The following is a 226787-nucleotide window of genomic DNA, read 5'->3' on the forward strand; positions in this document are numbered from 1 at the left end:
TTATATCAGCAGTACTCCCTATTTATTGGAATATTATCATGTATCAGACATTGAGCTGTTTATATTCTTATCCTTACTTAATCCTCACGAAAATTTTAAGAGATTGATACTATCACAGTTAAGGAAACAGAAACTTGAAAGATTAAGCAACTTACAAAAAGTCAGTGCTAGTGGCAACTTGAAATTTAAAACTGAACCTGTCTAATACTCTATAGTCCATTCTCTTCACAATTATGGAAGCATTCACAAATTTGCATACCTAATATGTTCCAATGACCTCCTTCGTTTGTAAACCACTTCTTATATTTCTGATATTTTTCGTCTACATTTCTGGTATCCAATCAAAATTTTAAGCCTGGGATCACTAAAGATTTGCTCCTCTTCTAGATGTGTCATTGTTTTAGTCCTTACAGTTAGGTCTATGATCCATTTCAAGTTAATTTTTCTTTTTAATTGAATAAATTTGATGTGTAACACTGTGTAAGTTTAAGGTACACAGCATGTTACTTTGATACATTTATATATTTAATATGATTGCTCATAATATGCTTATATTACATAATTATAGTGCAATATTGTCTATATTTATTACACTGTGCATTAGATCTCTATGGCTTATTTACTACTTGTTACAAGTCTATACCATTAAGCACCATCACTCTTATTCCCCACCCATCACCGTCCCCTAGTAACCACCATTTTACTGTTTTTTACAGTTTCAATGTTTTTAGATTCCACATGTAAGTGATATTGTACAGTTCTTATCTTTCTCTGTCTGACTTATCTCAGCATAATTGGCTCAAGGTCCATCTATGTTATTGCAAATGAGAGAATATCTTCCTTTTTCATGGCTGAGTTATATTCTGTTGTTAATGTGTACATATCTTTTTTATCCATTTATCGGTTGATGGGTATTTGGGCCATTTCCATATCTTGGCTATTGTGAATAAAGCCACGATAAACATGGGAGTACATATATTTCATCTGAATCCTGTTTTCATTTTTGGGGGGGTATATACCCAAAAATAGAATTGCTGGATCCTATGGTAGATCTATTCTTAATTTTTTAGAAACCTCCATATTGTTTTCCATATTGGTTGGACCAGTTTACATTGCCATGTATAAGGGTACCCTTTACATCACATCCTTACAAGCACCTGTTGTCGCTTATCTTGTTGGTGATAGCCATTCTAACAGGTGTGTGATGATATCTCATTGTGGTTTTGATGTGCACTTCCCTGATTAGTGATGTTGAACACCTCTTCATGTGTCTGTTGGCCATTTTGATGTCCTCTTTGATAAATGTCTAGTTCAGCCCATTTTTTATTTGGATTGTTTGGGCTTTTTGTTACTGAGTGACCAAGTTATTTGTATATATTGGATATTAACCCCTTATCCAATACATGGTTTGCAAAAATTTTCTCCCATTCTTTACATTGTCTTTTCATTTTGTTGTTTCTTTTGCTGTGCAGAAGCTTTTGAATTTGATGTAGTCCCATCTGTTGATTTTTTTTCTCTTTTTGTTTGTGCTTTGGCATCATACCCCCAAAATTATTGCCAAGATCAATATCGATGAGATTCTTCCACATGTTTTCTTCTAGGAGTTTTATGGTATCAGGTTTTAAAAATTAAAAAAATTCATGTTGAGTGAATTTTTCTGAGTGGCCTGAAATATAGGGGTCCAGTTTCATTTTTCTGCATGCATTTTTCCAGTTTTCCCAGCACCATTTGTGGAAGAGACTGTCCTTTCCCTTCGAGTATTCTTGGCTCCCTTGTTGAATATTAGTTGATTGTGTATGTTGGGGATTAATTCTGGACTCTCTATTCTGTTCCATTGGTCGACGTGTCTATTTTTGTGCCAGTACCATACTGTTTTGATTACTGTGGCTTTGTAGTATAGTTTGAAATCTGGAAGTGTAATACGTCCAGCTTTGTTCTTTTGTCTCTGGATTGCTTTGACTATTCAGGGTCTTTTATGGTTCAACACAAATTTAGGATTGTTTCGTCTATTTCTGTGAAGAATGTCTTTAGCATATTGATGGGTAATGCACTGAATCTCTGAATGGCTTTGGGTAGTATGTCCATTTTAACAATATTAATTCTTCCAATCCATAAGTATGGGATATCATTCCATTTGTTTGTGTATTCTTCAATTTCTTTCAGTAAAGTTTTGTAGTTTTCATTATACAGATCTTTCATTTACTTAAATTTATTCCTCAGTATTTTATTATTTTTGATGCTATGTGAATGGGATGGTTTCATTTCTTTTTCAGATACTTCAGTGATTTCGTATGTTGATTTTGGAAGGCAGCTATGCTCAACACTATACCACCAACGCTACACTGTCTGTTGATTTTGTATCCTGCCACTTTACTGAAATTGTTGACTAATTCCAAGTTTTTTGACCAATTCTTTGGGACTTTCTATATATAGGATCATATCATCAGCAAATAATGACAGTTTCACTGCTTTCTTTCTGATTTGGATGCCTTTTATTTCTTTATCTTGACTAATTGCTCTAGCTAGGACTTCCAGAGCTATATTTAATAGGTGTGGTGAGACTGGGCATCCTTGCCTTATTCCTGACCTTAAGAGAAACATTTTCAATTTCTCACCATTTCATTTCTAATTTTATTTGAGTCATCTCTTTTCTTCTTAGCCTAACTAAATGTTCATCAATCTTGTTTACCTTTTCAAAGACCCAGCTCTTAGTTTTGTTGATTTTTCTGTTGTTTTTATGGTCTCTATTTCATTTATGTCTCCTCTGACTTACTATTTCCTTCCTTCTGCTGACTTTGAGCTTAATTTGTTCTTTTCCTAGTTCCTTGAGGTGTAAAGTTATATTATTTGAGATCTTTCTAATTTCTTAACAAATGTGTTTATTGCTATACTTTCCTCTCAGAACTGCTTTTGCTGCATTCCACAATATTTGATATGTTGTGTTTTCATTTTCATTTGTTTTGAGATAAATTTTAACTTCCCTTTTTCTTCTTTGATCAAATGAAGTGTGTTGTTTAGTTTCTACATATTTGTACATCTTCTCACTTTCCTCTTATTGTTGATTTCTATTTTTTTTTACCATTGTGTTCAGAGAAGATAGTTGGTATGATTTCAATCTCCTTAAATTTACTAAGATTTGTGGCTAATCATGTGACCTCTCCTGGAGAATGTTTCATGTGCACTTGAGAAGAATGTATTCTACTCCTGTTTGGTGGAATGTTCTGTCTATTAAGCTCACTTGTTCTAACATGTGGTTCAATTCCAATGTTTCCTTGTGGGTTTTCTGTCTGGAAAATGTATCCCTTGCTGATAGTGGGGTTTTGAAGTCCCTAGCAATTATTGTATTGTTGTCTATTTCTCCCTTAAATCTATTATTAATTGCTTAATATAGTTCGGTGCTAGGGTGTTGGGAGTGTATATATTTACAGTTGTTGTATCTCCTTAGTGTATTGACCCCTTTATCATTATTTAATTACTTTCTTTGTCTTTTCTTACCCTTTATGATTTGCAGTCTTCTTTTGTCTGATATAACTATGACTAAACCCGTGTCTTTTCATTTCAATTTGCTTGAAATATCATCATCCATCCTTTCAGTTTGACCCTATGTGTGTCTATAAAGCTGAAACGAGGACTTCCCTGGTGGTACAGTGGTTAAGAATCGACCTGCCAGTGCAGGGGGACACAGGTTTGAGCCCTGGTCCGGGAAGATCCCACATGCCGCAGAGCAACTAAGCCCGTGCACCACAACTACCGAGCCCGCATGCCACAGCTACTGAAGCCCGCATGCCTAGAGCCCGTGCTCCGCAACAAGAGAAGCCACCACGATGAGAAGCCTGTGCACGGCAACAGAGTAACCCCCTCTCGCTGCAACTAGAGAAAGCCCGCATGCAGCCAAAAAATAATAATAATTAAAAAAAAAAAAAGAATCTGTAATTTGAAAACTCCCTGCAAACAAAAGTCTAGGACCAGATGGCTTTCCTGGGGAATTCTACCAAATATATAAAGAAGAACTTACACCTGTTGTTCTCAGACAATTCCAAAAAACTGAAGAGGAGGAAACACTACCAAATTCATTCTGCAAGGCCACCACTACTCTGATAACAAAACCAGACAAAGACACCACAAAAGAAATTACAGGCCAATATCTGCCATGAATATAGTTGCAAAAATTCTCAATGAAATATTAGCAAACCAAATCCAACAATACATAAAAAGTATAATAAACCATGATCAAGTTGGATTCATTCCAGGGTCGCAGGAATGGTTCAAGATACGTAAATCAATCAACGTATGTTCACTGACATTAATGTTAACACCACATTAACAAAAAGACAAATCTGCATGATCGTCTCAATAGATGCAGAAAAAGCATTTGACAAAATTCAACATCATTTTTTTTTTTTTTTTTTTTTTTTGCGGTACGCGGGGCTCTCACTGCTGTGGTCCCCCCCGCCGTGGAGCACAGGCTCCGGACGCCAGCGGCCATGGCTCACGGGCCCAGCCGCTCCTGCGGCATGTGGGATCTTCCCACACCGGGGCACGAACCCGGGTCCCCTGCATCAGCAGGCGGACTCTCAACCACTGCGCCACCAGGGAAGCCCTCAACATCATTTATGATCAAAAACTCTCACCGAAGTGTGTATAGAGTGAACATATCTCAACATAATAAAGGCCACTTACAACAAACCCACAGCCAACATAATACTCAACAGTGAAAAGCTGAAAGCCTTCCTACTAAATTCAGGAACAAGACAAGGATGCCCACTGTCACCACTTCTATTCAACATAGTATTGGAAGTCCTAGCTACAAAAATCAGACAATAAAAAGAAATAAAAAGTATCCAAATTGGAAGGAAAGAAGTAAAACCATTACTATTTGCAGATGACATGATACTTTATATAGAAAACCCTGAAGTCTCCACACAAAAACTATTAGAATAAATAATTTCAGCAAGGTAGCAGGATACAAGATTAATATACAGAAATCTGTTGTGTTTCTATACACTAATAATGATATATTAACAAAAATAAACAATTGGGCCCTAATTAAACTTAAACGCTTTTTCACAGCAAAAGAAACCACAAACAAGATTGAAAAGACAACCCTCAGAATGGGAGGAAATACTTGCAGATGAAGCAACTGACAAAGGATTAATCTCCAAAATATACAAGCAGCTCATACAGCTCAATATCAAAAAAACAAACAACCCAATCAAAAAATGGGCAGAAGACCTAAATAGACATTAGGCTGAGTAAAAAGCTGAAACTCATTAGGTTGGGTTAAAAAAAAAAAAAAAAAAAAAGATAGTTTTAAACTGAACAGTTCCCAGAGGTACGCAGGGCAATAAGTTCAAGCTTCAACCAGCCAAAGCAGAGTTCTGAGTGATCAACTAGGGCATACATTGTTGACCACAAAGAAAGCACCCCACAGTATTATGATTAAACTACCCCTTGAATGGACAGATCCTGAAAACAAAGCTCATATTTATCAAACTGATCAACAAATAACTTAAATGCCTTATATTCCTTGAAGGAAGACAACAAAATCCATATATTCAACAATACAGCATTCATAATATTCAGCATCCAGTCAAAAATTATTAGACTTGCCAGAAACCAAGAAAATGTGATCCCTAACCAGGAAGAAACCTCAAATGAAAGGGATTGTAAGAGATGTTAAATTAGCAGACAAGGACCTTAAATACTATTGTATATTTATGTATTTAAAGGCAAACATGAAGATAATGAAGAGAGAAATCAAAAATATTTTTAAAAAACCAAATAAAGCATTTAGAGATTTAAAAAAATATGTGAAATAAAATTTTCACAGGATAAGATCAACAGTGGATTAGACATTGCAGATGAAAAGACTGGTAAACAAAAGCAAGAGGATTAAATGAATAAAAAAATAAACAGAAGTTCAGTGACCCTTGAAGCAACATCATCTTAGAAAATACATGTAAATGAAGTCTTAGAATAACAGTACGGAGTGTAGAAAAAACAAAAATGATGGCCAAAATTTTCTTATTTGTTTTTTTAAAAAAGTTACAGAGCCACAAAGCTCAAAAATCACAAATAGGAAATACACACACCAACACACATCATAATCAAATTGCTAAAAACCAGTGATAAACAGAAAATCTTAAAGCAATCAGGAGAGGAGAGGGGGAGGAATATCTCATCTTTGCACCTTCTCACCCAGAATACTTGTTAAAGTTATCCAATAATGCAAGACCCCTAGACATTGGCTGGCGCCTTAGTAGCTGTCACCACATAACACATGCCAAGGGACTGATACTTTGGACAAAGGGCTCACTGCGTTGTACCAAGGAGAGAGATTTCTTTGGTGCTAAGTCCCAACCCAGATCCTTTGGAAAGACAGCCACCTAGGAGTAGACCATGCCCCTTCCCTTCCTTTTCCCATAACCACCTAAAAGGTTGGCACTATGAGTCATCAGGCAGAGATACAAAGTGAAAGCTGTGGCTTCCCCCATGAAGCAAAAGGCAGATCTGTAGCACAGTAGTTTCCATCTTTCAAAAATACCATGGTATTTCTGCAGCACAGCAAAGGGATTAGTTTAAACCTAACTTAAGCCAAGCGTCCTTAAACCAGACAACCATTGCCACGAGAGAGGTCCCTAACCCTAACAATACTGATTTAAGGCTCTCTGGAGGAAAACAATATGAGCAGAATAAAGGACCTCCCCCCAGTATATCCAGTGTCAAAGGAAGGAAGGAAAGGAGAGAAGGAGGGAAGAAGGGAGGGGAAAAGGGAGGGACAGCCAGTTTAATGAGAGACATAATGGTCTCTTCAAATAACGTAATTTTACTCTAGTCTGCAAATAGATGCCTAAATGGGTCTCTATCTTGCCCCAGGCCTTCATCTCTCTCAAGTCTCCTTGGATAACTTACACCTTATAGCAACTTAAAACAACTTTCCAATGCTTGTTCCTATCTTTAGAGGCTATGTCTTTCCTCTATGTATATGAAGACTCATTATATATGAGGCCCTTTTAATAATGTCTCCCTGTATCTTTATGGATTTTCAATCCTGCCCCCCACCACGTTAAGGGTAGGAAACTAGATCAAGGATGCATAGTCCTTTTGGACCCATTAACTGTGGATTATCTGTCAGGCTAGGCACCTGCCCATCGGATAGGGAACCCTTTTGAGCTTGAACTTCCACTACCTGAAATCTTCTTCAATATCCAGATAATAAAGGGGTGGGTAATTCTTCTGAGCTCTCACTCCAATCCCCTCAAGGAAATAAAAATGAGTTGTCCAGGGTCATTTCCATAGACAGTGTGGACTACCAAGAAGGAAAATAGAAAATCCCACTTAGTGAATGAAAATTACATTCAGAGATAATAATAAAATCAACACCATATCCCATAATAATGAAATCAAAATCAGTATCAGGCAACAAAAGCCTGCCAAGTGCAGCTGTGCACCATTCCATTGGCTATTTGTTTTGTTACTTTTGGTCTGTGTGCTTTTGTTGGTTTGCAGTCTGGAGGCCCAAACCCTCCAAGTAAGTCACTGTTTCAACCAAACACAGCAAATGTTGAGGCCTGCATACCATCAAGTGTGACTAATGCAAGCTCTGCAGCCCAAAGGTCCTGCCAGCTTGCCTGCCAACAATCAATCAAACCAACTAATAAAGCAAAAGGCCCATAATAATTGGCTTAGTTGGAGGACCTGCCTGCAGTTTAATTCTAGATCTCTAACTACCTCAGCCATGGATATTTAAATAACAAACAACCTGACTGTTAATAACATGCACCTAAATCAGGCCATAAGATTTAAAACCTATTTGTTGCAGAATTCCCTTCGTCCCCCACCTGGGGAAAACCTTGGACTGTTGGGAGTTTTTAGATTTGGCCAGCCCTATATGGGGGTTTAAATGTGCCAACTGGGTTCTGGTACTTTGGCCCAATTATGGCAGTATCATGGATGCCAGCATCTCTTTTGCTAGCTGTGTACCCACAAAGCTTCTTGACTTAAGCTTGCAAGTAAAGCTCCCAGGCCCAACATTGCCTTCAAATTCCACAAGCGGCTTATTCTTCTTATACCATAAAGTCAGAAAAACGTGAGCCCTATCAATCTGAGTGGGTATCCACTTACGAAGGACGCACCAGTCCCACATCCCAGATGCCATTGCTGTGGTCCAGGAGTTCACCACTAGATGACATCGCCTCAGACACCATCTCTCCTGTCCAAGATCTGCGCATCAAACGCTGAGACCACTGCCCGAGCTACGCCCATGGGTGGCCTCTCCTAAGCCACTGACAAATTAGACACAGGTCACTTATTGCTTCTCCTCTTTTGCTATGAGGGGTCCTATTATGCTTGCTGTTTATGTGGCCCATGACCCTAGTATACTCCTTGCTCTCTGCCAAAATATATACCTTTATACTCCCATGTCTAATGGGAAACCCTGTTTCCCAAATAGCACTACGATCTGTGTCATTCTAAAAATTAATGATAATGATTGCCTTCCCCAGGAGGCAACTACCTCATATGAGCCCACTCCCCATTGCATTCTCCTACTCCCCCCTCTGGCTTGCCACTTCTCACCTTGCATGTCTGACCATGGCTACCACACTACCCTTGCCCCTTGGTTACAAATACTACTGACATTTATATATACCTTATTGAACTCTCAGTTCATTCTCTCCCAACAATATAACTGCAGAACCTACCACCATGACCCAAGAAATACACTAAGATATTGTCATGAAAAATATAACTTAGACTTTTAACATACCTGACAACTCCAAGATACTGTTAGAGACCTCAGAAATTTCAGATGTTTTCACGGCTAATGCCATGTAAATGGGGAACTTAGTTATGGCCAGCCCATTAGGACTCCTTGTACTTCTGTTTTCTTCCTTTTCACTCTCATAATAAAATATTTTCTATGCCATTCAGGGCAACTTATGCTCTACTCTCTAAAATTCTCTACTATTCAGGCCACTCAAATGTCCCAAATAACTGAACTCGAAACTGATGATAAGACATTAGGGGTCAATTGTAATATTTTTTAAAATGCTATCTTAAGATATTTTTTATTGAGGTATAATTGACAGATAGGAACTGTACATACTTAAGGTGTACAGCTTGATGTTCTGACATTGTGAAATGATCACCACAACCAACTAATTAACATATCCGTCACCTCACATAGCTACCATTTTTCTTTTCTTTTCCTTCCTTTGTAGTGAAAACACTTAACATCTCTCTCAGGAAATTTCAAGTACACAATACAGTATTGTTAACTACAGTCACCATGCTGTACATGAGACCTTCAGAACTCATTCGTCGTGTGTAACTGAAACTTTGTCCCCTTTCACCAACATTTCCCTATTTTCCCCTTCCTTCTGTCCCTGGGAACCATCATATTCTCTGCTTCTATGAAACTGGCAATTTTAGGTTCCATATATAAGTGAGATCATGCAGTATTTGTCTTTAAGTGTCTGGCTTATTTCACTTAGCATAATGTCTTTCAGGCTCATCCATGTTGTACCAAATGGCAGGATATCCTTTTATAAGGCTGAATAATATTTTATTGTATATATGTGTATACAAACACACACACACACACATCTTCTTTTTTTTTTTTTTTTTTTTTGCGTTACGCGGGCCTCTCACTGTTGTGGCCTCTCCCATCGCGGAGCACAGGCTCCGGACGCGCAGGCCCAGCGGCCATGGCTCACGGGCCCAGCCACTCCACTGCACGTGGGATCTTCCCGGACCGGGGCACAAACCCACGTCCCCCGCATCGGCAGGCGGACTCCCAACCACTACGCCACCAGGGAAGCCCCACACACATCTTCTTTATCCATTCACCCATCAGTGAACATTTAGGTTGTTTCCAGGCTACAATGAACATAGGAGTGCAGATATCTCCTCAAGATTCAGACTTCATTTCTTTAAAATATATATCGAGAAGTTAAAAACACTATCTTGATCAATTTTAAGCCCCTGGCTAGTGGCAAGTCAGTTTCCCTTCTTGAGTGGCTAAATCCACACCCAACCACTTCCCTTACTGGGCTCTCACACTCCAGGCCACTATGCACCCAACCTAACTGCCGTGGGACAAGGTACCAGACAAGTAAGACAGTCCCTATGCCCCTAGTTAAATCATTCAAGTTAGCCAATCCACAGAAGAGTCATGAAACCTAACTGACCACACCTCATTTACCATATATAGGATGCCCCCTACAGCTCTAATTTGTTGTTACCCTGTCCCTGGGTGCAATCTCTCGTGGTACTGCATGGTAGCTTTTTCTTGTTCAGCGCTGTAAGTAACAGAGTTCTGCCTTTCATCTATCCAAGTACCATTGTATCCCACCATCAAAAGAATCTTTAAATGTTATAAACAATTAGAAAACGGGCTATAAAAAAATGATCTAAGCTTCTACCTTAAGAGGAGAGAAAGAGCAAATGGAACCCAAGTAAGCAGACAGAAATAATGAATGATAAGAGAAGGAAAAAATGGATAGAAAATAGACAAATGATAAAGAAAATAATGAAACAAAAAGCTGGTTCTTTGAGGGTAGAAAAAATTGTAAATTACTTTAGCCAGGCTGACCTAGAGAAAAAGAGAAAAGACACACATGCCAAGAATGAAAGAGGAGACATCACTAGAAATCCTACAGCCATTAAAAGGACAATAGGGAATGTATTAATAATTTTCTGCCAATAAGTGTGATCACTTACATAAAATGGATAAATTCCTTGAAAGACACAAGTTACCAAAATCAGTTTCAAGATTAAATAGAAAATCTTAGTAGCCTTATGTCTATTTAGAAAATTGAGCCTATACGTTTAATACCTCCTCAAAAGAAAAGTCCATGCCCAAATGTCATCACTGGTAAATTCTATCAAACATTTAAGAACAAAATAACACCAATCTTACACAAACTCCTTCAGAAAAAGGCAAAGGAGGGAACATTTCTCTATTACATTTATGAGGCCAGTAATACCTTCATAAGCATTATAAGAAAAGAGAACTACAGGCTAATATTCCTCATGGAAACAATACAAAAATCTTTAACAGCAACAATAACAACAACAAATGAACAAAGAATGAAGACTCAAACTTTCTGATTTCAAACCTTGCTACAAAGCAACAAAAATAAATATGTTACTGTCATAAGGATAGACATATTGATCAATGAAATAGAATTCAGAGTTCAGAAATAGAACCATATGTCTATGGTCAGCTGAATTTGACAAGGTGCCAAGACTATTCAACGGGGAAAGGATTATCTTTTCGAAAAATGGTGCTGAAACAACTGATACACATGCAAATAAATGAAATTTGACCCTTACCTCATACCATATAAAAAAAGTAACCCCAGGGCTTCCCTGGTGGCGCAGTGGTTGGGAGTCCACCTGCCGATGCAGGGGACACGGGTTCGTGCCCCGGTCTGGGAAGATCCCACGTGCCGCGGAGCGGCTAGGCCCGTGAGCCATGGCCGCTGAGCCTGTGCGTCCGGAGCCTGTGCTTCACAATGGGAGAGGCCACAACAGTGAGAGGCCCGCGTACCGTAAAAAAAAAAAAAAAAAAAAACATTAACGCCAAACTGATCATACACCTAAATGTAAGAGCTAAAACTGTAAAACTCTTAGGAGAAAACATACTGGTAAGTCTTCATGACTTCTGGTTTGGCAATGAATCCATAGAAATGACACCAAAAGCACAAGCATCAAGAAAATGTAGATTGTACTTCATCAACATTTAACACTTTTGTTTATCAAAGGATACCCTAATAAACTGAAACAACCACCAACAGCATGGGAGGAAATATTTACAAATCATATATCTGATAAAGGACTTCTACCTAGAATATATAAAGAATTCTTACAACTTATTAAAAAAAGGCAAATAACAATAAAAAATGAACAAAAGGTCTGAAGAGACATTTCTCCAAGGAAGATATACAAATAGCCTATAAGCACTGGAAAAGACGCTCGGCTTTATAACTCGTCAGAGGAATACAAACCAAAACCACAACGAGATACCATTTCACACCCACTAGATTGGCTAGAATAAAAAGAGAGTAAATAGTGTAAGAAAAAGGAAAAATCAGAACTTGCATATACTGTTCATGGGAATATAAAATTGTGCAGCCAATGTGGAAAACAGTACGACAGTTCCTCAACATAGAGTTACCATATGGCCCAGCAACTCCACTACTAGGTGTATACCCAAGAGAAATGGAAACATATGCCCACATAAAACATGTTCAGGAATGTTCATAATAGCATTATTCACAATAGCTAAAAGATGAAAACAAACCAAATGTGCATCAGATACATGTATAAGTGAATCACACTGCTGTACACCTGAAACTATCACAACATTGTTAATCAACTATACTCCAATACCAAATAAAAAGTTAAAAAAAAGAGAGAAAACAAATGTCCATCAGCCAACTCTGAATGAATGTGAAATAACCATACAGGTAACATTTTTCAGGCATAAAAATGAAGTATTGATACACGCCACAACAGGGATGAACCTTAAAACATTATGCTAAGTGAAAAAAGCCAGTCACAAAAGGTAATATATGATTTCATTTACATAAAATGTCCAGAATTGCCAAAACTATAGACAGAAGGTAAATTAGTGGGTGCTTAGGATTAGAGTCAGGGGAGGGAAGTGAGTGAGGTGACAATTTAAAAAGAGTACAGGGACTTCCCTGGTGGCGCAGTGGTTAAGAACCTGCCTGCCAATGCAGGGGACACGGGTTCGAGCCCTGGTCCGGGAAGATCCCACATGCTGCGGAGCAACTAAGCCTGTGGGCCACAACTACTGAGACTGCTCTCTAAAGTCGGCGAGCCACAACTACCGAGCCTGCATGCCACAACTACTAAAGTCTGCGCACCTAGAGCCCATTTCTCTTGTTCTCTGCAACAAGAGAAATGACTGCAATGAGAAGCCTGCTCGCCGCAAGTAAAGAAATCCTGTGTGCAGCAATGGAGACCTGACACGGCCAAAAATAAAAATAATTAAAAAAAAAAAAAAAGTACAGAGTTTCTTTTTTTTTTTTTAAATATAAATTTATTTATTTATTTTTGGCTGCGTTGGGTTTTCGTTGCTGCATGCAGGCTTTCTCTGGTTGTGGTGAGCAGGGGCTACTCTTTGTTGCGGTGTGCATGCTTCTCATTGCAGTGGCTTCTCTTGTTGTAGAGCATAGGCTCTAGGCACACGGGCTTCAGTAGTTGTGGCACATGGGCTCAGTAGTTGTGGCTTGCGGGCTCTAGAGCGCAGGCTCAGTAGTTGTTGCACACGGGTTTAGTTGCTCCACAGCATGTGGGATCTTCTCAGTCCAGGGCTCGAACCCGTGTCCCCTGCATTGGCAGGTGGATTCTTAACCATTGTGCCACCAGGGAAGCCCCAGGGTTTCTTTCTGAGGTGAAAATTGTAGTGATCACTGTACATATCTGTAAATGTGTTAAAATCATTGAGTTGTACACTTTTTTTTAGATTTTATTACTTTTAAAAACTTTTTTATTATAGAAAATTCCAAACATACATAAAAGTAGAAAAAATAGTGTAATAAAGCCCCATGAATCCATCAATTAGCTTCAAGAATTATCAACACATGGCCAATCTCATATCATCTATATCATTCTCTTGTCCCCTCTCCTTTTTTTTTAAATAGTAGGTCCTTGTTGGTTATTCATTTTAAATATAGTAGTGTGTACATGTCAATCCAAACCAAATAACTGGGTGAACTGTGTGGTATATGAATTATCTTTCAACAAAGCAGTTTTGAAACAAACAAAAATCCTTAACAAAACTGCAGTAAATGAAATCCAGCCACACACACATACACACACAAACTCCATAGCCAAGTATGAATTTTCCCTGGTATGCAAAGTTGATTTAACATTTTAATATCAGTCAATGTAATTCAGCATATTAGCAGAATGAAGGGGAAAATCTATATACAGAAAAAGCATTTGACAAAATTCAACACCCATTTGCAATAAAAACTCTTAGCATATTAGGAAGAGCAGGGAACTTCCTCAGCCTCATAAAGGGTATAAATGAAAAACTCACAGCTGACATCACACTTCATGGTGAAAGACTGAATGCTTTTCCCCTAAAATTGGGTACTATGCAAGAATGTCTGCCCTCACAACTCCCATTCAACATTCGGTTGGAGATACTAGCCAATGCAATAAGGCAATGGGGGAGGGGAGGCATTTAGGTTGGTAAGGAAGATATAATGCTGCCTTTGTTTCCAGAAGACATGATACTGTACATCAAAAACCTTGCGGCATCTCCAAAAAAGCTAGTAGAATTAATAAGTATATTTAGCGATGTCACAAGATATAAGGGCTCCATATAAAAATCAATTATGTTTCTATGTAGCAGCAGTGAACAATCAAAAATTAAATATTTTAAATACCATTTACAATAGCATCAAAAATATTAAATACTTAGGGATAAATTTAACAAAAATTGTTTAAGACTTATACACTGAAAATTAAAACACATTGCTGAGAGGTTTTAAAGAAGGCCTACTAAATGAAGAGATACTCGAATTACAATTTGGAAGATTTGATATTGTTTGTTAATGTCAGTTCTCCCCAAATTTATCTATATATTCAACATAAATCATTCAAAATTCCAGCAGCATTTTTTGGTAGATATCGGTAGGCTGATTTAAAAACTTACATGGAAATGCAAAGGGGTGAAATAAAGACTATGGTATTAGTGAAAATATAGACATACAGATCAATGGAGCAGAATAGACTTACATATATAGGGTAAGTTGATTTTTTTTAAACAAGGGTGCTAAGATAATAAATGGGGAAAAGATAGTGTTTTCAGCAAATTATACTGGAAAAACTAGATATCCATACAGAAAAAAAAACATACTCACCCCTTTAATGTATGCCATACATAAATCAACTTGAAATAGATTTTACCTAAATCAAAAACTAAAACTATACAAGTTCTGGACAAAAACATAGGAGAAAGGCATATGTGATCTTGGGGTAGGCAAAGATTTCTAAGATAGGACAAAACGTATGCATGAACCTTTAACAAAAATTGATACGTTGAACTTCATCAAAATTAAAAACTATTCTTCATCGCAGCAAGATCTTTTTTGACTCACCTCCTAGAGTAATGAAAATAAAAACAAAAATAAACAAATGGGACCTAATTAAACTTAAAAGCTTTTTGCACAGCAAAGGAAACCATAAACAAGACCAAGAGACAACACACAGAATGGGAGAAAATATTTACAAATGATGTAACCGACAAGGGATTAGTCTCCAAAATTTACAAACAGCTCATGTGGCTTAATATCATCAAAACAAACAACCCAAACAAAAAATGGGCAGAAGGCCTAAACAGACATTTCTCCAAAGAAAGACATACAGATGGCCCACACACACATGAAAAGATGCTCAACATCACCAATTATTAGAGAAATGCAAATCAAAACTATCATGAGGTATCACCTCACACCAGTCAAAATGGCCATCATCAAAAAATCCACAAGCAACCAATGCTGGAGAGGATGTGGAGAGAAGGGAACCCTCCTACACTGTTGGTAGGAATTTAAATTGGTACAGCCACGATGGAGAAGAGTATGGAGGTTCCTTAAAAAACTGGAAAAAGAGCTACCATATGATCCTGCAGTTCCACTCCTGGGCATATATCCAGAGAAAAACATGGTCCAAAAGGATACATGCACCCCACCCCCGATGTTCATTGCAGCAATGTTTACAGTAGCCAAGACATGGAAGCAACCTATGTGTCCATGAAAAGAGGAATGGATAAAGAAGATGTGGTACCTATATACAAAGGAATATTACTCAGCCATTAAAAATGAATTAATGCCGTTTGCAGCATCATGGTTGGACCTAGAGATTGTCATATTGAGTGAAGTTAAGTCAGAGGAAGAGAAATATACGATACTGCGAATATATGGAATCTAAAATGAAACAAATGAACTTATTTACAAAACAGAAACAGACTCACAGACTTATAGAACAAACTAATGGTTACCAGGGGGGAAGGGGACAGTTAGGGAGTGTGGGACTGACATGTATACACTTATATTTTAAATGGATAACCAACAAGGACCTACTTTGTAACACAGGGAACTCTGCGCAATATTATGTTACAAGCTAAATGGGAAAAGAATTTGAAAAAGAATAGATATATGTATATGTGTAACTGAATCACTTCACCATACACCTGAAACTACCATAACTTTGTTAATCAACTATACTCCAATATAAAATAAAAAGTTAAAATGATAAATTTTAAAAAAACAAATGTTACTTTGTTTATCCTCTTATGTACTAAAAAAACAAAGTCCATATTTTTCAAAGCCTTGTATCATGTTAAATATCAACTTTTCCTTAATGATTAAATCCCTATTGATCTTTTTTAAAATAAATAATAAAATAAATAAATATAAAAATATTTTACAGTTAAAAAGTCCTAACCACCATCTGAGTCTTCAGCAAGTTGTAGTAGTAACATCAAGGATCACTCATCACAGACCACCATAAGAAATATAATAATAATGAAAATGTTTGAAATATTGAATTATCAAAATGTGACACAGAGACATGAAGTGAGCAAATATTGTTGGAAAAATGGTGCCAATAGCCTTGTTCAATGCAGGGTTGCCACAAACCTTCAATTTGTAAAAAAGCAGTATCTGTGAAGCATGATAAAATGAGGTATGCCTTACATAATAAATATTATATATATATACATATATATATATACAGACACACATATTCCCAGCAATTCCACTCCTACATATTTACTCAAGAGAAATGAAAACATGTGCACAGAATTGTACACAAATATTCATACCAGTTTTATTCATAATAGCCAAAAACTGTCAACTCAAATTTTAATCAATAGGTGAATGCATAAAAAATTGTAGTACACCCATACAGTGCAATACTATACAGCAACAAAGAGGAACTACTGATATACAAAGCAACATGGATGAATTGCAAAAATGTTACACTGAACAAAAGGAGCCAGATACAAAAGTAGAGATTATTTTATGATTGTTTATATGAAACTCTAGGAAACAGAATCTCTAGTGATAGAAAGCAGATAAGTTGTTGCCTAGGGCTGAACATGTGAATTGTAATAACCAGGAAAGGGCACAAGGAAAACCTTTAGTGATGAAAGTATTCTGCATCTTGAACATGGTAGTGGTTACTTGGGTGTATACACTTGTCAAAACTCATTAAACTGTACACTTGAAATGTATGCATAGTATTTTTTGTAAATTTTACTTCAAAAATTTAAAAACAATTTCTATATACTAGCAACAAATGATGGAAAACTGAAATTTAAAATTCTATTTATAATAGCATCAAACATACTAAATATAAATTTATCAAAATATGTGCAAGACCTATACACTGAAAACTAGACCTCGAGTTACCTCATTTGTCATTCACCATTTCCACCTTGAGATTTTTTTTTTTTTGCAATACGCGGGCCTCTCACTGTTGTGGCCTCTCCAGTTGAGAAGCACAGGCTCCGGACGCGCAGGCTCACCGGCCATGGCTCACGGGCCCAGCCGCTCCGCGGCACGTGGGATCTTCCCGGACTGGGGCACGAACCCGTGTCCCCTGCATCGGCAGGCGGACTCTCAACCACTGTGCCACCAGGGAAGCCCCCCACCTTGAGATTTTATGTTTAAATTTTTTAAAGTAGTTAAATAGAGTGAGAATTATAAAGTGTAATATTTTTTCTTCGTAAGTACAAATTTTAGTTAATGCAAAAAATACTTTATTGAACTGTAGTAATATCTTTTAAACTGAAAATTCTTTTTTAATCACTAATTTAAAACTAAATACAGGAAATGCTTATTTTGGAAAATAATTTTGTCATATAGAGGAGGAGATGTTTAGAAATTATTTGCTTTGTGGTATCAAATATATCACATGTACATCACTGGTCGTACCTCCCCTACACTGGATGAAATGACTTGAAGTGATCTTCTTCTAAGTACATGCCTATGTTTGAACCTTGGTTCCACCACTTGCTATCTTTATGATCTTGAGCAAATTGTTCCTTCGTTTCCACAAATTAAAATGGGAATAATAGCAGTACGTATACCTAAATCATAATCCTGTTGTGGGAATTAAATGAGTTAATGCATGTAAATTACCTAGTACAATGCCTAGCACATGGTAAGTGCTCAATAAACACTAACTTCTGTGATGACGGTCAAGCTCATAATATATTTACCATGCCTGACAAACATTAAGCTTGAAGTATTAGTTACCTTATTATGTGACAAGACTTTTTTCCCCTTTAGGCTCCTGTGATTAGTTAGAATGACCAGAGTTGCCTATATTTGAATTTTTATTATAAGTTAGACAGGAATCATAAAAGCCATAAATCTGTGGATAAAGAAATTGGGGACCATAAAGGTTAGATTATATGCTCCAGTTAGTAGGATCAGAACCAGTCTCCAAGACTTCTAACTCTGGATCTAGTCTCTTAATCTTGGTATCTATCTATAATCCTTTTTAAAGGCGACTCTCCAGTTAACAGAATAAAAACAAAGTACTTCTTATCTAAATAATACATAATATTAATATTTCAGAGCTCAACCAAGACAGTTCTAAAAGCCCTGGACACAAGTTCCTTAAGATGATGCCGAAGTTCCCCTTCTCCTACCCCAAGTGATTCAACTATATGAAGTTATTAATCATCAGTTAACTAGAAAATTACATTAATCAGAGCATCTCATCCCACTGGCAAAAGACGGCGTTTCTGAAACTAAGATGACGTGTTGGAGCAGTGATGAAGAAAACTCTACTACTCATAAAATTGTCAGCTGCTCTTCAAAGAGTGTTTGGTCCTTCTTACTCTGAGCTATATCTCCCTAGTGATTCTCAACCTCAGTTGTTCCTTATCTTACAGAATATTTTAGAATTTTTAGTCTTATTATCCTATACTTAAGGAATGCATCACGAGACTGATCTGTCTGCGCTCCACTCCATCTCCCAGATGCCTGGCAGCGTATGATGAGTAAGTTAATGAATTCATATATGTTGATGGATGTCATTAGAAATTTTAGAGAAGGAAAACTGTCTTTATCCAAATGACTGCTTATTGCTTGAGCTTTTGATGTACTTAGGCAGTCTCTACTAAACCGATAAAAATTTAACTACTGTGCAGATTTCATATTCTTGCTTCCTAACCCCACTGGCAAATCCAAGTGGGAAGCAAATATATGATTTGGTGAGCCTGGAGCTGGAGCAAAGATGATCTAATGGCTAATATTCATGCCTAAGGCAGGCATCTCCTCTGTGGCTTACATCTGATGGTCTGGGCAGCCTGTCTCTAAATGGTCCCATTTCTTACTGGTGGCTTCTCCGAAGGGTAGCTTGGAAAGGCTTTTGGCCGTCCTCAAGCCCTTACCTCAATTTTCACCAGATGCTCTCAAGGTTTCTTAGAAAAGTGTGTTGGTTACACCAATGTAATTTCAAGATAAATCCCAGACCCCCCCACCCCAACCCCCATTCCTACCAGACTGCAGCCCCTAAGCCCCTTCTATACAAATTCTGAATTCTCCATATATTTATTCGACAATTATATTGAGTAGCTACCAAGTGCCAGGTGCTCACGATATGGCAGTGAAAACAAAACAAAAAGCCAACAAAAATTGCTGCCCTCCTGGAGCTTACATCCCAGTTGGAAGAAACAAATGATAAATGTCAGATGGGAAGGGGGAGGGAGAATACTGAGGGTGGGCTAAGAGTGTGGCAGTATTAATGAGTTTTAATATAACACCAGGGAAGGCATCACTGAGAACATGATATTTTCATGAAGACTTGAAGTGAGATATGTGGATATGTGGGGGAAGTGCATTCCAGATCAAGGAATCAATGCAAAAGGCCAGAGACGGGATGCTGTATTCAAGAAACAAGAGGCCAATGTGATGGAAACAAAGTGAGCAAGGAGAGTAGCAGGAAATGAGGTGAGAGAAGTAGTGCAACTCCAAAGACTTTAGATTTATTCCAAGGGAGATGAGGTGATAATTTGAAGGTTTAAAACAGAAGAGAAAAATACATGCCATTTGGTGGTGTGGACATAAGACAAAGGCAATTAGCACAGAATACATAGGTGAAAATTAATTGTTTGGAACCTAACCGTTAAGCCTGGTTAGAAGGGCTATGTATAACAGAGAAAGGAAAGATAGCTTATTTTGCAGGAAGCACTTAAGGATTTCAGAAAACAATTCGTTGCAGGTAAAAATAGGCAGTATTTGTTGACTGATGCAGTTTAAGTGATGTAGGAAAGAGAATTTTATGTATGGCAGCCTTACGGACTTTGAAGATAGTGACTAAATGTTTGTGAGGATTAGCTAGTTTGTGTGTGTGGGGGGGGAAGTGAACATGTTAGATCAGAGGCACTGAGGGGAAAGCTAATTAAGCACTGGAGGTACTGGAAAAGATTCATCTTTAGGTAAAGAGCTGGATTAGACGAAGTTGGAAAAAATGCAAAAGTAATTTGACATTTTTACAGTTAAGGATTCAGTAAATGTTTAACTGTTGGGACAGGCTGAAGTATGGAGGAACTGGGTTAAGTGACAGTCTAGCAAGGGATACAAAGATAGGCAGAAGGGTTTCTAAATTTTTCTATGCAACTCTGAAGATTTTTTTTTTCTTTTACAATTATTTTGGGCATGTGTAGTTTCTGACTTCAGTGTCCTGCCCAAGCTTGCTAAGACGGGCTTTTTCTTGAACCACTGTAAGCTGTTACTCCTAAATCACTGAAACCTTCTATATTATTGGATTGCTGAAACATTTTTGGATTGCTCAACAAGTATATGCAGAGTAACAAAATTTTCTCCTTTTCCTTGGTTTTGAGGAACCCATCTTCCTTTATAAAATCTCTAAAATTGGTTTTCACTAGTGATCCTTAGCCAACCAGATCTCTAACAGGTGCCCCTGAACCCTAAGGGCTACTCCCAAACTCAATGCCAAAATTTCAGAAGGTGGTTTTGTTGGTTTTTTTCAACTTGAAAATGCTATACTATGGCAAACTGAGGAAAAAATAACTACCTACCAGTCTGTAGACTGTTGTACCATTCGGAGTAGGTGTAGACGAGATTATAACAAATCAGAGATCTACTACTTTAAGAGATTACTTCTCAGATCCCCATCTGAAAACTGGGTAGGACAGTAATTGTTACTTACGGTCAGTAGGATTCTTTTGAGTATTAGGCAAGCAACGCGCCTAAGATGCTCAGTACACTGCCCAGCACGTAAAGTGCTTACGAATGTTAGCAACTGTGTAATCCCTGGTGGTGAGCACAGCGCCACTCTACAAATGAGGAAAAAAGATCAGAAGTGACACAGAGACCCAAAGTCACAAAGAGGCAGAGCAGAAGTTAGCTCACTCCAATACATACTGAGGCTTCCACTGTGCTGTTGTACAAAGCGCAGAGGGGATCAGGAAATGAAGAAGTAGACCCCTAGACAGACAGACAGACAGACAGACACACACACACACACACACACACACACACAAAATCACCTGCTCCCACAACTGTAGAGTCAGGAAGGGAAGAAAAGGATATGAAATCCAGAACAATACAAAAAGTGCCAGTTCCCCCAGAGTCAAAGACAAGGGTACCCTGGCTGCCCACAGCACTCAGAAGTCTGAGCCACCTCATGGGCACAGCCATAACCACTCAGGGACACTTACAAGAACTTCTATAAAGACTCCTTCTCAAATCAAAAGGTGGCCTCAGAGCAATCCCTTGGCACCCATCTTTTACTCTGTACGAGCATACAGACTGCTGAGTTTTCCAAGAATCTAGACCATCTGAATTACTCATCACTGATTTATATGAAGGAATATGCGAGGCTTTAAGAGGCGCTCTTCTGAATTTACCTTGAAGGACTTTCCTGGAAAAGATGCCTTAAAGAAAAAAACCAGTAAGGTTAGTGCTTAAGGTTCCAACACTTCAACAAAGTGTGCTGCCCAGCTACTGAGATGAAGAGTCAAAGTTAGACTTATTTCCTAGGAACAAAAACCAAAAGTCAAAAAAAAAAAAAAAAAAAAAACCAAAAGTCTGTCGTTAAAGCTCTAAACCTAGTCAATTACTTGGAGTAAGGAAAAGGGCTGGAGGACTAACACCTAAAAAGCTGGAAACAAAGACACATACACTTCCAGGTGTGGATTTTTATTTTCACAAAGAGACAACAATGCCTTCCCACATACAAGTATTTACAAAACCCAACTGATTCACCAATCTAGAACCTGGGTTTTTTTTTTTCCACTTCTCAACATAGTTGGGAATATGGAAACATTAATACCCACACAATTCCCAGAGATGGAATTTATCCATCAAACAGTGCAGATTACCTAAAAGTGCACTTACCTGCACAACTCAGTCTAAGAACCTCAGTGATACAAACCTCATGGCCAAGGTTTCAGTAATCTATTTGGTTTCATACCATGCAAACCTCAACAAGTGTGCTGCTACACTAAACTGAAAATCGGTTCTCATTTTACAATTAAAAAGGTTCTCAACGCTTTAGCAACTATACAGAATATGAAGGTTTATTTCAAAAAAGAGTACATTTTTTAAAACCAGGATACACAGATGCACTTAATGTAACAGTACCTTCTGCAAAAATAGGTTACATAATACTCAGAAATGCAAGGAACAATCTTATTCTCTAAAAATTAAACAGGAGACTTTTTAAGCTTAAACAGCCTTCAAAATGGAGGCTGAAAATGCTTGGTGACAAGAAGTAACTCTAGAGTCTGACACCACAGAGCTAATGCCGGAAATTAAACTACGACCACACACCTGCAAACTACGCTTTATATTCACACAGCATTAAAATGGTTTTGATTCCTATCTTTTCAAATGTGTCTTGGTGCTGCAAGAAAAAAAGTTGAATGATACACAAAACTATTAAAAGTTACAACAGAACTATTTAAACATCTTCTCCAAAATTGAGAAAAGCAATCATGTTAAATTTTAAAAAAAGAGAAAAAAGAAAAAGTCTGACAGAAATCTCAAGCAAGTCAGAGGTCCTCTTCATAAGTAGTCAAGTAAAGTTTACAGGAGATTTCAATAAATTATCTTGAAACCGTGGCAGAGAGCTAATTTTCAGAATCGTCGTGGAGGTCCACCCTTAAATGGCTTAAATCCAGAGCCACTTCCTCTTGGCATGGAATTGCCACTGATTTGTACAATTCTATTAATTGGGGATGCATTACTGAAAAAGGTTTAAAAGAAAAAAATGTCAGAGAACAAAAGAACAAATAATTACAGCTAATACCTAAAAAGTGATTATCACTTAACAGACACTGTTCTTTGTACTTTACACATATTAAATAATTTACTCTTTTTAACAGTCCTGTGAGGTATGTACCATTACTAACCCCACTTTCCTGATGAAGAAAGACAGATCTAGAAGCTAAGTAACTTGCCCAGGATCACAATGGTGATCTATCTGATAATAAATGGTGGTGTAAGGATTTCAACTCAGGAAACCTCACGTCAAAGCCTCTGCCTCTTAGTAAGCCATTTAATGGTCTGTGAATGAATGGACTGGAGCAGTGTTTCTCAAAGTGTGGCCCCCAGATCTGCAGCATCAACTAGGAACTTGAACCTCTGAACTACAGGACATCATTCAAGAAATATTTTTGGAATTTCTTTTCTATGTATAATGCAACACAGTAGGTACGAACGGATAATACAGGAATAAAGACCCACCCCAAAATCCTACAACCAATTTGGGAGGGAAAAACCCATGGTGAAATGGTTTAAGTAGGATAAAACCAAATTACAGAAAGGTTTGGATGCCAGGCTGAGGAATCTGGATTAGATCCTGTAACCTAAAGAAGCTGTTTGTAGTTTTGGAGCAAGTAAACAGTGTAAGAAAACAGTCCCAACGGTTAAATTTAGAAATAACGTGAAAAATGGAGGAGAGAAAACACTCATTTGGGAAGATCTGACAGGAGCTGAAATGAGCAAGAAGACAAAGCTACCACAAATATATTTTTTTAACTGAACCATACTTAGAAATTTATGCTAGGAGTGGAGAAAGATAAAGATGAGGCCCAGTCTGGCAATGGCAAATCAAAAGAAGCTGGAGACAACAACTGAAACATAAAGGTTTTAAACAGCAGAGGAATGAGTTTGCTTGTGACCCTGAATTTCTGGAGACCTCCAAGCATTTACATGGAGATCATGATATAAAGCTAAAAATAAAAAACAGTATCTAAAATCCAACCGTGTGAAGGAGCCAATAAGTAAATTAAAAAGGTAGAAAAGAAAATTATGGTACATTAGAAAACAGAGGAATGTTTTGAAAAAGGAAAAGCAACAATGCTTAACCACCAAGGAGCCCAAGAACTAAGAAAATAAAGGAATCTATATTTGTCAAGAAAAAAGGTATTGGTGACCTTTAATAACCAAGGGCAGAATGAGTGAAAAGGCTGTGCAGGGCACAAGTATAGTAAACAGTCACTTAAGTTTGAGGCTAGAAGCAACCAATAGAAGAGGAGTAACTTGCATCACTGAGCCAAGCCACTGTTCTCTTCTAAGACAGATGAATGGGAAAGAAAAAAGGGCATGGGAGAGAGAGGCCAAACACTTGCCAGCTGAAGGGCCACAATGGATGTTGGTATGAAGAGAAAAGAAAGCTCGTCTCCTAGCATTTGAACAGGCTTTGGGATAAATGTCCAAAAATTTTGCTAGACCTATTTGAAAAAGGAGGAAGCAGAACATACTTTCAGTTTCTTCTTCCTTTCTAGGAATTTTCAGAATGATAGTGAACAAGAAGATGGTTCCAACATGAAATTAAAAAGCTTCATTATCTACTGGATTCTGACATAAATACCTACCTGTATCGAGACTGATATGCCAGAATGTCAATCAATTAACTTACAATGAGGAATGTTAACTCACAAATTAACATCAGCTGCCCTGGAGATTTTGGGTTAATATGAGGAAATATCTGGGCAGACCTAGGGTTGTTACTAGTTACAATTCAATCTCTCAGAAACTATAATGACCTTTAAGGAAAAGGAAGAAGGTTTGGTTGCATGCTGGCAGAAAAGTCTTAACTGATTAACTACTTACCTTGTATGCTGCGTTATCATGCCTGCTCCTGTCCGGCCATCACCCATTCGCCTTGCATCATGATAGCTAGGCCCTTGAGAAGGTGGACCATGCCATTCTTTCCTTGGTCCACTTGTGTCCCGTCCATGGCGGTCAACCACATGTCGTTCTTCAGGATAGTGCTAAAGAATAACATATTAAGAGAAAAATCAGGACAGACTCCGCCTCAGGCCAATTTACTTACGGTGTACTTTTTTTTTTTTGATAAATTTATTTTATTTTTATTTATTTTTGGCTGTGTTGGGTCTTTGCTGCTGCATGCAGGCTTTCTCTAGTTGCGGCAAGCGGGGCTACTCTTCATTGCGGTGCGTGGGCTTCTCATTGCAGTGGCTTCTCTTGTTGCGGAGCACAGGCTCTAGAGTGCAGGCTCAGTAGTTGTGGCCCACGGGCTTAGCTGTTCTGCTGCATGTGGGATCTTCCCGGACCAGGGCTCAAACCCATGTCCCCTGCGTTGGCAGGTGGATTCTTAACCACTGTGCCACCAGGGAAGCCCCTTATGGTATACTTTTAATGTCAGAAGGAAATTAGTAAGATGTGTGAGAAGATGAAAGAATGAATAATATGAAAAAAGGTTTCTATCTACTTTGAACTAAGAAGCTTCTCAGGCTTCAGGGTAGAAAAGGTAGGACAGAATATGATTCAGCACTGTTATTTCTATACCTTCTAGCACCCATGTACTTTTTGACCCTTGAGTATTTCTGGGTCTACATGTAATGCCTGGATCTTCTATACATATGTAAGAAGGCATACTAAGAGGTCAAAACCTTAAGACAAATCAAGGTGGGGTATATGATCAACATGAAAATACCACATAGAAACAGGAGCTGTCATCTTACTGTACACAGTACTAGTTAGTGCTATGGCTCTTACAAGGTCTTACATCCATGACTATGAAGAAAAAAGAATAGTGAACATAAAGAAACAAAAGCAGAGAACTAAGGATCTGCAGGAAAAAAAAGAGTCAAAAGTTATGATAGTTAGCCTACAGAAATCTGAAGGTGCCCTACAGAGATATGTTGGGTTGGCCAAAAGGTTCGTTCGGTTTTCCCGTAGGATGGCTCTAGTGGCGCTTAGTTGTCTTTAACTTCATTCAAAACAATTTTGTTAGATTGTATTGTGACAGCTGTCATATCAGCGTGCATTTAAAAAAAACCCAAAATTGGTGAATTTTTGTGTAGCCATTTTAATACTGAAGATGGAAGAAAAAAAGCCACATTTTTGGCATATTATGCTTTATTATTTCAAGAAAGGTAAAAACGCAATTGAAACACAAAAAACGATTTGCGCGGTGTATGGAGAAGATGCTGTGACTGACCAAACGTGTCAAAGGTTGGTTTGGGAAGTACTGTGCTGAAGATTTCTCGCTGGATGATGTTCCACGGTTGGGTAGACCAGCTGAAGTTGATAGCAATCAAATCGAGACATTGAGAATAATCAACATTATACCACGTGGGAGATAGCCGACATACTCAAAATATCCAAATCAAGTGCTGAAAATCATTTGTACCAGCTTGGTTATGTGAATCGCTTTGACGTTTGGGTTCCACGTAAGTTAAGTGAAAAAAACCCTTCTTGACCGTATTTCCACATGCATTTCTCTACTGAAACGTAACGAAAATGTTCCATTTTTAAAACAAATTGTGACGGGCGATGAAAAGTGGATACCATACTACAATGTGGAACGGAAGAGACTGTAGGGCAAGCAAAATGAACCACCACCAACCATGCCAAAGGTCGTTCTTCATCCAAAGAAGGTGATGCGTATATAGTGGGATTAGAAGGGAGTCCTTCCAGAAAACCAAACAATTAACTCCGACAAGTACTGCTCCCAGTTAGACCAACTGAAAGTGGCACTTGACGAAAAGCGTCCAGATTAGTCAATAGAAAACACAGAATCTTCCATCAGGATAATGCAAGACTGCATGTTTCTTTGATGACCAGGCAAAAACTGTTACAGCTTGGCTGGGAAGTTCTGATTCTTCTGCCATATTCACCAGACATTGCACATTTGGCTTTCCACTTATTTTGGTCTTTACAAAATTCTCTTAATGGGAAAAATTTCAAGTCCCTGGAAGACTGTAAAAGGCACATGGAACAGTTCTTTGCTCAAAAAGATTAAAAGTTTTGGGAAGACGGAATTATGAAGTTGCCTGAAAAATGGCAGAAGGTAGTGGAACAAAACGGTGAATACGTTGTTCAATAAAGTTCTTGGTGAAAATGAAAAATGTGTCTTTTATTTGTACTTAAAAACCGAAGGAACTTTTTTGCCAACCCAATACTACAGTCAGAACAGCTTATAGACCAACATCATGAAAACCAAATTTCCAAGGGAGGAACAGTATCTCTTCCCTCAGGATACCTTTTGCAAAAAGGGTATGTGAATGCAAGGGCACTAGTCTACGAGACTTAAATTTTACTCTAACTAAGGCAGAATATCTGGATTATGTAACAAATCTTAAATGTTCTATTCAGGATAAATAGCTCAATGAATTCATCTATTGAACATTTCTACTTACTAGAAACATTAAAACTTAATAAATCCCAGCAGGCCCAAATCCATTTCAAAAATGCTTTGTATGAAATGCAAAGTGCATAGTTGTATAGAATGCCAAGAGATTAAAAAGTTTTCTGGTAAAAAATGTTGCTACAAAACCTAGTATGTATTCAAATACAAAACAGAGCACCAGAGTATACTACAGGCTGAAGGATGGAGACACACATGCACATACACACACACTTCAGAATTCTTTTCTGTATGTAATTTAAGAGAATATTCTATCTCTGCTACCGTCAACCCATATTATGCCAGTATTTCATTGACAGAATGCTTTCAAATCAGGTAAAAGGTTTTTGCTCATTTGAATTGCTAAGATATGTCCTCTGTCGAGATTCATTAACTTCTTAATAGAAAATATTCAAGTCAATAAAGTGTCACAAGAGTCAAAAAGGCAAATACAAAATATTCCACTTACCTACCTTTAAAAATAAAAGAGCAAAAAAGAGATAACTGTTTTATTTCAGTTCTATACTTTAAGCTACTTAATAAAGTGGGAGAAAAGAGAGAGTATTATAAACCAAAAAAACAATAAAAAAAAGGAAAAGGTGAAAGAGAAACACAAGTAGGGGCCCAAGATTTCCCATCCAGTTTGAAAGCCTCAATTTCTTAAAAAAGAAATAAAGCCAGTCATCATTAGGAAGGCTCATCTACCAAATATAACAATTCTCAAATTTTCGCAGGAAGTTTAACAAAAATTTCAGGGCTACATTCATTTCATCATGTATGTAAGTCAAATCATTACACTGTACACCTTAAACTTACACAATTCTTTCTGTATGTCAATTATATCTCAATAAAACTGGAAGGAAAAAAAAATTTCAGGGCTAGTATCCTGCTTCTCTGGACTATGTTCAACTACTGACTTGAAAATACAAGAGGCATTAAGATCTTTCACAAGAAACTCTCAATCATTCTAATCTAACTAGTCTAGTCCACACTCAAATGATACTGTAGATACAATGTGTCTCATAAGTCCTTTAAATTTATTTCTGGAGAGTTGACAATAAACCTGCATAAGCATTTACCTGTGCTCCACTTCCTCGGTCTGTGATTACTCCTCTGTCTCCCTCTCTGTTTCCATAGCCTGAAGCATTACTGCGATTCCCAGGGGGAGCCCCTCTCACACTGTGCCCTGATACTTCTCTCCCAGATCTTTCTGGCCTTTCAACTCTGTTAAACAAAATCCAAAAACATACACAATCAAACTCTATTATACCTTTTTTTGAAAAACCCAAATGCATTATAAACCACCACTAGCTAGTCATTAGAAACTACACAAATACCTTGCTTCTCGTTTGTCGGTGGACATGCCTCCTTCACTCTTCCAGGAGGTTGGTCTAGATGGATTGGGCCCTCCTTCTCGAGGATGTCTAGGGTGAGTGATATCAGGCCTGTCATGAATGATCACTGTCCTCCTCTCATCTCGTTCCCCTCGTACTTCTCGCCTGTCTGTTTCTCTAAGTTCGTTTCTTGGTGGTAGAGGCTCATTTCTTCTGGAATCACTGAAATTTTTGGGATACCTTTCAAAACCTGGATCTTCTCTTCGTGCAGAAGGACGTGTTTTTTTCCCTTCACTGTGACCAACAAAACGTTCTCGCCTGTTATCCAAAACAAAGAACACAGGTCCTGAGAAGTACTTACTTGGCCTTATTCTTCTTAACTTTATTTGCATAACCTACAGTAGTAACACCTTCTTTAAAAATTAACTTAAGATGGAAGAGATATGGGAACATATGTATATGTATAACTGATTCACTTTGTTTTAAAGCAGAAACCAACACACCATTGTAAAGCAATTATCCTCCAATAAAGATGTAAAAATAAAATACTAAATAAATAAGAATTAACTTAAGGTAAGGCGACCAAAAATAGCCACAATTATTGATAATAACCTATATTCTTTTAAATTGAGCTAAATGTCTGGCATGAAGGTTGGTTTGTTGCCATCCAAGGGAAATTACATCAAGTCACTACCAACCTGAGGGATATTTTACTGTTCTTCACAGTTGAGGCCCATCCAAAGTTAACAGTACTCCCACTTAGATAAAACCAACCTACTTAACTGTGTTATATGGTGGCCTATAAAACTAATGTTGAATACTGAATCACAGTCTCATTAACAAATACAAAAACCAAACATATGATTTGTTCTGACACTCAGGTATGACCTGTACTTAAGATTTTAACTGAGAACCAAACTATCACTAACAAGGCTCATATACCAAATACAGCATTTTTCAACATAATCTGTTTACCTTTCAAAAGATGAAGACTGTATTGAGGAACTCTCAGGAAACCTGCCCCTCTCTCGGTGATCAAAGTCATTAAATCTATTCTGTTGTCGAGAGTAGTCAGATCCGTGGCCGAATCGTGCATCTGTATCTAGAGACAACTTTTTATTCTCGCTCCAGTAAGGATCATCTCGCCTTGAAGAAAAATATTTGCTTGTTTATATAAATTAGTTTTACAACAATCAAATAACACTTACTTGGAGTCATACATACCACATGCTAGGAACTGTGGATACAGAGGGCTAATAAACTCAAGACAAAACACTGTTACAAGAACAAGCTAGCAAAAAATTGTTGTTATACAAAGTCATATAGTTATTAGAGGAATTTCACAGGAAAGAAAATAGTTGAAAAATTGTTTGTTTTCAAATTACTAAATGGAAAAGACAAATAAGATAAACACTTGATACCATTTTATGATAAAATTCTAACTAGGTGTATACAACCTTTATGTTATACTTAACTTTGGAAAGGTTAGAGGGGTCAGTCCCAAGCACAATTCATTCACTCCACTTATTTCTCAACACTATCAACTAAATCTCACAGAATGTATAATGAGAAAATTAAATGACTATATTGTATTTTGAAATCTATTAAGAACCATGAATGCAAGCACATACAGAATCTATATTTTAGTCTTCCTAAATTTATGACTTTGATTTCTGTACCATCTGCACTACCCCGTAAGAATTTTCAAAATGGGTCTGAGTTTGAGAGCCATTGCTGAAGTCTACCATGTATTTCCAGTCATAGTGGAAAAACATTTGCATTAGGAAGGGAAACAGAAAGAAGAGCAGACTCTTCTACTTGACAATGCACTGGGTCCAGTTCAATACTGCAATCATTCCCATCCCTGTTGATCATGACCCTTTACTCCAGTGACGGGTGCCTGTACTCTCCAATTCTAGAGTTAGTCTTAGCTTGGACTAAGGAATAAGATAGTAAGCTACTGTTGAAGAAAGTAAGCAACTACCTATGATCTACATCACGTGGGCGTTTCAAAGAATTCCTTTTTTCTTGTTCATAACGAAGCTGCTGCTGTTGCCTTCTCAGTTCCTCTCGTTCTCGAGCAATACGTTCAGCTTCCTTACGTCGTTCCTTCAGACAACATAGAAGGAAGAACCAACCAATGCAAAATGAAAACATAAGGTAAGTATATATGCAACTTTGTTTTAATCCTGTCATTAAGAAACCATCATAGGCAAGCACCAGGCAAAACACATACCTGGGACAAATAAAAAATTCTGACTTCAGTAATTAGCAATCTAAGCTATGACTATTGTTCTGCAACATTAAAATTGACAGAGACTGGGTGTTAAAAGCTGGCAATTTTTTTAATTTGGAAGGTCAAATTTAGTTTAATAATTTTAAACAAAAGCACCTAAAGGGAATTAGAAATAGAGTTCTTAATACGCATGAAGATTAAGTGCCTTAAAACCTTGGATACAATTCTGCAAAGAGAGGCGTTATTTCCTTCCAGCCTTGGGAAATCACTCCCACTATAATATGTAAGGAAACAGTTATTTTCTAAGAATGGGATAGTGACAGAGCCTGGATTACAACTACTCTGGACTCATAGTCCTATGCTCAGACTATTAGGCTGCCATGATATTGCAGAGCTCGAGGTATTACCAATTGGCTAGAACAAAGTCATGACTAAATGTATTTTTAACTAGCACCTAATTCACTGTTACCTTTCAGGGACACTTAATAAATGCTCATTAGCTAAACTTATTCTATAGAAGCTTTACAACATGTAAAGCAAATTTTAGGGCAAAAATCACAGGGTTTGAAAAAGGTCAGTTATTTAAGATGAAAAGATTTTCTGACTGCACCTGTTCAATACGAATGCGTTCCCTTTCCAAGCGTTCGCGTTCCATTCTCTCTCTCTCTAGTTTTTGCCTTTCAATTTCTAGGCGCTCTCTCTCTCTCTGTAAGCGTTCCCGTTCTTCCCGTTCACGAATTATTCTAATGCGTTCTCGCTCTCGACGCTCTCTTTCTGCAATCTCTCTTCGTCTAACAAAAATCAGTATTTAGAAATACTTAAATTATGCTAGCACTGTGTGAAAGAGAATAGCTTTTGAATTTGTATTTTTCCTTGAGGTTGGCAATTTTAAACTTCAACTCATTCTAAGTAGTTTTAATGTAATTGGAAAGAGAACTCAAAATAAAACTTTAAACAGATTTCAATACTGTCACTTATTTATTAAGACTGTCAACTGAACAGCTGAATTTTATAGAGTAGTTGCCTCTTACATGATTCCTGTTTAAATAAAAATCCCACTATAACAGCCCATTAATTAATCAACATTTTTAAAAGGAGATATTCTACATACATGAGTTTGCAAAACTACAACTTCTACTGTTTTTGATAGAAAAATAGGACATAGTCTATCTCCTTAAAATCAGGTAGGCCTTATTTTTGATAACTTGGGATCATAACCACCAGCATGAATTACAGCAAATGCTGTATATAATAAACGGTTGCCTCAAAGCCTCTTTTGGAGTGTTCACAGCCCATAATAGATGGCTCCAGGTAACATGCTTCTTTGATTCAGGAGGTAGTTCAAATGTTTGCTCAACTAAATTAAGTTATTATATTAAGACTTTTAACAGCTTTTGGTTTTTTTTAAAAATCATTTCCTTACTTTAAGGGACCCAGTGTATTTTGTCTATCACCATGTCTTCCCCTAGTAACCCAGTGGTTCTCAACGGTTCAGTACTGCCCCCATGGAAATCTGAGGAGCATTTTTAATTATCACAATGACCATGGGGCGGTTACCAGCAATTAGTGAAGGGGACCAAGGATTCTAAATATCTTCCGATGTGTGGAATAGTCAAGATAGTTCTGCATAACAAAAAACTGTCCAACACTCCTAATATACCTTTCAAATACCATAATGGACATTCATGTCATCAAAACAAAATCACCTCTAGAGAAAAAAATCTAGCTCTAGAACCTAACTAATTTTTAATAAATGCTAAGTTCATTTGCTTTGGCGTGGCTTTATGTACACTAAAGTTTCCAGGAATGCAACTCCATATAAGTAAGAGGGAAAATTATACTTTCTTGAGAACTTCACCAAGAGTTGTTCACCATTTCAGATATCATGTCATAACGTCAACAACACTCCTGGTATTTGACTCACCAATATGACAAACCGGTATCAATCTGTGTTTGTAGCTGTCACATTCTCACTGAGTCTTAAGAAGGGTGCAAACATCTGACTACTTCATTAGATCTTCTAGAGAGTCATGCCTAAACATTCATATCTGGAATATATGCTTCATTATAAATTACTTTCATTTTTCCTTCGTATCACAGTTAAGGCTTTATATTGATATTTTTCATGTATTTGTATAGGTAGGTATATTATATACCAATTTCGTTTCAGATTAGTAAAGAAGGTGCTGCAACTCTTTTGTTTACTATGAAAGGGGTGCTGGTCTAATGGGTTTGAGGAGTGCTGCCTAATAACTCCCACTGCCACCCTCCTCTCAACTTGTGGTCCTCTAAACAGGAGGCTAAGCGTGCTGAGACCTCTTCCAACAAAGGTTCTGAGTAATGCAAGGGTTATTTCCTTTAGGTAAACTGTGTGGCAATCACAGTATTATTTAAGTTGCTAAAAGTATCTCTGGTAGTTCCGAGCACTCTTGTGAATGAATAGATGAAATTTCATGGTAAGTGACCATTTGACAGTATAGGTTAATATTTGGAAATTTATATTATGAAACACTTTCACAAGAATATTTTAAGTGGCATCCAAAAATTGATATATGAAAGCAAACTGGCACTCATGATGAACTGTTGAGATATTGCCATTAAAAATAGAAATGTTTTGTTCTCATTTTGTTTTAAAAAGAATGCCTGCTTTGGGACAGAGCTTGAACACAATAAGGTTCACAGGGTTAAATCTGCCTTCACTTGGTCTCTAATTCAAAGTACAGTAAGTTTTCCCTAAAATGTTAACATATTATTTGACCACTATAGCTTACATTGAGACTATCCTATCTCAAAAATCAATTTTTCCTTTAAAGTCATGTTTTTTATGGCGGCAGCTTTGGAGTAGAGGAAAGAGCATTGGACTTGGAGTCAGAAGACTTGGGTCTGAGTCCCGACTCTGCCACTCATTAGCCATGTGGCATTGGAAGAGTCATTTAGCCTCTCTGGGCCTCCATTTTTTTTACTTATATAATGGACATAACTAATCTTACAGAACTGTCAAGACAGAGATAATAGATGGAAAAGTATTTTGTAAATCGTAAAATACTAAGCAAACTTAAGAAATCAGTAGGTTTTACTGCACTTCTTAAAAGTGACAAATATCTTTCTGTAGGAATACCATTTCCAGAAATCTGGTTTATAACTAGTGTTAAAGATGTACCTATAGTTAAAGACAGGTATAAACAGACTCTTTTCCTACCTTCGAAGTTCCATTGCTCGTCGCAATCTTTCAAAACGAACTAAATGTTCTCTCAATCTTTGTTCCTTCATCTTTTCAAAAGGCAAGATGTCTTTCCTCCTGTAGTCTTTGTCCCTTTTTTTATCTAAGCTAGCTCTCTCCTTTTCCTTGCTTCTTCCATGAATCTGTAGAAAAAAAAAATTATAACAGGACTACAAGTTAAAATAATTTTGTTTTTTCAAGTTGAGCTGGTCATTTAAAAAGCCTAAATGAGTAATGACATTCCCCTTTTCTTAGGTTTTCTGGCATGGAAGTATGCAAAATGGTTAGAGATACTGACTTAGCTTCTTTTGGGAACAGGTGGAATAGTATACAACATCCATCTCAGAGACTTACTTTCTCATATCTTCCCCTTCTTGATGGCCTACAATGATCTCCTTTAGTTTGGTCTAGTATTACCATATGTCCTGGACTCTTTGAACCTAAGAGGAAAAAGAAAAAAAATTAGATAAGCAAATGTCTAAAAATATTTCAGTAAAAAAGAAAATATAATGTAAAAATGCTGAATTCTTAGACAACCAAATATTCATAAACGAATACATGAAATAAAAAACGTATTCTATGAGAACTTAAAGGTAAAGAGCTTTTAAAGCTTGATCCGCTAACATAAATACTTTCAGAGATACCAAAAGATCAATTACATAGCTATTACTCATTGACCGTTTTCAGCCAGCCCAGATTTAACAGTAAATGGGCTTAGGTGGAAGAAGACATCTGTTTCCTAAGAGTGGAAAAGGAGAAGACAATCAGTCTATTAGACCTCCTTTTCTACCATAGTGACATCTAATAACAAAGTTTAAGTATTTATCTGGATTGTAATCTCAAGTTTCCCCTTCCACTGTAAAAATTAAATTGTAGGATGCATTAGAAAGGGATTGAGAAGAAAGATGCATAGCATACTTATTCGTTTCTTTTCTTCACTTTTTTTAATCGATTCTGAAGTTTGGCCACTTGATCCATTATCACTCTTCTCATCTTTACCTTCTATTTTCTTAGTATCCTTGCTTTCTTTTTTTTCAGGTTTCTCAGATGACCTCTTCTCTTCTTTTTTGACTGAGGCTTGTGTCCTGACCATACCACAACACGCAAGAAAACAACAAAATGAGGACTACTTCATCAGTGTACCAAGAAAGTCTATATGCTTATCAACAAAGTAAATCCTTACTTGCTACTTCTATCACTCATATTTTTTTTGTCTCCAGAACTTCTTGAACTACTCTTTTCATCATTTTCTTTCTTCAATTCTTTCTTAGAAGGATCACCTTTAACCTGAAAGGTTTAAACAGAAAAAAATATGTGTTTTAACGTTACACTTTTATGTTTATAAAAAGTATGTTGATGGTAGAAAATTTGGAAAACAGAAATGAATATATAAAATTAAAAATCATTCCTATTTCTACTCCCTACCAGTGTAACATCTTTAAATTGAAAATTACTAGCCCTCAAAGTAACCTCCCTTTTATAAACACTTAAGCAAGCTTACTTTTTCAACAGAAATTAGCTGTCCATGCAGCTCAGTGCGATGAAGATGTGCAATACATCTGGACACCTCTGTGCTTGAAGACATAGTTACAATGCCATAGCACTTGGCCCCAGGACTTCGAGCATTTGTGACTACCTTTGCACTCAGAACCTGTAAAATGAGATTATACTTTAGAAAGTTTCACAACTTTATAACCACATACATTTCTAAATAGATTAAACTTCAGAATGAAGACTATTCAAATTAAAGGATATGTTCAGGATGTATAAATTCAGGATAAAGGATAAATTTAGGACATATATTATTCTATGATCACCATCTACCTTGCCTGTAAGTACTCAGTAAATGTTCAGGGGAACAATTTAAAATGTCAAAAAGCAATTTAACCTGCTTTTAGTTATTTCCTTTTTTTTCCTTTCAAATACATTGCCAAAACACAGTCACATCAATGAAGTAATGGCACAATTAACAAAAGCAAAGAAATAATATTTTCAATTAGATTTGGGTCAAAAATTCCCTATCAAAGGCTCACCCTGAATCTCTTAAAGATATTAAAACAAAAAGGGTTAAGTTCCTAGAAAGTGTCTAGATAAGTGTTAACACTTTTCTATAATGGGTCTTTCAAAAATAAAGAATCTGCCACATGTAAAAAAGCAACCTTAGGGCTTCCCTGGTGGCGTAGTGGTTGGGAGTCCGCCTGCCGATGCAGGAGACGCGGGTTCGTGCCCCGGTCCGGGAGGATCCCACATGCCGCGGAGCGGCTGGGCCCGTGAGCCATGGCCGCTGAGCCTGCGCGTCCGTAGCCTGCGCGCCACAACGGGAGAGGCCACAGCAGTGAGAGGCCCGCATACCGCCAAAAAAAAAAAAGCAACCTTAAAAATACACCCTAGGGCTTCCCTGGTGGCGCAGTGGTTAAGAATCTGCCTGCCAATGCAGGGGACATGGGTTCGAGCCCTGGTCTGGGAAGATCCCACATGCCGTGGAGCAACTAAGCCCGTGCGCCACAACTACTGAGCCCGCGCACCTAGAGCCCATGCTCCACAACAAGAGAAGCCATGACAACAAGAAGCCCGTGCACTGCAACAAAGAGTAGCCCCCGCTCGCCGCAACTAGAGAAAGCCCGCGCACAGCAACGAAGACCCCAATACAGCCAAAAATAAAAACAAATAAATTAATTTTTTTAAAAAAACACCCTAAAAAGACACACTTCCCATCTATGTACTTTTAAAATGTATACCAATATAAAAGTGACAAATAATTTCAATTCTATAAAATGAATAAGAGAGACAAGGCAGGGGTGGATGAGTGAGAAGAAAAGCGAGAGAGAACAATGCAGTGCTGAATAAATAGGAACAGGGACGCAGTGTCAGGAAGAGGAACGTAAGGAATTTAGGAGGCTGTGTAGGTAGCTGGTAGCAATCAGCTTTTATCTCAACTCTGGGAAACACTGACTTGCCCCAACAACAGCTTAATTCTTAAGCCCGAGGTCCTTGTTATAAGTACATGGTTTCCTAATATAGTTTTAATCCTAACAAATGCCAACATCAAAATACCGTTTTTACAGCTCTAACAATAAATTGTTGAAAATAGAACCAAAACTACACCACAGCTGATCATGGGACCACAATTCTCAGTGTTCTGTATCTGACATCTACAAGAACCTCCTTAATGTGCAGGTAACTCTCTAATTAGAAGAAGAAAAAAAAACTCCTAAAATCAATAAGATAGATTTTTGTAACACTCATTAATGGCTATTTACTGTTAATGGTCATTAATTTAATAAATATTTGAAAGCCTACCATGTGCACACATAGTATAGTAGATAAAGATCCCTGCTATCAAAGAGTTTACAGCAGAGTAGGTTATATACGATGTATCAATATATTGTACACTAAAATGTAAAGTAGAAAATAGTGAGTGCCCTAAGGGATGCAGATCAACTGCAACTTAATTCAACAGACATTATTTAAATATTCAATTCATTTAATCATTGACTATTTTTCTCTTCTGTTAGGGCTCCCCTCATATGCCAGAAAAAGTTCTCCTGATGAACCAACCATAGTAAAGCCTCCCTTTGCTAACACCCTGCACTCTTCCTTCACAGCACATATCAAAACTTCTGATTAAGTTTCACCAGTTTTACATTTTTCACCACCACTGTACTGGAATTTGTATAATGAGAAGGACCACATCAGTTTTGGGGTTTTTTCTCTCATATTCTATATCCCATTGCCTAATATTAATCTACCTATATTTTCCAGATGACCAGATCAGCCTCAGCAATTCTAGGTCCAAGAAATATCATGATGAATGTGATGAATCAAAATCCTTGGCTTTAATGGGCTCAAAATATGAGCTCTTAATAGAAGATTCCCAGGGCTCAGAGTGAGATTATATGATGAAACTCACCATTACTACAGAACTCAATAATTATGCCTGTAACAGTCCTAAGAGAGACAAGAAACTAGATTTTATATATACTGTTTTGAATATAACCTCTATTTAAAATGGAGATACCAGAAAGATGGATAAAAAGGTAAAAAGAATGTACCTTTCCATATTTGCCAAAGAGGTTCTTCAAATCAGCAGCTTTGGTATTAGAAGAAAGTCCACTAACCCAGATATTTTTAGTTGAGCTTCCACTGCTACCACTAGTACTACTTGTACTTCCTAGAATAGATTTAATATCAGAAGTTTAAGTATCTCAATTGGAATTTTTTAACACAATTATTAGGGCCATATTCTTCCAAAATTATAATACCCTCTAATGTTGATAATACAACTTTACTACATCAAAATCCTACACATCTATTATTAAAATCAAACACAATAAGAGATAATACAAACATGTCTGAACATTTGTACATTTCCTACTGCACGAATTTTAAGACAAAGTAGGCAAAAAAAATAAATTACATGTCTTGGACTTCTGCTGTTAAGCTCAATAACTTATACTCAACCACTGCACTGAATACAGGGAACCAGGAAGTAGTTATCTAGGAATGTACAGACTGCTTAATTACCTACATCTGTGGTGGGCTTTAGCTCCTGAGAAACTTGGGAGCGCAAAGGGAAAAGTCAAACAAAGGGATAAACTGTTTTCAAGAATCTGAATGTTTAATAACAAAGACTAGCCAACCACAGTTCACCTTCATTCTCTATCAGAGAAAGGGTAAGAGAAAGTGGGAATTACATGCAGCTGGATAACTCTGTATTTAAAAAAAAAAAAAATCTTCTAAAATCACTTACAAAAATAAGATCAGAGACCTCAAAATCCTTTAGAATAGGTAAATGGTTACATGTATTATTTCTGCACTATTTCCATACACAAATTATGGTTTCATACAGATAAATGCCATTTCTTAAAATACAGGCCTGGTCAGTCATCCTTCAGTGCTTTACTTCAAATGTGCTATTATAAAAAAGGAATTTTCATTCATTTGACTTTACTTGGAAAACAACTCTTACCCACTCTAAGGGAAACAGTATCTAGGCAAACAAAAGTAACAATTTTTATAACTTTGCATTATTGGAGTAAAATGTTTAATGCTTTAAAAATTACAAGCCACAAGTTTTAGTTGAAGAACTATTGTCAGCATACTTATGAGACAACACATGCCTGACTCAAATATTTTAAATATTAATGGTTGCTGCATCCGTGTTCTTAAGAAATGTAGTTATCAAGCGATCTGCTATGAAATGTTAACTGGAAGTTTATGTATCTTTTTTATTTTACCAGTAACATTTGGGCCCACGTACTTCTCTAACTACAGAGAGATGACAGGAAAAAGTTAACATTTAATTAAGACTACACTAGTCTTCTAAATTTAAAGGATAACATTTAATACATTTATTATATCTTATCCATTAACCAAACTGTAAGGAATGTGGGTAATGCAATTAATTAATTGTCAATTACTAAACCTATCACTAAAATTTCTAATTATTAAAATATACCAACAAAATATACTAAAAGAAAGTATAAGGAACACATTACTTTTTCAGGCACTCGAGGCATTTTCAGAATCTGTAGTACCTAAATGGTGTTATTTTCCCTTAAAATGCTTTTTTAGAACACAAGAAATATTTTTCAAGTATACAGCATATACAAGATGACACTAAAGCACATGACCAGGAGACAAACTGAGACTGAGACTTCCCAGTAACAAAAAGTAATCAAATAATGCACCTTTAAGCTCACAAAAATTAAAATAAAACTACTTTTCTACATAAAACTCTCATCAATGCAAAATAAGTCAAATAGGAAGTAAATTCCGAAGAATTAAAATACTGTATAACTGGCTATTAACAGAAGTGTGCCCTGATTTAAAGAATCAAGAAAGTAAAACCAAACGTTAGGAGACTGACTTTCTTTCAGCTCCACAAATATACACAAATACTGTTTATACCATATTTCCTACTAGACAGAAAGGGAAAAGACTGTGGTGGTGTACAGGGGTTAAAAGTGACTGCAATCAAAGATAAAATACTTGAAATTATAAGAAAACAAAATATCTGTTATATGAATATTCCATACAGATGCTTAGAACACAACGTAAAAAACACAGACCAAATATATTTTAAGCAAATTCATACCAGTTTACAAATTAAGTAATTAAGAAAGTAATGCTTTAATCACACCGAGAATTTGCTGTAATCTAACTCCATTGTTTACATAAAGGCCATCGAAAAATTTTAGTATGTCAATTTTTGAGGACTAAATAATGTCAAAGGAAACAAACCCCAGGCAATTATTACTTTTTAATGAAAATATGCAATTTACCACTGAAATAAACAGGGAAAGAAATCCATTACCTTTGTCATCTTTGGATGATGTCTTGCTGTCTTTAGATTCCTTTGAAGAGCTAAAGAAGCAAATCACCAGAAGAAAATTGAAAAAAAAAAAAAACACAACAGAAAAAAACAAAAGAACAAAAATCGAACAGCTTGACATTGACTATATTTCAAATAGTGCTATTCATACAAATTAATAATTCCAAAGGCCTAGATTAGGTTATTTGATCAAATGATTCCCTTAGGATTCTTGGACTGATTTTCCCCAAGATGCCTGAAGATCTAGATTTTCTGACAATTCTATTCAGTGGATATATGGCCATCTTCTCCAGATTTCAGGACTGGGACTTGACTTCATTTTGTGTTCTTAGGACTGATAGTTGTTCATTAACCATCATCACAAGGATTTTTAAAAATAAAACACAAAAAAATTGTCAATTTGAAAAAAAAACAACAACAAAAAAACCAAATATATGCTGACAATTCGACAATGCAATCAGTAGGACACACTGCATATTACGAAGATCTTGAATTTTTTTTTAAAAGTAACTTATGACGATCAAAAATATTATAGGCAGGATCATAAGTACTAATTACTGTACATGGTCTTGAAGCCACCCCCTTAATGTAGAGTGATCTTATTGAATGCTGGAATTCAGTATCGTAAAGAACTGACATAGAAAAACAAACCTCTTTGCTTGACCAGAGGCCCCAGTAGACGAGGGCCCTTTCTTCAAAGTATCCTTTTCTTTGTCTCCAGATTCTGCTTTCTTAGAACTTTCTCTGGCTTCCTTCTCGACAGGATCACCCTTCACGCAGTCTTCCTTCTTACCATCTTTATGGTTCGCATTCATCTCATAATCCTTGCTTTCCTTCTCCGGGCTCTGTGCAATGACGTCCTGCCCATCTTTTGGCTTACTTGCTTCAGAATCTGTAATTTTCACATTTTTACCTGTTTCTAGGAGGTCATCACCATCAAAATCCAGAGTGATGGCATCTTCAGCCTGGATTGTGACCGAGATGTTGTCATCCTCAGCTTCTTTCACAGTCGTATTAGCTTCCATCTCTTCATGAGCTGTGTGATCAGCCTCAGCTAGGTTCCCTTCTGAAGGAAGAGGTTTAGATACTTCTTGTGTACCATCACCAGAACCTGCTATATCTAAGAGGATTTAACAGGAATAAATACGGCAAAACAAGAAGTTTAAACAATTTCATATTCATAAGCTAGAATAGGACCTAGAAAATATAAAGCCAGTTATTAGCACTGATGGAAGGTTAGGAAGAAAAACACAAGGGTATTAACTAACATAAACAATCCTTTACCCAGGATCACTTATTCTTCATGGAAAAAAATGATCTCTAAATACAAATACCAAATAACAAAAGTGAAGAAGTGGTTCCATCCTGAGGATACCAGCTCTTCATTTCTGGTTATAAGTTAATGGCATATGGAAGATTTTTTTCCTCCATGAGAGAGTGACAAATGTGCAGATTTGGTATTCAATGTTCAAATTATCTTGGGATTTAACTCTTGTGACCTTCGTAACTCCAATGGTGACGTCTTGAAAGGTCACAGTCTGAGGATACCAATCGGTCTTCAAAGTATTCAGGGCCTCATCTTTTTCGCTCTTCTTATTCAGTTCTTGTGTAGTCCAGAATCACATGGAAAACTGCTACAGGAGGCTCCAAAGATGGCCTGCTCCATTAACGTTTAGGAAAGTGGTTATTTCCAGGCTTCATCCTGTCCAGTCAGTCCTGCAATTACCATCTTCAAAGATGTCTTGCATTCCCCCAAAATAGAAAGGCTTCGGGCATCTGAGATTTTCAGCTGGTAGCTTTACTTCATCATTTCTTCTAGGTTTTTTATTCTTTCTTGCTTAGAACCCTGTTCCATGTCCTTTCTAGTCCAAAGTTGGAGGATCCTTTGACGTCTTTCCAAGAACTCTTCCATAAACCTCATACTGACCACGTATTTTGCTACTGGTGTCCCTGCAATGGTATTGGATGAGATAGCTCTCCTAAACTACTGAAACTGTCAGAAGACTGTATGAAATTTCTCTAAGCAGCAAACAAAAAGTCAGTCTCCTGGTCACCCAACATTTTTAGGGCTAATTGTAAAATTAATTATCCATTACATACCAGGACTCCCAATAAGCACGTATGAGTTACTGCAGTGCCAGTCTTAAGAATGTAATCAACTTACCGTATGCTAGGAGTTATTTTTAAAAATAAATTTTAAATTGGGTTAAGTAAGAAATGGCATTGTCCACTACAGTAACTGATATGTACCATTAAGTTAGAACATATCTTTAAAGTGTTAAAAAAAAAATTAAAACCAATTGAAAAATAAAATCAAGGTGATACCTTAATTCACTAAGTTGATAAATTTGAAAATAAACTCATTTCAAAAATAAGATTTCAAATAAGGAATGTTTTCTTTTCACATAATTTACTGTTTTTCTAAGTGTCACCAATTTTTAAACTCTACTTAGCATCAAACATACCTTTCTCATTTTCTTCTTCCTCACCATCCTGAAATTCAAAGAATAATCAAATGTAAAATGAATTCATTTAAAACTGGATTTCAGTAATAGTACAAGATCTATCAAGTTTGATTGCTGAATGATTTAATAATATTAGAGACGCCTATCACTAACAAATACAGGATATTCCAATCGGAACTGAACCAAAACACATTTACAGAAATGTAGCATATGTCTGGTATACATGATTTTACACAAGGAAACAGGCAAATCTGTCAATGATTATATCAACAATGAACTGGATTACTTAGTTTCACTACTCAAAACTAGTTTAAATAACCAGACTCTTACTCATATCAAAAAGCCACTAGGAATTCCCTGGCGGTCTAGTGGTTAGGACTCGGCGCTTTCACTGCTGGGCCTCGGGTCCGACCCTCGGTCTAGGAACTAAGATCCCGCAAGCCATGAGGCGCGGGCCCCCCACCGCCCCAAAAAAAGAGGATGCAAAAAGATGCCAATAAAAAGCCTGCCCTGATTATTTTACATGACTCGGCTCAAAGGCACTCTTAGGGCATACTATTCAAAATGTACCAGAAAATCTAACATGAAAACATATACTTTTCAAGGGATGGAATGCATATTAATAAACAAAATAAATAAACAAAAAACACTCCCTTCTTAGGCATCTCAGAAGTAAGAATGACTACAAGAGTAGTTTCAAGTTCTTCATTCCTTTTTAATCTGTTAAAATGAATTCATAAGCTGTCTCATATACAATGGTGGTCAGCCACTTTAAAAATGGTATTTGTGCTAAGGTAATCAAAACAAGTAACACAATTTTTTAAATGATTGGCTTTAATTTTAAAATATGTGATATTTCAATTTTAAAATTTGTGACATCACGTAATCTAAAATTAAGCATGTGCTGGCTTGAAAACAAGAATAGCACAGAGGGGAAAATCTTTATTTACTCTACACCAAGCTAATACTACAAAAATAACTGAATTATAGCAAAATAGAAACAACATTTCCCAAAATTAAAGATCATAACAAATAAGCTAGTAATATGCATTATAATCTCAGTAATGGAAAAAAATTAAGGAATGTTTTAACTTATAACTTTTAAAATAAAAGCTGAGTAGAAGTAGATTGTTTTTAGTCAAGGTGGTGTGAAGCTACCGTACACGAAGCCTTAGAGTAGTGGTTCTCAAACTCTGAGTCTGTATCAGAATCCCCTGAGGACTTGGGATTGAGATTGAGATTGCTGAGCACCAACCCTAGAGTTTCTGATTCAAGTCTGGAGTAGGGCCTGGGAATCTGCATCTCTAACAAGTTTCAGTGACGCTGATGCTGGTCCAGGGACTACACTTTAAGAACAGTGCCTTAGAGCGACAGCCTAGCAGGGAAATTAGACTGAAGGCAAAACTGAACTGTAAACAAAATTTTAAATGCCGCATTAATCTTATAACACAATTTTAGATTCATATAAAAGCATGCATTCCTTAAAAATGTCAAATATTTTACCATATGCTCAAAATTAACATTTGGGTAACACACATATTTCTGAGAAGTCATTTTTAAAATAATTTTTCAACTTTAAGTTAACACATAAGTGCCCCAATTAGGGAATGACCAATTGTACTGCAAACTAAAGTAACATGAAGGAAACTGAAAACACTAAAACAATTAAGCCATAAGCTTAGGAAGTAAAATAGTCCAGAACAAGTAGATTACTGACTGACAGCAATATGAATCCTATTATTATATAAGTCCATTATACTGTGCTCTAATAAGCTCCTAATTGTTATGCTGGAATTTAGTTTTAATCATTACATTTCTAATGTGCAACATCCGGAAAGGAAAGAAAAATGCTTTAGCTTGGGTGGAGTGGTAGGCAGTGGCAGCAAAGGAAGGATGAGTTATGCTGGAATTACTGATAAGTCTTTTTCTCCCAAACTCTTTTAGTCATTTATCTCAGAGGGATAAATAAACTGGAATATCTCAACTTTTACTTAAAAGCAGAATAAAGTAACTTAAAGAATGCAACTTGCCTCTCCTTTATCTACCTGTGATACAACAGCACACCACTTCCAAGATATTGTTTTAGAGATGCAATATTGATATGTTCAAGAAAAAAAAATGGCCAAAGTATTTGCCATTTTAAAAAAAGTAAAATTTTTAAAAATACTGTGATGTAAAAATCTTTCTGCCAATTAGAAATGTTATTTCTAGCTGCTAAAATAATTGGTAAGGTTTGCCTTACTTTGCTCAAGAGTTTTTAGGTATCTATCCTAATTACACAACAGGTCTTCTGAAGGGTTTCACAACTTTAGTTTCTCAAAATAGTAGTAACACTAGCCTTATTACATATACTTAAATGTCCCTAGGAAAGGAGTCTGAGCCAACTTCCAGAAAACAAACTGATTACAATGGGAGTGAAGCACAAAAACAACTAGGGTTAGTAGAAAAGATGAGCCACACACTCGTGCATATTTGCGTTATTGTTCAGTATGTGCAGTAAACATAGCACTCACTACTAAGGTTAAACCATTCCTTACAATAAAGAAACAAACCAAGAAATACAAGAAAGACAGTGGAAATTTTTCCCTGTAAATGATATATAGGCACAGACGTGACATGTACCTTATTTGAAAATCATTTTCCTCCACTGAAAACAGATGTTTTTTCAGAATAAGGAATATGGTAAATAAGTAACCACAATGAAAAGCATCCTTTTAAATTAACTACTTTTTGTGCTAATCTTGAAAAAATGTATTTCACATACGAAAATGAAAACAAATGTCTATAATGTTCATGCTGTTTATCTTTGTAATGGATCTACAACCCTTAAGTCAAATGTGAAAATTAATACAGAAAGCTTCTCTATTTTTATTTCATTCTAGGAGCAGCAATGACTCGTGAGAGATAAAGACAAGCCTAGGACTTGTTTTTCAGTTAACAGTGTTTACTATATACCCATTCTATTACCTTCCCCTAGGTTAATCTTGTGATACATGTACATATATGAACCAAGTAAGAAGACCTCTTCTGGAAGGCCTCCTTTCCCCTGACTTGTATATAAACACTGTTTTCAGTCTGACTAATTTACAATAAACCTTCAAGATAACCCTAAACCTTCTACCTGCTATCTATCTGGCAATACGCTAAAGACTGTGGGAAATACAAAATACCTGGCACATAATAAGCACTTAACAAATATTTGTTGAATGAATTTACTGAATAAATGTAGTGTAAGACACTACTGTTTTTAGGTGGAGGGACTGAACTAACTGCAGCACTGTGTAAGTACAATGGAATTCAGAAAACAACAATTACGAGTGTGGAGTCATTTAGTTAAAAGAATACCAGACTAGGCACCATGAGACGTAGTTATTTATTCTGTCTTTACCACTAAAACAGTTTTACTCTGTGGTAGTGTCATCTACCTAGGTGAATTTTACCTATAAAACAGAGATAACATATGACCTAAATAGGATATATAGAATTAAATAAGATAAGGGGTGTAAAAAGTTCTCTGTCAACAGTAAAGCACTACATGAGAGAGAGCTTTATGGAAGAGACAGAGATAAGTCTGGCTTTGAGAGGTATGTAGACTTCGTATGACAAAAAAAGGGAAGGCCCTTCAAGTTAATGACACATTAGGGGCAAAGGCAAATGGAAAAAGGAATATACATGATGCAATCATAGAAGATTGACAAGATTGACACTAGAGGAAATTTTTAAGAATTAAAGCATTACCAAATACAAACATTTTGGAGAAAATTTTCCAAACAATTCTCAAGTAACTGATACCTTCAAGCAAGTAAAACAATACTACAAGTAACCACTAACTACACATGCACTATGTGCCAGGGTATATGATTGATCTTCACATCACTCTAGCAGGTAGGACTTACAATGTTCATTTTACAGACATAGAAATTGACTAAGAAAACATGCCCAAACTCACAATATTATAAGTAACTAACAGAATGCAAACCAAATTCTACCTGGTATGACAAACTGCTTAGAGGCTAACACCTGAGAGCTAAAGATTTAAGCTTCAAGTCAAAGCCTGAAGACTGGCTTTAAATAAATATATCGCTATTCAAAGGCACTGCCTATTTACTTATATTTTTAAAAACAAGTGATAAAAGGATAAATCCTGAATTTTAGAAAGTTCACCAATAAGGGGACGGGTGAAGGGGACTTTTTGGAATATATTCTGTCTTTTAGATTTGACTTTGGAACCATGTAAATATTTTAAATAATTATAAAATTAAATTTAGAATTATAACTTTTTATTTTGAAATAACTATAGACTCACAAGAAGTTACAGATTAAATTTTTTAAAAAACAATACTTAAACATTGAAAATAAAATGAAACAAGTCAACCTAAATATGTATTAGTTGGTGATCATACAGAAGACTAGTCTAAAACACAGTGATTTGTTTGTTCCTAGAGGGGTACATCCTTAGGAGAGACAACTGGGGAGAAAAACCTTAAATTATTTTCAGAAATCACACTGGTGGCGGTGTTGGTATTATCATTCTAGGACTATTGTATATACACTGTGAGATAAAGAAAATAATTAACTTAGAAGTATCCTTATGAACTCAAAATCTATTTTATCTTAGAAGTAAAAACCAACAAAAACAAGCAAACAAAAAACACATTCTCTAGCACTGTACATTGAAAAGGCCTAGAAAACATGAATAACCCAATGGCAATGAATACCCCTACCATGGAGATTATTGTCTTGAAATACTATTTACCACTAAAAGGAAAAAATGGCTAATTACAGGTCTGGAGCAGGAAATGGAACATCTTTACCAGAAAGCACAGAAGCAAAGACTACTAGGATCATGTTGAAAGGACTCAAAAGCCAACTTGAAGAGGTTCTCACTGGCTACAGATGGGACAATTTGAGCATTAATAAGGATAATAACTACAATGGACTGAAATACATTAAAAATATTTAAGTCCATGAGTTCAAAATGAAACTATGGGAGAAAAAGAAAAAAAAAAAAAGAACCTCATTAGTCACTATTGGAGATGCTCATGAACCAGCTCATTATTTTGAAAATCGGTAAATAAAAGAAAAATAATCAAACATATATCCCGCCTTTCTTTGTAAATGGTACCACGGGGTAACCAAATAGCAGGTGAGAAGTTTCTCTTTCCAAGGAACATTCCAGCTAACAAATAAAGAAAAAAATGACAGAATTAGAATATCACCACTTTGATCTCCCTAAATAACCAGTGCAGTATGGATCATCAATGATTGGTACCATCACCAAGAAGATACAGTCAAACATTATGTGTATCCAAATAGAAGAATACAACACTACCTGGAAATTAGCTGTATGTCTTGCGGGGATGGAGATGGGGGTGCAGGAATCAGATAGTAAACCTCTGGATCCTATAACCAACTTACCAACTTACAGGAAATACAGTAAACAGAGTTGAACGAATCCATAGGAATGTAATCAGCAAAATATAGACTTTGGAAGCTCTATGACTTGTCAAACTATGCTAGATGCTCTTTTTGTAAATATTTTTATTGAACCAGCCATCTCCATTCATTTACCTAATGTCTGTGGCTGCTTTCACACTACAATGGCAGAGTTGGATAGCTGTGACAGACCATATGGCCCACAACGGCTGATGGCCTTTTCTACCTGGCCTTTTAAGAAAAACTTTGCCAACTCTTGTTCTATAGGATAAACAACTCAATTTCTTTAACAAATAAGATAGTAGGGGAAAAAAGATGGAGAGAAAACCTAGAGATTAAAAGAGGCCTAAAAGACATTTCAATCGATCACAATGTCTCGATCTTATCTGTATCTGGATTCAAATAAAACCTGTTTTTTAAAAAAATTTTGGACAACTGAGTAATTGAAGATATTAAAAATCGTGTTTTAGGAGTAATAATGTAAAAAATAAAAGAGTTCTGAAATTTTTACATACTGAAATTTTTAAAGTGAAATACGATGTCTGGAATTTGTTTCAAAATAATCCAGAAAAGCGGAAGTGAACAGAGGTATAGATGAAATAATACTGCCCATGAATTGATAACAGCAGAAGCTGTGTGATGAGTACACTCTATGCAGTATTCCTTAACACACGTAGTAAGACAATACATTCATTAGTCATGTTTAGAAGCAGCAGATCATGATGGAACTCAGATACATTCATATATATTTCTAGATATTCCACTATACATCATTTAGGAAGAGGAAAAAGGTCATTTTACTTAAAACTTCTCTGAAGATGTAACCTTCCTTTTGATATGATAAAGCAAAACTTGCCCCTTGATGAGAAGTATATGTGTTATTTCATTCTCAGGATGGAATGGGAGCAAGGCCAAATCTAGCCCATAAAAATTTGCAAAAATTAGAAAAAGGCACTCATTCCTTAAGATACTTCTATCTGTTAAATTTCTACAATAAACATATAATCTATTATGAGAATGGGGACCCTTAGATGTGATGCTTTCACATACTCACAACCTGTGCAACTGTAAGAGAGGCCCTTGATGAAAATTAAAAAACTCATTGCCAGAGAATATGAAGAGTTCAACTTTACCTTTTTGCAAATTAGTAATCTATAAAAGGTACTCCTCCCATGTGGGAGTTGATCTTCCTCATCTACTTTCCATCATTCAGAAATGAATGCACCTGAGGATAGTATGGGGGACAAGTCTACAGACTTTCGGAGTCCTAATATTTCCTTCCTGAATATTCCAAATTACCAAAAACATTTCTCCCAGGAATGCAATTTCTCCCCATTGCAATAAACACAGAGAGCCAATGTATAGCCTCACCAGCATTTCAAAGGCAAGAGAGCTGCAGGAAAGAAGGCATGACCAGAGGCAATCAGCTAAGCAGTCTGTGAATATACGCCCCATTATACACTCTTCCAGTAAATATTAGAATGAGGAAAAAACACAGCTGGATCACTATTTTTTCTAAATCTCGTAAACAGAGGGAATCCCTATCTCTATTTGAAAGTATACTATTTAAAGAGGGTACATGAACAAGGCATTCTTGAGTACAGATATGAGAAAAAGACAAAGGATAATTTTTTAGTAGAGAAATTGAGCTATAAATGTGTTTATAGCATCTGTACGTCATACTTTAAAGTGTACACTATGCGTATCACATATACCAAAAACAAAATCTAATACAGAATAGAAGAGTTGTCATTTTCTACACACACATACATACATACATACCCCAAGTAAATTAATTGAACAGAGATTTTTATCATTTTTATACTATGCCCATCCTAGGAGTGTTAAATTAACAAAATTCTAAAGCTTTGAAAAGGATATTAGTACTTTTAAATGATTTATTTTATACCAAAGTGACCAAAAAAAATCAAGGAGTGTGAAGGCTTCCCAAAAGACTGGTAACTAGTCATGTTTTATACAAAGGATAGACTGTTTTTATTTTTATTTTGAAAATGGTAGGAACGTTGTTGTAAAAACTTCCAATTACCTCTATGGCAACAGAAATTTCAGCTGCCACTTTAAAGTATTTTGTATATACCACATAAGTAACTCAGTATTAAATTTAAGGCAATTTTATGAATTAAAGAATTATGAAGTCAAAATAAGATTCCTTTTCCAAGCCCTTCCACCCACAATATCAAATTCATAGGACTAAATGTAAACTTACTTGGGCTGTTAGAAAGGTATCATCTTCACCTTCTTGAGCTTCAATTTCCTAAGTAAAAGGGTATACAATAGCTTTGCTTTACAAAATATCTGGGTAACATGAGAATGCTTTTATGCTATACCCGATTATCACTTGCCTCATGTTCTGTGCAGGGTCTATGGATACCATGGGTCCTAAGTCAATGCTTAATAATTCAGGCTATATTTTTTATGCCAACAGAAATGCTTAGTCACATTGATAAAAGAATTAGAAAAATGTCCTTCATGAGCCCTTCATTTATTAGGCTAGGTAGAACAAAGTGTTCTAAGTATGAATACTGACCCCCTAATCCCTTGATTTTCTTAAGATGTACTAACACACTTCAAAGCAGGACAAATGATCTATTTCATTCAAAGAAAAGATTTAAAAATTATATGCTTTTAAGTTAAAACTTCATAAGTAATTTCCCCACCCTTGATAACAACCAAATAAATGCAAACTAGTCTTTTATATCTTCTAAAGTAGTAAAAACAAAACAAACCAAAACTACCACCTTATAATGTTAGCAAGGTCAGAGTTAGATTGGTACACTCATTCATAGCAGGGTAGTAAACAACTTAAATATCCCAAATTAAAGGAGTAGCTATTAGACACATAGAAAACAGTCTAATAAACTGTGGTGTAACACAAGAATTATGAAGTCATTATGATATGCTATGTGAAAATATTATATAGAATAGCAACTTATAGCATGATAACTACTAGGTAAAAATATATACATATGTGGAAGATAATAAGCAAAAATAAAAGGGTCATCTTAGATGGTAGGAGTCTGAGTGATTTATAAATAACTTTAAAAATATTTTTTTTTAAAGTTCTGTGACTTTCACATTGAACTAGAAAAATACGTTTTTATTATTTAGTACTTAATGTAACTGTGTCACGTTTTAAAAAAAACTGGCTAAACACCTGACTTTCGATGTCCTCTTTTTCTATATCTTCTATTGCTTCTGCCTCTATTAATTCATGAGCTCTCTTGTTCTCTTCTGCAGAAAGTAACTCCTTGGAATGCACATTTTCTTCTTCATTTTCACCAAATTCTTCAGAGTCCTTTAGTTCGTCATTTCCGTCTTGTTCATGTGCCTCTTGATGCTCCAATTCACAGTCCTTTTAATGGTAAGAAAATTTGGTACAACTCGAGGCAAAGTACTATAGGCTGTCCACCAAACCTTTTTGGTAATTTACATCTCTAAATGTTTTCACTTTTATCATATTTTGACATTATTCCCAAAGTCAAAGTTCAATCATTTTATAGGACACACTAACTGTGTCTTTAAAAATAGAGGGGGTCTAAAACCAAGGTCATTAAACTACGCATCTGAGTTCCCAAATCTCTTACACTGAAATACATACACACTAACTGGATTGCTCTCAAGTTCCAGTTGTTTAATATTTACCAAATCACATATTTGTATGAGCCATCCTTCAAGACACGGCTTCAAAGAAATGACTTCTTTTCTCCACATGTCAGTTTGATTTAACTTCAAAGACCACGGAAATCTTACATACGATAATATAAAGTTTATTTCCAATTAATAATAAGGAATCCCAACTGTTACACCAATGTCTGTTCTTAGAAAATATGCAAATAATTAATCTAAATGTATTAGCTTTGAAATCTACCACTATGCCACAAAGCCGATTAAGCAGGGGAACATAGGTTGGGATTGCCTCTGTGAAAGAATATCTGTTTGCCCTTCAAAGTTTAAGGATACAAGGGTACCTCAGTAGAAACCAAGAAAAGCAGCAATATGCCTAGTTCCCTCTTTGATTAACTGCAGAGAAAGGGTTGAAAGCAATGAACATCCCTTCCTCCTTTCCTATTCTCATGGTACATCTAGCAGATTTAACAAAAAGTTTCTGAGTTAAAAGGGGAAAAGTGCAGGGGTATAACTATTAATCATTCATAGCTGAACTGCAATGAGTGAATAGAAATTTCTGGTGGGCACCAAGAAGAAATACGATTGTTTTGGAATACTGAGTGCTTGGGGAGCAGGGCGTCTCTGGGACAGAGGTTTAACCAGCTTCACTACCTATGGGTGGAGGAACATAGGGGATTGAAAATGGAGTAGGTGGTTGGTTATATGATGGTGGAAGAATAGGTGCAAAACAAAAGAAAATCACAAGGGAAGTCACTGAGGGTACTTCATCTACTCTGAAGTGCCAACTTTGACCATTCTCCTCACCTATAAGTAGAAGTAATTCCTATAGTATTCATGTATCTAAGCAATAGGTGATATTTACCCACCACTACTGTATAAATTCCAAAATTGCCAACTCTGAGAAACAGGGAAAGCATATTCACTTAATTTCTATCAAATTCATCACATACGCGGATACTTCCAAAGGGAAAAAGAAATATAAAGAGAGTGAAGATATATTTAAATAGTATTTTTTTAAAAGCTCTTTTGTTCTTCTAGACATTATGAGACCAGGTTCATTTAATAATTACACAAAGGCATCCTCTGCAGTACATATAAGAGACAGCAATATTACATCTCGTAATGTTTCAAACGACTGAAACATTTTTATGAACTGAAGAGCTGAAAGGAAGTTAGAAATGTGAAAACTAAAAGGGTTTTTACTAAGTCACAATGCTTTTCCAGCTTATGGGTAATTTTGGCTTAATCATGCACTCACTAGTGAAGATAACTAGAGAAAATAAGAGCAAAGGAACAAACCTAATGGAAGATATACCACAAGGATAAAAGAACACAAAGACTGAAGAGTTCTTAAATGCTCAAACGAAAGCTGGTTACAGACATGCAATCATCAATTTTAATGGATCCCTGAGCAAACATTTCCTAAACTATCTGACTGCAGGGCTAACTCCTCAACCAAACATCTCTTTCTCTCTGTGCCTGCCCTCAAAGTGCAAGATACAAAGCATTGAGATGCATGGTGCTGTGTGGCTTGTGTGTGTATAACGTAGGGAGGGTAGAGAGCTAGACCATAGGAGAGATGGGTGGGTGAATGGACATGAGCTGGCTTCATGGTGGAGCACACAGACATCTCAAGATGTTATGGCAATATGGCCTAACTGTACACAGAAGATGGAAATACATGGGGTGTAAATGTACATAATTTAAGAGGAACTATGCTCATTAAATAACTCCTGCAAATGCCACACTACCTAAGATCTAATGATCAGTAAATAGCAGATCACACTTCATTAAAATGAAAACAAACAAACAAAAATCTAACTATGATTAAAAATAACAGTAATATAGAACTGCCACAACCTCAATTAAAATTAAAATACTTCATATTTCTGGGTGGTCAGTTTTAAAGTACATTCTTTTTTAGCCAATAAAGACCTGGCTTATCTTTAAAGGGCAAAACAAATTTCTTAATCTGATCTTCACCAAGTAGCAACACATCAGCAACTCTCTCCATTTTAGGGACTACATTTTTCTAAGTTCTGTTTGTTATATACGAAAGCTAATGCGATGGGCAGTACCTTGTCCAGGAACTAAGATAACAATTGTCCTGTAGCTGTTCCTCTGGCCCCTATGTCTCAGATTTCTACTTAAAGGCTCGGACAAACATTTTTTGCTTTGTCTCATTTAACTAAAGATAAAGTTATTTATTATATTTCTCAACTATGAGAATTAATAAGATTGACAATATTACATAAGTCTCTATCATTATTTTACCTATTTCAGTGTCTATTGTTCAAGTAAAATGCATGAATTCATCATGCAAAATGCTAGGCTCAAAATAAACATCTTAACCTGTGTAATTAACACTTTACCTTGACAAAAGCATCATCTTCCACAGAAGCATCTCCACTCAACTCATCTGCTTCCTGTTTTTTACCTGCGAAAGAAGGAAAATGGGCTAACAACCAATATTTTATTACTTTAAAAGCAAAGAACATTCAGAGAAGTTTACCCCGAGGTACCACTCTCCACTCCCAAATCATCTGACAAAGCTAATGCCAACTGCTTATAAACCACCTGGCCACAGCTGTCTCAAACAAAAAAAAAGCTTTATTAACAATGTCATGCTGTTTCATTTCACTAAAATAAACTGTACAATTAATCCTACATATGAACCCATCATCTTAACCGACTTGACATATGAGGTACATTTTTTACACCACTCAAATTCTCTACCTCCAATTCTCCCGGAAGTAGCAGCACCTTTCAACAGTTCTCTCCTAATTGTATACATAACCAGACATCTGATAGCTAAATTCAAGACTCATATTCCCCATAAAGCCTTCCCTAAGTTCTCCTTGTCAACAAGCTTTCTCTAAAATAAAATTCTCACACTTGACACCTCACAATCCATCAGCTGATTAGATATTGCCTTGTACTCTCAAGTACATCTTGCTTCACCACTTAAAAAAATACCTTAAGTACAGTGACTGCTTTTATGCTTATTTTGTGTCTCTCCAAAGGCCTAAATATAAATAGCGCTGGGTGCTTAACATAATGACTGATTTAACTGATTTAAGGCAAGTAGAAATTACTTCAGACCAAAAACTGTTAAGAGCTTCTAGATAGACTACAGGCCTCCCTGACCCAACCTTCATCTTCAAAACTTTGCAAATTGGTGGTTGGAATTTTAAAAATGTTTTAAAACCACATCAGAAAAAAAAGTTTTCCACAGAGCCAAAGCTAAAAGTTTGTGTTTTCAAGCTAGCCCACAAAAATCTACTAATTAAATAACCCATAATGTATCAGAAATGCTGTAAAAAAAAAAAAAAAAAATCACAGCTGCTAAAATTTTACTATTAAATTTTAAAATTTTTATTGATTTTGAGATGTTAATGATTCTTTCCTGAGGCTAACTAATCAACCTTTCCTTTGCGTAAAACAGGAGTTGCCATGTCTCAAGCTTCCATGACCCCCAGAGTAGAGGGTTTAGTTGTGAGGTAACTGTAAGAAAAAAGTTAGGATGCCTCCCTTTCCCATGTCTCCTCACCAGCTCCTATCTTCCATCTACTCCCAATTTGAAATCCTTTCCATGAATGAGAGATAAAAAGTGAAACAAGGGCTTCCCTGGTGGCGGAGTGGTTGAGAGTCCGCCTGCCAATGCAGGGGACACGGGTTCGTGCCCCAGTCCAGGAAGATCCCACATGCCGCGGAGCGGCTGGGCCCGTGAGCCATGGCCACTGAGCCTGCGCGTCCGGAGCCTGTGCTCCGCAACGGGAGAGGCCACAGCAGTGAGAGGCCCGCATACAGCAAAAAAAAAAAAAAAAAAAAAAAAGTGAAACAAGATACTGGTCCTTTCCAAATATGTGAAAAGATTAAGAGTAAAGAGTTTTCTTTTATCCACTGAGGTAAAAGAGGTCTTCATGTCCCTGAGGGCTTGTGTGAATCAAAAGAGAAACAAAATGTTGAGCTTAGTGGTATTTATATTTTAGAGAAAATACAAATTAGAAGTTACTATAAGGGCAACAAGAGAGCTGTTCCTTCCTTACAAAAGAAAACAGTATATCAGGTGAGAAAGAGCTCACTAAATTGTTTTATCACGTTTAGAGAAAGTTCCATAATACAAAAACTTTAAAGATGCTACCTTTGAGAAGAAATAAGCTTTTTAAAACTATAGGATTGGGACTTCCTAGTGGTCCAGTGGTAAAGAATCTGCCTTCTAATGCAAGAGACGAGGGTTTGATCCCTGGTCAGGGAAGTAAGACCCCACACGCCACGGGGCAACTAAGCCCACATGCCACAACTACTGAGCTGGCGCGCCACAGCTACTGAGCTGGCACACCTCAACTAGAGCCCGCGTGTCACAAACTACAGAGCCCATGCACCACAACTACAGACCCCATGGCCCTGAAGCCCGTGCACCACAATGAAGAGCCACAGGGCTCAACGAAGATCCCGCGTGCCGCAACTAAGACCCAATGCAGCCAAAAATAAATTAAATAAATAAATAAAATAAAACTATAGGATTCCACCCCCCAACACACACACCACCAAATAACCTATAGAGTTTTTGGGTGAACTTCAGATCATTTACAAATATTATTTACTCTTTACAAATATAAAATGATTTACAATTTGCAAAGCGCTTTTTTTTTTTTTAATTTATTTTATTATATTTTATTTTTGGCTGCCTTGGGTCTTCATTGCTGTGCACGGGCTTTCTCTAGTTGTGGCGAGTGAGGGCTACTCTTCGTTGCAGTGTGCGGGCTTCTCACTGCGGTGGCTTCTCTTGTTGCGGAGCGCGGGCTCTAGGTGTGCAGGCTCAGCAGTTGTGGCTCACGTGCCTAACCGCTCTGCAGTATGGGGGAATCTTCCCAGACCAGGGCTCGAACCCATGTCCCCTGCATTGGCAGGTGGATTCTTAACCACTGCGCCACCAGGGAAGTCCCGCAAAGCGCTTAGAAAAAAAGGTCAACTGATTTTTCCTAGCACCCCATGGTACATAGAGCCGGTAATCACAATTTTACAAAAGAGAAAATGAACCCAAGGTTATACAGCTTGCCCAAAGCTAGTAAATGGCATTGTCAGAACTGGAAGCCAAGGCTTCTCTTTTCCAGTCTTAAATTCTTTCCACTTCATCTTACTATGACCTACTTAAAAGACATTATTCTAGTAAGCAGTGGTTAATTAACTCAATTTACAGATACCATCTTTGAAATGGCAGCCCTCATCATAATGACAAGCTACATATACTATGCACATTCCATGGTGAGTTTCACTTGCCTTAGTTTACTTAAAGGAAAACCAAATTACACTACATCAACCAAAACAACAACAGCAGTCACTACCACTGCTTAAGCAGCTTCCACAGTGGAGACACTAGGATAAATGCTTCATGTGCATTAATGCATTTATTTTATCCTCTTAACTAGCCCCATTTTACAAAACAGGAAACTAATGCTGAAAAGTTAATCAGATTACAAAGTTAGTAAGGGTAGCGCTTCAGTTTAATCCCAGGCTTATTCCCACTCCTCAAAAACCACAAAACCATTGATGTTCAAGGAGCTACAATGTGCCAGTTGTTAAAAATGTTATCTCTTTTAGCATGAACACAGGCTCCACAAGCCACATCCATAAAATTTTAAAATGTGAGAGTCACAGAAATTACGTAACTTGCCCCACGACAAACAGGCAACAAGAGGCAGAGGTACACAAAAAGGTCCAAGTTTGCTATCCCTTATTGTTTTTAACAGATGTATCACATGAAAGCACTGGACACAATGTGTCATAAGCTTGTAAGCATAAAAACCACAAGGAGGAGATTTTCAAACATACAGTGATGAAACTTTAATAATAACCTGATAGGTACATAATATTTAAGAAAACTGACATTTCACACACTAGTTTTTGACTCCTCTCATGATCTGTAACTCTGCACTTGTTTACACATGATGAATTAGAAACTATACTGTAATTTCTTCCTTTATGAAAAAAAGTATCACCCCTCCACCATACAAAAATAATTCACATCTTAAAAAGCTATGATGGTCATCATCCAGCCCAGAACCTAGTACAATGCTATATAATAAGCAGATACTCAAGCATTATATATATCCTGACTGATAATGGTGTAGGTTATAGGTTGGATGCTAGCAGTAAACAAGGTCTGGATTTCTATTCAGAATTTCTATCAGCCCTCACTGGGACGAAGGTGTAAGACGTGACATGCCAGTCAAACTAGCACCATGTGCAACCCCATCCTGTCAGTAAGGACTGTAAACTCCAACTTTAACGATGTTACAAAGTACATCGACAGATTCCTAACTTTTATGATGTCACAGATAAGAAATAACTTAAAAGAAAAATCAAATCCCACTTAATTCAACAAGCACCACCAGCTTAGGCACATTTTTGTACAGTCAGTAATCGTTTATACCCCATATCCCATTTAAGCCTGTGCTATGAAAGCTCCTACAACAAACTAATAAATGAATCTTTTGTCCTTCAGGGAATCTGGCATATACCACAGAAATGGGAATTGGTCCAAAGCAAAGTAGCACCACCAGGATGAGGAAGCTAACTGAAAGTGCAATGTAGTCGGAAGCCTAACTTTAATGCTCTGAGGAACAAAACTAGAAAATAAACTGAGTAGTAAAGATAGTCTGAATAGCAAAATAAAAACTGGAAGCAAAATTACTTATCACATCTCAAACTATCATAGTAGTAACATATAGTTATTTTGAAATTTCACTGCAATGATTTTAGGGTCAAAAGTAAAATGGTAAAGTAAAAATGTATACACCAAAGGAAGACGACACTAGAATACCTCCTTAATTATGCAGCATTGTTTTTATGGGTCCACAAATCCTTAGTGAAACCACTGGGGTCAGACATGTTTCAGAACTGTCAGATTTTAAGAGAGTACAATAGTGTCTATACCATTTTTTAATTTAAACCTCCCAGTGGCTTCTGGAACAGTTTCTCTCAATCAATCACGGAAACACTTGTGCAATGAAATATATGAATATTAACATCAATTAGGATAAATCAAGACTATAAGTAGCCTCACTTTTGCCACCAAACTTAAGAAAAAACTTCATTTTCAGAATGTTTGTATTTCAGAATTAACAATAAAGAATTTTGGATGGCAATTTGGTTTTCTTCTTCAAAGGTAAACTGGTCCTTACAAGGTTTGGTAATTTTCCTTTTCAAGTTCAGAAATACCTCCAGAAACAAAATGAAACAAAAAATCCACTTAACAAGTAGGTTTTAAAGTAATTTTGCTAAAAAAATTTTGTGGCTGAGTAACTTTTCCCCTAAACATTTACAGAAGCTATGAAACATAGAAAATGTTCAGTCATAAAATTTCTGTGGATAAGAGGGAGGAAGACTCAGAGACCAGGCCAAACTGAACAACACTGATGTTTCCAGCAACAACCTCTCCTCAACTGTATGAAATCTTAAAATAATCGCGTACTATGCCTTGTGTTAACCATTTGCATATGTGTTTTAGTCTCTCTTCTATTAAAATGGTATTTCACTAATGAAATCAGTTTTCTAAAAGGCTCTGCACACTGTCCTAAACATAGCAGTCATCCAATAGGTCATTTTATTATTTTTAAAAAATCTACCATAAAGATATTTCATACTCATTATAATAAAATAAATCTGGAACACACCAAATGTATATTTTTAAAAATCTCTTAACTGTGTCATCTAAAGACAACCAAACTGAACATCCACACACACTTGTGAGCATTTGCACAAGACTTTAAAAGGCAGCAAGAATGTAACTTGAGTTCTTAACGGATTACTTTTCTATCCTATCAATAAAAAGAAAATAGCACTGCTTAGCTCAGCATTATTGTGAGCATCAAATAAAGCCATGTGAAAGTGTTTTGAAAACTGTAACAGAGAACTAATTGCAAACTGACAGGCAGAAAGAGATGAATGAAAATGATGCTAAGTTTTAAGCAGTAATCTAGAGCAGCCAGTGGTTCTTAACCCTAGCTGCATGCGAATCACCTGGGGAACTTTTAGAAAATACTGATTCCTGGGCCCCCAACACAGTAACCAAAACCAACTCTCTGGGGGGCAGGAGCCTGGTATCTGTATTTTTAAAAACTCAAATGACTCTAATGTAGAGCAGACTGAGCATGACTGAAGAAGTTGGAGAAGAATATAAAAGGTTACCGTTTTCAGATTCTCCAGACTAGAAAAAATTTAAGTTCTACCTACCTTCAAACAAAACACCTTGAGTGGGTATGAACCGGTATTAATTCTCGACAAGGTTAAAAAAAAAAAAAAAAAAAAACCTTAAACATAAACCTCCTATGAGTACATGCACGTGTACATATATACCTTAGATCATGTTATCTGTGATAAAATCCAAGTGGTGGAATTGCGGGCAATTTTCACTTTTTTGTACTTTTCTGGATTATCTAATTTTTAAAATGAAAACATTTCACTTTTATAATCTGGAAAACAATTCTGTAAAGCCATAGTACAAACTACTATTCCAGGTTACCAGAACTGCCACATAAGGCTAACTCGGGCTGTGGAGTTTATGGTGTGAATAGTTAACTCCCAGAATTGCACCACACCGAGGCCCTTTTATTGTAATGTGTGAGAACTAACTTATAGTTGATTAAATAAATCAACAAATTTCAGCCTTAAACCCTAAGCCATTGTTCAGTCTCTTCATTAAAGTCATTTCTGATGCCACCAACTGATAATAATGACTGCTTTTTCCTCTAACTCCTGGACAATTCTCACTTTATTTTACATGAGTTCATGAAAGAGAAGAAAAAGTCTGAAGTCTTCTGTCCTTAATTCAAAATGCCTAGGGGATGAATGACATGGGAGAAAGACACTGTCATAAAGTACTAGAAAATTTTATCTATCTCCCCACCAGGATCCTTGACACACACCATATTGGACACAATAAAATAGCTGAAAAAAGTACAAAAGTGCTTTGATGATAAACATAATCCACCATATACAACTGCATAAGTCAAATGCAGGTTTTAATGGCCGAGGTAAAAGGGCCTGATTTTGTGAAATGAAAATGACATACACAACTTCTGAGGCTGGACAATATTCCAGCAAAAGTTATGAGGCTTTCCAACACAGCAACAACTTGGTGAGGGATAAAAGGCGAGTGCCATGATTCACATACTCTAAAAGTAAGTACATTTCACAATCAGTGTTTAAGGAGAAGCCACTAGTGCTGTTGAGAAAAGTACCTTAAAAAGAAAAACTGTTTGGAAAATAGTAAAGACTACTAATCTCTGATAGACTGCTGCCTACAAAGAAATATGCAATTAAAATAAGCAATAAAAGAAATATTTTTAAAAGCAGTTGTTAAGAAAGTCATCATATGGCCCTCAGTATTCATTCAACAAACCTGTTATGTGCCAAGCAATATGCTAGGCATTACAGAGATTAATGTAAATAAAAGACTATGTCCTCACCCCCACAAAGCTTCTAGCCCAGTGGGTACCCAAAAAAGATTTATGACAATTTTGTCCCCAAAATGTTTCTCAATGCCACAGTTCTGATTAAAGTTTCCTTAACATCCAAACATACAACAGTTTAAAAAAAGAGCAAGCATTACAGTGCACTATGATACTAATTTATATGAAATTCATTTTATGTGGTTGATTACTATATTCTTATTTGGCATACAAATTTTAGAAAGCTTTACACAGTAAACATGTAATTAATTATACTGAGTGTGGTACTTTCCACACATAATCAGGCATTATGTTTGGATAAATCTGCAACCCCAAAATATACTTGTTTCTATAGTGGGAACAAAACAGATTTTATATAGCAGTTTGAATCTTTTTTAAACCTGCAAGTACTGTAAGTGAGTTTCAATTCGGTAAGTAATGATTACATATACTTCTGAATATTGCACTGATTAACTACTTAAAGTAACTTTGGCTGAAGTTTAGAGGTGACTCGAAAGGTTGAATATCCAAAAGAATGATATGCTGTTTACAGGTGAACCGAAAGAAAGTTTACATCTATAATCTCTAAAAGAAGCTAATGAGGAGTTAGCTCTACCTGTTTAACCGCTTTCTTAACACACACCCAAATGATGACAGTAACTCTCACTGGTGAAGCGCTCTTCTAGGTTACTTATTAAAAATTTCATAGCAAAGAGAATGTGAAAAGACTCAGAAGTGAGAACCAATCTAAGCTTAAAATTTCACCCCACTACCTCTATGCAAATAGATTTTACAAATATGTTAACCATAAATATTAGGACCCGCTATAACATTATCAACATTTGTTATAAGTTTGTGACTTTGTGCTTGTAATAACAGCATTTTTAAAAATATTCTACAATATACTTAAGAATGCAGATTCCTTTTCCTCTAATCTGTCAAAACATAATCATTTTAACACAAAAAAATTGTTTGAGAAATAGTGACCCTGCACTTATAAGAGAACGAACTTAATATTTCACCTAAGTAACTTTTCAAGACCCATGAAGCTTCTCTTGCCTTATCATTCAACATCATTTAATTTTATTGCTACATTAAGCCACATCATCATAAGAATTATTTATTTTGCCTAACAAGCTATTAAATGTGGTGTCTTGCTGTTGTCTACATGACTGCCTCTAAGTAATCCCTTTCTTTATTCTTATCCTTTTCTAGTATTCCCAGCTAAAGATATCCATACTGACTGAGGACCTATGAGTTTTCCTGTTCCTTCCTTATACATCTATTTTAGCTAAAAAAAGAATTTTTCTTCTGGCTCCTAGCTACATATAATTATTAAATTTCAGAATTAAGAGACCCTTACAGATGGTCTAGTAAATTTTCCAATTTTATAAAAAGGAAGTATACCCATTGAAGGAAAAGTAGTATGACTGAGATGCAATTACTTTTAAGATAGATACTGCTAAGTGAAACAAGATGTGGCAAAAAGAACATCATATTACAATACTATTTAATTTCTTGAATCCTTAGTTTTAAAAATCTGTTAATTATTAATATTTTTAAAAGTTTCCCTATTCAAATTTGATGTCTAAAAATTATTTTTAAACTTAATTTAAAATTTAAAATAATCTTACTTATAAGCATCTTAATTGTAAATTAATTCAAACTAGGTTCTTAGTTTGGGATTTACATTATGTTCTTTCTCATTCACAGGATTTTCAGAACAATGATAAATGGAACTCAAGGAGACAAGAGCTATTTGTCACACATGTCCCAGAATGAGTCTCATGAAGTACTCAGTTGTAGTGTGCTGCAGACACACAATTAATGTTACGACTCCTGACTAAATACTACAAGATACCTTAACATCAGAGTTATGGAAAAAATAAATTTCAAGTATCCTTATAATCCATATAAGAGGAAAAAATTAACATACTTTTATATATATATATATATATATATACACACACATACATACATACACATATACATATGTATACTGAAAAACTTCTTAAAACGGTATATTGCTGAATTTATTGCTAAAGGTAGGATGAGTGAAGTTCCTAATGACTAAAAAAGAAAGGGATACACAGAGAAATTAAAAGTAGGTGAGAACGAATAAATCAAATGAGATTTACTTTACATGCTAAAATCAGTAATCAACTTAAATATAAATTTGGGACCATGATTAATACATAACATCTATCAAACTACCACAATATGCTAAATAAATGACATGAATCAAAATCATTATAAGAAATCACAATAAGAAACATGGTTAATTCCTGATGTACTTATTTCTGAATTTTTTATGCTTCCTCATTTTGAAATTGCCTCTGAGTTTGTCAGCAGAGGCTTCTCAACACAAGCTTCTCTAACACAGGGAAATGCATCTCTCAAAGTGATACACTGAGTTAAGAATTACATTAAAAGCCACAGATTTTCAAGATAACTTTGTTACTCCTCTAAACACCATTTCTACCTCTGCCATTCCCATCCCATCCAGAAAATGCTTCTTTGCCCTTTTCAATTTCCTTTGGCACAAATAGGGCGCTCTTGCAAACCTACAAAAACTCTCAGTGAGATGGCATTAGGATGTGCCTGGTCCCAATACTCATGCAGATTGCTTAAGATCAAACTTGACTATTTCCTTCTTTTCAAGGTTAATCCATTCAACCATTTTACTCTAGTTCCATCAATCTGGTCTACAGCAGAGAGTAGCATTTAGGATCACTTAAAGCAGTAAAGAGTGTTTGGTTTTTAAAATGCTGCAGCTGCATGGAACTTGTATGTAGGTACCAGGATCCAGATACCCACATCATGCCCACCCTCTGACATTGTCCTTATAGGACTGAGGGAGAAATCCGTAATTATTCAAGTAAGTATTTCACTTACCAGAACCTTTCAAATATATCTAAGTCCCATTTATATTGTTAAAATGTTAATTTAAAACAACCTTTACCTATTCATTAAATCACCATATCCTAGAAATATATTCTGGCCTACTTTAAAAGTTATAAAATCGAAATCATTAACATATCCCTATAACTTAAAACTTTTTATTTTTACGCTAATTAGTCATGGATTTTTTCCCTACCTTGTTAGTATGATTGGTAAAGGTCTTTTTGAATTTCACTGAAAATTAGAATGTTTAATGGCATAAATGCAAAATTAAGTTCACCAAATCACACAAAATACTAAACACAAAGGTTATAAAATTTTAATATACTAGAGAAAACAGCAAGGAGCCAAGGTGAAAGATTTGGTAGGAATTCCATCAATACTCTGCCAATTGTGGGGCAAGGTAGACATGTATTAAACCATATTTTATTCTTCAGGTCTTCACACTATGAAGGAAGAAATATTATGGAACTTGACTTTGTAATTTTTTCAGAAGCAAGAAAGAACTGGTCTCACTTTCAGGTCAGCTTCAGCCAAATCTTAAGGGCTACTGGTCACCCAAAGCCTGGCAACAGTAACTTTTCTTCCTTGACCCAACAAGGCAGAGTGCCAGAGGGAAATAGCAAAGAGTAGCACTATATAAACAGGGCAAGTGGCACAAGAGCAGAGGCAAGTTATATAACCAAAATATATTTTAAAATATGTTTATAACTCGTAACAACCTTTGCCTTTGGTTGGTTTCTTGTTTGGAGTATCAGTTGAAACAGTTAATTCAATATTATCTGGATCGCCTCCTTCCTCTTCAATAGCCTACATTAGAAAGAGAAGTTAATATGCTACACAGTCTATCTAAACTTATTTTAAAAAACGAAATGAAAAAAAAATTAGCAAACCTCAAGCCTCAAGACATTAGAATTGCCAGTCATTTCATAAACCAACCTCACAAAGGAGCAATTAAACTACACGAGTGAGAGAAACTTTCAGGAGGAAATATCATTAGGTATCAAAATCACATGGAGTTTTACATATTACCCAGTCGAGAAAATTAACACATATTATCATACTGAACAAAAGTCTAAATATTCTCGATTGCAGCAAAGTTGCTAGCTACGAAAGTAAAGAACTAAAAGGAGCTTTCCTAATTTCTATAGTACAAACTTATTTCTCCTCTACTACAATTCCAACGCTCACTCAAACCAGAAAGATAATCAGGGAAGAAAAAGATTATTGCGCTAATGCAAAAACTGAAAACCCAGCGGAAAACAAACCCTTTCTCTTACCCACCCATCAACTCCCACTACCAATTACCCCCCAATATGGGGAGGAAACGGTTGGACACAATTAAATGGTAACTTCGCAGAAGTCACCAAAGTAACCAGTCCCTACGAGGCCAAGAAATGCACGCGCTCACCATCGCTAAAGGCTGGGGACCGAGCGCCTCCCGGGTCTCCACGATCGCCCTTGGGAGGCCGCGCCGGCCGGCCGCAGCCTGGCAGAGACGTCCCGGGGGAGGCAGGGGTACGCTGGGCTGCGGCGGCCGGTCCCGGGCGGCTCGCGGGCCCCTCGCAGGCCAGGCCCGGCGCGCGGGGGCGGGGGCGCCGCGAGAGGGTCCTCGCCCTCCCGCGCGCGCGGGCGCCGCCCGGGACCTCCCCACCTCGCCGCCCCGCGGGCCCCGGCGGCTGCGAGCGGACGGGGGCTGCGGCGGAAGTGGGGGCTCCGAGGCGCGGCCTAAGCTCGCCTTCCCGGACCTAGCCGGGCCTCACCTGCTTGAGTCGGGAAACGAGCACAGTCTTGACTCCGGTGATGTCCAGGTTCCGCCGTTTCAGCTCGGACTTGAGATCGATGACCCGCAGATCAGTGATCTTTTTACCTTCCGCCTGACCTGAGGCGGCCGAGGCTGCCACAGCACCGGTAGCGGCAGCCATCTTAGAAGAACAGCGCGCTGCCTAGGCAGCGAGTGATCTGCAGGGCGGCGGCAGCAGCTCCAACTTCAACTCAGGCCTCGCCGGCCGCCGGCGCCGCACAGCGCTGCGCACAATGAGCCACTAGCCCCGCCCCCTGTCCGCCACCCCGGCGCAACCTGCAGCCTCAACCAGCACCCGGATGAGGGGCGCGCGTGCGCACTGGCGGGAGGCGGGGGATGGCGCCCAGCGCGCGCTGCGGAGCCGGACGCTGCCACCTGGGCGGTGCGACCACCCCCCCCACCCCCCCGCCTTGCGTGGACTGGGAGGTCAGGCGCGTTCAACGGCACCAACGTCCGCCGTGCCGCGGTTCCCCACCGCTTCGTTAGCCATTTTCTGGAAGTGTCTCGAGTCTTGAGCAACAGCAGTGCGCTGGGCACTCTCGGCATAGATAGTGCGCGCGTCACTCAACGCAAACCAAGGGGCGTGTGCGCGCCCTAAACCTCTTCCAGGGAAATACTTTATCGGTTCTGCTGAATAATCGAAAAAATGTGGCCACTGTGCACGAACTAACTAGGTTCCCCGAGTTCCGTTGGAAGGCCGGAAAGAAACGCTGGGGCGGTTAATATAAAGAGTATAAAGGGTTATAAGAATATAATAGGGCTGGCCTGTGTGACAAGTCCCACTAGCTGTCTCGGGAAAACATGCCTTTGCTCAAGAGAATTAGTCTATTCTAGGGCTGCCCATCTCACTGGAAAAGCAGGACAACTTCACTTCTGCACTGGCCTCAGTTTGCCATCCTCTCCGGGGGTCCTGATGGCTCAACACAAAACTGATTACTAAATAAGGAATTTAGTTTGTAAGTGCTTGTTACCGTTCTCATACACTGTGTTCACTGTTTTGTCCCCCTCAAAATTTAGGATTCCAAGAACAATGACAATCGTCTTCGGCGGGACTAGCCTGTACAAGTGAGTAACTTTAGGCACTATTATTAATCATCAAAGCATAAGCATTTATGGAATAAAACTATTCTGTAAATTCCATGACTAGATTATGACACACAACACTGGCATTTCCTAGTTTTAAAGTTGATGAGGTCTGTGTCACTTTAGGTTGCTTTCTCATTAACTAATTAGAGCAAAAAGAGAAAAACTGGATATTATAATACCCGCCAGTTAGGTAGTTTTTTTTATGGTTTATAATGCACTTTGACATGCAATAATCCCTTAATCTTTCTGCATTCGCTGAGGTAAATCTCTGCAAGCCTTAGAGAGATTAAATGGCTTGTCCGTGTTCACATAGCTGGTATGTGGCCGAGCTGGTGCTCTTAGTTGCCCCTCACCAGCTCCTTAGTTGTGGCATGTGAACTCTTAGTTGCAGCATGCATGTGGGATCTAGTTCCCTGGCCAGGGATGGAACCCAGGCCCCCTGCATTGGGAGCAGAGTCTCCCAAACCCACCTCTGTCTCTATTACAAGTTGATTCATAGTCATAGAATATTAGAACTCAAAGGATCTTTAGAAATCTTCTGGCTCATTCCTCTCTCTCTCTCTCTCTCTCTCTCTCTCCCTCCCTCTCTTTCTCTCTCTCTTTAATGGATGAAGATTTTAAGATTTTTACCTAGGGACCCCACAATTAATTACTGACCAAATTGGCACTAAACCTCAGTTCTCATGCCAGTGTCTTTTCCACCCTGCTCCCACCTTCTGTGGACACTTGTAAAGAGGGGTTATATTAACCCAAAGCTAATGTTATATGTAAAATGAATGAGTTTTTGTCTTTAAAAAAAATCTTATAATGGAGTTATCTTACAATGGAGACCTGTACCTTCTGATCTGATGCACTGGAGGATACATCACCTGCCAAATTGCCAAGAATGTTTAACCTAAATCTCATCATGAGAAAACAATCAGACAAATCTGATTGTAGGACATTGCACAAAATAACTGCTCTGGGGACTTCCCTGGTGGTGCAGTGGTTAAGACTCTGTGCTCCCAATGCAGGGGGCCCGGGTTCCATCCCTGGCCAGGGAACTAGATCCCACATGCATGCCGCAACTAAGAGTTCACATGCCACAACTAAGGAGCTGGTGAGGGGCAACTAAGACCTGGTGCCACCAAATAAATAAATAAAAGTAATATCTAAAACAACAACAACAACAAAAAAAACCTGCTCTGGACTCTTAAACAAAGCAGTGCAGATGTCTGTTGGTATCAGTGCAGGATTGGTTCCAACAACCCCTCAGATACCAAAATCTGCAGATGCTCAAGTCCCTTATATAAAAGTGTAGCATTTGCATATTACCTATGTACATCCTCCTGCATATTTAAAATCATCTCTAGATTACTTATAATACCAAATACAATGTAAATGCTGTGTAAATAATTGTAAACACGATGCAAGCACTATGTAAACAGTCACCAGTACGTGGCAAATTCAAGTTTTGCTTTTTGGAAATTTCTGGAATTGGGGGGAATATTTTTGATCCACAGTTGGTTGAATCCATGGATGGTTGAATGCATGGCTATGGAGGTTCCAACTATATCATGAAAGTAAAAGTAGTAGAGCAGTTCTATAATACAGATACATGATAACTAAACTGTATGTGTGAATGTTGTTTGGAACCTGGATCAAAGAATGAAAAAGCGGCTTAAATGGACAATTGGGAAATTTGAGGCAATTGGGAAATGTGGCTTTGTATTAGATTGTGTTATGGTACCAATGTTAAATATCTGGAGTGTTATATCATGGTTATGTAGAATGTCCTAGTTCTTAGGAGATATTTGCTGAGGTTCTTGAAGTGAAGTGTCATTCTGTCTGCAATTTACTTTCAAATGGGAAAGAAAGGCAGAGAGCCCAGCATGAGAAAGAGAAAGAGATGTGGCGATAAGTTAAAATAAAATAAGTGTGGCAAGATGTTAATAATTGGGGAGACAAATGTGACAAAATTAGGCAAAATTAATAATTAGGAAATCTAGATGAAAGACATAAGGTTGTTCACTGTATACAGTTTAAATTTTTTATAGGTTTGAAGCTATTCAAATTAAGTTGGGGGAAAATCCACACATAAATCTAATTTTTTGTAATAGAGAAAAAATAAAATGGACACACTATATCTTTTCACTTTTAATGTGTAGGATATTTAATTTTATCGTTTAACCTATGGTTCTTGTTTTTTTGAATTATCTAAATAATCCACCTTTAAATGAATCTTTTTTAGTACACTATTTTTTTCCTGTTTTCATCTTTTAGTGAAATATATTTAGGTGAAGAAACATGATGCACTTATTTCTACATCAAGAACACTGCTAGAAAATTGACAACTTTAAAAAAAAATTTTATTGGAGTATAGTTGATTTACAATGTTGTGTTAGTTTCAGGTGTACAGCAAAGTGAATCGTTATACATATACATGTATCCACTGATAACTTATATTTTATGTATAAAGCCTCTTGCCATTTACTGAGTACTTCTGCACTCATTATTTTATTGTTTTTTCAAATGTTAACATCAACTTTATTCATGTTCATCCAAAACAAGAAAGGTTCAAAATGACTTTCAAAATAGGAAAGTATGCAACCAATCTGTGCTACAACCACATGATGAGATACTATTTAATAATAACAAAAAATAACTTTCAAGCCACCTAAGACACAGAGTAAAGAAACCACTCTGAATAAGGTTTCATATTCTATGATCTGATTTATATTACATTCTGAAAAGGGCAAAATTATACAGATGTTAAAAAGATCAGGGTTGACAGGGTTCCATGGGGGTCCAGGGTGCTGAATAGGTGGTGAATATATGATAACTTTTTTTTAACATCTTTATTGGTATTGAAGTATAATTGCTTTACAATGTTGTCTTAGTTTCTGCTGTATGACGAAGTGAATCAGCTATACGTATACATGTATCCCCATATACCCTCCCTCTTGCGTCTCCCTCCCACCCTCCCTATCCCACCCCTGTAGGTGGTCACAAAGCACTGAGCTGATCTCCCTGTGCTATGCAGCTGCTTCCCACTAGCTAGCTGTTTTACATTTGGTATATGTCAATGCTGCTCTCTCACTTCGTCCCAGCTTACCCTTCCCCCTCCCCACATCCTCAAGTCCATTCTCTGCGTCTGCATCTTTATTCCTGTCCTCACCCTAGGTTCATCAGAACCTTTTTTTTTTTTTTACATTCCATATATCCATATATATGTGTAAGCATACGGTATTCGTTTTTTTCTTTCTGACTAACTTCACTCTGTATGACAGACTCTAGGTCCATCCACCTCACTACAAATAATTCAATTTCTTTTCATGGCTGAGTAATATTCCATTGTATATATGTGCCACATCTTCTTTATCCATTCATCTGTTGATGGACACTTAGGTTGCTTCCATGTCCTGGCTATTGTAAATAGAGCTGCAATGAACATTGTGGTACACGACTCCTTTTGAATTATGGTTTTCTCAGTGTATATGCCCAGAGGTGGGATGGCTGAGTCATATGGTAGTTCTATCTTTAGTTTTTTAAGGAACCACCATACTGTTCTCCATAGTGGCTGTATCAATTTACATTCCCACCAACAGTGCAAGAGGGTTCCCTTTTCTCCACACCCTCTCCAGCATTTATTGTTTGTAGATTTTTTGATGATGGCTATTCTGACTGGTGTGAGATGATACCTCATTGTAGTTTTGATTTGCATTTCTCTAATGATTAGTGATGTTGAGCATCCTTTCATGTGTTTGTTGGCAATCTGTATATCTTCTTTGGAGAAATGTCTATTTAGGTCTTCTGCCCATATTTGGATTGGGTTGTTTGTTTTTTTGATATTGAGCTGCATGAGCTGCCCCTTGTCAGTTGCTTCATTTGCAAATATTTTCTCCCATTCTGAGGGCTGTCTTTTCGTCTTCTTTATGGTTTCCTTGCTGTGCAAAAGCTTTTAAGTTTCATTAGGTCCCATTTGTTTATTTTTGTTTTTATTTCCATTTCTCTAGGAGGTGGGCCAAAAAGGATCTTGCTGTGATTTATGGCATAGAGTGTTCTGCCTATTTTTCCTCTAAGTATTTTATAGTGTGGCCTTACATTTAGGTCTTTAATCCATTTTGAGTTTATTTTTGTGTATAGTGTTAGGGTGTGTTCTAACTTCATTCCTTTACATGTAGCTGTCCAGTTTTCCCAGTACCACGTATTGGAGAAGCTGTCTTTTCTCCATTGTATATTCTTGCCTCATTTATCAAAGATAAGGTGACCATATGTGCATGGGTTTATCTCTGGGCTTTCTATCCTGTTCCATTGATCTATATTTCTGTTTTTGTGCCAGTACCATACTGTCTTGATTACTGTAGGTTTGTAATATAGTCTGAAGTCTGGGGGCCTGATTCCTCCAGCTCCTTTTTTCATTCTCAAGATTGATTTGGCTGTTCAGGGTCTTTTGTGTTTCCATACAAATCATGAAATTTTTTGTTCTAGCTCTGTGAAAAATGCCATTGGTAGTTTGATAGAGACTGCATTGAATCTGTAGATTGCTTTGGGTAGTATAGTCATTTTCACAATGTTGATTCTTCCAATCCAAGAACATGGTATATCTCTCCATCTGTTTGTATCGTCTTTAATTTCTTTCATCAGTGTCTTATAGTTTTCTGCATACAGGTCTTTTTTTGCCTTAGGTATGTTTATTCCTAGGTATTTTATTCTTTTTGTTGCAATGGTAAATGGGAGTGTTTCCTTAATTTCTCTTTCAGATTTTTCATCATTAGTATATAGGAATACAAGAGATTTTTGTGCATTTATTCTGTATCCTGCTACTTTACCAAATTCATCAATTACCTCTAGTAGTTCTCTGGTAGCATGTTTAGTATTTTCTATGTATAGTATCATGTCATCTGCAAACAGTGACAGCTTTACTTCTTCTTTTCCGATTTGGATTCCTTCTATTTCTTTTTCTTCTCTGATGGCTGTGGCTAAAACTTCCAAAACTATGTTGAATAATAGTGGTGAGAGTGGGCAACCTTGTCTTGTTCCTGACCTTAGAGAAAATGGCTTGAATTTTTCACCACTGAGAACAATGTTGGCCGTGAGTTTGTCATATATGGCCTTTATTATGTTGAAGTAAGTTCCCTCTAGGCTTACTTTCTGGAAAGTTATTATCATAAATGGGTGTTGAATTTTGTTGAAATATTTTTCTGCATCTATTGAGATGATCATATGGTTTTTATCCTTGAATTTGTTAATATGGTGTATCACATTGATTGATTTACGTATACTGAAGAATCCTTGCATTCCTGGGATAAACCCACTTGATCATGGTTCATGATTCTTAATGTGCTGTTGGATTCTGTTTGCTAGTATTTGTTGAGGATTCTTGCATCTATGTTCATCAGTGATATTGGCCTGTAGTTTTCTCTTTTTGTGACATATTTGTCTGGTTTTGGTATCAGGGTGATGGTGGCCCTTGTAGAATGAGTTTGGGAGTGTTCCTCCCTCTCCTATATTTTGGAAGAGTTTGAGAAGTATAGGTGTTAGCTCTTCTCTAAATGTTTGATAGAGTTCGCCTGTGAAGCCATTTGGTCCTGGGCTTTTGTTTGTTGGAAGATTTTTTTTTTCGTGGTACGCGGGCCTCTCACTGCTATGGCCTCTCCCATGGCAGAGCACAGGCTCCGGACACACAGGCTCAGCGGCCGTGGCTCACGGGCCCAGCCACTCCACGGCATGTGGGATCTTCCCGGACCAGGGCACGAACCCGTGTCCCCTGCATCAGCAGGCGGACTCTCAACCACTGTGTCACCAGGGAAGCCCCTGTGTTTCCTTATTTATTTTCATTTTGGATGATCTGTCCATTGGTAAAGTGGGGTGTTAAAGTCCCCTACAATTACTGTGTTACTGTTGATTTCCCCTTTTATGGCTGTTAGCATTTGCCTTATGTATTGAGGTGCTCCTATGTTGGGTGCATAAATATTTACAACTGTTATATCTTCTTCTTGGATTGATCCCTTGATCATTATGTAGTGTCCTTCTTTGTCTCTTGTAATAGTCTTTATTTTAAAGTCTGTCTTGTCTGATATGAGAATTGCTACTCCAGCTTTCTTTTGATTGCCATTTGCATGGAATATCTTTTTCCATCCCCTCACTTTCAGTCTGTATGTGTCCCTAGGTCTGAATTGGGTCTCTCTCTCTCTTTTTTTTTTTTTTGCAGTACGCGGGCCTCTCACTGTTGTGGCCTCTCCCGTTGTGGAGCACAGGCTCCAGATGCACAGGCTCAGCGGCCATGGCTCACGGGCCCAGCCGCTCCGCAGCACGTGCGATCTTCCTGGACTGGGGCACCCACCTGTGTCCCCTGCATTGGCAGGCGGACTCTCAACCACTGTGCCACCAGGGAAACCCTGAATTGGTTCTCTTGTAGACAGCATATATATGGGTCTTATTTTTGCATCCATTCAGCCAGTCTATGTCTTTCGGTTGGAGCATTTAATCCATTTACATTTAAGGTAATTATCAATATGTATGTTCCTATTAACATTTTCTTAATTGTTTTGGGTTTGTTTTTGTAGGCCTTTTCCTTCTCTTGTGTTTCTTGCCTAGAAAAGTTCCTTTAGCGTTCGTTGTAAATCTGGTGTGGTGGTGCTGAATTCTCTTAGCTTTTGCTTGTCTGTAAAGGTTTTAATTTCTCCGTCGAATCTGAATGAGATCCTTGTTGGGTAGAGTAATGTTGGTTGTCGGTTTTTCCCTTTCATCACTTTAACTATGTCCTGCCACTCTCTTCTGGCTTGCAGAGTTTCTGCTGAAAGATCAGCTATTAACCTTATGGGGATTCTCTTGTATGTTATTTGTTGCTTTTCCCTTGCTGCTTTTAATATTTTTTCTTTAATTTTTGATAGTTTGATTAGTGTGTGTCTTGGTGTGTTTCTCCTTGGATTTATCCTGTTTGGGGCTTGCTGCGCTTCCTGGACTTGACTATTTCCTTTCCCATGTTAGGGAAGTTTTCAACTACAGTCTCTTCAAATATTTTCTCAGACCCTTTCTTTTTCTCTTCTTCTTCTGGAACCCCTATAATTCGAATGTTGGTGCGTTTAATGTTGTCCCAGAGGTCTCGGAGACTGTCCTCAGTTCTTTTCATTCTTTTGTCTTTATTCTGCTCTGCAGTAGTTATTTCCACTATTTTATCTTCCAGGTCACTTATCCGTTCTTCTGCCTCAGTTATTCTGCTATTGTTTCCTTCTAGAGAATTTTTAATTTCATTTATTGTTGTTGTTCATCACTGTTTGTTTGCTCTTTAGTTCTTCTAAGTCCTTGTTAAACATTTCTTGTATTTTCTCCATTCAATTTCAAGATTTTGGCTCATCTCTACTATCATTACTCTGAATTCTTTTTCAGGTAGACTGCCTATTTCCTCTCCATTTGTTTGGTCTGGTGGGTTTTTACCTTGCTCCTTCATCTGCTGCATATTTCTGTGTCTTCTCATTTTGTTTAACTTACTGTGTTTGGGGTCTCCTTTTCACAGGCTGCAGGTTCATAGTTCCCATTGTTTTTGGTGTCTGCCCCCAATGGGTGAGGTTGGTTCAGTGTCTTGTGTAGGCTTCCTGGTGGAGGGGACTGGTGCCTGTGTTCTGGTGGATGGGACTGGATCTTTTCTTTCTGGTGGGCAGGGCCACCTCCAGTAGTGTGTTTTGGGGTGGCTGTGAACTCAGAATGATTTTAGGCAGTCTCTCTGCTAATGGGTAGGGTTGTGTTCCTGTCTTGCTAGTTATTTGCCATGGGACGTCCAGCACTGGAGCTTGCTGGCCGTTGGGTGGAGCTGGGTCTTAGCGTGAGACAGCGTGAGATGGCGTGAGACGGCGATCTCTGGGAGAGCGCTCGCTGATTGATATTATGTGGGCCTGGGAGGTCTCTGTTGGTCCAATGTCCTAAACTCAGCTCTCCCAGTTGAGAGGCTCAGGCCTGACACCAAGCCGGGGCACCAAGACCTTGGGGTTCTGGTTCCAACATGACTTGGAAAGCGGGTCCCCAGCTCATTTTCCTGGAAGGTCCCAATATTGAGTATTTAGTGTATTCACATGCCACTCAAAGGATCTCCATTTTCTCTGAGTTTGTGCTGGGATTTCTCCCCAGAAACATCCTTGAATCTCCCTGCTCAGCACTCAGCTGGCTGAGGAAGCTTCTTACTCACAACGGTTGGTCCCAAGCCTCTGCAGTCACTCCCTTAGACACGGAACTCATTATGTTAATTTGTTTTTTATAAAAGCTCATCATTAAACAAATATCTATTGAATATTTACTACCTGCCAGGCATGCCAAGCTCTAGGAAGAAAATGATTACCTCATCTATATTGTTCACCATTTTGTGGGCTCCTAACACAGTGTAGAAACTCAATAAATACTGATTGCTTGAAGGAAAACAGACTGGCCTGCACTTGTGAGGCAAACTAAGACACAATCAATCTTAAAAGCACATGTAAAATTGCAAATGTAGCTAGGGGAATGAAGGAGAAATACACAGTGCTCTGAGAACCAATAATAGAAACATTTAACCCTTATAGGGATAGATAGAATGATCCTTATTTTAGGAAAGAGAAACCTGAGGTTCAAAAATGTCAATAAGTAGTCCAAGATCATAGAGTTAGTAAATGGAAGATCTAGGATTCCAAACCTACTGCATTTTTTTAAATGTAACATCTTGTTTTCCATCAAAGTTTATTTGCATTCCCCAAAAGAACTTTCTTCCTTTGTCCTAAAGCTAGGACCCAATTTATACCATTCACTCCATTTTTCTGGAGACACCTTAGTCTCTTCTTACCATCTTCATGCACAACATCTTTGTTCTTTACTCTTACTTTCAGGTAGATTTTGAAATCTTTTATATCTTGAAATACCCTTGCTTGACCTCCATATTTACTGTTGGCAATAGTTCCATTGTTGTATCCTTCTCCTAATGGAAAAGTTTATAGCTTCTGGTAATGACAGAGGAAGTAAACTAGACACGTGCTCCCTCTGAAGATAACAGAATGCTTGACCAAATACATAGTTCAAATCTTCTATGTACTTACTGATTTTCTTTCTGCTTGTTATATTATTTACCAAGAGAGGTGGGTTAAAAATTTCCCACCAAGAATGTGGATTTGTTGATTTTCTTTGTAGAACTGTCAAATGTTAATTTATATATTTTAAGGCTTTGTTATTGGGTGCATACAAAAGTACAGTTGTTATATCTTCGTCATTATTAAATGAGCCTTTCATCTTTAGTGGGTTTTTCTCCCTTTAATACTATACCAGCTTTCTCTTGGTGAGTGTTTACAAAGTTTTGCCTTCAGCCTTTTTTGTGTGTTCCTTAAATGTGCTGTTCTAACTAGCATGTGATTGGTTTTGGTTTTGGTTTTGGTTTTGTTTTAATCGAGGCTGACAATCATCTCTTTTACCTGAAATATTTAAAGCATTAACATTTAATGTAATTACTCTGAGATTTGGATGTTTGTCAGGGTTCTCCAGAGAAATAGAACCAATAGGATATATATAGATAGAGACAGAGATAGACATAGACATAGAAATAGACATAGACATATATAGACTTGGCTCATATCGTTATGGAGGCTGAGAAGTCCCAAGATCTGCTATCTACAATCTGGACATGCATCTTCATGTCTGTTTTCAAAAAACGTATCCTACTTGGGCTTTGTTGGACTTCTTAAATCTATAGATCAAGAAGATTTCCTGATTTTACACCCAGGAAAACCATTGGCATAATTCCAATCCAAGTCCAAACACCTGAGAACCACTGGAGCCAGTGGTGTAAATCCAGGTCCACATGCAGGAGAAGACTGATGTCCCTGCTCAAACAGGCAGGCTTGATATGAGGGTTAGCCCTTAGATTTGTCTCTCCTCAAAGATAATATTAGGAGAATATTATTATGACCTAGGAAAAAAATTATTTATAATGACACAAAAAGCACTAACTGCAAAGGAAAAGATTGATATATTTGACTACATTAAAATTAAGAATTTTGCTCATCAGAAGATACAATTGGGACTTCCCTGGTGACACAGTGGTTAAGAATCTACCTGCCAATTCAGGAGACACGGGTTCGAGCCCTGGTCCGGGAAGATCCCACATGTCACAGGGCAAATAAGCCCGTGTGCCACAACTACTGAGCCTATGCTCCACAGCCCGGGAACCACAGCTACTAAGCCTGCGTGTGACAACTACTGAAGCCCACGTGCTTAGAGCCTGTGCTCTGAAACAAGAAAAGTCACTGCGATGAGAAGCCCGCACACTGCAACAACCCCACTCGCTACACTAGAGAAAGCCCACATGCAGCAACAAAGACCCAACACAACCATAAATAAATAAATATATTTATTTATTTATTTAAAAAAAACAAGATACAGTTAAGAGAGTTACAAAAATAATAGAGTTCCCATATACACTTCATCCAGTTTCTCTAGATGGTTACATCTTATGTAACTATACCACAATATCAGAATCAGGAAATTGATATTGGTACAATGCATGTGTATAATTCTATGCCATTTTGTCATACACAGGTTCATGTAACCACCACTACAATCAAGATACAGAACTATTCTATTACCACAAACATCTCCCTAGAGCTGCTACTTTAGTAGCACACCCACTCCTCTCCCCCACCCCCATCAAACCTAATCCCTGGCAACCACTTATCTATTCTTCATTTCTATAATTTATTTGAAGAATGTTACAGAAATAGAATCATTGAAATGGTCTTTTTTTTCTACACAGCATAAGTCCCTTGAGATCTAAGATGTTGCATATACCAATAGTTTGTTCCTTTATTCTTTTATATTATTTAGATTTATTTTATTTAGTATTCCATTGTATGGAGGTACCACAGTTTGTTTACTCACTCACTTATTGAAAAAAAACCTTTTGGCCTTTAACTATCACAAATAAGCTGCTTTCTATGCTTATGTAAAGATTTGTGTGTAGATTCCAGTCATTTTCCTGGGACAGATGCCCAGGAGTGTGAATGCTGTGTCAAAAATGAAAAGTTAATATCCCTAATTTAAAAAGAGCATCGAAAACTAGAGGAGGAAAAGGTATGTGGTAAGTATGTTTCATTTTTTAATAAACTGTCACACTTTTCCGGTGTGGCTGTACCATTTTATATTCCCACTAGCAATTTATGAGACAACCAGCTCTTCCGCATTCTTGGCAGTATTTGGTATTGTCACTTAAAAAGTGTTAGTTGTTTTAATAGGTATGTAGTAATGTCTCATCAGAATTGGGGGTTTTTAATAACCAATGTGAATCCATTTCTAACACCAGGATGAATTCCAAATGGATTAGATATTTATTTTTTATATAAATATATTTATTTATTTATTTATTTTATTTTTGGATGCGTTGTGTCTTCGTTGCTGTGAATGGGCTTTCTCTAATTGTGGCAAGTGGGGACTACTCTTCATTGCAGTGTGCGGGCTTCTCATTGCAGTGGTTTCTCTTGTTGCGGAGCACTGGCTCTAGGCGCACGGGCTCGCTAGTTGTGGCACGCGGGGTCTAGAGCACAGGCTCAGTAGTTGTGGCGCATGGGCTTAGTTGCTCTGAGGCATGTGGGATCTTCCCAGATCAGGGATCGAACCCATGTCCCCTGCACTGGCAGGCAGGTTCTTAACCACTGCGCCACCAGGGAAGTCCCTGGATTAGATATTTAAATATGAGATGAAATCACACTAGTCCTGGAAGCGAGTGTTGGTGAATTCCCAGTTGCTGGCAACCACTGACCTAATTTCTGTCACATTGGTTTGCCTTTTCCAACTTTTCATATGAATGGAATCATATACTATGAAACCTTTTAGTTTTGGCTTATTTTACATAGCTTAATGCTGTTGAGCTCCATCTATGTTCTTGCATGTATTATTACTTCCTTCTGTTTAATGGCTGAGCAGGATTCCATTATGTGGTTGTACTATAATTTGTTTATCCATGCACCAATTGATGGGAATTTGAGTTGTTTTGAATATTATGAATAAAGCTGCTGCTATAAACATTCACACACAGGTATTTGTATAGACACATGTTCTCATTTTCCTTGAGTAGGTACCTAGAAATAGGTAATATGGTGATTATATATTTAACTTCCGGAGAAACCACCAAACTGTTTTCCAGATATGCCATTTTCCATCCCCACCAGCAATATCTGAGGGTTTCAGTTGCTCTAAATTCTTATAAGCACTTAATATGCTCAGTCTTTTTAAATTTTAACCATTCTAGTAGATATGTAGTGTCATTTTATTGCCATTTTAATTTGCATTTCTCTAACGCCTAATAATTTTGCATACATTTTCATGTGCTTATTTGCCATCTGTATATATGGTGAAGTTTCTGTTCAAATCTTTTGCTCATTTTAAAAATTGGGTTCATTGTCTTATTTTTTATTATGGTTTAAAGTTTTTTTTAATAGTATGCATATAAGTCCTCTTTTATTTTTTTTTAATTATTTATTTATCTTTGGCTGTTTCGGGTCTTCGGGATCTTCAGCACACGGGATCTTCGTTGTGGCATGCGAGATCTTTTGTTGTGGCACGCAGGCTCTTCATCGCAGCGCACGGGCTTCTCTCTAGTTGCAATGCTTGGGCTCTGTAGTTTGAGGCATGCGGACTCTCTAGATGCAGCACGTGGGCTTAGTTGTGTCCCGCATCATGTGGGATCTTAGTTCCCAGATGAGGGATCGAACCAGAGTCCTGCGTTGCAAGGTGGATTCTTTACCACTGGACTACCAGGGAAGTCCCATATAAGTCTTCTTTTATTTATTTATTCATTCATTCATTCATTCATTTAAGCTGCGTTGGGTCTTCGTTGCTGTGCATGGGCTTTCTCTAGTTGTGGCGAGCGAGGGCTACTGTTGGTTGCGGTGCCCAGGCTTCTCATTTCAGTGGCTTCTCTTGTTGCGGAGCACGGGCTCAGTAGTTGTGGCTCATGGGCTTAGTTGCTCCGTGACATGTGAAATCTTCCCAGACCAGGGGTTGAACCCATGTCCCCTGCATTGGCAGGCGGATTCTTAACCACTGCGCCAGCAGGTAAGTCCCTAAGTCCTCTTTTAGATATATGACTTTCAGATATTTTCTCTTGTTCTCTAGCTTCTACCATAGTTTTATTAGGAGTATTTTCAAAGAACAGGACTTTGAAACTTTTAGGAAGTCCAGTCTGTCATTATTTTCATGATTAATGCTTTTACATCTTATCTAAAAAATAGTTGCCTAACCAAAGGACACAAAGATTTTACCTGATGTTTTCTTCTGGAAGTACTGTAGTTTTAACTCTTAAGCTTCTGATCCATTGTGAGTTAATTTTTGTATATGGTGTGAGATAACAATCAAAGTTCATTTTATTACATTAATTGCCCCATTGAATTACCTTGGCAACATTATGGAAAATCAACTGAACATATATGTTTTGAACTATTACTGAACTCTCTTTGTGTTCCATTGAGCTGTGTATCTATCCTTACAGGATTGCCACATTGTCTTGATTATTGTTACCTTATAATAATAAGGTCCTTTACATCCAAACTGATCTAGGTTTAACACAGTTCCAACTAAAATCCCATACATTTTTGGTAGAAATTGGAAAACTGATTCTCAAAGTTATATGGAAATGTAAAGGACCTTGAAGAGCAAAACAATTTTCAAAAAGGGAACAAATTTGGGGACTCACACTATCTAATTTTAAGACTTATAATAATTTCTTAAAGAGCTATGGGAGGATCTCACTGTGGTATAGGTCTCCTCAGCTCCTTTCTCTTTATGAAACTCACCATGATAATCATTACAGGCATGTTACTAAGAATGCTGTTTACTGTCACACAGTGTCCCTTTAATAATATTTCTTTCAGGTCTCAATGTAAGGAAAATTTCTTCTTCTGAGGCATATTACCTTATTGATACTTGTGAATCTTGTAACTGACTGCATTTTCCTATTGCCTTTGGCTGAAAGGAATCTAAAGCTAGGTTTGTGGCTCTTATCTAGAATTTGTCCAGGATTCTCCACTATGTATTTCTGCATAATTACCTCTGGCTAAATTTTCCTATCCTCATTTATTTTTCATTGTTTATCTAAAGTCTCATTCTATTTAGGTTTCTACCCTGATATTACTTGTGTTCATGTTAAGCTCTTGAAAATACTATTAGAGAATAGGATTGGGAATGTTTAAACACGTAAGTAAATATAATAAAATATGGTTCATTTAAAGTAGCACTTATAGCAAGGCATTAGTGAGTATTTCACATTTTAAAAGTCATAGTTTCAAAATTTTAGATTGCATTTCTAAGTTCATTATCTCATTGTTAAGACAGGTTTTGTTGCATAAACCAAAGGTGAAGCAGTGGAAAATATGCTTCCTCCAACAACAAAAATATTTTTAATGTGAAACATTTTGTCTCTGTGTACTGCTTCACACTTCATATTGGCCATGGACAAGTAATTTAAACTGTCTTAGCTATAATTGTCTCATTTAAAATGTGAATAAAGCTGACTTCACTTAATGATTAGTTCAAGGCAATAGTACCTCTTAGATGAAAAAACCAGAATCGATTATTGCTACTAACTAAATTGATGTGGGATATTTGAAAGCTACTTGATCTCTCGAGGGTTTATTTTTCTCTAGTGGAAAATAGGATGACTCAACTAGATGATCCTTAAGACCCTTTACGACTCTTAATTGAATTATTCAACAAACATTCATACAAACGTGAGTAAAACAAAGGACTTAGACTTTAGAAGGTCACAGTGGAGTTAGAGATTATGGAAAATGACTTATACTCTCTGATTCTCTTTCCGTAAATCTGGCATGACAGCAAATGAAAAGTATTCAATCTCACTAGGGATCATGGAAATATAAACTAACTTTGGTGATAATGCCTAGCTGGAAGATTTAGAAATTGAATGAAATAATACACATATTACTGGATTACATATGTTATTTATATGGACTGGAATCACTGACATATAGATGCAGATCCAATTCTTTATATGTTGGGTTTGGGTGTTCCTGTGGGACACTCAAGTGGAGATGTAGAATAGGCAGTTGAACATATATATCTGATGCTCAGAAGAAATATGTGGACAAAGATATAAAATTTTGAAATATCAGCTTATACATGAAGTAGCATGTAAAATTACTTAGGGAGAGAGTGACATACAGTGAGAACTAAACGGAAACCCCAGAGACTAAAACTTGAAGGCAGGTTACTTGGCTTTAAATTATGGTAAACTAAATAAATTTTACCTACCTTCCCACTGAATGTAACTTAAAAAGATAGATAAGCTATAAAGTCTTCTTAAAAATCTTTAAAAAGGGAACTTCCCTGGTGGCAAAGTGTTTAGGACTCTGTGCTCCCAATGCAGGGGGCCTGGGTTTGATCCCTGGTCAGGGAACTAGATCCAACATACATGCCACAACTAAGAGTCCACGAGCCACAACTAAATTGCCCACCTGCTGCAACTAAGACCCAGCAAAACCAAATAAAAAAGTAAATTAAAAAAAATCATGAAACATTTAATAATATAGCGAATAATTACAAGGCAAGATATGGGAGAGGTTAGGGGTCCAAAGACATAAGTCATTTAGGAGCACTTTTTTTTTTTTTTTTTAGAATCTAGGGGCAGGACAGGAATAAAGATGCAGACATAGAGAATGGACTTGAGGACACGGGGAGGGGGAAGGGTAAGCTGGGACGAAGTGAGAGATTGGCATGGACTTATATATACTACCAAATGTAAAATAGATAGCTAGTGGGAAGCAGCCACATAGCACAAGGGAGATCAGCTCAGTGCTTTGTGACCACCTAGAGGGGTGGGATAGGGAGGGTAGGAGGGAGCTGCAAAGGGAGGAGATATGGGGATATATGTATATGTATAGCTGATTCACTTTGTCATACAGCAGAAAGTAACACAACATTGTAAAGCAATTATACTCCAATAAAGATGCTAAAAAATAAAATAAAATAGATAGCTAGTGGGAAGCAGCTGCATAGCACAGGGAGATCAGCTCGGTGCTTTGTGACCACCTAGAGGGGTGGGATAGGGAGGGTGGGAGGGAGACGTAAGAGGGAGGAGATATGGGGATATATGTATATGTATAGCTGATTCACTTTGTTATACAGCAGAAACTAACACACCATTGTAAAGCAATTATACTCTAATAAAGATGTTTAAAAAAAATTGAAGTATAATTGACACATAACATTACATTAGTTTCAGGAGCACTTTGGTCCTAGGTATGTACACCAATCCTAAGAAGGCAGATGAAAGACTAAGCTGCATTTCTGGAAGCCTTGCTGGGCTGAAGCAATGAGGACTGGTACATGGAGTTCACCAACTTTGTGCTAGGGCCATGACACGTCTATACTCTGGGGCAAAGGATATGGATTGCTGTCTCCCTTCACATCACGTGGTGATGCAGCAAACCACACCTTGGTCTGGCACTGCTGACCACCTTGAGCATCTGGCCGAAACATACAAAACCCCTTTGTATGGGAACAGATCTAGGATGATGTCTGTAATAAAATTTCAAGCCCAGGATTCTGAAAATAAAGATAAAGAGGCACACAAAGAGACAAAAGATGCCATGAATTAGAACCAACAGGAAGAACAAATAGCAGAAAAAGATTTACAGGGACTCTGGAAATTGGAATTATGAGGTGCAGATAAAAACAAAGCAAAACTAAACTAAACTAAAAAAACAAAACAAAAGAAAACAAAACTATGATTATTGCATTCAAGGGATAAAATCAAACTTGAAAATTTTAGCAGGGAACTGTAAACTATAAAAAAGTGACATAACAGATGTAGGGGGTAGAATGAAATCCAGAAGTGAAAATTTAATACCAAATTTTAAAATTTTTGATTAGTGGGTTAGTCACAGATGAAGAGCAAATTAGGTGACTCAGATAAATTTCAGAAGAAACTATGCAGAATGAAGCAAGGAGAAATTAAAAAATAGGTAATACAGTATAAAGGGAGAGAGGTATATATCAGATACAGTGAGGAGACCTAACGTGTTCAACTGAAGTCCCAGAAGAAAAAGAGAGAGAATGGATCTGAGGCAATATTTTGAAGAGATGATCGTTAATAATCTGATTCAAGAATCCCTACAAAGCCCAATAAAAATAAATCCTTAACTAAACACATAAAAATAAAACTTCAGCAAATCAAGACGAGATAAAGGACTTCCCTGGTGGTGCAGTGGTTAAGAATCCGCCTGCCAATTCCGGGGGTACGGGTTTGATCCCTGGTTCGGGAAGATTCCCACATGCCACGGAGCCACTAATCCCGTGCACCACAACTACTGAGCCTGCGCTCTAGGGCCCGCGAGCCACACTGCTGAGCCTGTGTGCTCCAGCTACTAAAGCCCACACGCCTAGAGCCAGTGCTCTGCTACAAGAGAAGCCACCGCAACTAGAGAAAGCCCATGCACTGCAACGAAGAGTATCCCCTGCTCACCGAAACTAGAGAAAACCTGTACGCAGCAACAAAGTCCCAACGCAGCCAAAGGAAAACAAAACAAAACAAAACAAAAAAGAGATAAAAATCTTAAAACAGCCACAAAAAAAAAAAAGATGTTAAGTTCGAAGAGGCTACAGTTAAACCCAACACTGACATCTCAATGACAAGAGCTTCAGAAGGCAGTGAAATGTTACCTCTAAGATGCTGTAAGGAAACAACTACCCCTCTAGATATAATTCAATAAAGAGGGTAAAATTAATACATTTTTGAGAAAAATAAGAGATATTGCCAACAGGAGATAAGTTTTAAAGAATATTCTATAAGTGGTTCATCATGCAGAAAGAAAATCATCTTGCATGAAAGATCAGATGCAGAAATTGATAGAGACCAAAGAAAATGATAATTATGAGAATAAATCTAAATCACATTGACTGTGAAAGTAGGGGGTGTGAAGAAATAACAGTGTGGCGTTTAAATGATATAGAATTACAATACTACCTGACAAAAATATCACAAGTGATGTGTGTGCATGTTGGGGGTGTATGTGGTAAATGCTGTTACACCGTTTATAGATTCTTCCCCAGGAGGATAATAAAGGTAACAATATTAGGATTTTAAAAATATTTATTTATTTATTTTTGGCTGCATTGGGTCTTCGTTGCTGAACGCAGGCTTTCTTTAGTTTTGGCGAGTGGGGGGCTACTCTTCGTTGTGGTGTGCGGGCTTCTCATTGCGGTGGCTTCTCTTGTTGCGGAGCATGGGCTGTAGGTGCGTGGGCTTCAGTAGTTGTGGCACGCGGGCTCAGTAGTTGTGGCTTGCGGGGTTAGTTGCTCTGCAGCATGTGGGATCTGCCTGGACCAGGGATTGAACCCGTGTCCCCTGCATTGGCAGGTGGATTCTTAACCACTGCACCACCAGGGAAGTCCCACAGTATTAGGTTTTATTAAGTAAATATGGTTTAGTTAAGGAATTTCTAAAGTAATCACTAAGAGAGTAAAACAGTGTGACCACAATGAGATGCCACTTTACACCCACTAGGATGACTATAATAAAAAAGACAAACAGGGCTTCGCTGGTGGCGCTAGTGGTTGAGAACCTGCCTGCTAATGCAGGGAACACGGGTTCGAGCCCTGGTCTGGGAAGATCCCACATGCCGCGGAGCAACTGGGCCCGTGAGCCACAACTACTGAGCCTGCGCGTCTGGAGCCTGTGCTCCGCAACAAGAGAGGCCGAGACAGTGAAAGGCCCGCGCACCGCGATGAAGAGTGGACCCCACTCGCCGCAACTAGAGAAAGCCCTCGCACAGAAACGGCGACCCAACACTGCCAAAAATAAATAAATAAATTTATTTAAAAAAAAAAAAGACAAACAATAACAAGTGTTGGCCAGGATATGGAGATATTGGAACCCTCATATTTTGCTAATAGGAATATAACATTGTGCATCCACTATGGAAAATAGTTTGAGGAAAATGGTTCCTCAAAAAGCTAAGTGTGACGGTGTGACACAACATTACCACTCATAGAAATCATACACACCAAAAAGAATAGAAAAGAGGGACTCAGACAGAGACTTGTACATGAATGCTCATAACAGCATTATTCACAGTAGCCAAAAGGTAGAAACAACCTGAGTGTCCCTCGAGAGGTGAATGAATAAACAATTTTAGAACTTCAGAAATCTTCTTCAGTTTGGGAACTTTCTTATTACTTCTTTCATAATTTCTTCTCTCCATATTCTTTGTTCTCCCTTTCTGGAACTTCTACTGGATATTTTACCTCTAGGATTGGTCCTCTATAACTCTTACCTTTTCTCTCATATTCCTTTCCTTTTTTGTCTTACATCCTGGAAGATTTTCTTGCCTTACATCCTGGAAGATTTTCTTGCTCTTGTCTTTCAAACTTTCTATTGAAGTTTAATTTCAGAAATCATCATTTTAATTTCCAAGCATTCTTTCTTGCTTTTTTCATAGTATCCTTTTTCTGTTATAAGGATGCACTGTCACTTTTTAAAAATTTCTGAGGATATTAGTGGGGTTAAAATATTTTCCCCTTCCCTATGTTAAGTTATCTCTACTCTCTGCAGTTTCTTTTAATGTTAGGTTGGTCCCTTTCACATTACAAGTTTTCCTCAAATACCTGGCATATCTTGGTTTTCAATAAATATTTTAAAATTATGTAGTATAAAAACTAAATGTTTTAAAATTATGTATTATAAGAACTAAATGTGTAAAAGGATGATGTCTACTGCCAGGCAGGTGTTGGCAGGTGGGACCTATTAGTATTCCAATTGAAGTATTTAGTGTGGGCTGTCACACCAGCCGTTCTAGATCTCAACTAGTTCAATCTGTTTGTTTTCTTTTCTTCTCCTTCTTCTTCTTCTTCTTTTTTGTTTTTCCAGAACTCCCTGCCCTTGTTTTTAGCCTAGAACTTCAAATCCTAGATGCTATACATTCTTTATGTGGTGAAGAGAGGCGTGGAGAGGTTTGACCATGACACATACAGACTTACAATTAATCTCTTTTTAATTTCTAAATATTTTTCCTTGGCCTTCCTTGTCTTTGGCCTGAGTCTTTAGCCTCTGGTGTATTCTGCAAAGCGTATCAGCTTCCTAACTGGTACAGCCCCTCTGGTAGTATTTCATGGTGTAGCTTCTTCACTCTGCCTCAGCAGTCACCTGTTCTGTATCTCATTTCAGATATTTGGTGGAATAACTTGCTTGCTTATGACACGCTCCCACTCTCTTGTTGTTTTGGGTTTGTACCATTTTGATTCCTTTGTCGTTTGTTGGGTGATGTCGGGCGCGATAAACACACATGACCAGTCTGCTATTCTTCTACTAGAAGGAAATATTTAGTTGAATAATTTTTCAGAGGGTATTTTCTGTATGAAGATTCTCTAAAATGTACAGCTTTGATGCTAGAACTTTAGATGTTCTGAAAATGAACTTAATGTTGAGGTGTTTAAATAATTTTGATTCAGTAGGTGGCACTCTTTCCTAGTTTAACTCAATCCTAAATTAGTGTTTGAAGGGTTCAGGGTAGAAACATTTTATTTATCCTTATAATCCAAATAAATACATTTTCAGAGTTTGGTTATCATCAACTTTGACCAATTTATATTTTCACAACTTAAAATTTTTGAGTTAAATTTCAAAGTAAAGATCTAAAACTAAAATCTCCAATCTTTCCAGATTTCTGAAACAGTAGTGTTAATAGTGACTTATGCTCTATCAAAAGTTAAAAATAATTAAAATCTTATCAGAAGTCCTGAGTACTAATGGCATTCAGATTCAAGTTGTTAAATATTTTTAAAATTTCCTCTTATTACATAGAGAGTTTCATTTCATTCTCCTTTCTTCTTCTATATCCTTCCTTTTGAATATTCCCCGAGTATATCAGTGTTTTAAATGTACTGATATATTTGTACAATCTATAAACTAAACAATACACAATCTCTGTTTACAATTCTATAATCCAAACTCATCGTCAAGATACATGTTAAGCAATTAAATAAATACTAATATAGTTTAGGGAAACATTTAGTGCTTTTGGAAAACTTTACATAATCTATAAATAACAAGCTAGTACATAGAAACATCTTAACTTCCTGTTCTGAATTTGCAAATAATTTACCAGTCTGTAAATCACGCTTGAAACTGTAATATTCACAGCATTCACATAAATCTTATTAGGTCTGAAGCAAATCATGAAATGTTAGAGCTTTAAGGGACTTTGGAGAGTTTAAGACTAACTTTTTAATGATCTTAAACTTTTAAAGTTTTGTTTACTGCTTACAGAAGTGAACCCTTTAGAAATTATGGTTTTTAAAAACATTGCAGGGGGGCTTCCCTGGTGGCGCAGTGGTTGAGAGTCTGCCTGCCAATGCAGGGGACACGGGTTCATGCCCCGGTCCGGGAAGATCCCACATGCCGCGGAGCGGCTGGGCCCGTGAGCCATGGCCGCTGAGCCTGCGCGTCCAGGGACTGTGCTCCACAACAGTGAGAGGCCCGAGTACAGAAAAAAAAAAAAAAAAACAAACATTGCAGGGGACTTCCCTGGTGGTCCAGTGGTAAAGAATCCACCTTCCAGTGCAGGGGACCCGGGCTTGATCCCTGGTCAAGGAACTAGGATCCCACATGCCACGGGGCAACTAAGCCCACGCACCACAACTACGGAGCCTGAGTGCCTCAACTAGAGAGCCCGTATGCTGCAAACTACAGGCCCCACACACTCTGGAGCCCGTGCGCCACAACTGCGGAAGAGAAAACTGCATGCCACAACTAGAGAGAAGCCCTCACGCCGAAAGGAAAGATCCCACGTGCCTCAGCAAAGATCCCGCGTGCCGCAACTAAGACCCGATGCAGCCAAAAATAAAAATATAAATAAATCAATAAATAATAAACAAAAATTTTTAAAAAAACATTGCAAAAACATTCTAAAAAGAGTTAAAACAACTTATTGTAAAAGTTAATTGGTAAGCCTGTGACCAATTTTGACAAAGTGTATGAAAATACTAGTAATTAACAGACTAAACTATTCTTAGAACAGTTGTCAATCAATCTGGAAACCTCAGTGTGATGCTAGGCTTACATAACCATAGGTGAATGGTGGCTTTCTCTTTTATTTTTCTACAGTTTTATTTTAAAAATATACTTTCACAGGACCACGTGGCCTCAAGCATGCCCAGAATTTGGCCAGACAGCCAGAAATATTTCAGGATACTGGAAGTTTCAAATGCTTGTCTACCAAATTCCAGGCATACTGTGTGTCTCCTTGTTAGTCCATAATTTGTTACTTCTGTTTTTCAAAAACTGAGCCACACGGATAGTATTAGTGCTTGACAATTCAAATATACCTTGAAGGTTATATTCCAAAGACAATCAGAGAAACTTTAAAAAGTGATATATATTCATGAAAATTATCCTATCTTTTGATGTTATCATTCCACCAAAGAGCTCCTCAATTTTTCAAAATGATTTCGTTGACTTCAAAGCAGTTTAGCAGTATGAAATAAGTGCTGTGCCTAACGACTCCTCACTTTCTGCTTCTGTTTTTCTCTGTCACTCTCTGTACGTATAATAAAGATTGTAATCTTCAAGCTAAACACAGTCTCTGTTTGCAATCTTATAGTCTGAAATCAAATTATATATATAAAATTTTAATGAGGACCTGCCTTGCCTCAACTAAATCAGCAGTGTTGTGGAATCTATAAAATTTTCCTTTTAGTTTCAAGTTCCAGTGAGACCTTGGTACATCAATAAGAAAGTAAAATGTTGTGAATCACTAAGTGTTCTGACCAGTGCACTTCTTAGATCCTTTTAATTCTTCCCCAAACTTTTCATCTGAGGAAATATTTTAGTAAATATTTTCAACAAGTTCCCCAAATCCCTTCATTGCATCAAATCCCCAATCTTTGTTTCATTTTCTTCCAGAGCTCACAAAGCTGACCACATAAGCGTACTCTCACTTGCAAACGTTATAGAGTTATAGTATTTATGCAATGGTTGGTGGGCATACAAGTCTTTCCCTATGACTTCGATAATTTGTAGAAGATTTCCTTTTTTCCCATTTATTGCAGGTGATCCATTAATACAGCTCAGTATTTCCATGTTTAGAACAAGCTCCTTAAATTCTTGTCTCCCAGATAGTTAGGCACTACTGGCCCACGTGTGCAGACTAATTTGGTAAACATTACTTTGCTGCAGTTCCCAGCAGGCAGAATTTGGTTTGGACTATGTGTTGAATAGCCCTGATCTTTTCACAGTAAGTAAAATTAATTTTGGGAAGAGTTCAAGTGATTTGATTAAGACTAAGAATTTCTGTTTTCTTAGTGCAGAATTAAGACTAGGACCCCAATCTTTTTTTTTTAAGTTTTATTTTTTTATATAGCAGGTTGTTATTAGTTATCCATTTTTTACATAGTAGTTTTTGTTGAAGTATAGTTGATTTGCAATGTTGTGTGTTAATTTCTGCTGTACAGAAAAGTGATTCAGAAAAAGTACGTATATATATATACGTACATACACACACACACTCTTTCATATTCTTTTCCTTTATGGTTTATCACAGGATATTGATTGACTATAGTTCCCTGTGCTATACAGTAGGACCTTGTTATTTATCCATTCCATGTATAATAGTTTGCATCTGCTAATCCCAAACCCCCAATCCATCCCTCCTCCAACCCCGCACCCCCTTGGCAACCACAAGTCTGTAGAACCCCAATCTTCTTATTCAGTAAGTTCAGTAAATGTTTTTGAGTGATATTTTTCTACTAAAGAGAGAAGGACATTATATATATATATTTTTTATCTTAGTTTTTGGAACAGACAGGTATGTATATAAATAATTATACTTCTAATAGAAGTATATACAAAGATTGAAGAGAGTACAAAAGTAGAGTAATTATTAGGTCTTTTGTGGGAGTGGGAGGAGAGAGGTATGGAAATGCTTCAAGGAGGAGGGCTTTGAGGAATGGATGAGTGTTTGCTAAGCAGATGAAGCAGGGGTGGGGGGGGGGAGGGCGAGGGTGTTTGCACAGAAGGAATAGCAGGTGCAAAGGCAGGAAGATTTTGGAACAGTATACGTTTTCTAGAGAATGCAAGGAGTTTGAGAAGTCTGCTGAAGTCTAAGTGGGGGCAAGGAGTAGGATTGTAGAAAGAGGTGGTATGAAATGGCTCTGGAGAATCTCGATTTTGAAGAGCTTTATTTGCCAAGCTAAGGATTTTGGATTTTATCCTGAAGGTGATGGAGGATCACTGAAGAATTTTACCTTAGTGTCCCGGTTTCTGCCATACTCTGGTAGTGGTTGAAGGTGGATTTGGGAGTGGTAGGGTGATGCTCGTAGAGTAGAAACATAGAAATCAGGAAACTATTGTGTGTAATTCAGATGAGAGATATCTCCCACCCCTATAATCTGCTATTATTCCCCTAAATACAACCCGTGGCACCTGTCCTTTCAGTCTCACCCCTTTTCTGCTCTGGGCTTCCTGGCTTTGATTTGTTGCCCATCTACTGTCTGCCCTGCCATCATGTTAGTAACTATTCTGAGTTTTTTAAATCTACCTCTTCTCATTACTCTCCACCAAGCCATTTCCAAACCTGATGTCTTAGTAGATGGCCTTACCTCACATTTTACAGGGATATCAAGGCCATTCAATGAGCAAGCCTGAGTTTGCCCCCTGAAGCTAACAAACTTAATTCATTTATACAATCACTTCCTCCTTCTCCCCACCTGCTTCAGTGAAAGGACCAGCCCTTCTCCTATCTAAGGCTAATTCTTCCATCTGACCTTTGAATCCCATTTCCTCTGCTTCCATTGAGCGTTTCTTTATTCCCATGATCATTCACCTCGCTTTCTCAGCGGGCTCTGTTCCCGTCAATATACCAATAGGATTCAAGTCTCTGCCTTTTAAAAATTCCATATCCTGCTTGATATGTGTCTTTCTTTTCCCATTTACTACCAATTTCATGACAAAGTACTGATCCTTGTATAACTACACTGTTCCGTCCTTTCTAAACCAGGACTTCTCAGTTGGAATATTATTGGCATTTTGAGTCGAATAATTCTTTGCTGGGGGTGCTGTCCTGTGTAGGATGTTTAGCAACAGCCCTTGCTTCAAACTGCTAGATGCCAGTAACATCTACCTAGTTGTAATAACCAGAAATATCTCCAGACACTGTCAGATAACCCCTGGGGGTCAAAATCAACCCCAGTTGAGAACCTGTGTTCTAAAATGTAGACCAGTTGCCGAAACTGCTCCTACTTACAGATCTCCACACTGCCAAACATACCCTTCATTACTCACTTCATTATTGAAACTTTTTTCTCACTGGTCCTGTTCGTTACCTGTTTCTCCCTTTGTTCTGGCCCATCCATATCCTTCTGGGACTCCTTTTCATTCTTCAACTATTAAAATACCAGACTTCCCCAGGTATCTGTCTCCTCTCATTTACGCTCTGTGTGACCTCATCAAAACCATTGTTTTGGCTATCACATATAAGTTAATGAGTCCAAATCTCTGTCTTCAGCCCAGACCTCTCTCCTAAGCTTCAGACACATATATTGAACAGCTTAACTGGAATCTCCACTTTGGATAAATGTTAGATATCTCAAACTCAACTTGCCCCCAAAAGAAGTAATGCTTTCCTTTCTCTCAACCTCCTCCCTTATCCCATGCAATTGAAAGTCCCAAACCCTCAAAGTTGGGTTTTTCAAGCCTGTGTCTCTTTCCTGGATGGTGCCACCACCCAACCACTTACCATAAATCTGGAAGCCTCTGAGATTCTCCTCCTTCACCTCCTATAACCACTTAGCTATTCAATCTTCTTATCTTCTGTATCTGTCCCTTGCTTCTTACTCCCGTTTCTACTACCCTCATCACTTTTTACCTGCAATTCCAACTGGTCTTTGCCCCTCTTCTCTTGCCCTTCTCTAATCTATCCTCTACTCTGCTTATATAATGGTGTCTCTAACAGTCAAATCTGATTTTTATTCCTCTGATTGATTTCCTTTAATAGCTTCTCATAGTTTTAAATATAAAATAGTTCAAATTCCTTATCCTAGCAAAAACCTTACTTAATATATTTCTATCTACTTTGCTTCCCTCATCTTTGCACAGGCTCAGCGGCCATGGCTCACGGGCCCAGCCGCTCCGCGGCATGTGGGATCTTTCCGGACCGGGGCACGAACCCGTGTCCCTTGCATCAGCAGGCGGACTCTCAACCACTGCGCCACCAGGGAAGCCCTTCCCTCATCTTTTGATAGTTTCCTTGCATGACACATTCAGTCAATCCTAGTAAAGAATTTGTTTCATGCTGTTTCAACTAGAGGATTCTGTAGCTTAGCATGTGCTGATCTTTCTGCCTGCAATGCCCTCTCTATTTGCTTTATTTAACTGTCTTCATTCATGTTGCAAAATTTAAACATTAAATTTTGGTTTAATGTTTGACTACAGTGTTTCATCTTCTCTTGGTTTGACTACAGTGTTTCATCTTCGTGTTCTCAGAACATGAGTGTATCGTCCTTTACTTTCCACATTGCAGTGTAAATTGTGGGTTTGCTTTCTGGGTCTTGTAAAATATTTCAAGTAAAGCAGTGGCTATGTACCTAGTACTCACAACGTGCAGCACAATGTCTAGCACAGAGTAAGTACTCGATAAATGAGTAGTTCTAAATATACTAAAGACCTGGACTGGTGCAGAGTACAGAGAGGAATGGGTCGATTTTCAATATATGAGATATTTCACTGGCAGAATTGGAAGGACTTATTGACTAATTAGAGGTAGGGTATGAGGAAGAGTTATCAAAGATGACCATTATGTTCCTAGTTAGATAACTTGGTCCTATTGATTGAGACAGGGAAGACTGAGATGGATGGGGTTTAAACACCGTATATGTACATTCATTTATTTATTTTGGACATGATATGTTAGAAATGTCTGTGCCACATTAAAGTGGAAATGACATATACAGTAAACAGCCATATGGGTCTAGAACCCAGTCAATGCTGTCCAACAGAAGTATAATGTGAGTTGCAAATGTAATTAAAAATTTTCCGGTAGCCATATTTTAAAAAGTAAAAGAAATAGGTTAATTTAATTTTAATAGTATATTTTACTTAACCTTGGATTTGTTGACTGCACTATTAACATTTTGTGCCAGAGAATTCTTTGTTGTGTAGGGCTATCCTGTGAATTGTAGGATGTTTAGAGCATCCCTGGCCTCTTGTTAGTAGTTGCCAATAGCTCCCTCCTCACACAAGTTGTGACAACCAAAAATGTCTCCAGATACTGTTAAATGTCTCGGGGGGAGGAGACGGTATCAAATCGCCCCTGTTTGAGAACCATCGATTTAACCCAATATAGCCAAATTATTATTTCAACATGTAATCAATATTAAAAGTTATTGAGATTTTAATAATTTTTTGTGTTGTATATTTGAAATTGGATGTATAGATTTCACAGCACTTCTCAGTTTGTACTAGCCACATTTCAAGTGCTCAACAGCTACATGTGGCTAGTGTCTACCTTTTTGAAGAGCATAGGTCAAGAGCTTTAGAGAAATGGTTTGGTCTGGAAATACATGGCTTTATGAAGTCATAAGTTGATAACAGTTAAAACCATGGCAGTAGATAAGATAGTTGAGGAAGAATTTTTTATTTAGGTGAGAAAATAGGAGGATTGAGGAAAAATCATAGTCCAATGCTCTTCTGGTCTCCCCACACAATCTGCTACCCTTTCTTGTTTATTATCATTATCATTTTAAAATATTTTCTTCACTGAACAATATGGAGAACATGAACGAACAAAGGAAAGGGTATTGAGAAAGACAAGCTGATGACAAAGGGAGGGAATTAATGTTTATTGAACACGTAATTGGTAAGTAATGCTTGAAGCGTTATGTGAACTGTCTTAATTTCACAAGAACCCTTTGAGAGAAATGATGTTACCTCAGTTTATAGAGGAGGAAACTGAGGTTTTAAATATGCTTTTATTTTAACTAAAATGCTTTTATTTTATTTTTAAATACGCTTTTATTTTAGTTTTTTAAATATGCTTTTATTTTATTTTTAAATATGCTTTTATTTTTTTAAATTGAGGTATAATTGACATTTTCTTTCTTTTCTTTTCTCCCTCTCTCTCTCCCTTCCTCCTTCTCTCCCATCCTTCCTTTCTGGAAACAGATTTACAAAGGTCTAATCAATTAGACAGCTAGCTGTTAATTGGCATCACTGGGATTTTTTTTTAATTTTTAGAATTCTTTTTCAAATTCTTTTCCCATTTAGATTACAGAATATTGAGCAAAGTTCCCTGTGCTATACAGTAGGTCTTTGTTGGTTATCTATTTTACACATAGCAGTGCGTACATGTCAATCCCAAACTCCCAGTCTATTCCCCACTCCCACCCCCTACCCAGGCTTAACCATAAATTCATTCTCTAAGTCTGGCATCACTGAGATTTGAAAGGAAGTTTGACTGATTCCAAAGCCTACATCCTTTTCCCCTACATCCTCCTAATGCACGTAATGAAGCATTTGCTATCTATTGATTTTTATAAAATAAGTAAGAAGGCGTATGTGATTGTACAGTTAGTTCCCAGGATACCTATCACCACTTTTGATCTGATTTCGGAAGCAAATTCACCTTAACGGTGAGGTACCATGATCTCCATGTCATTGGCAAGTATGATTTCAGTATCATTTGCTGCGAAAGACACTAAACCACGATGTTTTTGTCTGTTATCTTAAGTACTGTCAATAATTCTGTGGTTAGTTGTAACTTTTAGTTATGAAAAAAGTCAGCTAAGACGTACTCAGCATTTTGTTTAAATACTGACCGCATTTCACCAAGTAAAGTAAAATAAAGAGCTTTATGACGTCGTTCGGTTTCTCCAACAGACTGATCAAGCGAGTTCGAAGGGGAAGGCTCGGGTTAGAGGGGGCGGCACGGTGAGAAACGAGAATCTGAGCAAGCGCAGAAACAAACAGATGTTAATGGAGGCGAGAAGACTACTGCGCTCTCACTTTGCGAACTGTCGTAAAGGCCCCAGTGTCGTGCTCGCTCGGTAGAGGAGGGATTGGTTAGGCGGCGGCGGCCGGAGAGCAGCGGCAGTGGCGGCGACGGTGGCGAGGTGATCGGTCTGCGCAGCATAGAAACGCCCGCAGCTTCGGGGAAGGAGTTCCCGTGGGACCAAATTAGGCATTCTGAACCCAAGCCGGGTCAGCTGGGCCGATCCAGGCGCTGCCGCTCGTACAGTTTTGGTGGCGGTGACAGACGCTGCTCTTGACTGTAGGGGCCTATTAGGCCAACATCCGAGGCGCGGATCACTGACTCTCGACGCATCCTCTTCCCCCCTTACATCTCCTGTCTTCCTTCCTGGGCCAGTGATTCCCGGAGCCTGGGAAGAGGGTTGCTAATGATTAAGGTGAGGAGGGCGGGGGGGAGGGGATCGATTGGAGGCCGCGCGTGCGCGCAACGGGGGAGGGGCCGGGCTGGAGGGGAGAAAGAGGAAGGGCTGCGGCCGTGGAAGGCTGGGGTCGGCGACCGGCCGGTTATTGCTGGCTCCGTAGTGACTTAGGGTCTGGGTCTCCGCAGAAGATTTAATTGTGTTTGAGCAAAGCATTTGTCTACAGACACACCCACCCCCCTCAGTAAGGGGTTGTGGGTGAAGGGATTTCTTTCCCTTTTTCGACTCTCCGTAGAGTCTTAGGATGGGGGCTGAGGACTGAGGCGTGGGAGTGCGATTTGACAATGGAGTGATGAAGGTAACCCGCACCCGGGGTGTTGGAGGGCGCTAAGTCAGCCCTGACGGTTAGGGAGTTGCCTTCTTCTGTGATCAAGGAAACGTAGACCGCAGAACAGCTGAGATACAGACCCGTCAGATTTTTGTATAGAGTTGGCTGGTTGGTCATTAAAAAAGAAGCTTGATATTTTTGTTACTGTTTTTAGAGAATTTATCAGAGTCAGGAACAATGTTGTAGTTGGAAATATTTGTTCTATGCTGCAGAAATAGAGGTTTGTCACCATAGTTGTTAGGTAGGTTATAGTAGATCTTTACAGATAAGTTCTGAACGCACGTCTAAGTTTTAACGTTTAAAAAATGCCAGGAAGTATAGGGTATTCATTTAATTTGTTCATATTTGTAGTGTGGGGTGATTCCATTGTATTGCATGCTTTCCTGTTTCTTGGTTTATGTGCAGTATGAATTTAGAACTCGCTGGGGTGGTAAAATGCCAGCTGACATAAACTTCATTTTATAGTTCATAAAGCTTTTTGAACCTGACTTAATCCAAACTTTATTTCATTTGGTGTTTTATGTTTAATTTTCTTGTTTTAGGGACCTCTTCAACCAAAAAGAACAGACTGGGGAAAAGATAAGCTAAGGTTCCATTTCCTTTCCCATTTTTGTTTTTTGTGTCATTGCTTTCAAATGTTAGTATGTGATTAAGGTATTACATAGAAGTTTTATAATACTGGTTTTACTTGGTTTTATTAGGGTGAAAAATCTACATTGTGATATTTCATTACTATATGTTTTTTAGTAAAAATTTTCATGTCAATGTGAACCAGGTTATTTTTTCATACAAAACAGTAGTGTTTGGTCGTGTTGGTGAGACAAAACAAGTAGGGTGAGAAAGAAACCCTTTCACTCTGAAAAGAATCTTAAATTGTTTTTTTTTTTTAAGCCTTGAATTATTTTACTTTTGTCCATTTCTTGTCATTTAACCTTGGGCAAATGACATCTCTCTCCTGTGCATTTGTTTGCCTCTACAATTCAGAGTAGTATTCTAAGAACTGGTGAGGGTATTTATGAATTGGTCTGAACAATATTGTAGGGAAACTAGGAAGATTAGAGTTTCTCCTTGTACATCAGGGAAGCTGTATCTTGTGTGTATGGATCCTTCTGTCACTTTTTCCCTTTTGTTTGGTGTCTCTTGGTCGCTTGCATATTAATTCTTTCACTAGAGTTGGTTTTGACAAAAGATATAGTAAAAATAATTTCATTTTGGTGAAAAATGCATTGCAGTGGAGGTTATACCGTGACAAATTTCACTTCAGTACTCTGTTTCTACAGATAATTGAAAAATAGCTATACTGATCTTTAAGATAAGAGGTCAGCAATTTACTCATCTAAAGCAAAGGAATAGTCAGCAGATACTCCTAAATAGTTATTTTCACTTTAAAATGTGGAATAAAAACCTCATTGAATCAAACCAATTAAATTTTTTAGATGCTTCTTGTATTATTTTGTCAAAGAGGGGTTTCTGTAACATGCTTTACTTAGAGCATAATTATATGTGCCCTTGTTTTGACATTTCCCCTGGTGGCTAGGATTTCAGTAGGAAAAAAAAAAGTGACAGTACTAAAAATGATGGTAAAGTATGTTATAACTTGACATTAACATTCTGTGGGTGACATTATTATACGTAAAGAGTGTAGGGCTAGAGACAGGAGATCTGGATTTTAAATCTAGCTTTGCTTGCTATTCATTAGATCTGTGACTTTGTGGATCATCATCCATCCGGGGCTTCAGATCTCTCTCAACTGTTAAATGAGAAGTGTGGGATAGGTAACTCTAGTTTTCTCTAGGTCCCAATTTTAATGGTTTGCATTTTTAGTTAGGTGTTTTTGGTATTAATCGTATTCATCATGATCCAGTCCCCAGAAAGAAATGCTATACTGAGAGTATTAATTCCTTCATGGTATGTATATATTAGAGACAGGGGGGAGAAAAACGAAACAAAACAAATGATTGAGCCATGTTTGTTGTTCTAGATAATGCTTCTGTCCCATTGTAGATATTACTCATGATTAGCTCTCATATGATACTAAAAAATGAAACTTTTACTCCTGGTAATGCTCTTTAAATCATTCTGAGTAATTTGCTTTCAGAAACCCATAATCATTGTTCAGTGAATTTCAGAAATGCATTTGAATGCCTTATATCTCTGTTCTTTCTTTGCTGCATCCCATAGTGTTTTGGTAACAGCTGGCCCAAGTTTCTGCAGGTACTCAGTTTATACCATGGCGTGAGCAGTGAGTGAGCTACAAATGTTTAAAAACAAATACTAAACTGAGCTTACATTTTAGATAGAGGTACTGCATTACTATTTAATCATTCTGCAAGTATTTATTGATTGTCTCATGTTCTTGGCATTATTCTTGGCCTTCAGTGAAGAAGGCACTGTGCCTTCATGCAGTGGATATTTTATTAGGGGAAACAATAAACAGAATAGCTTTATGTAGTGGTAAGTGCCATGAAGAAAATAGGGGCATGTAATGGAGAATGAATGAAATTGGGGCTCTACTGTGCATTGAGAGGTTAGAAAGGGCCTCTTTTTAGAGGTAATACTTGATTTGCGATCAGTGATTAAAAAGAGTCAGCCATAGTGGCAATCTGGAGGAAGAGTGCTGCAGACAAAGCAAACGGTAAATACATTAGACTGGGTTTGATTCTGGAGAATCTACAATTGTGAATTAATTGTTTGGTTTGTCTGTTAGTCTTTTTCATAATTACTGATAGACAATTGTAGAAGGAAGGTTAAAAATATTTATGTGTAGTAACCAAATGTAATGTGTTGACATTGTTTAAATCCTGACTCAAACCAACTGTAGAAAGTAATTTTTGAAGCACTTTGGAGGAAATTTGAATGTGGATAGGTATTAGATGATTTCAAGGAATTACTGTTAGTTTTGTGAGGGATGCTAATGGCATTATGTTTATGTAAGAAAATGCCCATTTTTAGAGATGGAGACTGAAGAATGAGGAAGAGAAATTTGTTTGGTATTCGTTTAAAAATACTTCCGAGAAAAGAAAGGATGGGAGAGATGAGTTAGATGAAGCAAGTGTGGAATAATCCTGATAATTGTTGTGTTGGAGTGATAGGTATATGTGTAGTAATAATATTGTTCTCCTTTTGTGAGGTTTGAAAATGTTCTTACTTTAAAATGCATTTAAAATAATTTATACCCTATTTAGATGTCTTCTCCTTTTTTTTCTCTTCCTCCCAGTTTTGATAAAATGTAGACTTTTGTTCCTCTTTCTAAACATTCATCATTTATTCAACAAATATGAGTACTGTATTTCAGGCACTCTGTCGGTGCTTGAGTTAAAACAAAGAGCAGGACCTTAAGGCCTGTCTTTGAGGAGCTTATGGTTTGCTGGATGAAGAGAGACCCTCAGTGTGGACTGTGTTAACATGAAATCATAGATTTCTGTGTTTTCCTGAGGGTACACAGGATCAGCATCTTAGTGTTTATGTGGTTTCTAAACAAATATTTTTCTTGGGACATCCCTGGCGGTCCAGTGGTTAAGACTCTGTGCTCCCAATGCAGGGGGTACAGGTTCAATCCCTGGTTGGGGACCTGAGATCCTGCATGCTGCATGGTGTGCCCAAAAAAAAATTGTTTTTTTCTTTTTCTAGAGAATTGAGAGTTTAGGAAGTTCTGTATGCAGCTGTGTGCCAGTCTGAGTCACTGTTGTATTCATTTCCCTTATTCATATGTTCTATAGGGCATCGGAATAAATCACCTTTTTACTTTACCACCTTTTGACATCCCAGTTTGCCTTTATTTAAATTTTTTATTTTGAAATAATTTCAAACCTAAAGTTTAAAAAATGGTACTGAGGGCTTCCCTGGTGGTGCAGTGGTTGAGAGTCTGCCTACCGATGCAGCAGACACGGGTTCGTGCCCCGGTCTGGGAAGATCCCACATGCTGTGGAGCGGCTGCGCCCGTGAGCCATGGCTGCTGAGCCTGCGTGTCCGGAGCCTGTGCTCCGCAACGGGAGAGGCCACAACAGTGAGAGGCCCGCATACCGCCAAAAAAAAAAAAAAAAAAAAAAAAAAATGGTACTGAGAACTCTTCAATATCCTCTAGTCAGTTTTGCCAGTTTTTAAAATTTTTTTGCATTTGCTTTAATGCTCTCTTCTGAGTCACTTCAAAGTAAATTGAATGTATTATGCCCAAGTCTCTAAATATTCACTGTGTATTGTATTCTTTTGCATTATCACAATACAGTTACCAGATTCAGGAAATCTAACATTGATAATACTATATTATCTAATCTATCTAATCTATAGCCCCTATTCCAGGTTTGTCAGTTTGTCCCAGTAATAGCATTTGTTCCTTTGTAGCATTTCCCCCATAGGATCCAGGCCAGGATTGCAAATTGCATTTAGTTATCGTATCTCTTCAGTCTCCTTTCATCTGGAACAGTATCTTAGCCTTTCTCTTTCACTGTATTGACATTTTTGAAGAATACAGGCTATATATTTCATAGAGTATTCTCAATTTGGATTTGTCTGATGTTTCCTCGTAATTAGATTCAGGTTATGCATCCCCAGCGGGGGATTTTGTATCTTTCTCAGGGTATGATATTGAAATACCTGTTATCGGTCTGCCCCTCATTGGTGATGGTAATTTTTAGTTACCTGGTCACGGTGTTATCTGGTTTCTTCACAGGAACGTATAATTATTTTTCCCCTCTCACCTAATAAGCAGTCTGTGGGGATAACTTTGAGATAGAGCATATATCCTGCTTCTAATCAGATCTGTATTTTCATCAAATTTCCCTCCTGGATTTAACATCCATTGATGATTCTTGCCTGTGCTGATGTTTATATTGATGGTTGCAAAATGGTTATTTTCTGACTCCGTTTCTTTATGTCAATAGGCTTTCTGTTTTAAGGCAGAAGCATCCTTTATTTTTTTTTTTTTTTTTTTTTTTTTGCGGTATGCGGGCCTCTCACTGTTGTGGCCTCTCCCGTTGCAGAGCAGAGGGTCCGGATGCGCAGGCTCAGCGGCCATGGCTATGGCTCACGGGCCCAGCCCCTCCGTGGCATGTGGGATCCTCCCGGACCGGGGCACGAACCCGTGTCTCCTGCATCAGCAGGCAGACTCTCAACCACTGTGCCACCAGGGAAGCCCCCAGAAGCATCCTTTTATCTATCTGTTATCAATATGGACTTACATACTTCCTATCTTACTCAATGGGTTTTACTCCATTACTGCCTTTATTTATTTTGATGCTCAGATTGTCCCAGGTTTGTCCAGTGGGAGCCTTTCTACCCTGGATTCTGTGTCTTTTTGACATACTCTCATAATTTTTTTGGAGTATTTCCTCTCTTTTTGCACATCTCAGTCCTGGAATCAGCCATTCTCCAAGGAGCCCTGGGTCCTTACAGTGGGGAATCCAATTTGCTTTTGAGTTATCTATTTATATATAGAAATCTCTTCTTTTCTGGATCAGGACATCTTTTGAGAAACTAAATTTAAATTAGACTTTGATAGTCGGTTTGTATTTCTCTGAAGATTTTGTTTATGAAGTAATTACATAAGATTTAGCAATTATATTTACCATAAAGCAATTATTTTATTCTTTTCTTTTTCAAATACATAAGTTCTAATTTGATCTTAATCGTGATCAAATGAAATAGAAGAAGAAAAAGGGTTGTTTTATTTTATGTTACCTTTGTGTGTGTGTGTGTGTGTGTGTGTGTGTATGTATATGTGTGTGGGAAGGGTTTAACCACTTAACTGTTAAAAAATGACTTAAGGTTTATATACTTAACTGTTGTTTTTTTTAAATTTATTTTTTTATTTTTGGCTGCATTGGGTCTTCATTGTTGCCCGCGGGCTTTCTCTAGTTGCGGCAAACAGGGGGCTACTGTTCGTTGCGGTGCGCGGGCTTCTCTTTGCGGTGGCTTCTCTTTGTTGTAGAGCACGGGCTCTAGGCGCACAGGCTCTAGGTGCGCGGGCTTCAGTACTTGTGGCACTTGGGCTCCGTAGTTGTGGCTTGCAGGTTCTAGAGTGCAGGCTCAGTAGTTTTGGCTTGTGGGCTCTAGAGCGCAGGCTCAGTAGTTGTGGCACATGGGCCTAGTTGCTCCGCAACTAAGTCCTGCCGGACCAGGGCTCAAACCCGTGTCCCCTGCATTGGCAGGCGATTCTTAACCACTGCGCCACCAGGGAAGTCCCTACTTAACTGTTTTTAACTGAGTCATCAGACATTTTGGTTTGAGGAAATTGTTGCTTTTTAACTAGCTTTTTAAATGAAAATGTTTTTATTGTAATATAGAATGATATTTCATATAAGACTGGGAACTCAAAGGCACATTATTCCAGGCAGTTACTGTTACATCTTGGTATATTTCACAGCCATTGTCTCACCTTTGCATGGGTATTTGCTTTATTTGTCTTTTAAACTTAACTTTTAAGTATTTTTCCTGGCAGTATTTTGAATGATTTTTATTTTTGAACCAATTAACATCTGTACATGGTTTAAAAATTAGTTCCAAATGGCTTATAGTGAAAAAAACAGCAGTCCCCTCTGCAACCCCTCCTAATCTCCTAGTTCTACTTCCTAAGTGGGAACACTTTCAGCTCTTAAAATTTTTTTTTCTTTTGGTATTTACCTTCATATTTCTAAATAATATGCTTATATATCTACTTAGCCACTTTAGATGTCAGTTTACATTTTTTGTTTTTTAAATAATTATTTAATTTTTTAAGATAAAATACATATCAATACAAAGGATACTAAATTCAGGGGGTACAAAGGGCATACAGGGAAAGATAAGTCTTCTTGCCATCCCTGTCTTCCTACCACCCAGTTCTTTTCCCCGGAGACATATTCCCTCTTCTTAGTTTATATGTATCTCCAGAGCAGTGGTTCTCTGTGGTCTGTGGAGTCTTGAGGGGGGTTTTCAAATGTTTCAAGTTATCTGTTGGTTTGAAACTATTTCATAATAATACTAACTTCTTCTTTGTTACTTAACTATGTTGACATTTGCACTGATGGTGCAAACACAGTGATGGGTAAAACTACTGGCCCTGCAGTGCATATCAAGACAGTGGCAAAAATTGTACTAATAGTCATATTCTTCATCACTATACATTAACTGTTGGGGAAAAAAACCTGGTTTAATTTAAGAATATCCTCCATGAAGCAGTAAAGCTTGTTAATTTTATTAATCTTGATCCTTGAGTACATGTTTTTTTAATATTTCATGTGACAAAATGAGAAGAATGTTATACAACACTTCTGCTGCATATCAAAGTGTGATGCTTGTCTTGAAGAAAAATATTTGTGTGATTGAGTTGCGAGCCCAACTAGCAAACTAGTTGCTTTTTTCATGGAACACTATTTTACTTGAAAGAATGACAAACTGTAGTTATTTAAACTTGGGTATTTGTACATATTTTCTCAAAAATAAATGAAGTGAGCCTGTCACTTCAGGGAAAACAACCAACAGAATTTATTGCCAGGATAAAATTAAGGCTTTCAAGCAGAAATTAGAATTTTGGAAAGCATATCTGCCACTGTGATCTTGGCAACATCTCAGGACCTTGCTGATGAAATTGTTGGTGATATTAACAAATGTGATTTTTTTTTTTTATTTGCTGTGTTATAATGAAATGTGTCATTGTTTGGAAGATGTGCATAACTCAGTGGACCAACTTTTTTCAAAAGATCAATGCATGATATTAACAGAATCGTGCTGTGGGTATAAGGGCCTACTTAAGTGCAAGATAGATCAATAGATTTTTTTTTTGATCAATAGATTTTAAATGAAATGGTCTGGAAAGTTTCATTGATATGGTTTCAGAGTCCACCTTGCAACTAACCTTTACAGAATTACGCTTGTTAAGTTTTGGCTTAATATCAAAGAAGAATAATATCCACACTTACCTGAAAAGGTTATTAAAAATATTCCTTCTTTTATCAACTACATATTGGCGTGAAGCTGGCTTTTCATTTTAGATTGACTACAGGAGCAGATATAAGAAATCGGGTTTCTCTATTAAAGAGATTTGCAAAAATGTACAGCAGTGCCACTCTTACTAATTTTTTTGGAAAAATACATTCATAAATGTTACTTATTAGCATGGAGTGGATTTACCTTTGCTGATTTTAAATAAAAAATTTTAAAGCATTTACCAGCTTTCCTCTATAATATTATTACCAGTACATACAACCCACATAATAAAAGCCCTTTGAGTTCCTCAATTATTTTTTAAGAGTGAAAAGGGGTTCACAAGTCAAAAAGTTTAAAAACTGATGCTACAGCTCCAGAGGGTTAAGCAGTTTTAAGCATTACCTTTTGACTGCTTATGGAAAAGGAGTTCACACTTCTCTCTTTACCGTTTCTCCCAATATAGTTGTATCACAATTTTAGATTATTTTATTTTCTTTTGTTTTTCAAAAACATACTTCATATTTACTTTTTTATTATATAAATATCAGTTTAACCTTTTACTGTAAGAATATAAATGTTTTAAGAGAGGCTTTGTTATTTATACAGATTCACAGTCAATTAATTGATAAAGGTCTCTGGGTTTCTTTAACTCCATGGTCTCATATGTTGCATATTTTAAATAACAATTCAGCATATATTTACTGAATGCCAACTATGTGTTCAACACAGTAGTGATGAAAATCAAGTCTTGGCCTTAGTGGGAAAACAAGTAAATTTTACAGATGGTGATTATGGAAATAACTGGGCTGGGAAAAGAAGATGGGGGTAGGGTTAGCTTTTTAAGTATAAGGTGGTCAGGGATGGTCTCAAGGATAAGGAAACATTTAAGCACAGACCCAAATGAAGCAGGTAGGAGAGCCTTATGGATATCCTGGGGACAAGCATTCCGAGCAGATTAAATAGCAATAGTATGCTTGGCCGGAATCAGCCAAGAAGCTGTTGCGGCTGGAGTGGAGCGGAGGAGAAAATGGTGGTCTCTTAGGACAAAGGTAGAAAGGGTTTATGTCCTTCATTTTTACGAAATGTTCTTTGTAGCTTTGATAACTACTTAGTCATTTTTTCCTCTGTTCTCTTTCTGGAATTGTTTGTGAAGTCAGATGATTGGATTTTGTTGCTGTTTTGTACTTGCTGTTAGTTCCTCTGTGTGTGTGTGTGTGTGTGTGTGTGTGTGTGTGTGTGTGTGCCCGTGCACATATTTTTTAAAAAATGCTGGGCTTCCCTGGTGGCGCAGTAGTTGAGAGTCCGCCTGCCGATGCAGGGGACACGGGTTCCTGCCCCGGTCCGGGAAGATCCCACATGCCGCGGAGCGGCTGGGACCGTGAGCCATGGCCGCTGAGCCTGCGCGTCTGGAGCCTGTGCTCCGCAACGGGAGAGGCCACAACAGTGAGAGGCACGCGTACCGCAAAAAAACCAAACCAAAACCAAAACAAAAAAATGCTTATTGTGTGCCATCTCCTTTTCTTCCCACTCCCCTTCTTTCTGTTCTTTGTACATGTTAGGCCTGTTCCTGCTACCTGATCTTTCCTTACTGTTTCCCCCTGCTAGGAATGCTCTTCTTCCAGAACTGCGTGGCTTGGTTGATTGGTGGCTGGTTCCTTCTCATGATTCGTGTCTTTAGTTTCTTAGCGAGGAGACTGTTGATGGTTAACCTTTACCATTTGTTTTATTTCCTTAAGAGCACATATTTCTAAAATTATCTTGATTGTTTGTCCTCATTTGCATGCAGTTTCCATGAGAAACTTTCTGTGTTCTGTTCACTGCTGATCCCAGTGTCTAGAATGGTGCCCAGCTTGTAATGGGCTCTCAATAAATATTTATTGAATGACCACAATACATAAATAAATGGTAGCTAATGTATTATCAGTGATATTGTATCTTCTAAAATGTTAATAAACTACTGTAAAATTCATTTCTGTTACCTGGGTGTTGTTTCCAGATCCTGATCTGATTTCAGATGCTTGGGATAGAAAAAGTTTGGATAACCTGACTTGTAATTATCCTGCTAGAACTGAATAGATCTTTTCTGAAACCTTCTTCCTACACTTGCATTTACCCATTTTATTCCAGTGTGAGTGAATATTTTTCCTCATAGATGGCAGTTCTGGGTAGCAGTTCTAATGCCTCGACTTACTTTTCAGTCATCTTCCTTTATCTTGAACAAGTTTCAGTTTAAAAGATTTTCTTCTTTTCTCTCCTATCATCTTCACTAACCCTCAGTTGCCTCTTTTTCAGTTGCCACTTTCTTCCCCAACAAGAAGAAGTCACAGTTTATGTATACTGAAACCAAAATTCTGAAGATTGCCCAAAAAGTATATGAGTAAATGTTTGTAGGCTAGACGTGTATAGGAATCCACATTAAGGTTAGGATTACTATATTTATCTAGAATATGAAATTCTTGGAACAGGGTAGCATCTTAACTATCTTTTAAATTATTACCTTGAGCAGTGTCTGGTAGCAAAAAACTAAAAAAGGTTTATTGAATAAAGTAGCTGACATTAGTATACTGGATAATAAATCCTTGGTTTCCGCAAACCAGTACCCTGGGATTGTTTAATAGCTTGCTGTTTTTGCTTTTTGCCACAAAGATTTTCACTTGCTGTCTGGATACACAGGTTCAAGGAAGACAAAAATGTCATTTGGTCCAAATAACCTTGGAAATCCCTAAAGTTGCCCATAAAATATATAGATATACAGTCTCTGAAAGTCCAACACATCCTATTTTTCCTTCAGTGTTGGAACAGATCACGTTTCATTGTTAAACACTAGATGAAGTTGTAGGCTATGTTTGTGGTCCATGTTATGGGGAAAATAAATGGCTCTAAACGTTAGAATCTGACAGCACAGCAAGATACTCATATCATGAGAGGCACATGGGAAGTAAGACCAACTAGAAAGTAGTAAAATATTACCTTTTTGTGTTCATTTTGGGCATTCACTCGTTGAGCAGAATAGCAGGCATAATCTACATGGTTTAAATTATTCTTTTTCTTCATATAGTTGAATTTATATTAGTGTGCTCTCTATCCAGAGGTGTTCCCCTATCCAGTTTTCAGCCTTTACCTTCAGTCATTAAAGTGTCAGTAACTCTTCCTGGTTTTTCTCTTATGACTCTTTTTCTCATTCTTTAGAACATACTATTAATTAATATTCCCCAGGTTACATATTTTGACCTAGATCACGTACGTAGAGCAAAACCAACTTTTATCTAAGTACACTTGGACTTCAGGGAGAAATTGTTCCCTTGGACACTTGTGCTCAGCATATTAGATCTTACATTCTCAAAGTAGCTGCCATCTTTTCTAATCTAGTTTTCTGTTTTATTTTTATTTTGTTACCCCAACCTTTGCTTTGGGGCTTTAACAACTCAGGGTTTTGGTCTGATCTGCAAGAGGAATTTGAGGTTTTCTCGAATATGACTAACTTGAGGTGGGTGTACCTACAGAACTGAAGGCCTGCCAAAAAAAAAAAAAAAAAAAAGGAAAAATTCATGGGGGCAGATTGTGGACTTTTTTGCCAAGATGATTTCTAACAGCTAGTTGACTATTTAGCTTTAAAAACAGTAATGAAAGCCAGTATGTGCATATATTATTTTGCTTAAAATTTATAACAACCTTTTGAGGTAAATATTTCCATTTTTCAGATGAGGGAATTTAGGCACAGGATGGTTAGTAACTTGATGAAGACTCACAGCAATGATGGAGTTGAAGGACTTTAAGTTCATTAGGTTTTGAGTCACATGAGAAAGGAATTCCAAAATTCAGGGGCTTAATCTGAATTTCTGTAATACCTTTAATGAAAACAGTAAGCTGTTTTCTTATCTCCACTGGGCATGGCCTTTGTCAAAAGAGAGGGAAGGATGGTGATATTTTATTTGGATGGTGTGATTAGGAGGGACTTAATTTTTCTGTGCTTTTTCTGTGTATTCTAGATTTTCTGTAGTGAAGATTTAAAAAATCAATTGAAGTATAATTTATAAAAGGTATAAGGCACACATTTACTGTACAGTTGAGTGAGTTTTGGCAAATATATACATCCATGTAACCAACATCCCAATCAGGACATAAAACATTCCGTCACCCTAGAAAGTTCTTTCTTGCTCCTTTGCAATAAGTCATCTGTATCTCCTGTCCCAGGCAACCACTGATCTGATTTTTGACATCATGGATTAGTTTTGTTTGTTGTAGAACCTCATATACATACAAATCATGTAATATTACTGTTTTGTGTCTGTTTTCTTCTGCTCATCAAATATTTTCTGTCTAGCATTTTATTGTGAAAATTTGCAAACATATAAAAGTTGAAAGAATTGTACAGCAAGCACCCGTTTCCCTATCACCTAGATTCTACAGTTACCAATTTGCTTTTTTGCCTTATCACATATCATTCCATCTATCCATTCCTCTAACCATTCATCAGCCAAGTTTATTGGTGTGTGTGGTGTTTTGTTTGTTTGGCTTTGTATTGCAGACATCAGTGCATTTTACCCCTAAACAAATTCAGCTTCCATGTCATTAACTAGAGTTGGATACTTGTTTACAGTTCTTTGTTTTTGAAGTAAAATTACATACAGTGAAATGCACAAATCTTAAGTGTACCATTTAAGTTTTGCCAAATGTATACATTTGGGTAACCCAAATCCTTATGAAGAGGTAGAACATCACCATCACCTTGGAAAAGTTCCCTCATGTGCCTCCTGTTCAATTATTTCTCCCTATCCTTTGTAGAATACAACCACTGTTTTGACTTTTTTTCATCTTAGACTAAATTTGCCTGATCTAGAACTTCATATAAATGGAATCAATATAGATAGATGCTTCATATCTGATTTCCTTCCCTTAGCAGGATGTTTTTGAGAGTCATCTGTAATGTTACTTGTATCAGTAGTTCCTTCTTTGCTGTTGTTCTTGTTACTGTTTGGTATCCCATTGTACCTATATATCATAATTTGTTTGTCTTTTCACTTGTTGGAGATTTGTTTTTCCCAGTTTTGGGTTCTTATGAGTAAAACTTTGAACATTCACATACAAATCTTTTTGTATACCTGTATTTTCCAACATAGGTGTGGAATTACTGGATCATAGGTTAGATGAATGTGTGACTGTACTAGCAGCTACTAAGAGTTGTATGTGGAGTTCCAGTTGTGCCACATCCTTAACATTTGGTGGTTTTGGTCTTTTTAGTCTTTTATTGGGTATACAGTTGTATCTCACTGTGGTTTTAGTTTGCATTTCCCTGATAACTGAAAATATTGAGCATTTTTTCATGTACTTACTGGCCATTTGTATATGTTTAGAAAAATGTTAAAAATTATTTGCCTGTTTTTTGGGAGGTTGTCTTATTAAGATGTGAGAGTTTTACATATATTCTGGATTCAGATTGGGTGTGTATTTGTATATACATGTAAATTATATATATGTATATACTTTCTCTGTTCTGTGCTTGCTATCTTGCCTTTTTGTTTTCTTAATGGTATCTCTGAAGAATAGAAGGCTTTTATTTTTATAAAGTCTAGTTTATCAGTTAAAAAAAAATGTTTAGTCCTTTTTGTTTTCTATGAAATCTTTGCCCATGGTGTGATCACATAAATTTTCTGTTCATTTCTTTTTGAAGTTTTAGCTTTTGGGTTTAAGTCTGTGATCTGTTTTGGGTTATGTTTTGTATCTGGTGTAAGGTAGGGGTTGAGATTTTTCCCAGACAGCTCACTAGTTGTTCCACCACCATTTGTTGAAAAGACTTACTCCTTCCCTATTATCTTGGCACTGTTGTTGAAAATCATTTGATGATATGTGTGAGGCTATTTCTGGACTTTCCAGTCTATCTGTATGCCAGTAGCACCCTGTTTTGTTACAGTTGGGCTTTAATGTCATCTTGCTATTTGTTTTCTATTTGTCCCATTTATTCTCTGTTCCTTTTTCCCCCCTTCTCTTGTCCCCTTTAGTCTTGAGTTTTTTTTAGTTTTTGTGTTTTGTTTTTTTGCATTACCTTTTACTTCCACTATGGACTTATTAGCTATACCTACTTGTTTTATTTTTTATCTTTGATGGTCTCTTTGGGTTTACACTATGCATATTTAACTTTTCACAGTCTGCCTTCAAGGAATAATAGACTATTTCATGTATAATGTAAGAAACAACAGTCTATTCTTTGCTCCCCTTCTGTGCTTTGTGTTATTATTGTCATACATTTTACTTTTACATGTTAGTAGTTTGGGGAGGATTTCTTTGTTCAAATTTTGGGGTGGTGGCTAGAGATCAATCCTTGTGAAGGTGAGTGTGTTTATGAGGAAGATGCTGGTAGAACTCACTTTTTTCCATTCCACTTTCACAGAAGTGACCAGATGGTGATGATTTATGAAAATGTCTTTTAAATTTGATAAATTCAGACCAGAAAACTTAGATATTTGAGGCTAAAAAAAAGATGGTTATATCATATATTCTTTTTGTAGAACTAGACCAAAATTAGAACTTGGAGCATTTGTAACTGAATATCTCTGAATATTACCCAGTTATTGACTTTAGGCAAATTATTCAGTGAAAAACATTAAAAAATTCCTTCCCTATGTTTTTAATCTGAATATAAGGTAAACTTAGTTGTTCTTTATATTAATTAAAGTTTTTGTTTTTAAATGACTTTGCTCATCTCATTCTAAGCTTTTATTTTCAGGTCTTGATTTTGTCATTCAGTTTATATGTAATCCTTTTTCAGCTTTGTGTCACTTGAGACTATGGTGAACATTCCATTTATGCCCTCATGTGAAATCATGGCTAAAAACAGATTTTGGAATGCACGTTGTAGGCTAATTTTTAATTATACAGCTCATTTTATGTTGCTGATTATTTGTATATTCCAGACAAGTTTTGGGATTGCTCTTTATTTGTTTTAACTTCTAAGTGTATTGTAGCTTACAGTTCTTCTCTACCTATTGAAAGGTAGTGAAGTTGAGACTGTGCTGCCTGATTAGAGTGGTAGGGAGCGAGCTTAGTGTTAAGGGTGGAAGTGAAGGGAGAACATAGGGCTTTAGTTCTTGTGAAGTAGATTCCTCCATCTCATACTAAATTAAAGCAAATTCTGGGGGAAATCTTGTAATTCTGTGGACCTTAGTCTATTCTTTCATATGCTGAAAAGTATCCCAAGAAGTCATCTTACTTTCTCCTTTTCTTCTTAACAGTAAGTTCTAGACAATTAGTTGTTTGAAGTGGAATGGCATATTTGAAGATTATATGTTGTCTCTCAAAAGATCATATGTTGTCTTTCAGATCACTGGTTTTTAAAATTTTGTAGGTGTACTTCATCATTAAATATGTGGTTCATTTAGAGAACTTCTGCCATGGAAATAGGGTAATCAAGTCTCGTTTCTTCCCATTTCACTATTTTTCCTTTTATTCTCCCTGGAAAACCTTCCTTGGTACAGCTTCCCCTTCAGAATTGAATTAAGTCCTACTCTGGTTTGTTTCAGTGCATACCTCTTTCATGATACTGTATTTTAACTATCTACTGATAGGTTTCTCTACCTGCTGATCTGTAACTTCTTAAGGACAGGTCTGCATCTTATTCATCTTTGTATTTGCAATATTTGGGACAGTCTAGCACTTAGGAAGTATTCATTGCATGGTATATTTGTTTGCTAGGGCTTCCATAACAAAATACCACATGCTGGGTGACTTAAACAACAAAAATCTATTTCATCACAGTTCTGGAAACAAGAAGTCCAAGAACAAGTTGTGGGCAGGTTTGGTTTCTCCTGAGGCCTCTCTCCTTGGTTTGCAGATGGCCGCCTTCCTGTTGTATCCTCACATGGTCTTTTCTCTGTGTCTATCTGAGTGTCCAGATTTCCTCTTTTTATAAAGGACACCAGTCAGATTGGATTAGGGCCCACTCATATGACCTCATTTAACCTTAATTATTGCTTTGAAGGCCCTATTTATAGTCACATTCTGAGGTACTGGGGGCTAAGGTTTCAACATACGAATTTTGAGGGGACACAATTCAGTCCATAGCACATGAATTTTTTGATTTGGCATACATTCCAGCTGAAGGGGATTTGTTATGGTCCAACACCAAACCAAGGTTGTCAAGGTTGGGACCAAAGATTTCCTAGTTTGTATAAGAACAAATGGCTTAATTCTAGTGTTTTGTCTTAATGTAGTTGTCGTACATATTTAATGATTAAGACGCTGTAGCCTTTAGTGCTTGGAAGTACTACTACTACTAAGTTTTCTTTCCTTCACTGTTTATATCACAAAAAAGTGATAAAACACACTCACACATGCATTCGGGCACGTGAATGCTTTGTGTACATATTGGCTGTTAATGCATCTTTGCTGAACATTTTAACCCAAGAAATAAATTTTTTTAATTGAAGTACAGTTCATTTACAATGCTGTGTTAATTTCTGCTGTATGGTGAAGTGATTCAGTTGTACATATATATACATTCTTTTTTTAATTCTTTTCCATTATGGTTTGTCACAGGATATTGAATATAATTCCCTATGCTATACAGTAGGACCTTGTCGTTTATCCATTCTATATATAATAGCTTACATCTGCTAACCCCAAACTCCCACTGCATCCCGACCCCACCTCCACCCCTTGGCTACCACAAGTCAGTTCTCTATGCCCGTGAATCTGTTTCTGTTTCGTAGATACGTTCATTTGTTTCATATTTTAGATTCCACATATAAGTGATATCATATGGTGTTTGTCTTTCTCTTTCTGACTTACTTCACTTAGTATGATAATCTCTAGTTCTATCCATGTTGCTGCAAATGGCATGATTTCATTTTTTTTATGACTGAGTGGTATTCCATTGCATATATGTACCACATCTTCTTTATCCATTCATCTATCGATGGATATTTAGGTTGTTTCCATGTCTTGGCAATTGTGAATAGTGCTTCTATGAACATAGGGGTGCATATATCTTTTGAATTATAGTTTTGTCCAGATATTTGTGGGCGGGCTTCAGTAGTTGTGGCAGGTGGGCTTCAGTAGTTGTGGCTCACGGGCTCTAGAGTGCAGGCTCAGTAGTTGTGGCACACGGGCTTAGTTGCTCCGTGGCATGTGGGATCTTCCCAGACCAGGGATTGAACCCGTGTTCCCTGAATTGGCAGGCGGATTCTTAACCACTGCGCCACCAGGGAAGCCCCAGCATTTGTTATTTGTAGACTTTTTAATGATGGCCAGTGTGAGGTGGTACCTCATTGTAATTTTGATTTGCATTTCTGCAATAATTAGTGATGTTGAGCCCAAGAAATATATTTTTATTTGCCAAATTCCCAGTGGTAGTTTGGAAAGGTGACATCATTCAATAATTTCTCTGTAGAAATTCCATGAATTATACATAATTTTCCAGTGTATACAGATACATGCCTTGCTATCCCAGTGGAGCTACCAGATAGTATTAGGCCCTTTCTTTTCCCTTGGTAGTTCCAGCCTTAGAGTTGCACTCCCTCCTCCCTTAGTAGTTCAGTGTAAGATTTTGGGGGATATTGTTGGCAGTAGTGAGGTAATGGTGAGATTGGAGAGCAGGGTAAGCTCCATTGTCTCTCATTTGTCTCCTCCTTTTCCTAGGAATGGGGGAAATTTGCAAATAATACCCTAGTGCCCCCCTTCCCCTTAAAAAAAGTTTTTATTTTACAGTTTTTCATTTACAGAAAAGTTGCAAAGATAGTACACAGAATTCCCATAAATCTGTCACCGTTTCTCCTATTGTTAACATCTTAGCTATTGTACATCTATCACAACTAAGAAACCAACATTAGTACATTACTTGATTGTAGTCTCCTGTGCTCTCACAGTTTTTCTTTCCTTGTTTGTCATGACTTTAACAGTTTTGAGGAGTGCTTATCAGGTGTTTTGTAGAATGTCCCTCAGTTTGGGTTTGTCTAATATTTTTCTCATTGGTTTGACTCGGGTTGTGGATTCCGGGAAGAATACCACAGAGGTGAAGTGCCCTTGTTAGCATCATGACTTGTGATTGATGATATTAACCTTGATCACCTGGTCAAGGTAGGGTTTGCCAGCTTTCGCCACAGTAAAGTTCCTGTCCTTCCCTGTTAGTCTTTCTGTTTTTTTTTTTGGAAGCAAGTCATTAAAGGGGGACAAATTGTTCAAAGTTCTACCTTCTGGAAGGGATGTATCTACAATAATCATTTGGAATTCTTCTGTCTTTTCACTCCCACTTATTTAATCATTTGTTTATATCAGTGTGGACTAAATGGGTATTTATTTCATACTTTGAGTTTGAATTCAGTACTGTTATTTATTTTGTTGCCACAACTGTTCTAGCTTTGGCCATTAGGAGCTCTTGCAGGTTGGCTCCAGTGTCCCTTTGACATGCCTCTGTTCTTTTGTGTTTTGTGTCCTTTACTTTTTGGTACTGTAAGATGCTCCAGGCTCATCTGTTTTTCTTGCCACAGTTCTAGTATCAGCCATTCCTCCAAGGAGCCCTGATTCCTTTTGTTGAAGAATGATATTAAAAATCAGAATCTGGGTGCTGGGTCCTAGTGCCCTTTTCTTGACTCAATTCCTGTGCACAATGTGGAAAGTCTGAATATTTGGATGAATGGTAGCGTGGTTATAGCATCACACATTTGTATCATAGTACTTGATAGTATCTGTGTTTGTTGACTTTGTCTTCTGCTGTGGAGTCATAAAAGCAGATTTTTAAAAGTACTTCTAAGTGTTTAAAAAAAGAAAAGTTAAAGTCAGAAAGCTTTAAGGAATGTATGCTTGGTTTAGGGCAGGCAAATGGGGAAGAGTCATTAGGTTCTTCTGTTTTATTCTGAATTTCAGAAAAGATGAACTCTCTTTGGATGCAGAAAGGAAGGGTGTCATCAGGAAACCTTCCATGGACAAAGAAGTGTGTTTGAGAACTTCTGCTAACAGGAATTTCAGGCTTCCTTGGGCCTGTTCCTCTCCATTATTATCATCATCATTATTGCTGTCATCATCAATAATATTATTTTGCCATAACTGCTGTTATTCCAGCCTTACCTTTCTTTTCCATAATGCTGAAATTTTTTGTTTTTAAACATACAAGTCATTTACAAATGATTTGTAGACTGTCAGGGCAGGTAAAAGATTAGGGAGGTTGGAGCCTCTTTCCAATTGCTTTTGCTGGAGTTTGGTTGCAAGTAATGGAAATTGGAGCTTTTAATCTATTACTGCCTTGAAACTTTACTAAGTATTTTAGAAAATGAATGGATCTGGATCAAGGAAAGAGTTTGTTCTTGAATTCTCTTGGAAAACCTGATTTGAAATAGCAACTGTAGCTCTAAGAAAAGGTTTTAGTCAAAGAATAGCAGAGTTCATCTTTGTCATAACAGTTGAAGAAAGAGCCAGTGATATTCACAAGGTTTTCTGAACTTAATTTCTAATTTTTAAAAAATTCTATACTTCAGCCTTTGTCCTCCTACTTATATTCAGCAATTTAGATCTGACACCCACTAGGGACCAGCGTTTTTAAATAACAAATCTGAATCTCTCTCCTTTTTTTCTTTTTTTTCCTATTTGGTTATTTCTCTTTATAAATTTCTCAAAAAAAAAAGAATAAAAGTAAGTAAAACATTATAGGTAGAATTCACATATGTTTTCCTTCTTGTCAGTTTGAAGAAACTTTGCATATTAGGAATATAGTTTCATATTTTGCAGGTGTTTTGTATATTTTATTCTTTTACCATTTTTGTGAATTTATATGCGTTTTTTTGTACCATTGACATTGTCATCTTATTTGTACATTCTCAATAAAAATTGAGATAATATTGTTAGTCACAATTGACGTGTTACCATGTTAACCCATGGTAAGCAACTAAAAATTTTTAACCATATTATTATAAATATGTCTAAACCATGCTGTATGCTTGTTTATTTTACTGAGAACAGTCTGTCCCCTGGATGGCTCAGAATCATGATTCTGAACATCAGCTTTTATTCCTTGCTTATTACAGTGTTGCCCTCAGAATCTGTCTACATAAATAATGTTATTTAATCTAGGCAAACTGCTGACTTTTTAGTCATTGGGACAAGTGGCTTAGTTCTTCTATCTTTTAATTATTAGGTGCTGCCACCAGTATTCCATCTGTTATACCTGTAATCAGACAAGTAAGCATAAATAACGTTATTTAATCTAGGCAAACTGCTGACTTTTTAGTCATTGGGACAAGTGGCTTAGTTCTTCTATCTTTTAATTATTAGGTGCTGCCACCAGTATTCCATCTGTTGTACCTGTAATCAGACAACTAAGCTTATTACTATTAAATATAAAATAATAGTCTCTGAGCATTGAATTGCATGTGGCCTTTCTGACAATTATTTTGAACCTTCGTAGAATCATTTTCCTTTAGGCTCTGTTCCCAAGAGTTGAAGTTGTTGGAAATCTGACTTCCAAATAAATGGAGTATTTTTTACTGCCTTACAGAAAGAGAAAAGGGGAGTTATTTCAACAACATGATAAAACCTGAAGAGTATTTTATGCAAGGGAATTATAAGTTACTTAATTATGAAAGATACCATATTTTAACATGAGTATTTTTTTGGGTGGGAGTACGAAGGTTTTTTTTTGTTTTTTGTTTCTTGTTTTTTTCATTTAGGGGGTATAAAGTTTAAGGCCAAGTGTGGTACCAGGAAGAAACAGCATTCATTCCAAAATGGCATAATTCTGTAGTGTTCTGCAGTTTGTGGTTCTAGCTCACTTGTTGAGCAGTGCTCTGAAAAAATGGAGACAGCTTCAGGGTCATATTTTGGTGTTTTGGCTCAAGTTTGGTCAATTCTGGGGATGCAGCCCTTGATTTGGTAAACAAGTTCTCCTTCCTTCACACCACCCTCCAACCCTAAAACCACCTTTTGCCCCCACCGCTGCAAAGCCTTCTCCCTGGTCTCTCTGCTTTCTCTCCAGCCTCTTGCTGTTAGTGCCACCTTCAATCTAAACTGTGTTAAGTAGAAACATTATCCCTCACTTTTTGATGATTTGACTCTAGCTTAGTCTCTCCCACTAAAAAACAAAACCAAAGAAACCCCCACACCCCAAACATCAGAGTACTTTGATACTGTCATTCTTTGCCGTGTCTCAGCATTGTTTGAAATGAAGGATTTTCTCTGCCTGCCATCACCTGCATACTGCATGGTTTGACTTAGATGTCACCTTCTATATGAATCCTTTACCAGAGACACCACATGCTTTCTCCTTTGTGTTCTATAGAGAGTGCTTTTATTTATATCATTATTCATAGCATTCTGTATTTTGGGTCTTTTATGTTCTTTTTGTCGTACTAAATTATGAACTTCTTGAAAGATAAGACCCTATATCTTATTTATATCTCTGCCCACAGATCCACAAAGCCCTCATAGGTAGTGATTCTTGTGTGTCCACTTTAAGTTGGTTATTGCATTTGCCTTTGACATAGGCTTGTAGTTATTCCAGAACTAATTGAATGACTAGGCATATACTGTATCAGTCAGAAATTTTCATCTTGACTTTTTCAGCCCACCATCATTTGGTTCCACCCTACCTATTTCAAATAGTCTTTCCTGCTTCTCACAAGGATGTGCTCACTGCTTCGTTGAGGTTGTGACTCTTTGTGACTTCAAAGAGTCTTGCATAAGCCACAATTTTTATTTTTGTATTTTTGATTTCATTTCTCCTTACTACTTTAGCATCATTCAACATATGTGACTGTTTATTCGTAAGTAAAAGACCAAATCACTTAAAATTATTAACAAAAATTAGTTCAGAATGTTAAATGTACTCTGGTAAAGATGTCAGATCTTATTTAGCAGTATGGTTTAATTCTACATTTAGCTCTTGCAGATTATTAAATTTTGATAAGAAATTAGGCAAGTTAAAGCAGACATCTTTCCACATATAAAATAAAAATATTGTCTTTATGTTGGCCTCTATCACTTTAAAAAAGAAAGAACTCTCAATTCACTTCAAATTTGTGAATTTGAAGCTTTTTGAAAGTTGGCAGATTGATCATTTGAAAAACTGTGAAGAACGAAAGATTGTGGAGGTTTGTTTTCCTTGAACATTTTTTTGACTTTTTATGGGCACTTTTCACTTAACTATAATAATTATTGTACTTTCATTGGTAAAGATTATTTGATGATAGATTATTACTTTCCAAGCATGAAAATTTCTTCATACAGATAAGTTCAGAAACAGCGTGCCTAGGTAGACTAGTATCAGTAACTAAAAAGCATAATCAGCTCTCAAATTTGACAACTTCATTCAGATTTGCTAACAATTAGATGCTATCAGTTTCTGCCCTATTCTCTCATTAAGCTGTCCAGCACTGGTGGTCATTTCTGGTCACTAAGGAGGAATTTTATGCTTAGCCAAGATTCTCATAAAAATCATACTATCATATATTTGATTTATATAGTAATCTGCTACTAACAAAGTTGTGTCCTAGTCCAGAGGAAAAATAAAATATATTCAGTTATTTTTTTTTACTCCTTTAACAACTTCTTGTACTTTGATTTCAGAAGTGGCAAATGATCATTTTATAAAAAATTCAAACCATGCAGAAATTTGTAACACTAAAGATAAATGCTCCTAACCCAGTGCTCTAAGTCTCCACCTTACAGTTTCAGTCCCAAACTAAGTATATATTTTTCTGTATTTTCCCCATGCATTATAACACTTATTTGCAACCTGCTTTAAAAAAATTATCAGTTTGTACAGAGCCTACCTTATTTATTTATTTTTTTTTTTGCGGTACGCGGGCCTCTCACTGTTGTGGCCTCCCCCATCGCGGAGCACAGGCTCCGGACACGCAGGCTCAGCGGCCATGGCTCACGGGCCTAGCTGTTCCGCGGCATGTGGGATCTTCCTGGACTGGGGCACGAACCCGTGTCCCCTGCATCAACCACTGCGCCACCAGGGAAGCCCACCTACCTCATTTTTAAAGGCTGCATAGCAGCTTATTTTATGCATATACCCTGAATTTTTAATTGAAGTATAGTTAGTTTATTTACCATATTTTATTGGTTTCAGGTGTATTGGTTTCATAGTGGTTCAATATTTTTATAGGTTATACTGCATTTAAAGTTATTATAAAATAATGGCTATATTTCCCTGTGTTGTACAATATATCCTTGTAGCTTGTTTATTTTATATGTAGTAGTTTGTGCCTCTTAATCCCCTACTCCTATCTTGCCTCCCCTCCTTCATTCTCCCCACTGGTAACCAGTAGTTTGTTCTCTATATCTGTGAGTCTATTTCCGTTTTATTATATTCATTCATTTGTTTTATTTTTTAGATTCCACATATAAGTGATAACAAGATGTACCTAATTTTATCTTTGTTATAAAAATTAATGCTTGATTTTAAAAAAGGAAAAAAAGTTTGAATTCAAATTTTCCCTTTCACTTCTACCCTCCTCAGTTATACATATAACTGTATCGTTGTTATTTTTAATTAAATGTTGAAATGTTTCAAAATTATTTGAAATTTTCAGTGAACAAAATGATGAGAAACTGAATGTAAACAGTATGACTTTGAATTAATCTTTACATATATGTCTTTAGACTATTAAAAAAATATATGATGTTTTTAAAGGCCCAAGATGTCTATGGTGATGGTATTTATGTTTTATATTTTTAAAATTTGTATCTTCTAATTTGTAACAGAGCCGATTTGGAGTGTTTGCTCATTCAGAAATGAAGTGTCTGTCCACTTACGAGGATTGTGTTGTACAGTTTTGTAGTTTTTCGGATATAAGCCTTTTTTGGTTGATTCTTTCATATTTTCATGATAGAATATATTTAATATAATAGATAATTAGCAATATCTTTATATTTCATGTTGTAATATAAATTCCAAAGTCCAGGCCAGAAATGTTAGATATTTGTGCATTGTACCCTATAATTGTAATACTGCCTTACTAACTAGTTGAAACTGACTGCCAGTTACTCTTCAGGCTTGCCAGGATAGATACACCCTTCATTTTGCTCCTGGCCATGATAATAACACAATCATGACTAGAGCAGCAGACTCTCTATAATATATTGAACTCCACCCAGTTTGTACTCATAGGAGACCTAAATAGATGCTAGTTGTGTTTTTCTTTGATGACTAATACTTAGGGATTTTAGAGTACTTTAAACAAGACGAACAAGAAAATCATTAAGTTCATTGAGTAATAGAAACCTATTATTAGACAGATATTTAATTTCTCTTTTTCCAAAAGTATAATGTCTAGTATTAGAAATGGGGCAGCTGAAACATCCAGCTCCCCAAACTAATCCTCCATAGTAAAGGAGAGTCTAGAATTATTTGCTTTCATACATTTTGTGTGAAAGAATCTTAGGCCTTTATTTCTGTACTTTAAGGTTCTGCAGGAACAGTCGAGTTTATGCCCTTCTTTGACTCTGAGGACTTCATTTATTTCTAGGTATATAAGGGAAGGCCTTAAACATTGTATGCCTTATATGTGTAACTGTAGAAAAGGAATTAGTAACAGCCATTGTGCCAGGCACTCTGATAGGTACTCTCATTTAACTGTTAAAGCACTTTTACGAGGTAGATACTGTTATTGTCCCAATTTTATAGAGGGGAAACAGTGTTAGTTTAAGTAATATGCCCTAGGTTACACAGATAGTCAGGGGTAGAGACTTGAACCCAGATTTTTTTAGTACACAAATGAATAACACTTACCTTTGCTTGACTATTTACTCCTTTTTGTCAGTGATCCCACTTAAATGTGGATAATCACCTTCCCTTTCACTCAGTATCCTTTGAGTGTTTTTTTTTCCGTAATATTTTCCCAAAGTCCTTAGATTCACTATAGCTTTTTTGATTATTATTGTACTGTCTTTATTTTCTAGCTTCCTAGAATATTTTGGAGATAGAAGATTTCTTTTTTTGAAGTCTTCCTCTTGGTGGTTTGGTTAATCAGCTAGTTCTCTACCCTAAGTCATTTGAGGTCAAGTTTGTACTGGGATGGTGGGGCACAAAAATTCTACATTCACAGAGTAAGCCTTCGATGAAATAATCAACCCATGGGAACTCTAAATGTGAACTGGGTGCTTTCTGTGCTTCTTGGTTCCTTTTTACCCTTTCAGGAGAGATAGTGATCCTGGGCAGACCTCTCATAAGGCAACTTCAGGAGTCTGATAGTTCTAAACTCCATTGTACTGTACCTTCATTCCTTTTAATACCATGAGTAATAATGTCCAGAGCAACATGGAATGGAGGCTGGATATCCCATGTCCACTTCCTCTCAAGTCATTGTCTCTACGGATATCTGTTTAGGTTAAGGAGTAGAGTAAACGTCTCTGGATTTAGGTCTCAATCCTTTCACTCTCCATATAAATCCTTCTTAGTTCACTTACTTTGAAATGCAACCCTAAGACTGACCTGTGACTCTAGCAAATAATAGGATACTCCCTTTTATATCAACACGGAGCCCTCCAGTGAGACTCCCTGTCCTTCCCTTTCTCTACTCAGAGGGTTTCAAGATTTTACTTGGAAAAGTAAGGAGAAATTCTGAGCTGCTTAACGTAAAACTATGAACTACAGTATGCTAGAGATAGATAGATAACAGATAGATAGATAGATAGATAGATAACAGATAGATAGATAGATAGATAACAGATAGATAGATAGATAACAGATAGATAGATAGATAGATAGATAACAGATAGATAGATAGATAACAGAATTTTTGAAGGTGAAGAGAATTGGAATGCTAGTTTCCCTTATTTTATAGTTGAAGAAAATTTCCCATTAATTTTTGCATAATTGACATGATAGTAGTTGTTTCTTATAGGTCCTGTGTGTCTCTTGTTAAATTTGATACTAGGTATCAAATCTTTTCACCTCTATAGTGAGTGGTTTATTTTTGTTATTCTGTAATATTTTCTAACTAGCTACTGTTTATTTAAAGGAAAGTCATTGATTTTGGAGTATTATTTTGGTAAACATACATGTACCTGTCCTGTCTTACTGTTTCCAGTGGTTTTCCTGTTCTCATCTGTTAATGTCATTTGCAAATAATGATAAAAAAATCACTTCCTTTTTAAAATTTATGTCCATTCTCTTGTTTGAATGACTTTAGTCTTTCCAGCACAGTGTTATACAATGATTAAAACCATTTTTTCTTCTTGATTTTAGTGAGAATGCCTATAGTGTTTCACCATTAACTATCAGTTATTTTTCTTTTTTCTTTTTTTCCCCCCTGAGTTGTGCAGGGCAAATAAAACATGTATATGACTGAATCCAGCCAATTCTCTGGTTTGAAGATTTATTTATTTATTTATTTAAAATTCATTATTTATTTATTTATTTGGCTGTTCTGGGCCTTAGTTGCAGCATGTGGGCTCCTTAGTTGCAGCATGCAGGGTCTTTAGTTGCAGCATGTGAGATCTTTTAGTTGCAGCATGCGGGATCTAGTTCCCTCACCAGGGATTGAACCTGGGCCCCCTGCGTTGGGAGTGCGGGGTCTTAACCACTGGACTGCCAGGGAAGTCCCTGAAGATTTATTTTTTAACCTTGGACCTTGATGCCCTCAGAGACATTAAAAGTGGTCTCTGCAGACTTTCTGGAAGATGCAACCAGTATTTAATACTGTTTAACACTATTTAATACTTACTATACATTGAGAAGCAGCAATGTAGATCAGGTTTGCCAATTTTATAGAGTAGAAAAATCTCTTATTTCCCTACTGTTCCCTTTTGAGATCAGTTTCTCTACTTTAAGGGCTTATTGGACTCCCAAATATAAGATAAATGTCTTCTGTCGTTCTAGAGCCTCTGTACCTGAAAATTGGGCCATGGTAAATGTTCAAGAAGTCTTAGACATAATTATTACATAATTTTGTTATTACTATTATTCTCATTCTTCATATTCTCCTCTTTCCTAGCTAAGTGATTGGTATCATCATATTCTTAGTTACCCAAGCAAAAAATACAGCAGTCATTTTTTACTTTTATCCATGCATTCTTTTACTGATTAATCCAATTTAAAAATATTCACTGAGTGCCTACTATGTGCCAGTCACCTGTTTGGTTTTTTTTAACATCTTTATTGGCGTATAATTGCTTTACAATGTTGTGTTAGTTTCTGCTTTATAACAAAGTGAATCAGCTGTATGTATACATATGTTCCCATATCTCTTCCCTCTTACGTCTCCCTCCCACCCTCCCTATCCCACCCCTCTAGGTGGTCACAAAGCACTGAGCTGATCTCCCTGTGTTATGCAGCTGCTTCCCAGTCACCTGTTTTAATTAGTACAAGTCAGGCAGTGAATAGGACAGACAAGGTTTCTGCTTTCTTTGAACTTCCATTCTAGTCAGGGAACTTGTACAATGTACAGTAAATAATGAGATAATTTCATTTAATTGGCAAGTCAATTACTTTACAGAAATCAGGATGTGATATAGAGTGGTGGGGAAAAGAGATTGGTTCTTTTGGATTTTTTTGGTGTTTTTTTTTTTTTCGGTACGTGGGCCTCTCACTGCTGTGGCCTCTCCCGTTGCGGAGCACAGGCTCCGGACACACAGGCCCAGCGGCCATGGCTCACGGGCCCAGCCGCTCTGCGGCATGTGGGATCCTCCCGGACCGGGGCACGAACCTGTGTCCCCTGCATCGGCAGGCGGACTCTCAACCACTGCGCCACCAGGGAAGCCCGAGATTGGTTCTTTAAATGAAGTGTGTGTTAGTCCAGGTCCTTTGAGAAACAGATACCACAACAGGATTAAATGTGTAGGGATTGTTTTGTGTGTGTGTGGTGGTAAATTACACATAATATAAAATTTACTATTTTAACCAATTTTTTTTTTTTTTAATTTATTTTATTTATTTATTTTTGGCTGCACTGGGTCTTCTATGCTGCGCACGGGCTTCCTCTAGTTGCAGTGAGCGGGGGGGCTACTCTTCGTTGAGGTGCGCGGGCTTCTCATTGCTGTGGCTTCTCTCGTTCCCGAGCACAGGCTCTAGGCGCACGGGCCCCAGCAATTGTGGCACGCGGGCTCTAGGCGCGCAGGCTCAGTAGTCGTGGCACACGGGCCCAGCTGCTCCGCGGCATGTGGGATCTTCCCGGACCGGGGCACGAACCTGTGTCCCCTGCATCGGCAGGCGGACTCTCAACCACTGCGCCACCAGGGAAGCCCTTAACCAATTTTAAGTATATGGTTTGGCATTAAATACATTCACATTGCTGTACAACCATCATCACCATTCATGTCCAGAACTTTTTTGTACTCTCCAACCGAAACTCTGTACCCATGTAACACTAACTCCCCTTCCCCCTCCCCCTAGTCCCTGGCAACCACCATTCTACTTTCTGTCTTTATGAATTTGACTACTCTATGTACCTTATATAAGTGGACTCATACTATTTGACCTTTTGTGACTGGCTTATTTCACTTAATGTCCTCAAGGTCCGTTCATGTTGTAGCATGTGTCAGAATTTCCTTTTTTTTAAAACTTTTTGTTTTTAGAGCAGTTTTAGGTTTACAACAAAATTGAAAGGGAGGTTTAGAGATTCCTCTTATACTTTCTGCCCCCACGTATGCATAGCCTTCCCCATTATCAATATGTCATCAAAAGATACTTTTCTTTTTTTTTAACCAAGGACGAACCTAAATTGACCCATCGTAATCACTCAAAGGTTCATGGTTTACCTTAGGGTTCACTCTTGGTGTTGTACCTTCTGTGGGTTTAGACAAATGTATAATGGCATATAGTCATCATCATAATATCGGAGTATTTTCACTGCCCTAAAAATCCTCTGTGGTCTACCTATTCATTGTTCCCCCTCCCCCAGCCCCTGCCCTACAACCACTGATGTGCAACCACTGATTTTCTCCATAGTTTTACCTTTTCCAGAATGTTAAATAGTTGAAATCATACACAATGTAGCCTTTTCAGGTTGGCTTCTTTCACTTAATAATAATGCATTTAAGGTACTTCCATGTCTTTTCATCACTTGATAACTTCTTTCTTTTTAGCACTGAATAATATTCAGTTGTCTGGGTAAACCACAGTTTATCCATTAACCTCCTGAAGGATATCTTGGTTCCAAGTTTTGCCAATTATGAATAAAGCTGCTGTAAACATATGTGTGCAGGTTTTTCTGTGGATTCCTTCCTAAATTTCTAAAGCTGAATATTCCGTTGTATGTGTACCACGTTTTGTTTATCCATTCATCTGTCATTGGACACGTAGGATGCTTCCACCTTTTGGCTGTTGTGAATAATGCTGCTATGAACGTGTGTGCGGAAATATCTGTTCAAGTCTCTGCTTTCTTTTAGGTATATACCAGAAATGGAATTGCTAGATCCTACACTAATTCTGTGTTAATTGTTTTAGGAATTGCCATACCCTTTTCCAGAGCTACTGCACCATTTTATGTTCCCACCATCGTAAGGGTTCCAGTTTTTGTGCATCCTTACTGACACTTGCTATTTTGAGTTTTTTTGATAATAGCCTTCCTAATGGGTGTGAAGTGTATCTCATATTTTTGACTTACACTTCCGTAATGGTTAGTGAAGTCATTGAGCATATTTTCATGTGCTTATCGGCACGTGTGCTTATTTCACGTGCTTATTGTATATCTTCTTTGGAAAAATGACTATTCAAGTCCTTAGTTAATTTTTAATTGGGTCGTTTGTTTTTTGTTGTTGTTGAGTTCCAGGAGTTCTTTATATATTCTTCATACCAATCCCTTATCTGATGTATGATTTACAAACATTTTCTCCTATTCTGTAGATTGCCTTTTCACTCTGTTGGTACTGTTCTTTCTTACTAATGGAATTTTCATTATTTGGAATATGTAAAGTATACTGTCTATATTATCTAGCTATAAGTAGTGGTTTTTATAAAGTATTTAAATAATAGGAAAGTATTCTGTCAGGCAATTGATTAAATATTCTTAAACTGGCACAAAGTAAAATAAATATCAGTGAAAGAGAAAAGGTTTAAAACATGCCTGTGGCACAAGTATTAATTTTTTCCATGTAATTATATGAAAGAAGATAAACAGCAAACATATTTCTGTTCATTTTCTGAAAACCTCTAAAACTTTTGTAGAAGATTCAAAATTATCTTATACATTTCTTTTAAAATCTTGTTCTTTTAGAGTTCTGTAAAATTAATTATTTAAAAAATTCAAAATTTAAACTATTGTGTTAATCATAAAAAAGTATATTTACCTTTGGTAGTGAAGGTTCATACTAATAATAGTGACTGTTTCTAAACTGTATTACAGTTTAGAAGTACAGTTCCTGAAAGTTGTATTGGTAATCTTAATGGGTTTTTACCCCCCTTATTAAGCTTATACCCTCATGTAAGCTTAATTTATAATGTAAATTGCCAAATCCTAACCCTAATTTTTAGTTCTGAAAGTTAGCCTTTTTAGCTGTCGTGCTTTTTTTTTTTTTTTTTGCGGTATGCGGGTCTCTCACTGTTGTGGCCTCTCCCGTTGCGGAGCACAGGCTCCGGTCGCGCAGGCTCAGCGGCCATGGCTCACGGGCCCAGCTGCTCCGCGGCATATGGGATCTTCCCGGACCGGGGCACAAACCCGTGTCCCCTGCATCGGCAGGCGGACTCTCAACCACTGCGCCACCAGCGAAGCCTGCTGTTGTGCTTTTTTTCATGCAAGATTTACTAGTTGTGTATCCTAAACTATCGTCTGTCAGGAGTAAATGGTATGCTGCTGTTATAGCAATAAAATGATTGGATCAAACCAGTACGAAGAGGGACTAGTGTTATGGTTTCAGTATTGAAACACTGTATAATATCAAACCATTCATAATGTGGCCAAGGAGATGGATGTATCTAGTGCAAACTTGCCTCCTTTGTAAATTAGGTCAGCCAGTAATTTTTACAGAAATAAAAGACTAGGGCTTCCCTGGTGGCGCAGTGGTTGAGTCTTCCTGCCAATGCAGGGGCCGCGGGTTCGTGCCCGGGTCCGGGAGGATCCGACATGCAGCAGAGCGGCTTGGGCCTGTGAGCCATGGCCGCTGGGCCTGCGCGTCCGGAGCCTGTGCTCCACAACGGGAGAGGCCACAGCAGTGAGAGGCCCGCGTACTGCAAAAATAAATAAATAAAATAAAAAATTTTTAAAAAAGAAATAAAAGACTGATTTGAATTTATCAAATAGCAAATAGTTCAGAACATTCTTTATTGATCCTTTGTGTTAATCTTGTTGCTTTTTTAGTTAAAAGAATATAGTATTGGTATTTATTTCTTTACATGACCTTGCTTCTCTTCTTTTTCTTAGTTCAAAATAGAGCATACATTTGTACTCCCCTGGTGGGAACATCTCAGGTTATAAGGATGTTAATATTGCATCTAAGGACTGCATGACAACGCAGAGAACAGTTACTGGTATACAAATGCACATACCACACACCACATTATACACCACCATTCTCCCTTATTCCCTCCCTGCCTTGAATGGGGCAGACAGAATTTACCAAAAACCAGAGCAGAGTTAACCATAAAGAGTTCATTATTTTGGCTTTGGGGCATAAACTGATGGAAAAGAAATTGAGTTTAGTAAATTATGCTATGAATCACTTCTTTGTAAATTCACTTACATATTCCTGGTCTCATAATTTATTTGTTCTTTTGGCAAGTTTTTATTGCCTCTCAGGATCTCCATTACCAAGGCCCAGAGGGTGACTTAGTAATTAAGGATGAGGAGTCTAAGACACTTTTTTTCTTCAGCATATGAAGACTGTTTCCTCAGAGATCCAACTCAGCACAGCTCCTGGGAGACATGACTTCTAGAAGAACCCCAGATTTTTTCAAATGACATGATTTTTTTGATGTGAATCAAAAGAGGGGTTCATAATTATCTGATGCCCAGATAATTATGATACTTTACGTCTTGACTTTTTGGCAACAGCTTTATCGAGATATAATTCACATACCATACAAGTCTCTCTTTAAGTGTATTGAACTCAGTGGTTTTCATAATATTCACTGAGTTGAACAACCATCAAAGGAATCTTAAAATTTGTGGGTTTTTTGACCTTTTTTTAACTTAGCATAGTGTTTTTGAGGTTCGTATCATGTTGTAACATGAATCAGTACTTCATTTCTTTTGATTACTGAGTATTAATCCATTTTGTGGATTTATTTTTTCATCAGTTGATGGACATTTATGTTGTTTACACTTTTTGGCTCTTACTAGTGGCTCTAATGGTGTTATGAATATTTGTGTATAAATTTTTGTATGGATGTATGTTTTTATTTCTCTTGGGTGTATACCTTGGAGTGGAAGTGCTGGATCATATGATAACTCTGTGTTTAATCTTTTGAGGAACTGCCAAACTACTTTCCCAAAGTGTATACACCATTTTACATTCCCACCAGCAATGTATGAGGGTTCCATTTTCTTTACTTCCTTGCCAGCACTTGCTGTTATCTGTATTTTTTATTATAGCTATCCTAGTGGGACCAGCTTAAATCTTGAATCACATATACCTGTGCCTTATCGTTGTGGCCTGTTTTTTCTTGCATTTAATTATGGTGATCCTTGTGTGACTGGCCACCTCTTACAGTTTCTCATTGCTGTACCCATGTGTTCACCCATCTTTTTGTTCCTCCTTTACTGTGGATCCAGACAGGGCTTGATGACTGATCTTGGATACACCACCACCTGCCCTTGAAGAAGATAGAGGTTTTGATAGCTTCGTATAGAAATAGGTTGTTTCATTTTTTAATTACTGTCATCTGTTCATCTATTTGATAATAGTTATATACTAAAATATATACCTGTGAAGTTGTTTATTCCTGTAAGTTTCATTTGTGGAGAAGAAAAAACTTGCTACTAAATATCTTTTTTATCTCTCTTTTTCGGAAGTGGTTTACAAAGTGCACGTTAAGTACAAAACTGTGGTGTTAGAAGTTAAGTTAATGGTTACAGCTCTTGGTGGGTGGAGTGACTGGAAGGGGATTTCTGGAGTGCTGGTTATCTTATGTTTCTTGATCTTGGAGCTAGTTACATAGATGTGTGAGAATTCACCGAGCTATAGACTTAGAGTACATGTGTCTTTGTTATATACTTCAATAAAAACTTAAGTTAAAATTGTTAACATTGTTTAAATCATTTTTAGCACTAGTAAAGGTTTTCATTTGTCATATTAACTACCTTTTAAATAAGTATATTCCATTTTGAGTCATTATATTTACTACCTTAAATTATCACCATTCTTATATGTACATTGAGTTGATGTAGATGCTATAATTTCAAGTCCCCTTGTTCAGCTGCTCATAATTTCAGAGATTTAATGATTTAGGTTCTTAGATTAGCTGTAGAAAGTCTGATTTTATGCTCTGCTGTGTTGCTTTAACTGAATGATCTTCAGCAGTTCAGTTTTGGCTCTGGTCATTCTGTATGTATCTAAAACTTTATGAAATGCAGTAGTTGTGCCTACTGTCTATTGGTGAGTTCAGGTTCTCGTTAGAGACTAGAGTGCTATGAAGGAAAGAACCATGAAAGAGAAGCTATATTTATATTAGTTCGTTGTTTATAGTAATATATCTAACATAGTAACCATATAGATGTACAGAAAGTATTTGATGTAATTATCACTTTAAAATGTGATACCAGGAGAAAACCAGTGTTGACTAATCAAAGTCTTTTGAATTCTAATCTTTTTATCTATTTTTACTATAATAGGTTTTGGAGAAATTGTTTGATTTTGACCAAATATGTTATGCTGCTGAAGTTAGGAAGATACACAGTAAGATCAGTTTTTTGGTTAATAGAAGTTTTGAAGTAGGCTTATGTTCTGTAATCTTTATTTCTAAAAATTGAGTTTTATGGGTAAGAGGTATCAGAGAAAATTGACTCGTTACAGCCATTTTATATTCTGATGAGGAAAAGGCAGTTCTGCCCTATTACAGGGATATTTTCAGTGGAATCTGAGAACTGCTTAAACAGTATAATAAAACACATTAACCATCTTTTTAATATCTTATTGTGTCTTCTAGGCCTTCCTTAAAGTTTCCCATGTCTCAATGGACTCCTGAATATAACAAGCTCTATACCTTAAAAGTGGATATGAAGAGTGAGATTCCTTCTGATGCACCAAAGACACAGGAGAGTCTGAAAGGGATCCTCTTGCATCCAGAGCCCATTGGGGCAGCCAGAAGTTTTCCTGCAGGAGTTGAGATGATTAATAGTAAAGTGGGGAATGAATTCTCACATTTGTGTGATGATTCTCAAAAACAAGAGAAGGACATGAATGGTAACCAACAAGAGCAAGAAAAAAGTGTTGTTGTGAGGAAAAAACGCAAAAGCCAGCAGGCTGGCCCTTCATACATGCAAAATTGTGCTAAAGAGAACCAGGGAATATTAGGATTGAGACAACACCTAGAAACACCAAGTGATGAAGATAACGATTCTTCTTTTAGTGATTGTCTTTCTTCTCCTTCATCTAGTCTACATTTTGGAGACTCTGATACTGTGACTTCAGATGAGGATAAAGAAGTCTCTGTAAGACATTCCCAGGCAATTTTGAGTGCTAAAAGTAGAACTCATAGTGCACGGTCCCATAAGTGGCCTCGGACTGAGACAGAATCTGTTTCAGGATTGTTAATGAAAAGACCCTGTTTTCATAGCAGTTCATTAAGGAGACTTCCATGCAGAAAGAGATTTGTGAAAAATAATTCCTCCCAGAGGACACAGAAACAAAAAGAGAGGATATTAATGCAGAGGAAAAAACGAGAAGTGTTAGCCCGAAGAAAATATGCATTGCTCCCCAGTTCTAGTAGTTCTAGTGAGAATGACCTCAGCAGTGAATCCTCTTCCAGCTCATCAACTGAAGGAGAAGAAGATTTGTTTGTTTCTACCAGTGAAAACCACCAAAACAATCCAACTGTTCCCTCAGGTAAAAATTTTGTTTCTTAAGTTTCGGAATAGCACGGAAGCTATTGCATTGTGTTTGTGCTTATTTTCTTCTACGTTTTAGTGATTTCATTGTATTTAGAAGGAATATGAGGCTCTATTAACTTTAATTTTTAAGCCATATAGATAAATTACCAACTGTAGTATTAAACCATGACCCCAATTCTAAGATACAAATTTTAAAAATTTCTAAAATTTTAAATAGAAAATTTAAAAATTTTCTATTTTTCTGGCAAAAATAAAGCATGAGGTTTTATTGGGGTTTTTTTTGGAAAAAGTTTTTATTTTATACATAATCAGATTATATTTTGTGAGTTGTTGATTTATGGTACAGTTTTTTTTCCCATAGTACTTCTTTAGTACGTTTAACTTTTATGAGTGCCTTTTCAGATAGCTATGTGATGGATTTCTTTCACATTCAACTATAGTAAGAACAATTCTAGTCACTAAAAAAGAACGCTTATTTTTCCTTTAAGTACTCTATTCTTACTGTTTACTCTTCCTTTGTCATGTTCTTTATAACGGAAAAATAATTTCAAGCATTTGAGAGGTAGCTTTTATTCTAATACTGGAACACAAACTTTTAGTCCTGACGGTGCTCAGTAGAGCCTATGATTAATCAGTTAAAAATGAATCGATAGATGATTAGCTTGAGTGCGCCCCTCACCACAGTAAATGTTATATTTAACTAGAATAAGTTCATGTACAGTCTCTGAAGTGTATGTTCCATATAAACCATTTTTACAGTTTGTTGTAATTTAAGGTAATTTGATGAAGTGAGCATTGAGTGAAGTCTGAACTGAGGTAAAAGATTAATTTCTTGTGAAAGTGTAAGGAAAGTGGGGCTGGGAGAGCTTTTTAAACGGCTAAGATAATGGTTTCCAATTACTGACACAGCGCTTTCCTAGTCTTTGCCTGATGTCCTGCCTGTTGAGGACAAAGCCTACTTACTAGTCTCCTGTGCAGATATGCCATTTCTCCCTCTTCTCTCCTTCTATGTGGGTCCCTTCCTTTTCCAAGACACCCTTTCCTCTTCCACGTTTATTTTTCTATTCTTGCCAGAACCCTGAAATCAGCAACTTTGTTCTTAATTTTCATCTTAGCTATGGTTAGTTCATTTTTTATAACCTACCCAAATATTTGTTTTAAAAAGTTAATTGAGATCACCTGCAGCTGAAAGGAGGTTACAGCAACCATTCCCTGAGGTTTCTTGAGAAAGAGGGAGGTGAGAATAGGCATTGTCTTGCTTAATGTCACATTTCACATTTTTCTCAGGTAATTAGAATGTGAAGACTCTAGTTTTGGGAGTAGGAGCAGCAGAGTCCAATTTCTGCTTGAAATTGGTGAGGCAGGATGGTTGGTGATGTAAAGCAGAAGTTCTAAGGACCTGGTATTTGTAGGAAGCATGAGAGTAGAGTAAATATAGGCCTGAATCTTTGTTTTTATCTAGGAAGAAAGGAGTTCATATATCCTCAAGTAGTCAAGATAAATGCGAACTCTGTAATTCATTTTTAAATCTTGTTTAGTACTAATTGTAGCACGTGGGTTTTTTAACTGTCTCTCTTGGAAGAATTACATTATTTTCAGACATTATCCTTGTTTGTCTCCAGAAACACAAATCCAAAAGTTGAAGCCAAGTACTCCTGATGTTTTCTGGTTCCTAGATCAGTGTTTTAAACTAGTTTTTTTTTTTTTAAAACATCTTTATTGGAGTATAGTTGCTTTACAAGGGTGTGTTAGTTTCTGCTTTATAACAAAGTGAATCAGCTATACCTATACATATATCCTCATATATCCTCCCTCTTGTGTCTCCCTCCCACCCTCCCTATAAACTAATTTTTAATAATAAAACTCTTAAAAAATATTTTTAAAAACCACACACACAAAAATAAAAGTCAGATGTCTTAAAAGTAAGTTACTAATTTATTTGCATATATAAAATGTTGAATAAATGTCAATTTAGAAATATTGCTTATTGGTACCCAGATTTTCTGATAACAGTTTTATTCACACAGGCACCTTAGACTTTGGTGACTTGGTGATTGCTAGAACCACTTTTTAAGTCATTAGACAGTTTTTGTTTTGTTTTGTTTCGTTTTTGCCATATGCGGGCCTTTCACTGCTGTGGCCTCTCCCGTTGTGGAGCACAGGCTCTGGACGTGCAGGCTCAGCGGCCATGGTTCACGGGCCCAGCCGCTCCACGGCATATGGGATCTTCCTGGAGTGGGGTACGAACCCGTGTCCCCTGCATCGTCAGGCGGACCCTCAACCACTGCACCACCAGGGAAGCCCATCCCTCACTTTTTTATTTTTAGTGGAGAATTCAGAACAATTTCTGACATCATACCATTTAATTTGTTTTATATACTACATATTTCCTGCAAACTGGTGGATCTAAAAGCTTGCTTAGATTTAGCAACTCTTCCTTGGTGGTGCTGTGTACTTTCTGTTGCATCGCATGTTAAAATTGATTAGAGGTTTCAGATGGTGTCATCCTGATCCTTCCAGTATAAAGTTCCCCATCAACATTTCATGTAATACTTTCAGCAGCTTTGATGATCTTGCCTAGATCCATTATTTCATTACGGGTTGCAAAATGCTGACTTTCTATCATTCTGTTACATTTATTAACAGAGGTTATTTCATAAGGAAGAATTCTCCCTGCATCAGCTAATTGTTTACTCTGAAATGAAGGTGATAGAGTAAATGTAAGATGAATGCTTGAGTCTTTACCTTCATTTACCACTTTCAGAATAAACTTTAGCAATATTCAGAGAGGTTTTTCATTTTCAATTATCATTTTGAACTCATGAATTTTAGCATAGTTGATGTGTTGCAGTCTTTTTATTCTTTTTGATGTTCAGATACTTTCATCTTTGGCCAGTGGGAGCATCTTCAAGTTGGTTTGTGTCCTTTTTTTAAAAATTGTATTTATTTTTGGCTGTGTTGGGTCTTCGTTGCTGCGCGCGGGCTTTCTCTAGTTGCGGCGAGCAGGGGGTACTCTTCGTTGCTGTGCGTGGACTTCTCATTGTGGTGGCTTCTCTTGTTACGGAGCATGGACTGTAGGCGCGCGGGCTTCAGTAGTTGCAGCACGTGGGCTCAGTAGCTGTGGCTCGCAGGCTCTAGAACGCAGGCTCAGTAGTTGTGGCACACGGGCTTAGTTGCTTCACGGCATGTGGGATCTTCCCAGAACAGGGCTCGAACCCGTGTCCCCTGCATTGGCAGGCAGGTTCTTAACCACTGCATCACAAGGGAAGTCCCTGGTTTGTGTCCTTTTGATGCCACTCCACTAGTCTTTGATAACTTCCTTACTCTCTGATGTAACAAGATAGTCCAGATTCATCCTTTACATTTCCTGTTCCAAACCTGGAACCAGTCATTCCAAGCACTCCTGATTTCCTTTTATTGAGAAGTGATAGTTAGAAGCTATCCACTGGGAACGAAAGTGCTCATTGTTCTACTGGGTTATCATTGCTTTTTGTCTTTCTTAATGGACAGAGTTAGGAATGTAAAGATTTTAGAAAGATAAATAATTAATTCATATGACTATTTCCATTGAAAATTTAGGATTAGGGTTTTTATGTAAGCTTGTGTTTTATTTTTGGATCTCTTTACTATCACATTGAAAATCTGGATTCTTAACACTATTAATTACTTTTTTATTCTATACAAACTATAAATACATAGACATAAGTGAACACTCATAAAGGAATGTAAATGAAAATCTCTACAATTATTATTAACAGTAATTCTATTGAATATAATAAAAGAATTTTCTGTGTGGTTCCTTTTTTGCCCTTGGCTGGTTTTCTGTGTGGTTATGCCACCAATTTAATATGCATTTAGGATCATTTGTTTTGTGGTTGTTGCAAAGGATTTTGTTTTGTTTTTTAAGAGATTTGTAAAAATTGTTTAGTTTTGCTTTTTAATTATGTGAAATATTTACCTGGTTCCAAAGTCAAAACTTTTAAACAAGATATATTCATTGAGGTCTAGTTTTCCACCTCTGCCCTCTCTTCCTATCTTTTTCTCCCTAATAGATAATCATTTTTCACTAGTTTCTGTTTTAGTTTGTTCCATTTTTTTCTCTTCAAAAATATTAGGGCTTCCCTGGTGGCACAGTAGTTAAGAATCCACCTGCCAGTGCAGGGGACATGGGTTCAAGCCCTGGTCCGGGAAGATCCCACATGCTGCGGAGCAACTTAGCCCGTGCGCCACAACTACTGAGCCTGCGTGCCACAACTACTGAAACCCGCGCACCGAGAGCCGAGCTCCGCAACAAGTGAAGCCACTGCAATGAGAAGCCTGTGCACCGCAATGAAGAGTAGCCCCTGCTCGCCGCAACTAGGGAAAGCCCGCGCGTAGCAACAAAGACCCAACACAGACAAAAATAAAATAAATAAAATATATTTATTAAAAAAATTATCAAATATATGTGTGTGCGTGTGTATATATATATATATATATATATATATATATATATATATACACACGCACACACATACATACATCCTCCCCTTATCTTACTCAAAACATATCTCTTTCTTTCACTTAATGTATACAGTCGTTAGAGTATAGAGATATAATAGAGGAATAAAAGTTTATATATGATGAGATATAAAGGATATATAGGCTTTCATTCCTCTATTCATTCTTTTTCATTCCTCTTTTATTTTCTTCCACAGGTCCGCAGTACTCCATTGTATAGTTATACCCTAATTTGTTCAACTAGTCCCCATCGACGAACAGTTTGCAGACTTTTACTATTATGAATAGCATTGCAGTGAATAGCTTTTTGTATATGTCATTTAATAGTTTTTGCCATTGTATCTTTGGGATAGAATTCTAGGAGGGAATTGTTGAGTCAAAGATAAAAGAGTATGTTATTTTAAAAATATGGCCAGATTTCTCTGAGAGGATCGTAACCATTTTGGGTCCATCAGCAGTGTGTGAAAGTGCCTATTTTCCCAAAGCCTTTCCAGCAGAATTAGTTGTCAGATTTTAATTTTTGGCCCATCTGAGAGGCAAGAAATAGTATGTCAGTACATTTTTAATTTGTATTTTTTATGACTAATGTTTGTGTGTCTTTTCATGTATTTAAAGGTCATTTGCATTTCTTGTGATCAATCTGTTCATTTCACTTGCCTGTTTTTCTGTCGGAATGTTGGTCTTCATTCTTGCATTCATTTTTAGAAGTTTTTTTATATATTAGAGGTATACATCCTATATAACACATTTTCCTCAAATTGGTCATTATGTTTTTGACTCTGCAATACTTCTTTACCTTGCCAAAATTTATTTGAATTAGTCACACTTATTGACCTTTACTGTTTCTGGGTTTTTGAATCATAATTAGGAAAGTTTTCCCCACTCCAAGTTTAAAAGGAAACTAGCCCATTTCCCCCCTAGCCCTTGTATTGTTTACCTTTTTTTTTTAAATGTATAAAGCACAGATCTATTTGATGTTTGTCCTCATGTAGTGTGAAGAATGGATCCTTTTTGTCTCATGTGGCTATCCAGTTATCCCAAACAAATCATTAAAAACTTTTCTATTGACTTGAGTTGCCACCCTTGTCATATGTTAAATTTCCATAAGTATTTGGATCTATTTATGGAGCTTTCATACTGTTCCATTAGTTGGTCTGCCTGTCCACACACTAGAAGCACACTGTTTTAATTATAGACTCTTTCATGTTTTCCTGGTTATTCTTGCCTGTTTATTCTTCCAAGTGAACTTATAATCAACTTTTTATCTGAGGATGGTGGTAGTGGGGAGAAACATGATGATATTTTTATTGGGATTGTATTTGTAGGCTAAATTAGGGTGATCTGACATCTTTAGGATTTTGGGTATTCCTCTTCCAGCGTATGGAATGTCTTTTCATTTACTGAAATCTAGTTTTGTATCTTTTTTTAAAAATAAATTTATTTATTTTATTTATTTATTTTTGGCTGTGTTGGGTCTTCATTGCTGTGCACGGGCTTTCTCTGGTTGCAGCGAACGGGGGCCACTCTTCGTTGCAGTGTGCGGGCTTCTCATTGCAGTGGCTTCTCTTGTGGAGCATGGGCTCTAGGCGCACAGGCTTCAGTAGTTGTGGCACGTGGGCTCAGTAGTTGTGGCTCATGGCCTCTAGAGCACAGACTCAGTAGTTGTGCCGCATGGGCTTAGTTGCTCCATGGCATGTGGGATCTTCCCGGACCAGGGATTGAACCCGTGTCCTCTGCATTGGCAGGCGGATTCTCAACTACTGTGCCACCAGGGAAGCCCCCTAGTTTTGTATCTTTCAGGGAATGTTTTACAGGTGTTTTTTTTTTAACAGCTTCATTGAGGTATAATTTACCTACCATAAAATTCATCCATTTTAAGTATACAATTCAGTGATTTTTAGTAAATTCAGAGCTGTGCAGCCATTACTGCAGTACAGTTTCAGAACATTTCCATTAATCCCCAAAGATCCTGGATCCCTGTTTGTTTATAGTTAATCCCTGTCCTGGCCTCACTTCCGCATACAGCCTCTAATCTGTCGCTGTCTGTATAGACTCGCTTTTTCTGGACATTTCATATAAATGAAATCATATAATAGGTGGTCTTTTGTGTCTGGCTTCTTTCACTTAGCATAGTGTTTTTGAGGTTCATCCATGGCGTAGCAGATATCAGTACTTAGTTTCATTTCATTTTAATTTAATTCTATTCTGTTCTACTTATTTTATTATTTAGTTCCTTTATAGTATTCCATTGTATGGATTTGTTTACCATTAGTCAGGTGATGGACATTTAATTGTTTTTAGTATTTGACCATTGTGAATAATGCTGCCATGAACCTTTGGGTACATATTCTTTGTGTATGTATATGTTTTCGTTTCTGTTGGATAGATACCCAACAGAAGAGTCCCAAAGAAGAGTCAAAGCTGTTAAAACTTCAGTCACTTTTGTGACTGCAAAAGACAGGAGCAGTAGCGTAACAGGAAGATTCTTTTGATAGTAATTAGCACCAACTTGTTGAGTAGTTACGGCATGGTGATATACTTCATGTAAAGAGCCTGAGTTTAGAATTGAAATTAGGTGTTAATTCCAAGTGTTGCTCATGTTTGCTTGACAAGTCGTTTAAACTTTCTAAGTTTCAGTTTCTTCATGGAGCTAGACATGCAGAATATTATACATGGGACAAAGTATGTGCTCACATATTGGAAGCTATTCTTGTTATTGGCATCATACCAGACTTAAGGCACAGGGGGACCAGAATAATCAATGATTTTGGGGGGTTCTTGAAGACCTCTGTCAGAGAAACCATTGTTTTTGTTACCATTGTTACAGTACCCAGGTTATTACATTTTATTTTTCTCATGATGTATTAATACATTATTGACAGGGGGATTTTTGCTGAAACTACATCTCCAGTCAAAAATGTGTTAAAAAGTACAAGCAAAATAAGTAATCTTAAAAGAAATAGCTAAATCACCTGCAGTCCCATCACTCTTAGCTGCACTCAAGTGTCTCATCCTTTAATATTTCTACATGTAAATGACATGAAAATGAAATTGGCCCAATAAGAAGTGACCTATTGTCTTGATTTTTAAAAAGCTGTATTAAGGTTAACTTCATAATTTTAGGAATATTTCCTTTAAATAGTGTTTTAAATAATAGTCATTCTAAAGATGCCCAAATCTTGCCTAATTGTGATTATTATTTAGTTACATGATTTTTATGTATTATGTTCAAGTTATGCTTATAAAGATTCTTTTTAGAAAAATGTTTAAGCAATAGAGTAACAGTGCCTAAATGAGTTATTTATATAACTTTTAGTTATACAATCTCTGAGTTCATAAAAAATTATATAAATTGAATTTTAATGCATTAGCAAAGCTAGATTTGTATCATTTATCATTGGAACTTCAAAATGTTACATTTATATTTGACTTTGCATAACTGTGTAAAAGGTGTTTAATAATGTTAGGTGATTTTTTTTTTTAACAGGCTTGTAAAGAAATTTCATGTATACATATATGGAGAAAAATCACTAATAGAGCCGATATATAGATGTAGCTTTTCTCCATGTAAAGTGGTAATGTCCAGTTGGTGGGTTAAAATAAGAGAGGTTTTTTTTTTTAAAAAAAAAAATCCATGGTCTTTTATTTTTATATATAATGCTTTTAGTTTTAAATATATGATTGCCTGTGTACGCTTACCTTAAGCTGCATCGTGTATGTGATTACGAAGAATTAGAAAAGTAATTTGGAAATTGAATCGATAATATTATTTTAAATAGCCACTGAGTGCTGCTATTTTGTTTTTCTCTGCCTATATTTATGCTGTTAAAAATACATTTGACCTGAACATGTGTATGTGTGTAATCTTTAGAACTTAGAAACTACTTAAAACACTTTGCACATAATTTTTAAATCTTAATTTTTTTCTATTTAATGGATAGAACAATTTGTAAGTATTCCAAAATAGAAATATTATGGAATTTTTTTTTTTTTGTGGTACGCGGTCCTCTCACTGTTGTGACCTCTCCCGTTGCGGAGCACAGGCTCCGGACGCGCAGGCTCAGCGGCCATGGTTCACGGGCCCAGCCGCTCCGCGGCACGTGGGATCCTCCCGGATCGGGGCACGAACCCGTGTCTCCTGCACCGGCAGGCGGACCCTCAACCACTGCGCCACCAGGGAAGCCCTAGAATATTTTAAAAATAACTATTTCTCCAATCAGATCACCTTTTATTGCCTCTGTGATTTACCAGTGCCTTCCTTGTTATCCTCTTTGGAGTATCAGAGAGCATGTTATAGATCTTTGTCATGGGCTTGTAACCTCCTCCAGATAGTGGCCAGCTTTTGAAGTAGTGCAGATATTTGATGATGTTGAGGTATATTAGAGATGAAATTCCAGGTTGTCTAGGAATGGTGCCTCGGGTGAAGGAATGTAGACTGCGTAAATTCCACAGTGAGAAGAAAGTTGAGCCATTTGTTGTCATTGTGCTAAGCAAGAGTTCTGTAAGAGTTGGATAAAAAGGAATATATGGTATCAATGGAATGCCACCGTGCTAGTAGAAAATGTAATGAAGAAAGGGAGCATGTTTACAACAGCAGCAAAGAGAATAAAGAGTGTAAGAATAATCTCAATAGGAGTATATTTAGCTTCTTTGAAGAAAATTATGTAGCTTTATAGAGAGTTACAATTATAATCAAACCAAACCCTCACTTTTTCTACAGGTTTATAAATATGATATTGGACAGATATGTTCTTGGATGAAAGTGTGTATATTATAGAGATATCAGGGCTTTGTTAGTGATGCTTAATGCCAATCCAGTCCAAATCTCAAGAATTTTCCTCTCCCCTTGATTTTATAATCCTGAAGAATAATTAGAAAAACCTGAATCTACTAAGTATCAAAATAGAATTATTCCAGTTTTTTCAACAAATAGTGTTGGGACAGTTATGGATCTACATGCTAAAAAGGTGAATTTAGACCTTTTATATCATGTCAGACACAGAAATTAACAAAATGGATCACAGACTTAAATGTAAGAGCTAAATTATATAACTTCTAGAAGAAACATACAAATTCTTAGTCACCTTTGGTTATGCAGAGATTTCTTTAAAAGGTCACCAAAAACATGATCCATTAAAGAAATAGCTGATTTGGGCTTCATCAAAATGAAAGACTTGTATGTTTCATAAGACACCATTAAGAAAATGAAAAGAATATATACTACTGTATATACTACTATACATGCAGTAGAACAGCTATAGTAAAAAAGAGATGGTAACAATTAGTGGCGAAGATGTAGAGAAAATGGAGCCCCATTTTCCTGGTGGGAATGTAAAACTGAACAGTCACTTAGGAAAACAATTTGGCACTTCATTAAAATGCTAAACATAAATTTACCATAGTATTTAGAAATTACATTCCTAAGTATTTACCCAAGAAAAATGAAAGTACATGTATGCCTGAAGTACGTGTATTTATTTGTAATAGCCAAAAGTGAGAAAAATTCAGATATCCATCAACAGAAGAATGGATGAACAAACTGTGATGTATTCATATGATAGGATACTGCCCAGCAGTAAAAAAGAATGAACTATTGATACACACAACATGAATAAATCGCAAAATAAGTACACTCAGTGAAATAAGCCAGATATGAAAGGATATGTAATGTATTACTCCATTTTTATTGAGCTCTTGAAAATACAGATCAATCCATAATGACAGAAAGCATGTTAGTTGTTGTAGGGATGTAGGGATGGGGTTAGAGGGACAATGATTGACTGAAATAGGGCATGTGGGATCTTCTTAGAGTGTTGGAAATGTTCTAAAACTGGATTGAGGTGATGTCTATGCTCCATAAACACACTAAAATCAGTGAAATGTACACTTAAAGTGGGTGAAATTTTAAGCTCTCAATATTCTTATTATGGGAAAATTCTTATCACAAGATATTACTTGTAAACTGTTGTCTGATCTTTACATTGACAGGTGATAGTAATGAAGAGAGAAGAATGTTTTAAAAAAAGACATTTTAGCCCTAGATTTGTGGAAAATATAGCAAGAGAAGAAATGGAACATAACTTTTCTTTTTTGTTGTTTACTTGACCATTTTAAAGTATGCAGTTCAGTAGTTTTAAGAATATTCACGTTGTTGTGAAACAGATCTCCAGAACTTTTTCTTCTTGCAATCTGAAAGTCCATACCCATTAAACAACTCCCTTTTCCTTCCGCCTCACAGGTCTGGTAACCACCATTCCACTTTCCCTAGGAATTTGACTACTTTAGATGCCTCACATAAGTGAAATCATACAGTGTTATTTTGTGACTGGGTTATTTCACTGAGCAGGGCCAGATTCTATTTATAATCTTATCTAATGCCATAAGTAAAAATTAGTTCTAGGTGAAGTAAATATTAAGGAAACACATTGCACCAAATATAGTAATGTACCAACTTCTAGATGAGTGAGCACTTTCTGAACTTGGAATACTTTAGAAAAGAACACGTACAAAAAAATTACAGATTTTGTAGCACAAAACTGAAAAGCTACTGTGTTTTTCTTAAAAGAATACCATATTACATAAATTAAAAAACCTTGAAGAAAACTTACAGAGAGTGTGGTGTCTTCATTTCAGATATTAAAGGGTTGATATAGAATGTGAATATCTTACATAAGATCTTAAATCAGTACTTTTAGATATTACAGTATTAATATCTTTATATAAGATTATACAAATTCTTATGGAAACTACTAAAAGTTTGTAAGGAACAAACAAAAATCATAAGAGGAAACAGATGTGCAAATTAAGAGAGTAAGTACTGTTTTCACTTTGCATAGTGAGCTCTCGTTTTAAAAACTTTGATTTGACAGATGAATTTTACTTTTGTAATGAATTTCAGTCTTCAAAGTCAAAATAAAAATTTTGTCTTTAAGTTAGCTGACAGGCATATGCTCTTTATTTTTTTAATTGAAGTATAGTTGATTTACAACGTTGTGTTAATTTCTGCAAAGTGATTCAGTTTTATATATATATACATTCTTTTTTTGTATTCAGTTATACATATATATACAAAGTGATTCAGTTATACATATATATATATATATATACACACACACATCCTTTTTTTTTTTTTTTTAGTATTCTCTTCCATTGTGGTTTATCATAGGATACCGAATATAGTTCCTTGTGCTGTATAGTAGGACCTTGTTGTTTACCCCATATGCCCTTTAAATGTTTTTTCTTTTTGTTTCCAGGAAATATTGATGAAGATGTTGTGGTGATAGAAGCTTCCTCCACTCCCCAGATCACTGCCAATGAAGAAATTAATGTTACCTCAACTGACAGTGAAGTGGAGATAGTAACAGTTGGGGAAAGCTATCGGTAAGATTTTAATTCCTGGTTGTATATTTGAAGTTTTAGATGTAAATGTTTAGACCCATTTGTGCTGCAGATATTTGCATTTTTTTACTTTTTTTTTCTTTACCTAGTTTTAGTGTGTGTATACCAACCAGATTAGTGGTTGTCAAACCAGACTGTATTAGATTCATCTGGGAAGATGATAAAATATATATTATTGCCTGGACCATAGCCCAGACCAGCTGAACCAGAATCTTAGGAATCAGTACTTTTTTAAGCACCCCAAGTATACAGTGAGTGTTGAGTCATTGCTCTAGATAAACATCAGTTTTACTTGGTGTTTTATAAAATTGAATTTGTTTTATGATTCAGAAAGTTCACAAACTTCTCTGAAATTTAGATGTGAATAGTACATAAGTATTGGGAATGATATTGGTATCTCATTAATACCAGTGATGTTTATGCTATTTTGGTAGGACAACTTAGTATAAAACATAGTTTTTGGATTTTTTTGTCCTTCACTCAGTAATTTTATATAAGCCTTGTAGTAAAAAATGAATGATATATCCTCATTTGTTTTGATAAATAACTGGAAATGACATTGCCCTTTTGAGAATCACTTTGACGGAAAAAAAAACGAGAGAGAGACCCTAACACAATTCATTCTGTGCTTTAGATGATTACAAATACTGGTAAAGGAAGCAGTGAAGTACTGCTCTCTTTCGTCTGATACACCAAACTGTGGATGAATCTTAATTTTTGTGTTGGAATGAATTTAGAAATGCATTTGCTTATTGTATTTTAATTTGTTATTGATTTAAGAAAAAAGCATTCTTATTTTGGAAGCATGTTACAATCATACCTAGAATGTGCTTCTTTACTTGCCACTTTCCCATTGGAGTACTACTTCTAATGGCATGGAAGAGAGCACTCTATAATATATCCCTCTTTAAGTTTTAAATGATTTTCCCAGACTCCGAGGAAAATTGATACTCCACAGTACGTGCCACAGTTATTCTGTGACTGTCCATAGTGGTTGGTACAACGCTGACTCAGTTTTTATGAGCTATAACAATTGTTGAAACTAAGGACCTGTTTTTTCGTGGAACTGGAGAGCTTTCTTTTCATGTAGATGCTTAAATGTTCAAGCAGATGCGTTTACATAGTGATAGACAGTGCTCTTGGAAAAGACACACAGTGCTCATTAGCCGTATTTATTTTCCTTATGGTTACCTAGAATATTAACTTTGTCACTTTAGCTGGCTCTTGGCCCTTCCTGTTCAAGAGAGAATGTATCTGTGTTTCAGATCCCTTTGTGTCAAGATTTGACAGTTGCCACTAATTATAGGGGCGACTAAGGCCTCTGTGAAACTGTTCCTCATACATCAAGTTTTTTGCTGGTACTTTACTCAGCACTATATTTGGAGTTAGGACATCCTGTGAAGTTTTCACAGAAGTGCTGCATAGTGGACGTGGAAGTTTCTGCAGCTGTTAACAGCGTCTAAAAAATAATAGACTACTCAGTCTCTCATCAAAGACTTGGTTTCTCAAGAATTTTAAATGGTGATCATTCTTATCTAAAACCATTTCAGCTTGAAATATTTGTTTACCTTCATGCCTTAATCTATACAATTCTTGCTGGAACACACGGTCTTTTTTTAAAACTCTGTCTCAGGATTTAACCTCTGTACTCCTGTTACTTGAAAACTTAATTTTAGAATTTGAACTTCTTTCTAAACTTTTAGGCTCTGTAATTGCTGAGGCCATTGTCAGCTCAGTTTGAACTTTGGAGTTCTCTTCTGAGTGGTCAAGCTTATACGATGACTGCATGTTAGTGGATCTGGCTCACTTTTTCCATACATAGTGACAATAAGCTTATAGGCAGTTTTACATTCAGTTTGGGCAGGAGAAAAAACCAACTTTGTAAGCCCCATCTTTCTAAAACATATTTATCTTTTTCTCCTTGAAGCCTGAGGACTGCATATTCTACATACTATCCCTCTGTACCCTTAGTCCAGATCATTACAGTGAATCCTTTAAGAATTTTTTAAAATAAAATATATGCTGTAAGTAATTTAGTACAATACACATAATTAAAAGATGATAAAAGCATTCGGTGTTGAGGGTTTGTGATTATATGCCTTTAAAGCCTAAAGCAGCTCAAACGATGATGTTTCTTATAGTAAACTAGCTACAACTATCCGTACCTCTCCTGATGGCAAGAACTCTCTCTGGTGCTTTGAATCTCTTTTAGACAGTCCCAGAAACTTAGCTTGGGTTGGGACTCCCAAAGCCATGCTTTGCAGATCCAATCTAAACTAAACATAGAAGATCATGTGAACGTTAAATGTTTAGGGTGTTGATATTTTTGTTACTAAACCTGTGGTGAATAATTTTAGGTATTAACATAAAATGTAAATAATTGATTATAACCCAGGTGAATATTCAAAGTAAACATTGAAAAGGGAGCAGCATTCTTGAAACAGAATCCTGTATTTTACACCAGTGATTGGTCTAACATATCAATTTTCATTTTCTGAGGTCAGTTGATTGGTGAACATTTGTTGAACATTTAATTCAGCAGATGTTTATTGAGTGCTAGACATTATGCTAGTCAGAATTTTAAATTCTATTATGATTATTTCTCTGAGAATTCTTTTTTTTTTTAAATTTATTTTATTTATTTATTTTTGGCTGCGTTGGGTCTTCGTTGCTGTACACGGGCTTTCTCTAGTTGTGGTGAGCGGGGGCTACTCTTCATTGCAGTGCGCAGGCTTCTCATTGCGGTGGCTTCTCTTGTTGTGGGCTTCAGTAGTTGTGGTGCGTGGGCTTCAGTAGTTGTGGCTCGCGGGCTCTAGAGCCGAGGCTCAGTAATTGTGGTGCACGGGCTTAGTTGCTCTTTGGCATGTGGGATCTTCCCAGACCAGGGCTTGAACCCTTGTCCCCCGCATTGGCAGGCAGATTCTTAACCACTGCACCACCAGGGAAGCTCCTCTGGAGAATTCTTGAATGAAGAATTTCACAACTTAGTTTGTAAGAAAGGCTTATGATTTCTTAGGTAACTAAAAATTTTGTTATTTAAGGTCTCGTTCAACCCTTGGACACAATAGATCTCACTGGAGCCAAGGTTCAAGTTCGCATACAAGTCGGCCACAGGAGCCACGGAACCGCAGTAGGATTTCTACTGTTATACAGCCCTTGAGGCAGAATGCAGCAGAAGTTGTGGACCTTACTGTTGATGAAGATGGTAAGTTGGAGTACTAGCAGTGTAGAATTATGAAGAAGATTTGCTAAAATGAAGTATCTTAATATGCTAGAAACTTCTATTGCTGCTTAATGGTAATATATATTAAATTACAGGGAAGTTGCCAGGTATCCTAATGTTATTTTTCAATTAATATAATAACCTCAGTTTGTAAGTTGTGTCTAAAAATTCTCTCTGATTATTACTTCATTGCTTGGTAGTTATTTTCTTAGAAAAAGATTATTTTTACAAGAGGTGGTTTGATCTATCCTCAGACTTATGTGTTATTGATACTTTCATTTATAATATTGTTATCATACTTTAACTTTGCTATGAAAAATAGAAACAGCACTTTAAAAATACAGAACAGGAAAGCAATATAACTGAGTTTAAATGGTTAATACTGGTTATTTGAAATGTTCGATTTGCTTTTAAAAGTTGTGTTATCCTTCAGTATAATAATATGGTTACCTTATGTGCTGCTCAGCTTTAGTGTTTTGTTTTGGCTTACAGCTGCACCCAAGTAACTGAGGAAATAAAGCTAGAGTTGGAAAACAGAGGTTAGGGAAAGTGGTAGCAAGTATGAATATATGAATACATATGTGAATTTTCCCTCATATTGACAATTGTCTTCAGATAGTAATAGTTACATCTTAGAAGGAAATGGTCAATCATAATTTCCTTAAGGAGACAGTAAGCCATATATGAATTTGTTAATTTTGGCAGTTAGCTATAAATTGGAAAAGATACATTCGCTAGGTAGGAAGAGTTAGGGGCCTTGTGCAATCAGCTCTCATATCGGCTGTTTGCAGTTTGGATGATTATAACTTTCAGAGTAGCAGTACTTTGGGATTAAGATGTTTATTAAGGGCTAATTTATTCCCATTGTCTACATTTCATTTAACAATGTCTCGGTTTTTATTTTGAAGCACCATAAATTATCTGTAAGGCAGTGGTTAATACAATAGGGATTAATTAAAGATTACTCAATTAAATATTGATGGCTCTTTTGGAAACTTTTTGTGTGTTGTCCCATGTGACACCTGCCATCCAGTAAAGTAACAAAAGGTGACAGAGTAGCCTTTTAGCCCACTAGAATTTAGTTCAAACAGGATACTTTTACATTTAGGTTAAAAGTATTCCAGTGATCAGCAGATGCCCCCTTCTCCCTACTGGTTTCTTTTAGTGGAAGGCTTCTATCTTATTAAAAATAAATTCAAAACTTAAGTTTATCAGTTAGACCAGTGGTTCTTACCTACTGGCCATTTTGTGCCCCTAGAGACATTTGGCAATATCTACAGACACTTTTGGTTCTCACAGTTGGGGGAGAGTGCTATTAACATCTAATGGGTAGAGGCTGGGGTTGCTGCTAAACATCCTACAGTGCAAAGGACAGTCCACCCCGACCCCCCTCCCACCTCCAACAAAGAATTATTCAGCCACTGTCAATACCAATAAGACTGAGAAACTGAGATAAATAAACTATTTGCAAATCAACAGAGGTTCCTCCCTCCCCCTTGTTTAGGCAAATATATTTCTTTAAGCATCTGAAGTACAGGGTCCCCTATAGACTAACAGGTACTATTTGTGTTTCAGGAATCAGCGGACCTCACTTCATTGTATAGAATAGTTGTCCTCTCTTTGTATATCACATTTAAAGAGTGATAATTCAGGTCTAATTATTGTGACTATGCTTTGCACAGATTTATTCCCATTATTCTTAATTTTTAAACAATCATTTAACAATTAGGGTCTAAAGTATAACTCATTCATAAGTTAAGGTCTGCCTGAAATTTCTTTTAATTTCTACTATAAAAACTTTAATTTTTATTAGAAAGCACTGATGAATATTAATATTGGCAAAAAAATTGGGGGGAAAAACATACAAAAAGACATGTAAGAAAGAAATTAAAATGGTTATTAAAAATCATAGCTAATGTTTATTGAATGACTACTGCTTGTAAAGCATCATATAAAGTGCTTTATATGTGTGATCTCTGTTTATCCTAACAACAGTTCTATGAAGAAAATTCTGTACTTTCCTAGTTCTACAGGTGGGGAAATAGAGTGGTTAAGTAATTTATCCTAGATCATACTGTCAGTGATGAAATCAGAATTGCTATCCAAGCTGTGTGACTCTAGAATCCATAATGTAACCAGAGAAAGTACAATTTGTATACTGTTCTAACAGCCTGTGACAATGTGTATGGACATAGCAGAGGGAGTTTTACTTTGCCTCTTTTCTTTGTGATCAGAAAACTTACATGGTCATTACCCAAAGAAACTATGTTAGTCCTTTGAATTATTGGAATATACATATATGTGTTGGGTTTTTAAAAATGCAATAACATGTCATTCTAATGTTGCAGTTTAACTTTAAGAAAACTTTTTTTTAACTGTATATTGTACTTACTAGAGGGTTCATATTTTGTTTTAATAACTATCATAAAAATGTTAGCTTTTATTAAAATATAACCCATTACCTAATTTGTTTTGAAATGCTAAATAAACATTTTCTATATTGTAGAACCTACTGTAGTACCAACCACTTCCACGAGAATGGAATCACAAACCACAAGCGCTTCCATTAACAATTCAAATCCATCTACCTCTGAGCAGCCCTCTGATACTGCTTCAGCTGTCACTAGTAGCCAACCCTCCACAGTGTCAGAGACTTCACCTATGCTTGCAAGCAATAGTATGAGTGGTACTTCTACAGGAGGTATGTAAAAAAAGAAAAAGAAAAAAAAGAAGAGCGGGGAGGGGACTCTTTGTTAGAAAAAGGATTGTTGTTTTTAAGATTTTAGCTGTGTTAGCAAGAGTGTATTCTTAGAATAAGCATCATATGTGAACAAAGTGGTCTCTATTAGAATTAGGCTATGACTTCATATTTGAGTCTGTGTGCTATGTTACTGGAGTATTATAGCTCAACTGAAAGAGATGGGGGAGAATTGAATAGCTGACACCAAAAATACAAGCAACAAAAGAAAAACATAGATAAACAGGACTTCATCAAATTTAAAATTTTTGTACATCAAAGGAAATTATAAGAAAGTGAAAAGATAGCCTACAGAATGGGAGAAAAATATTTAAAAATCATATATTGGATAAGGGTCTAGTATCCAGAATATATAAAGAACTTGCACAACTCAACAATAAAAAGAAAAGCAGCCCAGTTTTAAAATGGGCAAAGAATTTACATAGGCATTTTTCCAAAGAAGAAGGTCATTTGTACAAATGACCAAGAAGCACATGAAAACGTTATTAGTTATTAGGGAAAAGCAAATCAAAACCAGAATGAAATTCCACTTTACTCTCACCAGGATATCTATAATTAAACAAAACAAAAACAAAGAACAGGAAATCAGAAGATAAGCAGGGTTAACAAGGATATAGAGAAATTGGAACCTTTATTTATTTTTCTTTTTATAAATTTGTTTATTTTATTTTATTTATTTTTGGCTGCGTTGGGTCTTCATTGCTGCAGGCGGGCTTTCTCTAGTTGTGGCAAGCAGGGGCTATTCTTCGTTGCTGTGCACAGACTTCTCAGTGCGGTAGCTTCTCTCATTGCAGAGCACGGGCTCTAGGTGTGCGGGCTTCAGTAGTTGTGGCACGTGGGCTCAGTAGTTGTGGCTTGCGGGCTCTAGAGCGCAGGCTCAGTAGTTGTGGTGCACGGGCTCATTTGCTCTGCAGCTTGTGGGCTCTTTCTGGACCAGGGCTCAAACCCATGTCCCCCACACTGGCAGGTGAATTCTTAACCGCTGAGCCACCAGGGAAGCCCCTGGAACCTTTATTAATATCTGGTGGGAATGTAAAATGGTGCAGCCACTGTAGAAAACACTTTGACAGTTCCTCAAAAAGTGAAACATAGAGTTAGCAGCATATGACCCACAAGTCCACTCCTAGATCCGTATCCAAAAGAATTGAAAATAGGAATGGGAGTTTAAAAAAGTTTGATGATGTCATTTTCCCAATATTTTGTGTTGTTGTTAATTCTTTTGGTGTCACATCTAAGAAACCATTGCCTAACCAAAGGTCTCAAAGATTTACTCCTCTGTTTTCTTTTAAGAGTTTTATAGTTTTAACTCTTATCTCAGATTAACTGGGTCTTAAAGTAGTCTTTTTTCGCTCTTGAATGATGGCACAGAGATAGGAACTTGCTGTTTAGTAACGGAGACATCATAGACCCTATAGCTTGTAGATTGACTATATCACTAATAATATCACCATTAATAACGAAACCACCATATATTTTCTATCTTTTTTTGGCTTTTAATAATACATTTAATTCTTATAATATCCCTGTAACTTACCTTGAGCAGATTGGAAAACTGCTTGTGTCTGGTTTAGATCTCCCTTCCCTGGAAACTTGAGGCAAAGCTTGAGGAAACAAGGAGATTTTTCAGGGGTGTCTTTGAAAAAAAAAAATGTAGGCAGAAGTGAAACGGGCTTTTTATTTCGTTTATTGAGTGCACTGTCTTTCCTGGTAGCTTTATGTACCCTATGCTTATCTAGATGTTATGTGAAACAGTCCTAACTTTATTTCAAGACAGTCTCAAAGCTTTTATTTATGTACTTATTTTTTAACACGCTTGTTTAGTTAGGATTCACATTTAATCTATTTGGTAGTAACTTCACTGCCTGAATGGCCTTCTCATGATATTACTCTATGTTTTAATGACCACCCTTGGGATAGACTTGCTCATGTTGTATTTCTCTAGACTAGGAGAACCTTGTTCCAGGCCAGATTGTTCCTCTATATGAATCTGATAGAAGCACATACAGATATTCAGATTACATTAGGGGCGTTCAATTCTGCTGGCTATATTTCCTTCCAAGACTGTAGAACATCATTCACCTGTTTTCTTCACATCCTGTCGTTACTTTGCACCTTCTTGTATATTTCCAACCTTGAATCACTTGAGCCATGTAGCTTCTCTCTTATCCAGGTTCCTAAATGGGACTGGTAAAAATCACAGAACCATGCAGATTGATGCCTTATGAATTTATGGTATCTAATCTTGGGCTTTTGGTAATAAGTTGTCATAGTGTGATAAATCCCAATCGGTTCCCTTTCCTTCCCCTCAGTGTCTATTCCAAAATTCTCTTATTCTTCTTAAGACTCTCATTTCCGGGGGTAGGGGGAATAAGAAAAAATAAATGAAGGTTCTCAAGCATGAATACTTGTAACTTCCAGCCCCTTTAATAAAAACTTTTGTGTATTTATACCTATCCATATCTCCTAACTCCTGGTCTCTTAACTCCTTCTTACAGTTTCCAGTCTCTTTATCTATGCTCCACCTCCTGTCCTTTCTTGTGTCCTTGACCTTGCTTTATCAGTTATCTTCCCTGTGTCTTCAGCATCTTTGTTGGTTCCATCCCCTTCGTACACGCACGTGTACATTTGTGTTAAGTCTGTGTATACCTAAGTGGGTCTTCTTCACCTTAAACTCCTTCATTTAACTTTAACTCTGACTCCTTTCAGAACAAACAAACATGATGTTTAAAAATCTGGCAGTAATTTTCTTCTCATCTTATTTTCTTCCAGGACTCTATTTTCATCCCTTCTTTCACTCGTCCATCTCATAACTGTAGGTGTTTTCACCTACCACCAGTATGCCGATGACTCACCATATTGTGCTTCCAGAACACTCTCCTTGTTTTAAACTTTCATATCCAACCGCCTCTCCTCTGGACCATTCTGCAGTCACCTCAAACTCAACATGCCCCAATCAGCTTATCATCTGTCTGACTTCTCAATGTTCTTAGCTTTATGCATATATGCTATCTTATATATTCATTTATTCAGCAAGTATTTATTGATTGCATACTATGTATCAGGCACTGTTCTAGACACCAGGAACACAACATAAACAGAGCTAACAATTGTAGGGGATAATAATAGCTAACATCTGTTGAACTCATAGTATTGGTCAATAATTTATTTATATTAACTCTGATTTCTGTAATAACCTATGAGGCAGATTCTATTATTCTTTTCATTTTACAGGTAAAGTAACTTGTCTAAGGTTATATGATAGTGGAGCAAGAATTCAAACCTACAAAGTCTGACTTGGATCTTGTAATCTTCCTTTATGCCAGGATTTCTCAACCTTGGCACTATTGTCTTTGGGCTGGACAGTTCTTGTGTGTGTGTGTGGGGGGGGGCTTGTCCTGTGCATTGTAGGATATTAGCAGCATTATTATTATATTTTTAATTAATCTTTATTAGAGTATAGATGCTTTAATGTTGTGTTAGTTTCCGCTGTACAGCAAAGTGAACCAGCTATATGTATACATATATCCCCTCTTTCTTGGATTTCCTTCCCATTTAGGTCACCACAGAGCATTGAGTAGAATTCCCTGTGCTGTACAGTAGGTTCTCATTAGTTATCTATTTTATACGTAGTAGTGTATATATGTCAATCCCAATTTCCCAATTCATCCCACCCCCCTTCCCCCCCACCCCGGCCCCCATAGCCATAGCAGCATTCTTGACTTCTCCCTACTAATAACCAGTAGCACTACTTCCCCTCCAGCTGTGACACCAAAAGTATCCCCAGGTGTTGCCAGATATTCCCTGGGGGGCAGTGTTGCTCTATACTGTACCTAGAACCTAGTGCTTCTGTTATAATACTGGTTGATTTCTGTTTTAAATTTTCTCCGTACTTGATGATGAGCTCCTTGAGGACCAAAGATCAAGTACTTTCTCTTTTTCAGCACTAAGCTGCAGCCATGCAGGCATGCCTCTTTTCCCTGTGAGGTTAGCTTAAATTTAGCAAGTGCTTATTGAACCACCTACATTGTGCAGGCATGTTTCTAGTTTCTAGAGATAAATCAACAAAGGCAGACAATATCCATTCGTTATTTTAAAGGCCAGGACTTTCATTTTTCAGTATCTTTGTAGATCCTTAACCATGTCATTATTATGTATAAGACTTGCCAAATAAATGAATAAATGCATGAGTACATCTCAGTAATCCTCCTAGAATTACAATAAAAGTATTTTAACCAGCTTGGTGTCACTGGGCTGTGGAGTTAATTCTTCTGGTGTAGATTTTCGATTATCTATTTTTAGTGGCCACTCAGCGGCCTAATTTTAATAAAAAAGGCAGTGTTTTATTTACTCAATCAGATGTCTTTGTATTTCACCTCTACTCTGTGGCAATTTTCTTTGGTCAGTAACTCTTGAACAAGAGGAGATTCAGTTGTCTTTACTTTGGATTGCTACCTTGTTTGAGCAACAAAGAGCTTCTGGACTGTAGGAAAATAGATATTAATTTAATTGGAAGCCAAAACTGTACCATAAGAAGTAGAGCTATAAGGTCAGTCCTCTTTTAGGGGCCATGCTGTTAATTATATAACCCCTTAAATATGTGTTCAGCCTTAAGGATATGAAAGTCATTGTGCTTCCTCTTCACTCACTCTGAGTTTTGTATGTAAAATAATTGAAGACCAAGAGGGCAGATCGTTTCCAAACAGGTTAAGTGTCATATCTGTTACTTCAGTCATGGCCCCAGCAGTCCCTAGATCTCTTGCTCTGGTTACAGACTCATCTCCTGAGTCTTAGAGTTACACATAATCCTCAAATAATTGGGTTTGTAAAATTAACGTGTCATACTTGGCAGGAATCATGAAGGTCATTTAGTCCATCCACTGAATGGATTTAGTGTCCCAAAGGTTTTCGATTTTCTTTTCTGAAGTAACACACAATAAATGACATTTACTTGTGTAACACTTTGACGTGGGGGCTGAGATACAACCCTGAAAATGTTGTAGGAAGTAAAGTTCCTATAATAATGATATTGTTGTAAATCTTACAGCCTTTGGGAAATAGCTACTTAATGTTTGATTCAGCATAGTGAAGATAGGCTGTTGATCATGGTCAGTTCCAGGTATGCCAGTTGTGACTCTGTCCAGGTTATTCAAGAAATTTGGAATGCAAATGAATGAAAGTGATTTAATTATAGAACTGACTTTGAATCTGCTGTCACTTGTGTTTTAAAAGTGAACAGCTTGTTGACTTTCATTGTTTTTTTGATACAAATTATTTGTAATATTTAACCTCTCAACTGATGATAACAAGGTAGTACTAATTCCAGGAGGCTGTTAGAGATTAGTAAGAATTTGTAATTTTTTTCCATCCAAGTTTACAGACTCCTGAATTCTAGTTCTGAGGTTAAGAACCTTTACAAAAGGGTTCAGGAAATTAGCCCAAGTAGGCCAGAGTAGGAACTTGGGGTGGGGGGAACCAATATACATAGATTTAGAATAGAGATACTGCCTAACAGGGTTTAGATCACAGACTTTGCCCAGAAGAGAATCAGCAAAAGCAGGATAGGACATGTATGGGAGGGCAGACCCAGGAGAATTACAGGGAGGTGTACTGCAGTCAGACCCATCAGTCAGAGCCTGAAGCATCCCTATCCAGATTCATTTATGTGAGTCTATAAATTCCCTTTATTGTTTAAGCCAGTTTCGATTGGATTTTTGTATTATTTGTAAAGAACCAGAAGATTCCTAATTTTGGTACATTGGCCCAGAAGAGAATAGCTGTGTACTGTGAGCCAAATAGGAGCAGGGTATCCCTGGTATTGGTTACTCTAGAAAAAAAGGCTAGAACAGTGGTACTCCAGAATCCTAAGGATTCTGAAGAGATGCCTCATGAGTCACGTGGGGGTGGGTGAAGGGAAGGACAGGGATTTGGGTTTTCCACTCTTCTAATTTTTATTTTTAAGTAAAAAAATTTATCTCCATTTTTATCTGTTTTATCTAATTTCCACATAACATGTAGTTTGAGGAAAGGGTGCTTTTTTTTAGAGGAGTTTGAAACACTAGGATAAACCTTCTGGGGACACTTTCTGCTGTTCTTTTGGCATGGAAGAACATACCTTCAAAATAACTCTGGGCATGTGACAGAGCATAATCAGGACTCAGATATTTCATACCTAGAAGATTATTATCTTTTCTAACAACAGCCATGCAAGGCAATTATTGCTACATTTAATAGGTGAGAAAGAGGTTAAATAACTTTCCTAAGGTCACATTGCTCCAGATTAGACAGGCTCAGGATTAGAACTCAGGCCCATCTGACTCCATGTTTTTTCCCACTGTTCCACCTTGAGTCACTAGATCATTATAAGAGACCTTTAATTTTCAACATAGTAGAGTCTTATTTCTTATGTTCTATTGGGTCTGAGTTTAGAGACCAGAGGAACGGAAAAGACATTGGAAGTTAGTGAGACTTAGCCAGATATGCTCTGAGTTGGGTGGTTATGTCTTTTTTTTTTTTTTAAATAAATTTATTTATTTATTTTTGGCTGTGTTGGGTCTTCATTGCTGCGCGTGGGCTTTCTCTAGTTGCAGCAAGCGGGGGCTACTCTTGGTTGCGGTGCGCGGGCTTCTCAGTGCGGTGGCTTCTCTTGTTGTGGAGCATGGGCTCTAAGCGCACGGGCTTCAGTAGTTGTGGCATGCGGGCTCAGTAGTTGTGGCTTGCGGGCTCTAGAGCGCAGGCTCAGTAGTTGTGGCTCACGGGCTTAGTTGTGGCTCACGGGCTTAGTTGCTCCGTGGCATGTGGGATCTTCCCGGACCAGGGCTCAAACCCGTGTCCCCTGCATTGGCAGACAGATTCTCAACCACTGTCCCACCAGGGAAGCCCGTGTAGTTATGTCTTAAGAGGATAAGATTTTAAGAAGTACATAGTAGTCTTCATTATATAGGAATGATTTATAGTATTGGAGGCTCATGGAGCTCAGGAGAACCTTAGCTTTGTTGCATATAATGGAAAGACTCCCATGTTATTTTAGAGTTTTTAAAATACAATTTAGGGCTTCCCTGGTGGCGCAGTGGTTGAGAGTCTGCCTGCCGATGCAGGGGACATGGGTTCGTGCCCCGGTCCGGGAAGATTCCACATGCTGCGGAGTGGCTGGGCCCGTGAGCCATGGCCGCTGAGCCTGCACGTCCAGAGCCTGTGCTCCGCAACGGGAGAGGCCACAACAGTGAGAGGCCCGCATACCGCAAAAACAAACAAACAGAAAAAACCTAATAATTTATAATGACGTAGGAAAAGGTGATCTATTGCCATATTTCAACATCGTGGTAAATATAAGCCTCCTAAAGCTTGCCTGAAAATCCCAGTGAAGATCACTGCCCGAAATTACAGGATATGCGTGTTAAGAATGTGACTATATCACATTATTATTTACAGATATTTGAATTCAGTAATCACTTCTTAATTACTTATTTATACACATTTATACACATATATGAAGTATACACTTTCTTTTACACAGTGATATTTGATCATTTGGTTCTATGCATTTTTTCGTTTCAAGATGACTCAAGGAGAACTGCACCTAGTGCTATAACGGAAACTGGCCCTCCTGCAATGCCAAGGTTACCTTCCTGCTGTCCCCAGCACTCGCCATGTGGAGGGTCGTCTCAGAGTCACCATGCGTTAGGACATCCACACGCAAGTTGCTTTCAGCAGCATGGCCACCATTTTCAGCATCATCACCACCACCATCATACTCCCCACCCAGCTGTCCCAGTGTCTCCCTCCTTTGGTGATCCTACTTGCCCTGTGGAAAGACCTCCACAAGTACAGGCACCTTGTGGAGCAAATAGTAGTTCTGGTACCAGCTACCATGACCAGGTATGTGGAATTTGATGAGTTCATCTTGAGTTTTTAAAATTGTGGTTCCTTCAGGAGAAAAAAACAAACCCTAATGATAAAGTTTATATGCTAAATAAGTCATTCTTGTTGCCCCTGCAAGAGTGGCCTAATTTAATGATGTGTGATTTTTTTAAATTAAGTATTTAAGATTTTCTCATGTAAATTATTGCAACCAATTGAGGGGGCCAGGGATGTAGAAAATTGGACGTGATACTAATTTTTATTCTGGAATGTTTTTAGGTGTTTTTAGTTAAATGTAGGTGGATCTAAACCTTTGGGATTTTATTTCAAACAAAGTGTTGAAACTGCAGTGTCAACCTAATTCATGAGAAATTCGGGAATTCTCCCAATTTTTTCCTCCTCTACCCTGCCTCCTATTCTGGAGCCTCCCTATAATCTCCACTCATCTAGAAATAAACAGCAGTCTCAGATGCAGACCTGTGACATAGTTTCTCAGGAGCAGATGAGGTTTTTAGTTTGTGGGAAATTGAAATGTCAGCAAAAATTATAAGAAATTTTTTGCTAATTAAGTAAATTAGTTGATGTTATTAGTGAGTGCTTGATATGTCAAATAATATTAAATTAATATTGGTGACCACATGGAGTAAATAAAGTGAGGTGTTATGTGCTATTTTAACTTTTGCTCCATTGTCTCTGTGTATAATCGTGATGTAAACCTTGGTGGTGCATACTTTAAAAATCAAAACATGTAATTTAAAACTGTAAGTGACACGTGCTAAAAAATGTGCTAGAAAAAAGTCAAAAAGAAATTCAGAGCAGCTGCTTTACTGTACCCTCTGACCTTTCCTAAAGTACTTGCTTCATCTTTTAAATTTTTGCTGGTTATCTCTTCTGGTTCTGACAAATTAAAAGTAATTAAGAAAGTGGGGGTGTTCCCTTAAGAAGAAAACACTAGCTGCTGATACCAAAAGGAAATTTGAAAGGGTTTAGTAGGAAATATTATTAAAGAGATTTTAGATGATGTTTTGGTTCTGATAACAGTTCTAAGTATTAACATCTATGGGTTGTCTAGACCTGTTCTACCTCTTGGGAATGAGGAAGCAACCTGAGTGAGTTAATTAGAGGAAGAATCTCTTTTGTGTAAAATACAGATGTAACCTACTCAGCTATATCTAAGTAGAGGTATTTGGACTGTACACAAAGCTTGAGAAGAATCAGCAGGATCAGGCATTCAGTGGTTATAATGGGCATGAAGGTAAACAAAGAATGAGGTTTTGGAAATATGAACGCTTTGAGATTGATGTAGCTATTTGTAGGACTCTGAAATTCGCCCCATGCTCATGAGCTAGCCTCGTATAGTCTCGGTTTGAGACCTGTGTGGACACAGCAGGAGGTTGAGGAGAGGGAGACTGATCTGAGGATTTGTAATTGTGTGGATGTCTTATGATTGAGTGTCAGACTGTGTAGATAGGCAGAGAAAGATTGGGGAGGATTAGGCTTGACGAGAGGAGTTGCAGTAATCACTTGACTCTGTACTACTCCTTTTGATGTAGCTTTCTCTTTTGAGAGAATAGTTTAATTAGTGCTATGCACTACTTATGAGCTGTGTAAAGTAATATTTGCCATTTCTGTGCCATTTTGCTTACCCTCCCTTTTCCTTCTATAATAATAATTGAATGAACTGTTGGAATTGTGAGGAAGAGGGTTCTCTGTGTTGATTTTTCCCCTTTTCTTTTTATTCTCTACTTTTAACTTTACCCTCGGTTCCTTCTAGGAGGACCTTCACCCTACTTAACTCACTCTCTGGGAGTGTTCTTAATCACTGACTGGAGAAGAAGATAGGAAATTTGCTCACCTTCATAGTATGTTGATATTCCAGTCCATTTGCCAAATTTCAGCCTAAATAGGAAAATACGGAAAGGATTTGAACCATAAGTAATAATTCACAGTCTTAAAATATTACTCTTAAACTTTATTTATTCAAATTGGGAGCATATATTGTATTTGCCAACTTAAAAGAAAGAGCCCAGACATTTACTTAATTGATTGTAGACACATAATATAGAAGAGGAAAGTAGCTCTTTCTTTTCACCTTCCTACAGCTTCTCCTGTACCATCCTCCTCCTTCCCTTTTAGTATCCAGAGTTTCTCATGTTTCTGTTATCCTTTGAGCTGGGAGGCCATTGAAAGTACAAAGACAACTGTCTCTAAAAAAATAATAATAATAAAATAAAATAAATTTTTAAAAAGTACAAAGACCACTATGGTTCCTCACTGGACTGGGTGACCTGGGCCTCTAATAAATGCATTACCCTAGCCTTCCTCACCTCTAGCCCCTCAGCTTTCAGTATTGAACAATTCCTGCGTGTGATTCCATATATAACATCTTTATTTTCTTTAATCATATTTTAAAAATTACAGCTGTAACTGAACACTAAGCAAAGACTTGTATTTAAAATACTTAAGAATATAAAGAAGCAATTCTGTTTCTGTAATCTGCCCTAGAGTAGAAGGTAAAGTGTTTTACTAAGCACTTTTCAAAGTGCTCAGGGGAAAAAACTTAATTACTTTTGAGTAGAGATGGAATCTAGACTCTTTGATTTTCCAACTTGGTAAATGGGCCTTCCCTAAAATTATATTCCTAATAAAAGTAATCGTGGTTTAATCTTTTTTTTTTTTTAAGTGAAAAAAGTTATGAGGAAAAGCTAGCTAATGGTTTAGCTTGAGTAATCTTAGGCCCTTTGTTATCTTGGATAATGTTTGCACTATTAAGAGTTTCAGTTGAATGCTTGCTGTGTACAGTTTAAAAACAGAACAGATTTTTACCTGGAGCCTTAAATGTTTTCAGTGGTATGATTATATGTTTTGTAAAGGAGTCCTAAATTACCAATCAGAATTTTGGGGTAAAGGAGGATATGGAAGTATGATTTAAAAGTTTCTTTCTCTCTTAAAATCTAGATAATGGAAGAGAAACAGATCTTAAAATAATATATTAATTAACTTTTGTTCATCTTACAGCATGATCTCATGCTTGATTATTTAAAATTGATTATAGATTTTAAGTGTATAAGCACGATAATTTTTACAGTCCAAGATGCACACAGTATCTTCTTGGTGCTCAGTAGGTCTTCACACTCAAAATTTTTACCAGTTTTAAATTAATAGATTCTATTTTTCTAGATTGCATTAGGAGTACTTTTATAATATAACATGAAACAATGTTTTGACCAAATTTTAGAAAGATAAAACATAGTTCCTCTTTATACAGCAGGCATTGCCAGTAGACCTGAGCAGCAGTGGTATCAGAAGTCATGGAAGTGGTGGTTTTCATGGAGCGTCTGCCTTTGACCCCTGCTGTCCTGTTTCCTCTTCCCGAGCTGCAATCTTTGGCCACCAGGCTGCTGCTGCTGCCGCCCCGAGCCAGCCATTATCAGTAGATGGTTACGGATCCAGCGTGGTTGCACAGCCCCAGCCCCAGCCCCCTCCACAAGCCTCGCTGTCATCTTGCCGACATTACATGCCGCCTCCTTGTAAGTATGAATTTAACAGGCAAAGAGCTTAGAGGCACATAGATGAAGCATCGTCCTCTCCTCATGAAATAACCTTTCAGTAATACTAGTTTATAAATTTTTAGTACCTCCTTGGCCTACGAGTGGAGTGTATTTTTCCTATTTCATTCTCCCTTTACCTCACATACCCAAAACAGTCTTCTAAGGCAAAAAGGGCAGATGTTGTAAAAGGTCTGGGAAAATAATAAGTATATTTTGTCTGTTTGACATACTAACATTTACATTTTAATTAATATCTATGAACTTGTACATTGAATGGCACCTTAGATTCCTATAAAAGGAAATTTTAAGGAATTAGATTTATCCTTTAGGAGTAAAAGGAAATTTGAAAGTTTAGTAGTCATTTCTACACATAGGAAAGTAAACTTTGATTAATAATTCTGAAGCTTAACTGAGGCACAAGAGAAAATTCCTTGACAGAAAGCTTTGCCAATTGCAGAAAGGTTTCTGTACTCATTTGATGCAAACAATTAAAATAGAATCAGACATGGCTTTTCTAAAGAAATTGAAATCTATGAGATACCATAAGAAATGAGAAATACCCTTAGGCTGTGTAACATATATTTATTGCTCTGTTAAATCATAGGTTAATAATCAGATGGAAGCTTATTAAGTACTTTGATTTAAAAGAAACACTGAAAATTCATGCCAGGGGTAAACCAGAAAGTTGGCAAGGAAATGTGCTTTTGTTTTGATTACATACAAGGGATAATTTTCAGTTATATATCTTCTTAGATCTCTTCTTCCAGTCCTATAATTTTTAAAATCTGGGTCCTGCAGGCATAGCTGGAGTCAACCCAGAATTTGTACAATGAAATCTGGTGATATATCACTTTTCAAGAATGCAACTTCCAAGTATAAGGTAGAAAAAAGGTTTTGAAACGAGTTAGTTTTTGCAAAGCATTGACCAGTGGGCAAATTCTGTGTGTGAACACTGGTATGATATACAGGCTGTTCTGTAATACTTGTCGATATTCATCTTTAATTGATTATCTTTTATTGAGAACTCAAAATGTTTGGTTTTCTCCCCCTCCCCTTTAAAAATAATATACTGAAGCAATTTATAAGTGTATCCATTCATCTTTTATGTCCTAATAAAAAAGTGTTTTAGACTTAAACTTGTTTTACTTTTATCGTAAAAGTAACTGGTGTACATCCTAAGAAATTCAAACTGCAGAATGATATAAAATGAGAAGTTAAAAGCCCTTCTCCTTTCTTCCCACTAATGCTAATATACCTCAGAGGTACCAACTGTTTATAGTTTATTATAAAACCTTTTGGAAATTTTCTTTCTCCACACGTTATTATGACATATCTCTCCTCTTTTAAAAAAATGGGATTATATCAGACATAGTATTTGCCTCTTGCTTTTTCATTTTTGGTTTTTGTAAAATTCAACAATACATCTTAGATTTTTTTCATATTAGAATATAAAAATCTAGCTCATTTTTTAAATACCCTCATAATATTCCATTGTATATTAAATTAGTCCTCTGTTGATGGACATTTAAATTGTTTGTAGTTTTTTAGTCTATCTGTAGGGTAACTTCCTGGGAGTGAGATTGCTGGGTTAAAGTGACATGCTGAACTTTAAAGCAAGATCAAGAACGTTTTTTTTGTTTGTTTGTTTTTACTGGCAAGAACACATAAAATAGAGAAGAAGGGAAATGGTCTGTGGGAAGGCAGAATATGTCACCTTTATACAGTTTTATTTAGATAAACAGTGTATTATAATGATGGCTGAACTTTTCACCACACATAAAAACTGGCAACTATGTGAGGTGATGGATATGTTAACGAAACTGATTGTGGTAATCATTTCATGTGGTATACATGTGTCAAATTATCATATTATACACTTTGAATATATTGTTGTATTTGTTAATCAGTCAGTAAGGTTGAAAAAAATAAAATGATTAATGAAGAGTTAAATAAACTGATTCATTCCAAAACAAGACTTAAAAATTTTGTTATATTTGTGAATATTCTTTCTTGTATAATGATTATAGAAGTAGAAAACCTTGACATGAAACTGGGAAAAATGCTCTAAATTTGAGGAAGGATAGTTAACAATGATAAAACTTAGTGACTTGCTTTTTGATGACCAAGGAGTACTGAGCTTTGTGACTTCTTAGCGTAAAGCATTGATTTGAAAATATAACTTTTAGAAAGTCAGTTTAAAAATATGTCACAACTTACCTTGAGCTTAGTGAAAGTTTCCTTTAAATATTGTGAATATTTAGTTACTATTTCCTTTAAATAACAATACATACTAGCAAGGTTTCCTTTGAAGTATGGCTGAATGAGTCCATAGTTACCTAACTTTCACCACTGATGCATGAATCAAAGCAATTAAAAATTGAAGGCAGTCTTTCTGTAATGAAACTAGAGAATAGCTGTAGCTCCATACCAGGCTACCAAGAAAAGTCTTACAAATAAAATGAAATTAGAGCTAAAATCCAAAGAGGAGACAAACTTATTTTTAGACCTCAAACAGATGCATATCCCTTAGAGTAAGAGAGATACGTATTCCTCTGAGGGACCTTTCAACAGTCACTTTGCAACATAAAGATTCAGGATGAAGAAATGGGTGAAACCATCTTTATAAAGGCTGATTTCCATGGCAAGTTCCTGGCAAATATACCCCCTTCTTCTTAATGTAGCACTGGAAAAGTGGCATGGGGCAGGAGGAGAAGTGCACTAATGAAAGTATATGTTTGCAGTTGTGCCTAGGACTCGCAAATTGCTTTCCTCTTTCTAGTGCTCTATAACCAGTAAATGACAAAGGAAAACAAGATTTATGTATTTATAAGTATATAATTTATACATTTGATTATACAAAAGCAAAATACTTGAGTATGACAGAGTAAAATTGACAGGAGACAATTTGGAAAAATGTTTATACTACCTTTTTATGACAAAGCTTGCATGTATACAAGGAATACTTATAAATCAACAAGAAAAAGGTGAATAATAGGCTAAGAATATGAATAGATAATTCTGGGAAGAAATGTAAGTGGTAAATAAATACATAATTTTTTTCTGGTTAGCATTTAAAAAATTTAGTGATAGTGTAATTAGGCAGGAGCTCTCATGTACTGCTGATGGTAATTAATTATGTAAACTTTGGGAAGGATGTTTTGTCAATCAGTATCTGAATTTAAATTATTCTCTCAGACTCAGAACTGCTTATAGGAATTTATGCTTCTGTAACTTTATTTATGTTTCTGTAACTCTCTCTGAGCAGTGTGTGTGTGTGTGTGTGTGTGTGTGTGCGCGTGTGCACATGCATGTACACACGTGTGTACATGCATGTATGAAAGAGCACAAGGGGAATCATACAGATGTTTATTGCAGCTTTGGATTACTTCCAGTTTTTATCAGTGGCGATTTCTTCAATAAATTTTGGTGCATTCCTATAGTGGAATGCTGTGAAGCTGTGAATGAAGTAAAGCTATATATATTGACGTGAGAAGATACCTATGATAAAGAAGAAAGCAAGATGCCAAACAGGACTAAGCAGACTCAAGCATTGATAAAGTATTCATAAAAATTAAATGTGTGCTAATATGTCTGTAAAATATAATAGGAATGTATTATACCAATATATGCTCAACTGTATGGTGCCTGTGCTTTTCTTACAGATGCTTCTTTGACAAGACCACTTCATCATCAAACCTCTGCCTGCCCCCACTCTCACGGAAACCCTCCTCCTCAGACTCAGCCTCCACCTCAAGTGGATTATGTTATTCCTCATCCTGTACATGCTTTCCATTCTCAGATATCTTCTCATGCAACATCTCACCCCGTGGCACCTCCACCTCCAACGCATTTAGCCAGTACTGCTGCACCAGTCCCTCAGCATCTTCCTCCCACACACCAGCCAATTTCACACCATATTCCAGCCACAGCACCTACGGCACAGAGACTGCATCCTCATGAAGTGATGCAGAGGATGGAAGTTCAAAGAAGGAGAATGATGCAGCATCCAACGTATGTTTTATGTTTTTAAAAAAATAATCACACTTTATTCTTTTGCCTTCTATTTCCATTGGTCTTTAAACCTGTAAAGTCTTTAGAAGTGATGTAGCAATCCTCAATTAATAGTGATGTAACTTAATCCTCAGTTCACTGGGAAATTAATTCTTTACTAACCAGAATGTTCCTCCGTCTCATCCTGAGTTGTAGGTGCTGACAAAAAAAAATCTATATCAGGTTATTTAATAAAATCAAAGCCCTTTCAGGATATAACCCAAGGTCATTTATTTTTGCAAACTAATCTCTTGTTTGTTTCTTCAGTAGTCCATACTAAAGATTAATGTTAAAATTGGTGATCCTGAGTAACAAGATGTAAAGTTATTAAAGATTGAATTTGATTTATTTTATGTGACCAACCCGAGGGAAGAAGGGTGTTAGTAGAAGTTTTCAACAGCTGACATTGAAAAACTAGTCTTATTAACTTAGTTTATTTATAAATTTAAATATTAAGATATTCCCCAAACATTATGAAAAGACTATAATTGAACTTTTTGTTTTCTTTTGAAAATTCAGGATCTGATATTCTAATTTAGGGCAGCGTACTTTGTTGGTCTTATTCTGCCTGCCTGTTTTGGTAAATAAAGGTTTGCAGGAAAACAGCTACACTTGTTCATCTGTGTATTGTCTGTAGCTTCTTTCACACTACAGAAACTAAATTGAATAGTTGCAACAGAGACCATGTGGCCTATAGAGCGAACAGTATTAACTATTTGGCCCTTCCAGAGTGTTTGCAAAACTCTTGATCTAATCAATAATCTGGCACTTGTGTAACTTCTTTCTTTAGTTATATAATTTAAGGTTATATTCAGAAGCTCTAGCTGTTTCTGCCATTCTAATATAGTGAACCTTTATATAGAAAGTTGCCAATTTCATATTCATATCTTCCAGTATCTAGAAAATTAAGATTAAACATGCAAAATCTGTAAATGTGTTCGAAACTAATAGTAAGAATTAGACTATAAAAAATGAATCCCTGGAGCTGTTTTTTCTTAAGTGCCATTTGTTTAGAACTTTATGACTATTTGCATTTGTAAATTTGACAGACTTTAGACTAGAAAGAGAAAATATAATTAGCTGGGATGACAAAGTGTGAATGGAGGTAATGTCAGTTCCCTGGATGGGTTGACGTGTGTTTGAAAAAAATGCACAAGTTTAAAATTTTTTTCTTAGAAGTTTTATCCATTAAAATGGATGAATATTATTACAGTATAAAGGTGAAGCAAAATAAATAGTTTCCATTTTTCTGCTTTATATAAAATAACTTCTTTGTGCCTGTAGCATATGCTGGAATATTAATTTTTAAAATTTATTTAGTTCCTATTCTATTTAAAATAATTGCTGTAAAGCAGGTGTGCAAGATAATGTTAAAACTGCCTTTTTCCTTGGGTGATATTCAGATTGGCGGCACTGTAATAAACGAGCAGTGAGAATTTGTGGGATTATGGTTTCTTGATTTATTATTAATCATTAAATTCTTTTATATTACATTTTTATAATTTATAGAATTAATTTCAAGACTAATCTGTAGATGTTTGTAATAGTAATACTATATTATTTTTTCTACACTAAGAAATAACCAATTATTCAATTATTTCCAGTGGTCTTTTTGTGTTCTGTGTTTCCAGGCGGGCACATGAACGCCCCCCACCCCATCCACATAGGATGCATCCAAACTATGGTCATGGGCATCATATTCATGTGCCTCAGACTATGTCCTCACATCCTCGACAGGCTCCGGAGAGATCTGCCTGGTCAGTATCTTGTTTATTTCAAAGCTATGCTCAGTTTCTTGTGGTGGAAACCTGGAAGAGATACTTTGTAGTGGAATGCCTAGAGAAGGGTAGTGTGGAGAAACTGAATTCCAGCTTATCTGTGAAGCACTGTCTCTGGGTGAGTCCTAAGAGACCTGGAGAGGAAAGAGTAGCAGCTTGAGTTCTGGGGCAGGGAGTGTGTCAAACAGGAGTAGAGCTTTTTGTTGTTGTTGTTTTTCAGGGATCTACCGTCAAAAGTTAACTCCCTAAACTTTTCATAACTTCTTTATCCACCGCCCCCCACCTTTGTACTCACATTTGCTGTACCACCCTTAACCCCTGCTGTTGACAGGGGAAATCCAGCCAGCATCCTCTAGGCTTGTGTTCTTTCCTAGAGAAAGGGAAGCAGATTTGCATTAATTTTCTTTCTGGATCTGTTGTCTGTGGGCAGTCATTGAGATCTTGATCCACAATGACTTTTGAGACAAAACATAAAATGAGAATAAATAAAAGAATATTTGGCATTTACCAAATTTTACTCTTTCTAAAATTTTGTTTACCCTTGCTTTATAAGGTAATTGTCCTTGATGCCAACAATCCAGAGGCACTATCCAACAAACGGAAGACCTGGGAGCACATTCATATAAACCAAAAAAGCAAACTCTATTCTATATGCTCCTCAAGAAGAATCAGACTTTTAGATTGGAAGGAACCTTAGGGGCCATTCATTGTGTTCCCTTCCTTTGTGAGATGTGAAACTGAATGCAAGTGCTTTGCCCCTCACGCTCACAAAATTGGATCTTTGAATGTTAATTCCTAAAGTGAATTTGAGATTATTAGTTATATCCTTTGGGCTAAATTATCTTTTTTTCTCAGCTAAGTAAGATAAGAATCTTCAGATTACTTTAAAAAATGTAAACATCATCCCCCATTTCTGTTGATAATAAAGACACTGTAAAGATGTCTAAAATTTAAACTGTTCTCCTCTTTTGTCAGGGAACTGGGAATTGAAGCTGGAGTGACTGCAGCTACTTATACACCTGGAGCATTGCATCCTCACTTGGCCCATTACCATGCACCACCTCGACTTCATCACTTGCAATTAGGAGCTCTTCCTTTAATGGTAAAATAGGAACCTTTCAAAATTCTGACATAGTTACCTTCGAAAACTATTCTTTCTTTTCTAAATTAAATATTTTATTGGAAATATTTTTAATGTATTAGTTGTTAATAGGTGTTTCAGTAGAAGTTGAGAATTATTAGATTGGAACTGTGCTATAAGAAGGTATTAGATATATTAAAATATGTGTTTGTATTTGCATTGTAAAATATATTCTTCTTAGTGTAAAAAATGACAAATTTTTTTCTTTTTATGTGAAGATGACAATCTTGATCCACTCTCCCTAGGACATGTGCTTTATTTTGTTGTAAGTGGTAATGGGTCTGTTCTAATGCATTCATAATTTATTTTCTGATCAGCAGGACTGTATTAATTCTCTGTATCTGATTTGAACAGATTCAGATTTTGTTGATCCATTTTGAGTTCTAAAGAACACATTTCGCAAAAATTGAGTTTGCGCTTCACATAATACATATTGTGTGGTACAGAGAAGTGAGTAGTTTTGTCTTGTAGGGGTAGAGGCACTGCAGAGAAGGTTGCCAAGACACTTTATTATACATGCAACTTCTAAGCAGGCTTTGGAAGAATTGGGAATGGTACTCTTACAGTGGCTACAGCATGTAAAGAGCTTTCAAATAGCATAAGCACAAGGAAATCCAAGTAAGTTGGTATTTCTAGATCTTAGGGGTGAGGGTCATTCAGCAATGAAATATCTGCCCTGCTAAGAAACTAGGGCTCAGGAACCATTGAAAGGGGAATGTCTTGATCATATTTATGTTGTTAGAGTGATTTAATCAGATTGTAGTTAAATAGACCCCCTCTTTAGTTGTGTGTAAAATAGATTTCATGGTAGGAAAAGGATACTGGTTAGGACATTATAGTAGAAGAGATAAAAGTTGGTGAATGCCTGAACAAGGGCAGTGGCAGTTGACATAAAAAGGATGGGATACATTTGAGTAATATTTAGGATGACTTCCAGATTTCTAGCTTTGGTTATTAGGTATATGATGTTGCCATTCACTAAGTTGGAGAATATTAGATGAGGGTTTAGGGAAGGGGTTATTAGGTGAGTTAGGTTTTGGACATATTGAATCTGAGATAATATGTGTATCAAGGTGGGATGTCCAGTAGGAAGTTAGGTTTATGGTCTGGATCTCCAAACAATAAACTGGTTAAGTTAAAGATGTTAAAGATGGATTGTGATCTGTCAATGTACAATGTATATGTGTCACATATCTGTCATATTACATGAATCCATGGAAGAGGATTAGATTTCCAGGAAAATCTAATCTAATCTAATTTGTCAGACTGACAAGAGATTGAAAAAAACCTTGGAGAATAATAATACTATATTTAAATGATAATACTGTACTTCAAACAAAGAATTCCAAGAATTGGCTAGAGAAGTTGAGGATAAATGAAGTTAGAATTATGTCAAAATAATATGGTCAGTAGCGTTTCCATCACAAAAAAGTAGAGTTTGAAAAATGTTGAATGCATTTGGCATGGGAGTGGTTATTGGCGGCTTTTGTCAGAGTGATTTCAGTAGTGGTGAAGGATGGAGATGGGGTGCCTCTTAGATTAAAGTAAGGAAGGTTAAAAAATGTGGAGACTGTGAATATAAACTACTTGCTTTATAAACTTGGCTGTGAAGGGAAAGTGGGAAATAGGGTTGGCATTTGTTCCAGGTTTAGAGAGGTAATTTAGGTTTAGAGAAACTTGAAGGTAATTTTAGGTTTAGGACAGAACAACATTAGCATTAGGGAGGGCTTGTTTGAAGATGTCGCGGAAAACGGGTGGGTAGCAGCTAATTAAGGATGACCCAGGGTTGGGGAATAGGAGAAGAGGGGAGCAGGTGATAGAGCTGACCTTTGAGTAGGAGAAAGAGGAAGCTTACCCCTAAAAGCTAGAGAAAGGAGGCTAGGGAGGGTTACAGGAGAGGTGCAGCTTTAAGTAGTTTGGAAGGCAGGAATTCCTTTCTGATTTTTTTCATTTTCCTTGGAGATGTGTAGGAAGTTAGATTATCTGCTTAAAGCTGGATACTATTGATCTTGATTATGAGGAAAATTGCAGATATTTAAATACTAGGCTATTTTAAGGGTAAAAGTTATTGCTTATTTTAAATTCTTTTCCATGTGTGAATTGTCTTTTAAAGCTGTAAAACCTGCTAGAAGTGTGTTACGATTCAGCGGAAGATGATTAAAAAATAATTTTGGAGATTTATTTATAAAAATGGAAGAATGGTGCTCTGTCTCAGAATCTCCCTTTCCTAACACTACGGTCAACTCTTGTTATTCATGGTAGTTATGTTGTGTAGATTTGCTGTGAACGCTGACTAAGCAGATGTTGAACTATTGGGGTGGCCAAAAGTTCGTTTGGGTTTTTCCATACGATGTTACAGAAAACCCCGAACGAACTTTTTGGCTAACCCAATATTATTCCTAAGGGTAAATACAGCCCTAGGTTATTGCAAGCTTCTAGTCACAACAACCAGTCAATGCATTACGTTGCTTTAATGTGTTTTTCTGTTTAGAGACACCTTATTTGACATATACTGTTGATTCATTAACATTGATCTCATGGCCAACAACACCATAACTCATGCCTGAATGAAGCTTATCTACACGTAATTTCTGCATAAAGCACATCACAACCTTCTTGCAGTTAGGAACACTAGCCAAGAATTAAGCATTTTGTTTGGGAGCCATTTTAAACAATAAAATGATCTATAAATAGCACAAAAATGTGAAAAACATTGCACTAAGTAGATTGCAAAAAAGACACTTGTTTACAGTGTAAGAGCTGAAACAACTAGGCAGGGTCTTCTTCCTCTAGGCTGGGAACACGTATTGGCCAAGTCAAATTTCTTGCTGCTCTGTGCAGGTCCATGAATGACTGTGAGAGCATGACTATTGATTCTGGAGTTACAAATAAATTCAAATAAATTCTCTCAAGTAGGTGAGTTCGCAACAAAGACATCCATGAATAATAAGGATTGACTATGCCTAACAAAAAAATTAGAAAACACTGTTAAAACTTTCACTAACAGAGCCAAACCAAAAAAGGAGCCAAGGGTACCTTTGACTATTTGGGAGTTAGAGGAAGTGGAGTAAAACTTTTATGTTGAAGTTAAGTTTTGTGCATTTCTGTTTCTTAATACTGTTCAATAAAGCTCTCTGAAATTGATCAGATCTTATAAAATTTTAGCCTTTATACGTTTAGGCTACTAAGAACGTCGTTCTTAGGTTTGAGTATTTTCTACTTAGGATTCTTTGTGCAAAATAAATCAAGTAGAAGAGAATTGTTATCTCGTGGAACTGCTGTTCCCTTTTTTTTTCCTTCTGATGACGGTTTGAGTTATTATAAAAGAGATCATTTTTGAAGAGGAACCTGTTAACAGAATGCTTTTTTGGAGCTATATATACTTATTGAAGTTGATTTTTGTGAGAAACTGGATGGAGAGAATTGAGTATCTGAATTATTCAATGGTAGCAGCAAAACTTGAGCCTATTCTTAATTGATTTAGCCTATCTCTTCTACTAAAATAGGTTCCTGACATGGCAGGCTATCCTCACATTCGTTACATTTCATCAGGCTTGGATGGAACATCATTCAGAGGTCCTTTCAGGGGCAATTTTGAGGTATGTAATAAAATTAATGAAGATATTTGCCACAGTATCCGTAATGCAGAGAGAGAATATATGTAATATTAATATTTACAACTGTATAGGATTGCTGCAGTGGCTGGGGATCAGAAAGCAGTAAAATACCTGAATTTCTGATATTGCTTCTAGGGATTATTATAGAAAAGTTTATAAGTGATATTAATTTTAGTGTCAGAAATTACCCAAGTATTTGAAGAAGGGTAAATGAAAATATCTAATACAGAAGAATGTAGAAATTTATTGAATTAATATAAATATCAGATAAAGAACCATACTATTAAATGTGAGAGAAAAACCTTAATGTTTTTTTCAAAAATAAATGCAGTAGACTTACGTGCTTTATTGAACCCATGTGATGTTTGTAATACATTAGAATTGAGCAGTAACATTTTCTATATAAATCTACCTTTTGCAATATATCTTGGAAATCAGTACTATCATTTTTTGGACCAATTCATTGTTTTCGATAGCTCTTATATTGTACTGTGTGGATGAATATAATTTAACCATTCTCCTAGAAAATCATTTAGGTTTTTCTAATATTTTCCTACTACAATCGATGCTTAATGCTTTTTGACTAAGCTTAATTTTCAGAGAAGCATTGCTATAGAAAAATAAACCTAAGTAATTCAGTTTTTCGCTAAATATCTTCTTGTTTGAATTTTCAGGAAGAACAAGTCATTTGAATATGATGTAAAGTTTTTTGGTTTTTTTAAAAATTTATTTATTTTTGGCTGCACTGGGTCTTCGTTGCGGCGTGTGGGCTTTCTCTAGTTACGGCGAGTGGGGGCTACTCTTCGTTGCGGAGCATGGGCTGTAGGGCACACAGGCTTCAGTAGTTGCAGCACACGGGCTTAGTTGCTCCGCGGCATGTGGGATCTTCCTGGACCAGGGCTCGAACCCCTGTCCCCTGCATTGGCAGGTGGATTCTTAACCACTGCACCACCAGGGAAGTCCCTGATGTAAAGTTTTGTTTCTTCATGTCAGTTTGGAAGTTGGAGTCGTTGGGACTTAGAACTATTGTTTGACCTGTTTGCCTATTTTACTACAATGATTTCATCTTCTACATGCATGCACACATGCTTACTGATGTACATAGTACCATGCGGTAATATGCTGCCCTAGTCTGCAGGGATGACTTTGCCATACCACTTCAGTTGGCTGAGAAGAGAATTATAAACAGTCATTTGCCTTACTGTATATATGGCTTTTTGAATACTCTATTTACGTTGCAGGTTTATAAATATAGAACTTTATTGCTTTTACAGTATTGACAGTGCTGTTCAAGGAATAATCATCCTGACTTTTAATACTAGTTATTCTTCACCTTCAGGAACTTATTCATTTGGAAGAAAGACTAGGAAATGTCAATCGTGGAGCATCCCAGGGGACAATTGAAAGATGTACATATCCACATAAATACAAAAAAGTAAGAATTTATTTTATGAAACATCTACATTATTATTGAAATGCATAACATTTAATATTATGGACTTCCTTTGAGTTTGTAGAGTCTAGCAACTACATTTTTTTTTTTCTTTTTTTGTGGTACGCGGGCTTCTCACTGTTGTGGCCTCTCCTGTTGCGGAGCACAGGCTCCGGACGCGCAGGCTCAGCGGCCATGGCTCAGGGGCCCAGCCGCTCCGCGCCATGTGGGATCCTCCTGGACCGGGGCATGAACCCACGTCCCCTGCATCGGCAGGCGGACTCTCAATCACTGCGCCACCAGGGAAGCCCTACATTTTTTTTTTTTTTTTTTTTTTTTTTTTTGCAGTACGCGGGCCTCTCACTGCTGTGGCCTCTCCCGTTGTGGAGCACAGGCTCCGGACGCGCAGGCTCAGCGGCCATGGCTCACGGGCCCAGCCGCTCCGCGGCATGTGGGATCTTCCCGGACCGGGGCATGAACTTATGTCCCCTGCATTGGCAGGCGGACTCTCAACCACTGCGCCACCAGGGAAGCCCGCCCTACATTTTTTATTATTAAAACAATACATGCATGTGGTTAAAAAAATTGAAAGTATAAAAATATATACTCTGAAGTCTGTTACCCTACTGATCCTAGTTTTCCTTCCCAGAAGAAAAATCATGCTTAAACATTTCTTAGGTATTCTTCCACATATTTTTAATAATAGGCATATGTATATATTTTTCTTTCACTTTTAAAAATAAAGAGGATAATATACACACATTTTTGCACATTTTCTTTTCATTCTATATCAGCACCTACAGATGATCCATATTCTTTTTCATCACTTATACAGAATTCCATCATACAGTAGTACCATAATTTAACTAGTCAGTTATTTTGATGGACATTTAATTGACCTACATTTCTTATATTCTACCCTTATATTCCTTATGTAGTATTACATCTAGAAGTTATGGACTAGGCATGTTAAATAAATTTCTTTCAACAGACAACAGTGTTCTATCCTATAGAGACTAATAAAGTGTGAAATTTCTGTTCATTGTTTTTTTCATCCTTTTTCTAAGAGTATTAATGAGGTATTACCAGTAAAGTCCTTTCAACTGTTTAAGCTAAATACTATAATTAGCATTAATTTTTTGAATGTTATTTGAAATGTTCATTAGTAAAACAAAGTTTATTTGGCTGTGCTCATGATAGGACAAAAGTAGTATATAGTATTCTAATTGTGATTAAAAATGATAAATTTCAAGCTAATGAATTTCTGTTACTTTTAATTTTGCTTTTGATGCTGATTATTTAAGGGTCTTACAAGAACACTTAGTTGATAATAGTCACTTAATTCATCCTTTAATTCATGACAGTTTTGCCTGGGAAATAAGTTGTGGGTGAATGTGTGGTTTTGTTTTGTTTTGTTTTTCAAATAAACACAGACTTTACTCAGTTGTTCAATAATGTCATCTCTACTAATAAGGTAACAACTGATTGGTTCTCACAGAGGAAACTGCACTGCAAACAAGATGGGGAAGAAGGGACTGAGGAAGACACAGAGGAAAAATGTACTATCTGTTTGTCTATTTTAGAGGAAGGTGAAGATGTGAGGTAACTAGACACTAATTATCTAAAATCCATTGTCAAAACTGTACAAGATTTTATTTGAAAGTAGACCAGAACCCAAATAAAGATTACTCCTGGCATACCCTGTTACCAGTCTCTGACATGTAGAATTGCCTTCTTATAGTGAGTGAAATAAAAAAGATTAAAGTGTCTGTATTAACAGCAAAGGGGTGTGGATGGGAAATATACTACCTGTTTTGGGGCCACACCAAGACTTGGCCAGGGAAATTTTGTGGGCAAAAATGTCTTCTTTAAATCTTGCAGGAAGGAGAATTTGAGAGGTGAGAGGCTTTGGAGGCCAAGACAGATGTATTAATGTATTCTCCAGAGCTTAAAGAGGGGGATCCAGATTAGCTCCATGCAGTTTGTTTTACAGTATCTTTTATAAAGTAATCTTGTTCTAAAATTTCCTCTCAGTTTGTAGACTGTTTTCTTCTTGCAACTTTGTGATTTAGGAAATGTTATTATGCTAACCAAACATTAATTTTAGACTTCTCTTTTTATAATCTCTTAATTGTTTTGTTCCTATTCTTGTTTTTTCTAATGTAACATAATCCCATATGAAACAAGTTCTATAACATATATAAAAACTGTATAGTAGTCTTGTTGCCCTAGTTTATAAGGAAAACTTTATCATATTTCTTCAGTTGGCTAAGAGAGAGAAAAATTGTTATAAAAAGTTGTCTACTATACCCCATATAAGGTTATTTGAACACTGTATTATTTCCAGTGAAGATTTATAAATATGGATGATAATTGTTTTTACAATATTGACAATACTGTGCAAGGAATAATTGGAACACCTCTTTTTAGCTATTTTTACAAAATATTAGGAAGTCTGAAATGTATGACAACTCTTAACGGGGGTGGAAGTTGAAAGGGACACAAGTTAGTAACTTTTATCCTACAGTTACACTTAGATTTAACGTTACTGTGTTATTGCATGGAAGCTTTATTTCTCAATTTCCAATTGGTAGTGTAGTGTACTAAAGTAAATGTCTCTTTTTAACCCAATTTTAAAAGAGTAGCATAGAATTAAGTGGATATAACATGAAAACAATATTATTAACCTTTAATCAATCAGGTACTTAAATTTAATATGTAAAGATCCTGTAGACAGAAAATAATATTGCATATTAAGACATTCCTTAATCAGTATGATATGGCTGCTGTATATTTACAACATAAGTTCTAAGGCTTTTGAGAGAGAATTAAATGAGATTTTTTTGAAAGTGCTTCACAAATACAATGATTTGATATTTAAAAATGTACTTACAGTATTATGTTACAGGAAACATATTGCCAACTCCAGTGCATTGGCAGCTCATGTAGAGAAGCAAAGCTGGAATAATTGCTAATGTAATTGTTGTTCTTAAAATTCTTGAGATTTTACATAATTTGATTCCATACCTGTGACAGTTAATTATCTTGGTCATTTATACATTATATTGCCCAGAGTATTAACTTAATGTAGGTGTAACTCTTGAGTATGGAGGGGTGTTTTTTTTGGTTTATTTTTTTAACAGAAGAGAAAAATGTTTAGTAACTTCAGAACATTACTGAATTATTACATGTATCATTTGTTTAAAAATAAATGCACTACACTTGTCATAAAATTAATTTTTGCTTTTTATGTTTTTGCCTATAATAGACGCCTTCCCTGTATGCACCTTTTCCACCAAGTGTGTGTTGACCAGTGGTTGATTACCAACAAGAAGTGCCCCATATGCAGAGTGGACATTGAGGCCCAGCTGCCAAGTGAAAGTTGACACCATGTTTCAGAACTCTTACCCTCCCTCTCATTCCCACCCTCCTGGTACTGCAGTCTACCAAAGATGGCATGACTTACCTGCGCAGATTTGGAAGCCGTGAACTTAGAGTGCTGGCTCTGCTATATGGTACAACTAATGCTAGACCTACAGTTTATGTATACAGTTGATTTTGATGTATTTATAAAAGCTTTTTTTTTCTAGATTTGACATTTTTCCTGTATCATTTTACTGTATTTTTGCATGGTTCCTTGTATTGCATTTCTTTGCACATATTATGGGCTTGTGACCCTAAACTTGCAGGCAAGATTAGCTGCTTTAGTAAGTAGAATTTCGTGGTCTTTTTGTTTTTTACATAGTACCAGGTCTTGAGAATTACGAATTTTTTTTATCCATTACTAACGTTTAATTTAATCAATCATGTACTTTAGTTTAATGTATAAAGATCCTCTAGAAAATGATAATATTGTGTATTAAGACATTCCTTAATTAGGACAAAATGGCTGCTGTATATTTACAATATGGAGTTCTGAATTAAATACCATTCTTGATACTGGGAACAGAATACAAACCATTTTCAATCAGATGCAGGTGGTATTCACATCACCAGAGTGATCAATAGAAATTTTCTTGGTGTATCCTTTTCCTTTCGGCACAATGCAGATAGAGTTGAATATTGATATCATACATTTAGACTGCTGTTCTGATTGTATTTATCTTTTTCCTACATTGTTTAGAACTTTATTTCCCAGATTCAATTTTTGCTGCTGTGAAACAGCTCTGATGAACACTAAATAGCAATTTCAATTAGCTAGATTGTACATACTTGCAGATTTAACAAAATTTTAGGGAAATTGGAGAAGACATGTAGAATTTTGTTCAGTCTTCTGCTAAGCACGTATATTAAAGATATCTGCTTACATTGATTTTTGTAAACACATTTAGTCAGGATTTAGAATTGCAGTCATCGGCAGGTATCTGTGCATTCATAGAACTTCTAAAGGTCCCAGGATCACTTTTAAAGGGATTTTTATTAGTTTAAAGATAAATAAAGTCAGCTGAATCTACATGTCTCTTGTTTTATTTCTCTTTAAACTTGAAAACAGTAAATCTGCAGATACTGTGAGGCACAAATTATACTGTCAACCTACTGTTGCTCTGGTTTTAGACTCCCACTTCATACATTACCAAGAGTCGATCACTGATTTAAAAATTTTAATTTCTATAGTTAAGATTTACTGCATAATATAGAATATTAAAGTTAAGTTAATGTACTAACATTTCTCCTTTGGAGAAAGTTTTAATCCACTTAAGGATGTGTATTATCAAGATACTTTCATATACAGGATAGCCTAATTTTATTTGTCTAAATATGCTTAATATGCCCCAGATTGCAAATGCATCAGTCAGTAACATCACTGTCTGTATGTGGAAGACATGTTCCCATGGGTCATATGTGAAGATGTCGATAAGCTTGCATTAAGCCACCTGCTTTGTAAGTGGATTGATTAATAAATAACTTATATTTCTATTGTCTTTGTGTTTCATAATTCATTTTTATAAATCTGTTTACACTGAACATCTTGGGATTCAAAACAGTGATCTCACTCAAGTTGACATTTGCATAATTTGATGTTTGTATTCATTCAGTTATGGCTACTTGCCCTTGTTTTGTATTAGTAAATGTTACACCGTAGTAATTGGCAGTATCAGCATGCTTCAACATAGTATGTGTAGAGATGGAGGATGGACTATGGTTTATAAATTTGGATATAAAATAATATATTTAAAAAGAATACTAGGGACTTCCCTGGTGGTACAGTGGTTAAGAATCAGCCTGCCAATGCAGGGGACATGAGTTCGATCCCTGGTCCGGGAAGATCCCACATGCCGACGGGCAACTAAGCCCATGCGCCACAACTACTGAGTCTGCGCTCTAGAGCCCACAAGCCACAATTACTGAGCCCGCGTGCTGCAGTTACTGAAGCCCGTGCGCCTAGAGCTCGTGCTTCCCAACAAGAGAAGCCACCTCAATGAGAAGCCCACGCACTGCAACAAAGACCCAATGCAGCCCCCCCAAAAATTATAATAATAATTTTAAAATTAAAAAAAGAATACTAGATGATTAAGCTGCAGTTGTAGAAGTGTTGTGAGAGGAGTGGCAAGACAGAATGAGAACGAGAAAAAGAGAGAGAGAGACTTTGTTTGCCATCTTACTAGGGACAAGAGCTAGTAGCCTGTCTTCAGGTAGCCTGTGATGGATGTAGGACTTTACCACTGGAAAACCCAGGGTCTGTGCCAAGGGGTAAGATGGGGAGAATTCTATACAATGGAGGCCTTCTTCATGCTCCCCAAAACACAAATACAGATAGATTTCTCTCTTTTTTTAATATTATATCAGATTTAGTTGCACAACTACCTATTGACCTGTTTAATGATTGCTACTGATTTTTTTAAAATCTAAAGTATCATTACTTTAAAATTTATTTTATGCAAGTGTTTGTAGCATATACCTGAATTGTTAATGCAGGAGCTTCTTAAGCTACTGCAATTAATTACAGAAAAATGTGATTAGTAATGAACCAAGTGAGAAAGAAAATAATTTTTAGTATTTTAACTTTCTGTGCTTTGTTTTGGTGTCTTCCATATCCTGCTACATCTTATGTCAAAACGAAAATTTCAGTGATAGCTATCCAAATACTTTAAAAACTCTTTTGTCAGCAAATCCTTATGTTCATCGTTGTTAATATGCAAGTGATAAACTGATATTTGAAACATTTTTTTTAATCTGGTGACTTTGTTTAAGCTGCTAGCACATTTCATCATTTGAAATGTTCATCGTTGTTAATATGCAAGTGATAAACTGATACTTGAAACATTTTTTTTATCTGGTGAGTTTGTTTAAGCTGCTAGCACATTTCATCATTTGAACAATAACTATTTGACAGAAAACTAGCTCTGTTTTAAAAATGCTATTTGTAATACAAATTAAAATGTAAACGCTGTAGACATTTTATGATTAGTTTTTCATAAATGGGAATAGCTTAATTTTGTAGAAAATGCATCCTGAATTTTTTTTTAACATCTTTATTGGAGTGTAATTGCCTTACAATGGTATGTTAGTTTCTGCTTTATAACAAAGTGAATCAGCTATACATATACATATGTCCCCATATCTCTGATTTTTTTAAAGTTTTTATTTTATATTGGAGTATAGTTGATTTACAATGTTGTTAGTTTCAGGTATACAGCAGAGTGATTCAGTTATACATAGACATGATCTATTCTTTTTCAAATTCTTTTCACATTTTAGTTATTACTGCATCCTGATTTTTAAAAAATTAATTAGTTTATTTTTGGCTGTGTTGGGTCTTCGTTGCTACGCACGCGGGCTTTCTTTAGTTGCGGCGAGCGGGGGCTACTCTTCGCTGCGGTGTGCGGGCTACTTATTGCGGTGGCTTCTCGTTGCAGAACGTGAGCTCTAGGCGCGTGGGCTTCAGAAGTTGTGGCACTCAGGCTTCAGTAGTTGTGGCTCGCGGGCTCTAGAGTGCAGGCCTAGTTGTGGCGCATGGGGTTAGCTGCTCCGCGGCATGTGGGACCTTCCCGGACCAGGGATCGAACCCGTGTCCCCTGCATTGGCACCCCTGCATTGGCAGGAGGGTTCTTAACCACTGCGCCACCGGGGAAGCCCTGCATCCTGATTTCTAATTTAACTTCCAAAACCTCTGGCAACAGTAAATTTTCTTGCTTATTCAAGACTTGACATGTCACAATATTGGATATAGCAGTATTGAAATATTTTCTCTCAGTTATAGATTTCACTCATTTCCTTGAATTCAGGGTTATGTCCAAAACAGCTATTTCTTTCTAAGAATATTTTCTTTCTCTCTCCTCTGTATTCTATACAGATTCACAGGCCACACAGTTGATCTTTTGGAGTTTTGAAAAGAATACAGTCTGGTGTCAGACAGACTTGGGCTTAGAATTGTTTAACTCTAAAAAACTTAAGCTTTCTGAGCTTCATCTTTCTTATCTGTAACAGAAATAGTTTGTTATTAGAATTAAATGAGATGAGTGTAAAGAGCTTTGCATATAGGACATACTTAAGAAGATACGTTCTCCCAATGCTTGCTCATCCCACCCCACCGCCCAAATACCCTTTGCCCGTGCTGACAAATGGTAGCATAGCAAGATGCTGAACCATAGATCAGTGTTTGCTGTAATCTTTACTCTTACCGAGTCCAAGCAACGGGTTACTAGATAAGAATGAACAATCCTCTGCAGCCCTTCAAATTTTTCTTCTACCAGAGGAATGGAAGATTCCCAGCACACGTTCCTTTGCTTTGAAGTCACATCAGGCACATCGTTACCCATAAAAACCGTCCAATGCTGTGTTTTAGGCAGCTGCTGCCAATAGATCAGACTTGGCACAGGATATGAAACCATTTGCCTCTCTGAGCTAAAATAAAATATTACGGAGAGATTAACAGCTAGAATTTCTCGATCTCTCCTAATTTTCCTTCCCATCAAATTGTGTTATGCAGGGATCTGGTGCCCATTGAGGATTAATTAAGCACACGGCTGAGCTGCCTATGTTATTGTATTAGCTGCTTCTAGGCTGCTTCTTAGAGAGACCAAGAGTGTGTGGAAGGTGTAGGTTGCCAGGAGAAGCTTTTGATTAGCCCAAAGAAATTGCATATCTCCTTTAATCCTTTATCATCGCTACCGAGAATGGTTAGATTCACTAAATACTAATTTTCATTGTGTGCTACGCTGAGTCAGTTTTGCTTTAGGTGGTGATATACAGTATGTGTGCAGGGTCGGGGGCGGGGAGCTTTGGAGAGTAAACTTCTACAGATTGTTATTGATATGTTGTGTTACAGAAAGGAAGAGTTTGGCTTCTGCCATTGCCTGTGTAGCTGGTAGCACAGCTCAAGATACTCAGATTTCCAATCTGGCCCGTAATATGGGATGCTCCAAACCTGTTATCCTAAGGATTCTGTTTTTTAGATTCTCAAGAAGAGTTTTTGACAAGGGAATTGGAAGAGATATGGTAAGTCTTCCAGCCTGGCTTTCAAAAGGAATGGATATCTTTATTGAACTGCTATCTAGACTACCGTACTGTTAGTATTTGCTCAGAGAATAAGCTATGGTGTACCTGGGTTCCTAGAACTTTGTTGTTAGCCACGCACACCCCAGACCCCAAAGCTTTGTATTACCTGTCTGTTGTTTGGTTACCCTAAAACTTAGTGGCTTAAACGTCAAACGTCTTAGTTTCTGTGGGTCAGGAATTTGGGAGCAGCTTAGCTTGGTGCTTCTGGCTCAGGGAGGCTCATGAAGTTACAGTCAAGGTGATAGCTGGGGCTGCAGTCATCTCACGTCATTACTGGGTCTGGAAGATGTGTTTCCAAGATGGCTCACTCACATGGCTGTTGATAGGAGACTTCGGTTCCTTATTGGCTGTTGGCCAGGAGACCTCACTTCCTTGTTATGTGGGACTCAGATGTCTTCACAACAGGGTAGCTGGCTTCCCCAGAGCAAATGACCACAGAGAGAGAGCAAGTAGAAAGCCACAGTGATATTTTTCATCTAGTCACAGAAGGAATACTCTCATTCTTGCCACATTACATTCATTAGAAACAAGTCACTAAATATAGCCTATACTCAGGAGGAGTTGATTGGGTTCCAACATTTGAAGAAAGGTGTAGCAAGAATTTGTGTACACATTTTAAAAACACCACAGTTAGTAACTGTCTTATCCCCTATGTCAAGACCCGGTCTCCAGACATCTTGGACTTCTGTGGCCAAAGATTCTATCAGACTGGTTTCAGTCCTTCCCAGGGCTCTCCATTACATCTGATCCGTGGTTCAGCGCTAAATCAACTGTGCCCTCAGGAGGTAACCAAATGCCAAAATATCTGGAAATGGCTCAGGCATTCAAGTTGCCCGTGTGAAAAATTTTCCAAGAATAATTTTTTTTTTTTTTTTTGGCTGTGCCACACAGCATGTGGGATCTTAGCTCCCCGATCAGGGTTCGAACCCATGCCCCCCCTGCATTGGAAGCACAGAGTCTTAACCACTGGACCACAAAGGAAGTCCCAGAATAATGTTTTTGAGGTTCACAGTTTACAAATAATTATAAATCCTAGCTACTGTGCTATGTTTTCCTAAGCCATGACACCATAGGAAACAGTAAGATACAAGACTTGCAGCAGGGATATCCCTGGTGGTGCAGTGGTTAAGAATCCGCCTGCCAATGCAGGGGACATGGGTTCAATCCCTGGTCCGGGAAGATGCCACGTGCTGCGGAGCAGCTAAGCCTGTGAGCCACAACTACTGAGCCCATGTGCTGCAACTACTGAAGCCCACGTGCCTAGAGCCCGTGCTCCACAACAAGAGAAACCACCACAGTGAGTAGCCTGCGCACTACAGCGAAGAGTAACCCCCCTCGCCACAACTAGAGAAAGCCTGCATGCAGCAACGAAGACCTGATACAGCAAAAACAAAACAAAACAGACTTCCAGCAAACAAGCTTATTTGGTGCAAGGATTGAGAATACTCCCAGGTAAGTATATCTGTTACCTATTATGTAACAAACCACACCAAATCTTAGTGACTTAGACACAATATTTATTTGGTCATCACTGTACAATATGGGCAGGGCTGGGCAGGAACTTCTCATATCTCAGTGTGGTGTGACCACTGGGTTCTTCATGTGACTGTATTGAGTTGGGAGCTCTACTGGGATGGAATGCCAGTGTGGCCTCCCTTAGATGTCTGATGCTTTAGCTGGGATGGCTGGGACAGCTGAAGACTCACTGGGCATCTCTTTTTTTTTTTTTTTTAATTTATTTATTTTTGGCTGTGTTGGGTTTTCGTTGCTGCGCGCAGGCTTTCTCTAGTTGTGGTGAGGGGGGCTACTCTTCATTGCGGTGCACGGGCTTCTCATTGTGGTGGCTTTCCTTGTTGCGGAGCATGGGCCCTAGGCACGCGGGCTTCAGTAGTTGTGGCACGTGGGCTCAGTAGTTTTGGCTCGCGGGCTCTAGAGAGTAGGCTCAGTAGTTGCAGCTCACAGGCTTAGTTGCTCCGCGGCATGTGGGATCTTCCCGGACCAGGGCTCGAACCTGTATCCCCTGCACTGGCAGGCGGATTCTTAACCACGGCACCACCAGGAAAGTCCCTGGGCATCTCTCTTGATGTGGTGTCTCTAGTGAGGGAGAGCTAGACTTCTTTACATGGTGACTCAGAGCTCTCTTAAGAAGGAAGAAACTGCCAGGCTTCCTAAGACCTAGGCCTGGAACTGGCACAGTGTCATTTCTGCCATATTCTGTGAGTCAAAGCAAGGCTAGCCCAGATTCAAGGGGAGGGCAAAAAGACTATACCTATTAATAGAAGTAGCAGCAGCAAAAAAGAAAAATTGTGACCATCTTTAATTCATCACAGTAAGGTAAAACAAGTGCCATTGCTGTGTTATAATTCCTAGTACAAACTTCCTGAACACATTTTTCCCCCCAAGCCAAAGTTTAGCATATGGAGAAGTCATGTGTGCAAATGGTTTATTTTCTCAAGTGTAATCTTGAGAGGAGGAATCAGTGGTGGAGGAACTTTGACTTCCTCACACTGATGTTTGAGAAAAAGAAACTTATGTGATGGAGATATTTTTGTTCCTTTGACTGCCATATCTTTGTGTAATTTAGAAATTCTTTCTGCAGTGTTCTTTTCTTAACTTTTTTTAAAATTTAATGTATTTTTTGGCCATGTTGGGTCTCCATTGCTGCGTGCGGGCTTTCTCTAGTTGTGGCTAGCAGGGGCTACTCTTCGTTCCAATGCGTGGGCTTCTCATTGCAGTGACTTCTCTTGTTGCGGAGCATGGGCCCTAGGCGTGCAGGCTTCAGTAGTTGTGTCTCGTGGGCTCTAGAGCTCAGGCTCAGTAGTTGTGGTACACAGGCTTAGTTGCTCTGCGGCATGTGGGATCTTCCCAGACCAGGGCTTGAACTTGTGTCCCCTGCATTTGCAGGCAAATTCTTAACCACTGCACCACCAGGGAAGTCCTGCAGTGTCCTTGATAGATGGTTATTGTGAAGGTTAATTTAATGTGTCAATTTGTCTGCACCATTGAGTGCCCAGACGTTTGGTGAAACATTATTCTGGGTCTATTTTGGGGGGTGTTTTCTAGATGAGATCAAGATTTGAATCTGTAGTCTGTGTAAAGCAATCTCCTTAATGTAGGTGGGCCTCATCCAATCAGTTGAAGGCCTGAATAGAACGAAAAGACTCTCTTCTCCTCCTCCCACACCCCATGAGTAAGGGAGAATTTCTCCTCTTCACTGCTTTCAAGTTGGGACACTGTTTTTCTCTCTGAGTGTCTCTGCACTCAGACTGAGACATGGGCTCTTCCTGGGTTGCTAGCCTACCAGCCTTGGACTGGAACTACACCATTGGCTCTTCTGAGTCTCCAGCTTGCAGACTGGAGATTGTAGGACTTGTTAGCTTCCATAATTGTGTGGGCCAATTCCCTATCTATCTGTCTATCTCTGAAGAACCCTGACTAATCCAATTATGCCCATGGTTATATTCTTCCAGGGATGATGAGGTCACTACTTACTGAAGAAGTACATTTCTTTTGTAAACAGTCAAAATCATTAATTCTTAAAAATAATTCTGTTCCTTTGGTAGATGTTCCTATAAGTCATAGGGTCCTATTCTGTATTTTGGAGCAGTGTAAAAATAAGTCTGGTTTCTTGCTATATGCTAGCTCTTCAGATACTATAGGACAGCCATCTTGATTTATTTGTCTCTTCTCAAAGTGGAATATCCTTAGAACCCTTTTGTTTAGACTGGATCTTAAGCCTCTTACCTATTCTTGTCACCATTTTCTGGATATTTCCAGTTTATAAACATTCCTCAAAATATGATACCTATAAGTAATCATCACTCTGGCTGTGGCCTGAGCATTAAAAAGTATGGAATTAACCTGAACTCACTCATGCTAATGAGTTAGGTCTTGGAATGGTGGTATTTTCCAAGGGTGCACAGGTTTCTAAAGGAAAGGTGTGGAAATGGAAAGAATAAGAACAAATTGAAAAAGGAATACAAACTGAAGGGAAATGAGACACAGTCTGCACTCTACCATCTGTGTGAGAGTGGGATTGGCTGTCATGTCCCAGTAGGCCTGCACACCCCACAGCCACAGTTTAGCCCAGAATGGGGGCAGTTACTGAAAAGCCAGCTTGATACGCCAATTGGGACCTTCTCTGCATTCTGTAACTCCTCAAGATTCCACCAAAGCTGATTAGGATATGATACAAAAATTAAGAGTGTCTTACAATGTTTATCTGGTATAACAGAGAACAGGAAATGCATGAATAATCGAACAGCATAATATTAAAACTCTTGAGTCAATGGTTTATTATCCTCAACAGAACTTTTACTTTTTTACTCACTTTCTAAGGATGAGTTAATTATATTGTTATCCTTTCATGGACCTTATATTTCAAGCACCATGAGGGCAGGGACCTAGTTTTTAATGCCCTCTTGCTTATACAAGGCATTTAGTAGATTAAAAGAACAAAACAAAAAACAAAAATAACTTGAATAATCTGCAAGCTTGAGGTCCAGATTTTAGAGACTCATTTTGAGTGGAGGCTCATGAAGGTACTAGAAAGGTCTTTCTTTCTACCTCTGTGGGTCTCCCTGCTACTGAGCAGACTTACAGGCCCTAGACTGGGACATACCCATGCACCCTGCCCAGCCAGCAACAGATAACCAGGTTACCTTCATGGGATAGATAACGGTTACATATTGGTCAAGGTGAAAGTAGTAGGTCAAGATGGATGCAAGCAAGGCAGAGAAAAAAGTCTTTGTAAGAAAAGTGACCTGCCCCTACCCCCAAAGAAATTAGCATTGAAAGTTACTTATTTGGGGTAACATTTGAAAGAAAATTTTAACCTAACCACTCAAAACTTTTAAGTTACCTTGCAGTTGTTTCCCCTTGTCATCCATATTTAGTCATTTATCAAGGTTCTCTCATTTCTCCAGTAATGCCTCTCATACCTGTTTCCATTTTTTTATTCTCTATACTCATCCAAGTCAGATTTTTGTTACGTCTCACCTGGGAAAACTTTTTCCATAGTCCATTCTTCGTGCTGCCTCCAGGGGTCAGCTTTCTAAAACAAAGTTCTAACCAGGTCATTATCCTTCTTAAAAACTTTCCGTGATTCCTTATTTTCTGGATCTTTTTCAGCTTTATCTTTAACATTTCTATAATCCAAATGCCTCAGACTGCTTTGTTTTTCCACAGATTTATTCTCATTGTTTCCACTTGAATGCCTTTGCCATCTCTGCTTGCCAAAATCTAACCCTTCCTTTAAAAGCTCAAATGTCCCCTTTCTAGTAAGCCTTCCTTCACCTATCCCTATTTTGAATTAATCATATTATTTGTGCTCAATATTTTATAGGTTCTGCCTCTTAAAATACTTTTGTTCCTATTTGTCTCCCCTTCCTCGTTTTGAACTTGAGGGCATGGCTTGCACTTTATCCTTCTCTCTGTTCTCTGCAGTGCCTTGCAAATACTGACATTTTAATTTTAATATGGCAAATTTATCTTCTAGGTAGTTGAGAGAGAAAAGAAATCAGGAAGAGGTAGGCAGTTAGGGTAGGGGACAGAAATGGGATAAGAGCAACTGAGGGAGAGAACATGGTAGTAATTAGGAAGATAGCTGGGTTCTGATAAAAATCAGCTGGTGAAAATCGTAATTTGTTTATTGTCTCATTCACAATTAATGATACATAAATTAAACTGGGCCCTTTATGCTTCCACTGTGATCTGGAACAACAGCTGCTGAAAGTCACCAAGAACAGAAATAGAAAAACATTCTTCAAGGATATAGAAACCATGACCATGAGCTGAGCTTTTGGACTTTTATGATAATCTAGTACATAACCCACATAAATCCTAATAAAAATTCAACAATAAATAAGCACTTTATTTGTTCTAGGCACAGAACCAACACCCCTGCCCTCCTGTAGCTTATAATCTAGCATGTTTGATCAAATTAAGCAGCTCCCTGGGTTGAGCTTGAGATGGTCCTAGTGCCTGTTTATGGCACTTCTAGGAAAGCTGTGAGGTTTCCAGCTCTGACCTGACCCAGGACAGTTTTTGCCTCCTGAAGTTCTTGAGTTCTGCATCAACAGTGGCTATCTGACTGTGAAATTTTCCCACTGGGGGAAGGTCCTGGAAGTCTGAGGGAAAGAATCCCAGGAACAAGAGAAAAAGGTGGGTAGCTGAATAAGAAATTAGAAGTGAGGAAGGTCTGACAGCAATCAAATCTCTGGTGATTCAGAAGGATAGTCCTGACAGCCAAAAGTGTAAGACTCTACCCCAGACTGAGGAATCTTGGTGTCAGAAAAGAAGAGTTCCCGTTTGGCACTCCAGGACCTAAACATTTGTGTAGGAATCTCAGAATCTGTCTCTCTGACTTTCTCAGACGTCCTTTCGTGGGGTTGGAAGACACTAGGCAACACCTACCTTGAAGTCCAATAACTCCTGCCAAACCAAGCCACTCACCTTGTCTCCAGTCATGCTGGTCGAATATTGGTCTGTGCTTTTGCTTGGGGTGCTCTCTATGCCTGCAATATTCTCCCTTCACTCCATATCTGCCCCACATTTTTGAAGCAGTACTTGACCAAGAAATGAGAATAAAGTGTATTGATCATATAGAATTTTACCATAATGTAAAGGGCCATTGGCCTTCAGGAAATTTATCCTTGGTTAATTTTCTATTTGATTCCCTTTGATGACTGTTTCACACTTTTCCCACTCTTTCTGCCAAATGTAGAGAGGACAATGGTAAAGACGGTGGAAAGAGCACAGGCTTTGCAATCAGACTTGAGTACCAACTCTAGCTCTGAAACCTATGAGGACTGTGATTGCAGCCAAGACATAGAACTGTTCTGAGCCTTAGTTTCTTCATCTGTTAGATTGAGATAACACATGACATGTTAATTAGACTCACTGTGGTGATCATTTTGCAATATATACAATGTTAAATCATTAGGTTGTACACCTGAAACTAATATGTATCAATTATGCCTCAATTTAAAAAATGACCCCAGGGCTTCCCTGGTGGCGCAGTGTTTGAGAGTCCCCCTGCTGATGCAGGGGACGCGGGTTCGTGCCCCGGTCCGGGAAGATCCCACGGGCTGCGGAGCGGCTAGGCCCATGAGCCATGGCTGCTGAGCCTACGCATCCGGAGCCTGTGCTCTGCAACGGGAAAGGCCACAACGGTGAGAGGCCCGCATACCGCAAAAAAAAAAAAAAAAAAAGACCCAGAAAAACTGGGATAATACTATCAATAAAGATTATGAGGACTCTATGGGAAAGTTTATTTAAATTAGAATATAGGAAGAGTGATCAATAAATGTTACCTAAGACAGGAGGGAACAAGAAATAAAAATATAGAAGGACTACAATGCATTGAACAAGAGACTGAATCAAAAAGTTTATTTGTAAGGTTCTAGGTTAGTTGCAGTGAGGGATAAACCATAAGAAATAGTACTTCTATTTTAAATGAAAACATAATATGTCTAATATGGATTAAATTTCAGGTTTAACCATGTCAAATCAGTTAATAAAAGCACTTTACCATTCTTAACATTTCTGTTTACAAAGACCTGAGAGGTGGTAAGGATTGTTTAATAGTTGTAGCTTTTGATAACACCACAATATTATAACAATAAAGCAAAAATATAATTATACTCACAACCCCAGTGCACAAAACATCTATTGGGTTGGCCAAAAGGTTTGGTTTTTTTCTGTAAGATGGCTGTAGTAGCACTTAGTTGTCTTTAACTTCATTCCTAATAGTTTTGTTAGATTGTATGTGACATCTACCATATCCACGTGCATTTGAAAAAAGACATCAAATTTGGTGTATTTTTGTGTAGCCATTTTAATATTGAAGACGGAAGAAAAAAAGCAACATTTTCAGCATATTATTCTTTATTATTTCAAGAAAGGTAAAAATGCAACCGAAATGCAAAAACAGATTTGTGTAGTGTATGGAGAAGTGCTGTGACCGATCGAACGTGTCAAAAGTGGTTTGTGGGGCTGAGCCCGGCGCGACGCGCTTGAGTGGCCGTTCCTCCGCCAACGGGTGGCGAGGGCACGGGGAGCGCGGACGCCGGGCGCGCCGGCCATGGCTCCCTGGGCGGGGGCCGAACTTTCGGCGCTGAATCCGCTGCGTGCCGTGTGGCTCACGCTGGCCGCGGCCTTCCTGCTGACCCTACTGCTGCAGCTCGTGCCGTCCGGCCTGCTTCCGGGCTGCGCGCTCTTCCAGGACCTGATCCGCTATGGAAAAACCAAGGAAGGGGGGCCGTCGCGACCGGCCGCCTGTCGGGCCTTTGATGTCCCCAAGAGGTATTTTTCTCACTTCTATATCATCTCAGTGCTGTGGAATGGCTTCCTGCTTTGGAGCCTTACTCAGTCTCTGTTTGTGGGAGCACCTTTTCCAAACTGGCTTCATCATTTACTCAGAATTCTTGGGGCTGCGCAATTCCGAGGGGGTGAGCTCGCGTTGTCTGCGTTCTTAGTACTAGTGTTTCTGTGGCTACACAGCCTATGAAGACTCTTCGAGTGCTTCTACGTCAGTGTCTTCTCCAATGCCATGATTCACGTCGTGCAGTACTGTTTTGGACTTGTCTGCTATGTCCTTGTTGGCCTGTGTTGAGCCAAGTGCCAGTGGACGGTAGGAATGTCTATGTGATAGGGAAAAACCTCTTGATGCAAGCTCGGCGGTTCCATATCCCCGGAATGATGACGTTCATCTGGTCGTCTATCAGTATAAGTGTCATGTCATTCTCGGCAATCTCAGGAAAAATAAAGCAGGAGTGGTCATTCACTGTAACCACCGAATCCCTTTTGGAGACTGGTTTGAATACGTTTCTTCCCCTAACTACTTGGCAGAGCTGATGATCTACATTTCCATGGCTGTCACCTCTGGTTTCCACAACTTAACTTGGTGGCTCGTGGTAACATATGTCTTCTTCAACCAGGCCCTGTCTGCTTTCCTCAGCCACAAATTCTACAAAAGCAAATTCGTCTCCTACCTGAAGCACAGGAAAGCTTTCCTACCATTTCTGTTTTAAGATAATCTCAGTTATGAGGAATGCACACCAGGTGACAGTTCCAATTCCCAAGGACAACGAAGTCTAGAGACCAAAGTGCAATTTCTGTAGAACTGTTTAAAACTCTCTGGTCCATTTCTGTTACCAGAAGTCTTCAGTGCATGAGCAAAGCAATACCACTCAAGAAAATGAGTCTTGGGACTTCCTTGGCAGTCCAACGGTTAAGGCTCCACACTTCCACTGCAGGGGACATGGGTTCGATCCCTGGTTGGGGAACTAAGATCTCACTTGCTGCTCAGCGTGGCAAAATAAATAAAATTTTTTTAAACAATGGAAGAAATTGAGTCTTCAGAGAAGAAATACTTCTGGCAGACCTGCGAGTGCTATGTCTGCTTTCTAAGATGCTTTATAAAAGCAACCAAATGCTAAAAAGTAGATGAGACTTTTCCAAGCTGCTTCAAAAACAGACTAATCAAGAATATACAGGGCTTCCCTGGTGGTGCAGTGGTTTAGAGTCCACCTGCTGATGCAGGGGACATGGGTTCACGCCCCCGTCCGGGAAGATCCCACATGCCGCGGAGAGGCTGGGCCCGTGAGCCATGGCCGCTGAGCCTGCGTGTCTAGAGCCTGTGCTCCGCAGCGGGAGAGGCCACGGCAGTGAGAGGCCCGCGTACAGCAAAAAAAAAAAAAAGAATATACAAACAGCTTCAAACAAACACACGCACAGTGGAAGAGATAAGGTCATCTGTGGCTTTGTTTTTGCTACAGACAAATTAACTAGACTACACAATAAGCAATATAGCAGATGCTCAGTAACTGCTTGTTGCGTATCAGTCAAAGCTGAATAGCCTTTGAAAATCACAACAATGTATAATTTCACACCAATGGATTCTGGGAAAAGTGAGTTTATTGAAGTGAGCTTATACTTATTACCACAAAGATTTCCAGCTATGTAACCATCAATAGTCATTTCCCCCTCAAATCATAGCCTAACAAAGTTTGAAACCTCTTTTATTTAATATTTTTTTGACATCCCTCTCTAGGGAGTACCTTAAAAGTGTAAGCATCTGAAATAAAATATTTTTATATTTATGCATAAAAAAAGTGGTTTGCGAAGTTTGGTGCTGGAGATTTCTTGCTGGATTATGCTTTTTGGTCGGGTAGACCAGTTGAAGTCAATAGCAATCAAATCGAGACATTAATTGAGAAGAATCAACGTTATACCATGTGGGAGATAGCCGACATACTCAAAATATACAAATCAAGCGTTGAAAATCATTTGCATATGTTCATCGATTTGATGTTTGGGTTAAGGGAAAAAAACGTTCTTGACCGCATTTCTACATGTGATTCTCTACTTAAATGTAATGAAAACGTTCTGTTTTTAAAACAAAATGTGACGGGTGATGAGAAGTGTATACCATACAGGGACTTCCCTGGTGGCGCAGTGGTTAAGAATCCGCCTGCCAATGCAGGGGACACGGGTTCAGGCCCTGATCTGGGAAGATCCCACATGCTGCGGAGCAACTAAGCCCGTGAGCCACAACTACTGAGCCCGCGTGCCGCAACTACTTAAGCCCACGCGCCTAGAGCCTGAGCTCTGCAACAAGAGAAGCCACCGCAATGAGAAGCCTGTGCGCCGCAACGAAGAGTAGCTCCCGCGCGCCGCAACTAGAGAAAGCCCACGCGCAGCAACGAAGACCCAACTTAGCCATAAATAAATAAATTAATTAATTAATTTTAAAAAAGTGGATACTGTACAATAACGTGGAACGGAAGAGATCATGGGCAAGTGAAATGAACCACCACCAACCACACCAAAGGCCGGTGTTCATCCAAAGAAGGTGATGTTCTATATTTGGTGGGATTGGAAGGGAGTCCTCTGTTATGAGCTCCTTCCAGAAAACCAAACGATTAATTCCAACAAGTACTGCTTCCAGTTAGACCAATCGAAAGCAGCACTCGATGAAAAGCATCCAGAATTAGTCAACAGAAAACGCAGAATCTTGAATCAGGATAATGCAAGACTGCATGTTTCTTTGATGACCAGGCAAAAACTGTTAACAGATTGGCTGGGAAGTTCTGATTCATCCACTGTATTCACCAGAATTGCATCTTCGGATTTCCATTTATTTTGGTCTTTACAATATTCTCTTAATGGAAAAAATTTCAACTCCCTGGAAGACTGTAAAAGGCACCTGGAACAGTTCTTTGCTCAAAAAGATAACACGTTTGGGAAGATGGAATTACGAAGTTGCCTGAAAAATGGCAGAAGGTAGTGGAACAAAAGGGTGAATACGTTGTTCAATAAAGTTCTAGGTGAAAATGAAAAAAGTGTCTTTTATTTTTACTTAAAAACCAGGCACTTTTTGGCCAACCCAATACTTTCCCTTCCCAATACTTCTTCACTGAGTATCTAATTCTTAGTTTTAGGACAATGGATACACTAACATCTTCCCATGCCACGTAGTAGCTGCAATTATTTCTGTTTTACTAAAGAGCAGGTTTAGAAATGTTAGATCAAGGGAAGGAATTTAATTCAGATCACTTCATTTAAGGGTCATTAGTACCCCAGTAACAGAGAGAGAAACCATCTTTTAAAGAGTAGAGCAGGAGTGATGGGAAAACTTACTCAAATTGTTAGATGGAGCCTATCGTCAGAAGTCATTTCACTACCTTTACTGTGGGCCTTGGACCCTTTCCTTTCCTCTCTCCTTTCCCATTCCTCTCACTTTTTCTTTCCTCTTTTCTGGTCTTAACGTGAGCCCCTCACCCTGCTGCCCAAGGCTGGATCACACTTGTCTTTCTCATTTTAAAATCTTTTGCTCATCATAAGATAATTTATTCGACGAATATTTATTGAGCACCGCTCACAACCCACACGAAACAATGTGCTAGGTGCCGGCAACACAATGGAGAGCTTACATGAATCACGAGTCACACAAATCGCATTTATTTTTTTCCCCCTCTCCTAGGAATCTTAGCTTCTGAATAAACACCACAATTTCCATTCCTTAAGCACACGTTTGAGTCTCAACCACCTAACACAGTGCAGCCCTAAACCAACCAGAGGCGCCCATTCCCCAACCCAGGAAGGCCAACCCTACCTAAACTCGAACGCGAAATTTCCGGAAGAGAAATAATGGTCAGATATGGCATTTCCAGGGTGTTCCTTAGTACCAACTTCCGCCCACCCAGTACAAACGTAGACATCCGTAATCCATAGACATCCGTTGACATCCTCGTCAAAATTCAGACAAGGCGTCCTACGTCTGCTTTCCCAACGAGATATTTCATTTTTGTTTATTTTAGGGCCGAGATTTTTTAAAAGACAGTAGGCAGGAAAAATACCGGTTGTTATGACAACCAAACGGGTCTGGAAAATTCAGCCAATCAGCCTACGGGAATGTCTCCTCATTAGCCAATGGGAAGAGGGCGCCGTACGTAGGGCCGCCCAATGGGGGCGCGAGCGGCGCGGTATTTGAATCCTGGAGCTAGGCGACTTCACGAAGATTCCCAGCGGTGCGGCCTCGGAGGGCAGTCCTAACGGCGCCGGGGAAGCTAGTGCTCTCTGTTTCCAGTCCGCGTCCCTCCCTGGGCCGGGTTGCCACTCTTGCCTGTCCCGTCCCTCATGGCGCTGCTCCGACGCCCGACGGTGAGTGGGCCGGCGACCCCCAGCGCAGGCCTGGGCCCCGGCCGCGCAGCGCCCTCGGCCGCCTCTCGCTTCTCTCCTCCGCTCCGAGCTTCTTCGTCCCAACCTACGCCGCTTTCCTCTTCTTGCGAGCGGCCCGGGCCCTGCGGCCTGTCCTCTCCGCTCCGGCCGGCTTCTCCCCGCCTCGCTTCCGCTCCTCCGGGTCCCGGGTCCTGGCCTGGCCGTCCCTGCGCTGGGGTGGGGGAAGTGTGAGAAAGCGCCTCGGGGGTGGCAGTTGTCAAGTGAGCCCCCGGAACACTGGGCTTAGGACTCGGCGAGCGATCCCCGAGGGCTCTTTGTTGTTAGAGAGTTGCAGTTTCTTGGGGTTTCCTTCCTCTCTTCTTAAACTCCTTGCCAGCTAAGGGATCCGTGGTGAGGGTAGGGAGAAGGACTGAAGAAATTCCGCAGTCTGTGAAGTGTTCTAATGTTTGATCAAGCAACAGCTGTGGTTGTTTTTCAGATGTTTTCACATTTCTCTTTTATTAGTTTCCTATTTATTTCTGCACACGAAGTGTTACAAGGCTAAGTTCACTCATGTATGGGTTTGTCCCTTTAAAAAAGTAATTTCTTTACTCAAGTGCAATAGAGATTTTGCATATAATTTGGAGCAATATGGCAGACTGAGAGAAGGGTCCAAATTCATTTATTTCGTCTTTGCAAAAAACAAAGTGTTAATGGTATTTTGGATTTTTTTCTGTGGGTTTGAATTGTACCTGGATCTACTTTTTTCTTTGCTGAAAAATAGAGGGCACTGACACACCTGAGCTCCATTCTCCTCCTGGCTGTAGGTTTGTTAAAAGCTGGGGATTTCCCCTTCCAGATGGCTTAATTTAGATTACCAGGCTTCAACCCATAAGAATTGAACTTTGAAACACTTTTTAAACATCTCAGGAACTGCTGGAAAAATTGAACAGTGTGAGTTTTGAGAATCCTAATAATAATACGTTGAATACACTCGATATTTAATTGTAACCCTTTTATGAATCTGAGTCAAATTGATAAGTAATTTTTGTCTAATCTATCCCATCAGGTGCTTTCATATTCAAATTCTGTCTATTCAGGTAAGGCTTGAGTTTTTCCCTGCCCCTCTGTCTATCCTGGTAGGTCCATTCAGACCCCCTGTTGGGAAATTTTTAAAGATTAAGACCCCCCCCCAATTCTCAGGGATAGTACATGCTGTTTTTTTTCTCATGAAATGTTTATCACATATAATCAAATAAACTTTTTTCGGTGAATTGTTTTTACTAACAAGTTTTGTTTCTAAGGACATTCTGTCTAAAGCAGGTTAAGGTCAACTAACAATTTTTTTTTTTTTTTTTTCCGGTATGTGGGCCTCTCACTGCCGTGGCTTCTCCCATTGCGGAGCACAGGCTCCGGACGCGCAGGCTCAGCGGCCATGGCTCACGGGCCCAGCCGCTCTGTGGGATGTGGGATCTTCCTGGACCCGGGCACGAACCCGTGTCCCCTGCATCGGCAGGCGGACTCTCAACCACTGCGCCACCAGGGAAGCCCAACTAACAATTTTTATTTCATACAATTCAAACTTTCAATTTGAGATAAAACTATTTTACCCACGAAAACTATTTTCTTTCTAAATATCCCTAATAAAATAGAGAGTACATGCTATGGCACCCTCATGGCTAAGAAGCTGTATCTCTAAAGATCTTGTCTACCTGAGTACTTCTTATTTCTAGCATGGCATAAGAATCAAAGCTAGTTTAGGTTTTAAACATCTGGTTTTTAAACAGCTTTTTTTTTTTTTTTTAAAAGCAGAAACCACACTTAAAAAAATTTTTTTTTAATTTAGTTTATTTATTTTTGGCTGCATTGGGTCTCCGTTGCTGTGCGCGGCATTTCTCTAGTTGTGCCAAGCAGGGCCTACTCTTTTTTTTTTTTTTTTTTCCCGATATGCGGGCCTCTCACTGCTGTGGCCTCTCCCGTTGCGGAGCACACGCGCCGGACGCTCAGGCTCAGCGGCCATGGCTCACAGGCCCAGCCGCTCCACGGCATGTGGGATTTTCCCGGACCAGGGCACGAACCCGTGTCCCCTGCATCGGCAGGCGGACTGTCAACCACTGCGCCACCAGGGAAGCCCAGGGCCTACTCTTCATTGCGGTGCGCAGGCTTCTCGTTTGCCGTGACTTCTCTTGTTGTGGAGCACGGGCTCTAGGCGCGCAGGCTTCAGTAGTTGTGGTCCGCGGGCTCTAGAGCGCAGGCTCGGTAGTTGTGGCGCATGGGCTTAGTTGCTCCGCGGCATGTAGGATCTTCCCGGACCAGGGCTCGGACCTGTGTCCCCTGCATTGGCAGGCGGATTCTTAACCACTGCGCCACCTGGGAAGCCCAAAACAGCTTTTTAGTATTGTGTCTTAATTGCACTTCTTACTCTTCTCTGTCAAGGAAATTTTTTAAATAGATACCATTAATATCCAGGGATCTCTGACAAATGATGTGGGTACCATATGAGAAATGATCACTTATCTGTGAAGCTCTTAGTGGGATTTTTAAAAAATAGATAAGGTGGAGTGATTTGCCTAATTTAGAGTGATGTTATAAATCACAAATAGCATTTTTAGACTTCCTAAAATGTACCTTTTCCCTCTCGCAGGTAGATCTCAGCATATTCACCTTTCCTGAATCAATTCTGACACTAGCAAAGTATTGTAAATGATCTCAACTCTTCAGTAATTTTTTTCCTTTTTTTTTTTTTTTTAGGTGTCCACCGATTTGGAGAATACTGACACGGGAGTTAATTCTAAACCTAAAAGCCATGTGACTATCAGGCGGGCAGTTTTAGAAGAAATTGGAAATCGAGTTACAATCAGAGCCACACAAGTAACTAAGGTAACAACTGTGAGAACTGTACCTGCACACCCTAGGCTGATTCTGTAGAGCACTGAGGGGCAACACTGGCCCTCTTGCCCTATTCACATTTCTTTTCCCTTTTAGAAAGCTCAGAACACTAAAGTACCTGTTCCACCCACCAAAACAACAAATGTCAACAAGCACCTGAAACCTACTGCTTCTGTGAAACCAGTGCAGATGGAAGTGTTGGCTCCAAAGGTAGGAAGTTCTGAATTTACAAACATACTTAACGAAGTAGGCTGTTTGGGGCTAGGATATAAGGGTACCTTTACTGTCAGTGCAACTTTTGAAGAACAGTGATAGCTAGAGCTCTACTTTAAAACAACAGTGTAGAAAATGAACATACACATCTTTTCAGTGATGGTACCTTAATATAATATTATGACCTTGAATAACAAAGTTAAATAATACCCAAATAAATTTAGTGATCTCAGAGGAAAATTTGGTAGGTTTTATTAAAATAACTCACTATAAGAATGAACTTGTCCATGAAGATGGTGGAAGCTTACAATTCTGAGACCTTCACTCATGGAAGAACAAAGTAATGCCAAAATTCTGTGTTGATAGATTGTAGTCTCCGTGACTGGGTAGCTCAACTGAAGTTAGAATGCTAATGGACCCACTGGCCTGTTCATCTTCCACCATGTTCTAGTTCATGCATGCTCTCATTCATGGATTACACACATTCATATAATTACAATGAAGCAAGCACTGTTGTAGGTGCTGAGAATACAACAATGACCACTTCACACTTTCTAGCTCAAAATATTTATATATTATTGTATGTTTGAAATTAAAAACATTGAATATGTTTGAGAAACAGGTGAGTACTTACTATACACATCCAATTGGGTTAAGGCTGATAAAGAGACATCTTGCCTTGAGGAGACTTATCCAGAAGGGGCATCTGTACCTGAAAATTAGATATATAACCCGAGGGCATGCTGCTAGGTGCCCATGGGCAATGGATGACTGAATGCAAGGTGCATCTAAAGGAGGGAGAGAATCTTGAGGGATGGAGTGGTCTGGGGAAACTTCCTGGAGTAAGTTTTTAAGGATAGGAAATTTTTAAGGGATTTTTTAAGGATAGGAAGTTTAAGGATAGGAAGTTTTTAAGGGATTTTTAAGGATAGGAAGAAGCTGATAGGAAGGGGCACCTTTTGGGGGAACAAAGCAGCAATAGGAATCAAGGCATCAAAAAGGGAATAGGCCTATAAATTATGTCCTTCGGGGCAAAGAGTCAGCAAGTCTAAATTGGGTCAGATGGTTTGTGTGAGGAAACAGGAAAAAAGTTGGGAAGAAGGTTGCAGCTGGATTTGAAGGCCTTGGAATTTGGATTTTATCCCATTAGGCAGTGAGGAACCTGTGGAATGTTTTGAGGAGGAGAGACCTGATGAAAGCAGTGTAGGGTGGCCATGGAAGGGACGTTAATTAGGTGGTACTGCAGTTTTCTAAGCAAGGGCTGATGGGTGTCTTGAACGAGCCCATATCTCCCCTAAGTGGACATCCACATACCAGTATCTATACGGGTGCTAAGAAACAACCTCAAATGTGTTGGGATGTACCAGAACTCCTTTCAGGGACATCATCCTGTATTCAGAAGGAATTCTTTGGCTATGTTGCTTGGAGTGGAGGAGTGAGAAGCTTAAGCACTTGAGTATTTAAGGAACCATTTATGGAATAAATTAATAAAATATAGGAAATTCAGGAGATTGAGGTAGCTTTGGGGAAGGTGTCTCATTTGGATTTAGACTTGTTGAGGTAACAGAGATAGCCAATGGGAAATGCATTTGGAAATGGGCCAGCAATATCTGAAGGAGAGGGCTCCAGCCATTCACAGGTATTTGCAGAAGCTTATTATCATGCAAGTTTTGGAGAAAACTGTTTTTTGCTGACTCATGAAGCTTTGGCAGACTGAGTAGTTTGAAGGAAGGAAGAAGGCTTTTTACTAGCCTCTTGTTTGGTGGGTACTGGGGAAACAAGGTGAGTGAACCACTGACTCTGTCCCCAGGAAGCTCCCAGTCAAGTCAAGAATGTCAGAGTGAAAGCATGCACAATAATACCCTGTAGCAGAGGTAGATGCGAGCTTAGGAGATGTACTGGGGAGTGGCAGCTAGAAATTCTGATGAGGTTTTAGATTTACAGATTTGATTGAAACACTAAATTTGGTGATAGTCATTATTCAACTATAAGAATCTTTTATGGGCTAACTTTCCCTAAAACAAAAACTATATATAAAAGAAAACGAGCACAATTATTGATATTTTAAAAAATAGGGTGCCTTTTATTTTTAATTACACAAGAAACATGCATAAATAAGCAAGACGATACAGAAATAGAGTACATGGAATAAAGGGTCAGTTCATTTTAACTATTCTCCCTACCCCCAAAATTCCACTCCACTGCATTCCCTAAAGCTAATCATGGTAACTGATTTTGCCTTTCCACAACTGAGTATGCTTTTGTACACACGTGTACACAGTCATTGCTATAAATCATGAACTGTCTGTTTGGAATCAACAGTTTTTCTTGGAGTCCTTCCATATTGCACTTAATTGACATTGTTTATCTATTATAAATTTAGTAAATAAAGGAATTTTGTGTTTTACCAAAACTTGTGTAAATACCTATATATTTGCATATTCATATTAATCCGTTCTCTTAACAGACCCGACTCATTAAATGTTGGTGCTAGGAGAACTTCAGTAGCCTTTACTCACAGTCTACCCATCCTTTACCAAAGAGCAGGTTCTCAAGTTCAGCAAAATCTCACAGCTTTATTGTTTTTATTACTACTTTTCAGTTGTCTCTGACAACCCACAGGGCTCATTCATTAATCTAATTTGAAGGTTTTTGTTCTAGAACCACTTTTGTAATGGGTAACTAGCTGACGCATTTTTTTACCTTTGCATGCAGCAGACTCTGGACAGGATTGCACAGTTGGCCGACAGGGTTTAGGCTATAATCTGTACAGGGAAGCAGGATCTTAGAAAGGATTTCAGAATAATTAGATTATGTTGGAGTCCAAAAGGAATGCTTTCAATAAATTCTAAATTAAGGCCCAGAGCAATTATCCTTGTCTCATCCTGGTGGCCTTGGGTATGGCTAAACTCAGATATGCTTCTGCGTAGACAGAGGTAAACATTTCAAGCTGCTAAGGCAGTCTGAAGCACATGAAGATAACCTCTGCCTTCTTAGGCTTTCTGGTGCTGCTTGCCCTCCCTGGGGAGAGTGATGATGCTTATTCTTAAAAAAGGTTACCTTAAACTGAAGCTACGTGGGCTTATTAAAATGCACATCTGATTCTAATTACTCTTGCTCAGTTTCTTCAGTGGGTTCACTTACATTCAAATAAAATCTAAAGTCCTTAGCCAAGTTTTGCTCACATTCCCAGCCCATTTCTGTCACCTCATGCACTACCTTCTGCCGTCCCAAATCAACATGCAGTTCCCAGACTTGCCTTTTTTTTTAAAGATGTCACTTTTTTTTTGTTGTTGTTGTTGGGGGTAGGAGTTTATTAATTAATTAATTTTTGCTGTGTTGGGTCTTCGTTTCTGTGCAAGGGCTTTCTCTAGTTGTGGCAAGTGGGGGCCACTCTTCATCGCAGTGCGCGGGCCTCACTATCACGGCCTCTCTTGTTGCGGAGCACAGGCTCCAGACGCGCAGGCTCAGTAGTTGTGGCCCACGGGCCCAGTTGCTCCGTGGTGTGGGATCTTCCCAGACCAGGGCTCGAACCTGTGTCCCCTGCATTGGCAGGCAGATTGTCAACCACTGCGCCACCAGGGAAGCCCCCAGACTTGCCTTTATTTCTTGGCTTCCCCTGGGATTTTGTGCTTGTGTACCTTTGCCTACTCATTTTCCTTGAGGTCCTACCGTCTCTGGTAACCTCACTAGGTTTCTCCCTGGTACCCCAGGTAGCTCTTCTTATCCCTTCTAACGGTTCTTAAATTCTTGAGTAGATGAGGTATACCTGTATACCTCTTGCTCACCTAGCCCTTCCTCAGTTTAAGACCTTTGGTTTAAGAGGGAAGGGCATGTTTTGAATTGCTATCTCTCTCTCTCTCTCTCTCTCTATATATATATATAGATAGATAGATAGATAGATAGGTATATAGATAGATATATTGTTACTGTTTTCTTCTTCTCTAAGACTGGAAACTATAATCATTGAGCTTTAATGTAAATTAAAATTGTTTATTATACTGCCTTCTCTTTCCTTATGTATTTTATTACTTTAATACATATTCTTATAGCCTTGCAGTCCTAGGCTATACTTTGAGAAGTACCTCTTATTCTTTAAAAAAGTAATTGTTTATGCTTCATTACTAAATGCTTGTTTTAACTTCATAAAATTTTAATTTGTGTGAGTTTTAGAAATAATCACCCAGTCAGCATAAGAAAATAAAATACTGGGTGTATACTTGCTCAGTCTTTGCTTCCTCCTTCTGTTTTATTCATAGGCTGGAATGTGCTTTCCTGCTTTTTCGTTGCCAATTTCTCAATTTAGAATAAATTAGTTCATGAGAAGAAAACATTACACTTGCACAAGAGGCTACTGCTAAAGTGAACTATCAGCTCTAGGCATCTCTGAACCCAGGTGTCTAACTTTCTTTCACTCAGTAAATATTTACTGTGTCAGGGATGACATAGGTATTTGAGATACCTTAGTGGACAAAATCAGTTTGAATAAATGTAAGGTTATAAAGCTTACATTCTGGTAGAGGTAGACAGAAAATAATACACATCATATATAAATAAACTCTATAGTATATTAGGAAGTTATCGATTCTTTGGGGAAAAACACAGTAAAAGAGATGAAACATACGTGTGGGGGGAATAGAAGGCAGATGGTAATTTTAAATAGGACAGACCTAATTGAGAAGATAACACTTAAGCAAAACTTGAAGAAGGTGAGGGAATTATCCATGTGGATACAGGGACAAGAGGCTTCTAGGAAGAGGGAGACTGCTTGAGGTGAGGGAGACCTGGCCAGGAGGCTGGAGAGAAGCAAACCCAGGCCCCCTGCACTGGGAGCGTGGAGTCTTAACCACTGCGCCACCAGGGAAGTTCCCTAGAGTGTTTTTTTTTTTTTTTTTTAACATTTTTATTGGAGTATAATTGCTTTACAATGGTGTGTTAGTTACTGCTTTATAACAAAGTGAATCAATTATACATATACATATGTCCCCATATCTCCTCCCTCTTGCATCTCCCTCCCTCCCACCCCCTAGAGTGTTTTTAAACAGGGGAGTATATCTCCAAAAACTTCATCCCCTACATCTTGAATTATTCACCTCTTACTCTGAAATGTATTTGTTTTGGCTTTATCATTTATAAAAATGCATATGATACTTTTAAACCAGTTGGCCCTGCTTGTATTTGTGATCAAGGCTACTCCTAAGGTAGTGATACATACACTTTCATTTGTGGGTGTAGGGTCCCTCTCCCACACCTGTGGATATCTCCATGAAGGAAGAGAACCTCTGCCAAGCTTTCTCTGATGCCTTGCTCTGCAAAATTGAGGATATTGATACTGAAGACTGGGAGAACCCTCAGCTCTGCAGCGACTATGTTAAGGATATCTATCAGTATCTAAGGCAGCTTGAGGTGAGTGGGCCTTTGTGTTTTGGTTGTACAGCAGTGTGGAATTTACCACATAGCTGGGAAGGAAATGAGGTCAGCTTTTTTTTTAACTTATTTTTTAAAATTTATTTTATTTAATTAATTAATTTATTTTTGGCTGCACTGGGCCTGCTGTGCGTGGGCTTTCTCTAGTTGCAGCAAGCGGGGGTTGCTCTTCGTTGCAGTGCGCGGGCTTCTCATTGCGGTGGCTTCTCTTGTTGCAGAGCATGGGCTCTAGGTGTGCGGGCTTCAGTAGTTGTGGCACGCGGACTCAGTAGTTGTGGCTCGCAGGCTCTAGAGCACAGGCTCAGTAGTTGTGGCTCACGGGCTTAGTTGCTCCGTGGCATGTGGGATCTTCCTGGACCAGGGCTCAAACCTGTGTCCCATGCACTGGGAGGTGGATTCTTAGCCACTGCGCCGCCAGAGAAGTCCCTAAAATTTATTTTTCATTGAAGTATAGTTGAATTACAATGTTGTGTTAATTACTGCTGTATAGCAAAGTGACTCAGTTATAGATATATGTATTCTTTTTGATATTCTTTTACATTATGGTTTATCACAGGATATTGAATATAGTTCCTTGTGCTACAGTAGGACCTTGTTGTTTATCGAGGTCAGCTTTTTAAACTTTTAACTCCACCTACAGGTTCTACAATCCATAAATCCACATTTTTTAGATGGAAGAGATATAAACGGACGCATGCGTGCCATCCTGGTGGATTGGCTGGTGCAAGTCCACTCCAAGTTTAGGCTGCTGCAGGAAACTCTGTACATGTGCGTCGCCATCATGGACCGATTTTTACAGGTAAGGGACTTCTTGCAGCTCAGTGAACTTTGCATTTACGCACTGCCAAGGTGTGCTGCCTCTGAAGAAAAAACCAAAAGCCAATTAGATGCCAAAGAACTTCAAGTGCTAGAAAAGGAAGTAGTCCAAGTGTGTCAAACCTCCGGTGATGCTGACCAATGCTGGGCATTTCTGTTAGGTCAGCCTGCTGAAAAGTGCTCAGGGGAGATGCTGCCTTGCCGCAATCATTCATTGGAGGAGATAAACCATCAGATGGTCTGAAAGTCCATCTGAAGCCTGTGGTGCCTTTGGAGGCTGGTTCTCCAGGCCCACTTGCACAGTTTCCATAGTTCAGTACTCTTTGGTGTTAAGCTTCCTCATCTGAAAAATGAGAGTTTGGCTAGAGGGCTTAACAGTTTCCAGCCGGCTGTGGCATTGAATCGGTGTAGAAGAGGCAGGAGGCAGACTTTTTACAAGGGGTTGGTGCTGTGTGTGGGGAGTGTACTCAGTGTGAGGTCTAAAGTAAAGAGGGAGGTAAGAAATTAAGCGGAGAAGCGTAGTGATCATCAAAATATTTCTCAACTGGTAATGTAAGAACACCGAGCAGTTAGAAGAAATGCCAGACATTAACCACCGGTGCGTTGTCTACCAAATGGGTAGCCCTTCAGATAAGGCTTTATTTATTTAAAGTCAACATTTATAATATAGGTGTAGGTCAAGCCCAAACCATACAGTAATAATTGTGTTGATAAGACTGACCCTGAGATACTGCAAAATGCTAAGTAATCATAGAGTCATTAGTTTTTTGTTTTGTTTTGTTTTGTTTTTGCGGTACGCGGGCCTCTCACTACTGTGGCCTCTCCCGTTGCGGAGCACAGGCTCAGGATGCGCAGGCTCAGCGGCCGTGGCTCACGGGCCCAGCCGCTCTGCGGCATGTGGGATCTTCCCGGACCAGGGCACGAACCCGTGTCCCCTGCATCGGCAGGCGGACTCTCAACCACCGTGCCACCGGGGAAGCCTGAGTCAGTGGTTTTTATTATACAGTCCTCACTGGATAGGAAAGCACTGTTATATTTTTGGTAGATTTTCAATATTAAGAGTTGAAGCAAAAAACATAAATTCCTAGTTTAAAAAGAAAAGAAAGTTAAGGGAAACACTTATCCTCTAGGCTGAGATTTTCTCTGACCCTGAAGCATCTTTGGAAGGTTCTTCAGGCTGAATAATGAGTGTACTCTTGGTGAGGATTAAGGAGACACTTAAGGCACTTCCTCAGCCCTAGTCATCCATTAAATTCCTGCTTTTTTGCTTGGCCTCATCCTGAATCAGACCATGCTGAGTGCCATACTGGGGCTTCCCAGACACTCAAGCCAGGATGATGGGGGTGGAGCAGTGCCTGGGAGCTTGGTTGTCAGTCAGCAATTGACTGATCTTGGGCTGATGTCTGCATCTTAGTCCATCTATTTCTAAGTGGGGTAAAAAATATGTACTTCCTAGGTTTTTTGTGAGGATTCGATGAGATGATTGTTTGAATCTTAGCACTGTGCCTGGCACATAGCAAGCACTTCATGATAGACAGCTCCTGTGAGCCATGGTGGTACCTGTGATCAACACTCAGCTTCCTGTGCCCTTAAGAGGGGTGTGAGCAGAGACAACGTGCACTTCTTCAGGACTTGGTTTCCTCGTACTTTCTTCCACCCAGAGCCCCCATCCTCTTGTTAGTTAAGACTTTTGACACACTCTTCTTCAATTAGGTTCAGCCAGTCTCTCGTAAGAAGCTTCAACTGGTTGGGATTACAGCTCTGCTCTTGGCTTCCAAGTATGAGGAGATGTTTTCTCCAAATATTGAAGACTTCGTTTACATCACAGACAATGCTTACACCAGTTCTCAGATTCGAGAAATGGAAACTCTAATTTTGAAAGAACTGAAATTTGAGTTGGGTCGACCTTTACCACTACATTTCTTAAGGCGGGCATCAAAAGCCGGAGAGGTAAGTGCCTCCAATTCCGTAGGAGACTTTATTTTGCTGTTTGTTGTCTCATCCCAGAAACACTGACCCAATTAAAGGAAAACTTAGGAATTTATAAGATGCATCTTTTAGATAAGTCCTAACACTTATCAGTTCTTTTTTTTTTTGAGTTTTATTTTTTGTAATTTTTTTTTATTGAAGTAGAGTTACAATGTTGTGTTAAATACTGCTGTACAGCAAAGTAACTTTTTTTTTTGAGCCCTATTTTTTTTTATTATTTTTAAAAATTGAAGTATAGTTGATTTACAGTGTGTTAGTTTCTGGTATACAGCAAAGTGACTCAGTTATACATACATATATATATTCTTCTTCATATTCTTTTCCATGATGATTTTTTTTTTTTTTTTTGCGGTACGCGGGCCTCTCCCTGCTGTGGCCTCTCGCGTTGCAGAGCACAGGCTCTGGACAAACAGGCTCAGCGGCCATGGCTCACGGGCCCAGCCGCTCCGCGGCATGTGGGATCCTCCCTGACCGGGGCACGAACCCGTGTCCCCTGCATCGACAGGTGGACTCTCAACCACTGCGCCACCAGGGAAGCCCCATGATGACTTATTACAGGATATTGAATATAGTTCCCTGTGCTATACAGTAGGACCTTGTTGTTTATCATTCTACATGTAATAATTTGCATCTGCTAGTCTCAAACTCCCAATGCTTCCCTCCCCCATCCCCCTCCCCCTCGGCAACCACAAGTCTCTGTCTGTGAGTCTGTTTCTGTTTCATAGATAAGTTCATTTGTGTCACATTTTAGATTCCACATATAAGTGGTATCATATGGTATTTGTCTTTCTCTTTCTGACTTACTTTGCTTAGTGTGATAATCTCTAGGTCCATCCATGTAGCTGCAAATTGCATTATTTCATTCTTTTTTATGGCCGAGTAATATTCCATTGTATATATGTACCACATCTTTTTTTTTTTTTTGCGGTATGCGGGCCTCTCACTGTTGTGGCCTCTCCCGTTGCAGAGCACAGGCTCTGGACGCACAGGCTCAGTGGCCATGGCTCACGGGCCCAGCCGCTCCGCGGCATGTGGGATCTTCCTGGACCGGGGCATGAACCCATATCCCCTGCATCGGTAGGCGGACTCTCAACCACTGTGCCACCAGGGAAGCCCCCACATCTTCTTTATCCATTCATCTGTTGAGGGACATTTAGGTTGTTTCCATGTCTCGGTAATTGTAAATAGTTGAGCTCTATTTCTTAAGGGAAAAGAGTTAAGGGGCTGAACATTGACGTATGAATTCGTTTCCGAGGGCTGCCATATCACAGTACCCCAAACTGGGTGGCTTACAATAGAAATGTATTGTTTCTCAGTTCTGGAGGCTAAGATCTGAAATCAAGGTCTTGGCAGGGCTGGTTCCTTTTGAGGGCTGTGAAAGAAGGATCTGTTCTAGGCCTCTTTCTTTGGCTTGTAGCTGGCCCTGGGCCTTTTCACATGGTCTTCTCCTCATGTGTCTCTTTCTCTTCACCTGGCATTTTTTTTGTTTGTTTGTTTTTTTACATCTTTATTGGAGCATAATTGCTTTACAATGGTGTGTTAGTTTCTGCTTTATAACAAAGTGAATCAGTTATACATATACATATACATATGTTCCCATATCTCTAGACACAAGAGGGAAGAGATATGGGAACTTATCAGTTCTTAAAAGACTTCATGTTCTGTGTTTGTAACATACTGTGGAATAGAGCAGTGCCTGGGAAGGAAAAGTGAGTTAAGTGGATTTGAGTTCCTAGATCTTATTTTTTTTTAGAGTTCCTAGATCTTCACCCAGAATTTTGCAAGAGAGTCATAACAGCCATGCTTCTTACCATCTGTTCTTTCATAGGTTGATGTTGAACAGCACACTTTAGCCAAATACTTGATGGAACTGACTCTCATTGACTACGACATGGTGCATTATCACCCTTCTAAGGTGGCAGCAGCTGCTTCCTGCCTGTCCCAGAAGGTTCTAGGCCACGGAAAATGGGTAAGTGTTGAATTTAAGAAGAAATTAATTAGCTGTATTTTAGGGCCTCTAGACACAAAAGGCATTAGCATTTGTCACACACTATCCTTGAAGCAGTTGCTAAAAGGCCACAGGCTTAAAAGAGCTGCTTGGAATGATGCAGGCATAACCTAGGTGACAACACCATGGTACGCAAACATATTACAGAGTCGTAAAGAATGAGGAAGGCCACTAAGAACTGATACGCTAAGATTTCTGGGATATTTTGTTAAGTGAAACAAGCAAGTTGTCAAGCACATAAGACAAAACAGGGCCAAGGCCTGACCTGGTTTACCCGGTAAAGATGAAATGAGCCACTTTGAGGTTCATAAAATTAGCCAGGGATGTCAGCTCCTGCCTGGGTTCTTGTTTCACATACCAAAAAGGATAACAGTGAAACAAAAGGGGCCACTGGCTGCAATGCGAGTCAGAGGATCGCTTCTGTGGATGGGCCCATTCTGCACTGCCACTAAGCAGTTTTAGAGTCTGTATCTGTAGCCCACAAGCAGCAGAGCAAACACCCCAGCAGAGCCCAGGAGGTGATAAGGAGTGGTCTCATTACAGCCTCCTACCCAGAAGAGATAGGGAAGCAAGCGGGAGACGGCTTGGAGGCGGCCCCCTCGCCTGCTACCCCATCATGTTCCAGGAGGATCACAAAGCACTTTGCCAGGACAGATCAATGTGGTTCAGGCCTTTGTCTGCGTGGCCTATGTGGTGGATATGTGTAAGAATGCCAGGGCATCGTGGTGGACCTTTTCCTCTACACAGTATGTAGAGTTTACAATTTATGTAAGGAAGAATGGGAGTAAGAGAGAGAGGATATGTATCTGTGCTTATGTATTTGCTAATTTTTCAAAAAATACAAGAAGAATAGACCAGAAACTAATGAAGATGGATACCTCAGGGTGGGTATCAGGGTAGAAGGTTGAGGATAGGAGCAGAACTTCTGGTTGTAATTTTTTATTAACTTGTATACAGTGTAATGTAACTTTTTTGACTTTTGAACAATATGAATGTTCTATGCAAACCCGAAACTGGAATTAAGCAAAAACAATGTCACTATATATTCAAAGTGGTAACAGACCAGAGGGAAGAATTAATTCCCGTAACTTTTGAACACAGCACTCTGACTGTGCATTTTTAGTGGGATGTGAAATTAAAACAAAGGACCAAAAAAGGTAACATACTTAAAGTTTACTTAGGAGGTTTACTAATCTGTTTCTAGGTTAATAGTGGTCTGTTATTATAATCCTGGAACTATTTTTATTGTAGGATAAAGCAAAGATTCGTGTTATTAAGGACTAAAATTTTCACTGTAAGAAGATAAAATATTGTTAACAATTAAAAACAAAGGAAAACCCTATAATATTAAGTCTGTTTTAGAAATATCAATAAATTCATAATGAAAGGCCCAGAAACAATGACAACCCAGTAGCAATGAAGATACCTAGTGCTCACATCTTGCATACTCAGTGCCATGACATACTTGGGACTAGGGCTTCTTCAAGAAATAGCTGATTTCAGGGCTGTCGCAGGGGAAGTACAAGATGAGCCTAGATCAGTTTGTAACAGGTAGCAAGAAATTCTCAAAGATCAATGGGGTCACATCAAAAGGACATAGAAACTGGCTTGAAAGGGCTCCTTCTGACTAAAGTTGAGCATTAAAAAGAATTGTGACAGTAATAGATTATAATGCATTAAAAAATGCATGAGCCCATAATGATAAAAAAGAAAGGAAGGAAGGAAGGTACGGAGGGAGGGACTTAAAAAAAAAATCAGTAGAATGCCAGCTAATTAAAGTAGAAACAGTGGTAGAGATAGAAATCCACCATTTTTAAACCCCTAGTGTAATAATTGATTCAAGCAAGGATCATCAATTGATGCTTATAGCATTAAGTAAAATAACTTGGGCAAACAAGATTCACATTGTTCTCAAAATATCACCCCACAGATGTGTAGTATTTTTTGTGGTACGCGGGCCTCTCACTGTTGTGGCCTCTCCTGTTGCGGAGCACAGGCTCTGGACGCACAGGCTTAGCGGCCATGGCTCACGGGCCCAGCCGCTTCGCGGCATGTGGGATCTTCCCGGACCGGGGCACGAACCCGCGTCCCCTGCATCGGCAGGCGGACCCTCAACCACTGCGCCAACCAGGGAAGCCCGATGTGTAGTATTTCTGAAGAAAAACTGTACCTTTGTGATGGAGACGTCTGGCAGTTACTACCTTAACCCAGTGATTGAGCTTGGTATCACCAGTGGTGAGACTACCTGACTTTACCTACCTTCTGGTGTAATAGGAAGTATGCATTATCGCCTAAATAGAATTCATGTCCAAAATGCTGGATATGAATCCAGTCATCATGAAACACAGACAAATCCAGAATGGGACGTTCTCAAAGTAACTGACCCGGACCCTTCAAAAAAATCAATGTCATTTAAAGCCAAGAAAATGGGAGTTTTAAAGACTAAAGACAACAACAACCAAATGTACTGTCTGTACCTTGATTGGACCCTGGATGTAAAAAGAAAAATCTATAAAAGATATTTTTGCAACAATTGCAGAAATTTGAATATTGACTATATATTAGATGATATTATGGAACTGTTGATGTTTCTTATGCGATAAAGGTATTGTAGCTAGGGAGGAAAATACTTTTTAGGAGATGCTTTAGGAGAAACATTTAGAAGTGATGTGTCATGGCGTCTGCAACTCACTTTCAAATGGTCCAGATGTTTGAGGGCTTCAAAAATCTCACACAACTTTTGCTGAACCATTTGAAAGCGAGTTGCAGACACCATGAGTGACAGAAAGAGAAAAAGGAGGAGAGAAAAAGTGGCAAAATATTAAGAACTGATGAATCTGCACAAAGAATATACAGATGTTCATTATCTTATTCTTTCAGTTTTTCTATAGATTTGAAAATTTTTGATATAAAAATTGAAGGCAAAAAGGCCACTGGTAACATCTATGGCACATGCTCTTGGTACCAATGGTTTATTTTAGCCAAATTACTCTAAGAGGTGCTTCCTTGGACCTAAACCTATTAACTATAGGCCTCCCTGTTTCCTGGCAATTGATTTCAAAATACCAGTGGTTGTGCATTACATCAGGATTCACTCCTGCTTAGTTCTTTTTTCCTTTAAACTGTTTTAGGATTAAGGTTATATCATGGTTTATTTTCCCAATTATATTATGCATTTGAAAGGGGTGTGTTTTAGCTTTTAGAATTTTATCACAAATCTGAAATAAAGTCAGGTTACATATCTTCATACAAAGTAAGTCATGTTATCAATCAACAGCTGTCCTTTTGCTTGAATTTTGGTCTCTGGGAGGCTGGGCCACAAGGCTGGGTGTAGATGCTTCTCTGAGTGCTCTGTGTTCTTTAGTGCTTAACTACACAGGGCCCGACAGGAGAGTGCTGCTGGGAGGTCTTCGTTCTTCTGGGTTTGGTAGCTTAGATTGCTGCTTACGGGCCAGTTTATTTCTTAATCCTGAACCCCTTTCCCTGACCGACAATACAGATGTCTGTGCTCCTGAGCTCCCTACCAGCCACTGCCAGGCAGGGCTTTAACGAGGGGACTGAGATGTGCTAGACCCCGATCTCTGTAAACCCTTTGTTGGGTTTGTTTATACGCTGCCTCACTTTCCTTCCCCTTTCAGTGTGGTGACAGAGGCAAGCATGAAAGCTTTGTTACTTGAAGTACCCTACTTACATATACACCCTTCTTTAAAACATCATTATTTGGGACCCTCTCCATTTGATTTAGCTGAGAGCTATGTAACGTCTTAATTTAGTCCTGCTCCGAGCCAGAGTCATCCTGCATTTACTGGCTGCTTTGCTGGTACCATGGTAGTGGTTGGGGCTGAGACTGACTTCCCAGCAGGTAAGAATATTTTTTATAGCTTTTACGTAAGTAATGTCAGCATGTGTAAGATGTGCTCTCCTAAAGAAGTGGAGGCTTTATCTTGCTTCTTCTGTTTGCGTTGTGTTCCAGAACTTAAAGCAGCAGTATTACACTGGGTACACAGAGAACGAAGTATTGGAAGTCATGCAGCACATGGCCAAAAATGTAGTGAAAGTAAATGAAAAGTTAACGAAATTCATTGTAAGTACTCTTTCCTAAGCTGTTCAAAGTGCTGGATTATGGGTTTGGGGTATGAGAGGATGTATGTGTGTTTGCATTTTCATGTAAATATTTTGGCATGTGTGAGAGTCTGTTTTAGCACAAACTCTTTACATTTTTCTAGTACAGCTGGGGATGGAGCATACGCACAAACCCCAAGAACTGACTTTCTTTAAAATAAGGTAGACAGGCTCGCTATGTCCAGGCCCAAGCAGCTGTTCAATGTATTATCCATGCTTGACCCGGCATCCTGGGTAGGGCGCACAGCAAGCAGGGAAGGCTGGCCGGCATGCAAGAGTCCAGCTTAAGTGGCCCTGTGGAAGGCTTGGGTATTCGGGTGACATCATTCAGGGCCTTTGTCCAGCATCTTTTAGGACAATGACTGAGAGGCACCTGAACAGCCAGCATGGTGAAGCAGTCCATTCAGGAAGCATCCTGGGAGCTTGGAGTCTGTCTCTGTGTGGCCTACCTGAGAGGAGAAACCAGAGGAGAGGGGGTGCTATCCTGTGCTTGTGTGATGCCAAATATCAGAGCTCACCACGGGTCTGACAGAGAGCAAGGCATTTGTACCAAGTGTCCTCACGGCCTGATTTGCTTCCTTACTTGTAGTTTCAGCATTATTTAGCACACTGTGGAAGTGTCATGTTTTCAGTCCTGAGAGTATCATCTGGGATCTAAGCACTAGTTGCCACTCACTTTTATGGCCAGTTACTGCTCCCAGTGCTGGCAAATCCGTTATGTCCTGATGGCACTTAGGTATGATAAACACAGCTCCCACCTCCCACCCCTCTGGGGAGCTCATGAGAGAAAGCCTGCTCTTTGGACCCTGAAACCATCACCTGTGCTACCAGCTGGGTTTTATCCACCACTAGGCGTGGCAGGAAATTGTCAAGCACAACACATCATGCCCTAGAGGACTTGCTGGCTTCAGTGATTTGGCATCATCATACCCTTTGAAGACTGTGGGTCTGGCCCTTTGATACTTGTAAATTAGACTAGGAATAAGGTGTAAGTTTGGGGGTGGCGGGGCGGTGGTGCTCCTGATGTGTGCTTAATCACAGATGACTTCTGCAGGCCATCAAGAATAAGTATGCCAGCAGCAAACTCCTGAAGATCAGCACGACTCCCCAGCTGAACTCAAAAGCCATCCAAGAGCTTGCCTCACCTCTGCTGGGACGGTCCTAGGCTGCCGAGGCCCTCAGGGAAGAGTGCTTCGTCTGTGCACTTTGTCTTGCTGATTTGGAACTCCTGACTTTATACATAGTCCTCTGGCCTATTTCATGAAACCTTTTCTCAGACTGATTTTCTAAATGTATATTGAGGAAAAATAAAGCTGTTGATTTTCTTAAGGTATCCTATGTGTGTGTATTTGGGTATTCTATAGTGAAGAAATCAATAGAAGCTTGTTTGACTAATTTCTTTTTGAGCTATTATGATTGTAATATGTAAATTATTGCCCTGATGGCTTGGGGAAAGACCTTACCATTCTCGGAGAAAACTACAACTTGGCTTCAGTGAACGCTCACCCATTCCTAAAGATTGGTTCATTATATAAAATTTAAAATGGGAGGATAACCATGACATTCCCTTTCTAGAACCTGCATTAACTATTTCCTAATTCCTATACAGGAACACCTGGCCCACAAGGTTGATGGCTTCCAGAAGTAACCCTCATAATGTGTTTCACTCCAAGGCATGGTTGAGACCAGGAATAGCAGTGCTAAGGGGCAACAGCTGGAAAAACGAAGCAGGCCTGTGACATCCTGTTAAAGGTGAAACTTGGAATGCTTTTTCCTGTTGTTCTAAGTACATTATGGTTTATTTTATTTTTTGAATTTTATTTATTTTTTTATACAGCAGGTTCTTATTAGTTATCCATTTTATACATACTAGTGTATATATGTCAATCCCAATTCATCACACCAACATTATGGTTTATTTTAATTTTTTTGATGGGCATGAGAAAACAGTGTTAAATGTAATCAAAGAGGGAATGCATTCTCAGTCTCTAACCACTAACCTAAAAAAAAAAAAACAACACAAAAAAACCATGAAATAAATGAGTCTCTTAGAGCAACGACTGCCCAGACTACTAGTTCAACAAGAAGTTAACTGGTTTTTTGAGGGAAAGGAGTTAGATACATTTGGGAAACACTGCAAACTCATGTAAGATTTATAAAGGCTGAGAAGCTTTGCAGTAAACTCATTTAATGCAGTGTTTCCCCAACCTAGAGTGTGGTAAAAGCTGCCTTCTACGCGACTGAGGTCCCCAGGTGCCTGGCTCTGTGACTCGGCTGTGGCGTGTGACTGCCCCATCCCCGGAGGAGAGCCTGGCTCCAGTGAGGCCTGGGCAGGCCAGGGCTGCCTGACTAGTAAAACTTTAAGTTTCGAGCATGGAGAGGAACTGGGTGTCTTTATATGTTAAATCCTAGTATAAAGTCTTATAAATATCCCTTGTTGAGTTAGTGAAGCTTGTTCCCATGGCAGCCTTAGACCAAGTTAGTCACAAGTGTGAATGGTAACGAAGTGAGAGCATGAGAGGGAGCTTTCCTGGCTCTGAAAAGCAGTTACTTCCCAGGGACGCTTGAGCTCCAACTCCTCATCAAGAAAGGATGGGTTTTGCAGGCATATTCTAAAGACATTTTATAGCTTCTTTATTACATGTTTTGCTTAGTTAAATATTAAATACCGTGACTCAGGAAATTCATACCTCCAGGATGTCATTAAAAAAAAAAAAGACCTTTAAGATACTTATCTGCCAAGCAGGCACCTAAACTAATGTGTTATAAATGTGAAATAACTTGTGAAAGTAGAAATCATAGTATCATAAAAACACTGAAATTAGAAAATGAGATGACGTAACCCCAGTATTTGAAGAGCACAAACTCTAAAGCTGGGTTGCTTGGGTTTAAGTCTACTTAGCAGCTGTGTGACCTCTGTGCTTGTTTCTGTGTCTGTAAAATGGGGCTAAGAGCCTCTGCCTCAGAGTGTTGTACTCAAGTATGTTAAGCACAGTATCTGGAGGTGCTTGAATGCTAGTGGCTATTATTTTAAGGAGGTTGATGGTCTTGGGAAGAGATGGACTCTGGCCATTCAAAGATACATCAGAATTCTTTTTTGTTTTTTTAAATTTTATTGAAGTATAGTTGATTTACAATGTTGTGTTAATTTCTGCTGTACGGCAAAGTGATTCAGTTATACACATATACGTTCTTTTTTTAATATTCTTTTCCATTATGGTTTATCATAAGATACTGAATATAGTTCTTTGTGCTATACAGTAGGACCTTGTTTATCCATTCCATATATAATAGCTTACATCTGCTTAATCCCAACCTCTCACTCCATCCCTCCCCCAACCCCCTCCCCCTTGGCAACCACAAGTCTGTTCTCTATGTCCGTGAGTCTGTTTCTGTTTCATAGATAGGTTCATTTGTGTCATATTTTAGATTCCACATATAAGTGATATCATATGGTATTTGTCTTTCTGACTTCACTTAGTATGATAATCTCTAGTTGCATCCATGTTGCTGCAAATGGCAGTATTTCGTTTTTTATGGCCGAGTAGTATTCCATTGTATATATGTACCACATCTTCTTTATCATCTGTCTATGAACATTTAGGTTGTTTCCACAGTGCTGCTATGAACATATTGGTGCATGTATCTTTCTGAACTATGGTTTTCTCTGGATATATGCACAGGAGTGGGATTGCTGGATCATATGGCAACTCTAGTTTTCTAAGGAACCTCCATACTGTTTTCCATAGTGGCTGCACCAATTTACATTCCCACCAACAGTGTAGAAGGGTTTCCTTTTCTCCACACCCTCTCCAGCATTTGTTATTTGTAGAGTTTTTAATGATGGCCATTCTGACTGCTGTGAGGTGGTATTTCATTATAGTTTTGATTTGCATTTCTGTAATAACTAGCAGTGTTGAGCATCTTTTCATGTGCCTATTGGCCATCTGTATATCTTCTTTGGAGGAAAGTCTATTAAGGTCTGCCCATTTTTTTGATTGGGCTGTTATTTTGTTGAGTTGTATGAGGTGTTTGTATATTTTGGAAATTAAGCCCTGTTGGTCACATCATTTACAAATATTCTGTAGGTTGTCTTTTTTTTTTTTTTTTTTAATGGTTTCTTTTGCTGTGCAAAAGCTCCTAAGTTTGATTAGGTCCCATTTATTTATTTTTGCTTTTATTTCTATTGCCTTGGGAGACTGACCTAAGAAAACATTGGTACGATTTATGTCAGAGAATGTTTTGCCTATGTTCTCTTCTAGGAGTTTTACGGTGTCATGTCTTATGTTTAAGTCTTTAAGTCACTTTAAGTTTATTTTTATATATGGTGAGAGGGTGTGTTATAACTTCATTGATTTGCATGTGGCTGTCCAACTTTCCCAACACCACTTGCTGAAGAGACTTTTTCCCATTGTCTATTCTTGCCTCCTTTGTTGAAGATTAATTGACTGTAGATGTGTGGGTTTATTTCTGGGCTCTCTATTCTGTTCCCTTGATCCATATATCTGTTTTTGTGCCAATCCATGCTGTTTTGATTACTGTAGCTTTGTAGTATTTTCGGTAGTGTTAGACGTAGCTCTTGCCCATCAAAAGAGTTTACCAATTTATAGCTATTGAGTCATATTTGTGTGGTTTTTCTTCTGTTTTTAGGTTTTTGCTCTTTGAGAGAAAGATATTGGAACTTTAAAGGTTGACAATTAGACTGTCAAACTCCTTAATATTTGTTGAGTTGAAGAAAAGATTAAAAACATGGGCCTTTGGGTCAATCAGGGTTCAAGTGGTGGCTGGTCTGGTTGACAGCTGTGTGACCTTGGGTGAGGTAGTGAACCATCCTGCACCTTCTCATTTGCAAAGTGGAGATTTTAGACTAGAACAGGCTGGTTAGCAGCGTAGGTCCCGTATAGTAGACAGGAAAGGGATCAAGATGAGCTGGGAGGAGTAGAAGTGAGTTCTTAAATTCAGGAGGAACTGTGAAGACCAGCCAGGCGTCAGGAGACAAAACAAGGAGGGAATGGGGGCAACAACGCAGAGTGGCTCCTATTCTTTTGTCTACAAAGGTGAGGGGTTCAGTGAAATTGTTAGGCTCTCCACCAAAGATGCACCATGCATGCTCTGCTCCTGAACCCAGACTCTATCCCCACTTGCCAATGAAACTGCCCAGAAAACCACCTGTACTAGAGGCAGGGCCAGCCCAGGTCTGCCCAGCTCCACTCAGGTCTGGGGGAGTTGAGAAGGAGTCACAAGTGAGAGGATTTGGATTGTGCAGTTGGAGACTCTGAGTTCTGTGGCTGCACAGCCATGTTGTCTCTCACTTGTTCTTGTGAGCATCTCTGCCTGGAAGGAGCCACGGCTGAGAGGGAGCTCTCAGCCCTGGGCAAGCTGCTCTGTGCAGTGACTGTCTCCAGCAAGAGGCTCCAACCCCCCTTGCATCTGAGGCCATGTGACTAAGTTCTGGCCAGCAGAATATGAGTGGACGTGATGTGTGCGCTTTGGAGGGAACATCCTTTAAAAAGGAAACTGCACTCCTCACCCCTTTCTGCCTTCCTGAGGTGGACTTGGTAATAATGGTGACGGGTCATGTGTGATCAGGTGGGTATGGGTGGTCTGCACCTCCACTCGTGGGGTAGCAAGCTCATAGGGAAAGCTCACCTTTGCCCTCTCCATGGGTGAGTCTCGCTTGCCTGAGCACTGTGGAGAGATGGCCTTTCGCATAACGTTTTCAGAAAACCAGGCGCTCGGGCTTCCCTGGTGGCGCAGTGGTTAAGAATCCGTCTGCCAAGGCAGAGAACATGGGTTCGAGCCCTGGTCGGGTTAGATCTCAAATGCTGTGGAGCAACTAAGCCTGTGAGCCACAACTACTGAGCCTGTGTGTCACAACTACTAAAGCCCGCATGCCTAGACCCTGTGCTCCGCAACAAGAGATGCCACTGCAATGAAAAGCCTGCGCACCACAACCGAGAGTAGCCTCTACTTGCTGCAACTAGAGAAAGCCCGCATGCAGCAACAAAGACCCAATGCAGCCAAAAATAAAAAAAACCCCAAAAAACCAGGTGCTCTCCCTGCATGCGGCATCCTCCAGTTATTAGCACTTACCCACTCTGTGGTCCTTAAAATGTGGCCAGTTTTAAGAAGTCCATGAGGTCAAAACCCTTTTCATGATAATACTAGCATGTTATTTGCTTTTTTTTGGGGGGGGGGCGGTATGCGGGCCTCTCAAGGTTGTGGCCTCTCCCGCTGCGGAGCACAGGCTCTGGACGTGCAGGCTTAGCGGCCATGGCCCACGGGCCCAGCCACTCCGCGGCATGTGGGATCTTCCTGGCCCGTGTCCCCTGCATCGGCAGGCGGACTCAACCACTGCGCCACCAGGGAAGCCCTGTTATTTGCTTTTTTCATTCTTCATTGTCAGTAGTTGATGGTGGAATCTTCCTGAGGCTATATGACATGTGATAGAATGTGTGTGTTCGTTGGTGTTTTAAAATTTTCTCAGTTGAATTTCTAATATGGTAAATACTGATAGCTATAACCCACAAAAGCAGAATTCTTGGAGGTCTTCAATAATATGGAAGAGTGTAAAGGCTTTGGGAACTGCTGGTCCAGCAAGTTTGAACACCTCTGGCCTAGGGTCCAAGTTCAAGCCTGCTCATGTGGTTCTTGGTTACTTTATTATTTATTTATGTATTGCTCCAAATTAGGTTTTTTTTTAATTTTTAAATTTTATTTTTTTACACAGCAGGTTCTTATTAGTTATCTATTTTATACATGTTAGTGTATACATGTCAATCCCAATCTCCTAATTCATCTGACCACCACCCCCACCCCCACCTGCATTCCCCCCTTGGTGTCCATACATTTGTTCTCTACATCTGTGTCTCTATTTCTGCCCTGCAAACTGGTTCATCTGTACCATTTTTCTAGATTCCACATATATGTGTTAACATATGATATTTGTTTTTCTCTATGTGATTTACTTCACTCTGTATGACAGTCTCTAGATCCATCTATGTCTCTACAAATGACCCAATTTCGTTCCTTTTTATGGCTGAGTAATATTCCATTGTATATATGTACCACATATTCTTTATCCATTCGTCTGACAATGGGCATTTAGGTTGCTTCCATGACCTGGCTATTGTAAATACTGCTGCAATGAACATTGGGGTGCATGTGTCTTTTTGAATTATGGTTTTCTCTGGGTATATGGCGAGGAGTGGGATTGCTGGGTCATATGATAATTCTATTTTTAGTTTTTTAAGGAATCTCCATACTGTTCTCCATAGTGGCTGTATCAATTTACATTCCCACCAACAGTGCAAGAGGGTTCCCTTTTCTCCACACCCTCTCCAGCATTTGTTGTTTGTAGATTTTCTGATGATGCCCATTCTAACTGGTGTGAGGTGATACCTCATTGTACTTTTGATTTGCATTTCTCTAATAATTAGTGACGTTGAGCAGCTTTTCATGTGCTTCTTGGCCATCTGTATGTCTTCTTTGGAGAAATGTCTATTTAGGTCTTCTGCCCATTTTTGCATTGGGTTGTTTGTTTTTTTAATATTGAGCTGCATGAGCTGTTTATATATTTTGGAGATTAATCCTTTGTCGATTTGTTTGCAAATATTTTCTCCCATTCTGAGGGTTGTCTTGTTTGTAGTTTCCTTAGCTCTTAAGTCTCATTAGGTCCCATTTGTTTATTTTTGTTTTTATTTCCATTACTCTAGGAGGTGGATGAAAAAAGATCTTGCTGTGATTTGTGTCAAAGAGTGTTCTTGTGTTTTCCTCTAAGAGTTTTATAGTGTCTGGTCTTACATTTAGGTCTCTAATCCATTTTGATTTTATTTTTGTGTATGGTGTTAGGGAGTGTTCTAATTTTATTCTTTTACAGTAGCTGTCCAGTTTTCCCAGCACCACTTATTGAAGAGACTGTCTTTTCTCCATTGTATATCCTTGCCTCCTTCGTCATAGATTAGTTGACCATAAGTGCGTGGGTTTATCTCTGGGCTTTCTATCCTGTTCCATTGATCTATATTTCTGTTTTTGTGCCTGCACCATATTGTCTTAATTACTGTAGCTTTGTAGTATAGTCTGAAGTCAGGGAGTCTGATTCCTCCAGCTCTGTTTTTTTCCCTCAAAACTGCTTTGGCTATTCGGGGTCTTTTGTGTCTCCACACAAATTTTAAGATTTTTTGTTCTGGTTCTGTAGAGAAAAAAAAAAAAAGCCATTGGTAATTTGATAGGGATTGCATTGAATCTGTAGATTGCTTTGGGTAGTACAGTCATTTTCACAATATTGAGTCTTCCAATCTAAGAACACAATATATCTCTCCATCTGTTTGTATCATCTTTAGTTTCTTTCATCAGTATCTTATAGTTTTCTGCATACAGGTCTTTTGTCTCCCGAGGTAGGTTTATTCCTAGGTATTTTATTCTTTTGTTGCAGTGGTAAATGAGAGTGTTTCCTTAATTTCACTTTCAGATTTTTCATCATTAGTGTATAGGAATTCAAGAGATTTCTGTGCATTAATTTTGTATCCTACAACTTTACCAGATTCATTGATTAGCTCTAGTAGATTTCTGGTGGCATCTTTAGGATTCTCTATGTATAGTATCATGTCATCTGCAAAGAGTGACAGCTTTACTTTTTCTTTTCCGATTTGGATTCCTTTTATTTCTTTTTCTTCTCTGATTGCCATGGCTAGGACTTCCAAAACTATGTTGAATAACAGTGGTGAGAGTGGACATCCTTGTCTTGTTCCTGATCTTAGAGGAAATGCTTTCAGTTTTTCACCATTGAGAATGTTTGCTGTGGGTTTGTCATATATGGCCTTTATTATGTTGAGGTAGGTTCCCTCTATGCCTACTTTCTGCAGAATTTTTCTCATAAATGGGTGTTGAATTTTGGGAAAAGCTTTTTCTGCAACTATTGAGATGATCATATGGTTTTTATCCTTCAATCTGCTAATATGGTGTATCACATTGATTGATTTGCATATACTGAAGAATCATTGCATGCCTGGGATAAATCCCACTTGATCATGTTCTATAATCTTTTTAATGTATTGTTGGATTCTGTTTGCTAGTATTTTGTTGAGGATTTTTGCATCTATATTCATCAGTGATATTGGTCTGTAATTTTCTTTTTTCGGTACGCAGGCCTCTCACCATTGTGGCCTCTCCCATTGCGGAGCACAGGCTCTGGACGCGCAGGCTGAGCGGCCATGGCTCACGGGCCCAGCTGCTTTGTGGCACGTGGGATCTTCCAGGACTGGGGCACGAACCCGTGTACCCTGCATCGGCAGGTGGACTCCCAAACACTGTGCCACCAGGGAAGCCCGTAATTTTCTTTTTTTGTAGTATCTTTTTCTGGTTTTGGTATCAGGGTGATGGTGGCCTCATAGAGTGAGTTTGAGAGTGTTCCTTCCTCTGCAATATTTTGGAGGAGTTTGAGAAGGATGGGTGTTAGCTCTTCTCTAAATGTTTGATAGAATTCACCTGTGAAGCCATCTTGTCCTGGGCTTTTGTTTGTTGGAAGATTTTTTTTTTTTTTAAACATCTTTATTGGGGTATAATTGCTTTACAATGGTGTGTTAGTTTCTGCTTTATAACAAAGTGAATCAGCTATATATATACATATGTTCCCATATGTCTTCCCTCTTGCGTCTCCCTCCCTCCCACTCTCCCCATCCCACCCTTCCAGGCTGTCACAAAGCACCGAGCTAATATCCCTGTGCCTTGCGGCTGCTTCCCCCCAGCTATCTACCTTACTACGTTTGTTAGTGTGTATATGTCCATGACTCTCTCTTGCCCTGTCAAAACTCACCCTTCCCCCTCCCCATATCCTTAAGTCCGTTCTCCAGTAGGTCTGCGTCTTTATTCCTATCTTACCCCTAGGTTCTTCATGACATTTTTTTCCCTTAAATTCCATATATATGTGTTAGCATACGGTATTTGTCTTTTTCTTTCTGACTTACTTCACTCTGTATGACAGATTCTAGGTCTATCCATCTCATTACAAATAGCTCAATTTCATTTCTTTTTAAGGCTGAGTAATATTCCATTGTGTATATGTGCCACATCTTCTTTATCCATTCATCCGATGATGGGCGCTTAGGTTGTTTCCATGTCCTGGCTATTGTAAATAGAGCTGCAATGAACATTTTGGTACATGACTCTCTTTGAATTTTGGTTTTCTCAGGGTATATGCCAAGTAGTGGGATTGCTGGGTCATATGGTAATTCTATTTGTAGTTTTTTAAGGAACCTCCATACTGTTCTCCATAGTGGCTGAACCAATTCACATTCCCACCAGCAGTGCAAGAGTGTCCCCTTTTCTCCACACCCTCTCCAGCATTTATTGTTCATAGATTTTTTGATGATGGCCATTCTGACTGGTGTGAGATGATATCTCATTGTAGTTTTGATTTGCATTTCTCTAATGATTAATGATGTTGAGCATTCTTTCATGTGTTTGTTGGCATTCTGTATATCTTCTTTGGAGAAATGTCTATTTAGGTCTTCTGCCCATTTTTGGATGGGGTTGTTTGTTTTTTTGTTATTGAGCTGCATGAGCTGCTTGTAAATTTTGGAGATTAATCCTTTGTCAGTTGCTTCATTTGCAAATGTTTTCTCCCATTCTGAGGGTTGTCTTTTGGTCTTGGTTATGGTTTCCTTTGCTGTGCAAAAGCTTTGAAGTTTCATTAAGTCCCATTTGTTTATTTTTGTTTTTATTTCCATTACTCTAGGAGGTGGGTCAGAAAGGATCTTGCTGTGATTTATGTCATAGAGTGTTCTTCCTATGTTTTCTTCTAAGAGTTTGATAGTTTCTGGCCTTACATTTAGGTCTTTAATCCATTTTGAGCTTATTTTTGTGTATGGTGTTAGGGAGTGATCTAATCTCATACTTTTACATGTACCTGTCCAGTTTTCCCAGCACCATTTATTGAAGAGGCTGTCCTTTCTCCACTGTACATTCCTGCCTCCTTTTTCAAAGATAAGGTGTCCATATGTGCGTGGGTTTATCTCTGGGCTTTCTATCCTGTTCCACTGATCTATCTTTCTGTTTTTGTGCCAGTACCATACTGTCTTGATTACTGTTGCTTTGTAATATAGTCTGAAGTCAGGGAGCCTGATTCCTCCAGCTCCTTTTTTCGTTCTCAAGATTGCTTTGGCTATTCGGGGTCTTTTGTGTTTCCATACAAATTGCGAAATTTTTTGTTCTAGTTCTGTGAAAAATGCCAGTGGTAGTTTGATAGGGATTGCATTGAATCTGTAGATTGCTTTGGGTAGTAGAGTCACAATGTTGATTCTTCCCATCCAAGAACATGGTATATCTCTCCATCTATTTGTATCATCTTTAATTTCTTTCATCAGTGTCTTATAATTTTCTGCATACAGGTCTTTCGTATCCTTAGGTAGGTTTATTCCTAGATATTTTATTCTTTTTGTTGCAATGGTAAATGGGAGTGTTTTCTTGATTTCACTTTCAGATTTTTCATCATTAGTATATAGGAATGCCAGAGATTTCTGTGCATTAATTTTGTATCCTGCTACTTTACCCAATTCATTGATTAGCTCTAGTAGTTTTCTGGTAGCATCTTTAGGATTCTCTATGTATAGTATCATGTCATCTGCAAACAGTGACAGCTTTACTTCTTCTTTTCCGATTTGGATTCCTTTTATTTCCTTTTCTTCTCTGATTGCTGTGGCTAAAACTTCCAAAACTATGTTGAATAAGAGTGGTGAGAGTGGGCAACCTTGTCTTGTTCCTGATCTTAGTGGAAATGCTTTCAGTTTTTCACCATTGAGGATGATGTTTGCTGTGGGCTTGTCATATATGGCCTTTATTATGTTGAGGAAAGTTCCCTCTATGCCTACTTTCTGGAGGGTTTTTATCATAAATGGGTGTTGAATTTTGTTGAAAGCTTTCTCTGCATCTTTTGAGATGACCATATGGTTTTTCTCCTTCAATTTGTTAATATGGTTTATCACATTGATAGATTTGCGTATATTGAAGAATCCTTGCATTCCTGGAATAAACCCCACTTGATCATGGTGTATGATCCTTTTAATGTGCTGTTGGATTCTGTTTGCTAGTATTTTGTTGAGGATTTTTGCATGTATGTTCATCAGTGATATTGGCCTGTAGTTTTCTTTCTTTGTGACATCCTTGTCTGGTTTTGGTATCAAGGTGATGGTGGCCTCGTAGAAGGAATTTGGGAGTGTTCCTCCCTCTGCTATATTTTGGAAGAGTTCGAGAAGGATAGGTGTTAGCTCGTCTCTAAACGTTTGATAGAATTCACCTGTGAAGCCATCTGGTCCTGGGCTTTTGTTTGTTGGAAGATGTGCAATCACAGTTTCAATTTCAGTGCTTGTGATTGGTCTGTTCATATTTTCTATTTCTTCCTGATTCAGTCTTGGCAGGTTGTGCATTTCTAAGAATTTGTCCATTTCTTCCAGATTGTCCATTTTATTGGCATAGAGTTGCTTGTAGTAATCTCTCATGATTTTTTTTATTTCTGCAGTGTCAGTTGTTCTCCTTTTTCATTTCTAATTCTATTGATTTGAGTCTTCTCCCTTTTTTTCTTGATGAGTCTGGCTAGTGGTTTATCTATTTTGTTTATCTTCTCAAAGAACCAGCTTTATAGTTTTATTGATCTTTGCTATCGTTTCCTTCATTTCTTTTTCATTTATTTCTGATCTGATTTTTATGATTTCTTTCCTTCTGCTAGCTTTGGGGTTTTTTTGTTCTTCTTTCTCTAATTGCTTGAGGTGCAAGGTTAGGTTGTTTATTCGAGATGTTTCCTGCTTCTTAAGGTGGGCTTGTATTGCTATAAACTTCCCCCTTAGAACTGCTTTTGCTGCATCCCATAGGTTTTGGGTCGTTGTGTCTCCATTGTCATTTGTTTCTAGGTATTTTTTTATTTCCTCTTTGATTTCTTCAGTGATCACTTCATTATTAAGTAGTGTATTGTTTAGCCTCCATGTGTTTGTATTTTTTACAGATCTTTTCCTGTAATTGATATCTAGTCTCATGGCGTTGTGGTCAGAAAAGGTACTTGTTACAATTTCAGTTTTCTTAAATTTACCAAGGCTTGACTTGTGACCCAAGATATGATCTATCCTGGAGAATGTTCCATGAGCACTTGAGAAAAATGTGTATTCTGTTGTTTTTGGATGGAGTGTCCTATAAATATCAATTAAGTCCATCTTGTTTAATGTATCATTTAAAGCTTGTGTTTCCTTATTTATTTTAATTTTGGATGATCTGTCCATGGGTGAAAGTGGGGTGTTAAAGTCCCCTACTATGAATGTGTTACTGTCGATCTCCCCTTTTATGGTTGTTAGCATTTGCCTTATGTATTGAGGTGCTCCTATGTTGGGTGCATAAATATTTACAATTGTTATATCTTCTTCTTGGATCGATCCCTTGATCATTATGTAGTGTCCTTCTTTGTCCCTTTTAATAGTCCTTATTTTAAAGTCTATTTTGTCTGATATGAGAATTGCTACTCCAGCTTTCTTTTGGTTTCCATTTGCATGGAATATCTTTTTCCATCCCCTTACTTTCAGTCTGTATGTGTCTCTAGGTCTGAAGTGGGTCTCTTGTAGACAGCATATATAAGGGTCTTGTTTTTGTATCCATTCAGCCAATCTGTGTCTTTTGGTGGGAGCATTTAGTCCATTTACATTTAAGGTAATTATTGATATGTATGTTCCTATTCCCATTTTCTATATTGTTTTGGGTTCGCTACTATAGGTCGTTTCCTTCTCTTGTGTTTCTTGCCTAGAGAAGTTCCTTTAGCATTTGTTGTAAAGCTGGTTTGGTGGTGCTGAACTCTCTCAGCCTTTGCTTGTCTGTAAAGGTTTTAATTTCTCCATCAAATGTGAATGAGATCCTTGCTGGGTAGAGTAGTCTTGGTTGCAGGCTTTTCTCCTTCATCACTTTCAGTATGTCCTGCCAGTCCCTTCTGGCTTGTAGGGTTTCTGCTGAGAGATCAGCTGTTAACCTTATGGGGATTCCCTTGTGTGTTATTTGTTGTTTTTCCCTTGCTGCTTTTAATATGCTTTCTTTGTATTTAATTTTTGACAGTTTGATTAATATGTGTCTTGGCGTGTTTCTCCTTGTATTTATCCTGTATGGGACTCTCTGTGCTTCCTGGACTTGATTAACTATTTCCTTTCCCATATTAGGGAAGTTTTCAACTATAATCTCTTCAAATATTTTCTCAGTCCCTTTCTTTCTTTCTTCTTCTTCTGGAACCCCTATAATTCGAATGTTGGTGCGTTTCATGTTGTCCCAGAGGTCTCTGAGACTGTCCTCAGTTCTTTTCATTCTTTTTTCTTTATTCTGCTCTGCAGTAGTTATTTCCACTACTTTATCTTCCAGGTCACTTATCCGTTCTTCTGCCTCAGTTATTCTGCTATTGATCCCATCTAGAGTGCTTTTAATTTCATTTATTGCATTGTTCATCGTTGCTTGTTTCATCTTTAGTTCTTGTAGGTCCTTGTTAACTGTTTCTTGCATTTTGTCCATTCTACTTCCAAGATTTCGGATCATCCTTACTATCATTATTCTGAATTCTTTTTCAGGTAGATTGCCTATTTCCTCTTCATTTGTTAGGTCTGGTGGGTTTTTATCTTGCTCCTTCATCTGCTGTGTGTTTTTCTGTCTTCTCA

The 226787-nt window shown here is 37.9% G+C and overlaps 3 protein-coding genes and 1 pseudogene across 8 annotated transcripts; 3 read left to right on the forward strand and 1 right to left on the reverse strand.

Annotated features, from left to right (window-relative positions):
• Positions 1–23162: 23162 nt before the first annotated feature.
• SLTM (SAFB like transcription modulator) lies at positions 23163–66751 on the reverse strand. Of its 2 annotated transcripts, none has more exons than XM_065871410.1 (21): positions 66477–66751; positions 65436–65523; positions 54730–54794; positions 51885–52082; positions 50937–50984; positions 43274–43301; positions 41460–41874; positions 40791–40840; positions 38527–38645; positions 35976–36125; positions 35658–35761; positions 35393–35559; positions 34829–34914; positions 34454–34617; positions 31865–32045; positions 31003–31127; positions 29994–30164; positions 29022–29336; positions 28764–28908; positions 25143–25303; positions 23163–23271 (listed from the first exon to the last, which is right to left on the reverse strand). In XM_065871410.1, the coding sequence occupies exons 1-21, from the start codon at positions 66636–66638 to the stop codon at positions 23163–23165; spliced, it is 3051 nt and encodes a 1016-aa protein (XP_065727482.1). In that variant the 5' UTR covers positions 66639–66751. The 2 variants fall into 2 exon arrangements, with proteins under 2 accessions (XP_065727482.1, XP_065727481.1); XM_065871409.1 differs by having other exon boundaries at positions 41460–41928.
• Positions 66752–96697: 29946 nt separating this feature from the next.
• On the forward strand, positions 96698–178407 carry RNF111 (ring finger protein 111). Of its 5 annotated transcripts, XM_065901212.1 has the most exons (14): positions 96698–97000; positions 131284–132182; positions 143941–144067; positions 147127–147290; positions 149815–150009; positions 157622–157941; positions 161192–161453; positions 165137–165485; positions 167156–167281; positions 168278–168404; positions 171950–172042; positions 173400–173495; positions 174967–175094; positions 176761–178407. In XM_065901212.1, exons 2-14 carry the CDS (start codon positions 131303–131305, stop codon positions 176876–176878), a joined length of 2985 nt encoding a protein of 994 aa, XP_065757284.1. In that variant the 5' UTR covers positions 96698–97000; positions 131284–131302; the 3' UTR covers positions 176879–178407. The 5 variants fall into 5 exon arrangements, with proteins under 5 accessions (XP_065757284.1, XP_065757272.1, XP_065757278.1 ...); XM_065901200.1 differs by lacking the exon at positions 96698–97000 and having other exon boundaries at positions 131303–132182; positions 167129–167281; positions 176761–176878; XM_065901206.1 differs by lacking the exon at positions 96698–97000 and having other exon boundaries at positions 131303–132182; positions 167129–167281; positions 174991–175094; positions 176761–176878.
• Positions 178408–190074: 11667 nt separating this feature from the next.
• LOC136119337 (polyprenol reductase pseudogene) lies at positions 190075–191023 on the forward strand (annotated as a pseudogene).
• Positions 191024–194486: 3463 nt separating this feature from the next.
• Positions 194487–213451, forward strand: CCNB2 (cyclin B2). Its single transcript, XM_065872964.1, has 9 exons — positions 194487–194657; positions 197406–197534; positions 197640–197753; positions 202992–203162; positions 203824–203982; positions 205713–205949; positions 207817–207957; positions 211970–212080; positions 213173–213451. The coding sequence occupies exons 1-9, from the start codon at positions 194634–194636 to the stop codon at positions 213281–213283; spliced, it is 1197 nt and encodes a 398-aa protein (XP_065729036.1). The 5' UTR covers positions 194487–194633; the 3' UTR covers positions 213284–213451.
• Positions 213452–226787: the final 13336 nt, after the last annotated feature.

This window comes from Phocoena phocoena, chromosome 2 (genome assembly GCF_963924675.1).
Source record: "Phocoena phocoena chromosome 2, mPhoPho1.1, whole genome shotgun sequence".
Taxonomy (NCBI): domain Eukaryota; kingdom Metazoa; phylum Chordata; class Mammalia; order Artiodactyla; family Phocoenidae; genus Phocoena; species Phocoena phocoena.

What these genes read in the sequence shown, in the direction of transcription:
- SLTM (XM_065871409.1), bottom strand. Translation starts at nt 66,638, where the DNA reads ATGGCTGCCGCTACCGGTGCTGTGGCAGCCTCGGCCGCCTCAGGTCAG. An exon ending in GCCTCTGGTCAAGCAAAGAG is followed by an intron (nt 40,841 to 41,459) that starts GTTTGTTTTTCT and finishes TTGCTTCTTTAG; the next exon opens with CTCTTCAAAGGAATCTAAAG. An exon ending in AACGCATTCGTATTGAACAG is followed by an intron (nt 31,128 to 31,864) that starts GTGCAGTCAGAA and finishes TGTTGTCTGAAG; the next exon opens with GAACGACGTAAGGAAGCTGA.
- RNF111 (XM_065901200.1), top strand. Translation starts at nt 131,303, where the DNA reads ATGTCTCAATGGACTCCTGAATATAACAAGCTCTATACCTTAAAAGTG. An exon ending in GTACCAGCTACCATGACCAG is followed by an intron (nt 157,942 to 161,191) that starts GTATGTGGAATT and finishes CTCTTTATACAG; the next exon opens with CAGGCATTGCCAGTAGACCT. An exon ending in GCTCCGGAGAGATCTGCCTG is followed by an intron (nt 167,282 to 168,277) that starts GTCAGTATCTTG and finishes CTCTTTTGTCAG; the next exon opens with GGAACTGGGAATTGAAGCTG.
- CCNB2 (XM_065872964.1), top strand. Translation starts at nt 194,634, where the DNA reads ATGGCGCTGCTCCGACGCCCGACG. An exon ending in TCATGGACCGATTTTTACAG is followed by an intron (nt 203,983 to 205,712) that starts GTAAGGGACTTC and finishes TTCTTCAATTAG; the next exon opens with GTTCAGCCAGTCTCTCGTAA. An exon ending in TTCTAGGCCACGGAAAATGG is followed by an intron (nt 207,958 to 211,969) that starts GTAAGTGTTGAA and finishes GTTGTGTTCCAG; the next exon opens with AACTTAAAGCAGCAGTATTA.